This window comes from Nomascus leucogenys, chromosome 9 (assembly GCF_006542625.1).
Source record: "Nomascus leucogenys isolate Asia chromosome 9, Asia_NLE_v1, whole genome shotgun sequence".
Classification (NCBI taxonomy): Eukaryota; Metazoa; Chordata; class Mammalia; order Primates; family Hylobatidae; genus Nomascus; species Nomascus leucogenys.
The window spans coordinates 85,836,566-86,124,923 of NC_044389.1; the positions used below are offsets into that span (position 1 = coordinate 85,836,566).

General features: G+C 35.7%; 1 protein-coding gene and 1 pseudogene across 1 annotated transcript; one reads left to right on the top strand and one right to left on the bottom strand.

The window, feature by feature from the left end:
• The first annotated feature begins 14,973 nt into the window (after window positions 1-14,973).
• On the top strand, window positions 14,974-16,987 carry LOC100593629 (annotated as a pseudogene).
• A 14,493-nt stretch (window positions 16,988-31,480) lies between these two features.
• On the bottom strand, window positions 31,481-145,635 carry TACR3 (tachykinin receptor 3). The gene is made up of 5 exons (XM_003257465.2): window positions 144,778-145,635; window positions 105,742-105,930; window positions 103,743-103,893; window positions 36,929-37,125; window positions 31,481-35,432 (listed from the first exon to the last, which is right to left on the bottom strand). Exons 1-5 carry the CDS (start codon window positions 145,323-145,325, stop codon window positions 35,120-35,122), a joined length of 1,398 nt encoding a protein of 465 aa, XP_003257513.1. The 5' UTR covers window positions 145,326-145,635; the 3' UTR covers window positions 31,481-35,119.
• Window positions 145,636-288,358: the final 142,723 nt, after the last annotated feature.

Here is a 288,358-nt window from a genome sequence, read left to right on the forward strand (position 1 = left end):
CTGCCTCTGTTACTACCACAAAAGCAAGCTTTTTATTCATATGTTATCTGTGATCTGGTACTAGTCACAGTTGTAAAATGAATCATTTTGCCCTCTCAAACTTGGCAATATCTTTTTAAAAAATAAATAAAAAGACTTTTTGGGCTGGGCATGGTGGCTTTTGCCTGTAAGCCCAGCACACTGGGAGGCCGAGGTGGGCAGATTGCCTGAGGTCAAGAGTTCGTGACCAGCCTGGCTAACATGGTGAAATCCAGTTTCTACTAAAAATACAAAAAATACCTGGGTGTGGTGGTGCATGCCTATAGTCCCAGCTACTTGGGAGGCTGAGGCAGGAGAATCACTTGAACCTAGGAGGCGGAGGTTGCAGTGAGCCGAGATCACACCACTGCCCTCCACTCCAGCCTGGGTTACAGAGCAAGACTCTGTCTCAGAAAACAAAAAACAACAAAAAAAGCACTTTTTGCTGTATGATGAAGTTGTTGCCCATGTCAGTATTTCTCTGTAGTTAAAAACTTTCCTAGTTGCCCAGAATTAATAAAATTCCATTTCTTGGGATGATGATCATCTGTTCACCATTCATCTATTAATTAATTAATCAATAATAAGCTGTGATTATTTCCTCTAAGCTAAGTGCAGTGAAGGAGAGCAAAATAAAATGGTATATTCACTGGACTCAAGCTGCTTATAATCCTGTTGTACATAAACGGCGTAAATATACAAGGTAAGTGAAAAACCAAAAATAGACAATATATAGCAGGCTACTGCGCTTTACCCCATCATCATCTTTGTTTTACTCTGTCTCTCTCCAGAATGACACGGTGGCCATGTCCTCTTCATAATCTCTTGTTGTGATCTATCAATGGGATAGGAGGAAGATAATCAATACTTTCTTTATAAATAATATATCATTGAATTATCACAACATCTTTGTGAGGTAGATGTGTATTACAACATTTACCTCACAAGTAAGGAAAAATAAACCTGGAGTCATTAAGTAAACTTCTGTAGAATACATGAATTTAGATACAGATCTTTTAGGATCTCAAGCCTACAACTTTTACAGATTATCAAGTCTTCCTAAAATTTTCCATCAAAATACTCCAGAGGACAATACCTTATTTTTTTTGAGAGATTATGGAAGTATACCCCAAAGCAGTCAACCATGAACCCTTTTTTATTCTAAATTTACATCTGAGTTTTGTTGTCAGCATTACTGCTTCCCCGTTCACAGGGAATTTCTGCACTTGTTAGTGAGAAATGTCTGTTCAGAAAGAAAACTAACTTAGCTGGAGACCCTTCCAATAGTGTATTGTATACTTAAAAATTGCTAAAATAGTAGATTTTATATCTACTCACCACAAGTAAATGATAAGAATGTGAGATATTTCATGTTAATTAGCTCACTATAGCTATTAAAGTATACATATTTCAAAATATCATGTACACCATTGCGATATACAAACATTCCTTGACTTACGATGGCTTGACCTATATTTTTCAACTTTACAATGATGTGAAAGCAATAAACATTAAGTAGAAACCGTATTTTGATTTTTGAATAAAAATCCTTTCTAATAACTTTATTAGAAAGTAGGCTATGTATTAGATGATTTTGCCTAACTGTAGACTAATGTAAGTGTTCCACGAATGTTTAACGTAGGCTAGGTTAAGCTATGATGTTTGGTAAGCTAGGTTTATTAAGTGCATTTTTGACTTACATTATTTTGAACTTACAATAGGTTTCTTGGGATATATCCCCATTATAAATCAGGAAGCATATGTGTATACAGTTTTTATTTGTCGATTAAAAACACAAATGATTTTTTAAAAAGCATACAAAAGACAAATAGAAAACCCCTAAAACCTCGTACTTCAAGTCAGGAAGGTCAGACTCTGATTCTGTTTTCATCATAAATATCTGTATGACAGTGAAAACAACAAGAAAAACAACAACAAAAAAGAAATACCATGCATGACCACAATAGCACAAAAGCAGGAGTGGGGTAAATGTCCATTTGTGTATGTGTGTGCATGCGTCTGTGTGTGTGTGTGTGTGTATGTGTGCTTTAAAATATAAGGCTTTATTAAGGGTTTAAACTGTCAATTTGAGACAAGATTGAAATTTTACCATGAAGGTCTTAGGGTGGCTTGTGCAAGACCACAGAGTAAATAAAAACCACATACATCATATAAAACATCTGAATGGGGCACCAGAAAAGCCACAGTTCAGAGTGTTAGTGATTTGTAACTCCTGGGTACAGAGTAGTGTACCTAAGGGCCCCAATCCCTGTCCTTTGCAGGTGTTCAAGTCAGGGAGTTCAGGTTCCTTATAATCAGATTTTTGCCTCTGTGGTTGTATCTGCTTCAGCAGTCATCTATGATTGTCAAGTTGAAATTTTGCTCTTCCTCAGCCATCAGAAGTGCCTGGTTTCATCACAAATTCAGCTTTGGGGTAAATGAAATTAAGATAAGATCTTTTTGTTCTCTAGAAATACTGCATTAATAAGTCAAGGATGAATATTGTAATTTTTAGGCTAACCATTAAAAGAACTGATGATAACCATATATATTACAAGCTAATGGACAATTAACATAGTGGGTGAAATGTAATTGCAAGGGTCCTGTACAGTATGTTCAGTGATGATTATAACACTCTCTTCTGAAATGGGAGCAAAACAATAATTCACTATCATTATAGTTGACTCTTGAACAATGTGGAGGTTGGGGCACCAACACCTTGCACAGTTAAAAATTGATATATGACTTTTGACTCCCCCAAAACATAATTGCTAATAGCCTACAGTTGACCAGAAGCTTTATTGGTAACACAAATGAGCAATTAACATGTATTTTGTATGTTGTACGTACTGTAGTTCTATTCAGCATTTTGCTAGAATTTTTAGTAAAAAATAGCAAAAAAATTGTTTATTCTAAAAGGTTTTTTAGGTGGAATTTTTAGGATTTTCTGTATGTAAGATTACATCATCTGCAAACAGGGCAATTTAACTTCTTCCTTTCCAATTTGGTCACCTTTTGTTTCTTTTTCTTGTCTAATTGCTCTAGGTAGGTCCTTCAGCATTGTGCTGAATAGAAATGGTGAGAGTGGGAACCCTTGTTTTGTTCTCGATCTTAGAGGAAAAGCTTTCAGCTTTTCATCATTGAGTATGATATTAGCTGAGGGCTTGTCAAAAATGGCATTTATTATTTTGTGTCCCATTCCTTCTGTACCTAATTTATTGAGAGTTTTTTAAATCATAAAATAATGTTGAAGTTTGTCAAATAATTTTTTCTGCATTTATTGAGATGATCATATGTTTTTTGTCTTTCATTCTGTCAATTGGTTTGCCACATTTATTAATCTGTGATGCTGAACCATCCTTGCATACCACTTAATCATGGTGTATGATCATTTAAGTATGCTGTTGAATTTGCTTTGATAATATTTTGTTGAGAGTCTTTTGCATTTATGTACATTAGGGATTTTGGCCTGTAATTTCTTTTATTGTAGCATCTTAATCTGGTTTTGACATTCAGGATACAAAATTAATATAAAAAATCAGTTGCATAGCTATACATTAACAATGAACTATTTGAAAAAGCAGTTAAGAAAATGATCTCATTTACAAACACATGAAAAAGAATAAAATACTTAAAAGTAAATTTAGTGAAGGAGCTGAAAGGTCTGTACACTGAAAGCTATAAGATATTGATACAATAAATTGAAGAAGTCACAAATAAATGGAAACATATTTAATCTTCATGAATAAGAAGAGTTAATATTATAAAAATGTCCATATTACCCAAGGTGATCTACAAATCAATGCAATTCTTATGAATATTCCAATGGCATTTTTCATAGAAATAGAAATACAATCCTTAACTCCACATGGAACCACAAAAGATTCCAAATAGCCAAAGCAATCTTTTAAAAGAAGAGCAAAGCTGCAGGCATTACACTCCCAAATTTAAAACTATATTACTAAGCTATAGTAACCAAAACAGTATCATTCTGGCTTAGAAGCAGACACATAAACTAATGGAACAGAAAGGACAGCTCAGAAATAACCCCATGCATATATGGTCTACTAATCTTTAACAAGAGTGCCAAAAGTCCACAACAAAGAAAGGAAACTCTCTTAAACAAAGGACACAGAAAACTCTGAATTATCGACATGCAAAAGAATAAAGTTGAACCTTTATCTTATAGCATATACAAAAATCAACTCAAAATAGATAAAAGATCTAAATATAAGACCTGAAACCAAAAAACTCCTAGAATATGGGAAAAAAGCCTTCTGGCATTAGTCTTATTAATGATTCTTTAATACAATACCCAAAATACAGATATCAAAAGCAAAAGTAAACTAGTGAGACTACATCAAAATAACAAGCTTCTGCATGACAAAGAAAACAATAAAATAAAAAGGCAACTTATAGAATGGGAGAAAATATTTGCCAACCATGTATCTTATAAGGGATAAATCTCCAAAATGTATAAGGAACTCACACAACTCAAGAAAACAAACAACCTTATAAAAAATCAGCATAGGATAAATGAACAGACATTTTTCCAAAGCATACAAATGACCAACATGTATACAAAAAGATGCTCAACGTAATTAATTGTGAGAAAAATTAAAATGAGAAATACAATTAGATATCATCTTACACCTGTTGGATGGCTAATATAAAAATGTCAAGAGATAACAAGTGTTGGCAAAGGTGTGGAGAAAAGGGAACCTTCATATATTTGAGTGGGAGTGCAAATTAGTACAGCTATTATGAAAAGCAGTATGGAGGTTCCTTAAAAAATTAAAAATAGAACTACTATATGATTTAGAAATACTGCTTCTGTGTTTATATTTAAAATAAATCAGTATCTTGAAGATAGATCTACACCCTCATGTTTATTAGAGCCTTATCTACAATAGCTAATATATGGAAAAAACCAAAGTGTTCATCATTGAATGTATGGATAAAGAAAATTTGGTATATACCATGGGATATTATTCAGCCATAAAAAGGAAGAACATTCTGCTATTTTTGACAATATAGATGAACCTGCAAGACATTGTGTTAAGTAAAATTAGCCAGGCACAGAAAGGCAAATTTTGAATGATTTCACTTATACTTGGAATCTATGAAAGTCTGACTTGTAGAAAGAGAGAGTGGCATGGTAGTTGTCTGGGCCTGGCAAGTGAGGAAAAAGGGGAGAAGTTTATTAAAGCTACCAGCTTTTCATTATAAGATAATTAAGTTTGGCCGGGCGCGGTGGCTCACGCTTGTAATCCCAGCACTTTGGGAGGCCGAGGTGGGTGGATCACGAGGTCAGGAGATTGAGACCACAGTGAAACCCCGTCTCTACTAAAAATACAAAAAATTAGCCGGGCGTGGTGGCGGGCACCTGTAGTCCCAGCTACTCGGAGAGGCTGAGGCAGGAGAAGGGTGTGAACCCTGGAGGCAGAGCTTGCAGTGAGCCGAGATTGCGCCACTGCACTCCAGCCTGGGTGACAGAGCGAGACTCTTTCTCAAAAAAAAAAAAAAAAAAAGATAATTGAGTTTTAGGGATCTCTTGTACAACATGAGTACTGATGGATGCATTAATTTGATTGGGACAATCTGAATAATGTATATGTATATGAAATCATCATGTACAACTTCAATATGTACAATCTTTATTTGTCAATTAGATATTTTAAGATAAATAAGACATGGAGAAAGAAAAAAGCAAGAGAAAAATGAAATGTTAAAGAATTGGAAAGGAAGAGATGAAATTGTCACAATTTGCAGATGACTGATGCTGTTTGTAGAATACCCTAAAGAATCTATGGACATATTTTCAGAACATATGAGTGAAGAAGCAAGTCATCCAGATTCAAGATCAACATACACATATCAATTGTGTTTCTATATACCAGAGGAGATAGGATAAAATTAAAAATTCATATCATCAATATGGCATCTGAAATGGAGTATTATGAATAATTTAATTCTACACAGAAAACTTATCAGTCATTATTGGGGAGAATAGAAAACCTAAGTAAATGGACATATATATAGTGGTTGTGAATTAAAAACTCAATATTGTTCAGATGTCAACTTTGCTCAAATTTATTCTTACATTCAATGCAATCTCATTCAAAGTTGATCAGATTTTCTTGTTGAAAATGCAAAGCTAATTCAAAACTTTGTAGAACTCAGAATAGTCAAGACAGTCTTTACGAGGAAAGAGAAAAGAGTTGGAAGAGTTTCACTAACACATTAGTACTTTACTATACAGTTACAGTAATCAAGACATCGTGATAATGAAACACAAACAAACAGACCAATGTAATAAAATAGCATCCAGAAAAACACCTGCACATCTTCATACTGCCACCTGATTTAAAACAAAATGCCACTTCTATTCAGTGGGAGAAAAGCTGGTCTTTTAAATAAATTATATTCAAGCAATTAAATATGTGAAAAAAAGGAATATTGATACCTATCTCACATTATACACAGAGATTATTTTGTACAGAATGTAGATCTGCATGTCAAAAGTAGAACAATGAGTATTCTAAAAGAAATCCAAGGAGAATATCTTCATGGGTTTTGGGTAGGCAATTGTTTATTTAGAGGACACAGTACTAACCATAAAGGAAAATATTGGTAAATTGTAGTACATTAAAATTGAGAACTATTGTTCATCAAAAGATGTCACTCAAATGTCAGAAAATTCAGGTGACATAGTGGAAGACTATACTTAAATGTATATAACTGATAAAACATTCATGCTTAAAATATATGTATAAATATTCTAAATATCAATTAGAAGAAACAAGTAATCCAATTTAAAAAAAAATGAGCAAAAACGTTAAGTGCTCATAAAAGAGTAGCTCCAAATGGCCAATAAATATTTAAAAGGTGCTCAGCTTTGATCATCAAATGCAATAGGTGTAGTAAGTGTTTTAAAAAGTGAGTAACCTTGTACAAAAAGTGTTTTAAAAGGTGATCAGCCTTAAGGTGCAATACTTGTTTTAAAAGGTGAGCAACTTTTAAAGGTGCTCAGCTTTGGTCATCAGTAAAATACAAATTTAAACAACCATATAATTTTTTACACACCTGATAAGATGGCTAACATAGAAAATTACAGCAATACAAAAGTAATTGAAGATGTGGAGCCATTGGAATTTCATATGGTGTTAGTGGAAGTGTAAATTATTGCAACCACTTTTGAAAACTGGCAATACCTACTAAAGCTGAACATGCATATTTCCTACAACTCTATGACCTATGCATCTAAAACCTAGTATAAGACTATTTCATAGCATCACTGTTGGTAATAGTCCACATTAAAAACACCTCAATTCCCATCAACCATAGGTAAAAGTATGGCATATACATACAGTGGAGTACTATATAGCATTAAAGTAACATAAAAATTTTAAATCTCACACAGAAAAGGAAGTTCAAAGCAGTTACTTTTACATGTTAACGTCTTGAGTCCAATGTTGAATTTTATTTTTGATGAAAAGTTGGACTTGACATACTCTTATAACCTAAAATCATCAAGCACTTTCTATTGTCATATATTATATGTTATACATTGGGGATAGTGTAAAGGGGAATAATTTTGAAGAAAAATGCTCAATACCTATTTCTGATAAATGTTTTGTTTAAGTGTTATACACAAGTCCATGGAGAAAATCATGTTTCATAATAAAATTATCTTCTTGTTAACAAAAGTTTATTAGATACATGTTATTGAATGTAAATGGGCTAAATGCCACAATTAAAAGGCACAGAGTAGCAAGCTGGATAAAGAACCAATACGCAATTGTATGCTGTCTTCAAAAGACCCATCTCACATGCAATGACACCCATAGGCTTAAAATAAAGAGATGAAGGAAAATCTCCAAACAAATGGAAAACAGAAAAAAACGGGTCGCAATCCTAATTTCAGAAAAAACAGACTTTAAGCCAATGGAGATCAAAAAGGACACAAAAGGGCATTACATAATGGTAAAGTGTTCAATTCGACAAGAAGATCTAACTATCCTAAATATATGTGCACCCAACATAGGAACATCCAGATTCATAAAGCAGTTTCTTAGAGACCTTCAAAGAGACTTAGCCTCCCACGCAATACTAGTGAGAGACTTCAACACCCCACTGACTAGACAGATCATCAAGGCAGAAAATTAACAAAGACATTCAGGACCTTAACTCAGCACTGAATCAAATGGACCTGATAGACACCTATAGAACTCTCCACTCCAAAACAACAGAATATACATTCTTCATTCATCAATATACACTCATCACCACATGGCACGTACTCTAAAATTGACCACACAACCAGACATAGAACAATTCTCAGCAAATAAAAAACTAATATACCAACCATTCTTTTGGACCACAGTGCAATAATATTAGAAATCAAGACTAAGAAAATTGCTCAAAACCATACAATTACATGGAAATTAAAGACCTGCTCCCAAATGACTTTTGGATAAATAATGAAATTAAGGCAGAAATTAAGAAGTTCCTTGAAACTAATGAGAACAAAGATAAAACATACCAGAATCTCTGGGACACAGCTAAGACAGTGGTAAGAGGGAAATTTATAGCACCAAATGCCCACACCCGAAAGTTAGAAAGATCTCAATTTAACAACTTAACACCACAAATAAAAGAACTAGAGAACCAAGAGCACACCAATCCCAAAGCTAGCAGGAGACAAGAAATAACCAAAATCAGAGCTGAACTGAAGGAGATTGAGATGCGAAAAACCATTCAAAAGATCAACAAATTCAGGTGTTGGTTTTTGAAAAAAATAATAAAATAGACCACTAGCTAGACTAATAAAAAAGAAAAGAGATAAAATCCAAATAAACACAATTAGAAATGACAAAGGGGATATTATCACTGACCATGCAGAAATACAAATAACTGTCAGAGACTATTATTTTCCAAAAATGTAAAATGTATAGCATCTGTATAACAGCTCAAAAGTATAAGGCAAGTTAAATTCTGTTTCAGCTTTTTAAAATTGCATATTAAGCTGCTTTACTGCGATTGCAAGCACCTTGACATGAGAAATGGTACTATGACTTTCGTATATTTCTACACACTTGTAGTGAGCCTTAAGCCTAGTTTGAGAAATATGCTTTAAAATAGCCGATAAGATTACAACTTAGTCAAATAAATTGTGAAGACTTTATCTCTTACATGCTTCTTATTTATAGATGATTTTTTTGCTATTATTTAACAAATAGATTTTGAACTAGATGCTAAAAAGGAAGTTATACAATTACTGTTCAATCTTTTTTTTTAAAAAACTGTCTAGCAATTAAGTGATCTGAGTGAATTGGAGTTTATGATTCTAATTTTACTTTTCGGTGTTGTCTCCTGATTTTTTTGAGAAGCCAACTGAATGGTTTGATAGTAATTTATATTATTATGTAGGTAGTATATTCTAGGAGATGTTTAGAAATTTAAAACTCATTATATCTGGTTTAATTCCTAATATCTCCATGAAATAGCTAATGGGATTTGAATAATGGCCTGTGTAAATCATAAATTTATGCTTTAATTATTACATTACTTTGTTTAATTCATTCATTTGTTCTTTTAGCCATTATATATTAATTTCCCATTACATGTCTAGCATGGCTGTAGATACTGAGATTGCAGTGGTGAATAAGCCAATCAAGGCACTAACTCTCCCCAGTTTCCAGCCTGGTAGAGGGCAAAAATATCAAGTAAATGAGTAAGTAAATAAACAGATAACAGATGGCAATAAATGTATGAAGAAGATTAAAAGGTGATATGATATAGATAAGGACATATAGCTAAGAGGAGCTCTTGTTTTAACTGAGATCTGAATGATAATAATTAACTAGCCATAACAAGATAAGAAGAAGGCTCTTTTCAGGCAGAAAACACAGCTAGTGTAAGAAGCCAAAGACGAGAATCAGCTTATCCTGTTCTAGGGAAATGAGAAGTTGAATGTGCTTGAAATGAGTGGGTGATGTGAAGTATAAGGCAAGATAAGTTAAGGAGGCAGGCAGAATTAAATGACTTAAGACTTTATAAGCCTGGGAAAGAATTCATATCTTAAGCATAATGGAAAACTACTAGAGTTTTAAAAAATGACTTTTACGTAAACAGTGAATTGTTCATGGTAAAAGTAAAGGCTGAGAGTTCAGCTAGGGTGTCCCTGTAGTGATTCTGATGAGAGATAACATTAGGTAAACACAGAAGGTAATGCAGATGGAGAGAAGCAGATAGTTTGGGATTATGTTTCTGAGGCAGAGTTGAAAAGGCTTTCAGATTGACTAGATGTGGGTAAGAGAGGAAGATAAGAAAGAGAATTTATCTGCCTAAACAGCTTATTGAATGATAGCACCATGTATTAAGATGCAGATCAGAGGAAAAATTAGTTTTGGAGGTGTTATGACCACTTCCTATTCATTCCATTGGTGAAGGAAGAATCTCGTGCCCAAAATTGTAGGGGATGTTCAAGCACACAACATCTGACACTGGACAGATGAGATCATTCAGCCACAACACACTGCATGTTGTAAAGGGCCACACAGGTGTTGCACTCAGGAGCTGAGTGAACTGGGCTGTGGGAGGCAGGCTTTGTTAGTAATGGGAGGGTGAGATGTCCCCTACTTCCTGCAGAAGGATTGGATTGCCTTGCTTGAGTAATTGTATGGGTTGGCCGGGAGATGAAACGTGTTAGGTTGAGGACGGGGTAGAATGCAATAGCTGACAGAAGAACTAGCTGGGCAGAGAACCTTTCCTACTGAGTAGGGGCATATCTGGCGATAGCAAGAGAACTCAGGCCTTTCGGGCCCTGTGAAGTTAAAAAATGTCAAGGTAGCAATTGAAATTTTAGGTCTTACCCTACATCAGGGAAATTAAGGTCCCTTTGGCCATGTTACATTTGAGATGACTGTGTAAAGACTGCATCGAAGTGGAGACATCATGTTGTATATATAAGTCTGAAACTGTGAGAGCTCAGAATTGGAGGTAAAGATTTAGGAGATAAGGACATTTAACGTCATGGGACTGAGTAGAAAAATGTGTAGATAGAGAAGAGAAAAGGTTTGAGCTTTAGATGCATTTCAACATTGAGAGTTGGAGCAGAGGAAAGGGAGCATCAAGGAGACTTGGAAGAGTAGCTATTGAGGTAGGAAGAAAACCAGGAAGGCAAAGTGTTATGAGCTGAGAGAAGCATTTCAAGAAGTAAGTGATTATTTCTGACAAATGCTGCTGAGTTGTCATAGGAGGTAAGTAATCATCAGACCTACAACATGATAACCTTGACAAGAGAGTCTCTGTAGAGTTGTGGGAAATTGGATGTTCTTGGTACATACTTATTTATAGTTAGTTGAAATTAGTGGTGTCTGCTGGTGTGGAGCCTCTAGTTATTGTTTCCTGTTAATTGCACTATGTAAAAAATAATCTCCTATGAAATCAAAGGCAGATTGATAAGCTCAGAATTCCATGGAAAATTGGCTTCATCTCCCATTCACAGGTCAATGTAAGATTTTGTGAGCTGTTTTCTATCCAATAGTGCAGTTGCTTATGGTCATAGGCAGAAGTATAACAAGCACCCCATGGCCCTGCCTTTCTGTCATGGCACACTCCATGATTGGTTATACTGGGGCCTTGCTAACCTACTTTTAGTTTCACAAATGAGACAAGCTCCCATCTCAGAGCACTGGCACATACTTTTCTCTCTGTCTAGAAACATAATCTTTTTCCTTCTGGATAATCTCAACTTTAGGATCACTTTAGGCTTCTTCTTAAATGTCCCTTTCTCAGGAAAGTCTCCCTGGTCTCATAAATTGGCTTGTGTTTCCTTGCAATGCACTCTTATCCTGATTTTTCCCTTTACAACTCTTCAGCGCATCTGCATTCTATGTTCATGTAATTATCTGAGTACTATCTCCTTTACTAGACTATAAGTTCTGTGAAGTCATCTTCTCAGTATATTTTATTCTTCATGGTATTTCTGGTGCTTGGCACAAGCCCTAGTGTAAAGGGAGTGAACAATAAATTATAAAAATAAAATGATAATAAATACCAGAGGGTTTTTTTTTTGAGGGAGGTGGCAGACAATTTATTAATTCTTTTTTTCTTCTTTTTTATTTTTATTTTTGTTACAGATGAAAACATTTACTTTGGAATGTTTACTACTGTTCGATTCTATTTTTCCTTTGATTTTCTCCTCTCAGTCATAAGTGGAAATGGAAGGGATTCATACAAAGGTAGGGATAAGGACACAATCCATTTCAATTAAAAAATTACCTTCTGTATAGGATAAGATTATTGAAATGGAAATTATTCTGTTTAAAGTATTAGTATTGCTTAACTTATTTGCTTCTGTGCTCAACTTCACTGTTTAAAAAACCTCATCGAACATCAAACTGTAATATCTACATAAAAATAGTTTTATTTCAGGAAAGCTACAATAGTTTATATATAGTTTCATAGCAAAATTTTATCTACTTTTGTTGTTATTTTTGCACTGCATATACTTTAAAAATATTAATGATTAACAAACATGGGAAGATATTTTGTTAATGGAATAATGCTTCTGAGTTCTTTTTGTCATTCCATGGTCTTGACTATCAGTAATTACTTACCAGCAGTAGACAAGGTTCTGAGACAGGGGATTGTCTACACTCCATACATAATCTTCATTTAACTGTGCCCCTCACTCTGAACTTGGTGTCACTCAGTTCTTGATCTTTATATCTTCCCTCCCTGTAGCTCAAGCCCTTTATCTCTCCACTCATACTTGACCCTTACTGCTTCCCACATTTCCCTCTCTGAACTGAAGTGGTAAGTCTCAGACATGAACTGAGCACATTACTTTAAAAATTGTGGTAATAAAACAAAGCTGAATATTTCATCAAAAGCCTTCCTGAAATAAAAATGACTGCATTAGTATTGCTGGGTCAAAATGTTATGTACTAGCTTGTGTATACAGTAGAAATTAAAAAAAAATTTTTTTCCTTGCTAATAATGATTCAGGAAACACACTGCACACCAAGTTTGATCTGACGTGTTACAGTTAGGAAAGGCTTTGATCATTTGTAATCAGATTAGTGTCCAGTCACATGACTTTGATGGCTGGCTGAGAGAACCTGAGAAGAATGCCAGGAAGACATGAGAATGTCTTTATTTGTGTGAATCTAAATTGATATTATAAAAGGTAACCGGCTCTGCCTTGCAGAAGAAATTTTTCAGTTGGCGTTGTCAAATCTCAAGATAATTTCAGTGGTGCCTAATGACATACCATTAGCTTTCTTAACTTCGAAAGTTATTTAGCAGTTAGTGGGGGAAAAAACTGTGTATTACTTAGGCTTCCTTGTTCCTGCATACTCTGTTCTCTGTGCTTGCCTTTTTTCTCCTCTTCAGATAATTTGTATTCTTTAGGATTCAGCTCAAGCATCTCTTTGTGAAAATTATTCCCCGTTTATCTCTACTTTCCTCGCAATTCTTTGAGATAGGCAGAGGTCCTCTCCCCAACCTGCTCTCATGGCACTCTCTCTCTCTATATATATATTCTTTGATAATTTATTATATTGTAGTGAAATTATTTGTTCACAAACGTAACTGGAGGTCAATTTGCATTTTGATGGTTCAACAAGATAGATTCATCAAGGATAGATGCAATATTAATCAAGTCTGTCAGGCATAGATTAGAATTTTTATCCAAGGAACAATATATAAAAAATAAATGAAAATGACTATATAGTAATACTTATTCTTTCATATGTTCTCAAATTTATCTTTCTGTGTAGGAAGACAACATACTAGTTAGCCAGTATTCTGATATTTTCTCCAGTTTCTTGGGAACTTTGTTAATATTGCTTAACTATCTTAGTTTGGAATCAATACTGGGACACTCTAAGGCTTAGAATAAGAACCAGAACTGGGGTTAATTCGTTATGGTAACCAGGCTTCATACAATGTCTAAGCATTCATCTGATCAGCCTCTTCTCTGAAAACACTATGTGCTTTAAAAAACGTAGAGGTGGGCCAGGTGGTGGCTCACACTTGTAATCCCAGAACTTTGGGAGGCTGAGGCAGGTGGATCACAAGGTCAGGAGATCGAGACTATCCTGGCTAACATGGTGAAACCCCGTCTCTACTAAAAATACAAAAAATTAGCCAGACATGGTGGCAGGCGCCTGTAGTCCCAGCTACTCAGGACGCCGAGGAAGGAGAATGGCGTGAACCCGGGAGGCAGAGCTTGCAGTGAGCCAAGATCGCGGCACTGCACTCCAGCCTGGGTGACAGAGCAAGACTCCATCTCAAAAACAAAACAAAACAAAACAACAACAACAACAAAACACTTATAGGTAGTAGTTCATCTACTTCAAAACTACTACAGGAAATGCATAATATCTACGCTTTAAAGATTAAAACATCAGAACGCAAAACAATTGTTTGTTTCCTAGGGTTATTATGATAGTCATAGATAGATAAACATAGAATTTACTTTAAGTTCATGTGGCTGGATCTGAGAAACTACTAGTTAAAGCCATGGGTAGGTTCTAGAGTCAAACCACCTGGATGCAAAGCTTAGTTTCATGAGTAGCAAACTGTAGTTTGGGCAAGATGCTTAAAATTTCTGTTCTAATTTCTTCATTTATAAGATTGGGATAATACTCTAATTCATTAAGTTGTGTTTAATAAGACATGCATGACTTTCAAAATACTGACTAAATGCTTAAGTTGGTAATATGAGGTGTGAGGCTGATTAAAGATAATAAATTATATTTGACAAAATAAATGTTAACTTTTAACAGCTCTTACTAAACTGGACATAGTTGTTTTGCCTTCTTACACATATTTTCTGTTAAAGACAGATAAAATAGAGCCACAGTTCTTTCATGAGAGGGCCTTCGCGGTGAAACAAACATATTAGCTCAGCAGTGGAAGACTCCTGTGTACTCTTCAGGGATGAGTCATGTGGTGATTGAAAATGGGCTTGGGCTGGACCAGCAGTTTGCTGGCCTAGACCTGGCCTATTCAGATAATCAGAGTGGGGGAAATACAGCCAGCAAAGGGTGCTATATCCATCTTCGTTAAGGAACAGAGCGGCTACTAAGGTTTCTACCATAAAGACAGTTTAGGATGGCGTTCTAGCAAAGATAAGGATGCCTACAGCAGTTTTGAATCTCCTGATGGTTCAAGCACTAAGTCTAGTTTCTTCAGAGATCATGGAAGTGGATCAAGGGGAAGGTTTGATAATTGTGGATGGAGTGATTATGATGGCACTGGCAGCCATGGTGACAGAAGTGGCTTTGGCAAATTAGCACGTGGTGAAAATAGTCACTGGTGTGACAAATAAGATGAAGATGATTGGTCAAAACCACTCCCACCAAGTGAATGCTTGAAGTAGGAGCTCTTTTCTGGAGGCAACACTGGGATTCATTTTGAGAAATACGATGACATTCTAGTTGAGGCAACAGACGGCAATTGTCCTCCACATATTGAAAGTTTCAGTGATGTTGAGATGGGAGAAACTATCATGGGAAACATGGAGGTTATTATACTAGCCTGACTCCAGTGCAAAAGCATGCTCTTACTATTATAAAAGAGAAAAGAGACTTAATGGCTTGTGCCCAAACAGGGTCTGGAAAACTGCAGCATTTCTCTTGCCCATATTGAGTCAGATGTATTCAGATGGTCCAAAGGAGGCTTTGAGGGCCATGAAGGAAAATTAAAGGTGAGGGCGCAGCAAACAATACCCAATCTTCTTGGTATTAGCACCAAGAAGAGAACTGGCAATACAGATCAATGAGAAAGCAAGAAAATTTTCATACTGATCTAGAGTTCCTCCCTGCGTGATTTATGGTGGTGCTGTTATTGGTCAGCAGATTTGAGCCTTAGAAGGTGGATGGCACTTGTTAGTAGCCACTTCAGGATATCTAGTGGATATGATGGGAAGAGGAAAGATTGGATTAAACTTTTATGAATACTTGGTGTTAGAAGAAGCTGATCAGATGTTGGATATGGGGTTTGAGCCTCAGATACATAGAAAAGTTGAACAAGATACCATGCCTCCAAAGGGTGTCCACCACACTATGATGTTTAGTGCTACTTGGCCTAAGGACATACAGATGCTCGCTCATGATTTCTTCGATGAATATATTAATATCTTATTGGCTTTATGGAGGAGTTGGCTCTACCTCTGAGAACATCACAAATAAAGTATTTTGGGTGGAAGAACCAGACAAACAGTTGTTTCTGCTTGACCTCCTAAGACAACCACTTGATCCTAGGCGAGTATGCACTAGCCTTAGTGTTTATGGAGACCAAAAAGAGTTTTTATTCTCTAGAGGATATCTTATACCATGAAGGATAGTCATGTACCAGTATCTATGGACAGCATTCTCAGAGGGATAGGGAAGAAGCCCTTCACCAGTTACCCTCAGGAAAAAGCCCAGTGCTAGTGACTACAGCAGTAGCAGCAAGAGGACTGGACTTTTCAAATGTGAAACATGTTATCAATTTTGATTTGCCAAGTGATACTGAAGAATATGTATATGGCATTGGCCATACAAGATGTGTAGAAAACCTTGGCCTGGCCACCTCGTCCTTTAATGAGAGGAACATAAATATCACTAAGGATTTGTTGCATCTTCTTGTTGAAGCTAAACAAGAAGTGCCATCTTGGTTAGAAAACATGGCTTATGAACACCACTACCAGGGTAGTAATTGTGGACGTTCTAAGAGTGGCAGATTTAGTGGAGGATTTGGTGCCAGAGACTACTGACAAAATAGTGGTGCCAGCCGTTCCAGCGTCAGCAGCAGCCATGCAAGCAGCAGACACAGTGGTGGAGGTGGCCACGGCAACAGCAGCAGATTTGGTGGAGGTGGCTATGGAGGCTTTTGCAACCCTAATAGATATGGAGGAAATTATAACTCCCAGAGAGTTGACTGGTGGGTAACTGAGCCTGCTTTGCAGTAGGTCACCCTACCAAACAAGCTAATATGGAAACCATACGTAACTTAGCTGGACGATATCTTGTGTAGCTTGAAGAACTCGCAGTATATTACCCGCTGTGATTCTCCACTAATTTTTTTTTAAGGGAGTTCAAGTTTCCACAAGAAGAAATGAAAAGAGCAATTAACAACCTTGTTCAGAAGGTGGTTTGAAGACTTCATTGCCGTTGTTTGGATTAATTCCCCTCCTGCCTACCTCCATCCCAAACTGCATTTATAATTTTGTGACTGAGAATCATTTGTTTGTTAATGTTAACTTTAGATAACTTTTTTATTTTGATGTCCTGTTGGCTCAATACATCATTGTTTTGACAAAATTACTGAACTTGGGCTAAAGTCAAACCTTGGGATGCAGGTGTGATACAACTTAACAGGAACCATTGATTCATCCATAAATATTTTAAGGATAAACCTATTTGGTAGCCTGCATTAGGGCTTTTTGATACTTGAAAATTGGGGGAAAACAACAAATGTTGTAAAGTATATTAATGGAATTAGTTTCCAGTGTGGCAAACTGTATTAAGTTAAAGTTCTGATTTTCTCACTCTATCCTGGATAGGTATGTGTAACCTCACAGCCTTTAAACAAGCCATTCCAGTCATGATGAAGTGATGTATGAATACATGCATACATTCAAATATTGTCTTCAAAGTTAATGCAAGTAAATACAGCAACTCCTCCTTCAGTGTTTAGGCAGATTATTAACTATGAGCTAGCCAAATGTGGGCATACTATTACAGGGAATGCTTAAAGGTCTGGTAACTTGAAATAGGTTTTTAGGAGAACTCATCTGCTTAGACTTTTTAAATGCCTGCCATAAATGAAATTGAAATGGTAGATGGGGACCACAGCAATGACCAACCCTCGTTAGGGCCCTGGGTGATTTTTGGTCTAATAACACATGCTAGTGTTGATGTTTTCTGGTCAAGAGGGTATGAACAGGTATGAATCATGCAGCAGGCTTTACTTTAAATGCTGATACACATGATTGTTCAAGCTGAGTTGAGATGTTAAATTGGCTTACTATAGACTTTGTAAAAATGGCTCCAGAAGAGTAATTAACTGAAATCTTTAAGCTCACACAGGTTGGAAATATGTACATAACTGCACAAGGTGTCAATTCTACTCTACAGTGCAGTTTTAGTTGCATAGGTTTCCATTGTATTTATAGTCAATTTAAGTTAAATCTGGCCAAAGATGAGCATTGTTCACCACTAAAATGCCTCTGCCACTTTGAATTCCGTTCTAATTTTGTAGCCAGAATGTGGTGATTAAAGCGCTCAGTCTTTTTACAGTGGCATAGGAAAATGGCAAAAATTTCCTAAAGTGCAGTAGATTTTCAAGCGTATTGTGCCTTGTTCTAAAACTTTTATTAAGTAGGTACACTTGATAGTATTGAGGTCATTTGTCGTGGTGGTATTTCAATTAGTCTAGGTTTAGGCCCTTGTACATATTGCCCATAATTTGTACAAAGTACTTCTTTTATTGCACATTCAGATATCTATCTATCTATCTATCTATCTATCTATCTATCTATCTATCTATCATCTATCATCTATCTATCTATATGCCTTGTCTTGTGTGCATGTCCGTAAACTTCCACTCTTATTTTGTCTCTTGGAGATTGTTGAACACAGCTTGTCTGGGAAGGGGATGGGACTAGATTTCTAAAATTTATTTGGGACCATTGGGAAGAAAACTATTTGCACACAACAGATTTCTAGATACTTTTTGCTGCTAGTTTTACATAATATTTATTGCACATTTTGACAAATATTTATTTGTAAGCCTAAAAGTGATTATTTGAAAGTTTAAAGAAACTTGACTAAAAGACAGTACAAACACAATGGCACTTGAATGTTGAATGTCACCATATTCGTGAAATTATATATTTCAGGGTAGTGTGAGCTTTTAATGTTAAGTCATATTAAACTCTTAAGTCAAATTAAGCAGACCTAGCATTGGCAGTATAGCTATAATTTTCTGATATTAGTAAAAACAAAATTGACAACTTGAAATTAAATCATGCCAAGGTATTGATACACTTGTCTTAAGATATTAATGAAACACTTCACCACACTGATATGAAGTGTCCAGATTCTCAGATGTTCATTGTGTGAATTTTGTTTAATTTTGTGTATTTTTTTTCAGCGAATGTCTGGCACATTGCAATCCTCAAACGTGATTATCTTTAGTTGGCAATTTATTTGGCATAATCAGTGACTTGTACATTCAGTGGTAGTGTTTGAGCAAGTTTTATCAGCAGGCAGTATTTTCAGTTAATAAATAAGATTTCAAAATCATGTACGGATTTAAACTTGCTGAATGTAAAGATTGCACCTCAAGTCACTGTAGCTTTATTAAGTGCTTATTGTATTAGTTCAGATGCTAGCAATGCATGTGCTGTGAATATTCTGATTTTATTAAAATAAAGTTGAACTACAAAAAATAGATAAGATGAATAAATTGAACAATCTCTAAGACTACATGGAAAGCAAACTTTTTTGTTCTTGGTATAATATTATGGACCACTGTGAATGTTCTATGGACTTTGTATTCTATATATATTTATATTCTCTGAGGATGATCATAATGGTAGATTGAAATATCACAATGATCTCAACCCCATTCTTAGCAATGCAATTTCATGTGATCATTTAAGAGTATTAGCAATGCAATTATATTGTGCTTAGATAGTTTTAGTTGCTTTCACTCTTATCTATTAGAGGTTGTCCTTAATAACCATAGTTTACAAGATTATCATGTGAGGTAGATTGCTATCATATAAGGTAGATGAACTACATTGTATATTGAACCATGAATTCCATGGATTTTGACAGGCATAAAAGAGAAATGGCTGATTTGTGTTTGTGGAAATTCATTCAATTCCTGAGAGAAATCAGGAGGTGAAATCTAAGAAATGTTAAGCCATCGAGAGGAGGAAGCTACCTTTTTGAACTTAAGATGGGATGACAGATCTTTCAGCTTGAGAACAGCTAGCATATGTACTTTAGTTGTCATACTCATGGTCAAAAGAACTTTCAAAGTAGTTGCTTGATTGTATTTCTTTCTTTCTTTCTTTCTTTTTTTTTTTTTTTGAGAGGGAGTTTCACTCTTGTTGCCCAGGCTGGAGTACAGTAGCATGATCTCGGCTTACCACAGCCTCTGCCTCCTGGGTTCAAGTGATTCTCCTGCCTCAGCCTCCTAAGTAGCTGGGATTACAGGTATGCACCACCATGCCTGGCTAATTTTGTACTTTTACTAGAGTTGGGATTTCTTTATGTTGGTCAGGCTGGTCTCGAACTCCCAACCTCAGGTGATCCACCTGCCTCGGCCTCCCAAAGTGCTGGGATTACAGGGGTGAGCCACTGCGACTGGTCTGATTATATTTCACTATGAATTTGGAGCTCCAAGCCTAAAAGAAGATTTCTCATAATTCACGGAAAAAGGAGGAAACTTTCTCTAAAATATTTCTTGTGTGCACATTTACAAAACCTAAACACAGATTTTTTTGGAAATATTTAAATACGCTATTTTAAAGATTTTCAATTTTCCATGTTTATATAAGGCGTGTTAAAATAGTCATACACCTAAGATAATAGAGCAGCTTTCAGCATTTAAGTATAAGTGATTGCATGTTGAATTATGAACATTACAGAGCAGATTAAGAAAAATTTTTGCATAGTGAAAAATAATTAGGATTTGACCTCATTTTTATGCTTGTATCCATATAAGGAACATTTTCACTTATTTTGTGTTTAAATATCCATTATCAGTAAGGGAAGCTAATGATATGCATTTTTGGTCTACATATATCTTTGTGATGCATGTGTTTACAGATATGACAGCCATTTAAATTCAGATATTGAAATACACCACTGCCAGGAGAGGAAGTGCACAGAATACTTAACCTCTAGAACTTTGTCATTGCTATAGACCAGTGCCTGCTGTGTGCTTTCCATTGTTCCCTTTTCTGAATTTGAGTTTGTAATTATGTTTATGTTATTTATGTTATACTTTCTCCACCATTGTATTAGATGTAGAGCAGGACAGATGCCTTCGCATTTTAGATCATAGATTATAGAACTACGAGTAGCCCCATTAAGGTCAGATGGAGAAGACCACACACGAGTTGGACATCTGAACTTTGAATAGGATGAAGTAACTGGGAGCTATTTGGGAATGTCAACAATGGGATGCGTCAGGGTATGTTCTGTCTTGGGCACTAATGGCGCTCATAGATATTTGGTAGCCAGGTAGGTAATCTGTAGAACAAGGCTAGATTTTCACCAGTTATTTTGCCTCCCCCACAGTGCTAGGTTGTTGCTGGGAAGTAGCTGCCTAGTCAGGGTCTATATTTCTCTGGATCTCTTGCAATTAGGTGGAACTATATATCCAGTATTGCCAGTGTAATGCAGTCAGGAATTAGGTATATATGGATATTAGCCCTTTGTCAGATGAATAGGTTGCGAAAATTTTCTCCCATTTTGTAGGTTGCCTGTTCACTCTGATGGTAGTTTCTTTTGCTGTGCAGAAGCTCTTTAGTTTAATTAGATCCCATTTGTCAATTTTTGCTTTTGTTGCCATTGCTTTTGGTGTTTTAGACATGAAGTCCTTGCCCATGCCTATGTCCTGAATGGTATTGCCTAGGTTTTCTTCTGGGGTTTTTAAGGTTTTAGGTCTAACATGTAAGTCTTTAATCCATCTTGAATTAATTTTTATATAAGGTGTAAGGAAGGGATCCAGTTTCAGCTTTCTCCATATGGCTAGCCAGCTTTCCCAGCACCATTTATTAAGTAGGGAATCCTTATCCCATTGCTTGTTGTTGTCAGGTTTGTCAAAGATCAGATAGTTGTAGATATGCAGCATTATTTCTGAGGGCTCTGTTCTGTTCCATTGATCTATGTCTCTGTTTTGGTACCAGCACCATGCTGTTTTGGTTACTGTAGCCTTGTAGTATAGTCTGAAGTCAGGTAGCGTGATGCCTCCAGCTTTGTTCTTTTGGCTTAGGATTGACTTGGCAATGCGGGCTCTTTTTTGGTTCCATATGAACTTTAAAGTAGTTTATTCCAATTCTGTGAAGAAAGTCACTGGTAGCTTGATGGGGATGGCATTGAATGTATAAATTACCTTGGGCAGTATGGCCATTTTCCCGATATTGATTCTTCCAACCCATGAGCATGGAATGTTCTTCCATTTGTTTGTATCCTCTTTTATTTCATTGAGCAGTGGTTTGTAGTTCTCCTTGAAGAGGTCCTTCACGTCCCTTGTAAGTTGGATTCCTAGGTATTTTATTCTCTTTGAAGCAATTGTGAATGGGAGTTCACTCATGATTTGGCTCTCTTTTTGTCTGTGATTGGTGTACAAGAATGCTTGTGATTTTTGTACATTGATTTTGTATCCTGAGACTTTGCTGAAGTTGCTTATTAGCTGAAGGAGATTTTGGGCTGAGACAGTGGGGTTTTCTAGATATACAATCATGTCATCTGCAAACAGGGACAATTTGACTTCCTCTTTTCCTAATTGAATACCCTTTATTTCCTTCTCCTGCCTGATTGCTCTGGCCAGAACTTCCAGCACTATGTTGAATAGGAGTGGTGAGAGAGGGCATCCTGTCTTGTGGCAGTTTTCAAAGGGAATGCTTGCAGTTTTTGCCCATTCAGTGTGATATTGGCTGTGGGTTTGTCATAGATAGCTCTTATTATTTTGAGATACCTCCCATCAATACCTAATTTATTGAGAGTTTTTAGCATGAAGGGTTGTTGAATTTTGTCAAAGGCCTTTTCTGCATCTATTGAGATAATCATGTGGTTTTTGTCTTTGGTTCTGTTTATATGCTGGATTACATTTATTGATTTGCATATGTTGAACCAGCCTTGCATCCCAGGGATGAAGCCCACTTGATCATGGTGGATAAGCATTTTGATGTGCTGCTGGATTCAGTTTGCCAGTATTTTATTGAGGATTTTTGCATCAATGTTCATCAAGGATATTGGTCTAAAATTCTCTTTTTTGGTTGTGTCTCTGCCAGGCTTTGGTATCAGGATGATGCTGGCCTCATAAAATGCGTTAGGGAGGATTCCCTCTTTTTCTATTGATTGGAATAGTTTCAGAAGGAATGGTACCAGTTCCTCCTTGTACCCCTGGTAGAATTCGGCTGTGAATCCATCAGATCCTCGGCTCTTTTTGGTTGGTAAACTATTGATTATTGCCACAATTTCAGAGGCTGTTATTGATCTATTCCGAGATTCAACTTCTTCCTGGTTTAGTCTTGGGAGGGTGTATTTGTCGAGGAATTTATCCATTTCTTCTAGATTTTCTAGTTTATTTGCGTAGAGGTGTTTGTAGTATTCTCTGATGGTAGATTGTATTTCTGTGGGATCGGTGGTGATATCCCCTTTTTCATTTTTTATTGCATCTGTTTGATTCTTCTCTCTTTTCTTCTTTATTAGTCTTGCTAGCAGTCTATCAATTTTGTTGATCTTTTCAAAAACCCAGCTCCTGGATTCATTAAGTTTTTGAAGGGTTTTTTGTGTCTATTTCCTTCAGTTCTGCTCTGATCTTAGTTATTTCTTGCCTTCTGCTAGCTTTTGAATGTGTTTGCTCTTGCTTTTCTAGTTCTTTTAATTGTGATGTTAGGGTGTCAATTTTGGATCTTTCCTGCTTTCTCTTGTGGACATTTAGTGCTATAAATTTCCCTCTACACACTGCTTTGAATCTGTCCCAGAGATTCTGGTATGTTGTGTCTTTATTCTCGTTGGTTTCAAAGAGCATCTTTATTTCTGCCTTCATTTCGTTATGTACCCAGTAGTCATTCAGGAGCAGGTTGTTTAGTTTCCACGTAGTTGAGCGGTTTTGAGTGAGTTTCTTAATCCTGAGTTCTAGTTTGATTGCACTGTGGTCTGACAGACAGTTTGTTATAATTTCTATTCTTTTACATTTGCTGAGGAGAGCTTTACTTCCAAGTATGTGGTCAATTTTGGAATAGGTGTGGTGTGGTGCTGAAAAAAATGTATATTCTGTTGATTTGGGGTGGAGAGTTCTGTAGATGTCTATTAGGTCTGCTTGGTGCAGAGCTGAGTTCAATTCCTGGATATCCTTGTTAACTTTCTGTCTCGTTGATCTGTCTAATGTTGACAGTGGGGTGTTAAAATCTCCCATTATTATTGTGTGGGAGTTTAAGTCCCTTTGTAGGTCACTCAGGAATTGCTTTATGAATCTGGGTGCTCCTGTGTTGGGTGCATATATATTTAGGACAGTTAGCTCTTGTTGTTGAATTGATCCCTTTACCATTATGTAATGGCCTTCTTTATCTCTTTTGATGTTTGTTGGTTTAAAGTCTGTTTTATCAGAGACTAGGATTGCAACCCCTGCTTTTTTTTGTTTTCCATTTGCTTGATAGATCTTCCTCCATCCCTTTAGAGTCTATGTGTGTCTCTGCACGTGAGATGGGTTTCCTGAATACAGCACACTGATGGGTCTTGACTCCTTATTCAATTTGCCAGTCTGTGTCTTTTAATTGGAGCATTTAGCCCATTTACACTTAAAGTTAATATTGTTATGTGTGAATTTGATCCTGTCATTATGATGTTAGTTGGTTATTTTGCTCATTAGTTGATGCAGTTTCTTCCTGGCATTGATGATCTTTACAATTTGGCCTTTTTTTGCAGTGGCTGGTACTGGTTGTTCCTTTCCATGTTTAGTGCTTCCTTCAGGAGCTCTTTTAGGGCAGGCCTGGTGGTGACAAAATCACTCAGCGTTTGCTTGTCTGTAAAGGATTTTATTTCTCCTTCACTTATGAAGCTTAGTTTGGCTGGATATGAAATTCTGGGTTGAAAATTCTTTTCTTTAAGAATGTTGAATATCGGCCCCCACTCTCTTCTGGCTTGTAGAGTTTCTGCTGAGAGATCAGCTGTTAGTCTGACGTGCTTCCCTTTGTGGGTAACCCGACCTTTCTCTCTGGCTGCCCTTAACATTTTTTCCTTCATTTCAACTTTGGTGAGTCTGACAATTACGTGTCTTGGAGTTGCTCTTCTCGAGGAGTATCTTTGTGGTGTTCTCTGTATTTCCTGAGTCTGAATGTTGGCCTGCCTTGCTATATTGGGGAAGTTCTGCTGGATAATATCTTGCTGAGTGTTTTCCAACTTGGTTCCATTCTCCCCATCACTTTCAGGTACACCAGTCAGAGGTAGGTTTGGTCTTTTCACATAGTCCCATATTTCTTGGAGGCTTTGTTCATTTCTTTTTATTCTTTTTTCTCTAAACTTCCCTTCTCACTTCATTTGATTCATTTTCCATCACTGACACCCTTTCTTCCAGTTGATCACATCGGCTCCTGAGGCTTCTGCAGTCTTCACGTAGTTCTAGAAACTTGGCTTTCAGCTCCATCAGCTCCTTTAAGCCCTTCTCTGCATTGGTTATCTTAGTTATACATTCATCTATTTTTTTTCAAAGTTTTTAACTTCTTTGCCATTGGTTTGAATTTCCTCCCGTAGCTCAGAGTAGTTTGATCATCTGAAGGCTTCTTCTCTCAACTCGTCAAAGTCATCCTCCGTCCAGCTTTGTTCCGTTGTTGGTGAGGAACTACATTCCTTTGGAGGAGGAGAAGTGCTCTGTTTTTAGAGTTTCCAGTTTTTCTGCTCTGTTTTCTCCCCATCTTTGTAGGTTTTTCTACTTTTTGTCTTTGATGATGGTGATGTACAGATGGCTTTTTGGTGTGGGTGTCCTTACTGTTTGTTAGTTTTCCTTCTACCAGACAGGACCCACAGCTGCAGGTCTGTAGGAGTTTGCTAGATGTCCACTCCAGACCCTGTTTGGCTGGGTGTCAGTGGCAGTGGCTGCAGAACAGCGGATGTTTGTGAGACTGCAAATTCAGCTGTCTGATAGTTCCTCTGGAAGTTTTGTCTGAGAGGAGTACCTGGCCGAGTGAGGTGTCAGTGTGTCCCTACTGGGCACTGCCTCCCAGTTAGGCTCCTTGGGGGTCAGGGACCCACTTTAGGAGGCTGTCTATCTGTTCTCAGATCTCCAGCTATGTGCTGGGAGAACCACTACTCTCTTCAAAGCTGTCAGACAGGGACATTTAAGTCTGCAGAGGTTCCTGCTGAATTTTTGTTTGTCTGTGTCCTGCCACCAGAGGTGGAGCCTACAGAGGCAGGCAGGCCTCCTTGAGCTGTGGTGGGCTCCACCCAGTTCGAGCTTTCTGGCGGCTTTGTTTACCTAAGCAAGCCTGGGCAATGGCGGGCGCCCCTCCCCCAGCCTCGCTGCTGCCTTGCAGTTTGATCTCAGACTGCTATGCTAGCAATCAGTGAGACTCTGTGGGCATAGTGGACCCTCTGAGCCAGGTGCGGGACACAATCTCCTGGTGTGCCGTTTTCCAAGCCCGTTGGAAAAGCGCAGTATTAGGGTGGGACTGACCCGATTTTCCAGGTGCCATCTGTTACCCCTTTCTTTGACTAGGAAAGGAAACTCCCTGACCCCTTGCGCTTCCCGAGTGAGGCAGTGCCTCGCCCTGCTTCAGCTTGTGCATGGTGCGCTGCACCGACTGTCCTGCACCCACTGTTTGGCACTCCCTAGTGAGATGAACTCGATACCTCAGATGGAAATGCAGAAATCACCCGTCTTCTGCGTCGCTCACGCTGGGAGCTATAGACGGGAGCTGTTCCTATTCGGCCATCTTGGCTCCACCCTCAAAAATAATAGCCACCTATTCTAAACTTTAAAACATGTAGCAATTATTTTTCATGCTCGAAACTTGAAGTGACTATAACGTTGGAAAAGAATTAAGACATTTCGTGTAAATTCAGTTAAAGTAGAATGCTCACTTTTTCCCCAGAATAATGCTTTTTAAAATTTTTATTACTTATGCAGTACATGCTTATTAAGGAAAATGTGGTTAACACAGGAAAATGAAAGGAAAATTTTAAACTGTAATTTTACTAAAGACATCTACATAACATTTAGGTATATTTTCTTTTCTCAAGGCATCTATAACAGATATTTGCGATTCTTGTTGAATTCTCAGCATGTGTGTTTGAGGAATTTCCAGCTTATGAAGCAGATCTTGCCTCCCATTTTAGAAGCAAAAAACCCAAGGCTTATTTTCACTTGGTCTCATAGCCCAAGTGCAAGCGCATTAGCTTCGACTATCCCAGTTTGGTATGCACTCTCTGGGCTTTGGATTGAGAATTCTTGAGGCAAAGCAGCAGAGACACAGGAGAATGTATTCCCATTAGGGTAGAGAGGCAGTAGCATCAGTATCCAATTTCCGGGGGGGAGAAGAAGCAACAGTTTCAGTTTCAGCATCATTTACATGGTTTTGGTGATAAAACATTTTTGAGTGACAGTGACTATGCCCCGCAGTTCTGGTGGCAGTGTAGCTACTTTAATGGTTCTGAGGTGTGATTTATGTATTGCCAGTGACTGCCAGGCCCCACAGTTGTTCTTCTAGCTCTCAAAGTTTACAAGTGTCCTAATATAGTCTCATGCCTATAATCTTAGAACCCTGGGAGGCTGAGGCAGGAGGATCACTTAGCCTAGGAGTTTGAGACTAGCCTGGGAAACATAACAAGACCCTATCTCTACAAAAAAATTAAAAAAAATTATCCAGGTGTGGTGGCATATGCTTGCAGTCCCGGCTATTTGGGAGGCTAAGGTGGGAGGATCACTCAAGCCCAGGAGTTTGAGGCTGCAGTGAGCTATGATCACGTCACTACACTCAAGCCTAGGCAAGAGAGTAAACCCTCTTATAAATAGACAAACAAACACACAAATCAATAAATTAAAATTTATTTTTACTAAGATTATCTGAGTTAGTTTATGCTGCTCACAACTAAAAACACTGAATCAGTGGATTATTTTTTATTATGTGGTTGGAATCCTATTTTAACATGTTTCTTAGTATGGGGTAAATTCTACCTATGGACTGGAATTTCCTGAAGGAAATTTCTATGTATGGTTTCAGAGTTATGTTCATAATTAAAGGAAATATTAATAAAAAATTCCAGTTCCATTTGCAAAGACAGAAACTGATTCATTATTTTATAAGTTACTTTTTAAGGTTTCTTCAACTGTTTTGCTTGCTGATTTGATAATTTTTTTCCTTAGGGTTCCTTTAAAAGACACAGGTCATTGACTTTTGCTTAATAAAACTCCTATTTTTTTAATAGGTTTACTGATATATAATTTACACATTTAAATGTTCAATCCAGTAGTTTTTAGTATATTTACAGAGTTGTGCAGCCAACCCAATAATCTAGTTTTAAAACATTCTCATCATTCCAAAAAGAAACTGTGTGCCTCTTCACAGTCATTATCCTTTTACACTCCTTCCTCTCTCCTTCAGCACTAGGCAACCAGACAACTACAAAGCTAATTTCTTTCTCTTTATATTTACCTATTCTGTTTATTTCACAGAATTGGAATTATACAGTATATTGTCTTTTGTGGCTGGCTTCTTTCACTTAGCATAATGGTTTTGGGATTAGTCTATGTCATAGTACAAATCAGTATTTAATTTCTTATTATGGATTGCCAAAAAAAATTTCATTTTATTGCAATTCCATGTTTTATTTATCCATTCATCAGTTGATAGGTAGTTAGGTTGCTTTCAGTTTTTTGCTATTATAAATAATGTTGCTATGAACGTCTGTGTATAAGTTGTGTATGAATTTATGCTTTCATTTCTCTTGAGTAGATACCTAGGAGTAGAATATCTGGGGTCCTATGGTGATTCTGTGTTTAACATATTGAGAAATTGATGAAGTGTTTGCCATGGTGGCTGCACCATTTTACACTCAATTCAATTTCAGTGTATCCATATTCAATGCATTCAGTTTCTCCACATTCTTGCTACCGTATGTTATTGTCTGTCTTTTTGATTATAGCTATCCTAGTAGGTATGAAGTGGTATTTCATTGTGGTTTTGGCTTCCAATTCCCTAATTGTTCAAATAATTATGGAGGCTGAAGAGTCTCATGATCTGCTATCCACAAGCTGGGGAACCAGAAAAGACAGTGGTGTACAGTAGTCCCCACTTATTTGTGGTTTCACTTTCCATGGTTTCTATATGTGTATGTTATGACTAGTTGGTTCATAGTATTGTGTATGTTCTCTATTTTCTTATTAACTATCTCTGTAGATGTTCTGTCCATTATTGAAAGGGGAGGGTATTAGAGTCTTCAAGTATTATATTACTGTAGAACTATTGTTCTATTTCTGTCAATATATGTTTTATACATTTTGGAGCTCTGTTGTTAGGTGCTTTTACATTTACAATCATTATATCTTCTTGATGAGTTGAGCCTTTTAGAGTTATGTAATATCCTTCTTTATCCCTTGAAATAGTTTTTCACTTGAGGTCTATTTTTTCTGTTGGTATAGCTAACTCAGTTCTTGTTTAGTTACTGTATTACATGAAATATATTTTATCCTATTCGTAGCTCTAGATCTAAAGGGAGTTTCTTGTAGAAAGTGTGTAGTTGGATCACTGTTTTTTTCTATTCATTATGCCAATTTTTGCCTTTTGGTTGGATAGTTTTAATCTGTTTACATTTAAAGCAGTTACTGAGAAGAAAGGGTTATTTCAATCATTTTGCAATTGTTTTCTGTAAGCCTTAGGCCATTTTTGTTTCTAATTTCCTCTTTCATTGACTCCTTTTGTATTCAATTTACTTTTTGTAGTTAAACCATTTTGTGTGCCCTTTCATTTCCTTTTTTGTATTATTTTTTAAAGATATTTTATTTGCAGTTGCATGGAAATACTTTAACATTTTAAGTTTATGACAATCTAGTTTTAATTGATATCAATTTAACTTCAATAGCATAGAAAATTCTCTGCTCCAGGACAGTTCTGTCCCCACTTCTATGTTGTTATCATCAATTATATATTTATACATCATGTTCTTAACAATGGATCATAATTATTTTTATGCATTTGTCTTTTAAATGGTGTTGTAAATTAAAAGTGAAATTATGAATCAAAAATGCAACTACAGTACAATAACACTGGATTTTATATTTGCACAGGTAGTCACCAGAGAGCTTTATTTCTTCAAGGACACTGAGTTACTGCCTAGTGTGCTTCAATATCAACCTTAAAAACACCCTTTAGCATTTTGTGTAGGGCAGGCCTATTGATAAAGGACTCTCTTGGTTTTTGTTTGAGAACATCTTAATTTCTTCCTCATTTTTTGAAGGATAGTTATGATGGATTAGAATATTTTTTTTCCAGCACCTTAAATAATATCATCCCATTGCCTTCTGGCCTTCATAATTTCTGATAAGAAATCAATTCTTTTAAAATTTATTTTCAGATTATTTTATTATTTTTAAAAACTCATTCATTCAATAACTATTAATGAGTCCAGACCCTAATAGAGCTTACACTTTAATAGGGGAGATATACAATAAATATAATGAATTAGTAAATTATATAGTATTCTGGAAGGTGATAAATGCTATGAAACAATAAACATCGGGATGGAGGATAGGGAAAAATTGTGCATGTTGCTGAGGAGGAGAAGATATGCAATTTTAAATAAGGTAATCAGGATTGGCCTTATTGGGGAAAGATTTGGTGAAATGAAGAAGTTTGTCATGCCACTATCTTGGTGGCCAGCATTCTATAAAGAAGGAATAGTCAGTATGGGTCCTGAGGTTGTAGCATGCTTGGCAAAGTTACAGAACAATAAGGAAGCCAACGCTGATGGATCCGTGAATCCCGATGAGCACAGGAAAGAATAGGTGAAAGGAGGAAAGTTAGAAAAGGCCACATCATAAAAGTACTTCTAGGCCATTGTAAAATTTCTGGCTTTTTCTTTGAGTTAAATGGGAAGGCAGTAGAGGGTTTTGAGTAGAGGGGCAAGATGATGTGATGCTGTTTTAAAATAATCATTCTGGTTACTTTATTGAGAATCAACTGTATAAAGGAAATGGGGCGGAGACTATTGTAATAATGTTTTTGAACATTTATTTTTTTTGTTTGGCTCTGCCCTATTTATGCATTAGCTCATTTAGTTCTCATATCAGCACTTTGAAGAAATTATTATTTTTCCCTTCTTCACTGATGACTTAAGTGAAGCTTAGAGCAGAGAATCCCTTGCTTGAAGTCCTCTGGTAAACTGTTAGTGAAGATTGGATGTAACCCAAGTCTGTTGGTTGGAATATCCTGGTTGTCACAACTCTAAAATTCCTATGCTTCATTACTCAGCTACATGCACTTTTGACCCTCCCTTCCAATTCACCAGCTCTCTAAGCAGAATTATTTTTATATTTTGAGAATTTTATCCCCATAAATTTTTTTTTCTGAATCAATAACAGGAAAATTAGACATTTCTATGAGGAAAAATCAACAAGGAAGCACAATGTAATTTTTGAGGAATGGCTGGGTGAGTGTGTTTAGAAAAGAGAGGAACCTCCATAACATATATTTTACTAGCCAATAGGAAAGTAGTAAGACTTCTTTTACTTTTAATATTAGTTTTAATGTTTTTAAAGAAAAAATAGAAATTAAATCTGTCACATTATCACATATGCAAAGGGTGTAAATATATTAAACATATTCAATATAATTACCACAACTTGAAAATACTTTATTCACTACAAACTTTATATACATTTACTTCTTATATAAACAGATTTTTCATATATATATATATATATATATGAAAACACAAAACTAATGACCTTGTACAGCCCTACTGAACTTTATTCTCTATTCCTGCTTGGCCCTAAGGGAAATTATTCCAACCTTATTTTTCTACATGGTCCATGTCATTCTGGATTTCCTTAGCTTTTGAAATATTATCAATGATAAGTAGGAAATTGTTACTGTTAGAAGTGTGAGAAATGTTTGTAATTCTCCTGCTTTTCTATTTGATGAAATAGTTTACCAGGTACTAATCAGAAATTTTTAGAGGAAATTTTGCATTTGCAAAAACGAAATTCAAATGTTGAGCTGGCCAGCATTTATTTTTCACATTTATTTTGTATTTCATAGGCTTGATACCAGGCTTCTTGGTATTCTTTATGTGCTTTGTAAGGATGGGGTTCACTCTGAAATTGCTCAGTTCACTGTTTATAAGACTTTGGCAGGATCTGGAAAAGGACATGAATTCAGCTGCTGGCTCAGAAATGTCACCATCATGAAGTTAGAAGATGGAATAATGCAACAGTGTGTGGTACTTGGTAAAAAAAAAAAAGTGTGAGAGTGGATTCTGTAATAATTATGTCTGCTTTAATATTTTCCCATACAGGTAATTTCAATATCTTGTACTTTGTCCAGATGCAAAATAGTAAGCAATGTTTATTTTTGATTTAATGTATTTTGTTTAAAAGAGAATACTTACAATGATGGAAGCCTTTTTGATTATTTCATATTTGTTTAAAAATATTTTGAATTTTTCTGATACTGATTTAAATAAAAAAACCTGGGCTGTTTTAACCATCTGCCTAGTAGTCTGAGCCAGTGTTTGCCTTCAAACAATGGAAAGATTCGTACTGAACTTTAGAAACAGAGGATAGAGTAAATTTTGAAGGCAGATTCTTTTAAAGCTTAGCAAATATGAAAACACTGGCATGACTTTATTTAAAAAATGAATCTCATTGAATTTGACTTTATGCATTATTCTGTAATTCTTATTGTCAAAATTCAGACAAAAGGGTGAAAATCTTCTCTTTTATATTTCTCTTGTTTTACTATTGTCGTTTAAATTTTTGAACTTAAAAAATTCTGCCTATAGGTCTCAGTTTAAGGGCCATGAGTAGTGAGTGAATGATGCCAGTTTTTTTCTGGAAAGCACTGAAAAAATACTGTCTGGGTATTTCTGTCACACTAGAAGGGAGGTGCTCAGTAAGCAACACAACAATATGTATGTTCACAGAAGCCAAACCAAACCAACAATGCAACTGACGAGGCCAGTATTTTTCCTTAGAAATAAATGTCTTAGAAAATTCTACTGAATTTCTCTAATATGTGAGGGCCAGGAGTTATATTTTTCAAATGTATGATACTTCGGTAGTGGCTGACGACATTAAATTTAAGGGCTAAACTTCACATTCATATTTTACATCTGAATATGGTTCCATATGTCTAAAACACTAATTAATGCTAGTACCGTATCATTCATAAATTTAAGAAAATGATAACTGTTTTTACATATTAGGCTTTTTCTTGACAGTTTAACATTGTATGATAAACATTCATATGTTTTAAGAATGAACATTCAAAAACATATTCAAACAATTAGATACTATATAATAATAAATTTGCTTATTTAAAACATGCACAGAAGCTTCACAGACTTTATCGAGCATATGGCAATGCTGTAATGACCACGTATTATTTCAGTATTCGATTTTAATTCTTTGAAGTTGTTGCATTCATTAAATGATTGAATGTGTAGGCACATTCGTATGTGTGTGTGTCTCTTCGTTTATTGGTATCATCAGAAGAAATTCAGCTGGAACACATATGTTTAGCTTGTTTAGACTCTGAACACTTTGTAACAATTGGATATTTCTGGTTTGGGCTTCAAAATAGGGAAGAGATTTGAGAAATAGACCATGATTTGCCATTGAATATTTGCTTTTATTCTGTTCTTCAAAAATACTTTGTTTTAATATTGTTGGAGACACAACAATAAAGTGTTAGAGAGTATTATTTTAGAGAAATATCTTTAAAAATCAAACCGAATAGTTTAAAGGAGAAGCTCGTACTACACATTCACATTCTCAAAAAGTTTCTGCTTTCTTAAGCAGGATTAACAGTATCCCTAATTCAAGGAAAGATGATCTGTAAGCACTGAGGCCTGGATGTTACCTTTTACACTTAAACGTATTTCTTGTTATGAGTCTCAGAAATGTGCTAGTATATGTCTTCTTCTAGTAAAATTGATGCTTTCTTAGGACTATTATCTCATTTCTTTCTGGTAAGACTTCTGAATAATCTAAGCAAATGAAAGAAAAGGTCTTTCTGTGGAAGGATGTGTGTTAAACTCACCCTCTTGCTCAGCTGGTATTAGTTTACATGTATCCAAACTATTGTGCAGATTTGTTTTCTAAGAGGTAATTTGCTTTTCCACATCTTGCCTAGTTTACTCATATGTACCATATATTGGCATTTTTCAACCATATATTCTTTTGTCACACTTATGACTTTTTTCCCTAAGGAGCTGCCTTTGAAGATACTTTCTGATATTTTCTCCTAGTCCTTATTCTATTTTCAGTGAGGAGAGAGGAAGAGAACACAAATAGTATTCTTCCCCTATTTATGGGAATGCACCTTTACTGTTTTATAATCTAGCTATTTAAAAAATCTGTGAAAAAGAAAAAGAATGATAAGAATTTTCTATATATTCTTAGGGTCTTAACTGACTACTTTTTAGCTTGGTATTCAAAAATAAGTAATGGTCAAAAAGTATATAATTTTTTAAAATTTCACTTTTGCAGAAAAAAAATCATCAAGCGAATGAAATATACATTTGCCTAATGATTTAACTAGATTTCCTTTTCAGTTAAATGCCATGGAAGAAATCTTTAAATCTTTAAACCTTTACATTCTACAAAATGAGTTTTCTTGAGCAAAGATTTTCAGTTCCTACTTCTTGAGGTTAATTTTCCACTACTCTAGTGGGAAAATGAATCATTTAACTTTTTTTCCCATTTTATTTCTCTAGGCAAAAAACGTCTATTTTATACAGATTTTGTTTCTCTTCACTTACAATATTATGTTTTAAAGATTCTTTAATCTCTTGGAAAAACTAAATGTCATTTTAATGTCACAAATGTATATTGCAATTTGTAAATGAGATAGACTGGCGAGTTTACAAGTATTTTTCTGACATATTTTTGTTCATTGCATATAATAATTTAGAGTTTTCAAAGAATAAATTTAAAACCCATTTTATTTTGGGTGGAAGTTAACATGTTATTAGTGTCTTTGTCACATTTATACACTACCTTTCTCAATTTAACCATAGCTGCCTAAAAATTGCTTTCTGTTTCTAGGGAGTATATAGGACAGGACTGATAAATAGGAGAATGGGGGCCTAGACTGGCACAATGATGGCCTCACACTAATCTTTTACTTCAGGGAATGGAATTAAGAATATTCATCCACAGAGGTATAGGGTGAGCTTATGAAACTTGAAGTGGTGGAGGCAGATTTGGAATTCCTGCGAGAGCAGCCATTGAAACTTGGGTCTCTTCGCGTTGCTCTTTTCTTCCGACTGGACCTGGTGGTGTCTGCATCGCTGGGGTCAAACACGACTGTCATGGACTCCATCCTGGTCACAGTGTACATACTGCTTTGCCGGGTTGGATGAAACCTGGTGGTCTTGAGCTCTAGCTCATCATAGCTGGAAACTTTGATGAAAGGACACCAGCGAAATGCTCTCTTGAAGCCAGCTCGAAATCTGAGGAAAAGCAGGCCGCAGAAAGAAAAAGTTATTTTTTCAAGCAGATATGTCTTTCAGCTGCCACAGAAAATTCTGCGTAAGGCAGTTATAACAACTCAGTTTTTGAGTTTGGTTTGTAGCCAAACTCTTAGAATTTATGTCACAGTATTGTTAGTCATTTAGTTCTTGTTCGAATTGAATCTTAATTTCCCATTAATGAGAAGCATTGATTCCCAGCAATGAAAAGCAACTCATTCCCATCAGTGAGAAGTCATCAACAGCAAACGCATAGCATCAGGTAATCAATGTTAAAGAAACAGTATATTTTTCTAAAATAATTGTATACATTTACATAGATATAATTGAATTAGGCTGGCCAGTTAAGGCACTTAAAAATGATATATTTCAAAATAGTTTCTTTCAGAAATGATTACATATTTATAAATTAAAGTCTCATTTAATGTTAGAATTAATTGCTAATCTTGATGGTTTTTATCTAATCATGTATGAAAGTGCAAAATCCTTATCTTTGTAAACCATTAAATGAAGTTGATTAAAAGTGGATGTAATGCTTGTGGGGTGGCGGGAATTGAGATATGGCTTATGCAATTAGTGAAAAAAAAAAAGCAAGAGTTAATTACGTATTTAACAAACTTAAGGCACAGTGTGGTAGAACCCCAACTGGGAAGAGAGCTTAGGATTTAACTCATGCAGTTACTTACATAAAGTCCCAATTCTACTTGCGAAAAAAACACATTGGCTTACTACAGGACTTACCAGCCCTGTGAAATTTAACCCTATCCCTTCATGTGCTGACCAATACAACCAAGGTGTTTTTATCTGGAAAGCAGATTTTATCTTTTTTTTTTTCTAGTCTTACATTTGACTATAAATATACTCACTTTTCATTTTTTAACTTTATAAACATCTTTCCCTTGACCATCGTGATTTCTTCACAAGCCATCTCCATAGAGGCTGCATGCTCTCTTACTCACCCCACCTCACAATGCAGGAAGGAGGATTGGAGGTCCCATTGTTTTTACAAAACCTTCTACTTCAAAGTTTGTTTGTTTACAACATATCCTTTTTAATAAAGTCTGCTCACATATGCCATCCTCTCTCCATCTTATAGAAATTATTCAGGAATTTCTAGAAAGTATCTTTATTTCTTTGAGGATTTGAGCATATTTTCAATTCTCCTTCAATCATGAGGACACTTCTTTTTCTTTGGCAGGTAAAATTCTGAGGTTTTGGAGGAAGAAGTTGGCCCATAGAAGAATCATCCAGTTAGAACCCCAAGACCATTATTTGGGGCATCTAATTATTAATGTGGTATGCTTTATAAAGTGTGTATGGGAGTCTTAAAAGATAAAGCCTGTGCCTCTCTCAGTGAACTCTTAAATTTTCCCTTCTTTCTGCATTTTGAATTTGCACCAAGAAAATGGAACAACATCGTATGTTTCCAGTGAAGGTGGGTGTGACAAGCAACTTGCATTTCATAGTTTTGTTTTTACCTTTTATTCAGACAGCAGTAGATGATGGGATTGTACATGGTTGAGCTCATTGCCAGCCAAAAGCTAGCCAGGTAGACCTGCTGGATGTATTTCCATCTATTTAGTTGTTGATAGATTGCAGTGAGAATGAAGTAAATATGATAAGGCAGCCAGCAGATAGCAAATGTCATGACAACAATAATCATCATTTTGACAACCTATAAAGAAAAAAAAGTCATTTTTGACAAATATAATACTCATTAAATATAATAGTTCCAATAGCTTATTGCAAATCATGCTTTTCTGCCAATACAGTTAAATACACATCATGCCTAGGGAATAGTCAATATATTAAAAAATGGTGAAGCAATATAGGGACAGTTGCCTAACGTAAGTCTCAAGAAAGTATGCTATGTCACTATTCATTTCTACCTATCTAAGGGAATGGGTAGTGCTAACTCAAACACGGACAAATATATTTTGATTGGCCTGAAGAAAATAAGTGTTTACAAAAACCCAGAGAGCCTGGAACAAAGAGAGATAGGAACTAGGATGTGGCTGTGTAGCCTGCGTTGTACAATAGTGGAGACATTATCTCCAGGAAATCAACTGTTAAGTCACTATGGAGGTTTACTAGGCTGCTAGGGCTGGGTTTGTTCAAGTCAGTACTCTTTTATAGCCTGACTATAGCTTAAGACTATTCAGATTTCTTTAATAGCCTGCTCACTACGCAACCTTATGAATATTAATTTGGTTTCTCTTATAATTTGATATTGGGGAAGATTTCCCCAAATAGTGATTATGTGTAAATATTCACATTAGTGTGAGGAAAATACTAACTTTAGATTTGCAGATAGGTTATTGGTTTATGCAACTGTTTTATGCATTAGCTTTTATGACTTTGGTAAGCATAGGCCATTTCCTTTGATTGTATACTTGTGAATGATAATATCCTGGACAGCTCTAATCAAAGTAGAATGTCAGCTATTCTCTTCCACTAGGCCTAAAATTCCTGAAGACAGAATGTCTTAATTATCTTTTTACTCCCAGCATCTGTCATAGTCCTTGGTATATAGCTGGAGATAAATAGATACAGAATGAATGAATAATAAATAGCAATGTACAATGAACAATGTTCATGTCTCTTTTGGAAATTTGGAAATAATACAAAGTTTAAAATAAGATACTTTAAGCTAAACAATTTTGAAGCTTACCTGCAGTCAGATTAAAACAAATCAGGGAAAGCTCTGATGTAAAGGGCCTATGAGGCACCTCAGAACTAGGAAGATACAGTATTTATGAAATGGACTTGTCATTTGACTGCAAATTAGGGATTCAGATGAAGGTTGGCAAGGTTTAGTCAGGAAAGACGTGATTTTAGAAATAGACAAAGCATGAAATGGATCAATGTGGAAGGTAACTCTTCCCTAAGGGCCAAATCACTGTACCATCCAGGTGACCAGCATTGAGCAGATGGAAATTGGCCATCAGAGTTGAAAATCCAGGTCAACAGCTCACAGAATGTCATCACTGGCCACACCACATAACATCTTTTGATTTTCCCAGTGTTCTTTAAATTACATTGCTTTCTTCTGAAGAACTGCTTTTGTATTTTTGCATTTTATTTCTCAGATTTCCTATTCATAATTCATGTATTTGTGAAAAACAAGTGATATAATTTAATTTACATTTATGCAATATTTTACATATTTAACAATTGTCTTTCAATTGCACTTTAGGAAATTGAGGCAAAAACCCAAAGGTCTGACCACTGTGATTCATGTAACTAAGAAAGATCTTTCTTGTCTTTTTACCCTCTATTTACAGATAAAAACATCTGTTGAATATCTTGAGTCTAGAAAATAACATTGAGAAAAACAGTGGTTGAGGACCAATTCCGCATCCTGAAGTTTACAATATAATAAAAAAAGGAAATATACAATTTTAATAAAAATGCATGCATTGAAATGTGGTGAGTATGAAAATGTGCAGATAAAATTTAAAATAATATTTATGAGAATGTACTAGTTTATTGTAATAAAGAATGACTCAATACATGCCTACTAACTGTAGGCTCAGAGGATATTAGACTAAATGAAATGGGTCTACTGATGTTTTCATTGTTGAATTTGTGAGCATTCTACTATTCCTTGAACAGTGTAGTTAAGCTCCAGCCATAGATTGTTTTCCCTGGCTCCTCCCTTTACCTAGAACACTCTTCTAGCCATGATTCCCAGGGTTTAAGTACCTCACCTCCTTCAAGCCGTTGCACAATTGTCATTTTTTCTTTGAGTGCTATTCTGACCAACGAATTTAAAATCACAATCTGCCCTTCCAGCTCTCCCAGAACCTCTTAGCTTGCTCTTTCTCTTCAGTTTGTTATGTTTTTTCTTTATTTTGTGTCTCCTGATGCTGGACTATAAAAGAGCAAGGATTTTCTGTTTGTTTTGTTCATTTGTATATTTTAGGCACCTAGACTGGACTTCATACATAAAGGGTACTCAGAAAATTTTTAAATGAACAAGTGAAAGTGACTATAAAACAAAAGAAACTGAAAGACACAGACAGTTAAGTAATGTCTAAGATTTTACTCAGTTATCAATTACTAGTATTTGGTTTTCATTTAAGATGGACATGTGTATGTAAAATGAGCATGGAATTTACTGCTATTTCTGCTTTCAAGGCAAACAAATTTAAAAAGAGAATGAGTCCAAAAATAATACAACTTTTTTTTTTTTTTTTTTTGAGATGGAGTCCCACTTTTGTCACCCAGGCTGGAGTGCAGTGGTGCGATCTTGGCTCACTGCAACCTCTGCCTCCCAGGTTCAAGTAATTCTTCTGCCTCAGCCTCCCAAGTGGCTGGGATTACAGGAGCGTACCACCACGCCCCGCTAATTTTTGTATTTTTAGTAGAGACAGGGTGTTACCATAGTAGCCAGGCTGGTCTCAAACTCCTGACCTTGTGATCCACCCATCTCGGCCTCCCAAAATTCTGGGATTACAGGTGTGAGACACTGCACCCGGCCTAATATTAATTATTTTCATGGGGCACATGAAAGCATTAGATTTCATTCTAAGCAAATGTTAAGAGCAAGTAAAATATGTTTGAGAATGTTAACATAAATTGTATTTGAATCATTTTATACAGACTGACTACAAACTCCCTATGCACAAAATTGTTTTCCGACAATGGCTGAAAACCTACTATCAGTCCTTTTAGATAAATTTCAATTTTCAAAGTGCAAAAAGTTCAGAAAAACATGCAAAAATTAAAATGCATGTGGAAAATGGAACAGAGACTTCAGATAGCTTTTAACTCACATACAGAGGGCCTTTAGGACTTCTTGCGAAAGATTTATAAACATATTTTACAAATTTTAAGACATGCTTAAAATATTCTACAGAAATTTTTAAAAGTGAAACAGCTGCTATAATATATTTTCTGTACTTATTTCTATATAATACTGTTACCTTGGCACTCTGTTTACAATATCTTGTAGTGTTATTTCAGATGATGAACTCTCTGGACTCTAGTTTTGATGTGAATGCAAACATAGGCTCTTTGGTGGGAGAAATTGTCTTGCTTTGTGAAATGCTGAAATCACAAAATTGAAATCACCCTCCTGATAAAATGCCAAAAAAGAGAGCTCTTTGAAGCATGAAGCTTGAGCAATGATGGATGTGCAGGTGCTATGAGCAGTTACCACTGTATTGCATGGCTGAACAATGGTACTAGTGCAGACAGGCTATGAACTGTTAAAGAGAAAAAAGAATCAGACGGTACACTTTCAGAAATTCTTGAGATTTTTAGACAAGATGACAATCTGGGACAGAGAAGGTTCAAATCTCTCATCGTGTCTTAATAATGTTATTAAGTGGGTAGCCACCCATTATCCTTGGAAGCTTACAAGCAGGATGAAGGAGGAAAGTGGGGACATGTAATGTAGCCCTTACAAAGTTATAGTGCCTATTTTTAGCAGTTAAGAATCCAACTGCATAGGCAGGATGGAACTGCATGTCCTCATATATTAGTGAGAATAAACTTTGCATAGCTTTCCTTCATGTATGGAAGGGGAAAGATCTTAGATTTTTGTATACCATACAGATTAGAACTGAAATGCCTACAGCTGTTCTTATCCATCACATTAAATTAGTATAGGATGGATGATTTTGAGGTTTGGGTTGTAAAAGCAAAAATTAGTTTAGGAAGTTAACTAAAATGCTGACAACTATTTAGAAAACTCTAGGGGTCATATTCTTTGGTCCAGGATTGATTCTTTCTAAATGCTTGGAATAAAAATGGGCAGCTTGGTGTGACACAAAACAAAACAAAACTTCTTGTTTTGATTAGAATCTTCTTAGAGCATATGTTTTAAGAATCATCCCATGGACCACACCCTACCACATGTTCATATCTGTCGTCTGTACAAATGTTCTCAAATGGATCATTATTTTCCTTTAAGTAAAAATTTCAGGCCATCTTTTTTTTTTTAATTTAAGTTTTAGGGTACATGTGCACAACGTGCAGGTTTGTTACATATGTATCCATGTGCCATGTTGCTGTGCTGCACCCACTAACTCGTCATTTAGCATTAGGTGTATCTCCTAATGCTGTCCCTCCCCCCTCCCCACAACAGTCCCCAGAGTGTGATGTTCCCCTTCCTGTGTCCATGTGTTCTCATTGTTCAATTCCCACCTATGAGTGAGAACATGCAGTGTTTGGTTTTTTGTCCTTACAATAGTTTGCTGAGAATGATGATTTCCAGTTTCATCCGTGTCCCTACAAAGGACATGAACTCATCATTTTTTATGGCTGCATAGTATTCCATGGTGTATATGTGCCATATTTTCTTAATCCAGTCTATCGTTGTTGGACACTTGGGTTGGTTCCAAGTCTTTGCTATTGTGACTAGTGCCGCAATAAACATACGTGTGCATGTGTCTTTATAGCAGCATGATTCATAGTCCCTTGGGTATATACCCAGTAATGGGATGGCTGGGTCAAATGGTATTTCTAGTTCTAGATCCCTGAGGAATCGCCACACTGACTTCCACAATGGTTGAATTAGTTTACAGTCCCATCAACAGTGTAAAAGTGTTCCTATTTCTCCACATCCTCTCCAGCACCTCTTGTTTCCTGACTTTTTAATGATGGCCATTCTAAGTGGTGTGAGATGGTGTCTCATTGTGGTTTTGATTTGCATTTCTCTGATGGCCAGTGATGATGAGCATTTCTTCATGTGTTTTTTGGCTGCATAAATGTCTTCTTTTGATAAGTGTCTGTTCATGTCCTTCGCCCACTTTTTGATGGGGTTGTTTTTTTCTTGTAAATTTGTTTGAGTTCATTGTATTGGATATTAGCCCCTTGTCAGATGAGTAGGTTGTGAAAATTTTCTCCCATTCTGTAGGTTGCCTGTTCACTCTGATGGTAGTTTCTTTTGCTGTGCAGAAGCTCTTTACTTTAATTAGATCCCATTGGTCAATTTTGGCTTTTGTTGCCATTGCTTTTGGTGTTTTAGACATGAAGTCCTTGCCCATGCCTATGTCCTGAATGGTAATGCTTAGGTTTTCTTCTAGGGTTTTTATGGTTTTAGGTCTAACATGTAAGTCTTTAATCCATCTTGAATTAATTTTTGTATAAGGTGTAAGGAAGGGATCCAGTTTCAGCTTTCTACATATGGCTAGCCAGTTTTCCCAGCACCATTTATTAAATAGGGAATCCTTATCCCATTGCTTGTTGTTGTCAGGTGTGTCAAAGATCAGATAGTTGTAGATATGTGGCATTATTTCTGAGGGCTCTGTTCTGTTCCATTGATCTATGTCTCTGTTTTGGTATCAGTACCATGCTGTTTTGGTTACTGTAGCCTTGTAGTATAGTTTGAAGTCAGGTAGCCTGATGCCTACAGCTTTGTTCTTTTGGCTTAGGATTGACTTGGCGATGCGGGCTCTTTTTTGGTTCCATATGAACTTTAAACTAGTTGTTTCCAATTCTGTGAAGAAAGTCATTGGTAGCTTGATGGGGATGGTATTGAATCTATAAACTACCTTGGGCAGTATGGCCATTTTCATGATATTGATTCTTCCTACCCATGAGCATGGACTGTTCTTCCATTTGTTTGTATCCTCTTTTATTTCACTGAGCAGTAGTTTGTAGTTCTCCTTGAAGAGGTCCTTCACATCCCTTGCAAGTTGGATTCCTAGGTATTTTATTCTCTTTGAAGCAATTGTGAATGGGAGTTCACTCATGATTTGGCTCTCTGTTTGTCTGTTGTTGGTGTATAAGAGTGTTTGTGATTTTTATACATTGATTTTTTATCCTGAGACTTTGCTGAAGTTGCTTATCAGCTTAAGGAGATTTTGGGCTGAGACAGTGGGGTTTTCTAGATATACAATCATGTCATCTGCAAACAGGGACAATTTGACTTCCTCTTTTCCTAATTGAATACCCTTTATTTCCTCCTCCTGCCTGATTGCCCTGGCCAGAACTTCCAGCACTATGTTGAATAGGAGTGGTGAGAGAGGGCATCCCTGTCTTGTGCCAGTTTTCAAAGGGAATGCTTCCAGTTTTTGCCCATTCAGTATGACATTGGCTGTGGGTTTGTCATAGATAGCTCTTATTATTTTGAGATACGTCCAATCAATACCTAATTTATTGAGAGTTTTTAGCATGAAGCGTTGTTGAATTTTGTCAAAGGCCTTTTCTGCATCTATTGAGATAATCATGTGGTTTTTGTCTTTGATTCTGTTTATATGCTGGATTACATTTATTGATTTGCATATGTTGAACCAGCCTTGCATCCCAGGGATGAAGCCCACTTGATCATGGTGGATAAGCTTTTTGATGTGCTGCTGGATTTGGTCTGCCAGTATTTTATTGAGGATTTTTGCATCAATGTTCATCAAGGATATTGGTCTAAAATTCTCTTTTTTGGTTGTGTCTCTGCCAGGCTTTGGTATCAGGATGATGCTGGCCTCCTAAAATGAAAAGGCAGGGGTTGCAATCCTAGTCTCTGATAAAACAGACTTTTAACCACAAAGATCAAAAGAGACAAGGTCATTACATAATGGTAAAGGGATCAATTCAATAAGAAGAACTAACTATCCTAAATATATATGCACACAATACAGGAGCACGCAGATTCATAAAACAAGTCCTGAGTGACCTACAAAGATGCTTAGACTCCCTCACAATAATAATGGGAGACATTAACACCCCACTGTCAACATTAGACAGATCAACAAGACAGAAAGTTAACAAGGATACCCAGGAATTGAACTCAGCTCTGCACCAAGCAGACCTAATAGACATCTACAGAACTCTCCACTCCAAATCAACAGAATACAGGTTTTTTTCAGCACCAAACCACACCTATTCCAAAATTGACCACATAGTTGGAAGTAAAGCTCTCCTCAGCAAATGTAAAAGAACAGAAATTATAAAAAATGTAAAAGAACAGAAATTATAAAAACTGTCTCTCAGACCACAGTGCAATCAAACTAGAACTCAGGATTAAGAAACTCACTCAAAACCGCTCAACTACATGGAAACTGAACAACCTGCTCCTGAATGACTACTGGGTACATAACGAAATGAAGGCGGAAATAAAGATGTTCTTTGAAACCAACGAGAACAAAGACACAACATACCAGAATCTCTGGGACACATTCAAAGCAGTGTGTAGAGGGAAACTTATAGCACTAAATGCCCACAAGAGAAAGCAGGAAAGATCCAAAATTGACACACTAATATCACAATTAAAACAACTAGAAAAGCAAAAGCAAACACATTCAAAAGCTAGCAGAAGGCAAGAAATAACTGAAGTCAGAGCAGACCTGAAGGAAATAGAGACACAAAAAAACCTTTCAAAAAATTAATGAATCCAGGAGCTGGTCTTTTGAAAAGATCAACAAAACTAATAAAGAATAAAAGTGAGAAGAATCAAATAGATGCAATAAAAAATGATAAAGGGGATATCACCACTGATCCCACAGAAATACAAACTACCAAAAGAGAATACTACAAACACCTCTATGCAAATAAACTAGAAAACTTAGAAGAAATGGATAAATTCCTGGACACATACACCCTCCCAAGACTAAACCAGGAAGAAGTTGAATCTCTGAATAGACCAATAACAGGCTCTGAAATTGTGGCAATAATCAGTAGCTTACCAACCAAAAAGAGTCTAGGACCAGATGGATTCACAGCCGAATTCTACCAGAGGTACAAGGAGGAACTGGTACCATTCCTTCTGAAACTATTTCAATCAGGCCATCTTTTTCTGAGCACAAATTAGCAGACTAAAATAATATACTCAAGGGTAAGATGTTTTAAAAATTAATAAAAAGCATCAATTGAAAGTATTACTTCATAGGCTATTTAGGTTTGGCTTTTGGTGCTTCACTTTCAAAGGCAAAAGAATTTCAGTATCACATGAGTAAATACGAACTTAGTAATAGCTTTGCAAAGAATGCAGAATGGCTCAGAAGATAAATTTGGCCAGTAATTTCAGGACTGGGTGAGAATATAGGCATTTTATGTGAGTGTCATCTAAGTAACTGGGCACTGTTGCCAAATCCAACTAACATGTACATTCAGTTAACATTAGCCTAGAGCAATGCCTGTAAGAAATTATGTCAAGCCCAAGCAAATGAAAAAACCTGTGTGGATATATATGCAATTATGGAAAATATTTGTGGGTGTGTGTTGTGTTGTGCTTGTACTCTATTTCTTTACATTTCATTGGTCATGTTTCCTTTTTAAAGTAACTTTATGTTTTCATTGTAAACTTGATCTTTGAGAGCACTGTAACATTTCAGGCCTGTAGTGGCCTGAAACCAAAGGAAAAGATGCAACCACAAAAAGGAAGACAAGATTGATGGCATTAGAAAAGTAGGTACATTAAATCAGAAAAAATAAAGATTGATTTTATGGCATCATGGTTAGAGATGAAAACTTATAGAGGCTTTTTATGGCCTGAATTGTGCCCCCCACAAAATTCATATGTCAATATTCTAATTCCTGGTACCTCAGAGTGTGTCTATATTTAGAGATAGTGTCTTTAAAAAGGGAATTGAGTTGAGACTAGGTCATTAGGGTGAATCCTAATTTGATATGACTGGTGTCCTTATAAGAAGAAGAGATTAGGAAATAGACACAGAAAGGGAAGATCATGTATAGACAGGGAGAAAGATGGTCATCTGTATGCTAAGGAGAGATGTCTTTGAAGAAACAATCTCCACTGTGACTTTGATCTTGGACTTGTACCTTCCAGAATTGTGAGAAAGTAAACTTCTGTTCTTAAAGCTATCCAGTTTGTGGTATTTTCTTATGGAAGCTCTGGAAAACTAATACAGAATTTCGTAATGAGAGGTGAGGTGCTGCTGTAACAAATGCCTAAACATGGGAAAGAGGCTCTAAGACTGGACAACTGGTACAGGCTGGAAAATTTCTGAGATGTAAGAAAAAACCTAGATTGCTTTGAAGAGACTGCTGGTAGAAAGATAAACACTAAAGGCAATTCTAATGAGGTGTCAGAAGAAAAAGACAAGAGCAATGGAGAAAGATTTTTATAGTCTCAGATATACAGATATCATCATGAATAGAATGTTGACAGAAATATGAACATTAAAGTTACTTCTTGTGAAGTCTCAGATGGAAATGAGAAACATGTTATTGGACTCTGGAAATGAGAAACATGTTATTGGACTCTGAAAAAAAGGCAATTATTGTTATAAAGCAACAAAGAACTTAGCCAAATTATGCTCTAATATTTTGCAGAAAGTAGAATTTTTAAGTGACGAACTTGGATATTTAGCTGAGAAAGGAGGTATGTCCTGGTTTCTACTTGTAGCAAATTGTTAGAGGAAAGAAAAAAAATTGAAAAAAACATTTGTAAGCAAAAAGGAACCAGAACTTAAAGATCCAGAAAATTTTCAGCCAATCCACATTGTAAAAAATGAGAAAGCATGTTCTGGAGCAAACCGTAAAGGTATGGGTGGATAAGGATTTGACAAAGAGATTATAGGAATATGACCTACAGAGATACCTGATTAGATACCTATGATACCTATGATCTAATCAGGTATCTCTGTAGAAGACAGGAAAAATGATGGTGTTATACTAATAGAAATGCTGACAAATTTTGACTGAAGGGGACAGATACAGGGTGAAATTAAGGAAGGCAGCCAGACTTCTGTGATAGGATGTGTGTCTATAGGACAGGCCAGTAGAGCTACCCAGCTACAAAGGACAATGACTCTAAAGGTGAATCAGAGATTGGCAGGGCTGCTGCTGCCACCATGGGTATGGAGCGCACAGGCTGCGAGGTAGGGCTGTCTGCTTTTTCAGGTCCAGAGTGGTTGGAGTGCTGCCCAGGATCAAGAGAGTAGGGCTACTGTTCTCATGGGCCTGGAGGATATAACATTGAGCCAGCAAAGAAAGATTATTCTTTAGCATTAAAATATAATGGAATTGTCCTGCTAGATTTCAGATTTGCTTGGGATCCATCACCCATTTCCTCTTTCTGATTTCTCTCTTTTATAATAGGAATGTCTATTCTATGACTTTCCCACCTTTCCATTTCAGAAGCACGTAACTTTTCTGGTTTCACAGGTTCATAGCTGGAGATAAATTTTGCTTCAGGATGAATCAAACCTTGAGTCTCACCCATATCTCAATTAGATGACAATATAAATAAGACTTGAATTCAGATTTGATATTTGTATGGGTTAAGACTTTGGGGGCTTTTGGGATGAGGTGAATATATTTTGCACATGAGAAGGACAGAAATGTTAGGGAGTGGACAGAATGTTGTAGGTTGCACTGTAGCCTCCCAAAATTCCTATGTTGATGTCCCAATTTCCAGTAACTGAGAATGTGCCTATGTTTTGACACAGGGTCTTTGAAGACGTACTTAAGATGAGGTTATTATGGTAGGCACTAAACCAATATGCCAGGTATGTTTAAAAGAAGAGATTAGTACAGACACACAGATGCAAGAGCATGGGAAGACATGGGGTTGCAGACATCTGCAAAACAAGGAAAGAGGTCTCAGAATAAGCCAACACTCTGTTGACACCTTGAGCTCACACTTCTAGCCTTTATAATTGTGAATATGTTTTTGTTGTTTAAGCCACTTAGTCTATGGTATTTTGTTATGGCAACCTGAACAGACATCTCAAATACAATGTTTGAGATGCTGAGGACAGTACACAATAGGGCTTCATTCCGGCAAAGTAGGAAGCATAATACTGTACAGAGTCCCAGTAAAAATGAAGATTTCCAGAATGGTTTGGATTGCCTGGAATTGCTTTCAGTGAAGTAAGGGATAGATCAAGATTACTATTTCCTTTATTTGAGCCTTTCTAAGGTTATATATGGTTTTCCTCACAAGCACTGTTTTTCACTCTAATTCCCTTGCAGCAGAAAAAATGACAAGCTCACAGAAAGTGTGCTTGCTGAGTGAAGTGATTGATTTGTCTTGGTTTTATACAGCTCAATAATCCAATTGAATTTGTCACTTGGACTTACACTGAAGAGTAGTCCCTTTAATTAAAGCCAAAGCCTTCTCAGTTATCACACTTAGGTATTCACCTCTAAAGGAGCAGAGCTGATTACACTTATTTTTAGAAGAGAATTAAAACAGAAAATAACTTCTATGCTTTAGAAAAATAATAGATTATTTGAATGCCTGAAATATTGTTAAAAAAAAGATTTATTTACCAGTATTTCAGGCATCCAAATAATGAAGACCAATTTCAAAAAGGATTTTTTTAAAGAAATTAAATGTGGTTTACCTTAAAGGTATACATCTAGCAAATTAACACAAAAATGTAATAAAAGTATACTATTAATAACAAAATGTAATAAAAGTATACTATTAATAACATATAGTAAGAATACTAATTCATAATGAACTACAAGAAAGTAATAACGTAGTCTTTTAATAGGAATGGAATTTGGAATTTTGTACCCTTGATCTTAGCCCAAAGACTGAGAAGGGATGAGTCTGAGTCTGAAATTTTTTATTCAGTCTTCTGCTCTTACTCATGGAGGTGGGCTGGGTTGTTACATTGTAACTTGGCAACAACAGAGACATTGTTGTCAACACTCCAGGCTCTGTATTTTAAGTTTCTGTCTAATAAATTCTGCAAGGTATAACAGTGTTTTCTAATTTTCCCTCCTGTACTTTATTTAGGACTGTTGTGGGGTGGGGGGAGGGATAGCATTAGGAGATTTACCTAATGCTAAATGACGAGTTAATGGGTGCAGCACACCAACATGGCACATGTATACATATGTAACAAACCTGCACATTGTGCACATGTACCCTAAAACTTAAAGTATAATAATAATAAAAGAAAAAACAAAAAAAATTTTCTCATCATAGTTTTCAAACATCAATTTCCACATCTTTTCCTTTACTACCTTCCTGTCACCAATTTCTGTTGATACTGATTCTATATTACAGAATGCAATGCTCAGCACTTTGGGGTGCTTCACTCTATGCATTGGCCAGGTGGTTCTAACATCCATTTTGAGAAACATCAAAAGAAAATCACACTGATAGTTACATTATTCTTTGAGAGAGGTAAAGTCCAAGGCATATTTGAGGGTAAGCACTGATTGATAGATGAGTCAGTGGAGTCATGTCTATCATTGCTTTCAGTAAAAGTCTTAGTGATATTTTTATATTCATTAAAAAACTTTAAAATACATGAGCTTATTTAATCTTTAAAACAAACTTTAGACTATATTAATATATTAATACTTTCTCCATTTTATGGATGAGGAACTTAACACTAAGGAGGTGCAGTGATTTCTCAAGATTCCAAAGGCAAGTTCAGTGCTAGGATGAGCAGGTTTCTTAATTTCTGTTTAGCTAAAACTCATTTTGTATCCACTGTGCTTCTAAAGACTCTTAGAAGTAGTCCCTTCTTCTTTCTTCATTTATCATACTCATGGGATGTTTAAGTGAAAGGGCAGTCACAGAATCTTATTTCTCTAAGGAACAGCTCATTTAAGGTTTATGTGAGAAGAGATGTTTTCCTAAAGCAGGAAGGTGAAAGAGTAAGAAAAGAAGTTGAAATGGTGGAGTGAGCACAGCAGCTTAAGGTTGAAGAGTCACTTATCTAACTCTACATGAATACCGATAGACTTAACTAAAAACTATGAAATAGGCACATGACACTTTTAATATTTTATGTGTCCATATGGTACAATCAACTTCCACATTCTTCACTTACATGAAATACATTTAAAGACAAATGGATAATTAGTATAAATCATTGACAACCTCACATATTCATTAGATTATACTAGACTACACCAGAGGACATGAAAAGAGGGGAGGAAGGGGAGGAGGCAGGAGGGAGAAAATTAACCACAAACACCCCCTGCAAGAAGAAAACAACTTCTTTTTCTAGTAAGTCGGTAACAGCGTCATTCCTCCAAGCCTTACAATCTTAAAAAAACTCATCTCCCTGCGTGCAGTAATAAAGAACAGTCAAACAAAGCCACCCCAGAATGAAGCAGGTCTGCTGAAAGGACTATTTTAGTCCCAACTCAATAGCTAATTAATTTAAAATCCTTCGACATCCATGGAAAGGGAGAAAGTCAAGAGGGCTTCTGCCTCAATTACCTTTTCTGGAGAAGAGGGTACAAATGAGAAAACAGTTGCAAACTACTGCCAGCCTGCTGGCAACCTGGCATAGGGTCACCTCATCCCTCTTATTCCCCTCTGCCCAGGAGTTGCAGGGAGAGATCTTGTATTTTGAAAGTATGACTGGCCAGGTAAAAGGCCAGGCTGACACCCTTTGTCAGACCAACAGATATGTTTTGTTATGTGTTGACATAACTTATCTTTTTATTTATCTATGTTTTGAGATGGAGTTTCACTCTTGTTGCTCAGGCTGGAGTGCAATGGCGCAATCCGGCTCACTGCAACCTCCGCCTCCCGGGTTCAAGCGATTCTCCTGCCTCAGCCTCACGAGTAGCTGGGATTAGAGGCATGCACCACCACACCTGGCTAATTTTGTATTTTTGGTAGAGATGGAGTTTCACCATGTTGGTCAGGCTGGCCTTGAACTCCTGACCTCAGGTGATCTGCCCGCCTTGGCCTTTCAAAGTGTTAGGATTATAGGCATGAGCCACCGCACCAGCCATCTCATCATTTTAAAAATGCAGTGGTATTTATATACTGTAGTATGAAATGTTGAATCTGCTGGTGTCTTAAGATTCCCTTGCAGTTTTTTTTTTTAAAGAAATCTTAAAAGCATAAATACTTTATTTGCTCTTTGAAATAGCATAAATCTAGAATATCTGAAATTATACTTTTCTGTACTTACCTAGTAGCAAATTAGATAAATCACTAAACATAGATATATTCTCTACAGTATCTAGAAAACTAAGACAGCATGATGTATAAAAATGTCCTAATTTGTAGTTACAATGAAGTAAATAATGTCCTGATATCTTTTTTTTTTTTTTTTTTTTTTTGCTTACAAAATACTCTATCCCTTCTTTGGGAGGTCAACTCAGGTTCACCTCTCTAAATAACTTCCTGAGGAGCGCAGAGATCACCTGGTGGCTGGCCATCAAGCAGACTATGTGGAGGCAAAACTCCATCCGAGGAATTCAGAAGTAATTAGACTTACTTATTATCTAAAGCCAGTATCTGGTACAAGGGTTCATTACCCACAATTTTTAAGTAGCTAGAATTTCTATCCATCTCCAGAATGCATGCATGTTGAAACTCATTGTGCAACCCTTACTGACATCAAGGCACCAGAATATCTAAAAATGTAATTATTTACAATGAACTATGTAACTATTGTGGTCCAAATGACCCGTAAGTTCTCTCTTTAAGATCCATAAATACCCCGAAGGAAAAATCCACTGCAGTGTGCTCAGTCCTTTCTTGCTGAAGTGCCCCTCTGCACTCTGCTGTAGCATTATTTTCCATTTAATAAAACTTTCCTTTTCAAACCTATACAGTTGGTAAATTCTTCTTATTACCTGGGAGCCAACCAGTTTCAGTTGCCAGGGCTCTGACACCACAACTGACACTTCCCTTCATTTCTTCAGACAGGAAGCGTTAGATAATAATTCTTTTAATTATATATACTTTTAAGTTCTGGGATACATAAGCAGAACGTGCAGGTTTGTTACATAGTTACACACGTGCCATGGTGGTTTGCTGCACACATCAACCCATCATCTAGCACCCCCCAGCCCCCGACCTACTGACAGGTCCTGGTGTATGATGTTCCCCTCCCTGTGTCTATGTGTTCTCATTGTTCAACTCCCACTTATGAGTGAGAACATGCGGTGTTTGGTTTTCTGTTCCTGTGTTGGTTTGCTGAGAATGATGTTTTCCAGCTTCATCCACGTCCCTGCAAACGACATCAACTCATCCTTTTTTATGGCGGCATAGTATTCCATGTCATATATGTGCCATATTTTCTTTATCCAGTCTATCATTGATGGGCATTTTGGTTGGTTCCAAGACTTTGCTATTGTGAACAGTACTGCAATAAACATACGTGTGCATGTGTCTTTATAGCAGCATGATTTATAATCCTTTGGGTATATACCCAGTAATGGGATGGCTGGGTCAAATGGTATTTCTAGTTCTAGATCCCTGAGGAATCGCCACACTGTCTTCCACAATGGTTGAACTAGTTTACAGTCCCACCGACAGTGTAAAAGTGTTCCTATTTCTCCACATCCTCTCCAGCACCTGTTGTTTTCTGACTTTTTAATGATGGCCATTCTAACTGGTGTGAGATGGTATCTCACTGTGGTTTTGATTTGCATTTCTCTGATGGCCAGTGATGATGAGCATTTTTTCTTGTGTCTTTTGGCTGCATAAATGTCTTCTTTTGAGGAGTGTCTGTTCATATCCTTTGACCACTTGTTGATGGGGTTGTTTGATTTTTTCTTGTAAATTTGTTTGAGGTCATTGTAGATTCTGGATATTAGCCCTTTGTCAGATGAGTAGATTGCAAAAATTTTCTCCCATTCTGTAGGTTGCCTGTGTTTCCTGACTTTTTAATGATCACTGAACTACAAACCACTGCTCAAGGAAATAAGAGAGGACACAAATGGAAAAACATTCCATGCTCATGGATAGGAAAAATCAATATCTTGAAAATGGCCATACTGCCCAAAGTAATTTATAGATTCAATACTATCCCCATCAAACTACCATTGACTTTCTTCACAGAATTAGAAAAAACTACTTTAAATTTCATATGGAACCAAAAAGCCCATATCTCCAAGACAATCCTAAGCTAAAAGAACAAAGCCAGAAGCATCAGGCTACCTGACTTCAAATTATACTACAAGGCTATAGTAACCAAAACACCATGGTACTGGTACCAAAACAGATATATAAACCAATGCAACAGAACAGAGGCCTCAGAAATAATACCACACATCTACAACTATCTGATCTTTGGCAAACCTGGCAAAAACTATCAACGGGGAAAGGATTCCGTATTTAATAAATGGTGTTGGGAAAACTGGCTAGCCATATGCAGAAAACTGAAACTGGATCCCTTCCTTACACCTTATACAAAAATTAATTCAAGATGGATTAAAGAATTAAACATAAGACCTAAAACCATAAAAACCCTAGAAGAAAACCTAGGCAACACCATTCAGGATGTAGACATGAGCAAAGACTTCATGATTAAAACACCAAAAGCAATGGCAACAAAAGCCAAAATGGCAAATGGGATCTAATTAAACTAAAGAGCTTCTGCACAGCAAAAGAAACTACCATGAGTGAACAGGCAACTTACAGAATGGGAGAATTTTTTTGCAATGTATCCATCTGACAAAGGGCTAATATCCAGAATCTACAAAGAATTTAAACAAATTTACAAAAAAAACCCATCAATAAGTGGGCAAAGGATATGAACAGACACTTCTCAAAAGAAGACATTTATGTGGCCAACAAACGTATGAAAGAAAGCTCATCATCACTGGTCATTAGAGAGATAATAATTCTTAACTAGACTTAGCAAATCATACTTATCTTTTGTAACACAGATATATGGTATTGTTAAGCATGTTTCTGTTTCTTTTAGTCCATATCATGGCCTATGCATTATTCATCTTTGTGCCCCTAGAAATTAGCATAGTTCTTGATATTTGAATTTTGAAGGTATCTTTTGACTTTTGAAGGTATCTGATTTTCAGGCGCAGTTTATGAACACTTGAATTGCAGGAAGCATTATGTATTTATTTTTATCTTACCAGTGTTTAGTGTTATTATGCTCATAATAAAAATTCAAAAATATTATTTAAAACAAATAAAACAAAAATACTTTTAAATATTTTACATTTAAATTAAAATAATCTTTATTGCTCTTAGTTTTTGTCTCTAGCAGGCTGGATGTTTGGAAAGAATAGCTATTTGAGCCATGTGATAATATAGGCTTAAGAAAGAAATACAGTTGTTTTTGTTTACTTAACCTATTGTATACTTAGATTGAACATATAGAGAATATTGACTTGAAATATACATTTTAGATGATACTTAATGCCATGGGAATGAATGAAATTACTCAGAGAATAAAGAGTGAGAAGTAGTCTAGACTAAGCCCCAAATAACTCAGACATTTTGAAGTCAGATAGAGACAAAGGGCTGGAAAGGATATGGGGAACAAGTAGTGAAAGATTTGGCAAGAAAACGACTAAAACATAAACATGGTCAAAAACATCACTACAGGGTTTTCCTCTCCTTTAGGAGGGAGGATTGCCAGTCCTGTAGAATGTTGCTCAAAATTTTAGTAAGATAAGAAATGACGGTTTCCGTGGAGACTAGTGTTGAACTGAACCAGAGCACCTGTGGTGGAATTGTGGAGTCAAAATCTAAATGGAAAGGTTTAAAGTGTGAATGAAATATTATTGGATACACACCTAAAAGAAAATAAATCATTCTATCAAAATGGCACATGCACTCATATCATATGTTCATTACCACGCTATTCACAATAGCAAAGGCATGGGATTAACCTAGGTGCCCATCGATGATAGATTGGATAAAGAAAATGTGGTTCATATACACCATGGGAAACTACATAGCCATAAAAGTATAAAATCATGTCCTTTGCAGCAACATGGATGCAGCTGGAGGCCATAATCCTAAATGAATTAAAAGCACAATAGAAAACCAGATACCACTTGTTCTCACTTATAAGTGGAAGCTAAACATTGAGCACAAATGGACATAAAAATAGGAACAATAGATACTGCAGACTACTAGAGGCAGGAGAAAGGGGAGCATGGGTGGAAAAACTACCTATTGGGTCCTTTGCTCATTACCTGGGTGATAGAATCCAGACCCCAAATCTCAGCATCACATAATATACCCATGAAACAAATTTGCACATGTACCCCGTGAATCTAAAATAAAAGTTGAAATAAAAGAAATATGGATGTTTTCATTGGTTATAATGGAAGAACATAGATTGGAAGCTGGGTGGAGGATCAAAAGATAATTTTCTAAAATTAAACATACTGAAAGGTGTTTGAATGCTGTTGGAATAAGCCTATAGGTCATCAAGTACAACTGAAGGCTTATGCTAACATAGTATGAGCAAATGGATTCTGCAAACTTTGGGGAGGTGGACATTTCCTCAATGTAATAAAAAGGTATGACTGTAGAGAGTATATCAAATGGATTTGTAAGCTACATGGTCAGAAATCTAATTTCATCTATTGTCTCCTAGTTTCTTAATAACTAGTGCTCAGTGTGCCTACAAACAAGATAGCACATAGAACATGCTGAATAAATATTTATAAAATCAATTAATGGAGCCTGAGGCAATGTCATTAGCTGAATAGATGAGGAATTAATTTGATAGAAAACAATGTATTCTTCCCTAAATCATACATATTTCATATAAAACTGAAAGTGCACAGAAATTGGGCTGCCTCTAGGTGGCCAAAAATATGAAGTGTATAATAGGGAACTACACAGTGTAACGAATATCATAGCACAGGCTTCATTATGCTGTGGAATTATTAGTGATAAGCTATTAATAGAAAAAGATATCTGTTGGCCTTATTCACTGCATTCTATTTCAACAGTGGCCACAAAATTATTTCCATACACAAATGTTTTTGTAGGATGTAATATTGTGTCAGTGTAGATTTATTTACACCCTAAAGCAAATATAATTCAAAATATATGTTCTAGAAACTCGTGCTGTCTTCCCTCAATATCAGCAATGCAAAAAGAAACTGCTTTTTATCGTAACAGATAAAAAGGAGCAACATAAAAGTACATTTGGTCTTTTATTTTTGTTTTATTTTGTTTATAATTAACAGATAATGGTTGTACCTATTTGTGGGGTAGTGTGTTTCAATATATATATAAAATGAAATGATCAAATCAGGGTAATTAGAATATTTATCTCAAACATTTGTCATTTCTTTGTAGTGAGAACATTCAAAATCCTTTCTTTTAGCTATTGTTGACTATAGACAACCTACTGTGCAATAGAACATGATAACTTATTCTTCCTATCGAACTGTAAATTTGTACCTGGTGACCAACCTCTCCCCATCCCCTCTCCTGCCACTCTCCCTAGCCTCTGGTAACCACTATTCTACTAGTGATTAGTGAGAAGTAACCACTCACTACTTCTATAAGGTAAACTTTGTTAGATTCTACATATGACTGAAATCTTGTGGTGTTTGTTCCTCTGTGGTTGGCTTAACATAATGTCCTGTAGGTTCATGCATACTGTTACAAATCGTAAAAAATAATTTTTCTTACGACCAACTAGCATTATATTGCGTATATAACCATATTTTCTTTAACCATGCATCTCTTGGTGGACACTTAGGTTGATTCCATTTCTTGGCTATTGTGATTGGTGCTGCAATAAATATAGGAGTGCAGGTATCTCTTCAACACGCTAATTTCATTGCTTTTGAGTATGTACTTTGTAATGGAATTGCTGGACCATGTGGTAGTTCTGTTTTTAATTTTTTGAGGAACTTCCATGTTATTATCCATAAAAGCTGTACTAGTTTACAGTTTGTCCCTCCAATAGTGTATGAGTTCTTTTTCCTGTGCATCTTTGCCAGCATTTGTTATTTTTTGTCTTTTTGATAATAGCCATTCTAACTGGGTTGAGATTATGTCTCATAGTGATTCTAATTTGTGTTTCTCCAATAATTAGTGATGTTGAGCATTTTTTTCATATACTTGTTGGTCCTTTGTATGTCTTCTTTTGAGAAATGTCTATTCAGATCCTTTACCCGTTTTTAAATTTTATTATTACTATTATTTTCACTGTTGAGTTGTTTGAGTTCCTTATATAGTCTGGATATTAACTACTTGTCAGAGGCATAGTTCACAAATATTTTCTCCAATTCTGTAGATTGTCCCTTCACTCTGTTGATTATTTCCTTTGCTATACAAAAGCTTTTTAGTTTGACATCATCGTATTTGCCGATTTTTGCTTTTATTTCTCTTGCTTTTGAGGTCTTATTCAAAATATCCTTGCCCAGATCAATGTCATAAAGCATTTCCCCATACATTTTTCTAGTAGTTGCGTAGTTTTGGGTCTTCCATTTATATCTTTAATCCATTTTGAGTTGATTTTTGTAAGTGTTGAAAAACAGAGGTATAGTTTCATTCATCTGCATATGCATAACCAGTTTTCCTAGCCCCATTTATTAATGAGCTTGTCCTTTCCCCAGTGTGTGTTCTTGGTGCATTTGTTAAAAATCAGTCGGGTGTAAAGTGTGGATTTATTTCTGGGTTCTCTAATCTGCTCCATCGGTATATGTGTCTGTTTTTATGCTAGTATCATGCTGCTTTCACTACTTTTGTTTTTAGTATATTTTAAGGTCGGGTAGTGTAACGCCTCCACCTTTGTCCTTTTTGTTCAAGCTTGCTTTAGCTATTCAGGGTCTTTTACAGTTTCATGAAAATTTTAGGATTGTTTTTCCTGTTTCTGTGAACATTTTCACTGGTATTTTGATAAGGATTGAATTGAATTTGTAAATTGTTTTGGGTAGTATGGATATTTTAGCAATATTAATTCTTCCAATCCAAGAACATGGGATATTTTTCCACTTATTAGTGTCCTCTTTAGTTGCTTTTGTTAATGTTTCATAGTTTTTATTGTAGAGATCTTCCATCTCCTTGGTTAAGTTTAGTCCTAGTTACCTTATTTTTTTGTAGCTATTGTAAGTGGGATTGATTTCTTAATTTCTTTGAGAGTTTGCTGTTGGTGATAATTAATAACTAAATAACACCTTAAAGAGCAAAAGTAAGGTACACACAGTTGCCTCCTAAGGCAGAGTGGGAGTAAAATTTGTTGGAGACCTTTTATGTGCAAGGCTCTGTGCCACATGCATTACCTCTTTTGAACTAATGCAATCTGTACATATTGGAGGTGCTAGCTAATTATATTTAAATTATAGTTAAACTGTCTAGTAGACAAGCATTTCCCTTTTTTTAACACGGACGTGTCATCAAGAAGTAGAGGAGAATGATTCTGGAGCAAAAGGCCAATAAAAAGGTTTATTTTTTCACCCCTCTAAAAGCTACATTCTTCTTGTGGACATCCACACCTCAGTAAGTGGCATCATCATCTATCTGACTGCCAGAGACAGACACTTATAAGTCATGGTTGTTTCTTTGGTCTTCCTCATTTTGACTGCCCCATTCAATCACTTGGAAAATCCTATTGACCAAGACATCAAAATAAGTCTTATATCTTTTAATATCTTGTCATCTCTACTACTGTAACCTCTGAGAAAGCATTGTTGTCTCTCTCCTAAACAAATGCGATAACCATCTAATTAGTCTCTGCTTCCAAATAGCAGATACAGTAACTTTTTAAAAAACATAAAATAGATTACCCTCTACTTAAAATAATTTTCTTATTGTATCTGAAATAAAACTGAACATTCAAAGCTTCTGTTACATTTTGCTGCTGTGTTCTCCAGTCTCACCCATTACATACTCCCATTGGTTCTTTATGCCCCAACATCCTGACTTCTTTCTGATCCTTAAAAACATCAATCATTTTCCTACTTCAGGCATTGCTTATGTTGTCTTTCTTGCCTGGAGTGCTCTTCTAATTCTTTGTGTGCTTTATTTGTTCTTATTGATAAGAACTCAGCTAGAATATCACTCCAACAGGGTTGGTAGGAACCCACCCTAGTTGAAGACAACTCCTATTGCAATTATTCTCTTTCATGGCTTATTTCCTTCAGCTTTTCCAGTATAATTTGTTATTCTCTTGTTTATTTAGGGGATATCTTTGCCCTGCTTTAATGCAAATCCCATGAAGTTCTTTTTTTTTTTTTTTTCTTGTGGTTGTTTTTTGAGACAGTCTCGCTCTGTCACCGAGGCTGGAGTGCAGTGTCTCGCTCTTGGCTCACTGCAACCTCCGCCTGGTTCAAGTGATTCTTGTGCCTCAGCCTTCCAAGCACCTGGGGCTACAGGTGTGCACTACCACACCAGCTAATTTTTGTGTGTTTTAGTAGAGATTGGGATCTCGCCATGTTGGCCAGGTTCGTCTCAAATTCCTGACCTCAGGTGATCTGCCCACCTTGGCCTCCCAAAGTGCTGGGATTACAGGCATGAGACACAGAGCCCGGCCTGGGAAGTTGTGTTTTGTATCTCTCTCTCTCTCTAGTGGTTAGAATACCCAGAGCACATGATAACCCTTTTTGAATAAATTAATGAATGAATATATAAATACATGAATGGTACAAAGTGAAAGATTGGTATTCTCATACATGGTTTGGAGTTGTGATGCCCTAGATAAAAAACAACTTTAACATCATCTGGGCTTCTGAGAGAGTGTTATAAAGTTTCCCTTTAGAGTCTCTTTCTATATTGCAAATCTAAATAATATATGGATAGTTTTGCAATGTGCAAAAATGGTCAATATACTAGTTATATTTATCAGTCATATATATTGCTAGTGAAAATGAGTTTTCATATAGGCAAAGTGCTTACTTTTTAGTGTAATAACATAGGCATTGTGATTAACAAGAAGGACTAAGAGCCAGGTGATAAGAATTCTAGTCCCAAGCTTGCTAGTAAATATCTGTGTGATAAAGCCTCAGCTTTCTCACATACGTATAAAATGAGGCTAACTTCATAAGGTTGTGTGAAAATTATTTAAAATAATGCTTTTAAGCATCACTGAGGGAAACTGCCATCTCGGCTCACTGCAACCTCTGCCACCCAGGTTCAAGTGATTCTCCTGCATCAACTTCCAGAGTAGCTGGGATTATAGGCGCGCACTACCATGGCCGGCTGATTTTTTTTTGTACTATTGGTAGAGATGGGGTTTTACTATATTGGCCAGGCTGGTCTTGAACTCCTGACCTCATGATCCGCCCATCTTGGCCTCCCAAAGTGCTGGGATTATAGGTGTGAGCCTCTGTGTAAGACTAACATTGTATTTTAATATCTGGTAATAAAATGAAAATTGTCTTAGCTTAGACTGTCATAACAAAATATAGATTGGGTGGCTTAAACGACAGACATTTATTTTCTCACAGTTCTTTAGGCTGAGAGTCTAGGATCAGGGTGCCAGCATGGTCATGTTCTGGTGAAGGCTTTCTTCCTGGCTTGTAGGTAGCTACCACCTTACCATGTGCTCACATTACCTCTTTTTTTTGGTACAGGAGGAGAGAGAGGGGATAAGGGGAGGGAGAAAGAGAGAAAGAGTGAGAGAGAGAGAAAGAGAATGAGTGAGTGAGCACTCTGGCATCTCCTCTTACAAGAATACTCATTTTGTTGTATAAAGATCCCATATTTATGTCCTTATTTAACTTTAATTACCTCCTTATAGACCTCATTTACACACAGTTATATTGGGTGTTATGGCTTTAACATATGAATTTTGGTGATGCACAATTTAGTCCTTAGCAAAAATAAATTTAAGATATATTCTCAAATGTTCATTTAATGAATGTGTTTAGTTCTATTACTTTCTAGGCTTTCCCTTTGATAATAATTATCTATTGATGTTTACCAGAAAGTAAAATTTTTCTTTCAATATTAGTTTTAATATATATGTTAAAACACCACAATCCAATCTTTGGCCTGGGATATTGGGAGAGAGACAAAACATACAACTTATTTAAGGTGATGCAGACAGAATTTTTTTCCTTGATATTCTAAGATCTAGGTTTTATTAACTTGGTTCCATTTAGTGTTGAGGCAAAGGCTTTAAATGAATCATTAAATGGTTGACCAGTGGTATAAGTTTAAGCTTATGCTCTTCATGGAATGGTTACAGTCATTGCACAGTAGTGTACTGCAGTGCTAAGAGCATTAAAGTGACAAAGTTTGATTTAAATCTAGACTCCATTAGTATATTGGATATAGTAAGAATATTTATGTTCAGAAAGATTAAGTAATTTGCCCAAGGACACAATAGTCTTATTAGTGAAGAAAAGATGAGAACACTCATCACTCGGGGGATTATGAAGATAAATGAAAATGCGAATGCCAAACTCATAACATACTCAGGGCTTGATATTCATTCAATATTCAATATTCAGTAAGATACTCATTTTTACTTCATTTTCATGATCTTGCTAATTTATAAGCATATTTTAAATTATTAGCACTATAACCTAAGTTGATAATGTTTTTTTTTTTTTTTTTGAGACAGAATCTTGCTCTGTCACCCAGTCTGGAGTGCAGTGGCACGATCTCGGCTCACTGCAAGCTCCACCTCCCGGGTTCATGCCATTCTCCTGCCTCAGTTTCAGCTGGGACTACAGGCACCTGCCGCCACGCCCAGCTAATTTTTTTGTATTTTTAGTAGAGACAGGGTTTCACCGTATTAGCGAGGATGGTCTCAATCTCCTGACCTCGTGATCCGCCCGCCTCAGCCTCCCAAAGTGCTGGGATTACAGCCGTGAGCCACTGTGCCCAGCCTATGAATGTATTTGTAAAGGCAAGAGAAGACCATGACGGTGAGCTGAGGGACCATGGGTAACATGAAGACTGAGTACTGGAGAGCCAAATACATCTGTCAAATTTTGTAATAGCAAGTATGCAGCAAGTAGGAGTTAAAGCAGTTAAAACAGGTCTTCCTTTTACCATATTTCCTGCTATTGTGTGTGTGTGTGCGCGTGTGTTTGTGTGTGTGTGTGAGAGAGAGAGAGAGAAAAAGAAAGGGAAAAAAGGTAGAGAGAGAGGGAAAGATTGGGTTGGTTTTGGGAAGTGGCATCAAATTAATGTTTCTCATTGCAACTTAAAAAATAGCAAGCCTAATTATTGTATAGTTATAATGGCTTTACTACTTCTCCAACATAGCATATTTCCACAAAATAACAAGATGATAGATATTCCTTGAATCCCTTTCCTATTAAAAAACTATTATGGTGATTACCAGAGAAAGAAAAAGACTAAATGTCTTGTTCTTGATATTTGTTTCAGTTGTACTGGAAAATTAGAAAAATAAAACTTAATGAAGTATAAATTTCACAATGCAAAAACAATATATGTTCTTAAACAGTAAAAAAGTACACAGACTCTAATGGCAATTTAATTCTTAACTGTAATATGTAGAGCATAAAATTAACCAAGGCATGAAATCTCAGTATATTTTTCTGTTTGTATTTAAGATTTCAATTTGCACTGGCTCATAAATTTCATCTGAGATAAAGGAAAACAACTTGTCTATATATCTACTCCTTTAGATCATAAATATTTTTTGAGAAAGAGTAATATCCTCTGCTTTGACAATTCCAGAAATACATTTTAAAACAGTGCATTCAAGTGTTTCCAATAATATGTCAGAAAAACTGCAGATGTTACGGAAAATTCAATATTATGGATTCATACCGGTCAGTAATGTCAGAAATTGATGACCTGTGCTAGAGGAAACTCCTAGACAGGATAGTGAAGAATGCAAAGTTTTAAGTGAAACATTAATACAAGTTTGTGGGTTACTACACAGCACAAAAGAGACAACCAAAGAAAAAAAGACAGGACATATTATAAAGATGTTTCCAATATAAGAATTTTAGGGATTCTGGCTCCCAGTAATGGCAGAGTACATATGTATGTGTGTGTGTGTATCACGAATGTATATATAGAGCATATACATACATAATATATGGAGTATATAGTATATATAGTATTGTACATATGTAAAGAGTAGCTTGTATATTTTATCTCTCTATAGACACACATGCATACATGATACTTGTGCATCTATACGTATGCATGTATTTGTATGTATACATTTGAGTCCGACCAAACTAGAGAAAAATCTTCAGTAAAAACTCAGTTTTCAGTAAAAACCCTGATTTTCCAAGGTGTATGCTTAAATGCTATGCCTAAGATTAAAAGATTAATCCTAAAACCAAGGGCAAAACTAAGATTTCCCTAACAAAATACAAAACCAAACCTCAGCTAGGCGCAGTAGCTCACGCCTGTGATCCCAGACCTTCAGGAGGTCAAGGCGGATAGGTTGCTTGAGCCTAGGAGTTTGAGACCAGCCTGGGCAACATGGTACAACCCTGTCTCTACCAAAAAATACAAAAATTAGCCGGGCATGGTGGCATGTGCTTGTAGTCCCAGCTACTCAGGAGGCTGAGGTGGGTGTGTCGATTAAGCCCAGGAGGTCCAGGTTGCAGTGAGCCATGATCGGGCCACTGCACTCCCACCTGGTAAACAGAGCAAGACCTTATTTCAAAATAATATTAAATTAAAAAGAATTAAAAAACCCAAACCTCCACAAATCTGAGATGACCCACCAGTAATTTTAACTGACTTACAGGAGAAAGCATAGAATTTTTAAGATGAAGATAATATGATCCAGACTCTTAACATGCTAATTCACAATGTCCACTAAGCAACAAAAAATTATGAGACACGCGAATAAATAGAAAAATGTAATCCATAGTCAAGAAACGAAATGAGCAAATATATTTCACAATTAGCAGGGAAGACCTTTAAATAAGTATGATAAACATATTAAGGTATCTACAGAAAAAGTTATAATGAGTTAAAAAATAGAGAATTTTAGGAGAGATATAAAAAGTATTTAAAGAAAGGGAGAAGCAAATGGAAATCTTAGAATAATATCTTAAATCAATACAAAACATTTCATTTTAATACTATTATGTAAATACTTGATAAAAAGTACTTGATAATACCTGATTCATTTTGTTACTATCTCAAATCTTTTTCCAAGACTATAGCCCTAGAATAAAACATTTCTTTTGTTTTTATCATTACTAGAAGAAAAAAAATTAATTTTGGGGGACTTCTAAGCAAAATCTTTCTGTGAAGTTCCCATTAATTGCTGCTGTTTCTGGTCAGAGTCTATTCTTTTTAGCAACTCATAAACATGAGAATTGGTGTATGCTGCCTCAGCAAAAGTGAAAACCAGACTTGGTATATCAAAATGATTCATTATCATTTAATGTTTATTTGAGTCATAAATATTAGAAGATCATAATTCATTTGAGTCATGGTTTAAGAAAAATAAGCAACAAAATGTATAGCAAACTGATTTATTTTGAAATATTTCTACCTTCCATATTAAATGTAAACTTTCATATATAATGATTATTTTTTAAGTAATACTTAAATAGAGGAATGAACTTAACTAGTAATATTTTGAAAGAATATGTGTTTATCAGGCACCCGGAGGAAGGTAATTAGGAGAGAAAAAAATATCATGAGACGCCATGATGCTTGTAGACAGAGAAAATAAAATTGATGGGAGAAAAATCATACAATATCCTAAAAATTCAGTGTCTATGAGTTCAGGAAAAGTAATTTTTCACTGGCTTTTAGTCGTCCTTTGAGGGCATTTGCCATCAGAAAAAATAATTCCATTTTTGTTTTTGTTGCAATTGCTTTTGGGAACTTAGCCATAAATTCTTTGCCAAGGTCAATGTTGAGAAGAGTAGTTCCTAGATTGTCTTCCACGATGTTTATAATTTGAGGTCCTACATTGAAAGCTTTAATCCATTTTGAGTTAATTTTTGTATATGGTGAAAGGTAGGGGTCCAGCTTCAATCTTCTGCATATGGCTAGCTAGTTATCCTAGCACCATTTGTTGAACAGGGAATCCTTTTTCCATGGCTTGTTTTTGTCAGTCTTGACAAAGTTCAGATGGTTGGTTGTAGGTGTGTGGCTTTATTTCTAAGTTTTCTATTCTGTTCCATTGGTCTAGGTGTCTGCTTTTGTACCAATACCAAACTGTTTTGGTTACTGTGGCTTTATAAAATAGTTTGAAGTTGGGTAGTATGATGCCTCCAGATTTGTTCTTTTCGCTTAGGATTGCTTTGGTGACTTGGGCTTTTTTTTGATTTGGTTCCATATGAATTTTAGAGTAGTTTTTCTAGTTCTGTGAAGAATGACATCGGTAGTTTGATAGGAATAGCACTGAATCTGTAAATTGCTTTGGGAAGTGTGACCATTTTTATGATATTGATTCCTCCAATCCATGAGCATGAAATGCTTTTTATTTATTTGTGTCCTCTCTTATTTCTTTCAGCAAGGTTTTGTAGTTCTCCTTGTAAACATCTTTCACCTCCTTGGTCAGTTGTATTTGTAGGCATTTTATTTTTTTGTGGCTATTGTTAGTGAGATGGTGCTTTTGATTTCTCTCTCAGCCTGCGTGTTGCTGGTATATAGAAATGCTATTGATTTTTGTACGTTGATTTTGTCTCCTGAGATTTTACTAAAGTTGTTTATTAATTCCAGGAGCCTTTTGGCAGAGTCTTTAGGATATTTCACATATAGAATAATGTCATCTGCAAAGAGAGACAGTTTGACTTCTTTTCCTATTTGGATGCTTTTCATTTCTTTCTCTGAAAGTTGCTGAAAGGGTTTATCAATTTTAGGAGTCTTTGAACAGAGACTATAGGGTTTTCTAGGTATACAATCATATCATCTGTGAAGAGAGATAGCGTGATTTCCTATTTTTTTTTTTTTTTTTTAACGGAGTCTCACTCTGTCACCCAGGCTGGAGTTCAGTGGCAGGATCTCAACTCACTACAAGCTCCGCCTCCAGGGTTCAAGCAATTCTCCTGCCCCAGCCTCCTGAGTAGTTGGGATTGCAAGCACCTGCCACCATGCCTGGCTAATTTTTGTATTTTTAGTAGAGACAGTTTCACCGTGTTGGCCAGGCTGGTCTTGAACTCCTGACCTCAAGTGATTTGCCCACCTCAGCCTCCTAAATTGCTGGGATTACAGGCATGAGCCACTGCATCTGGCCACTATTTAGATGGCTTTTATTTCCTTCTTTTGCCTGACTGCTCTGGCTGAGACTTCCAGTACTATGTTGGATAGGAGTGGTGAGAGTTGGCATCGTTGTCTTGTTTCAGTTCTCAAGGAGAATGGTTTGAGCTTTTGCCCATTCAATATGATGTTGGTTGTGGGTCTGTTACAGATGGCTCTTATTATTTTGAAGTCTAGTATGTTGAGGGTTTTTATCATGAAGAAATTTTGGATTTTTATCAAAAGCTTTTTCTGCATTTATTGACATGACAATATGATTTGTGCTATTGATTCTGATTGTGTGGTGAATCACAATTATCAACTTGCAGATATTGAAACAGCCTTGTATTCCAGGAATGTCTCCAAAAGTAACAAAAACTTGGTAAGTTGATAAGTGGGACCTAATTAAAATAGTTTCTGCACAGCAAACAAAAACTATCAACAGAGCAAACAGACAACCTACAGAATGGAGGATATTCACAAACTATGTACCTGACAAATGTCTGATATCTAGAATCTATAGGGAACTTAAATCAACACGCAAAAAAAACCACCTTATTTTAGAAAATGGGTGAAGGACATGAACAGACATTTTTTCAAAACAAGACATACAAGTGGCCAACAAACATATAAAAAAGGCTCAGCATCACTAGTTGTCACAGAAATGCAAATTAAAGCCACAATGAGAATCATCTTAAACCAGTCAGAATGGCTTTTATTAAACAGTCAAAAAACAACAGATGCTGGTGAGGTTGTGGAGAAAAGGGAACACTGTTGGTGGGCTTAAACACTATTGGTGGGAACATAAATTAGCATGACCACTGTGGAAATCAGTCCACAGATTTCTCAAAGAACTTAAAACAGAGCTGCCATTCAACCCAGCATTCCCATTACTGGGTACACCAAAGAAAATAAATCATTCTACCTAAAAGACACATACGTTCATCACTGCATATTCACAATAGCAAAGACATGTGATCAACCCAGGTACCCATCAATGATAGAGTACAATTTAAAAAATGCCCATATACACCTTGAAATACTATGCAGCCATAAAAAAGAGGGAAATCACATCCTTTGCAGGGACATGGATGATCCTGGAGGTTGTTATCCTAAACAAACTAATGCAGGAATAGAAAACCAAATACCACGTGTTCTTGCGTATAAGTAGGAGCTAAATATTGAACACACATGGACATAAATATGGGAACAATACACATCGTGGACTACCGGAGGGTGGGGGTGGATTTAAAAAACTACCCATTGAGTACTATGCTCACACCTGGGGGATGTGGATTCATACTCCAAACCTCAACATCACACATTCCCATACAACAAATCTACACATGTACTTCTGTCTCTAAAATAAAAGTTAAAATTTAAAAAATAAAAGATTCCAAGGAAACAGATTCATTCATTAATCTTATAAGCATTTATACCATTTCTGAATTATGTTATGTACCTTGTGAGTTGTTGAATATCTAATGCTAAGGCATAGACCCTGCTCTTCAGTTTGGTAAAATTTCTTGGAACGAATAGCTAAACAAAAGAACATTATTTACATAATGTTGTACACCACATGCTAGAGTTTTCCATGTGGTATTGTGGAAGCTCAATGTGAAACACTGAAGAAGTGGAGATATTGAAGAATCCTTCTAGAGGAATACCTGTCTGTGATGAGAGCAATTGAAAAGCGGTGGGGGAAAGCAGGGATGAGTCTCCTGATCACAGAAAATAAGGTAACCAAAACTCATGCCTCCTTCTAGTATTACAAATAGTTTCACTGAGCGGGATGTACCATATACTACAAGACATGCTGATGAAGAAGCTGGAAGATAAAAATGGAGGTGAGAATAGAGAGGGCCAATATGTGTTTACAGGTCAGAGAAACCATTAAAGAATTTTAATAAAGGTATTAATAAATTCAGATTTTAGAGAGATACTTTGAAGACAGTTTAGAATGGACTTCATTTGAGTGGAATATAAGATAGGCAGGAGGCTTTTTATAAATCCAGACAAAGAATTAGGTAGTTCTAAACAAGAATGGAGAAAAGGCTTAGGAAAGAAGTAGTCCACGATGTGTATTGTTCCCATATTTATGTCCATGTGTGTTCAATGTTTAGCTCCTACTTATACGCAAGAACACGTGGTATTTGGTTTTCTATTCCTGCATTAGTTTGTTTAGGATAACAACCTCCAGGATCATCCATGTCCCTGCAAAGGATGTCATTTCCCTCTTTTTTTATGGCTGCATAAAAAAGCTATCAGACCCTTCTCCACCCAGTCAAGGTGGTTGGAGAAGGGCATTCACCCAATTTTAAGAAACTACACTTCCAAAAATAAAATAAAATGCATGTTAAAGTTCTACTCAAAATGAATCAGCAAAATTTAAAAGATGAAAATGCCACTAGGTCATTTCCTGGATCTACCTGTCTTCCGACTGGAGTATACCTACCTAATGTATTTAAAATAATGTATAAATGTAAATAATAAAATCTTTAAAATATGTATTTTAAATCCTCCTCTTCCCAGGAGGATTTAAATAATACAATATTTAAAATAATGTATTTATCTTAAATCCTCCTGTGAAGATTTAAAATAAATACATTAATCCTTTATACTTACATTTAAAATTTATACTAATAAAACTATAAACTTTTTTTTCCACTCAACTATTGTAATCTGGTACTTTAGTTGGATCAAAATATATTTGCAAAGCTATATATTTCAGAGAAAAGAGAATCTGATTTATGCTGCTAAATCATGCAAAGACAGATACCCTGGGATTTTCCTGTAATTTCTTCTTTAAATTAACAACTTCATATGCTGGAAAATAGTTTTCTGCTTATTTTATGGCAAAATTTATTTTGGCTGGTAATCATAGACTATAACGGCCACGTTTGTGTCTTATAAAAATTTGATAACATGATTATAGCAAAACGTATCTGAACTATATGTCCCATTTTAGGTTATGGGACTTAAGGAGGGTGTGGGTTAAATCCTTTATTTTTGAATCACTTGCCCAAGACTACCTAAATCCTAGGCAGTCTTATAGGAAGACCAGAGAGCAATAGAAACTGAATTTTAAGACTTAGGATCTCCCATTCAATGTATTACAAGTGATCCCTAAATAAATGTAAGTTGATTTATTTATTGCCTCACGGTACTGGATTCAGAGGTCTCTATGCACAGTCCTTCTTGCAAAAATTTCTTGCTTGGTAATGAAATTTCCTGGGAGATGCTCCAGGAAATCTCACAGCTAGAAGGTAGACTCATTTTCGGATGATGGAGACCTGGCTTATATTCTGAATAATGTAAATAAAACAGTGACTTCTAGTTCTCCAGGATATTTTGTTTCAAAGTAAAACACACTACCTTGTTAAATCTAGGTTAACTGTGGCATATCAACTTGTGACCATCACTCATCAGTTTTTAATTTCTAATGAGAAACTTTATATGAAGAGAATTATTTCATACTTGATCTTCTGCCTTTTAATCGACATGGGTAACATTTGAAGGACCCGTTGCTTATTCTAATTAATATTTGAGTTCCTATTCCCTTTAGGTATGCAATTACTGTTTTCTGTGTTGTTCTCATTTCTTTTATGATGCTGTTTTTCTTTGCAGATTTAGTATACAAAGCATGTATGTTCCTTTAGGGTGTTAGCAAAAATAATTTTCCTCGTCTGGGCTGAGATGGTACAGCAAGAGGCTTTAGAAATTCCTATTTCAGAGATTTATATGAGGCTGCCATATCTTTCTGGAGAATGATTAAATAATGAGGCAGAAATAATCTGAAGATAATACCTGAGAATCAAAAGGGATAATCACAGTGCATTATTCCACTAGTTCTAAACATTTTCAAATAATAAAAAGATTAAAGACAGGCTTGAGAGGCATACAAATGATTTTGACAAAGCCATGAATTTGAAAATATGCTGAGTAAAGTATATAGGTGTACAGAAAATCATAGCACTTTGGTATTTACAACTTAAGCAAAGTAGTAGAAGAAAGTCTCCCCGAAATCTTTGTTGAAATGAAATAAAAATGAAAATAGTATTAGAAAGAAATCTGAAAAGATTTACAGCATGTAATTGGAATTACAGAAATAAAGCATTTGTGTAACATGGTTTGTAAGACAAAACATTATTTTTCTATTTGTAATTCCCTTTTGGAGAGTGAAATGTGGGTACATGGACAATATTTTGTTTTCTCAGTAGGGTAATGGATGTGGGTAGGTATTTGGAAGTTTGGAATCATTTGAGTTATAGGAACAGGGCTACAGTTTGAATTGTCAGAACAATTCTAAATTTGTCTTTAAAAACTGTGGGTGAATGGTCTTTCTGGATCAGAGAAATGGATCAAGGGCGAGCAGCAAGACAGGGAAAGGTAGAGAGGGAGAAGAAAAGCTAGAAGGAGCTTAAAAAAGAGAGAAACATGCAATTGCCGCAGAACTGACTTCAGAAGAAATGTTGAAAGGAATTTTATGCTGGGAGAGACAAATTATCCTTTTGGACTAATCTACAAAATCCTCAGTAAATTTACATTTTTCATTAAGGACATATGAAAAAATTTAAAAAGATATATATATGGAGGCTGCTAAAATCTGGTTTACATAGATAATGATAAATGAAAACAGAATATTACTGGGAATTGAATGGTATAAAACGTGTAAGGACTATGAGACATTTACAGAGTGCTCTCTTGGTGGGAAGTAGGTGTTGTGCTAGGCACATTAAAAACTTGGTCCCTTGTTACAAAGATTATGTACAAATGAAAAGGTGAAATAATTTTGAAATGAACTGTTTCCTGTAAGGCAAGGATAGACAAAGAGAAGTAGAAATGCAAGGGAAAGTGGAAAACAAACTGCCAAGTAGGGATGAAAAAAGGAGTAAAATATTCAAGTCAGGCCAGCAGAAAAATACTTTCCTCAATTTCCTTTCAGCTAAAGAATAAACCAGTTAGAATGACATGGGAGTAGGGGGTGGGGGGTTGTAATTCTACCTTCATTTAGTAGCACTCTCACTTGCCATGAAACCTGTATCTTCATATTAGAGCAGAATTCATCCTTGGTGCCAGGAAGCTCCCGGAATCTATGAGGTGACTTGGATCAAAGAGATCAATATCTAAAGACTTTAAATAACCTCTATCTTATCTGCTGAACTACATCCTCCTAAAATTTTGTTGTTGAAGTCCTAACCCCCAGTACCTTACACAGAATTTGAAGATAGGGCCTTTAAAGAGGCAATTCAGGTAAAATGAGATCATACACCTGGGCTGTAATCCAAAAATAACTGTGCCTTTATCAGAAGAGATTAGGACACAGACCGGAAGGGAAGGCCACTTGAAGATCCCAGAGGGATGGAGCCTTTTACAAGCCAAGGAAAGAGGCCTCGGGAAAAATCAATGCAGCCTACACTTTGATCTTGGACTTCTAGCCTCCAACACAGTGGAAAAATATATTTCTATAGTTTAAGCCACCCAGTCTGTGATACTTTGTTATGGCAGCTCTAACAAACTCTTTTTTACCTTTCCCTCCCTATCACCTCATCACCCTCTAAATCATATGGGACAGATGTGAACTGATGTTTGTATTGTTATTCAACCTAGGTAGATCCATGTTGAGTCATATACATGTGTAATTTATACAGGTGCTTCTGTGGCTGAAATGACTAATCTAATCTGGTATCTTTTACCAATTACGTCCATCAGAGAGAGCCTTGTCATATGTCACCCCTGGATCTTAGCTGTCAACCAAAAGGACACTAAGACAAAAAAGCCTGTCCTACATGTGGGCTTTTATTATTATTGTTATTTTATTTTATTTTTTTACGAATTTTTGTGTTTAGAAAAAAGACGTATAGCTGGTGTAACCAGCTAAGGGCCTGGGTCAGAATGGGAGGCTTGTGGGAATGTGGTAGGCTAGCAAATATGCCATGGAGATTTGCAACACTTAAGCCTGTGTATACCCCTTACTATTCATCATTCTGTTAACTGCATTTCTCTAGTAATTATTTTACATGGCCAGGTAATTTATATTTGATATTGATAAATATAGTCCTACAAAACATTGAAGTAGTTTTCTCCAGTATGAAAGAAAGCAGGCATTGTGTTTGTTGTTGTTTTCAGTATAGTTTAAGGTTAAGGGAATTAGTAACTTTATAATGAGTAATAAATACATGGTATAATTTCTTTTTACTGATTAGAATTTTTAGTTTACTGCATACTGTATCAATAATCTATATAATAAGTCTCCAAAGGTTCCCATGTATTATTTTACTTGTGGTGGGGCCGAGCGCGGTAGCTCTTGCCTGTTATCCCAGCACTTTGGGAGACTGAGGTGGGCGGATCCTGAGGTCAGGAGTTCGAGACCAGCCTGGCCAACATAGCAAAACCCCATCTCTACGAAAAATCCAAAAGAAAAACAAAATTACTTGGGCGTGGTGGCGGGCACCTGTAGTCCCAGCTCCTTGGGAGGCTGAGGCAAGAGAATCACTTGAACCTGGGAGGCAGAGGTTGCAGTGAGCCGAAATCATTCCATTGCACTCCAACCCAAGTGACAGTGCAAGACTCCATTTCAAAAAAAAAAAAAACAAAAAAACCGTCTAGGTACTAAAGTTGTGTTAATCCTTCCTTGGTGGCTCACACCTGTAATCCCAGCACTTTGAGAGGCCAAGCTGGTGGATCACCTGAGGTCAGGAGTTCGCGACCAGTCTGGCCAACATGGTGAAACCCTGTCTCTATTAAAAATGCAAAAAAAAAAAAAAACAGCAGGGCATGGTGGTGCACACCTGTAATCCTAGCTACACAGAAGGATGAGGCATGAGAATCACTTGAACCTGGGCAGCAGAGGTTGCAGTGAGCCAAGATCATGCCACGGCACTCCAGCCTGGGTGATAGAGTGAAACTCGGTCTAAAAAATAAATAATTAAAAAAAAATATTTTGGTAAAGGGATCAATTCACCAAGAAGAGCTAACTATCCTAAAAATGTATGCACCCAATACGGGAGCACCTAGATTCATAAAGCAAGTCCTTAGAGACCTATAAAGCAACTTAGATTCCCACACAATAATAATGGGAAATTTTAACACCCCACTGTCAATATTAGACAGATCAACGAGACAGAAGATTAACAAGGATATCCAGGACTTGAACTCAGCTCTGCACCAAGCAGACCTAATAGACATCTACAGAACTCTCCGCCCCATATCAACAGAATATACATTCTTCTCAGAACCACATCACACTTATTCTAAAATTGACCGCATAATTGGAAGTAAAGCACTCCTCAGCAAATGTAAAAGAACAGAAATCACAACAAACTGTCCCTAAGACCACAGTGCAATCAATCAAATTAGAACTCAGGATTAAGAAACTCACTCAAAACCGCACAACTACATGGAAACTGAACAACTTGCTCCCGAATGACTACTGGGTTAATAATGAAATGAAGGCAGAAACAAAGATGTTCTTAGAAACCAATGAGAACAAAGACACAAGGTACCAGAATCTCTGGGACACATTCAAAGCAGGGTGTAGAGGGAAATTTATAGCACTAAATGCCCACAAGAGAAAGCAGGAAAGATCTAAAATTGACACCCTAACATCACGATTAAAAGAACTAGAGAAGCAAGAGCAAACACATTCAAAAGCTAGCAGAAGGCAAGAAATAACTAACATCAGAGCAGAACTGAAGGAGATAGAGACATAAAAAACCCTTCAAAAAAATCAATGAATCCAGGAGCTGGTTTTTTGAAAAGATCAACAAAATTGATTGATAGACCGCTAGCAAGACTAATAAAGAAAAAGAGAAGAATCAAATAGATGCGATAAAAAATGATAAAGGGGATATCACCACCAATCCCATAGAAATACAAACTACCATCAGAGAATACTATAAACACCTCTATGTAAATAAACTAGAAAATCTAGAAGAAATGGATAAATTCCTGGACACATACACCCTCCCAAGACTAAACCAGGAAGAAGTTGAATCTCAATAGACCAATAACAGGCTCTGAAATTAAGGCAATAATTAATAGCCTACCAACCAAAAAAATCCAGGACCGGACGGATTCATAGCCGAATTCTACTAGAGGTAGAAAGAGGAGCTGGTACCACTCCTTCTGACACTATTCCAATGAATAGAAAAAGAGGGAATCCTCCCTAACTCATTTTATGAGGCCAGCATCATCCTGATACCAAAGGCTGGCAGAGACAAAACAGAAAAAGAGAATTTTAGATCAATATCCCTGATGAACCTCGATGCGAAAATCCTCAATAAAATACTGACAAACCGAATCCAGCAGCACATCAAAAAGCTTAACCACCACGATCCAGTCAGCTTCATCTCTGGGATGCAAGGCTGGTTCAACATACACAAATCAATAAATGTAAGCCATCACATACACAGAACCAATGACAAAAACCACATGGGTTATCTCAATAGATGCAGAAAAGACCTTTGACAAAATTCAACAGTTCTTCATGCTAAAAACTCTCAATAAACTAGGTATTGATGGAACGTATCTCAAAATAATAAGAGCTATTTATGACAAACCCACAGCCAATATCATACTGAATGGGCAAAAACTGGAAGCATTCCCTTTGAAAACCGGTACAAGACAACGATGCCCTCTCTCACCACTCCTGTTCAACATAGTGTTGGAAGTTCTGGCCAGGGCAATCAGGCAGGAGAAAGAAACAAGGTATTCGATTAAGAAAAGAGGAAGTCAAAATGTCCCTGTTTGCAGACGACATGACTGTGTATTTAGAAAACTCCATCGTCTCAGCCCAAAATCTCCTTAAGCTGATAAGCAACTTCGGCAAAGTCTCAGGATACAAAATCAATGTGCCAAAATCACAAGCATTCCTATACACCAATAACAGAAACAGAGAACCAAATCATGAGTGAACTCCCAGTCACAATTGCTACAAAGAGAATAAAATACCTAGGAATCCAACTTACAAGGGATGTGAAGGACCTCTTCAAGGAGAACTACAAACCACTGCTCAACAAAATAAAAGAGGACACAAACAAATGGAAGAACATTCCATGCTCATGGATAGGAAGAATCAATATCATGAAAATGGCCATACTGCCCGAGGTAATTTATAGAATCAATGCCATCCCCATCAAGCTACTAATGACTTTCTTCACAGAATTGGAAAAAACTACTTTAAAATTCATATGGATCCAAAAAAGAGCCCACATTGCCAAGACAATCCTAAGCAAAAAAACAAAGCTGGGGGCATCACGCTACTAGACTTCAAACTATACTACAAGGCTACAGTAAACAAAACAGCATGGTACTGGTACCAAAACAGATATATAGACCAAAGGAACAGAACAGAGCCCTCAGAAATAACATTGCACATCTACAACCATCTGATCTTCGACAAACCTGACAAAAACAAGAAATGGAGAAAGGATTCCCTATTTAATAAATGGTGCTGGGAAAACTGGCTAGCCATATGTAGAAAGCTGAAACAAAAATTAATTCAAGATGGATTAAAGACTTAAATGTTAGACCTAAAACCATAAAAACCCTAGAAGAAAGCCTAGGCAATACCATTCAGGACATAGGCATGGGCAAGGACTTCATGTCTAAAACACCAAAAGCAATGGCAACAAAAGCCAAAATTGACAAATGGGATCTAATTAAACTCAAGAGCTTCTGCACAGCAAAAGAAACTACCATCAGAGTGAACAGGCAACCTACAGAATGGGAGAAAATTTTTGCAATCTGCCCATCTAATAAAGGGCTAATATCTAGAATCTACAATGAACTCAAACAAATTTACAAGAAAAAAACAACCCCATCAAAAAGTGGGCAAAGGATATGAACAGACACTTCTCAAAAGAAGACATTTATGCAGTCAGCAGACACATGAAAAAATGCTCATCATCACTGGTCATCAGAGAAATGCAAATCACAACCACAATGAGATACCATCTCACACCAGTTAGAATGGCCATCATTAAAAAGTCAGGAAAGAACAGATGCTGGAGAAGATGTGGAGAAATAGGAATGCTTTTACACTGTTGGTGGGAGTGTAAATTAGTTCAACCATTGTGGAAGACAGGGTGGTGATTCCTCAAGGATCTAGAACTAGAAATAGCATTTGACCCAGCAATCTCATTACTGGGTATATACCCAAAGGATTATAAATCATGCTACTATAAAGACACTTGCACACGTATGTTTATTGCAGCACTATTCACAATAGCAAAGACTTGGAACCAACCCAAATGTCCGTCAATGATAGGCTGGATTAAGAAAATGTGGCACATATACACATGGAATACTATGCAGCCATAAAAAGGATGAGTTCATGTCCTTTGCAAGGACATGGATGAAGCTAGAAACCATCATTCTCAGCAAACTATCACAAGGACCGAAAACCAAACACGGCATGTTCTCACTCACAGGTGGGAATTGAACAATGAGAACACTAGGACACAGGTTGGGGAACATCACACATGGAGGCCTGTCGGGGGGTGGGGGGCTGGGAGAGGGATAGCATTAGGAGAAATACCTAATGTAAATGACGAGTTGATGGGTGCAGCAAACCAACATGATACATGTATACCTATATATCAAACCTGCACGTTGTGCACATGTACCCTAGAACTTAAAGTATAATAAAAAAAAGAATAATAAATGCATGGTATAATTCCTTTTTACTGATTAGAATTTTTTGTTTACTGCATACTATATCAATTATCTATATAATAAAAAGCTTCCTATGTATTATTTTACTTGTGACACAGCACATAAATATTTAATAAAATATTTAGTGAACTATGGAAACTTCCCAGAAAAGTTGAATTCATTTAGCAGTAAGATAAATAGGCCTTACTTTCAGTCCTGAGGGAATTAATATAGTCCTGAAGACATTAACTTTGTCTGGAAGATTCAAATTATAATCCTTCCTTTGTGTGCTGGGACGAAGAGCTGAGTACCATGTTGGAACTTAGGAAGCCTGAAGTCCAAAATTGGCTATCCCTGTTTATAATAATTCTGACCTTAAGCAAGTCACATCACATGACTGTACATTATCTCACCTATAAAATGAGAAGGTAGTTGATTCACAAAACTCCATCCATCCGGCATTATGTTAGGCACTGAGAAGACAATGGTGAGTAAAGCACTGCTCTTGATCAGTGTTCTTTAATAGAGCCTAGAATTTGCTTGTGATAAAATACTTTCCTTTTTTAAACCAAGTATCATTTCAATTCAACCTATTTTTGATCTATCTTATTCTTTCCTCTATTTTTTAAGTCTAATAGCTATGTGAACTTATTTTTACATGGGGTCTAATTGTAAACTAAAGAATCATAAATGATTATTAGATAATATGTTATTATTTACTAAAGTGAATACTCCAAATATTCACAAATAGCCTAGTTAAAACAATTTAACTGTATATTAAAAACTACTCAATCAAGATAAAATAGGGAAACATGGACAACATTTAGAAATGCGCATTCGTCTTAGGAGAGGGAAAAGACAATAATGTTTGTGTGAATTTAGCTTACCAGATGAGACAGAAAACATTGAAACAAATTTTGATAGAAATCTTGTCATTATACATGGAACCAACCCAAATGCCCATCAGTGATAGGCTGAATAAAGAAAATGTGGTACCTATACTTCCTGGAATACTATGCAGCCACAAAAAGAAATGAGATCATGTCCTTTGCAGGGACGTGGATGAAGCTGGAAGCCATCATGCTCAGCAAACTAACAGAGGAACAGAAAACCAAACACCACATGTTCTCTCTCACTCATAAAAGAGAGTTGAACATTGAGAACACATGGACACAGGAAAGAGAACAACACACAGCAGGGTCTGTTGGTGGGTGGGGGGGTGAGGGGAGGGAACTTAGAGGATGGGTCAATAGGTGCAGCAAACCACCATGGCACACGTATACCTTGGTAACAAACCTGCACATTCTGCACGTGTATCCTGTTTTTTTTTTTTTTTAGAAGAAATAAAAAAAGAAATATTGTCATTTTAAAAAGTGCATTGAAAGCTGGATGGAAGCTTATGAAGAAAGAATAAATCAGTACATTGAAGAGCAAGGACCAATCTATTTCCAGAAAAGAGAATCTATACAGAAAGGCAAAAGATCATTTTAGCATTAAATATAAAATCTAACAGTGCCCTGTAAATGTAACCACAATATTCATAATCAAAGGGGGCAAGATAACTCTAAGTGACATGAACAACAGAACTAGAGGGATATAATTTATAGAAAGAAGAATAGATTTGTTCTCTTAAAATTTATGTATTGAGTACATATTATAAAAAAGATTAAAAAGTGTTAGTATGATGGTATTATATTATTAATTATTTTCCTGACATCTTTTTGTCCCTCTTTTACTGATGTTAACTACAATGCAGTTCCTAGACCTTAGTGTTAGACTGGGTCCCTCTGCTTTCTGGACACACCCTCTAAGCCTTAGTTACTTCATCAGATAGCTAAGTATAATATTATCTTTTAGTGTTGATGACACTACTAAATGAGATAATGTATGTGACTAGCAATGCTTAAATATGTGGTCATATTATAATTAAAAGTAATTTACTAAATAAAGAAATATTAAGCATCTAAAAGAAATGCATGTAGATTTTGTAATCCTAAGCACTAAATGAATAAAGTAACAGTCCCATGGGGTAGCTTATTTACTGCAAATTATTTTATTTTATTATTATTTTAAATTTTATTTTTCCATAAGTTATTGGGGTACAGGTGGTATTTGGTTACATGAGTAAGTTCTTTAGTGGAGATTTGTGAGATCCTGGTGCACCCATCACCCAAGCAGTATACACTGCACCCTATTTGTTGTCTCTTATCCCTCAACCCTCCCACTCTTCCCCACAAGTCCCCAAAGTCCACTGTACCATTCTTATGCCTTTGTGTCCTCATAGCTTAGCTCCCACAATCAGTGAGAACATAAAATGTTTGGTTTTCCATTCCTGAATTATTTCACTTAGAATAATAATCTCTAACCTTATCCAGGTCATTGCAATTTAAATGAACTAATTTCTATTTTCGGTTGAATCGTTTAAAAAATAGCCAGGTGTTTTCCAGAGCCCATTGTCTTGGAGTTTAATTCCTCCATAGGTTTGTTGCATTTGTTCTGTTTTATGACCACAGATATTCCTAACTTCAGTTAGTTCTTTTTTTAAAAAAAGTCTTTCAAAATAGAAGCTGAAGAAAGTACATAAATATGAGTCAGAACCAATCGATCTATCACCATGTGAAATAAGCACCTAGAAATTCATCTTCTGCTCACAAAAGGTCAGAAGCTAAAAGACTACACATGATTATAAATACAATCTGGTTATATTTCTAATGCACAACTAAACAGGACTAGAAGGCAGATGGCATTACCCTTTTACTTTTGAGAGCACAAAAACTACTGCATGAACTGTTAGTCATTAATTCGCTTTTTTCCCAAAGGATATTTTATTAATCTGTTATTAACTAGTAACCTCTAATGAAGAGGAACAATGATACCAATGGAATTTTCTGCATTGCTTAAAAATCTTTCTTTTACTGAATTAGAAATAAAAACTTCAAATGAGATAAATGTAAATAGAAGCCAATAGTTCTAGCAAAATGATTTTTCTCTTCTCCTCTGACTTGGCCTCCAGGAGGTTGGGGCAATGAGATTGGGAGGAAGAAACATAAACAGTGAGAAGAGAAATGTGTGCTCACAGTACCCAGTAGGTGGTGCAGCTATACTAGCTATTATTTTGCCATTTAAAGGGCATGGTACAATGCTGTTCTCTTCGTGAACATTTATAATCAGAGTACAGAATGCATTGATACGAATCTCTGTTCATAAATGACCATCAGTTGTCATCTTCACCAGCATAAACAGTAAAGTACCTCTTGCTGCATATTTCACCTTGCTGGATTTTCCTAAAGTGAATTCAACCTCTTCAGCAATTGCTGGATTTTTCCACAGAAATTGCTTTCTATTTTCTGTCAATAGTGTCCTCATTTTCTTAGCAATTAATCTTAAAACAGAACTTTTTCACTTCCAGTCTCTCAGTATCCATAGCTAATAGAGTCACCCAACTCTGGTGATTATTTTAAAAGGTTTTCACATTTATCCCTTTCCATTTCACCTTTAGTTTCTCTAGCTTCAACTTCCTTATTTGCTTATGCATCTCTCAAGTAAGATAACACTTTTTCTATCTAATCCAGAGCATTGTTGGGAGTGTAAAATAAAATAATGTGTAGGCTGTACAAAAGGTTTTAGAGTTGGGAAGTTTTTTAATCAAAGATTCTGAGCTAGTTTCAGTCTCCATATGGCTTGCTTGCTTCACCATTTGATATGCTGGGCCTGCGCATACAAATATATTACATACATTATATATGCAGACATATATGCATATTTATATGAGTAATAGAGACAAAACTACATATAAACATGACATTGTACTATAAGTATGATTTAATACTCTCAGTATCAATGATTTATCTCCCACTAAAACATTTGCCTAAATGTAGATCAAAGTGCATATATTTTTTCTTTCTGACAACTAGATAGGGCTAAGGGTTGAAGAGGAAGGAATGAGGTGGAGCAATGACTGAGACTGAAGAGAAAGAAGTATAGGGACTGGAGTCTTATCAACTGAAAGAAGAACTTTCATTTTTGAAGGGAGAGGTCTCCATGCTAAACTGAACTTAGGTGTGCATCTTCCCACTCCTACCCCTGTGCAAAACATAACTTGCAGACAACTCACAGCCTAATCATGAAGGATTCTTTTAAGCCTTCCCATGCTTAATATAAAGTGGGTGGCTTTGGCGACTTGCTTAACGTCATTGGTGTGACGGAAAACTTTGGCTCTAACCAAAATCAAGCGCACGGAACCCACTAAGAATGTTTTGTGAGTTTAGCCAACTAATATTTATGCATGAAATATAAACTCTTTTGTAAGATTTAAATAAAATTACTTGTGCACAATGCCTGGTACACATTAGATGTCGAGTAAATATTTGATGAATCTCAATCATTGATGTCTATAATTGGAAGAGAACTTAGAGGTAGCTCTGTCTTATTATTTTATGAATAAGTTAATAAGCCTAGAGAAAAATGATCCTACCAACATATTACTGAATCAGTACCAGTCTAGCAACCAGTTCTGAATTTCAATTCTTTCCATTATATTATAAACCTTTCCTTTCTTTTGCTTTGTATCATCACTCTCCTTTCTAACACAATCTCTCTCTCTTTCTCCCCCTCCCTTGTCCTTCTTCCTCTCTCATAGGCACACACAAAACTGTGCTCATTTGGCTTAAGAATCCAGATTTTCTCAAAAATAAACAGTTAAATTTATGTATGTTTACTAAGATTTAACATTGTATTTATTGTAGAGTTGCTTTCATTGCAATAAAACCATTAATTACTCTCAGTATGCTTTAGGTTAATTAAGGAGAATTTGTTAAGGGAGTTTATGTATTGTTTTAATTTAGTATGTAGCAAAAGGAGCTGTTGAATGCTAGAAAACAAACCCATCTGGACTAAAAAACACAAAATACTATGTATTGAGCTGATTTACAATTTTTAATCAATCAAAACACAGATTTTACCTTAGTGCATCTCACTTTGGTAAGTATGTGCAGTCCCAGCTTACTCATGAGATTTTTTCTGAGAATTATTAAGTTGACTCTGGTATTTAGATGAATTTTGATTGCTGATATTGGAAAATATTTTCTTTTCAGAAATGATGTTATATATTTTGGTTGGCTTACCACACAAAAGTCTTTTATCTCAGAATATGTAAATAATACAATAATATAATTCAATGGTACTGGTAATTAAATTAATAAAAAAGTAAAGAAATACTTTATCTTATTTACTGTTTCCTTCTTGAGTAAAGTACAGAAATAATCAGTATAATACAGAAATAAAGAACACATTCTCTAGAATCAGACTTTCCGGGTTCAAATCCTGACTCTATTGTTAAATAAAATAGGCAAGTTACTCAACCCTTCTAATTACTTCTTTATCTGTAAAATGAAAATAACAGTGATGTCTTCCTTATGCAGTTATAAGGATTCAATATTGAATCTATCTAAACAACCTAAATAAGGTGTATGGCACATAATAAGCACCAATCAATGCTAGCTGTGTTTCTAGAACTATCATAAGCATTATTTTTTAATTAATAATCATAATTAGGTTTATATTTGTTTCATGAATAGGGCAAAGTAAGTGCAGATTGTATTTGCATATTTATGAACATTAGGAACTAGAGACTTTGACATATATGTTATCTAGATTAACCCTCATCAAAACATCGCAAGAAAAATATTATTTTAGTATTTTATAAATAAGAAAATGGAGGGTGAGATATCAAGATGTAGTAAACCAGTAACTGGCAATGCAAGAATCAAACCATGCTGTCTGACTCTGTAGTTTATGTTTTTCCCCATTATAAAATATTACAAAGATATGTATGTATATGTGCTGTGTTACATACAATGTCAGAAACGCAAGAAATTTAAAAAGGCTTTTTTTGGCAAAGGAAATCTTACTTGTGGCAAAATTCAGTTGAAATACTCCTAACCTTGTAACAAGAATCTAGAATAGAGAAAAAATGCACTTCCCTAATGATTAGTGATGTAGAGGGTTTTTTTTCACATATTTGTTGGCCATTTGTATACTTTCCTTTGAGAAATGTCTATTTAGTTCTTTTGCCCATTTTAAAATCAAGTTGTTTTCTTGCTGTTGGTTTGTTTGAATTCCTTATGTATTTTGGATACTAACCTCTTATAAGATGTATGGTTTACAAATTTTTTCTCCTAATCCATTTGTTGTATCTTTACTCTATTGCAAGCTTGTCCAACCCGTGGTCCACAGGCTGCATGTGGCCCAGTATGGCTTTGAATGTGGCCCAACACAAATTCATAAATTTTTGTAAAACGTTATGAGATTTTTTTTTTACGATTTTTTTTTCTTTTAGGTCATCAGCTATCATTAGTGTTAGTATATTTTATGTGTGGCCCAAGACAATTCTTTTTCTTCCAGTGTGGCGCAGGGAAGCCAAAAGATTGGACACCCCTACTCTATTGAGTGTTTTCTTTGCCATGCAGAAGATTTTAGTTTAATGCAATCTTGTTTGTCTATTTTGCTTTTGTTGGCAGTGCTTTAAGGCTAAACCCCAAAAAATCATTATTCAGATAAATATCATAAAGCTTTCCCCCTATTTTTTCTTCTAGTAGTTTTATAGTTTCAAGGCTTACATTTAAGTATTTAATCCATTTTGAGTTGATTTTTATATACTATGATTTAATGGTCCAATTTTATTCTTCTGCATGTGTATATCCAAGGTCCCTCAACACCATTTATTGCAGATACTGTTCTTTTTCAATTATCTGTTCTTGGTACCTTTGCTAATATCAATTGATTGTAAATGTGTGGGTTCATTTCTGGGCTCACTGTTCTGTTTCATTGGTCTACGTGTTTTTTAAAGAATTCCAGTACTATGCCATTTTGATTACTATAGTTTTGTAATATATTTTAAAATAAGATAGTGTGATGCCTTTAGATTGTTCTTTTGATATATGAAAAAATGTTCAACATTACTAATCACGAGGGAAATTCAAATTAAAACCACAATGATATATTACCTCACACCTGTTAGAATGGCTATTTAAAAAATGGAAGATAAGTGTTGGCAAGAATATGGAGAAAAGGGAACCCTTCCTTGTACACTGTTGTTGGGAATGTAAATTAGTACAGCCATTGTGTAAAACAGTATGAAGGTTACTCAGAAAGCTAAAAATTAAATAAGTATTATATGATTCAGCAATCTCACTTCTGTATGCATACCCAAAGGAATTGAAATGAGTATATCAAAAGATATCTGCAATTCCCAGTTTATTGCAACATTATTCACAATAGCCAAGATATGTAATCAACCTATGTATATATCAGTGGATGAATGGATAAAAAACCTGGCATATATACACAATGAAATACTATTCAGCCTTTAAAAAGAAGGGAATTCTGCCATTTGCAGTAACATGGATGAACCTGAAGGACATTATGCTAAGCTATATAAGCCAGGCACAGAAAGGCAAATACTTCATAATCTCACTTACATGCGTAATCTAAAAATGTCAAACTAATAGAAGTAGCGAGTAGATGGTGGTTACCAGAGGTGATGCTGGGAGGGAATGGAAGATGTTGATCAAAGGGTACAACACTTCAGTTAGACAGGTGATATAATAAGTTTTCAAGGTCTACTGAACAGCGTGATGACTATAGTTAATAACAATGTATTGTGTATTTTGAAATTGCTAAGAGAATAAATTTCAAATGTTCTCACAACAAAAAAGATAAATATGTGAGGTGATGGATATGTTAATTAGCTTGATTTAATCATCCTAAAATATGGATATACATATTTATATATGTAAATACATATATAATCACATCGTACCTCATAAGTGTATAAAATTATTATTTGTCAATTTTAAAAAGGAATAGAGAATACAATTATTGTCAATTAAAAAATGAGTAAAAATAGAAAAAATGTTGCTTTTTAAATTGACAAATTATTATTATTTGTCTATTATAAAAAGAAAACATCAAATACTAAAGAAAACGTAGTATATCCGCAAGAGAATATTGTTTCAGCCATAAAAAAAGAATGAAATCCTGTCATTTGCAGCAACATAGATGGAACTGGAGGACATTATGCTAAGTGAAATAAGCCAGGCACAAAAAGACAAATATTACATGTACTCACTTATATGTGGGAACTATACAAAAATTGATCTCATGGAAGTACAGAGTAGAACAGTGATTACCAGAGGCTGGGAAGGGTAGGGTGGAGGGGAGTTAAGGAGAGGTTGGTTAATGGATACATACATACAGGTAGATCTAAGGAATAAATTCCAGTGTTTAATAACAGTAGAGTGACTAGGGTAAAATATGCAACAGTAATTTATTGCATATTTTAAAATAGCTGTAAGAAAGATTTGGAATGCTCCCAACACAAAGGTATAATAATTTTTGAGCTGATGGATATACTAATTACCCTAATTAGATTACTATGCATTGTGTTTGTGTATCAAAATATCACATGTACCCCAAAATATGTACAATTATCATGTATAAATATGAAATTTCAAAAAGCAAGTGAATTTCTATGTTTGTTAAAATTAATGGCACTTTCTGATTGTATTCATGTCTTACTACATTTTCACAATAAATGAGAGTAAACACAGGTTTTGTAATAACTACTGGATTTACTTTATTGTTTTTAGGCCTTTTTAGAGCAGTGCTGACCAATATGATAGCCACTTCTACATGTGGCTATTTAAATTTAAACTTACTTAACTAGAATAAAATAAAGTAAAATAAAATAAACTTATTCATTTGTTTGTATTCTAGTATTTCATAGCTACCTGTGGCTACTGGCTACAGTGTTGGATAGTTCAGATATGGAACTTTTCTATCATTGAAAAACTTTTTATTGGACAGCACTGTTCTAGAGTAAATCAGGATATAGAATGGAATGATAAGCAGGAAATTTCAGTAGGGGGGAGATTGCCAGTCTGGCGACAGAGTGAGACATTGTCTAAACAAAAAAAAAAAAAAAAAAAAAAAAAAAGAGAGAGAGAGATAGAGGGAGATTGCCTAAGAATAGCTACCAATTCTTTGCAGTTCAAAGTAGTAGAAATAACAGTTGTTTTGCATTCTGTAGGAATGAACTCTACTTGCACTACCTGTCAGTTTGGGCAACATTCACCTTCCCAGAGCTTCATTTTCTTGATTTGTTAAATGAGGGATAATGATTTCTACCAGGCCTCACTCCCAGGATTTTTGTGAGGATGAGTACAACGATAAATGTCAAAGCTCTATATAATGATTGCATAAAATTTATAATAATTGATATAATTCTCAGTTGTTTGTGTGCCTGTGTATATATTTCATGAAGTATTGATAATGATGGCAATTGTTACAGATTTCATATGCGGAGCTTCATTTTCCTGCTAGAAATTCATGATGCCTGAACCTGATTCCATCTCTCCTGAACTTGTACTTGCAGAATGAGTAGTATTAACAGATAATCCATAGAGAAACTTTTTCAAATGATTGCCAAGCACTGAAAGGCTTTAGATATTTCCTCCTAAATGTTTATCTTTTCTTATATTTTTTAAAAAGAATAATCATTTCCACTTCTTCAGTACTACTGGAAAACCACAAAAAATATAAAAACTTTTCTAGGCTTTTCAAAGTGTTTCACATTTACTGCCACGCATAGAGAGCAGAAGGAATATTTAATCAAAGGGTTTAAAGCATGTGATATTGGCAATCAACGTACAACTCAGATATAGAAGGCTCTCCTTATTGCAAGTCGTACCATGAGGTGGGGTAGATAAAGTTACTAAAATTAGCAAAGAGCTATTAGTTTTCTTTAAGCTTCACTGTTTCAGTTAGAAACAGTAGTTGAATTGTATATATGGTAATATTATACAAGCCCATCAGAAGTTTCAGATGTTTTCTGACTTTGTTTTGTTTTTAGCTATTTTGCTTTTAAGCAAAAGCTTTTAAAGAACCAATTGTATACATTTTCAGCATACACTGCTGGGTTAAAATATTTATATAATTTCAGAATTATATGAGATAGATATAGTCTAATGATATTCATTGATTCATCAGTCAAAATAAAAACTTTTCTCAAAATATCTGAATGAAAAATAATTGGTAAATAATCATGAATTTCTATATAAAATTCTTACAATATTTTTTCTTTTTTGGGAAGATATTTCATAATACATAACAGAAATTTAAAATTTTTTTTCTAGTTCTTGACTTTTATTTCCCTAGAAAACTTACTATTAAAATGTTAGTTTCATACCAAGATGATAACATACCTTTTTAAAAGAAAGTAGAATACATTAGTTTTTAAAAGGAGATATTATGGTTTTGTGATTAATAATAATAACGATAATATTATTATGACAAATTATTAAGGAAAGATGCATAGAAGTAAGTGGAAATGTGTCCTGAAAATGTAGATATGAGAGGGACACAAAAATAGGTAAATCACAATTGTATTGTATATCAGCTTGAACATCTCTCCATCATCTATTAACATTGGAAGTCTAAGTCATATGGGTAATTTCAAGTTTTTTTTTTTATAACAACAAAGTACGTAAAGATAAATAAATTGGTATGGAAAAAGAGTCAGACAAAAGTTCCAGTCTTTTCACAAAGCCAGCATTCTAGCAGTTTCTCAATTACCCTGAACATTTACTACTGCTGATACTGCACAGTGAGCTGTCTCTTAGAAAAATGTGAAAATGTGTACATATTGTGTTATATTGATCACTAAGCAGGGTAGTAAAGGAAGACAACTGTTAAGCAGAAGTTCAGATTAATAGCATAAAATATGATGTACATATTAAAACACAGAGAAGGAAATGTGCTATCAAATTCTTGGTTCAGCTTGCTATGATGGATATTCTCCAAGAGTAAGAGATTTAGTTTATAGGCTAAATCTAAGAATGGAAAAATGGAAAATTACTCCATTTCCTCTGTGGCTGTTGCTGCTGTTGTCATTTTGGTGAAATGTATAGCCACAGGAAATTTGACATTTATATTTCTTGTTACAATTAATGCACAGAAAACCATAGAAAACCTTAGGACACCTAGAAACTGATTTTATCTTTAATGTAATTATCTTGACTGTAAATCTTGACAAAATCTACAGCCATCTGAACAAATTCTTAATTAAAAGAAAAAAAGGAGAATCAGACATTAATGTCAGGAAATGAGTTCTGCATCCAATTTGAGATTCTTTATTTTGGAAAAGATACACAATGGTAGGAGAAAAGGCAAATATCCACATGAACTAAATGCCTCTTGTGTAAAACATGCAGTGCTAGGCTCTAGAACCACAATTTTAATTCCAAAAGGTCCCTACATACAACCTTATTTAAACCTCCACAATTTTCAGCAAACAGGGCATAATAAAGTTATATATATGTGACCAAGATTACTCCTAGATAGGGCAAGAACTGGAATACAAGGATCTTTCACATCCAAGACCCTGTTCTTTCTAGTTAGCTGTGGGGCCAAGGCACAGCATGCACAACCTGTCATGTACATGGCACGGAGCTCTTGGCTCTCCTAGTTCCTAATTCAGTCATTTAATAGTCTGTCTGTATCTATAGAATTACTTTCATGACCAAGAATTGATATTTTTGTTATTGGTCAAATTTGAACATACTGGTACTGAGGGCAAAGCTTTGCAGCATGTCCTTGGAACCCTTCCTCCAGGTGGAGATAATTCTCTTTATCAACACACGCGGAGGTTTGGCATTGAACCAATATTAACACAACTTGAAATCAGTTCATTTTTCTTTACCTGATTCACAAGACTAACAGAAAACTAGAAAACATCTTTTCTGAATTTAGACAAACTTTGTCTATTCCATTTCCACAGTAGGAATTTTTAATAAATAATCTTTGATGAATTAAGGTGGATCTGATATAGTATAACATTCACATTGTTTCCATTCTCTATATAGACACCACTTCTTTTTTATTATTGATGCATTTTATAATTATAATCATTTAAATATTATGTTTTATGTCCAATTCATACAGCTATTGATTAGTATAATTTATTCTCTTTCCATCTTGCTAATTAATCATTGGTCTTGTAGCATTTATGTTGTACAAGCTAGTGTTATAGATAGTTACTCCAAGATGCCAGTAGAGATTCATTTGTGTCCCTCACACATATATTTTGGGATGTATTTTGTCATTGCCAAGGATTTTTAAATTATTTATAGGAGAATGTGACTACATTTTCTTCCAACCTGAGATGGAAAGAAGTAAGTAGTCTTTATTTATGAAAATACTATGTAGAAGAGATGGATAGCAAATCTTTTCTCTTTCCAAAGTGAATGAGTTCAAATTGTAGTCATATGGATTTAGTGAGCCATAAATAAGATGCTAACTCTAAGAAGCATTACAAATGACTTTGAGAAGATATCTATAGTTATCTTACTTAGGAAACAGTATGATACTGGCAGGACTAAGAAAATTTAATAGCATATTTCTTTTACCAAATATCCTAAATATGAAATCTGTTAGCCCCTCTACTCATTTTCTCCTTACACAGTCTTCGATTTTAGTACAGAATAGGAGCAAGGCAAGGGATTCATGAAATTTTAGATTCTTATCAGATCTATCATTCTAGAATAGTTTTTTAAAACTGCAAGTGTATTTTAAGTCAGTTTGTGAGTTGAACACTAGATATTTAAAATTCAACTTTTCATATGCCAACCTATGGTGTGTTAAATAAAGACATAAAGTTTCAAATTTTATTGCAAAACTGTTATAATTTTAAACAGATAGTTTCAATAATGATTTTCATACATGGCATTTTAGCCAATGTTTTAATAGGTAGCCAAAATCTTTGACTATCTACTAGTAAGTAGAATAAAGTTGACAAGGATCAGTTTCCTTTTCTAGATACTAAATTATCCTCAAATTGGAACGTAAGCATTAATATAACTTGCTCAGCAAACAAGATAATGTTAAGAAAGCATTATCTCTTAAAATTTATAGAAGTAACATAATTTCCATTTCCAACTTGAATATTATAGTAACGTATTGAATAGTACACATTTCTTGAAGGAGAGCTTTGGCAAGATTAGTAACCAATTATCATTGAAAAGAATGAACTAAACTTAGCCTAGGCTTTGAGGATTGTGTGACAATTGATATTCTATATTTTGAAATTATTTGAATATACTTTTCTTTAAAGTATAGGGATTCTTAAGTTAAATACTCAGCTACATTTAAGAAGTTCAACACTCTAATTTTAATGGTGAGGAAATATTTTTAAAGGTATCAGTTTATTTCTCAAGGGTAATATTTAGTCCTTTTACCTAGTGCTAGTTAAAACCAGTGTTGTTATTTTTAAACTATTGCTACTTAGGCAGGACATAATAAAAATTGAGTGGGAGTAGTTAATCCAAAATTATCTAAAAGTTTCATATTAATTCAAAGTTTAAATATGCTAGGTTCTATATAACGTAAAAATGTGAGATATTTCTACTGGCTATACTTCAAAGAATATAACTCACAAGGCTTGAAATTGACCACAATTCCTAAAAATAGTGGGAGAAAGAGAAATGGAAGCAATGCTCTTCAATATTTAGAAAGGTCTTTTGCTCGTGACTAGCCTAAAATTTTTTCAGCTCTTATATATTCTTGTACATGAGTAATTTGGAGTTCAATCAGCATCTGCTAGTCTTTCATTATTTATTATTTATTTGTGTGGGTACATAGTAGATGTATACATTTATGAGTTACATGAGATATTTTGATACAGGCATGCAATGTATAATAAGCACATCAGGATAAATGGGGTATCCATCACTTCAAGCATTTATCTTTTGTGTTACAAACAATCTAATTATACTCTTTTAGTAATTTTAAATGTAAAATTAAATTATTGTTGACTGTAGTCATTCTATTGTGCTATATAATATGGGAACTGATTCATTCTTCCAACTATATTTTTGTACCCAATAACACTCCTCACTTCACCCCTACTTTCCCACTACCCTTCCAACCTCTGGAACCTTCCTTCTACTCTCTAACTCCATGAGCTCAATTATTTTCATTTCTAGCTCCTACACATAAGTGAGACCATACAAACTTCACCTTTCCGTGCCTGGCTTATTTCACTTAACACAATGACCTCCAGTTCCATCCATGTTGTTGCAAGTGAAAGAATCTCATTCTTTCATGGCTGAAAAGTACTCCATTTGTATATGTACCACATTTTCTTTATCCATTCGTCTGTTGATGGACATTTAGGTTGCTTCCAAGTCTTGGCTATTGTGAATAATGTTGCAATGACCATGGGAATGGATATGTCTCTTTGACATGCTGATTTCCTTCCTTTTGGTTATGTACCTAGGAGTGGGATTGCTCGATCATATGGTAGTGATATTTTTATTTTTATTTGAGAAACCTCGAAAGTGTTCTCCATAGTGTTTGTGTTAATTTACACTCCCATCAAGTGTATGAGAGTTCCCTTTTCATCCTTGCCAGAATTTGTGATTGCCTGACTTTTGGATGAAGCCATTTTAGTTGGGGTAAAATGATATCTCATTGTAGTTTGGAATTGCATTTCTTTGATGATCTATGATGTTAAGCATCTTTTCTATGTTTGTTGGACATTTGTATGTCTTCTTTTGAGAAATGTCTATTCAGATCCTTTGCCCATTTTTAATTGGATTATTAGTTTTTTTCCTAGAGAGTTCTTTGAGTTACTGATATATTCTGGTTATTAACTCCTTGTGAGATGGGGAGATTGCAAATATTTTCTCCCATTCTGTGGGTTATCTCTTCACTTTGCTGATTGCTTCCTTTGCTGAGCAGAAGCTTTTTAACTTGACGTGATCTCCTTTTGTCCATTTTGGTTTTGGTTGCCTGTGCTTGTGGGGTATTACTCAAGAACTCTTTGCCTAGTTCAATGTCCTGGATCATTGACCCAATGTTTTTGTGTAGTAGTTTCATAGTTTCAGGTCTTAGACTTAAGTTTTTAATCCATTTAGATTTGATTTTTGTATATATTACATAGCCCCTTTGAGGCTGTTTTCTAGATGCTGTAGGTATGCTTCATTGTTTTTTATTTTTCTTTTGTTTCCTCTTACTGTACATTTTCAAATAGCCTGCCTTCAAGCTCACTAATTCTTTCTTCTGTTTGATCAATTCTGCTATTAAAAGACTAATGCATTCCTCAGTATATAAATTGTATTTTTCAACTCTAGCAATTTTTCTTGATTCTTTTTAATTATTTCAATGTCTTTGCTAAATTTATTTGATAGAATTCTGAATTCCTTCTTTGTGTTCTCTTGAATTTCGAGTTTCCTCAAAACTGCAGTTTGGAATTCACTGTCTGAAAGGTCACATATCTTTGTTTCTCCAGAACTGGTCCTTGGTGCCTTATTTAGTTCATTGTATGAGGTCATGTTTTCCTGGGTGGTCTTGATGGTCATGGATGTTTGTGTCTGGGCATTGAAGAGTTTGTCATTTATTGTAGTCTTCGCAGTCTAGGCCCATTTGGACCCATCCTTCTTGGGAAGGATTTCTAGATATTCAAAAGGATTTGGCTGTTGTGATCTAGGCCATATCTGCATTAGGGGGTGCCACATACCTAGTAAGGCTGTGGTTCTTGCAGACTCACAGAGATACTGCCTTGTTGGTCTTGGATAAGATCCAGAGGAATTCTCTGGATTTCCAGACAGAGGCTCTTGTTCTCTTCCTCCACTTTCTTCCACATATAGTCCCTTTTCCTGTTCTGAGCCACCTGGAACTGGGTGGGGTGGATGGGGTGACACAAGCAGCCTGTGGCCACCACCACTGGAACTGCATTGGGTCACACATAAAGCAAACAGCACTGGGGTTCACCCAAAGCCTGTTTTAATCACCACCTGGAGATATACCTAATGTAAATGAAGAGTTAATGGGTGCAGCACACCAACATGGCACATGTATACATATGTAACAAACCTTCACGTTGTGCACATGTACCCTAGAACTTAAAGTATAATATGTATATATAAATAAATAAAAAAAATCACCACCTGTCTACCATCTATGCTTGCAGGCTGGCATACTACAATGAGGAGGTGGCAAAGCCAGCCAGGCTTGTGTCCTTCCCTTCAGGGTGGTAAGTTCTCCCAGGTAGATCCAGAGGTGTTCTGGTGGGTCCAGAGTTCCTCCTAGGTGGTCCAGAGGTGCTGTCTGGGAGTCAGGGCCTAGAGTCAAAAACCTTAGAAGTCTACTTTGTGTTCTATTGTACTGTGGCTGAGCTGGCATTCAAACCACAAGAATCAGTTGTTTCCCCTCTTCCCTCTTCATTTCAAAGGCAGAGGACCCTTCCTGTGCCCACGACTGCCACAGGCCTACAGGGAGTACTGCCAGACTACCACCTATGTCCACCTAAGGCCCAGAGTGTTTTAAGTCAGCTTGTGGTAAATGCTGCCTGGCCTGGGATTCACCCTTCAGGGCAGTGCGCTCCCATCTGGTCCAGGTAGGTCCAAAAATGTTGTCCAAGTGTCAAGGTCTGTAATCGGAGACCCTAAGAGCCCACTTTGTGCTCTACCTCCTTGTGGCTAAGCTGGTACTTAACATGGAGGACAAAGTCCCCTTTATTTTTCCCTTAGCTTTTCTCAAGCAGAAGGTGTTTTTCCCTGTAGCCCCCACAGCTGGGAATGTGCTGAGTCTCACTTGAAGCTAGCATGTCTCAGGCTCACCCAAGGCCCATGGTGTACTACCTGGGTATTGCCACTGGTTATTCAGGCTCTCAAAGGCTTTTTAGTCAGCCGGTGATGGGTCTTGTTGTGACTGGGTCCTTCCCTTCAAGGCAGTGGGTTCCCTTCTAGTCCAGGTTGTGTCTAGAAATGTCATCCTGCACCTAGAACCTAGAAAGGGAGCCTCATAACTCTGACTGGTGCCCTATCTTATTGTGGCTGAGCTAGTATCCAAGATGCAAAACAAAATCTTCTTTACTCTTTCCTCTCCTTTCCCAAGTGGAAGGAGCCAGTCCCTTTTGAACCCATGAGCCCTGCTGCCTGGGATTGTGGGGAGGTGGTACATGCACTCCCTTAGTCAGCCCCACTGATGTCTCAGTAGGTTGTGCACCACCCAAGTCCACTGGTTGTGAGCCCCGCACAGCACTATGACTCACATAGGAGTTGCAGTCTTTGTGGCCTATACTACATTTAAAGTTTATTTAGAGCCCCAGAGGACTTTAGCCCACTGTGGTGAGGCGTGGGGGAACTCAACTTCTGACCCGTGGAATGGGTGACTCCCATCTGGCTAGGGCTGGATTAAATATTCCCTCTATGCACAGGCATCAGCTAGATTTGGGTCAGTTTTGCTTTCTCCTGTGACAGGGCAGCACTGAGTTCCATGCAATGTCTAACAATTGCTGTGCTCTCTCTCCCAAGGACAAAGATTCTCTCTCCATGCCACATGGCTGCTGCTGGAGATGGGATGGGGTATCACTGGCAATTTAAGACTGTCTTTACTACACTCTTCAGTGTCTCTTTCAGCTATATGAAGTTAAAATCAGATACTGTGAGAGCTCTCATGATTTTTGGTTCTTAGGAAATGACTATTTTTGTGTGTAGATAGATGTTACATTGGTGTCCTTCTGGGGTGATGATCAGTGGAGGCTTCTATTTGACCATCCTGCTCCACCCTGTGTAGTCTTTTATAATTAAGACTCTGGCTCAGAGTAGTGTATAGAATTGTTTTTCCCAATAGTCATGATTAGTTTGCAATCATGTAGCCAATACTTTTTTTAATGTCTCATGTCCAAACTGTAATATCAAAGATGTATTCTCTAGGAGACAACATATGAATAAATGGCCAATCCAGGGTAGAACTTCTATGTTTTAAGTAATCATCTGAAAAAATCCAAAATAACATGATTATTAGTAATAGCTATATTCTAAACAATTCCAGAACAATATTTTGACTTCAGATAAAAAGAAAAAAATTAAGAGAAGAGCCAGGTATTTCTCCACATCCTCTCCAGCACCTGTTGTTCCTGACTTTTTAATGATGGCCATTCTAACTGGTGTGAGATGGTATCTCATTGTGGTTTTGATTTGCATTTCTCTGATGGCCAGTGATGATGAGCATTTTCTCATGTGTGTTTTGGCTGCATCAATGTCTTCTTTTGAGAAGTGTCTGTTCATGGTGGGACTGTAAACTAGTTCAACCATTGTGGAAGTCAGTGTGGTGATTCCTCAGGGATCTAGAACTAGAAATACCATTTGACCCAGCCATCCCATTACTGGGTATATACCCAAAGGACTATAAATCGTGCTGCTATAAAGACACATGCACACGTATGTTTATTGCGGCACTATTCACAATAGCAAAGTCTTGGAACCAACACAAATGTCAAACAACGATAGACTGGATTAAGAAAATGTGGCACATATACATCATGGAATACTATGCAGCCATAAAAAATGATGAGTTCATGTCCTTTGTAGGGACATGGATGAAACTGGAAAACATCATTCTCAGTAAACTATCGCAAGGACAAAAAACCAAACACTGCATGTTCTCACTCATAGGTGGGAATTGAACAATGAGAATTCATGGACAAAGGAAGGGGAACATCACTCCGGGGACTGTTGTGGGGTGGGGGGAGGGGGGAGGGACAGCATTAGGAGATATACCTAATGCTAAATGACGAGTTAATGGGTGCAGGAAATCAACATGGCACATGGATACATATGTAACAAACCTGCACATTGTGCACATGTACCCTAGAACCTAAAGTATAATAAAAAAAAAAAAGAGCCAGGTATATTTTAAAATTTTATTATTTTGAACAATATGCATATTAGTGCCTAGATATCAATGGTCATACCAATAACTGACTGTAAAAGAAATCTAAGGACAAAGAGATTTATTATGAGAAGTCCATGACATAAAGGGCCATTTCGTATTATTTCAGCCTAGAATACAAACCAAGAGGAAGACATATAAACTGGAACTTTAAAATGTCTTACTTTTTTGAAATATTCTAGAAGGGTCACACTCCCAGTCTGAATTAGTATTTCTACTTTGAAATTGTGGAGTAATGAAATCAAAAGGTAATGTTTTGCCTTGCTCTCAACATTTATATAGAGGCAAAATTAAAAAAAAAATACCTCTTCCTTTTTGTTCCCTCTGGGACTCTGAATTCAAAAATAAAAGAAACACTCAGATTAAATTTTTATTTCTTTCTAGAAAAACATTACATGCCTATGAAGAAAAACTATAATCCACAATTACTGGGTTTACTTTAATTTGTTTAGGAGTATACAGTGAAATGTTTAAAAGAATCTAAACTAGAGGTGGAGCCAAGATGGCTGAATAGGAACCGCTTCAGTCTACAGCTCCCAGCATGAGCAATGCAGAAGACAGGTGATTTCTGCATTTCCATCTGAGGTACCAGGTTCATCTCACTAGGGAGTGCCAGACAGTGGGCGCAGGACAGTGGGTGCAGTGCACCATGTGTGAGCCGAAGCAGGGCAAGGCATTGCCTCACTCAGGAAGTGCAAGGGGTCAGGGAGTTCCCTTTCCTAGTCAAAGAAAGGGGTGACAGACAGCACCTGGAAAATTGGATCACTCCCACGCTAATACTGCACTTTTCTGACGGGCTTAAAAAACGGCACACCAGGAGATTATATCCTGCCCCTGGCTCAGGGGTCCTATGCCTACGGAGTCTCACTGATTGCTAGCACAGCAGTTTGAGATCAAACTGCAAGGCGGCAGCAAGGCTGGGGGAGGGGTGCCTGCCATTGCCCAGGCTTGCTTAGGTAAATAAACCAGCCCAGAAGCTCAAACTGGGTGGAGCCTACCACAGCTCAAGGAGGCCTGCCTGCCTCTGTAGCATCCACCTCTGGGGGCAGAGCACAGACAAACAAAAAGACAGCAGTAACCTCTGCAGACTTAAATGTCCCTGTTTGACAGCTTTGAAGAGAGTAGTGGTTCTCCCAGCACGCAGCTGGAGACCTGAGAACAGGCAGACTGCCACCTCAAGTGGGTCTCTGACCCCCGAGGAGCCTAACTGGGAGGCACCACCCAGTAGGGGCAGAATGACACCTCACACGGCCGGGTACTCCTCTGAGAAAAAACTTCCAGAGGAACAATCAGGCAGCAGCATTAGTGGTTCACGAAAATCCACTGTTCTGCAGCCACCGCTGCTGATACCCAGGCAAACAGCGTCTGGAGTGGACCTCTAGCAAAATCCAACAGACCTGCAGCTGAGGGTCCTGTCTGGTAGAAGGAAAACTAACAAACACAAAGGACATCCACACCAAAAACCCATCTATACATCACCATCATCAAAGACAAAAAGTAGATAAAACCACAAAGATGGGGAAGAAACAGAGCAGAAAAACTAGAAACACTAAAAAGCAGAGTGCCTCTCCTCCTCCACAGGAATACAGTTCCTCACCAGCAATGGAACAAAGCTGGATGGAGAATGACTTTGACGAGTTGAGAAGAAGACTTCAGACAATCAAACTACTCCGAGCTACGGGAGGAAATTTGAACCAATGGCAAAGAAGTTAAAAACTTTGAAAAAAATTTAGACACATGTATAACTAGAATAACCAATACAGAGAAGTGCTTAAAGGAGCTGATGGAACTGAAAGCCAAGGCTCGAGAACTACGTGAAGAATGCAGAAGCCTCAGGAGCCTATGCAATCAGCTGGAAGAAAGGGTATCAGTGATGGAAGATGAAATGAATGAAATGAAGTGAGAAGGGAAGTTTAGAGAAAAAAGAATAAAAAGAAATGAACAAAGCCTCCAAGAAATATGGGACTATGTGAAAAGACCAAATCTATGTCTGATTGGTGTATCTGAAAGTGACGGGGAGAATGGAACCAAGTTGGAAAACACTCTGCAGGATATTATCCAGGAGGACTTCCCCAATCTAGCAAGGCAGGCCAACATTCAGATTCAGGAAATACAGAGAATGCCACAAAGATACTCCTCAAGAAGAGCAACTCCAAGACACATAATTGTCAGATTCACCAATGTTGAAATGAAGGAAAAAATGTTAAGAGCAGCCAGAGAGAAAGGTTGGCTTACCCACAAAGGGAAGCCCATCAGACTAACAGCTGATCGCTCAGCAGAAACTCTACAAGCCAGAAGAGAGTGAGGGCCAATATTCAACATTCTTAAAGAAAAGAATTTTCCACCCAGAATTTCATATCCAGCCAAACTAAGCTTCATAAGTGAAGGAGAAATAAAATCCTTTACAGACAAGCAAATGCTGAGAGATTTTGTCACAACCAGGCCTGCCCTAAAAGAGCTCCAGAAGGAAGCACTAAACATGGAAAGGAAGAACCGGTAACAGCCACTGCAAAAACATGCCAAAATGTAAAGACCGTCAAGGCTAGGAGAAACTGCATCAACTAACGAGCAAAATAACCAGCTAACATCATAATGACAGGATCAAATTCACACATAACAATATTAACTTTAAATGTAAATGGGCTAAATGCTCCAATTAAAAGACACAGACTGGCAAATTGGATAAAGAGTCAGGACTCATCAGTGTGCTGTATTAAGGAAACCCATCTCACGTGCAGAGACACACATAGGCTCAAAATAAAGGGATGGAGGAAGATCTACCAAGCAAATGGAAAACAAAAAAAGGCAGGGGTTGCAATCCTAGTCTTTGACAAAACAGACTTTAAACCAACAAAGATCAAAAGAGACAAAGAAGGTCATTACATAATGGTAAAGGGATCAATTCAACAAGAAGAGCTAAGTATCCTAGATATATATGCACCCAACACAGGAGCACCCAGATTCATAAAGCAAGTCCTGAGTGACCTACAAAGAGACTTAGTCTCCCACACAATAATAATGGGAGACATTAACACCCCACTGTCAACATTAGACAGATCAACAAGACAGAAAGTTAACAAGGATACCCAGGAATTGAACTCAGCTCTGCACTAAGCAGACCTAATAGACATCTACAGAACTCTCCACCCCAAATCAACAGAATATACATTTTTTTCAGCACCACACCACACCTATTCCAAAAGTGACCACATAGTTGGAAGTAAAGCTCTCCTCAGCAAATGTAAAAGAACAGAAATTATAACAAACTGTCTCTCAGACCACACTGCAATCAAACTAGAACTCAGGATTAAGAAACTCACTCAAAACCGCTCAACTACATGGAAACTGAACAACCTGCTCCTGAATGACTACTGGGTACATTACAAAATGAAGGCAGAAATAAAGATGTTCTTTGAAACCAATGAGAACAAAGACACAACATACCAGAATCTCTGGGACAGACTCAAAGCAGTGTGTAGAGGTAAATTTATAGCACTAAATGCCCACAAGAGAAAGCAGGAAAGATCTAAAGTTGACACCCTAACATCACAATTAAAAGAACTAGAAAAGCAAGAGCAAACACATTCAAAAGCTAGCAGAAGGCAAGAAATAACTAAAATCAGAGCAGAACTGAAGGAAACAGAGACACAAAAAAAACCCTTCAAAAAATTAATGAATCCAGGATCTGGTTTTTTGAAAAGATCAACAAACTGGATAGACTGCTAGCAAGATTAATAAAGAAGAAAAGAGAGAAGAATCAAATAGATGCGATAAAAAATGATAAAGGGGATATCACCACCGATCCCACAGAAATACAATCTACCATCAGAGACTACTACAAACAACTCTATGCAAATAAACTAGAAAATCTAGAAGAAATGGATAAATTCCTCGACAAATACACCCTCCCAAGACTAAACCAGGAAGAAGTTGAAACTCTGAATAGACCAATAACAGGCTCTGAAATTGTGGCAATAATCTATAGCTTATGAACCAAAAAGAGTCCAGGACCAGATGGGTTCACAACCAAATTCTACTAGAGGTACAAGGAGGAACTGGTACCATTCCTTTTGAAACTATTCCAATCAATACAAAAAGGGGGAATCCTTCCTAACTCAATTTATGAGGGCAGCATCATCCTGATACCAAAGCCTGGCAGAGACACAACCAAAAAAGAGAATTTTAGATCAGTATCCTTGATGAACATTGATGCAAAAATCCTGAATAAAATACTGGCAAACTGAATCCAGCAGCACATGAAAAAGCTTATCCACCATGACCAAGTGGGCTTCATCCCTGGGATGCAACATACACAAATCAATAAATGTAATCCAGCATATAAACAGAACCAAAGACAAAAACCACATGATTATCTCAATAGATGCAGAAAAGGCCTTTGACAAAATTCAACAATGCTTCATGCTAAAAACTCTCAATAAATTAGGTATGGATGGGATGTATCTCAAAATAATAAGAGCTATCCATGACAAACCCACAGCCAATATCATACTGAATGGGCAAAAACTGGAAGCATTCCCTTTGAAAACTGGCACAAGACAGGGATGCCCTCTCTCACCACTCCTATTCAACATAGTGTTGGAAGTTCTGGCCAGGGCAATCAGGCAGGAGAAGGAAATAAAGGGTATTCAATTAGGAAAAGAGGAAGTCAAATTGTCCCTGTTTGCAGACAATATGATTGTATATCTAGAAAACCCCATTGTCTCAGCCCAAAATCTCCTTAAGCTGATAAGCAACTTCAGCAAAGTCTCAGGATACAAAATCAATGTACAAAAATCACAAGCATTCTTATACACCAATAACAGACAAACAGAGAGCCAAATCATGAGTGAACTCCCATTCACAATTGCTTCAAAGAGAATAAAGTACCCAGTAATCCAACTTACAAGGGACGTGAAGGACCTCTTCAAGGAGAACTACAAACCAACCACTGCTCAATGAAATAAAAGAGGATACAAACAAATGGAAGAACATTCCATGCTCATGGGTTGGAAGAATCAATATTGTGAAAATGGCCATAGTGCCCAAGGTAATATATAGATTCAATGCCATCCCCATCAAGCTACCAATGACTTTCTTCACAGAATTGGAAAAAACTACTTTAAAGTTCATATGGAAGCAAAAAAGAGCCCACATTGCCAAGTCAGTCTTAAGCCAAAATAACAAAGCTGGAGGCATCATGCTATCTGACTTCAAACTATACTACAAGGCTACAGTAACCAAAATAGCATGGTACTGGTACCAAAACAGAGATGTAGATCAATGGAACAGAACAGAGCCCTCAGAAATAACACCACATATCTACAACTATCTGATCTTTGACAAACCTTACAAAAACAAGAAATGGGGAAAGGATTCGCTATTTAATAAATGGTGCTGGGAAAACTAGCTAGCCATATGTAGAAAGCTGAAACTGGATCCCTTCCTTACACCTTATACAAAAATTAATTCAAGATGGATTAAAGACTTACATGTTAGACCTAAAACCATAAAAACCCTAGAAGAAAACTTAGGCATTACCATTCAGGACATAATCATGGGCAAGGACTTCATGTCTAAAACACCAAAAGCAATGGCAACACAAGACAAAATTCACAAATGGGATCTAATTAAACTAAAGAGCTTCTGCACAGCAAAACAAACTACCATCAGAGTGAACAGGCAACCTACAAAATGGGAGAAAATTTTTGCAACCTACTCATCTGACAAAGGGCTAATATCCAGAATCTACAATGAACTCAAACAAATTTACAAGGAAAAAACAAACAACCCCATCAAAAAGTGGGCGAAGGGCATAACAGACACTTCTCAAAAGAAGGTATTTATGCAGCCAAAAAACACATGAAAAAATGCTCATCATCACTGGCCATCAGAGAAATGCACATCAAAACCACAATGAGATACCATCTCACACCAGTCAGAATGGACATCATTAAAAAGTCAGGAAACAAGAGGTGCTGGAGAGGATGTGGAGAAATAGGAACACTTTTACACTGTTGGTGGGACTGTAAACTCGTTCACCCATTGTGGAAGTCAGTGTGGCAATTTCTCAGGGATCTAGAACTAGAAATACAATTTGACCCAGCCATCCCATTACTGGGTATATACCAAAAGGATTATAAAACATGCTGCTATAAAGACACATGCACACAAATGTTTATTGCGGCACTATTCACAATAGCAAAGACTTGGAACCAACCCAAATGTCCAACAACGATAGACTGGATTAAGAAAATGTGGCACATATACACCATGGAATACTATGCAGCCATATAAAATGATGAGTTCATGTCCTTTGTAGGGACATGGATGAAACTGGAAACCATCATTCTCAGTAAACCATCACAAGGACAAAAAACCAAACACCACATGTTCTCACTCATAGGTGGGAATTGAACAATGAGAACTCATGGACACAGGAAGGGGAACATCACACTCCGGGGACTGTTGTGAGGTGGGGGAGGGGGAGGGATGGCATTAGGAGATATACCTAATGCTAAATGACGAGTTAATGGGTGCAGCACACCAACATGGCACATGGATACATATGTAACAAACCTGCACATTGTGCTCATGTGCCCTAAAACTTAAAGTATAATACTAATAATAAAAAAAATCTAAACTAATATGAAAGAAATAAATGACAGAAATTAACCAGGTACTATAGTGAAATTATTCTGAAATACACAGAATGTAACATCAGTTATTGAGTGTGATGATACCTAAGATATAGCTATAAGAAATTATCCCAAGAAAAGAGTATCTTTCAACATGAGCAAGATGTTGTATAAGGCAGGTTGAAATTACAAAGGGGAGAGAGATACTGTTCATGTAAAAGGGCCATGTTTTTGAAGCTCTCCTTGCTTTAGGATTTGTTTGTAGGTGCCAGAGGCCATTTGGTTATTTGTGCACATTATTTTTAAGAAAAGCTTTTTGAAAGAAAAATAAAATTGAATTACATACACAGTAGATATATTTTTGTACATCCTGAAATGAGTAAATTGATCTGGAAAAGCTCATTCTTACTTTTTGTTTTCAAATGCTAGAAATCATGGTAAATGTTAACCAAACATAAATGTGGTCTAGTATTGTCAATATCAGAGAAAAAGCACTATTAAAATGGAATCCATTTTGTATATTGCATTTTTAAAACCTGATTGATCACTGAGTTTTTGTAGCTAAGTGTTTTTAAGACTGTTGAATGATTTTTAAAGGAAATATCCATGTGTTGCTAGTAGTACTATGTAAATAAATTAGTCATAAATGGAACAAATAATGATTGGCATAAGCAGTAGGATTCATTTATCTTTGATAAAAACTCTCCAAGATACATTAGGTACACACCAACTGTGGAGAAAAGGATGGAATGTGTTTCCTTTTAACTCCACAAATTTATGAAAAAATCTAACTCACTTAGTTGCATGATGGTAGTAGAAAAAATATTAATAAAAATAATCCTAGTCAAATATAGACATAATATTTGAGGTGTTTTTGTTTCATGTAAATTAGAAACAGCCTTTTTCATGTCACTCAATAAATTATAAAATAGTATTAATACAGTCCTCATCCTTTAATCATACATATATATAAAATGTCTTATCAGGGGAAAGAACACACAGAGAAAGTGAGAGAGAAATAAAAAGAGACAAGAGGGGATGCAGGAAAGATAGATGTATATTAGAAATTATTGCACTTTCTAGAAGAGATGTCATTCCTGGGATAAAAGAAGCCTTGAGCAGATTATAGAATACATCAGAGGCATTCTTTTCAATAAATGACAAAGAAAGATAGAGTTGCAAAAATACAATCAACTGGAATAGTGAAATTTGGTGAAATTTTAGCAATTTCAGCAGAGTACTTAAGAATACTTTACAAAAGGCAATTTTTAAGAAGTCCTTATGTAATGAAGTTACTATTATATAACAAACTGATTATAGTATATGGACAGCGGCTTATACAAAACCAAAAGGAGAAAGAAAAGAAAAAAATTAAAGACATTAAAAACAAGAGTAGAGCATCAGATCATATTGTGTTAACGTGCCATGACTAGATTGCTTTTCTTTCTAATGTACCATAACCTATACAATTGCTAGGTAAACAACATGGACCAGTACCTTTCTTTTGGCCTTTAGCTGCTCATGATACTTGTCACAGGTATCTCCTGGGATTTCTCCTCCCCAAAGAGTAATTCCAACAATGGTGTATGTGATACCCATGATGAGCAATGGGAAACAGTACACCAGTATAATGACGATAATATGGTAACTACAAAAAATAAGAAAAACACATGCGGAAGACCTTATTGGAATGAAATATTGGGGACTGAATTTGCTCAGCTTTAAATCATAATTAAAACTACCAAGAGTTATTTCTACATCATCTCTATACATTCATCTCAAAATTCCATCAAAATATCATGCTATTGTCACTTATATTTATGTTTCAAATGCTGCCAGTTGATGTTGTCAATCTTTACTTGGTATATGAAAACTATAGCTGGGTCAAAGGGCTCAGTTAAACATATGTTCTCCTTGCCTAGAGGTTGAGGATGAATGACTTTTCACTGCTATGTACTCTGCTTGGTAATTGTTGAGCTAAACTAATTAAATGTATCATTGGAGGAAAAGGGAAGGGATAGAATAAATGAATCAACTGGCATATGTTTTCTCCTATATAGGACTATCTTCTATATTGCTGCAACATCAGACATACATAAACTGTTTTTCATTCAAATGGTGGGAAAACAGTTAAGTAGATACTCTGAGCCATAATGAATCCACAAGTTACTACAATTTTTAAAAATCAGGTAAAGACATTTACATGCAATTTTCCAGAGTCTGGGTCCATTTGATTGCATTGTTAACTTGGTAAAAACAAAGCAAAACAAAAAAAACATGTCGACATAGCAGTCAAACCAGAAGTATGCTGCTGTGAATTATCAAATTAAATTCTGATATTTAGTAGCTTTCAGTCAAAATTATAAGAATTCAATTAGAGAGGAAAAGGAGAGTAAGCCATACTACAAAAGCCCAAATATAATTTTACAAACTTTTGTATGGATTTCACTGTCTTGGAAAGCTTTAAAGTAATTAAAAAGTTTGTTAGAACGGTCTTCTCCAGACCAGGGTTTTTTTTTTTTTTTGTAAAGTGAATCTTAAATATCCTTGCCTTTCCATTTCTTGGTAGATTACTAAGTATTGATTTAAAATCAATGAGGAAATAATTCAGTCAACAAATAATTTGAAGATGATAACATTATCATACAATTAAGATGTATTAATAATAATGAATATAGTACTCAGTTTAATATGAGCTGTCTGATTTTCCTTAAATAAGTGCCTCCTAATATTTTTGTTCAAAAATCTGAACTTTGGGTAGAGCAAAGGTAGATAAAATGACTGCTTTAAAAGGCAACCATTATTTGTACCATTTGTTATTTTTAAAGGGAAAAATTGGTGAGTAAAATAGAAAATAAGTACTTTATTAAAATAAAATTTAAAAGATTATAATTTAAAAATAAAATGCAATAAACTACACAATTACATTATTATTCCTTTTTGCTCTATTTAAGGTGGGTATAAAATATGAACCAAATTTTACCATATATTATAGCATTTGTATTTCCTTTTCAATCTAGTGTTTATGTTTTTTAATGCTTTTTGCTTGTCTAGAGAGAAGTAAAAGAACACAAACCAAATCAAGCCAAAATAAAATCAGATAACCTACTAGGGTGCTCCTTCCCTTCAGCTACACTTCCTAAAAGAGCAATCAACACGTTTGGGCTTTGATTTCTTCCTTCTCACTCATTTCTCAATCAATAACACTGCTTTTCTTTGCACATTGCTTTTATCTTTTATCACTTCCTTCAGGAAACTCTCCAGTGCCATCCCACATAGATATCCTCATATTTCCAATTAAAAACCTTAGTAACTTACACAACTTATTGACCACATACAAATCATACCATATTACAGTATTTTTATATATTTCCTTTTCCAAATAATGTATGAACCCTGGGGGAAATGTCAGTCTTATTTAATTGTTGCTCCTAATCTGTAGTTTCCTAAGTGTTTGATAAACTGAATTGAAAATCATAATAGAGAATTAACTTACGTGAAATGTTGTTTGGGACCTTCTGGCCATTGCACAAAGCAGAGAGTACGGCCTGGCATGACTTTGGTTTTGGAATAAAGACATTGAGGGAAGGCAAGTAGAAATGCTAGAATCCAAATACTTCCAATGACAATCTTGGTTGCTGTGGCAGACAGTCTGGGTTTCAAGGGATCAATAATAGCCATATACCTATATAAAAACAAACAAAACCATTTCATTGGTTTTCTTTATAACAGAGTTTGAAATGGAGTTTCAAAGGTATTTCAAAGGCATTTCAATAGTTACAGTCATTGCTCTTTTGGGAAACCAGTTGATAAGGACTGCTTGAGTAGAGGCAGCGTAGAATGGTAATCATGGCATAGTCTAGGAATCAGGAAGATCTAGGTTCAAATTCTACTCTGACACTTGTTTAAACTTTTTGAACCTCAGCTTTATTATTTTTAAAATTGAAATAAGAACACCCATCTCTTGGGGTAAAGTGAGGATCAACAGATGTAAGTCAGTGGTGCCCAGCCTTTTTGGCACCAAGGATCGGTTTTATGGAAGATAATTTTTTTTCCATGGACTGGCAGTGGGTGAGGGAGCGATGGTTTGGGGATGATTCAAGGGTATTACATTTATTGCACACTTTATTTCTGTTGTGATTCCGTTGTAATATATAATAAAATAATTATACAGCTTGCCATAATGTAGAATCAGTGGGAGCCCTGAGGTGGTTTTCCTGCAACTAGACGGTCCCATCTGGGGTTGATGGGAGACAGTGACAGATCATCAGACATTAAGTTCTCATAAGGAGCACTCAGCTTAGATCCTTCACACCTACAGTTCACAATAAGGTTGGCTTTCTATGAGAATCTAATGCCGCTGACCTGACAGGAGGCGGAGCTCAGGCAGTAATGCTGCACTGGGGAATGGCAGTAAAAACAGATGAAGCTTCTTAGCTCACCAGCCACCACTCACCTCCTGCTGTGCAGCCTGGTTCCTAACAGGCCAGGAGCTGGTACTGGTCCCTAACCCGGGGAACTGGGGACCTCCGATGTAAGTGAAAGATATTAATGATTTGGTATTATGCCTAACATATTAGAATTCATAAATGTCTGTTGAATGGAATTGGAAAGGCACTTAATAAGTGCTTACAAATACTGGTTTCACAGCTCAAAATCTTCATGTCTCCTCTGTATGTTTAACTTTTAAACATATAATTTCTAGAGAAATAATATGGATTATACCACGTACTTGACAAAGATGAGAAACTCCTATAAAAGATGTGGTCCACAAACCCATTTAAGAGCAGCAAGAGACAAGTTCAGAATTTCTGTGATTAATAAATCAAGTTTGATTGAGGCTATGCCTTCCTGTTATACCTCATATTGAATTCATACTGCATCATGAACATCTTCATGGTGCCTATCTGTGTAACTACATATAACACTGTTGTAACGGAAAAATATATTTGAGTCTCTAAAAAGTATACTTAAAGCATACTTAAATATGACTTTTGGAGGGCAACTTCTTGGGGAAGTTAGGAATTCTGTAAATATGGTAAATAGAGTCATGCTTTATTAACTTAGTACAGGAGTAACAATATAGCTGAAAGAATCAACTTCCAATTTTGAACTGGAGATAGCATGGCTAATTGCCAAATTCTAGCTAATGTTCAGAGACAAAAATAATATGTACCAAACAAATTAGCTTTTTGTATTTTAATAAAACACAATTTTTATATTGTTTCAATTCTACTTGTGGTCATTTTTATGTTTATAGAATATATTTTGATTTATGAAAAATTTTCAGACGTAATACTTTCATCAAAGAATGAATATCGCATAGGCCAAAAAATGTTAACCTTAAGAATAAGTATTTCAAAATAAGGATATTTTATCAATATGTTTATAACTCTTTGCTGCTGTAACTACTGGGCAGAATTAAATTTTCAGAAGATATTGTGAAAATTATCTATATAATATTCTTAATATTAACTATAGTCATGATTTACCTAAAGAAAGTAGTCTTAATTCATCATGTATAACAGCCATTAGGTAAACATGAAACTTAGATTTGAAAAATAATCGTATTTGTCCTTTTGTGACTGGCTTAATTCACTGCATGATTCCAAATATATGTAGTATCTGAAAGAGTGAAACTTATAAAAGCATAGAACATATGATGATTGCTGGGGGCTCAATGAGTATAAAGTTTTAATAATGCAAATAAAGAAGTTCTAGACTTGTGCTGTATAACATAGTACCTATAGTTAGCAATGAATTATCATGAACTTTATCATGTTAAAAGGATAGAACCCATGTTAACTGTTCTTAACACACACACACACACACACACACACACACACACACACAACAAATACACATACATAACAACACAAGGAAATTTTTCGAGGTGATGGATATGTTTAGTGCCTTGATTGTGGCGATATCACGTTTTTCCAAGCTCATCAAAATGTATACATTAAATACGTGCATTTTTTTTGTATATCAAGTATACCTCAAAGCTTACAGAAACAGAAAAGTAAAAGTAATGATAAAAAAAAACCTAAGTTTAGGAAAACAGTGTGAACTCTACAAAGAAAGATAATGCATATGTTTCAATTAGGAGACTTTAAAATTCATCTCTCATGGTTATGCTGGTGAAGATAACAATAAAAAAATTATTGATTGTTAACCATAACTAGGGTACATAATGTATGTAATAGGGTTGCATACATCATATATACTTAATAGGCACAATAATCCAACCACAGAATAATAGTATTACCTCTATTTTACAGAAAAGAAAACTGAGCCTTAAAAGATTATAGGAATTGTTCATAATGATCCAGATAATAAGAGAAAGAGCTAGAATTTTAAGCCAGTTATGCCAGTCTTCAAAGACAATATAGATACAGATTATAGCTTTTGAATATAACCATTTATTTTAGGATAGAAGTAAATATAACCATTTATTTTAGAAGAGAAATATATATATTTCTCCTCCACAATATATATTTGTTAGATACTTATATATTATATGTGTGTGTGCGCGTGTATGTATGTTAGAGACACCTACCAAAGAATCAGAAGTAGAATTTTGCCATTTTGCATTTTTGAATCTAAAAGCCTTTATGTGTAACATTAAAACAAAGGTAAAATATATAAAGGAATTATATGTGGGCATTTCTGTTCCTGCTCATGTTGATTACAACTCACATAGCATTCATCTCAATATAGGAATTATTTCTGTATTGGTGTTTCAAAGCCAAGCACCTGTCAATAAATTGGTTGTACTGAACTGAATATCCCTCAAATCCCATTATAATCTTTTGCTTTGTTGCTTGCTCTGGCATCTAATGAATGCGATTTAGATATTTAGACAGCTGATTTTCTGAGACTAAAAGGAGAAGTGGAATAACACAAGCAGGCTTAAAGCCCTGTACAACTCCTGTAGCACAGATAACTCAAAGTAAACTGCAAATTGCATTGATTCTTCTGGCCAGTCTAATTAGTCTAATGCTAGAGAAAGTATTTGCTGAAATAATTTCTACCTGTTAGAAATTAATTTCTAACAGGGAAAATATTATTTTATTTGAATTATATGGAAATAATCAATTTATGTTCTCATGAACATGTTAGTGATAGTAGAGATACTGAAACTTCTAGCATACCTTTTTGTCATAGCTCGTCTGATCCATGATTCACTTATTCAATAAAACACTTATTGAATGTCTACTATGGTATTCCAAACACTAGTGATCCAACACTGGGCAAAAATGGTTTTCTGTGAAGTAGAAAAATACTTCCCAAATTGTGAGGTCCATACCATTTGTGAAGCAGACAAATACTAATCAAATAATGTCACCAATAAACGTAAATTACAGATGTGACAGCTGTTACGAAGGTAAGGCCAAGTGTATACATGAACTGAGAAAAATATACTTAGATTGTACTTCAATTTTCCCTAAGAAAAGTCATTCTAGGTTGAAACTGGGAAGGAAAACCAGGCAAGGTGGCAGAAGAGTGAGGGTTGCAAAGATTTCTGGTAGAATGAACAGCATGTGAAAACCTCCTATGTTGATGGTGGGTTTTTTTTTTTTGTTGTTGTTGTTTTTTTGAGACTGAGCCTCACTCTGTCACCCAGGCTGTAAGCGCAGTGGCATGATCTTGGCTCACGGCAATGTCTGCCTCCCAGTTGCAAGCAATTCTCTTGTCTCAGCCTCCTGAGTAGCTGGGACTACAGGTGCCTGCCACCATGCCCAGCTAATTTTTGTATTTTTAGTAGAAACAGAGTTTCACCATATTTAGAAATACAAAAGTTAACCTGGTGCGGTGGCACATGCCTGTAATCCCAGCTACTGAAGAGGCTGAGGTATGAGCATTGCTTGAGCCTGGGAGGTGGAGGTTGCAGTGAGCAGTGATCACATCACTGCCCTCCAGCCTGAGAGACAGAGGAAGACTCTGTCTCACAAAAAATAAAAAACATATATATAAAGAATGGAAGTAGGTGGAGCCAAGATGACCGAATAGGAACAGCTCCAGTCTACAGCTCCCAGCGTGAGCAATGCAGAATATGGGAGATTTCTGCATTTCCAACTGAGGTACCGCATTCATCTCACTGGGGAGTGTCACACAGTGGGTGCAGCGCACTGAGCATGAGCTGAAGCAGGGTGACGCATCACCTCACCCAAGAAGCACAAGGGGTCAGGAAATTCCCTTTCCTAGTCAAAGAAAGGAGTGACTGATGGCACCTGCAAAATCAGGTCACTACCACCCTAATACTGCACATTTCCAACTGTCTTAGCAAATGGCACACCAGGAGATTATATCCTGCACCTGGCTCAGAGGGTACTATGCCCACAGAATCTCGCTCATTGCTAGTACAGCAGTCTGAGATCAAATTGCAAGGAGGCAGCAAGGCTGGGGGAGGGGTGCCCACCATTGCTGAGGCTTGAGTAGGTAAACAAAGTGGCCAGGAAGCTCAAACTGGGTGGAGCCCACAGCAGCTCAAGGAGGCCTGCCTGCCTCTGTAGACTCCACCTCTGGGGGCCAGGCATAGCCAAACAAAAGGCAGCAGAAAACTGCAGATTTACATGTCCCTGTCTGACAGCTTGGAAGACAGTAGTGGTACTCCCAGCACACAGCTGGAGATCTGAGAACAGACAGACTGCCTCCTCAAATGGATCCCTTAACCCCAAGTAGCCTAACGGAGAGGCACCCCCCAGTAGGGGCAGACTGACACCTCACTTGGCTGGGTACTCCTCTGAGACAAAACTTCCAGAGGAACGATCAGGCAGCAACAATTGCTGTTCACCAATATCTGCTATTCTGCAGCCACTGATGCTGATACCCAGGCAAACAGGCTCTGGAGTGGACCTCCAGCAAACTCCAACAGACATGCAGCTGAGGGTCCTGACTGTTAGAAGGAAAACTAACAAACAGAAAGGACATCCACACCAAAACCCCATCTGTACGTCACCATCATCAAAGACCAAAAGTAGACAAAACCACAAAGATGGGGAAAAAACAGAGCAGAAAACCTGGAAACTGAAAATCAGAGTGCCTCTCCTCCTCCAAAGGAACGCAGCTCCTCACCAGCAATGGAACAAAGCTAGATGGAGAATGACTTTGAAGAGTTGAGAGAAGAATGCTTCAGATGATCAAACTACTACAAGCTAAAGGAGGAAGTTCAAACCCATGGCAAAGTTAAAAACCTTGAAAAAAATGAAACGAATGGCTAACTAGAATAACCAATGCAGAGAAGTCCTTAAAGGACCTGATGGAGCTGAAAACCATGGCATGAGAACTACAGGACAAATGCACAAGCCTCAGTAGCTGATTCGATCAACTGGAAGAAAGGGTATAAGTGATGGAAGATCAAATGAATGAAATGAAGCGAGAAGAGAAGTTTAGAGAAAAAAGAATAAAAAGAAATGAACAAAGCCTCCAAGAAATATGGGACTATGTGAAAAGACCAAATCTACATCTGATCGGTGTACCTGAAAGTGACGGGGAGAATGGAACCAAGTTGGAAAACACTCTGCAGGATATTATCCAGGAGAACTCCCCCGATCTAGCAAGGCAGGCCAATATTCAAATTCAGGAAATACAGAGAATGCCACAAAGATACTCCTCGAGAAGAGCAACTCCAAGACACATAATTGTCAGATTCACCAAAGTTGAAATGAAGGAAAAAATGTTAAGGGCAGGCAGAGAGAAAGGTCAGGTTACCCACAAAGGGAAGCCCATCAGACTAACAGCTGATCTCTCAGCAGAAACTCTACAAGCCAGAAGAGAGTGAGGGCTAATATTCAACATTCTTAAAGAAAAGAATTTTCAACCCAGAATTTCATATCAAGCCAAACTAAGCTTCATAAGTGAAGAAGAAATAAAATACTTTACAGACAAGCAAATGCTGAGAGATTTTGTCACCACCAGCTCTGCCCTAAAAGAGCTCCTGAAGGAAGCACTAAACATGGAAAGGAACAACCATTACCAGCCCTGCAAAAACATGCTAAATTGTAAAGACCATCGAAGCTAGGAAGAAACTGCATCAACTAACGAGCAAAATAACCAGCTAACATCATAATGACAGGATCAAATTCACACATAACAATATTAACCTTAAAAGTAAATGGGCTAAATCCTCCAATTAAAAGACACAGACTGGCAAATTGGATAAAGAGTCAAGACACATCAGGGTGCTGTATTAAGGAAACCCCTCTCACGTGCAGAGACACACATAGGCTCAAAATAAAGGGATGGAGGAAGACCTACCAAGTAAATGGAAAACAAAAAAAGGCAGGGGTTGCAATCCTAGTCTCTGATAAAACAGACTTTAAACCAACAAAGATCAAAAGAGACAAAGAAGGCCATTACATAATGGTAAACGGATCAATTCAACAGGAAGAGCTAACTATCCTAAATATATATGCACCCAATACAGGAACACCCAGATTCATAAAGCAAGTCCTCAGAGACCTACAGAGAGACTTAGACCCCCACACAATAATAATGGGAGACTTTAACACCCCACTATCAATATTAGACAGATCAGTGAGACAGAAAGTTAAGAAGGATATCCAGGAACTGAACTCAGCTCTGCACCAAGTGGACCTAATAGACATCTACAGAACTCTCTACCCCAAATCAAAAGGATATACATTCTTTTCAGCACCACACCACACCTATTCCAAAACTGACCACATAGTTGAAAGTAAAGTACTCCTCAGCAAATGTAAAAGAACAGAAATTATAACAAACTGTCTCTCAGACCACAGTGCAATCAAACTAGAACTCAGGATTAAGAAACTCAATCAAAACCACCCAACTACATGGAAATTGAACAACCTGCTCCTGAATGACTACTGGGTACATAACGAAATGAAGGCAGAAATAAAGATGTTCTTTGAAACCAATGAGAACAAATACAGAACATACCAGAATCTCTGGGACAGATTCAAAGCAGTGTGTAGAGGGAAATTTATAGCACTAAATGCCCACAAGAGAAAGCAGGAAAGATCTAAAATTGACACCCTAACATCACAATTAAAAGAACTAGAGAAGCAAGAGCAAACACATTCAAAAGCTAGCAGAAGGCAAGAAAAAACTAAGATCAGAGCAGAACTGAAGGAGATAAAGACACAAAAAACCCTTCAAAAAATCGATGAATCCAGGAGCTGTTTTTTTGAAAAGATCAACAAAATTGATAGACCGCTAGCAAGACTAATAAAGAAGAAAAGAGAGAAGAATCAAATAGACGCAATAAAAAATGATAAAGGGGATATCACCACCAATCCCACAGAAATACAAACTCCCATCAGAAAACACTATAAACACCTCTATACAAATAAACTAGAAAATCTAAAAGAAATTGCTAAATTCCTGAAGAAATACACCCTCCCAAGACTAAACCGCGAAGAAGTTGAGTCCCTGAATATACCAATAACAGGCTCTCAAATTGAGGCAACAGTTAATAGCCTACCAAGCAAAAAAAGTCCACAACCAGATGGATTCAAAGCCGAATTCTACCAGAGGTACAAGGAAGAGCTGGTATCATTCCTTCTGAAACTATTTCAACCAATAGAAAAAGAGGGAATGCTCTCTAACTCATTTTATGAAGTCAGTATCATCATCCTGATACCAAACCCTGGCACAGACACAACAAAAAAAGAATTTTAGACCAATATCCCTGATGAACAATGATGCAAAAATCCTCAATAAAATACTGGCAAACCGAATCCAGCAGCACATCAAAAAGCTTATCCACCATGATCAAGAGAGCTTCATCCCTGGGATGCAAGGCTGGTTCAACATACACAAATCAATAAACTTAATCCAGCATATAAACAGAACCAAAGACAAAAACCACATGATTATCTCAATAGATGCAGAAAAGGCCTTTGACAAAATTCAACAGTGCTTCATGCTAAAAACTCTCAATAAATTGGGTATTGATGGGACTATCTCAAAATAATAAGAGCAATTTATGAAAAACCCACAGCCAATATACTGAATGGGCAAAAACTGGAAGCATTCCCTTTGAAAACTGGCACAAGACAGGGATGCCCTCTCTCACCACTCCTATTCAACATAGTGTTGGAAGTTCTGGCCAGGGCAATCAGGCAGGAGAAGGAAATAAAGGGTATTCAATTAGGAAAAGAGGAAGTCAAATTGTCCCTGTTTGCAGATGACATGATTGTATATCTAGAAAACCCCATTGTCTCAGCCCAAAATCTCCTTAAGCTGATAGGCAACTTCAGCAAAGTCTCAGGATACAAAATCAATGTACAAAAATCACAAGCGTTCTTATACACCAATAACAGACAAACAGAGAGACAAATCATGAGTGAACTCCCATTCACAATTGCTTCAAAGAGAATAAAATACCCAGGAATCCAACTTACAAGGGTTGTGAAGGACCTCTTCAAGGAGGACTACAAACCACTGCTCAATGAAATAAAAGAGGATACAAACAAATGGAAGAACATTCCATGCTCATGGGTTGGAAGAATCAATATTGTGAAAATGGCCATACTGCCCAAGGTAATTTATACATTCAATACCATCCCCATCAAGCTACCAATGACTTTCTTCACAGAATTGGAAAAAAACTACTTTAAAATTCATATGGAACCAAAAAAGAGCCTGCATTGCCAAGTCAATCCTAAGCCAAAAGAACAAAGCTGGAGGCATCATGCTACCTGACTTCAAACTATACTACAAGGCTACAGTAACCAAAACAGCATGGTACTGGTACCAAAACAGAGATTAGACCAATGGAACAGAACAGACCCCTCAGAAATAATGCCACATATCTACAACTATCTGATCTTTGACAAACCTTACAAAAACAAGAAATGGGGAAATGATTCCCTATTTAATAAATGGTGCTGGGAAAACTGGCTAGCCATATGTAGAAAGCTGAAACTGGATCCCTTTCTTCCACCTTATACAAAAATTAATTCAAGATAGATTAAAGACTTAAATGTTAGACCTAAAACCATCAAAACCCTAAAAGAATACCTAGGCAATACCATTCAGGACATAGGCATGGGCAAGGACTTCATGTCTAAAACACCAAAAGCAATGGCAACAAAATCAAAACTGACAAATGGGATCTATTTAAACTAAGGAGCTTCTACACAGCAAAAGAAACTACCATCAGAGTGAACAGGCAACCTACAGAATGGGAGAAAATTTTTGCAACCTACTCATCTGACAAAGGGCTAATATCCAGAATCTACAATGAACTCAAACAAATATACAAGAAAAAAGCAACCCCATCAAAAAGTGGGCAAAGGATATGAACAGACACTTCTCAAAAGAAGACATTTATGCAGCCAAAAGCCACATGAAAAAATGCTCATCATCACTGCCCATCAGAGAAATGCAAACCAAAACCACAATGAGATACCATCTCACACCAGTTAGAATGGCGATCATTAAAAAGTCAGGAAACAATAGTTGCTGGAAGAGGATGTGGAGAAATAGGAACACTTTTACACTGTTGGTGGGACTGTAAACTAGTTCAACCATTGTGGAAGTCAGTGTGACGATTCCTCAAGGATCTAGAACTAGAAATACCATTTGACCCAGCCATCCCATTACTGGGTATATACCAAAAGGATTATAAAACATGCTGCTATAAAGACACATGCACACGTATGTTTATTGTGGAACTGTTCACAACAGCAAAGATTTGGAATGAACCCAAATGTCCAACAATGATAGATTGGATTAAGAAAATGTGGCACATATACACCATGGAATACTATGCAGCTATAAAAAATGATGAGTTCATGTCCTTTGTAGGGACATGGATGAAGCTGGAAACCATCATTCTCAGCAAACTATAACAAGGACAAAAAAGCAAACACCTCATGTTCTCACTCATATGTGGGAACTGAACAATGAGAACACATGGACAGAGGAAGGGGAACATCACACACTGCGGACTGTTGTGGGGTGGGGAGAGAGGGGAGGGATAGCATTAGGATAATACCTAATGTTAAATGAAGAGTTAATGGGTGCAGCACACCAACATGGCACATGTATGCATATGTAACAAACGTGCACGTTGTGCATATGTACTTAAAACTTAAAGTATAATAAAAAAATAAAGAATGGAAGCAGAGAAGTAAGTTATCTAACTTATGTTCTGATTTAGGTCAGAGATAATTGCTGCTTAGATTAGGGCATTACCACTGGAGGTTGATTTACGTGAATGGTTTGAGGAAAGTCAAGAAATACCAAAATACTGTTGTAGAAAGGGACACTCAGTTGGCCAAAGAAATAGGGAGAATTCCAGGCTCTGGTGAAAACTTATTTGAAATTGTTGATTTGGAATTCGTTTGGGCACCAATATTTTCATTCCATAACTTTCTTCAGCAACAATTATTTGCATGGGGAGAATGTATACTTAGGATCACCTGAACAAACTTTTTCTGGACCTTGAGAAAAAATAGTCAGATCTGAGATATAATTTTACCCAAATAATTGTCAGTACTTTATTCCTTTAAAATATGTTTTATGTGATCACATCAGCTTTTCCAAGGTTTTTTGCTGAGCTTCTCATCACCATTCTTCCTTCACCAGATTTTTAAAGACATTAGAATCTCCTTAGTAGGATTATTTCATAAGTAACAGCTAAGAGCTGATTCTTTACTCTTCATATTAGCATACCACCTAAACATGTTTTAAGGTCACTTTTTATTATCTTTTATAGAAGCTGAAATTCTCAGAAGCATCTATTGAAAGCTAGTAGTCTTAAAGCCATCTCTTAACAGTTTTCCTCTCCACTCTAATACTAGACCACTTTGCTTTACCACTTACTATTTTTCTGATATAATTGAGGTGGTCTTTTATGTTTACTTATTGTATTTTGAAAAGCAGATTATTTTGGATGTAACTTTTGTTTGCCTGCTGTCAATAAGAAAGCCTTTTCAATTTTGTAATTGTTATTTGTATCTATTATAATTCTTCCTTTTGTTGGCATTTTTACTAAGTTGTTTCTGGATTTTTATATGCTTTCACATATTTTCAAGTTTTGCAATGAAGACAGAGTGCAGCCTTCAGATGTTTGATTGCAGAAACTATGCAAAAAATAATTTGCTTAAAATGATATGAATTTTACTGTCTTCCAGCTGCTCATGACCCATAAAGTTTCAACTTCTGGCCTTCAGTGCTAGGGTATTTTCTGCTTTGACAAATCATTTGAGAGATACATGACTTTTGTCAAAATCCATTTTCTAGATACATTTTGTGATTTTTTTCACAAGTGTCTTTTCTATTCTTTTTTTGTTCGTTTGTTTGATGGGCTTTTGCTGTGTTGCCAAGGCTGGAGGGCAGAAGTGTGATCATAGCTCACTGCAACCTCCAACTCTTGGCTCAAGTGATCTTTCTGCCTCAGCCCTCTCAGTAGCTGAGACTACAGGTGCATGCCTGGCCATTTTTTTTTTTCTGTACTTCTTGTAGAGATGAGGATTCGCCATGTTGCCCAGGCTGGTCTTGAATTCTTGGGTTCAAGCGTTGTGTCCACCTTGGCCTCCCCAAGTGCTGGGATTACAGGCATGAACCACCAAACCTGGCCCATAACTGTCTTAGACAAACTTAAGAATAAATGAATCAATCAGCTGATTATAAATGTTGTCTTAATAAATTTCAAAGTGAATGAGCTTTTATTAAAATAATCTACATTTGCTGACTCATATGTGACTCATATATGAATACGACTATTCATATATGTGTATATGAATATGACTATTCATATATGTGTATATGAATACGACTATTCATATATGTATATATGAAGATATACATATAATAGCATATTATCTGTCAAAAAACAAATCACCGGTTCATCTACTCAAATTCTTTGATTTTTATAAGTAAAATGTATATACTGATATTTGAGGGAAATTATATTTAAAACAGCTTCAGAATAGTGAAAGTATTTGTTTCTATGTTATAGGCCTTCAATTTAAATTTAGAATTAGGTTTATCTACTCATTTATGTATTTATTTTAAACAACTTCTTGAATACCAACTATCTTCTGGGATTTTGTTATCTTCTTTGGCAATATTGATGAACAAAATAGAAGTAGTTCCTACCCTTGTGGAGTTCAGAGTCTAATGCAGAAGAAATATATAACTCAAGTAGTCACAAAATAGGTTAGAAATTATCACACAAATGTCCCTTGAAGTAACGTTGCCTCCTGGATATTTGGTTAAATGTTCCTTGGGGCTTTAGTGTAATGGCCTGTGTGCTCAGTACCGTACCCCATGATTTTTAAAGTTACCAATCTGACTTTTAAAGTTCCCTCTGTCACAATTCTTGAATCCGTACAAAATATACATATGATTTCCAGAAGAAATTTAATTATATAAAGCATTTCAGATTTCAAAATTATATTGAACTTAGAGGTTTATGAGAGAGGAGAATACACTGCCATTCTTTGTCCTGATGTTTGTCCTTGAATTTGTTCTCTTTGTAATGGTCACCTGATTTTCTAAAACCCTACATACATCATGGGTGACTCTTCATTTACAACGTCTTGTGAAGTTTAACCCAGTCCCTTACTCCCTCATTAAACTGGTAGGTCTATCTCAACATTTTGGAAATGCTGGTGAATAAAAATTTCCTCATTGTTTACAGTGTGATATTACAAAGATATGTACAAGTAATTATGAAGCATAAAAATAGAGAATTTGATCTCGTCTTGGTTATAGGTGGACACAGTGGTAAAGACGTTAGGTATAACTTCCACAAGAAAGCAACATTAAGATTAGAAAAATAAGTGGGGGCTTATTTAGGGTGAAGGTGGGAATGAGAGAAGAAATTTGAACAGCAAAGTCCTGAGGTAGGAGAAAGCAGAGTGCATTTGGGGAACTATGGAAGGCCAGGTCTGCATCATACAGTACAGGGAAAAAACAGGTGGTACTGATTGAAGCTAGAGATGTAGGTATTAAACATGACCTCATTAATATATTGATTATAAATATAAATTTTCTATTTTAACAATAAAAGTAATAATTGCTAATGCATGAATGCTTAGGTACCATACACTCTTCTAAGAACTTTATATATAACTCATTTAATACTAAAATTTTAATTTTTTATATAAATAGTAATTACAAAATGATTTGTATCAAAATGCTGCATCAGTAAAGAATATTACATGAAACAATGTCTACTCAAAATTTCAGATACAGATTTGGAAGTAGTAATCTACAGTGGCAATATAAAACTTGCTAAAATTTTTGCTACTTATACTATCTCTGTAATAAGTAGTTTTAAAATCAGAACATATTTGATTATTTCACCCATGAGATAAAAAATTCTAAATCACTCTTTTGAAGTCCAGTTTACTGACATTTTGCGTCTCCTCTATATTGTCTCAAAAACCACTTCCATAAGTAACTTCAAAAGAGCTGCTTCATAAAGTCACTTCAGTGTTATCAATTACATATTAAAAACTTTGAGTTCAGGCTGAGCATGGTGACTCATGCCTGTAATTCCAGCACTTCAGGAGGCCAAGGTGGGTGGATCACCTGAGGTCAGAAGTTCGAGATCAGCCTGGCCAACATGTTGAAACCCCTTCTCTACTAAAAATACAAAAATTAGCCAGGCGTGATGATGCATGCCTGTAATCCCAGCTATTTGGGAGGCTGAGGCAGGAGAATCACTTGAACCCAGGAGGCGGAGGTTGCAGTGAGTCAAGATCGCGCCATTGCATTCCAGCTTGGGCACAGAGTGAGACTTTGTCTCAAAAACAAAACAAAACAAAAAACAAAAAACTTTGAGCTCAAATATTTTTAGCTCCCACATACAGGTACTAAAGAGGAAAGGGTAAAGAAAGTACAGTTAATAAATACAAAAATACAATTAGATAGAAGAAAGAAGATATAGTGTTTAGTATCACAATAGAGCAGGTTATTTGGCTAATACTAATTTATTGTATATTTCTAAATAAATAACTAAAAGACTAGAATTAGAATGTTTCTAACACAAAAGAATGCTAACTGCTTGAGGTGATGGATACTCCAATAACTCTGATTTGATCATTACACATTATATGCTTTTATCAAAATATTACATGTGCCCCATAAATATGTACACCTATTATGTATTTATAATAATGTAAAAATACTGGTACACTAAAAGACCACACTTTACCACTTATCTTACATGAATGTAAGAAATCTCCACTTACAACCCCCTCAAAGTTGTAAAACATTTAAAAGAAATAAAGATTAAAACTAATTTTATTAAAACAACTTTATTGAGAGTTTAATTCCTTATGAAAACACTTTTGAACTCTTAGCATATTGTTACTATTATTATTTCTTTTTGAGATGGGGTCTTTGTTACCCAGACTGGAGTGCAGTGGTGTGATCTTGGCTCACTGCAACCTCTGCCTCCTGGGCTCAAGTGATCCTCCCACCTCAGTCTCCTGAGTAGCTGGGACCACAGGTGTGCACCAACACTCCCGGCTATTTTATTTTTAGTAGAGACAGTGGGATCTCACCATGTTGTCCAGGCTGGTCTTGAACTCCTGAGCTCAAGTGATGAGCCCACCTCAGTCTCCCAAATTGGTGAATCACCACACCTGGCCAGAAGATTATTTTTTTGAAAGCAATTCCTTCACTGACATACAGGAGTACCTTGGATATGTTGTAGGTCTGGTTCCAGACCACCACAATAAAGTAAATATTGCAGTAAAGCAAGTCACAGAAATTATAGATTTCCCAGCACATTTAAAGCTTATGCTTCCACTGTACTGTAGTCTATCAAGTGTGCAATAGCATTATGTCTAAAAAATGTACATAGTTTAATTAAAAATTACTGATAAAAAATGTTAATGATCATCTGATCCTTCAGCAAGTCATAATCATTTGCTGGTGGAGATTCTTGCCTCAATATCGGTAACTGCTGACTGATCTGGGTGGTGGTTGCTGAAAGTTGAGGTGGCTGTTGCAATTTTTGTTGGTATGTAACAATGCTTACTTTTTAAATTTTATTTTAATCTTTAACTTTTTTGAGTACATAATAGTTGGTTCGGCCAGGTGTGGTGGCTCACACCTGTAATCCCAGCACTTTGATAGGCCAGGGCAGGCAGATCACCTGAGGTCAGGAGTTCAAGACCAGCCTGGCCAACATGGTGAAACCCCGTCTCTACTAAAAATACAAAAAATTAGCCAGTCATGTTGACGTGCACCTGTAATCCCAGCTACTCAGGAGGCTGAGGCAGGGGAATTGCTTGAACTCGGGAAGTGGAGGGTACAGTGAACTGAGATTGTACCACTGCATTCCAACCTAGGTGACAGAGCGAGACTCTGTCTCAAAAAAAAAATAGTCGTATGTATTTATGAAGTATATGTGATATTTTGATAAAATCATACGATGTGTAATGATCTGATCAAAATAATTAAGATATCCATCAGCTGAAGGATTTATCATGTCTTTGTGTTTGGAACATTCCAAATCCACTCCTCTAGTTATTTTGGAATACACAATATATTTTTTTTAGTTCCAAGTATGAGTGAGAATATACAATATCTGTCTTTCTGTGCTTGGCTTATTTCACTTAACATAATGTCCTTCAGTTTTATTCATATTGTTGCAAATGACAGGATTTCATTTTTTCATGGCTGAAAAGTATTCCATTACGTATGTATTATTAAAAGTAATGGCAAAAACTTCCATTACTTTTGCACCAATCTAATATACCACATTTTCTCTTTCCATTCATTGATAAACAGTTAAGTTGATTCCATATCATGGCTATTGTGAATAGTGCTACAATAAACATGGGATTGCAGATATTCCTTCAATATACTAGTTTCCTGTTTTAAAAATATATATGTAGCATTGGGCTTGCAGGATGATTCGAAATTTCTATTTTAATTTTTTCAGGAACCTCCATACTGTTTTCTAGCAGCTGTACCATTTTACATACCAGCAGTTCATGAGCGTTTCCCTTGGTCTGCATCCTCATCAGCTTCTATTACATTTTGTCTTTTTGATAAAAGCTATTTTAACTGAGGTGACATGATATCTCATTGTGGCTTTAATTTACATTTCTTTGATGATGAGTGATGCTGAGCATTTTTTTTTATATATTTGTTGATGATTTGTATGTTTGCCATTGAGAAATGTCTGTTCAGGTCTTTTGCCCATTTAAAAAATGGGATTATTTGTTTTTCTATTGAGGTTTTTGAGTTTCATATACATTCTGGTTCCTAATTTCTTCTCAGTTGAATACTCTGCAAATATTTCCTCCTATTTTTACCTTTGCTGTGCAGAAGGTTTTTTGCATTGGTATGATCCCATTTATGGATTTTTTTCTTTGATTGCCTGTGCTTTTGTGGTCTTATTCCAGAAATCTTTGATAAGACAAAAGTCCTTACGTTTTTCCACAATGTTTTCTAATGGTAGTTTCATAATTTAGGTCTTACATATAAGTCTTTAATTAATTTTTATTTGATTTTTTTATATGGTGAGAGATAGAGGTCTAGTTTCATTCTCCTGCATAATGGATATCCAGTTTCCCCAGAAAAATTTGTTAAATGGTCATTTCTTGTCAAACTTGTCATTTCCCCAATGTATGTTCCTGGCACCTTTGTTGAAAATGAATTGGTTGCAAATGTGTGGATTTATTTCTTGGTTCTCTATTCCATTCCATTGGTCTATGTGTCTGTTTTTATGCCAGCAAAATACTGTTTGGGTAACTACAAAATTTGCAGTATAACTTGAAGTCAGGTAATGTAATTCCTCAAGTTTTGTTCTTTTTGCTGAGAATTATTTTGACTATTTGGGATCTTCTGTGATTCAATACAACTTTTAGGACTTAAACAAATTTTCTATGAAGAATATCATTGGTATTTTGATGGGAATTGCATTGAATCTGTAGATTGCTTGGGGTAGAATAGACATTTTAATAATATTAATTCTTTCAGGCCATAAAACATGAAATATCTTCCCATTTTTGGTGTCCTCTTCAATTTCTTTCATCAATATAGAGACCTTTTTCTTCTTTGGTTAAGTTTATTCCTGGGTATTTTATTTTATTTGTTGCTATTATAAATGGGATTGCTCTCTTGATTTCCTTTTCAGATGTTTACTGTTGGCATATAGGAATGCTATTGATTTTTGTATGTTGATTTTGTATTGTCCAACTTTATCGAACTCATTTATCAGTTTTAACAGTTTTTCGTTTTTAGTGGAGTCTTTAGGTTTTTTAAATACAGGATCATATCATTTGCAAACAAGAATAATTTGACTTCTTTCTTTCTAATTTGGATATGCTTTATTTCTTTCTCTTGTCTAACTACTCTGGCTATGACTTCCAGTACTATATTGAGTAAAAATAGTGAAAATGGGCATCCTTGTCTTGTTCCAGATCTTACAGAAAAGGCTGTCAGTTTTTCCCATTCAGTATGATACTGTAGGTTTGTTATATGTGGCCTTTATTGTATTGAGGTATATTTCTTTTATATCAAGTTTGATGACAGTTTTTAATCATGAAATGACATTGAATTTTACCAAATGCTTTTTTAGCATCTGTTGAAATAGTCATCTATTTTTTGTCTTTCATTCTGTTGATGTAATGTTTCATGTTTATGGATTTGATGTGAACCTCACCTGATCATGATGAATGATCTATTTAATGTGTTGTTGAATTTGGTCTGCTAGTATTTGTTGAGGATTATTTTCATCTATATTAATCAATATTGGTCTTCAGTTTTTAATTTTTTTTCTTGTTGTAGTGTCTCTGCCTGGTTTTGGTATCAGGGTAATGCTGGCCCTAGAGAATGAGTTTGAAAGTATTCCCTCTTCCTAATATTTTTGGAATAGTATGAGTAGGATTGGTGTTAGCTTTTCTTTAAATGTTTGGTAGAATTAAGCATTGAAACCATCAAGTCCTGGGCTCTTCTTTGATGGCAGACTCTTTATTACTGGCTCTATACATTACATAATATTGGCCTATTTAGGTTTTCTATTTATTTATGGTTCAATATTAGGAGGTTGTATGTATTCAAGAATTTATCCTTTTCTTTTAGGTTTTCCAATTTATTGGCTTATAGTTGCACAATAGTACTCTCTAATGATCCTTTAAATTTTTGAGCTATCAATTGTAATATCTCATTTTTCAACTCTGATTTTATTTATTTATATTTTCTCTCCTTTCTTCTTAGTCTGGCTAAAGGTTTGTCAATTTTGGTTATCTTTTCTTTGTGTTGATCTTTTGATGTAGGTCTTTATTGTTATAAACTTCCCTCTTAGTCCTGCTTTTGCTGTATCCCACAAAGGTTTTTATAAATAAGACAATAATGAAGGTTACCACATCAATTAACTCTTCTTCTCACAAAAGATTTCACTGTAGCATGCAATGCTGTTTGATAGCATTTTACCCACAGTAGAATGTCTTTCAAAGTTGAAGTCAACACTCCCAAACCCTGCTGCTTCTTTATCAGCTAAGTTTATATAATATTCTATATTGTTTATTATTATCTCAACAATGTTCACAGTATCTTGCCCAGGAGTAGATTCAATTTAAATAAACCACTTTCTTTGTTCATGCATAAGAATCAGCTCCTCAACATTAAAGTTTGATTATGAGATTGCAGCAATTCTGTCACATCTTCAGGCTTGTTCTTTTGCTATTTCCACCACAACTGCAGTTATTTCCTTCACTGAAGTTTTGAACCCCTCAAAGTCATCTATGATGTTCTTAATGCTATCTAAAATGGTGAATCTTTTCCAGAAGATTCTCAATTTACTTTTCCCAGATCCATCAGAGGAATCACTATGGCAGCTATTGCCTTACAAAATAAATTTCTGAAATAATAAGACTTGAAAGTCTAAATTACTCTTTGATCCCTGGGCTGCAGAATGAATGTTGTGTTGGCAGACATGAAAAAAACATTAATCTCATATATCTCTATCAGAGCTCTTGGGTTACTAGGTGCATTGCCAATGAGCAGTGATATTTTGAAAGGAATCTTCTTTTCTGAACAGTGAGTCTTAACAATAGATTTAAAATATTCATTAAACCATGCCATGAACAAATGTGTCATCATCCATGCTTTGTTGTTTGTTTTATAGAGAACTAGCAGAATAGACAGCATGAATTTTAAGGGCCCTAGGATTTTTGGAATAACAAATGAGCACTGGCTTAACTTCAAGTCACCAGCTGCACTAACCCTTAGTAACAGAGTCTGCCTGTCATTTGAAGATTTGAAGTCAGGCATTGACTTCTCCTCTCTAGCTATGAAAGTCCTAGATGGCATCTTTTTACAATGTAAGACTGTTTTGTCTACATTGAAAACCTGTTCTTTAACATAGCCACCTCATCAATGATTTTAACTAGGTCCTTTAGATAACTTGCTAAAGCTTTTCAACACTTGCTGCTTTGCCTTGCACTTTTATGTTATGGAGATGGCTTCTTTCCTTATACCTCAGGAACCAAACTCTGCTGGCTACAAGTTTTCTTCTGCAGCTTCTTCAAATCTTTGAGTTTTTATAGCATTGAAAAGAGCTAGATCTTTGATACGTATTAGGCTTTGGCTTAAGGAAATGTTGTGGCTTGTTTGATCTTGTATCCAGACCACTTAAACTCTCTTTATATCAGCAATAAGGCTGTTTTGTTTCCTTACCATTCGGTGTTCACTGGAGTAGCACTTTTAATTTCCATCAATAACTCTTACTTTCCATTCAGAACTTGGCTGTTTGGTGCAAGAGGCCTAGCTTTCAGCCTGTGTTGGGTTTTGATATGTCTTCCTCACTAAGCTTAATCATTTCTAGCTTAACTCACTCAAATAGTGAGTGACATTGTGACTCTTTCATTTCAACACTTAAAGGACACTGTATGGTTATTAATTGGCTTAATTTTGACATTGTTATGTGTTAGGAAATAGGGAGTCTCAAGGAGAGGAAGAGAGTCAGGAGCAGATGGAGCAGTCAGAACATACACATTTGCTGATGAACTTCACTTTCTTACATGGGCACGGTTCGTGAAGCTCCAAAACAATTACCAGAGTAACATCAATTATCTCTGATCATAGGTCACCAGAACAGATATAATAATAAATAAAAAGTTAAAAATATTGTGAATATTGCCAAAATGTGACACGAAAACATGAAGTGCCACATGCTCTCAGCAAAATGGCACCAATAGTTTTGCTTGATGCAGGATTGTCACAAACCTTTAATTTGTAAAAAGCACAATATCTGCAAGGTGTAATAAAGCATAGTGGGATAAAATGATGTATGCCTGTATGTGTTAGGTTGAAATTCACTTATAAATAATATTTCTAGTACTCAATGCTTTATAGAGATAACACAAAACACTATACATAATTAGCTATACATGATATTCTATTTAGAATGTAAGCTAGATTTGCTTTTCCAAATGTGTACAACACCATTCAATTTCATTTTATTTCATTTTTTATAAGAGAATGAGGTTGTAGATGAAAACGGAGTGGCAGATGGTGGCTTAAACATGGAAGAGTTAGAAAGAATAAGAGTAAAAGAAACTCCCAGGTAGGCGCAACAGACTTATCTCATAGTAGTTAATAGGTAAAGGAAGTGAAACATTTTAGCCTTGAAAAGAGGCAGAACAGAAATTATAACAAACTGTCTCTCAGACCACAGTGCAATCAAACTAGAACTCAGGATTAAGAAATTCACTCAAAACCGCTCAACTACATGGAAACTGAACAACCTGCTCCTGAATGACTACTGGGTACATAACGAAATGAAGGCAGAAATAAAGATGTTCTTTGAAACCAACGAGAACAAAGACACAACATACCAGAATCTCTGGGACACATTCAAAGCAGTGTGTAGAGGGAAATTTATAGCACTAAATACTCACAAGAGAAAGCATGAAAGATCCAAAATTGGCACCCTAACATCACAATTAAAAGAACTAGAGAAGCAAGAGCAAACACATTCAAAAGCTAGCAGAAGGCAAGAAATAACTAAAATCAGAGCAGAACTGAAGGAAATAGAGACACAAAAAACCCTTCAAAAAATTAATGAATCCAGGAGCTGGTTTTTTGAAAAGATCAACAAAATTGATAGACTGCTAGCAAGACTAATAAAGAAGAAAAGAGAGAAGAATCAAAGAGACTCAATAAAAAATGATAAAGGGGATAGCACCACCGATCCCACAGAAATATAACCTACCGTCAGAGAATACTACAAACACCTCTATGCAAATAAACTAGAAAATCTAGAAGAAATGGATAAACCCTTGACAAATACACCCTCCCAAGACTAAACCAGGAAGAAGTTGAATCTCTGAATAGACCAATAACAGGCTCTGAAATTATGGCAATAATCTATAGCTTACCAACCAAAAAGAGCCCAGGACCTGATGGATTCACAGCCAAATTTTACCAGAGGTACAAGGAGGAACTGGTACCATTCCTTCTGAAACTATTCCAATCGACAGAAAAAGAGGGAATCCTCCCTAACACATTTTATGAGGCCAGCATCATCCTGATACCAAAGCCTGGCAGAGACACAACCAAAAAAGAGAATTTCAGACCAATATCCTTGATGAACATTGATGCAAAAATCCTCAATAAAATACTGGCAAACCGAATCCAGCAGCACATCAAAAAGCTTATACACCATGATCAAGTGGGCTTCATCCCTGGGATGCAAGGCTGCTTCAACATATGCAAATCAATAAATGTAATCCAGCATATAAACAGAACCAAAGACAAAAACCACATGATTATCTCAATAGATGCAGAAAAGGTCTTTGACAAAATTCAACAACTCTTCAGGCTAAAAACTCTCAATAAATTAGGTATTGATGGGACTTATCTCAAAATAATAAGAGCTGTCTATGACAAACCCACAGTCAATATCATACTGAATGGACAAAAACTGGAAGCATTCCTTTTGAAAACTGGCACAAGACAGGGATGCCCTCTCTCACCACTCCTATTCAACATAGTGTTGGAAGTTCTGGCCAGGGCAATCAGGCAGGAGAAGGAAATAAAGGGTATTCAATTAGGAAAAGAGGAAGTCAAATTGTCCCTGTTTGCAGATGATATGATTGTATATCTAGAAAACCCCATTGTTTCAGCCCAAAATCTCCTTAAGCTGATAAGCAACTTCAGCAAAGTCTCAGGATACAAAATCAATGTGCAAAAATCACAAGCATTTTTGTACACCAATCATAGAGAGAGAGCCTAATCATGAGTGAACTCCCATTCACAATTGCTTCAAAGAGAATAAAATACCTAGGAATCCAACTTACAAGGGATGTGAAGGACCTCTTCAAGGAGAAATACAAACCACTGCTCAATGACATAAAAGAGGATACAAACAAATGGAAGAACATTCCATGCTGATGGGTAGGAAGAATCAATATTGTGAAAATGGCCAAACTGCCCAAGGTAATTTATAGATTCAATGCCATCCCCATGATGCTACCAGTGACTTTCTTCACAGAATTGGAAAACAACTGCTTTAAATTTCATATGGAACCAAAAAAGAGCCCACATTGCCAAGCCAATCCTAAGCCAAGAGAACAAAGCTGGAGGCATCATGCTACCTGACTTCAAACTATACTACAAGGCTACAGTAACCAAAACAGCATGGTACTGGTACCAAAACAGAGACATAGATCAATGGAACAGAACAGAGCCCTCAGAAATAATGCCACATATCTACAACTATCTGATCTTTGACAAACCTGACAAAAACAAGCAATGGGAAAAGGATTCCCTATTTAATAAATGGTGCTGGGAAAACTGGCTAGCCATATGTAGAAAGCTGAAACTGGATCCCTTCCTTACACCTTATACAAAAACTAATTCAAGATAGATTAAAGACTTACATGTTAGACCTAAAACCATAAAAACCCTAGAAGAAAACCTAGGCAATACCATTCAGGACATAGGCATGGGCAAGGACTTCATGCTAAAACACCATAAGCAATGGCAACAAAAGCCAAAATTGACAAATGGGATCTAATTAAACTAAAGAGCTTCTGCACAGCAAAACAAACTACCATCAGAGTGAACAGGCAACCTACAGAATGGGAGAAAATTTTTGCAACCTACTCATCTGACAAAGGGCTAATATCCAGAATCTACAATGGACTCAAACAAATTTACAAGAAAGAAACAAAGAACCCCATCAACAAGTGGGTGAAGGATATGAACAGACACTTCTCAAAAGAAGACATTTATGCAGCCAAAAGACACATGAAAAAATGCTCATCATCACTGACCATAAGAGAAACACAAATCAAAATCACAATGAGATACCATCTCACACCAGTTAGAATGGTGATTATTAAAAAGTCAGGAAACAACAGGTGCTGGAGAGAATGTGCAGAAATAGGAACACTTTTACACTGTTGGTGGGACTGTAAACTCGTTCAAGCATTGTGGAAGTCAGTGTGATGATTCCTCAGGGATCTAGAACTAGAAATACCATTTGACGCAGCCATCCCATTACTGGGTATATACCCAAAGGACTATAAATCATGCTGCTATAAAGACACATGCACATGATGCACACGTATGTTTATTGTGGCACTATTCACAATAGCAACGACTTGGAACCAACCCAAATGTCCAACAATGATAGACTGGATTAAGAAAATGTGGCACATATACACCATGGAATATTATGCAGCCATAAAAAATGATGAGTTCATGTCCCTTGTAGGGACATGGATGAAGCTGGAAACCATCATTTGCAGCAAACTATCACAGGGACAAAAAACCAAACATCACATGTTCTCACTCATAGGTGGGAATTGAACAATGAGAACACATGGACACAGGAAGGGGAACATCACTCACCGGGACCTGTTGTGGGGTGGGGGGAGGGGCAAGGATAGCATTAGGAGATATACCTAATGCTAAATGATGAGTTAATGGGTGCAGCACACCAACATGGCACATGTTTACATATGTAACAAACCTGCACGTTGTGCACATGTACTCTAAAACTTAAAGTATAATAAAAATAAAATAAAATAAAATGTTGCTGTAAAATATATACCTCAAAAGCATTTAAACAAATTTTAATCAATTTGTCCTGTTTTGGAGTCCAAATTGTTTTGCATGTATCTCAGAGTCATCATATTTTAAAAGTGTTCATTTTAATTAATTAATATTGTTTTTAAAATTTATTGTGGTAAAATATATATAACATAAATTTGCCATTTTAACCATTTTAAGTGTACAGTTCAATGGCAATAAGTACATTTACACTATTGTACAACCACACCACCACTCATCTCAGAACTTAATAATTATTCAACATTATTTTGTTTTGTGTAAAAGAATAGCATTTTGTTGTGGATGATTAAATAACTATAAAAGAATATAAAATTATCCAAAGTCTCAACATTCAGAGAAAATTCAATCCATATTCACCTTATGGCACATATAAAATTATATCGGACTGTTAAATCCATGGTCTAAAAATTTCTCATGTGTTAAAAATCCTGCTGGGTCTAGAATTAGATTAAGAATCTGACTGTGTCTAATGAAGTGGTGGAGCTGCAAACCCCAGTTGTCTATTCTACAGCATTTATTTAATATACCAATGAGGAAACCTCAATAAAAATGATTTATGCTCAGAGTGATGAGGCATAGGGAAGAAAGGGTATGCACAATTTCTCATGCTGGACATCTGATTTAGAACTGAACCCTATGAAGAGAGAACTGCAAGTACAAGATCAAAGAACTTTGGGTATTAAGAAATTGGTAATAGGCCGGGCGCGGTGGCTCACTCTTTTAATCCCAGCACTTTGGGAGGCCGAGGCGGGTGGACCATGAGGTCAGGAGATCAACACCACGGTGAAACCGCGTCTCTACTAAAAAATACAAAAAATTAGCCGGGTGTGGTGGCGGGCGCCTGTAGTCCCAGCTCCTCAGAGAGGGTGAGGCAGGAGGATGGCGTGAACCCAGGAGGCGGAGCTTGCAGTGAGCCGAGATGGCGCCACTGCACTCCAGCCTGGGTGACAGAGCGAGACTCCGTCTCAAAAAAAAAACAAAAAACAAAAAACAAAACAAAACAAAACAAAACAAAGAAGGTTTAATTGACTCACAGTTCTGCATGGCCAGGGAGACCTCAGGAAACTTACAGTCATGGCGGAAGAGGAAACAGGCACATCTTACATGGTAGCAGGTGAGACAGAGCAAGCAAGAGCAGGGAAAACTGTTTTATAAAATCATCAGATCCCATGAGAACCCACTCACTATCATAAGAACAGCATGGGAGAAACCAGCCCTGTAATCCAATCACCTCATACCTGGTTCCTTCCTTGACACATGGGGATTATGGGGGTTACAATTCAAAATGAGATTTGGGTGGGGAAACAGAGCCAAACCATATCAAGTGCTAAAGAAGACTACTGATAAACTCTTACCACTATCCTCTCCCCGACTATCCTCACTAGGGACTCTGAAATAATTAGGACACTATAGCAAGAAATGGTTTATAAGTAAAAGTTATGAATCAAAGAAATTTAAATATTCATGTTAACGTTACCATATTTATACACAAGGACACAGAGACTTGGAAGAATTGTGGTTATATTCAAATATGTAATTTTTTATTTCTACATAAAATTTCATTTTTGGATGTGCTATAATTTGTTAGATCATTTTCTTTTTTTGGGAATTTTAGTTGTTTTCAGTTCTTTGCATGTTGGTTTGAAAACTATCTTTAAATATGAGTTTTTATTAAAAATCTATTATTATTTCTTAAAAATTAAATCCTGAGTAGAATAAATGACTCAAAGGATGTATGAATTGACAATTACCCTCCGAAGAGATTTTTACCAATTTACACCCAAATGTTAGGATAAACTATATAAAGTACTAATTGATAATTTTAAACTGTAAAAATTGCAATTTCATAAAAAAATGTGTAAAAATGCCTGTTTCATTGCATGCTTACCAATCTCTTATCATTTTTGTTACATAAAAAGTGGTATTTCATTGCCTTTTCATTCATTTATTTACTTTTGTAATTCATTTATTCACTTTTGTAATTCATTTATTCATCAATCCAGAGTGCATCCTTACTATGTTCAAATCAGGATGACAGACATAAGAATGCAAAGAGGACTAAGAACATTCAGCCTGCCTTTATGGTACTTACAAGTCTCTTAGAGCAAATTATCAATCAAATAGTCTTAAACAGAAACATAAAATTTATATTTCATAAATAAACATAAATATGAAAATGTTATGATTGTCATGTGCTATGGGAATCTATAAGGAAACAACTAATTTATATTGGGAGGATCATGGAAGGTGTCTCTGTAAAAGTGACATTTGAACTGTTATCTAAAAGAGGAGTACATTTAGCTAACCAGGAATTGGAAGAAGAGAATTTGAGGGAGAAGGAAAACTGTGTATTCAAAGAGTTTATGGCAAAAAGGATCATACATTTATGAACTTGAAAGAGGATCTGAGTGGTAGAAACAGAGATTAGGCCAGTTGAATTATCTAATGAAATTGTACTGGATTAAGAATATTATTCTTCTCATAAGTGCAATGGAAACATTGTAGGATTCTAAATAGGGGTGTGGAAAATATTTTCTCATTTATGTTTTGAAAACATAATTTTGTGTTACAATATGAACACATTAGGGTAGGTTAAGCCTGGATGTGGGGAGACCAATTAGGCTATTTTAGTAAATCAGAAAGGATATGAGGGTGGCTTGGAGTAGGGAAGTGGGAGTAAAGGCAGAAAAAATGTAATAGATGGGTGAGTTATTTGAACAAGCAGATGAATGCTTGCACTTTTTATTGAAACACAAAGAGGAAAATATCTGGAGGTAAGATGATGGGTTTTGTGGAATTTAAAGGGCCTTTCAGACATCCAAGTAGAAATGTCAAGGAGGTAATTGAGTATACATGACCACACATCAAAGAAGGGTTACCAATGGAATTTTATATTTGGGAATTATTTGCTTCTTTGAGTTTTAAGCCAAATACATGAATTATCTATTAAAAACTCAAACTAAATTTTATAGAATAAAACAAATCTCTATATCCTGATGCTAAAGGATGTCTAAGATCTATAATTTGTCAAATAAATGTTTCATAACAGCATGTTAATTTATATGACATGATAATGTTATATTGTTTTAATAAAGAAAATATATCTGTGTATATATATACACACATTATACACAGATATATATACATACACACATATATACACAGATATATATATATATATATATATATATATGCATGTATATAATGTACTGTACATGAGTGCATAGAGAGAGAAAGAAAGTATATATAATAAAAAACCAGGGGGAGCATTGCAATGTGGATGTGATGGTCATAGGTTGGTGATATTTAGGGGGTAGGATAACAATGGGTAAAAGTTAAATTTAACTTTCTAATACTTATATACTTTTGTTTCTTCACTGAATGTGTGGCTCTTACAATGAATAAGAAAAAATATGTTTAAGTATAAGACTGGGAAGGATGATGAATCAGGATCAGCAACTGGGGACTGGGATAAAATTGATTCCAAGAGTTTTTGCCATATATTACAACTTTGAGTTATCTGCTTCCCAAGCTATATCCAAAGTTCAAATGAGAAAAAAAGATACTTCAGTAGAAAATATGCTTTATCCTTTCTTGCAGTTTTATCTTTGTATCAAACCAGACCATCTGGAAACTTTGCTCAGATACACGTTTAGTACCTGAAAATGTCATTCACTGAGCTCTGCTCTGGTGCCATGCCTTTGGCCCACTCGGTGGAATGCTAAATAAAAATCCATAGGAAACCTGCTTTTGCATTTATGACAGTGTGCTTGAGGATATTTTCTTCTTTTTACTCACACAAATAATTCCTTGAAACTCAAGTATCAGAAATTCTTTAGCACTTAAGGAATGTGTATGTACTGTCTTTACAGAGAGTGTAAACCATATTACTAATTTGATCTCCTTTTTTTTGTATAATTATCAAGAGACTCAGAGACATATTTGAAGTTTAACTTTTATAAGAAATTAAGACTGTTTGACCCCAATGTCTACTTTACAAATTTACTTTGGCATGACTTCATATATATAACAACCTGGTCTTATTTTATATTGATGTATTTTTTCTCCAATCTTAATTTTTTATTCATTTATATTTGTCTGTTCATTGTATAGATTCTTATGTGTCTATAATCCAGAAGAAAATCAATTAGACATGGTTCCCAGATGGCCAAATAAGAACAGCTCCAGTCTACAGCTCCCAGTGTGAGTGACGCAGAAGATGGGTGATTTCTGCATTTCCAACAGAGGTACTGGGTTCATCTCACTGGGGTTTGTCAGACAGTGGGTGCAGGACAGTGGGTGCAGCCCACCGAGCGAGAGCCAAAGCAGGGCGAGGCATCACCTCACCGGGGAAGCACAAGGGGTCAGGGAATTCCCTTTCCTAGCCAAGGGAAGCTGTGACAGATGGCACATGGAAAATCGGATCACTCCCACCCTAATACTGCACTTTTCCAATAGTCTTAGCAAACGGCACACCAGGAGATTATATCCCACGCCCAGCTCAGAGGGTCCCATGCAAGGAGCCTTGCTCATTGCTAGCACAGCAGTCTGAGATCAAGCTGCAAGGAGGCAGTGAGGCTGGGGGAGGGGCACCTGCCATTGCTGAGGCTGAGTAGGTAAACAAAGCTGCCTGGAAGCTCCAACTGGGTGGAGCCCATTGCAGCTCAAGGAGGCCTGCCTGCCTCTGTAGACTCCACCTCTGGGGGCAGGGCATAGCCAAACAAAAGGCAGCAGAATCCTCTACAGACTTAAATGTCCCTGTCTGACAGCTTTGAAGAGAGTAGTGGTTCTCCCAGCAGGGAGTTTGAGGTCTGAGCACGGACAGACTGCCTCCTTAAGTGGGTCCTTGACCCCTGAGTAGCCTAAATGGGAGGCAACCCCCCAGTAGGGGCAGACCGACACCTCAAACAGCCGGGTACCCCTCTGAGACAAAGCTTCCAGAGGAACGATCAGGCAGCAACATTTGCTGTTCAACAATATAGGCTGTTCTGCAGCCTCCACTGCTGATACCCTGGCAAACAGGTCTGGAGTGGACCTCCTGCAAACGCCAACAGACCTGCAGCTTAGGGTCCTCAGTGTTAGAAGGAAAACTAACAAACAGATAGGACATCCACACCGAAACCACATCTGTACGTCACCATCATCAAAGAGCAAAGGTAGATAAAACCACAAAGATTTGGGAAAAAAAAAGAGCAGAAAACCTGAAAATCCTAAATATCAGAGGACCTCTCCCCTTCCAAAGGAATGCAGCTCCTTGCCAGCAGTGGAACAAAGCTGGACGGAGAATGACAAGTTGAGAGAAGAAGGCTTCAGACCATCAAACTTCTCTGAGCTAAAGGAGGAAGTTTGAACCCATTGCAAAGAAACTAAAAACCTTGAAAAAAGATTAGACGAATGGCTAACTAGAATAACCAGTGTAGAGAAGTCCTTAAATGACCTGATGGAGCTGAAATCCACAGCACAAGAACTACATGACGAATGCACAAGCTTCAGCAGCCGATTCAATTAACTGGAAGAAAGGGTATCAGTGATTGAAGATCAAATTAATGAATGAAGCGAGAAGAGAAGTTTAGAGAAAAAAGAATAAAAAGAAATGAACAAAGCCTCCAAGAAATATGGGACTATGTGAAAAGACCAAATCTACGTCTGATTGGCATACCTGCAAATGACGGGGGGAATGGAACCAAATTGGAAAACACTCTGCAGCATATTATCCAGGAGAACTTCCCCAACCTACCAAGGCAGGCCAACATTCAAATTCAGGAAATACAGAGAATGCCACAAAGATACTCCTCGAGAAGAGCAACTCCAAGACACATAATTGTCAGATTCACCAAAGTTGAAATGAAGGAAAAATTGTTAAGGGCAGCCAGAGAGAAAGGTCACGTTACCCACAAAGGGAAGCCCATCAGACTAATAGTGGATCTCTCGGCAGAAACTCTACAAGCCAGAAGAGAGTGAGGGCCAATATTCAACATTCTTAAAGAAAAGAATTTTCAACCCAGAATTTCATATCCAGCCAAACTAAGCTTCATAAGCGAAGGAGAAATAAAATCCTTTACAGACAAGCAAATTCTGAGAGATTTTGTCACCACTGGGCCTGCCCTACAAGAGCTCCTGAAGGAAGCACTAAAAATAGAAAGGAACAACCAGTACCAGCCATGGCAAAAACATGCCAAATTGTAAAGACCATCAATGCCAGGAAGAAACTGCATCAACTAAGGAACAAAATAACAAGCTAACATCATAATGACAGGATCAAATTCACACATAACAATATTAACCTTAAATGTAAATAGGCTAAATGCTCTAATTAAAAGACACAGGCTGGCAAATTGGATAAAGAGTCAAGAACCATCAATGTGCTGTATTCAGGAGACCCATCTCATGTGCAGAGACACACATAGGCTCAAAATAAAGGGATGGAGGAAGATCTACCAAGCAAACGGAAAACAAAAAAAAAGGCAGGGGTTGCAATCCTAGTCTCTGACAAAACAGACTTTAAACAACAAAGATCAAAAGAGACAAAGAAGGCCATTACATAATGGTAAAGGGATCAATTCAACAAGAAGAGCTAACTATCCTAAATGAATATTCACCCAGTACAGGAGCACCCAGATTCATAAAGCAAGTCCTTAGAGACCTACAGAGACTTTGACTCCCACACAATAATAATGGGAGACTTTAACACCCCACTGTCAACATTAGACAGATCAACAAGACAGAAAGTTAACTAGGATATCCAGGAATTGAACTCAGCTCTGCACCAAGCAGACCTAATAGACATCTACAGAACTCTCCACCCCAAATCAAAAGAATATACATTCTTCTCAGCACCACGTTGCACTTATTCCAAAACTGACCACATAGTTAGAAGTAAAGCACTCCTCAGCAAATATAAAAGAACAGAAATTATAGCAAACTGTCTCTCAGACCACAGTGCAATCAAACTAGAACTCAGGATTAAGAAACTCACTCAAAACTGCTCAACTACATGGAAACTGAACAACCTGCTCCTGAATGACTACTGGATACATAACGAAATGAAGGCAGAAATAAAGATGAGAACAAAGACACAACATACCAGAATCTCTGGGACACATTTAAAGCAGCGTGTAGAGGGAAATTTATAGCACTATATGCCCACAAGAGAAAGCAGGAAAGATCTAAAATTGACACCCTAACATCACAATTAAAAGAACTAGAGAAGGAAGAGCAAACACATTCAAAAGCTAGCAGAAGGCAAGAAAAAACTAAGATCAGAGCAGAACTGAAGGAGTTAGAGACACAAAAAACCCTTCAAAAAATCAATGGATCCAGGAGCTAGTTTTTTGAAAAGATCAGCAAAATTGATAGACCACTAGCAAGACTAATAAAGAAGAAAAGAGAGAGGAATCAAATAGACGCAATAAAAAATGACAAAGGGGATATCACCACTGATCCCATGGAAATGCAATCTACCATCAGAGAACACTATAAATACCTCTACGCAAATAAACTAGAAAATCTAGAAGAAATGGATAAATTACTGGACACATACAATCTCCCAAAACTAAAGCATGAGGAAGTTGAATCCCTGAATATACCAATAACAGGCTCTGAAATTGAGGCAATAATTAATAGCCTACCAACCAAAAAAAGTCCAGGACCAGACGGATTCACAGCCAAATTCACCAGAGCTACAAGGAGGAGCTGGTACCGTTCCTTCTGAAACTATTCCAACCAGTAGAAAAAGAGGAAATGCTCTCTAACTCATTTTATGAGGCCAGCGTCATCCTGATACCAAAGCCTTGCAGAGACACAACAAAAAAAGAGAATGGATGCAAGGCTGGTTCAACATACGCAAATCAATAAATGTAATCCAGCATATAAACAGAACCAAAGACCAAAACCACATGATTATCTCAATAGATGCAGAAAAGGCCTTTGACAAAATTCAACAACCCTTCATGCTAAAAACTCTCAATAAATTAGGTATGGATGGGACGTACCTCAAAATCATAAGAGCCATCTATGACAAACCCACAGCCAATATCATACTGAATGAGCAAAAACTGGAAGCGTTCCCTTTGAAAACTGGCACAAGACAGGGATGCCCTCTCTCACCACTCCTATTCAACATAGTGTTGGAAGTTCTGGCCAGGGCAATCAGGCAGGAGAAGGAAATAAAGGGTATTCAATTAGGAAAAGAGGAAGTCAAATTGTCCCTGTTTGCAGACAATATGATTGTATATCTAGAAAACCCCATTGTCTCAGCCCAAAATCTCCTTAAGCTGATAAGCAACTTCAGCAAAGTCTCAGGATACAAAATCAATGTACAAAAATCACAAGCATTCTTGTACACCAATCACAGACAAACAGAGAGACAAATCATGAGTGAACTCCCATTCACAATTGCTTCAAAGAGAATAAAATACCTAGGAATCCAACTTACAAGGGATGTGAAGGACCTCTTCAAGGAGAACTACAAACTACTGCTCAATGAAATAAAAGAGGATACAAACAAATGGAAGAACATTCCATGCTCATGGGTTGGAAGAATCAATATCGTGAAAATGGCCATACTGCCCAAGGTAATTTATACATTCAATGCCATCCCCATCAAGCTACCAATGACTTTCTTCACAGAATTGGAAAAAACTACTTTAAAGTTCATATGGAACCAAAAAAGAGCCCGAATCGCCAAGTCAATCCTAAGCCAAAAGAACAAAGCTGGAGGCATCACGCTACCTGACTTCAAAGTATACTACAACGCTACAGTAACCAAAACAGCATGGTACTGGTACCAAAACAGAGACATAGACCAATGGATCAGAACAGAGCCCTCAGAAATAATGCCACATATCTACAACTATCTGATCTTTGACAAACCTGACAAAAACAAGAAATGGGGAAAGGATTCCCTATTTAATAAATGGTGCTGGGAAAACTGGCTAGCCATATGTAGAAAGCTGAAACTGGATCCCTTCCTTACACCTTATACAAAAATTAATTCAAGATGGATTAAAGACTTACATGTTAGACCTAAAACCATAAAAACCCTAGAAGAAAGCCTAGGCAATACCATTCAGGACATAGGCATGGGCAAGGACTTCATGTCTAAAACACCAAAAGCAATGGCAACAAAAGCCAAAATTGACAAATGGAATCTAATTAAAGAGCTTCTCCACAGCAAAAGAAACTACCATCAGAGTGAACAGGCAACCTACAAAATGGGAGAAAATTTTTGCAACCTACTCATCTGACAAAGGGCTAATATCCAGAATCTACAATGAACTCAAACAAATTTACAAGAAAAAAAACAAACAACCCCATCAAAAAGTGGGCAAAGGACATGAACAGACTCTTCTCAAAAGAAGACATTTATGCAGCCAAAAAACACATGAAAAAATGCTCATCATCACTGGCCATCAGAGAAATGCAAATCAAATCCACAATGAGATACCATCTCACACCAGTTAGAATGGCCATCATTAAAAAGTCAGGAAATAACAGGTGCTGGAAAGGATGTGGAGAAATAGGAACACTTTTACACTGTTGGTGGGACTGTAAACTAGTTCAACCATTGTGGAAGTCAGTGTGGCGATTTCTCAGGGATCTAGAACTAGAAATACCATTTGACCCAGCCATCCCATTACTGAGTATATAACCAAAGGAGTATAAATCATGCTGCTATAAGGACACATGCACATGTATGTTTATTGTGGCACTATTCACAACAGCAAAGGCTTGGAACCAACCCAAATGTCCAACAACGATAGACTGGATTAAGAAAATGTGGCACATATACACCATGGAATACTATGCAGCCATAAAAAATGATGAGTTCATGTCCTTTGTAGGGACATGGATGAAACTGGAAACCATCATTCTCAGTAAACTATCGCAAGGACAAAATACCAAACACCGCATGTTCTCACTCATAGGTGGTAATTGAACAATGAGAACACATGGACACAGGAAGGGGAACATCACACTCCGGGGACTGTTGTGGGCTGGGGGGAGCGGGGAGGGACAGCATTAGGAGATATACCTAATGCTAAATGACGAGTTAATGGGTGCAGCAGACCAACATGGCACATGGATACATATGTAACAAACCTGCACATTGTGCACATGTACCCTAAATCTTAAAGTATAATAATAAAAGAAAAAAATTTAGCAAAGAGTTTATATCTATAATGTTGATAATGATGCAAAATTTACCATGATACATTTAGATAATCTGTTACTAGATTAAGGCCTTAGTATTTCTCATGACTGTATATTTTTTTTTGTTCAGAATAATTTTCAAAAGCTCTTCCTAGAGGATCTTTGAGTACCTTGCATAAATTAGGTTTATGAAAAAGTGAAATAGAAGATTACTAAATAAATTAAAAACAACAAAGGGTAGCATAGAAGACCAATTTTTATCTACTTGGTCCTTACTATTCTTACACAGTTTTGTTGAACACTCCTTTTAATAATTATTCATGGAAGGTTTGCCACTGGATTTAGAGAACAACTTTTTTGCTATCTTTCTTAAAGCTTTTGAACAATTAGATAAAACAGTAATTACTCCTTGATATAGTTTGGATCTGTGTCTCCACCCAAATATCATGTAAATTGTAATCCCCAGTGTTGGAAGTGGGGCCTGGAGGGAGGTGATTGGATCATGGGGTGGATCCTTCATGAATGGTGAAGCACCATGCTCTTGGTTCTGTCTGCTGATAGAGTTCTTGTGATATCTGGTTGTTCAGATGTGTGTGGCACATTCCCTCTCTCACTCTTGGTCCTGTTCCTGCTTGCCATGTAAGACTACTGCTCCTGGTTTGTCTTCTGCCATGATTGTAAGTTTCCTGAGGCCTCCCCAGAAGCAGAAGCCACTATGCTTCCTGTATAGCCTGGGAAACCATGGGCCAATTAAACCTCTTTCATCAGTTACCCACTCTCAGGTATATCTTTATAGCAATGTGAGAACAGACTAACACACTCCCTTAAGGTTTACAAGAAACAGTGTATGTGTTTTAAAAAAAATATTTAATTAAATACTCAGATCAATACTGGATCATATGCCCTGAAATTTTCATTTACTATATGTCATAATAAAACTTCCTATAATTTCTAACCTATTCTGAAAGCATGTGCTTAGAAAATGAAAGAAAATATGTAACTATTTTCTAATATGACCATACATCACGTCCTATATGCTGTAAATGAATGGAAATCAAAATATTAGTATTGTAATAACTGTTCTATTAGTAATTTTCTACCTTCTACTTTCTCAAGTAAAATATCGGAGATATATATATATATATATATATGTAAGATAGGTTATATATACATGTAAGATATACAGTTTAAACAAGTACTAAATTCTAATTTGTTTAAAGGTAATGACTTTGTCTAATCAAACCCTGCAGTCATCACAACTTGTTAGGTGTCATAGTAGTGTAGAGGTAAAGAGAATCACTGGCCCTGGAGCAAACCACAGTGATTTGAATCTTGGCTCTACTGCATAATCTTGGAAAAGCTTATCATCTTTGAGGCAAGTGTTATATTTACATTTTATTTTTCAAAATGGCAAATTGGGGAAGGATGGTGGAGAGAAAAGCAACTCTTCACTGACCAATAATTTCATCTTGTGAGTGAGTGTGTGTGTGTGTGTTGGAGGTATAGGGGTGAGGAGTCAGGTACTGGTAGTGGCAAAGTAGACTTCTAGGCAAGAAGGAAATGTGTAGAACTAGAAGATGGATTCCTGGCAAATTAGAAAACAGTTTTCGCAGGACTTTGTAGCAAATCAGAAGTTAATGTGCTTCAGAATAAGACCAGAACTGGTGATCTCACAGTCAAATCTAGTAAACTTACTAATATTATTTAAATCATGAAAATAGAAAGTATTTTTTCCAGTACAAAATGAGTGCTGAACACTTCGAGGAAAACTCAATGCCTTTTATTATAACAATTGTGTGACCATTAGCTTAAGGTTCTCCATTTGTAAGATACAGGCGTTCATTGAGGGAATATCGGTCATTTCTCAGAGTCATAAGAGGCTGCAACCATTTTGCTACAGCTGAACAAAAGCCATATGTGCCCAAGTCAAACTTGCAATTATTTTCAAGATCACGGGTCTTTTGATTTGAGGCAGAGGAACAAAGTGAATTGAATATATTTTCCATTTTAGGTTGGTATAATTCAGTTTATATTAAGTGGGGATAGAAAACACTCAAAATTAAATAATTGACGTTTTCACACTTCAACTGTAGTCTAAATTGGGAAATATATACTGTTTACTATATTCTTAGCTAAATGAGTCATTAAGTCCATGCAGAAGGCACCATGATTCAGTGTCAACCTCAGAAAGGTTTTCTTTAACTTATAAAATATATCCTATAAAATGATTGAAAATACCATGTTATTCAGGTGTCAACCTCAGAAGGGTTTTCTTTAACCTATAAAATGACTGAAAACAGCACAGGGTCAGTTTTTACAGTTCATGTTTGATAAGACACCAATGCAGAAAGATTGGTAAACTATTGGACTGGTAAACTATTGAGAGTTTTAATAATTGTTGTATTTTGTATACTTTTTGATTCTAAAAACTATTTTAAACAAGTTTTCTCTTGTTTTTTTTTCTGTATTTTTTATCAACTGCTCAAATAAGAACATTCTTTTAAATAATAGTTTTAAAAGAGATTTTCAGTACTCGAACTGAGTATGCTTCAGATTTTATAGCATATTGTATACTCTAAATCTGTTAATAGTTTTAATGATTAATGTTTTACATAAATGGTAAAGATTAATAGTATTCATTAATTCAAACCAATGACTGTACTAAGATAGCACTAAATGATTATTTAAAATAACTCCAAGACAATCTCATAAATGTTGGCAGGAAGAATTTGGAAAGAGAAAAATACAACCTTTTTTTTTCCCCTTCAAATTGAAATACAGATTTCATATGCACTAAAATTTTCTTCAAAGTTCATATTGCATCATTAACCTTTCAAGAAGATTGTAAGAATTTTATAACATTATATGCTAACACCTCTTCCCCTAATCAAAACATCAAAAACATATAAGAAATAAAAAGAAAAAAAACAACAAAGCAAAACAAGCAAGGAAGCTGCTCAAACAAAAGGAAAACTTAACTTCTATCTTGGTGTAGTAAGATTAGAGGCAATTTCACTTATTTCCCAACTGGAGTCTGATTTTTTTTCATTCTTTGCACTCGTATACATAGTAGAAAATGAAAGGGTGCATATGTGTGGATAATCAGAGATAAAGGAGAAAGGGAAGATTGACAATTTTAGAGGCTTTTTAAAAAGTGTGATTTTGTGTTTATTTATTCTAGTTAGTGGCTACTAACCTCTGCTCCTTTAATCCTTTGGGCCTGGCACATGAAAATATTTTCTAGAGATACATGTTACTAATACCTCAGTGCTCAGTATTTCAAAATAGTAAACACAGAGGATGAACTTATGGAAACAACCTGTTTTTTTTTATTATAATGGCAACTGAAATGTCATAAGAATTAATATTTATCTCCATTTTATTTTGATGTAGGTTTGTTAATGTTTAAAAATAATCTTTGTATGAATAAGAACATTGAGACTTCAAGTTAAAGTGAAATCACCCTCATGTACCCCCCATGCAACTGCCTTTCACAAAGCTGAGACTGAAATCAGCTGCTATTGGTTTTCATCACAAAGTTGAATTAAAGTAAAGCCAGCCTTCAATAACAGGTAGGGTTTCACCATTGTATTTCCACGAATACCTATACTTCATAATGTTCAAAATGAGAAGGCAAATGCACATAGTTTTTAAAAATTCGGTTACACACTTGCAGACACAGGGTTTACTCAGTTCATAGCCTCTGCAGATTACTGGAAATTAAATCATATCTGAGATGCGGTGGAAACTGCTAGTTTACAGTAGTTTTTTTGGAGAGTTTGTGTGGCCTTTGCTAGTTCTCGGTGACTGGGAGACCAAACCAGTGTTGGCCTTGGGGCAAGACTATGGAATAGGGAAGGATGAGGATGAGGAACAGACAGAAGAGGGAAGGGTGGAGGGGCGACTCATTTACCATTTCTCTGCCAGAATAGTGACAGAGAGAGAAGGAAGGCCAAAAAGTGCACTTTACAGATGACATAAATTTTGTTCAAAAGTCATTTGAGAAAGTTTGCTAGTACTTAAACGTTTCTAGCTAAGTTTGCCCTACTTGGAATGGCATTTTCACCTGTCCCTCATTCACCTTCTTCAGTCCCTCTAAATATCCTTAATAAGGCTCAATGATTAAGGGCTTGAGTGTTGGAGGCCACTGAACCTGAAACTTGTTCAGCCACTCGAGGGCTACAAATGGGTTAGTGTCCTCCTTTCAGCAAAAATTCTGTCTCTTTACTCTTATAGACCCCGTTACGTTACTATTTTCTTTGTAATCTTATCCCACCGCCCAGCTCTTTTCTTTCCCTTCTCCCTCTTTCCTCTCTGTCTGTCCTCTCCTCACCTGTCCACCGCAATGGCCGTCATGGAGTAGATGCTGGCGAACACAGCTGTGATAGGAAAGAAGTTCTGGAAGCGGCAGTAGTTGGCGCCAAAGTACCACTCGCTATGAAGCGCGTAGATGAAATTGACCAACGTGTTGAAGGCGGCCATGGAGGCGTCGGAGAAAGCCAGGTTCACAAGGAAGTAGTTGGTGACAGTCCTCATGCGCTTGTGGGCCAGGATGATCCAGATGACGATGAGATTTCCAAAAACTGCCACTGCCACCACCATACCATACGCCAGGGACCAGAGCGCGATGCGCCAGGACGGCTGCACGAACTGGTTGGTGAGGTTGGCCCGGGGCTGGGAGGGCGCGGGGGAAGCCACAGGCAGTCCCAGCGCGGAGGGGGAGGAGGAGAGGTTGCCAGCTTGGTCCAGCAGTTGCAGCCACCCAGTCTCAACCGACCCCGTGGCCGCCCCGGCAGCTAGCGAGGCGGTCAGGTTAACGGCGTCTGCACCCACGCCTCCACCGCCGTCTATCCAGGTTTCTGCTGCTGGGAGAGTGGCCATCGCCACCGGTCTGCAGTCCCGGACCTTCCCACTCACCCACGGGCAGCCCAAGACGAGACTCCTCTGAAGTTCTTCTCTGCCTCCTGGTCACTTTGGTGCCGGGGTCTTCAGATAAGACTGGAAGCTGAAAGATACTGCAATCCCTGCTGGTTAGGGGATGCAGCTGGGGCTAAGGGGCAACAGCCGCACTTTCGCAGAGGAGCTTGCGGCTCTGGCAGGCAGAAAGAATGAGATCCTCCCGAGATTAAGGGTTATCGCGTCGCATCACACCTAGGGAGGGCGCCAGCTGCCCCGCACAGCCTGGAGAACTGAGCATCCTGCGCTGCAGGCGCGCTTTATACTCATGGAGCCCCACGCTTCGGTGACGTTGCAGGGGCCGCGGAGCTGACTATCCCCTTCGCTGGCTGTGATTGCACTGCCTCCCTCCATCCCGCCCTTCGCATTTCATTCACTCACTACAAGCAGCTGGAGCTTGGCAAGCTGACCCGCACAAGGGAGGGCTGCACTCCCTCAGCTGTAATTAAAATCTTTCCAAGATTGTTTGCCTCCTTTTAACTTCAGGATATTTTGCTGAGGTCCCTGTTCTCAAACATGTATTGGGGGCTGTTCCTTCCTGCACAAATTAACCATTCACCCATGAGGCAAGGGCAAGATCCTGCTGATTTTTCGGAGAGTGCATGAGTGTAGACTGCTGCAGGCTGTGGGCACAGTCAGCCGCAAACGTTTTTAGGTGTCCCTGGGTTTTGAATTTCATTCAACTTTCTGCTCTGGTGTTTATATTCTCTCGTCTCAGATCCCTTTTCCTCTCGCTCCCACTTCCCATATCCACCCATTTTCCCTCTTCTTGTACCTCTATCACTAGAAATCCGTCCCTCTGACCCCATTCCCAGCAGGCAGCTGGAGACTCTGGATACTCCTGGAGGATTCTGCTCAGGTTGGAATGTCATAGCACACTAAGGGTAAATCGCAAATCCCAAGGAGTACATTTTCTTGAAACACGACAAGAAGACAGATCTCTATATTTCCCTGGGTTGAACGTAGCCAGTAAGTACTGTGAATACACGCTCTTGGTTACAGGGTTCTGGACATATGGTGCCTTAGTTTTCAGGGCTTGACCATGAGGACACACTGATGAGAATACCGTAACTGAACAAATACTTGGATTTTCCGGGAAGACAGGCAGGACCCGATTTCTGAGCTTTGCTTGAGAATAAGTGAGCTAAAGTGCTCGGTGGAGTGCAAGCTGGAAGGACATAGTCTGTGCTTAGACTAATCTCAGGAAATTTATCAAGAGGTTCCAGAGCCGAAACTCCTTTGTTAGCATCCTGGTGGCATGTGTATAAATTTAGGGTTAAACGTATATTTAGCAGCCTACTGGATATACGTGAACTGTTTGAACCTCTCTTTCGTCATTTAAAAATGAGTTTTTAAAGAAATCTCATTTACAGTATAATTACATGATAGTTTCTACAGATTTCCCTCAACAACAGCAGGCCGGAGGGAACACTCTTCCCTCTAGTTATCATTGTGTATTACATCTAAACATGTTTAGGTGAAAGGGATTTGATCAACAAGTTTAACAAGAGAAGGTAACTTGTGATTTGTACATGTTCTACTTTTTTCTTTTCTTTTCTTTTTCCTATGTTCTGTCACCCAGGCTGGAATGCAGTGGTGCAATCATAGCTCACTGCAGCCTTCAACTCCGGGCTCAAGCGATCCTTCCCCTCCTCAGCTTCCTGAGTAGCTAGGACTACAGGCATGTGCCACCAGTGCCACCACACCCAGCTAATTTAAATTTGTTGTTGTTGCGAGATGGTCTCGCGATGTTGCTCAGCCTGGTCTCCAACTCCTGGCCTTAAGCAATCTTCCCAGCTCGGCCTCCCAAAAGGCTGGGCCTCCAAAAATGCTGGGATTACAGGCATGAGCCACTGTGCCTGGCCCTTCTGCATTCTTTAGTTTTCCAGTTTAAAATATACTCTTCAAAGAACCTGCTGTGATGATTGTACAAATGGACTTAAGGTGCGTAGTGATGAATAGTGTTTTCCTTCTTACAGTTATTATGACTAAATGGCTAGTGTATAAAAATAATTTTAAGCAACCTGATAGTTATTATCACAGCCTTGACACAATCCTGCTTCAAAGTAAATTCATGCAGACCATGATGATTATCAAATGTTATTTCCCTTTTCTTCTGAGAGGCCTGTGAAAATATGTGATAAATCATAGGCAAGTCAATAAGATTTGCACTTTCTGCTTACTAATTCCAATGGTTTAACTATTTTCTTTTGAAAGATTACTTCTGTGTTCTAATTCATCATCTAGAAATTACTTGAGTTACTAATGAAAGCCTCTTCCTTTCCCAATGCAATTAAAAAGACATTAAAAATATATCTCTGTATGACACACCTGCTTACTCAAGATTACAAAATAGTTTATGTGGTGGTTTGGTAATTAAGCATGTTTTGATCAGATTTTTAAAGTTGAAAAATTGCTTAGTTGTGTAGAAATACACTCATTTTACTGTTACTTTCCTTGTAATACTTACAACAAACATTTCAATTTTTCACTTTTGCCTTCATTGGGCTTATACAAAGTAGAGGGGATATGACAAGATAAAAAGGATAATGATGGAATTAGAAATCGATATAATGAAAGAAGTTTAAAAATTTATTCCTTTCAGAGGAAGGGAGGGATTCAGGGCATGGCTTTCCTTCTCAATCTGCCTTACCTACTGAGAATCTCCCTTGACCCCAAGAGGGATCAGTGATAATTCATTGTCTATCATTTCTTAGCTATGTATTAGTATACTTCTTTCCAGGTGCTATGCCAGATACTGGGAGTATAGCAATGAAGCAGTTATATATGAATTCTGTTCTTGAAGCCTAGAGTCTAGCAGTAGTTTTTCACATTAAGAAATAGGAAGGTACGGAGAAAAATGAGAGTGTTTAACTGTGTAAGAGAATGTGGTGCCCACTGATTCTGGATTGTTCCAACTTCTCTTGTAAATGTTTGAGATGGACATGTTAATTACCCTTATCTGATCACTATACATTGTACATATCAAAATATGTACATATCAAAATATGTACCCCATGAGTATGTAAAATTATTTGTTAATGAAAAATAAAATTTTGAAAATATTTTAAATAAATAAAAAGTAAAAGTATAGTCATCCCCAGTATCCAATGTAAAAGAAATTGTGTGTGAAAATGGAATGAAATTTCAAAAAGAAAGACTTAGCAAAAGTGTATGCCTTAGAGAATGAGAAGGTTGAGGAGATCATACCTGAAGATGAGATTTTCTGACTAAGACAATTTGGTGGAATATCTGCTTGTTGTAGCCCAGGTTCTGAATCCTGCTCTTATTTGAACCTATTTACTTGATTTCCTAATTCTCCCTCATGCTTTTTCTCTTACTAGAAGATATCCAAAAGTCTTAGCCTTAGAGTACCGAGGGAAGGACCAGAGAGGGCAAAAGAAATGGTAGAACATCAGAAAATGACTGTTAGAGTAGGATCCTACATTCTGGCATTTAAAACTTGGAAGTGGGTATAAGCATGCACTTATGCAAATGTATGAGGACGTATGAGTCAAGCACGATAGACAACTTGATAGAAGATGTTAACAGGTTTTAGATAACAGCAAACTAAATTGGTTTGGCTACATAAGTATAATACAAATTATGATCATTTTTATGCTTACTATTTATTCCTAATGACCCATAAGTTTGTCTATTTTATTATGAAGTAGTATATTTAGAAAATTATATTTCTTCTAAACCTTATTTCTTCCCCATATTTTGCTTAGAATATCTACTGCAATATGCCCCAATTATTTGCTAACTATTATAAAGAGAATGGATACTTGACATGTGTTGATTATTTTTTTCTCTCCTATAACTCCAGGGCACTTAGTGTGGTATATTTCATACTTGAATTTTTATTATAACAGGCCTCCCAAATATAAGCATAATAGGGTAAAATTTCAGGTTGTGTTGATGGCTAGTGAAGGAGTTATTTTGGGGAATAAGAGCTTGTCAAAATTCCAGATTTCTGTCTCTGACACCGATCTTCTACTTGACAGTTCTCTCACATTTTTAGTGTTAGTATGTTCATTGTTTCCTACCATGTTGAGATATTTTTTCTTCCTTGCCAATTTCAGATCATCATAGTCTAGCCCTTTTACCCTTGTATTATACTTCTTTCCTTTGTTATTTCATCAGTTTAGTTTTGCAGTTTTATTCAGTCAGTTCACCCTTTGAGTTTTGAGGGCCTGCAATCAAGCTACTGAGCATTGCTGGCAATCAATCAATCAATGTACCTCCACTTAATTATGCTGACAGGTCCTCCTTAAAAATTCTTGTACTTTACCAGACACTCTTTCCATGTGGAATTGAAATCACTTCCTATTTCCAAAATTCTCATCATGTCTTCAAATCTCTTTCTTCTACACCTTCCTTCTCATACTCAGCAAGTGATGTTGTCTCCAATGTATCTGCAAAATTAAAAACCATCAGCCAAGAATTTTGACATTTCTGTGCATTTTACCCATCTTTTCATTGTTTGTTATTGTCTCAATTACAGTGGTTTTTCCCATCCTAAAACCCATTTTTTATCTGTGCTACTTGTTCTTTCAATCATTCCTCTTTTTCCCTCTCTTTGACATCTCATTCTTTTTTCCCTTTTTCTTTAGTAATGAAACATATCTAAGAATCTACATTAAAGAGCTTTTCTTGACCACATTCCCTTATAATTACCACTTTTATCTCCTATTTCATTCCTAGATGAGCCGCTTTAATGACACATGTAAATTTAATATTTCCTTTCCTTTACTCAAAATGAAATTTTTAGGTACTAAATGTTATACTCTTCAGTTAATGTACTATCCTATCAATTACCTGCATACTAAACCAAATAGTCACTTCCCTTCCTTAACTTTCTTGATCTTTCTGTAGCAGTATAATTTGACATTTGCATTACTTTCCCAGATCTATCATAACAAAATACTACAAACCAAGTATTTTGAAACAACAGAAATTTATTTTTCACCATTTGTGAGGCTAGAAGTCTGAAATCAAGTCATGGGCAAGGTTAGTCCTTGTGGAGTCTTTGAGGGACAATATGTTCTATTCCCTTATTCTAGCTTCTGTTGGTTGCTGGCCATCTTTGGGGTTCCCTAGTTTATAGATGCATCACTCCAATCTCTACCTCTGTTATTACATGGTGTTTTCCCTATGTCCTTCACATTATCATTCCTGTGTGTTTCTCTGTGTGTACATTTCTTCTTCTTTTAAGGATGGTAGTCATGTGATTAGACACAACTCCAAATCTAATTTCAACTTGATTTCTTGTTCAAAATCCTATTTCCAAATACAGTCACATTCACAGGTACTGAGTGCTAATGTTAGAACATAGTTTTGGGGGTAGTAGGAACACAATTCTTCCCACAACTGTCCACCCTCTGGCTCCTCAAAATTCATGTCTTTCCCGGGTGCAAAGTATATTCACACCATCCAACATCCCCCAAAATCTTAACCCATTCTCCACTACAAACTCTAGGTCCAAAATTTTATTTAAATATCCACTCAAAAATTCCCCAGTCTCATCACCTAAATGAGATATGCATGAGACTCTGGGTAAAGTCCATCCTTGGGCAAAATTGTTCTTTATTCACAGGCCTCTGAACTGGGAAACAAGTTATCTTTTTCCAAAATACAATGATGGAACAGGCACAAGATAGACATTCCTATTCCAAAAGGGAGATAATGAGAGGAATTAAGGGATCACTGGTCTGAAGCAAGTTTGCAACCCATCAGGAAAAAATTATTAAATATCAGGGCCTGATAATTATCATTTGTGGTTTGATGCTCTGTTCTCTGGGTCTGTGGAGGTTTCACCCTGGCCTCAGTTGCATAACAAATAAATTACTCTTGTGTTTACAGACAGAAAACATAACTTAAAGATATTTAAATTGATATAAGATTGATATATATCAGTGTTACCATTGTGTTCATGACTGATTTTTTATCTGTACACATTTCTGTATTTCTACATTTATATTGTTTATAAATCTTTTAAAATGAATTACTAAAAAATGTGAATTGTAAAAAGAAAAGTGACCTGGCTTAGGAACTCCTTGATGGCGAGAAAGAAGGGGACAAATGGAAAATGTTTTTTGAGTCTGAACAGCTAGTTGAAAGAAATATCCTTTTTACTATGGTTGAAAAGATGTGCCCTACTAAAAAAAAAATCACACATGAAGATTTACTTTCATTAATGCTTTGGTATTGTTTCCTAATGGGCTGACTAGCTAATTGAATCTGATGACATGTTACTAATATTACTGTAATAGCTCCACAAATATCAAAAGACATTTTAACAAAATCAGACATTACATACTAATTATCAAATTAGTGTTCTACAGTTTAGTAAGCTGTGGCTTTGAGGAAGTGAATAACCAATAAACATCTCATCTTTTATTATTTATTTGTGACTGTTCCTGGGAAACAGTGAAGAGTACAAGCTTTGGAAACTGATAGATTAAGGTTTGACTGGAAACTCTTGCTCTTTTTAGTTTACTGACCCTACCTTCTCTTAGGCTCCATTTCATCCTCAGTAAAATTGTGATATTTATACTTAGCCATATATCTTTTGTATAAAATGTTTACTAAATGGGAACTGAATTTATAATTTGTGTATTAGTTTAATTTAGTCCCTAAGTATAGAAAATGATTTTATAAAAATAATAGTTAATATTCATAAAGCACCTTGTGTGTTCTAGACTTCCAAGCGTGTTCTTTACATTAATTAACCTATTTATATGTCCTAAGTGTCCTATGCAATGATATTATTATTATTCTCATTTTTGGATTAGGAAATGAGGTATAAAGAGATTAAATAAGTTATCTGAAGTCACATGTAATATCTAGAAAATAGTGGAAGGCACAGTTGTACCCAGAATCTGGTACCAGAGTCTAGGATCTTAGTCATACTATCCTACCATCTTTCTAAGAAAACAAGCAAACAAACCATGTAAAGGTTGGCAAAGAAATAACATAAAAAGTTAGAACTACAACTAAATACAATTTAGTACATTGTTCTTTTCTCAAATAGCTCTACCCCAATCAGCTCATCTTCAAGAGAAAAACAAAACAAAACAAAGGGAGCAAACAAAAAACTATCAAATAATAAAACATGAACATTGTCTAGTTAAAATTGCTGGTTCAAAGATGTCATCAGTCTGCTTTTCTGTCTGAAACAAACAAATAAACACAAAACAATAAAAATATGTATAAATACAAAAGAAAACTTCAGTGGAACCTGTGGATAATTTCAACTCCAGATTACAATAAACAGAGCAGCACTGGCTCATCCAATCAAATATTGTATTAATGCCAAGGGGGATAACTGCCATGTGGGAATAAATTGGTAGAGTTCACAGTTTTCCTAATAAATGGGATACTCAAAGGAGTTGGATCAATCATTGTCTGCTAAGTGTCTTAGTCTATTTTATGTTGCCCTAACAGAATGTCCTAGACTAATTTATAAAGAAAAGAGATTTATTTAGCTCACAATTCTACAGGCTAAAAACTTCAAGGGCATAGCCCTGGTTTATGGCAAGTTTGTGCTGTGTCATAACATGGCAGAGAAGGTCAAAGGGGAAGTGGAAACATGTGAAGAAAGAAAATCTTAGGGGCTAAATTCCTGGCTTTAGAATAACCACTCTTTCCAGGAATACTCCTATGAGAACTAATCCAGTTTCAGACAGCAAGAACCAACTCACTACCAAGCCATTCATAAGATACCCACCCCTTTCACCCAAACACCTCCCACTAGGTCCCATCTCCCAATGTTACTGCATTTGGGATCAAATTTCAATCTGAGTTTTGGTGGGGACAAACTCAAACCATAGTACTTAGACTCCAATTATATGATTGCTCCAAAGGACTGTGTGAACGTTCGTGAGTCCTACGTAACAACAAAAGGTGGCAAGAGAAGTAAAATTAAATGAAGACACTGGAATTGAAGCCATTTCACCAGAATAGATTCTGTAATGATTTAGAGTAAAGGTAAAATTTAGTTGTCAGTTTTGCAGTTGCTGACTTAGAGAGCCAAAGAAATTTGAGAGACAAATTATTACATAAAAATTAAAAGGTGGGAGCTTCATTATAAGGCATTAAAAGTTCATATACCAGAGTAGACATTCATCAGAAAGTGTTCAGTGGTAACAGAACAACAGAACTCTACCCAAACTCCTGTCACCAAGACCAAAACTTAGGCTTTTGTTTTGGGAAATAGCTGGCCAGAAAGAACAACTTCCATCCACACACATTCAAAAATAAACAAAACTCAATTTAAAAAATCACTAAAACCTATGTAAAGGTTTTATACAAAAGAAAAAAGAGTCATGATAAAGAAATGTCAGATAAATAATAAGTACTTTAAAATGCCAATAAAATTAGTGAATGAGAACTAAAGAAATTTAAAGAAATAATTAAATGAAACCCGAAGAATAAAAAATATTATAAAAATAAAATCATATTAGATGCAGAAATAAAGATTTCTATTACATGAAACAGAGCATAAAGGGTAGGTTTGAAAGGAATCAAACAAAAAATGAAATAATTTAACAAGATTATAAAGGAAATTATAGCCATAGAATAAGTGATCCAACACATTCATAGAGTTTCTGAAAAGAATCAAATACATGGGATGAGAAAAATTACACAAAAATACAAGAGAGTCATCAAAAATGGAGTAGGGAATTCCAAAAGTCTATCCCTTCACAAAAGCAATAAACTGACAAAAATTGTTAGAATTAGCTTTCAGAATTCTGGAAACTAACAAAAAGCTTACAGCAACCAGAGCAATACTTAATTTAAAAAAATGGCTGAATCTCAAAAAGAGAGCTTTAATGTCATTTTAATATATTAAAATACCATGGCCCTATCCCCAACTCTCCAGCTCAATGGTGATATATGAATGAAAAGAAACTGTTCCTATAAAAGGAAAACTACATCTAGATTCAGAAAGATTAATCATGTCACAATCAAAATTTATGCAAAAGAATAAAGTTAATATATATTCAAATGAAGTTAGTAGGTCTTTGGATAAGGAAATAATTTTATACGTAACAGGTTAAAAATATCAAATTACTCATAAGTTTAATAAATCAATATGGCCTTGAAATTTTGTAAAACAACAATACCCATTGGAAGACAGTTGAGAAATTCTTAAAACTTCTTAGGGAAATAGCGTGTTCCAAGAAATTTTTATCCATTGATTAAACTCATGTTCAAATATAAAGATAATAGAAAGACATCTTCAAATATGCAAGGACTCAGGTCTTATAGCAGTGATGAATGTTTCCTGGAAGACAATCAAAAAATACTCCAACAAGCAAACAAACAAACAAACGTCAGACAATTTCTTTGGAATTAAAACTCAGCCAACAAAAGGAGGACTAGGGAAGCTATGATTTAAAGATGGAGACCATGAGCCAGAGCTAGGTATGAGCCACTGTGCTGACTCCAAGGTGATTGATTAACATCCTGACCACATTGTTCTAAACACCAACATACAACATAGTCACAGATTATATGGGGAGTATTTTGTATAGCCTCTGTGCAAGAGCACGTCATATCACAAACGTTTCCCTTGAAAGTCCTTTATATCCACTATAAAATATAGTTTGTGCACACAGCATATTTTCTGAAGAATGAAATAACTGGTCTTAAAACTTTGGAATGTATTGCTGCTTCTGCAGCTCAACTCAAGATAAAGATTGCATTGTATTTTGAGTTCAGCTTGTATAAAAATGCACATTTAAAACACTAGAATCATGCTTATTTATGAAAAATCTTTACACTAGAGAGTTGAGAATGACCAATTGAGAGTCTTGTCTCCAATCTCCTCCTCCTCTCTAGGACAGATGCTAAATCAAGGTAATGAGAAGGGTATTATCTGTACAATGTAAATTATTTATCTCCCTCCTGTCTTCCTTTTCTTTCCATCTCTCAGCTCTTTTCTTTCCTTCTTTGTTTCTCAGGCATATTCACTGAAATTTAAGAAAATTAAATATGTGTGTGATGTAGAGTCATAGAATGAGGTTGATGATTATTTTGCCATTTGCATTTTTACCCTCAAAATAATTTGGAGATAATTTTGCAAAGAAATAAAAACATGTTTATATGAATTTGCTAAAAATGAAGATAATTCCAGTAATTAGGATTTTTTTTTTTGCTTTTTTCATAAAACATAGTTTTGTTCAAGTAACTACAGGGTGGTAGGACAGTAATCTGTTGATTATATGCAAACAATAGGATTTTCCATATTGATTCAATAGGTACAGGTGATGTAATTGAGAAAAAAATTAATTTTTCAAACTCATTAAAGTATATAACACCAAATGTAAGAACTGCTGGTTTATGTAGGGGGAGGTTGGGGAATGGTGGAATTATTCAGTTTGTTTTTATTCCTTGAAATAAGAGCTCCTCAGATGCTAACTGAATCAAGTTAATCCCTAAAATTGTAGAATTCTATGATTGGTATATACTTTCTGTGTTACATATTAATTTGCTATCATTTGAAAGAGGAATTAGAAATTAGTGGGCACTGAAGGTGCTGATATCTTTACTTACATATGACTCATTTATTGTTGGTATATTTTTTCATTTAAATATTATGATCATTGCATAAGCTCTAGAAGAGTAAAATTATGTTAAATAGAAAATAGACAAAATTTAGGCTGGGCGCGATGGCTCATGCATGTAATCCCAACACTCTGGGAGGCTGAGGCAGGTGAGTTCAAGACCAACGTGGCCAACATGGTGAAACCCCACCTCTACAAAAAATACAAAACATATATATATGTATATATGTATATATATAAATTAGCTGGGCGTGGTGGTGTGCGCCTGTAATCCCAGTTACTCAGGAGGCTGAGGCGGGAGAACTGCTTAAGCCCAGGAGGCAGAGGTTACAGTGAGTTGAGATTGCACCACTGCAGTCTAGCCGGGGCAGCAGCACAAGACTCCCTCTCAAAAAAAAAAAAAAAAAAAGAAAAAAGAAAAAGAAAACAAAATAGATAAAATTTGTTAATAATGATACACAAAATTTTCTGGGTACACATTTATTCCAAAATGTTTTTAGTATTGAAGGGTATTTCTAAAACCATAATCTATAATCAACCTCCATTTTGATTATAGATTATCAGCACATGGTTTGGATTAGAAATTCAAACATAGCTAACTCTCCAAAGTGTTAACTGCATTTTAATCTTTGTACTATTTTACACTGCCTAGCATAGTATTCTACAAAGTTATTGACTGAGAACTAAAAAAGCATACACTGCCAATATGTACCTTTATATAAAAGTTATATACATGTATGATTGCAGTAATATGTGTATTTAAAATATTCAAACATAGAAGGTAAAGATAAGACCATAGAAAATTTTTTTTAAAGCACGTGTAGGATTTTAGCATGTAATCTTCATTTACGCAAAATAGCTTTGAAAATGAATATGAAAATTTTTCTTACTTCCATAATTTAAAATTTAATTTAAAATTATATTAATGATATTGCATGAACATTTCTGTCACATAATCTCTATAAGCAAGTTATTAGCCACTTCGATACTTCCATGGCTGCTTACACAGCTGAGAGTCATAAGGTGTGTTGAAATAGCTGCACCAGTATTTATGGTATTGATACATTTCTCAGTTGATTGAAATGTTTCTGTTTTTTCTTTTGAAGTCCCATCCTCTTCCCTGGGAACCTTTGGAGCTTCTCAGGGTCACAACAACTAAAAAGATAACATCTGATACTGAAGCACCTATAGGTGCTAGTGCACTTGTGATTGGCAATTTAAGGAATGATGACCTTTTTACTGGGAAGTTAGTGCATTTTTATTATCTGCTGAGGCTGTCTCCAATCATGCTAAACATCTCCCCAAGTACTAATCATAATTATTGTTAGTGCTGTTATCACTAAGTTGCATACATTTTGAGAGGTGTCCTTAATCCTACTTTCCCCATATGCCCCATTTTTTAAAATGTAATTTCTTTTCTAGGGTAGAAGTCTTTCAGGAACATTTATAATGACATATTAGAAATGCCTGTGCATAATTATTACTAATATCTCTTTTTTTATGAATGAGAAAACTGAATAACAGAGAAGTAATTTGAACCTTAATTGGCAGAGCCTGGATTAAAATTTAGGTATTTCAACAGCAAGGGCCATAGTCTTAATCACCAGCTCGCTGGCCTCAATTTAATTGGGAATTCACTGGAAGAGGCTAATGTGGTTTTTCTATGTTGAATCATCACACAGGGTAAAACAGGATGAAACAAACAAACAAACAAAAACACCAATAATTTCTAAAATGTCAACAAAGTGGAAAATAAAAGATAATACTTTTTAAAATTATTTCTATTTCAATGTATATTTAATATTACCATACTAATTAAGTATTTTGAATATCACCACTGATTGTGAGGAAATGAGTTCTTATGTCCCACATTATAAACAAAACACCTATGAGGGTATTTCTTTTGATGGCTTCATTAGTAACCTGAAAATCAGATTTCTAATAGGATCAAATTGCTTAAGAGAAAAAGATGAAAGATTTCTAGTAAACTATAGCCAAATACCTAATGGTGATATAGTCTAGAGTTTACATAGTTATATGATCAAGGGCAAGAAGTCTCTCTCTTCTTTCTCCCTTCTCCTCCATCTCCCTCTCAACAGAAGTTTCAACCTTAATTTTACAGGTTTATTTTAAGAAAAATCTATTTTCCAATCTATAGAGTAAATTGGTTTTCGTTTAGTAATGAGATATGAGAGAATTGTATTAATTTTGAAACAGCCCTCATGACCTCATTATTTTTGAGGTTTTCTGTGGAAAAACAAAAATTCCCAGGGTAGCTGAACCTCTAGATTTAAAATTATTTTAGGGCTTTGAAAATGGTTTATGTAAAATAAAACCGTATGAAAATTTGAAAATGCTGAAACAATAAAATGTTAAAAGTCTACATGGATAGTTACATTTATAAAGCTTTTAAAAGCTGGGAATTATTTCATCTAATTGAATATAAGTGAGTCTAACCTTAGCCTCTCCTCCTTATAACGCTGGTCTCCAATAAGATACAGATACTCCATGTAGTGCTGGAGAGGAGTCACTAGGATGTGGAAGAACATATTGGAACTCTTATTATTTTTATTATCTTCTATGTGTTCTATGTTACTGGTGCATATCTTAAAAATTTATATAATATATTACTAAAGTAGAACAAATGTATAATTTATACAGTAATAACCATATATGCATGCATGTGTGTGCATACGCTGATATTTGCACTGGTGGAGAACTGTTATAAAAGATCTTTATGCTATGCTTCACTGCCCTGTTTCCTTTCTGCTACTGCTACCACCATTCCCCAGCCACAGAGAAGGTGGGTATGTTGCTTTCTGTCCCTAGCAGATTTTCCCCTATTGGCATCAATTACCAGGACTACAAGGATGCTGGGGTGACACAAAACTGCATTTACTCTCGTTTGTACCATCCTTCTGAGTTCCAGTGGTGATGAGATAAGTGGGGTTTCATTTTATATATAGTAACTACATATTACTTTGGACAATCATGCCTACAATTTCCACTCTACATGGCAGACTCTTAATACAAGCTCAGTGTCTTGCATTCTATCTAGCAGGTATTAATCCTTTATTCAGAGGCTTAAAATTATTCCACTGGAAGTACTAAACTAATAGACTTATTGATTTTTTATAGCTATGTTAGGGGAGGGCAAGTAAAATAATTTTGGAGAAAAAAATCTTGAATAAATCATTACTGAAATCAAAAAATTCTGATCCTAGTCTTTGCAATGTTCACCACTGCTCTTTCTTGGTTGCTACATTTTGTTACCTGACCATTAAAAAATGTCATCTGCTGTCCTGTAAACAAGACCGTATTTCTGAAATCTTAGAGAGAAAACTGATAAAAAAAAAAGATGCAGTTTATTTATAGAGCTAACTCTTCAGACAATGTTTTAGACTCTATTGGTCTCCCTGAGCTTAGAAGAAACCAATTGCTTCATCTGCATACATCATTTCTTTGGTGGCTGAAGAAATACAATTAATGGAGAGAGAAAATTAGCTCAAAGTATGCAGAAGTCTCTTTTTTGAGGAGATTGTAAATATTGCTTAATCCATATTTCTCAGAGACAGAGCAATTGAGTCATTAAGAACTGACATGAAGTCATTTGCATTTGTATAGGTAAAATGGCCTGGGAGTAGTGAAGAAATTTTAATAACATTGCTGGACACAGGTGCTCAATGTACTGTCATACCTAAAATCAATAAGAAAAAGTTAAAAAGTTATGTAATAGAATCAGCAGGATGTGGCAATTTGATTGTATTACAGTTTTCAGGTAAAAGTATGGCTCAAGATAGAAATTTATGAATGAACGTTATGGTAATTGCCTCATGCTTACTAGAATATATTATTGAAATGAATATGATATCCAAATGGAAAAAAGCTTCCCTTGCCCAAACTTTTGGAAAAAGAACGTGCACATCTTCTCTTCATCCTGTTTTAATTGGGCATGCTAGATTGGAATCTTTACAATTGCCTAAGCCCACACAGTGGTTCATTTAAAACAATATAGAATACATGGAGGGCATAAAGAAATTTCACTTTAATTGAAGGTCTATTTGATGCAGATAGCAGTACTCACCAGTTCCTTGTTCAATATGATTGGTAAGAAAAGCTGATGAATTCTGGAATTTAACTATAGTTTATAGAAAACTAAATGCAGTGATGTTTCATGTAGCATTAGCTGTGCACAATATGATATCAACAATTCATGCTTCTGCAGCAAGGTACAGGAAATTGGCATTTGATTATTGATTTAGGTAGTGCCTTCTTTTCCATCTATATTTTAAAAAGAAGGCAAATTCAATTTTTATTCATGTGGAATGGCCTCTAGTACACATGTATTATGTTCCACAAGAATATATAAATTCTTCTACTTATACAAAAATCTGTAAAGAAGAGACTTAGATTTGATTCAGTTGAAATAAAAAAAACCCTGTTATCCATTATATTGATGCCATAATGTTGCTGTCTCAATTTGAGACCAAGCTAGGAATGAATTACAAACGCTTGATAATCATATGACCATCAGAGAATGATCAACCTGACTAAAGTACAATGCTTATAGCAAATAGAAAATATCCTAGGCCCCACTTGCACAGGAACAACTGGAGATATTCTTCAGACAACAAAAAATAAGTTATTGTCTCTGACAGATGCCAAAATAAAACAAAAGGCAGAGAGAGTGATTTTGTTTTTTAGTTTCTGGAGAAAATACATCACATCTGGGAATGTTACTAGCCTGTATTCATAAAGTTACCAGGAAAAGCAATAATTTTGAATGGAGCTTTGAGCAGAACAGGCTTCCTTTGTGCTTCAAAAAGCCAGAATGCAATCAAGCTCGTTATGGCCTCACAACCAGCACAGTTAAATGATTTTGGAAGTGCCTGCATTGTGTAGCCACATTGACTGGAGTCTGGAAAAAGTTTGTTACTGACACCCAGCAGCAGCTACTGGGATTTTGGACTAGGAAATAATCTGATACATCTTCAAGGTACACATCATTTGAAAAGTTAGCTGATTATTGGGCTATAATTGAAAGTGTTTCTATTGCTGAATGCCATACAATTATTTTGAGGCCTGAGATGCTCATGGCCTGGGTTATATTATACCATCATTGCAAATGGGAGAGAAGTACTATACGCTGGCTTTCCTCATTAAATGGAAATGGTATATTCAAGAATGTGCAACAATTCCTACCAATAAAGGCAGCAATAACAAATGAACATGTAGTTGCTATGTCTTTGGGTCTTTCTTTGAATCTTCCTGAGGATTTACCTAACCATCTGGCTAAACAGAATCCTTCCAATAACTAATTATTTGAGGACACTAAAAATACAACAACATTTACAGATGTTGTCTCAAGAGTGTAGCATTGCTACTCAATCTCAAAAATATCAGTTGTGTGACGAGTTGATGGTTATATGTAAAAAAAAAGGAGGGAAATGATCAATTCACTTAATGGACAAAGAGGCATTCCTTATGCTGTCAGATAAAACATAACTATAGAAATAATGATATGGTGTGAGTTTTTACTATTTAAAGGCAATAGCCAATAAACTAATAATATATTTAGAAAATGAGCCAGAGATAACTGGAAGATAAAAGGAATCTCAGTGTCAGGTGCTAGACTACGGACAAATTTAAGGATTTAAGAAATCAATATGAGGCATACTGATGACCATCAAGAGAATGAAGAGAACTCCATCCAAATGCAAAAGAGGGACTGAAACCAAGAAGTGAATGCTCACGTTGGCTCTTTGAAAGTGGTCTTTTGGATACATGAGATGAATGGCCATGGAGGCATGAAGCAATAAACTAACTGACAGAAAAAAAAAAAACAACAATTTCATACTGTCTCTCTCAGAAGCTCATGATATTACTAACAATTGCCTTTTTTGTCAACAGCACCATCAGAGATTGAGAAGCCTGGAGCACATCCAGGCTGACCCACAGCTTGTAGAGGGATTACACTGACCCATTACGGTGGACACCAAAGGGCCTTGATCAGGTTCAACACTCAATCTAGATTCAGATTTATGCACCCATGAACTGAAAAAGAAATGCCTCTAAAAAGCTGCTAAATGCCTAGAGCAGAAAATAGTTCAGAATGAACCTTCTGCTTACATAGCATTTGATCAAGGAACTCATTTTATTGCAGATGCAATGGCAATGGACTGAGAAACATCACATTTTATTACCCACAAAATAGAGGGAAAATAAAAAATTGGAATGGACAATTGAAGCAGCTGCTTCCTATATTGAGAGGTGATAAAGGACTAAAGGAATGGTTTGTGCAACTGAATAATGTGTTAAAACTTAATATATGTGAATATAAAGGGAGTTCATAATTGGGCAGATTGTTGAGATGTGGTGGGGAAAATAGAAAACAGAGAGTGAGGAATGGTGTAGAAACATACATAATTTTTTCCCCTATTTCTAACATTTTCCTTTTTGTCCCTGATTCTTTATTATGGGAACTGGATCACATTTATGAGTTCCAAAGGGAGGAATTATTGTGAAATATTACCCATGACAATATCTCTGAATGAAAATGAAGTTAAAAGTGAAAAAAGAAAGAAATCTTCAAGAGAAAATTAGAAAAAGTAGACAGGCGAAGACGATCCAATACAATATAATTGGCATCCCTGAACAATTAGATGAAATAGAACAAAGATTAGCAATTATAATTTAAATAAAATATTTCTGGAACAAAATGTGACTTAAGCTTATGTACTGAAAGAGTACAATATTATATGGGAATTTCAACTGAGATTGAGCAATGCTCAGGTATAAACCATTGAAACTACTCTAGTCAAAGATTTTTAAAAAGACATTTGGAATCCAGGGGAAAAAAAATTAGTTACTTATACAGAGAAAAAGCAAATAGGTAAAAGATTTCTTGAGAATAAGATTTTATAATGGAACACTGTGGAGCAATTTATTTAAGATATTCAAGTAAGCAAAGATTTTGTATTCCGCCAAAGTATAAAGGCCACAGACAATTATGAACATAAACGATATTAAATGATATTGTTCCTGTCATTATTTATGCATAATCTTCTTAATAATGACTTTGGACATTTGAGCAATTATAAAAAAACTGTTATTAGGTGTGGTTGTAAGCAAAAAGTATATTAAATTATGCAAGCTAAATGTTTAAGATGACAATGAGAAAATTGTTTGTTCCTGATTATTTATTGTGGAACCTGGATTGCAAGTATGAGGTCCAAAGGAAGCAATTATTAAACATGATCCAAAAGAACTCTGAATATGATAAAGAAAAATGTGTTTTTAATGCTAAAGTTCCAGAATATGGATCTTAATACACACCAAATTACTTGAGTTCTCAAAGGAGTGCAATAAAAAGAGATGATTGAGGGAGAGGGATGAGGAGACTAATAGAGAATAATAGAAATTTTAGAATCATAACAACCATGTGCAATGTATGGGCTTTTCTAAATCTTTATTTAGATAAATTAAGTTATATTTGAGACAATTGATTTGAATATGGGCTGGATAGTAGGCAATATTAAAAAGTCATCCATTTTACTAGGTATGATAGTAGCATGGTTGTGATATATAAAAAAGATTTATATCAGAAATATACACTGAAGAATCTACTAGTTAAATGACATAGTTTGTGATTTTATGAATATTCCAGAGAAATTCGAGGGTTAGTAAATATTAAAACTGATCCATGGGAATTTGTGATATAATTATCTCTACTTTTGTATATATGAAACCATTTCCACAATAAAATGTTAATGAATAATTCTCATGTGTGTATTTATAAACCAGATCTAAAAACCTAACATGTTTTAGCCAGTTAATTATAACATGTTTATTTTAGCCAGTTAATTTGAATTTCAAATTTTGGCAGCAGTAATGCTTAAAAATGAAAATGCTATCTATATTTAGCAAAATAAACAATAAATTCTTTTAAATGATTACATAAAACAGTTACAAAAATATTTAAATGTCTATGAAAGTTATTGAATGATATTAGAAAAATTAACAGACTTGTTTTGGCAGGGCTTTTCTTTATACATTCTACAATTATATCTCTTTCTCTCTCTTTTTGATTTTAGAGATGGGTCTTGCTCTGTGACCCAGGGTGGAGTGCAGTGGCATGATCATAGCTCACTGTAGCCGTGAACTCCGGCCTCAAGTGATCTTCCCACCTCAGCCTCTCAAGTAGCTAGGACTGCAGGCAGGCACCATCACACCTGGCTAATTAAAACAAAACAAAACAAACCTTTTTAAAAAAATATATACACAAACCTTTTGTTTTTTTTTTTAAGACAGTGTTTCACTGTGTTGCTCAGGCTGGTCTGGAAATCCTGGCTTCAAATGATTCGTCTCCCTCAGGTTCCCTAGTTGCTGGGATTATAGGTATGATCCAATATGCCCTGCAGTAGCTCTCTTTTAAAAAAGAGTTACAATTCCCCCTGGTTTTCATATCTATAGCTTCTTTCTGCTTAAATATTCTCCAGGAAAAATATTTGGAAGATTACTGAGCACAAATAGGCAATAACAAATGTTTTCTGCTACATTCGTGAAAGTAATACAAATGTTTGTATTGTAGAACATAACATTTATGATTTTATTGTATCTGTTCTTGTTAAATATAAAACTAGTCTTTCCACATCACTTCACTAAAATGTGGCTAAAATAGATCCACAGTAGCTAACAGAAAAAAAAATAGTCATTTAAATGAACTTCCTCTTAAGTCATGATAGTTGTTTAAAGCTATGTATTGAACTACAAACCACTGCTCAATGAAATAAAAGAGGATACAAACAAATGGAAGAACATTCCATGCTCATGGGTTGGAAGAATCAATATCGTGAAAATGGCCATACTGCCCAAGGTAATTTATAGATTCAATGCCATCCCCATCAGGCTACCAATGACTTTCTTCACGGAATTGGAAAAAACTACTTTAAAGTTCACATGGAATCAAAAAAGAGCCCACATCACCAAGTCAATCCTAAGCCAAAAGAACAAAGCTGGAGGCATCACGCTACCTGACTTCAAACTATACTACAAGGCTACAGTAACCAAAACAGCATGGTACTGGTACCACAACAAAGACATAGATCAATGGAACAGAACAGAGCCCTCAAAAATAATGCCACATATCTACAACTATCTGATCTTTGAAAAACCTGACAAAAACAAGCAATGAGGAAAGGATTCCCTATTTAATAAATGATGCTGGAAAAACTGGCTAGCCATATGTAGAAAGCTGAAACTGGATCCCTTCTTCACCTTATACAAAAATTAATTCAAGATGGATTCAAGACTTAATGTTAGACCTAAAACCATAAAAACCCTAAAGAAACCTAGGCAATACCATTCAGGACATAGGCGTGGGCAAGGACTTCATGTCTAAAACACCAAAAGCAATGGCAACACAAGCCAAAATTGACAAATGGGATCTAATTAAACTAAAGAGCTTCTGCACAGCAAAACAAACTACCATCAGAGTGAACAGGCAACCTACAGAATGGGAGAAAATTTTTGCAACCTACTCATCTGACAAAGGGCCAATATCCAGAATCTACAATGAACTCAAACAAATTTACAAGAAAAAAACAAACAACCCCATCAAAAAGTGGGCGAAGGACATGAACAGATACTTCTCAAAAGAAGACATTTATGCAGCCAAAAAACACATGCAAAAATGCTCATCATCACTGGCCATCAGAGAAATGCAAATCAAAACCACAATGAGATACCATCTCACACCAGTCAGAATGGACATCATTAAAAAGTCAGGAAACAAGAGGTGCCGGAGAGGATGTGGAGAAAGAGGAACACTTTTACACTGTTGGTGGGACTGTAAACTAGTTCAACCATTGTGGAAGTCAGTGTGATGATTCCTCAGGGATCTAGAACTAGAAATACAATTTGACCCAGCCATCCCATTACTGGGTATATACCCAAAGGACTATAAATCGTGCTGCTATAAAGACACATGCACACGTATGTTTATTGTGGCACTATTCACAATAGCAAAGACTTGGAACCAACCCAAATGTCCAACAACGATAGACTGGATTAAGAAAATGTGGCACATATACACCATGGAATACTATGCAGCCATAAAAAATGATGAGTTCATGTCCTTTGTAGGGACATGGATGAAACTGGAAACCATCATTCTCAGTAAACTATCGCAAGGACAAAAACCAAACACCGCATGTTCTCACTCATAGGTGGGAATTGAACAATGAGAACTCATAGACACAGGAAGGGGAACATCACACTCCGGGGACTGTTGTGGGGTGGGGGGAGCGGGGAGGGACAGCATTAGGAGATATACCTAATGCTAAATGACGAGTTAATGGGTGCAGCAAACCAACATGGCACATGGATACATATGTAGCAAACCTGCACATTGTGCACATGTACCCTAAAACCTAAAGTATAAAAAAAAAAATCTCTCATTGTCTATATTGTTGCTAAAGCTAATTCTTTACTTCTCTACATTATTGATTATATTAATACATTTCCTTGACTTTCTGATTTGCCAAATAACTTTTTAAAAATTTATCATCATTTCCAATGTTCAATTGGCTTAAATAGACATGCATTTAGGAATATACATAAAACTACTTCATTAAACTGTTTCCTACTGAAGAAGTATAATAGGAAAAATAAAACATTTTATTAAACTTGGTGCCAACTATATTATTACTTTTATATATTCTATTATTTTCTCTAATGTTTAATAGCTCCTTTAAATTTGTCAGAGGAAATCATATCCATAGTATTCCTGTCCCCCCATCTTGCAAATCTCACCATCTGTGAGATAATTTCACACCTTTCTGTATGTTCTTGCAATCAATTACAAATATATATTCACTTATATAGTTTTCCCCAGACATTTTAATTTTCCTGAAAAATTGGATCTATGCTGTATATTTCACTCTGCGATTTGCTGTTTTTCAATTAGAGAGCCATCTTTTTTAGTTTCTCACAAAAATTTAATATTATTCTATTTATTGTGTGTAGAAATTTCCACAGAGCTATAGCTATATCATATGTATTTATTCTCCCATTGGTGGATGATATAATTAGCTACTCAAATTTATACTGGCTATTTCTGCTACTTAGATAATTTTAAATAAAAACTTTGTCTTTCAGGAAAAGATTCATAGAATTGAGCTAAAATAAATCCACTTATTTAAATGAATGTAAGTTGCTTGCCAAGAAGTTGTCTACTTCTTCCCAAAAAGTTGAGTAAATATTTGTAAATATTGCTTCGCTTATGCCGTGCCAGAAACAATAGAGAGAAACAATATTAATACTTTTTTTCTAAGAGTTACTTCCTTTGTCATCACTGTTTAGCTTGCGGATGCTCATACAAGGAAAAACAGTGAGTAAGTGCTTGGTTATAAAACCTTAAATATAATCACTTGGGTATATACCCAGTAATGGGATTGCTAAGTCAAATGCTATTTCTGGTTCTAGATCCTTGAGGAATCGCCACACTGTCTTCCATAATGGTTAAACTAATTTACACTCCCACCAACAGTGTAAAAGTGTTCCTATTTCTTCACATCCTCTCCAGCATCTGTTGTTTCCTGACTTTTTAATGAGTGCCATTCTAACTGGCATGAGATGGTATCTCATAGTGTTTTTGATTTGCGTTTCTCTAATGACCAGTGATGATAAGCATTTTTTCATATGTTTGTTGGCCGCATAAATGTCTTCTTTTGAGAAGTGGCTGTTCATAAACTGAATAAAGAAAATGTGGCACATATACACCATGGAATATTATGTAGCCATAAAAAAGGGTAAGTTCATGTCCTTTGCAGGACATGGATGAAGCTGGAAACCATCATTCTCAGCAAACTAACACAGGAACAGAAAACCAAACATCGCATGTTCTCACGCATAAGTGAGAGTTGAACAATGAGAACACAAGGACACAGGGAAGGGAACATCACACACTGGGTCCTGTCAGGGGCTGGGGGGCTAAGGGAGGGATAGCATTAGCAGAAATACTTAATGTAGATGACGGGTTGATGGGTGAAGCAAACCACCACGGCACGTGTATACCGATGTAACAAACCTACACGTTCTGCACATGTATCCCAGAACTTAAAGTATAATTAAAAAATAAGCCTTAAATATTAAATTAACTTGGTCTCACAAAGGAAAATTTTCGTTCTTTTGTAACACTGGGCATTAGGTAAGAAAATAATATTTTTTAAAACATTTTTACAATTGTGTAGAACAAAAGTAATAGATAAGGGCAGTGACTATCACTCTGAATTTGATACCAAAGCTAGCAAACACTTAGAGAATGAGATTCCCATTGCAGCTTGAAAATTATAATAACTAAAAATGTTTGGTTTATAAAGCCATTTGGAAGCAGTTTTTAATATAGAAGTTATTTCACAGTTCACAGTTCAACAGACCTCATCTCCTTACATATGAGAAATTTGTATCTATTTTGCAATTTTCAATAACTGCATTTATGGAATGGCAATAGACATAACATGGCTTAAATGCTAGACGTTTATAAACACTATGTCCATCCCGACACAGATATTCATTACTATTATTATTTTGCGTACTTAAGGATGATTGAATAAAACTGTTTTTCTCTTCCATAAACTAACTCCTCACATATATGTGTGTACACAAAACTATATGTATGCATATTTTAAATAGATATACATGTTATATAGTTATGTGATGCATGGCAAATTATATATAATATAATACATATTATTGTATTTAATGTGTATGTATTATTTATTATATGCTTCATTCCATAAATTATAATATTGCTGATTGAGTTGAAACTGGTCCAATCATTTTTGGCTAGAGGTGTGTTTCTGTCTCTCTTTGGCCCTGCCGCTGAGGACCCCAGCAACATTCCTGATTGCCTCGGAAGAACATCTGCATCTAGATAGGTGAGTGTCTTTTGTGGGCTCAGACAGAGGGATCTGCTGTTCCCAAAAACTTGGGAAATTTTAAAGGAATTTCTGTTTGCAAGTTGAACAAGCCTAACCAACAGAGAGAGGAAGCACTCTGACTGTTTCATTGTGGACACTCTCGGGGCTTGTGTGTTGCTGCAGCAGTTGGATTGCATTTTGTTGATTGTTTTGTGTGTGTGTGTCAACGTAGTCGTAGGGGGGTTGGAGTTCTATTTGAGAGTGCAGGCTGGGCTAGAAATCAAACCTATCTTCAGGGTTGATCTGAATGTAGTTTTTTTGCCATGGCTAGGCCATACCACCCCGAACACACCTGGTGTCATCTAATATTGGAAGGTCTTTAAATTGTAATACCATATTCAATTTGCTGTTGAATGGAAAAGCAGGTGGGAATCCCATGTATCCAGATTATATGCTGTTTTTCTGAGCAGGGCCAGACCTGGCTAGTACATGATGTTCTTCTGTGGTGCTGTTTGGCTCCAGTGTTCTTTGGAGTCTGGGGAGGTTTGGCTTTGAAAAGAGTCCAACTTCCATGGAAACCATTTTACCTAAAATTCTAGTTTACAGCCTTCATTAGATTATCTATCAAGGCAAACAAAGTTTAGCCAGGTGAACACTTTCATAAACCAGTGAGTTTGTATTAGTATCTCATGGCTAGAGTTCCAAGGTAAAAGCTATTCGATCTTTGTATGTGTGCACATATGTTTGGGTGTTATGTGTTGTTTTTACAAGATACCAAATTGGCTTATAAATAAGAGTGCACACAGATTAAATATGTGCAAGTATTTTTCAAGTTCGTATGAGTTAAGTATACCTTTAAACAAGCTGGCTTTAAGATAATTGGTAAAATAAAAATAGAATTGTCTTCAGAATTATCTGCATACATTTTTGTCTAGACTTTATATCTCTCTCTGTTGGGCATTTTAAGGTGTCAGGGTTTGGCTCCAAAGGTTATAAGACTGTAAACTCAGCCAAGAATAAAATGATCTTTGTGTTATCTTTTGACAAATAAGACTAATGTTGTTGATTTAATGGAAACAGCTGAATCTTCTGAGTTATTAGTGAAAATACCTTTAACTTTAAAGTTGTTACCTGATATTCACAGGCTATAAAAATGGTTAACAAGGAAACAACTTGAAATGATGACTAGCTTTGTCTAATATCTGTTCTCAGAAGTAATCTAGATAAACTGTTAAAAAGGGAAAAATTGAGTACATGCAGATGGGCAAATGTTTGTAGGCGAACTTTTATAATTTAAAATCATAGTTATTTTTTGATGCTTAGTGAATGTTTAGGTCATTTCCAATTAAGAAAGGATTGTGACATGGGGAAACATGTTTTCAAAAATTGTGCAATATTCTCATCTATAAAATCCTAATATCAGATTGACAGTTCAGGATTTCTCACTTCCCAGGTCTTCACTGAAATTCAAGGTTACTGAGACAAAGAATTCTAGTTTACACATAATCCTGTAAATAAAATGTGCCAAAAAAAGTGTTCTTATTGAAAGAATAACTTTGTCTCATTGAGAAGTTGCTAAAGGTTAATGTAAACAATGGACTTTGAAAGGTTATTTGTGAAACAAGCTAAGAACCAGTAAGTAGGGGAGAGAGATGAAGAAAGTTATCGATATATGAAAATGTATTTTTGGTAAAGAAGGTTATAAAGAAAGGAGAATAATTTTGTAGGAGAAAGGATCTTGGTAAATTCTTATCCTAAATTAAAGTGAAGGAGAAAATTCAAGACAAAACTGAAGGCCCAAACATGTTATAGATGGTCTGTGTAAGTCATAAGTAGTTTTGTTTTTTTGTTTGTTTTTCTGTATGTCTATCTTCATGCACATACAGGGAAAATAAAACATTTAAAAAGTTAACAAAATATTAATAGAAAACCGGAGATATTTGGCTAATTAATATTGCTCATAGTTAAAAATGAAGGTGAAGTAGATATTGTAAAGAAATACTTTGGCAGTTTCGTAATTCTTTAAAATAGTTGAGCATGAAGCCAGATTTAGCGTGGAGCCAAATTTCACAAATGCTTGCATTTCTTTGTTTCACACGATATTTGCTATTCTGCATATAGTATTAACACTAAGGTGCTTACTGGTTATGTGCCTGAAGTGATTATCTTAATTGCACAAAGTGTATGATGGTGTTGGTAGATTTAAAGATACTAATCTTGTGTGTGTGTGTGTGTGTGTGTGTGTGTGTGTGTGTAAAGCTCTGGGTAACACTGTAGCTTTGAAGGTAAATTAAGGAGAAGAAAATTTAAGGTTGACTTTGTTTTTTGCTTTTAATTCACATTTATTTGCTCTTCTTTCAGTTTTACTTGGATATACATACATAAAGTAACTGTTTAGTTTCTAGAGGAAGGCTTTTGTTTCTCTGAATAGTCATTTTGTTTCCTAATAATTTCCAATAATTCATTATTTTCTATTCATTTAAAACATAAGCTACTTTTGTCAATAAATGACAGAATGTACCAGCCACTTAAAAACGGATTGATTTGCTTTACGTCTGATAATATAGAGAGCCGTAAGAGCTATAAGTTTCCTGGCCAAAAATAAAAGCACAGTTCTGTTACTAGAATGCTAGCAATTGGACATAAGCAAAGAGTAATCTAACCACTTTAACACAATGTTTTGATGTTCTGCAGGCAATTACTACTAGATATGAAACTAGTGTTCAGTTTGTGACCTGTTAGAATAATAGGGCTTTCTGTAGTATTAGTAAACTGAACCACGAATTTCTAAATGTTATGTCTAAATATTCATTGAACATTGACTTCTGTTCTTAGCATAAGTGCCTATATTATACTTGATCGTTTATATTGTAGATAGACTGCTGTAAGATAAGTTTCTACTCACACATTATCAATAGAGTGCTCTTTTACTATAATTTTATTTCTATATTGCTCTTAAAGTCTTTTGATTATCACTTTGGTTAAATGAATATTATTTTGTAATGACCTGTGATTCCGTTTTGATCAAATGTTTTGAGGCTTTCAACATCTTTGATAAACATCTTATTAACTAATCCTTGTGTTGTAATAGGATTTGACTCCTGGGTCTGAAAAATGGCACCAACTCCTGCTAAGTCTTGAACACTGACACCAGCCAAAGCCTCTTCTTCAAACCCAGGAGAAGATGACAATCAAAGTACTTTCATGAGACACAGGGCCAGAAACTAAAACTTTTCAATCCCTCTAGTCTCATCGGAAGAGGTTATTATGGAAGATCTTAAGGGCTGATTTTGAGGGATAAAATTAGTTCAGGCCCTCCAAATCCATTGTGTTCAGGCACACAAATGCCTAAACAGCTGACAGATAAGGAAGTTTGCCTCTACATTCTTTAACTCAAATGAGTCTAACAAAATGCTTATGTTTTGTATAGATAATTGCTACAAGTCAGTATCTAAGACTAGAAATCAATTCTGTAAACTTACCTTTTGAATTCTGTGTTTTGGCTTTTATGTTGCTTAAAAGGTTTTAAGGGTTAATGAGTACCTGCCCATCTCCATTCTTGTCTGACCTAGGACATTTAATTGGGATAAGTCTTTTGGCCATAGGGATTCTACTAAGGGACAGGATGGACCCGGGGAGGTAGCCACACCACCTGGCAATGATATGGGACAAAATAAAAGCTTAGCCTTTGATGCTGCCTCTGGCAAATCCTGGCCGAGAGGGGGAAATACAAAGTAAAAATAAAATCCTAAGTCCCTCTGCCACTGACTGAGTGGACCTACTTGTGGCCAACAGAACCCCAGAAAAACCTTACAACTGAGTTCGCTGCCACAATAGGATAAGAAGTCAAACATGCCTCATTATACCCCCTTCCTGTGGTGTTAGATACAACAACTGGCTCGGCCTCTACAGGCCTGATTGAGGCTTACCCTATCAGGACTGAGAAAGCTACCAAAGCCATCAAAGTAAAGCCTTTAATGAAGGAGATAATTCCTGTCTCCAAGGTGACAATGGAGCCACTTTTATAGCTCAAGTAACTCCAGAATTATCACAGCTATTGAGTATTAATTAAAAACTACGTTCATCTTGGAGACTGAAATCTTCTGGAAAGACTGAAAGAATGAGTAAGACATTAAAGAAATCTTTCTAGAATATGCCAAAAGACAAATCTTACACATAAAAATCTTGCCTCTTGCCCTGCTGAGAATGAGTAGCACCCAGAAGTGGGTTGGCTCTTAACCCCTTTGAAATGTTGTATGAGAGATCATTTCTCTGTCTCTTGGGCTAGCTGTCACTCAAGGATTTTTATTCCTCTGAAACAAGATAGATTATATATTAAAAAAACTATGAAACACATTAATTAGTCTCTCTGAGTTTGCTTCCAAGAGACTCCAGTTCCCTGTGGATGTGCCTCTTCACTCTGAAACCCGGGGACCAAGTCCTGCTGAAGACCTGGAAATCCACCAGGCTGAAGGTCGTCTGCAACAACGGAGTCAGCCCCTTCTTGGTGCTGCTGACCACCCACTCATCTGTCAAGTTAGGCAGTGTTAAGCCATGGATTCACCGCTTGGGTAAAACGTGCTCCTCTGGGACTCCTCCAGGGGATAGTCATGGTCTTGTGAATCCTTGAATGGCCTTAAATTAATATTTAGAACTCAGACAAGGACCCTAGCTAAGTCTAATTATCCCATGATACCCATCCCTAGCATGAAGCAGGCAAAAAAGTTGATGACCTTATTCGCCATGATGGAGAAATTGATTAAGTAAAAGGGGAGACTGAAACCAGCCCAGTTTTAACCTTACATCTTTTTTCAGGAAACTGACCATCAGGCCTTCTGTATGATATCAAGGAGCTGAGGCTTTTAGATCACTACACTGAATGAGATGTGCCTGTAGTCTGTTTGACCAATTTCTCTTCCTTTCACCCTACTAATTCCTGTCTTATTACACATAGTTGCAATGAGGTGCTTGACCATACATTTGATTATCAGCTGCCTGTTGAGCAACTCTTCACCCTGCTCCTCCTGTTTTCCTTCCCTGCTATAAAAACTCTTAACTTGGTTGAAGAGTGGGGATGGATTTGAGGTTGAAGTGTGGGGATGGATTTAAGGTTTTATTAAAATATAATAAAACTTTATTTCTTAGCAATACACATCATCTCAGTGATTGGCTTTCTCTGTGGTGAGCAAGGAGACTTACTCCTTGCTCTGGTGTTTGGTGACACATATATCTGATCATCTTTCTGTCATCTAGGAAGCTATGTGGAGGCTGGCACTGTCACCGGGCAATAGGTTTGACTCAGTCTTTGTCTCCTCATTCTCTCCTTTCCACCCTCAGTATTAGATCTTTTATAATTTACTCTCCAACTTCTTTTTTAAGATAGTTTAGTAATTTTTATCTTTTATTTAATCTAAATATTCCCTGAAGAATAGCTGTTTGTTTTTTAAAAAATTCTTTTATTTTTAATTTTTGTGGGTATGTAGTAAGTATATATATATTTATGGGGTACATGAGATGTTTTGATATAGGCATGCAATGTGAAATAAGCATATCGTAGAGAATTGGGGTATCCATCCCCTCAAACATTTATCCTTTGAGTTACAAGCTCAAGGTTATTTTAAAATGTACAATGAAGTTATTATTGACTCTAGCAACCTTGTTGTGCTATAAAATACTATGTCTTATTCATTCTAACTTTTTTGTACCCATTAACCATCTTCACCTCCCCCAGCCTCAGCTCCCCACTATGCTTCCCTCTAGAAACCATCCTTCTATTCTCTAGTCCATGAGCTCAATAGTTATGATTTTTAGATCCCACAAATAAGTGAGAATGTGTGATATTTGTCTTTCTTATTTCACTTAACATAGTCTCTAGTTCCATCCATGTTGTTGTAATGACTGGATCTCATTCCTTTTCATGGCTGAATAGTACTCCATTGTATATTTGTACCACATTTCTTTATCCAGTCGTCTGTTGCTGGACTCTTAGGTATTCCTGTGTGTGTTGCAGCACTGTTTACAATAGCTCTGTTTAAAGAAAAGTAATTTAGCAATTTTAGTGCACACTATTTATATTTGAATATTTTGATCTAGCTTTATAAATATTGCAAAATTCTTTCACCACAATTTTATTTTCTCTCAATCTCCTCCATCTTATCTCATGTTTGCATTCTACATTTGTAATCATCTGTAGATGCAGTCAATTCTATTTTAGCTGCCACTATGATAAGTAAAGAATCCAAACGTCAATTTGATTTTTTTCTTTTGGTTAATTTTTTTGTAGATAAGATTTTTATTTCTGTTAACTTTTTTTAGAGTCAAACAATTTTTATAGCTAGAAATGACATAACTGGATATGATTTTTCTCATGAATTCGGTCCAAGTATTTTCAATCTGCAAGTCTATTTTCTCTATCTCAAGGAAATTTTCTTTTATTCTTAATTTAATTTTCACCTGTTTGTGTACCTCTTATTTTTATTAATATTTATCTACTATTTGTACTTTAAATGTCATTGATGTATTATCCAAACTCTCATTTTTCTCGTATCTATTTCTTTATACTTTTGTTTTATGATACTGATATTTCTTCAACTTGATTTCCCAAGCTGATAACTCAACTTTTAACTTTTTCCATCTTCTAAATTGTGCACTGAATTAACAGTTAAATTATATCTTTTGGGTTTTTTATTTTGGATGGATTGACTTTTTTCAATCCATATATTTTTCTTAAATCTTATTAAGTACACATCTTTGCCTCCTACATCAGATCTATTTTGCTGAATATTCTTGTTTTTACTTACTTTTTTTCCCTGTGGCAACTGGATCTCTCTGAGGCACGAGGAAAAAGATTCTTTCCTATTTTTGCATCCTAAGGAGTGGGAACATCACAGTAACTCCTTCCAACTGTTAATTGGCTTCTTAGGGCTAGACTAGGCATAGTTGAGCTTCCTGATATGATTCTATTCCCAAGGATACCTGCAGATCTCAGACCATATCCATGTTCAGATAGTGAACTGTGGCTTTGCCACGTATCTCTCTCCCAAAGTGGTCTCCAAATACAACCACCCCTTCCCATAGATTAATATTGCACTTATTCTCAGTAAAAACTCTGAGACACCCTGGCCCACCTGAACAAAGCACTCTGAAGGTCTCAGAAAGTGTATGGTTGAGGAGAGAAAGATGACATGGAGAGAGCACAGAGAATGGAGACCTACTTGTTATGTTAGTTTTGCTCTCAGAATACCTTAACATCTACCTCAATAGGACATTTATAAATGAAACATAAAATATAAGTTTAAGAACATGCTTATAATCTTTCTGAGGGTAGAGAGTGAGCTCTATAACTTAATCTCTTTAGCATTAGGAATATAGGAGATACAGTATACAATATAAAAGCTAAATTAGCCAGCACTTCAAAACAAAATCCATGAACATTATTCTATGTTTTATTTTTTAATTGCTTATTAAGCCTCTGCTATCAGAACTTGAATTTCTTCCTCATATCATGTGTATCCCTTTTAATATTGCCTTTCTTCTCCATGAGAGGTTGAACAAGTTCAAAGGAACCTATACATATAAATATTTATACATTTATACATAGTTTATATTCTGATATTTTCCTTCAAAGCACAACAGAAAATATGTGGAAAAAGTGTGATTTAAATATATTTTGTGTGTTTAAATTGATATCATAATGTGAATAAAAAGAAAGTCTTCAATATATTATTCAATGAACTGAATATAAAAAATTTTATTAATTTGAATAATTTTTAAGCCCTAATTTAAAAATGTTCCTTGATACATAAATTGGAACTAAATAGCATATTAAACAAAATCATATACATACTAACTTGCTAGAATAGCTGTACTGAAGAGACCCATCTGTCAAATTGTGAAGAAAAGAAATAACAATCAGTGTTCTTGAAATTAGAGTCTATGATCTCAGAATGCACATTATTCTTAGCATTAGTTATTGCCAACCTTAGCTCTCCAATTTGCACAGTATTTTAAAAGATATTTTTGTGTTATAGCTCTTATTGTAGTTAGCACCTAGCAAAGAATCCGAATATAGCTTGCTAAAAATAGAGTATGAAAAATATGTAGTAATGCCTTGTGAACTTCCTCTATTTCTATAAAGACAAGATTTTTGGTATGAATTTCTGAATAAACATAACATGAAACATAAATAACTCATGCTTTCACTTATATTTAATTGTATACTTTATGCTTATATCAAATTATACTGAATTGACTGGGATATGATTTTTGAATCGCATGTACCTACAACTGCTATTGGAGGATTTTGAGTAACAGTGAGATTCTCTTTGTGTGCAGGAGTTTCTGAGGTTAATTCAGGATTTGGGTATGGTGATATTTTTAATTGCTCTAAGCCGTTGGTTTTCTCACTGTACTCACCACCATAGAGATCACATATAGAATATCTCTGAAGCCTCAGAGGAAAAAAGAATGAGAAAGTCAATTGCAACCCTGTTTTCCCCCGCTAAATAAAATCAGATTTTATCTTTAAAAACTGTGTTTGGAAAAAAAAAATCTTTCAAAAGTTTAGAAACAACTTCTTGAAGCCCTGGTAGCCTAAAGTAAGTTGTACTGATGATCAGTTCCAGAAGGAGACTGGATTGGGCTACATAAGTAACAGAAACCACTGGTTAGAAGTATACATTATTTTTTTCTAAATATATTAGAAAAACAAGTTATTAATTTTCATTTTTGAGAGTTGAAGGAACTCAAATTGGATAAAATTTATTATTCCTGGGAATTGATTGGAAGATAATGTCAACTAATTCTTCCAGGAGAATACTTAGTAGTATTATTTAGAAGTTCTTTCTAGGATTATTACAAAATTGGGCCAGTATATTTTGCACTAAATATTGAAATTATTTATTTCTGAAACCTGTAAATAAAATAGTAATTAAATTAGAGACCCCAACATCCACTGAAGAAGGGCGCAGAGGTAAGATGGAAACTTCACTATTGAAAGAACTTCGGTAAAATAACACTGATTTCATTAACTGCAAAACAGCTGACTATCTTGAATCAGAGATAAAACTTTAGTAGATATTAATAGGCAGAACATACAAGAAACAGTACTTAAAGGCTTTATTTTGAGCAAGAACATAAATAAATATTAAGATACTAGTATGCACCGTCCAGCACGGTACCACCAGTCACATGTGGCCTGCGGCCACTTTGAAATGTGGTCAGTTCAAACTGAGATGTGCATTAAATGTAAAATACACACTTGACTTTAAACATTTAACATGGAAAAAGTATCTCAATTTTATATTGATTACATGTAGAAATGATAGTTTTGGACATTTGGTAAAGGGTATTCTTTGTGTGTGAGACTAGACAATTAAGACCCCACTGATAATTTTATATTCTCAAACAAACTGTATATAACTCAAGCACTAGAATTTGGTTGAGACATTTTCAGATATTATGGTAATTTTAATCCCCTTCATAAAATAAGTCTTTCAGATATTGAACTGGATAAAACTTATTTGAGTATTAGAGTCAATATTTTTAGGCCTAGAATAGACTAAATAACATGAACAATTTACTCCCAAGTTTTGGCCCAAATGAGGCCCTTTCCTGTCTGCAAGTTGTCAAAGTTTTAACATCTAATGCCAAGGCAATACATAGGTATTTTTGCCCCTCAGTTGTTAATTACACTTAACAACTTTTATTAAAAATAATTATGCATATTGCACAGAATCTGTTCTTAAGGGAAATAAAATTAAATACTCTCAGTGAATGCACAACTAATTCATCTTTACAATACAGTGTAGATGCTCCAAAATATGTCGGTGGCACTGCATTAGGATTTAGAAAATATATTAAAAGGGAAAATGTATTATATGCCAAGTAAGGTCACAATAGAAATCAGGCAGGGAAGATCACATGCATTTTGGTTGATTACAATACTGTTTGTGACATTCATTAACTAACTCTATGTGTCAGGGACTATTATAAGGCTTTACATTTATTAACTTTTTACAACAAGACTTTGAGTTAGGTACTTTTATCATTTTAAAGATAAGAAAATTCAGACTAAAAGAGGTTTGGTGTTATAACTGTTATTTCAGTGGGTGAAGAAATATCCAAACACAGCAGCTTGACAATAGGAAAGTCGTGGAATCAATCTAAGTATCCATCAATGAATGATTGGATAAAGAAAATGTATACATATACATGTATACACATAATATACATGTATATGCACACAATATACATGTGTATGCACACACATCCATGGAATACTATGCAGCCATAAAAAATGAAATCATGTCTTTTGCAGAAACATGAATGAAACCAGAGGTCATAATCATAAGTGAAATAACTCAAAGTCAGATACCACATTCTTGCTTATAAATAGGAGCTAAACAATAGGAACACTTGGACATACAGAGGGAAATAAGTCAATGGAGACTCCAAAAGATGAGAGGTAATGGGAGGTGAGGGTTGAAAAATTACCTATTGGGTACAATGTCCACTGTTCAGTGATGGATGCACTAAAAGCCCAGACTCCACCACTACGCAATATATGTAACAGAACTGCACTGCCAGCCTCTAAATCTATAAAAATAATCTTAAAAACACACTTATATTTGCCTTTTATAGCTAGATAGGTAAGCCCCATGTAATATGATTCTATGGGGAAGGAAACATATTATATTAATGTATTCTCAATATTGCTCACAAAGGTGTTTCTCAAACTCTTGCATTCACTGAAATAAAAGAGTTTATGATGCATCTTAAAGCATTCTTTCAAAAAATTTTAATACAAGTCTTTTCATTGCATTTATAAATTCTGTTTTAAGAGGGCTGTGATGAGTGGGGAAGGGTGCAACAAGATGAAGCAATTTTTCACAATAGTTTAGAGGTTCAATGCAAAGTCTATGATATAAGATTCCTTAGTTACATATTGATTTTCTTTACTACTACTTGTTTGCTTGTGGGTAAATCACTTAATCTTTTGCTTCAATTTCTTAATCTGTATAAGGGAGACATTACTATTACTTGCAGTTTAGAATTGTTGTGTTAAAGAAGACATATCATACCCCATACCCATTCTTGATTTAATAGAGCTAATAAATATGGGTTTCTGTTCTGCATCGTTGCTAGCAATTGGTATTCTAATATGTATGTGGTTGTTTATTTCAGAGAGTGAGGTCTGGAATCTGTGTAGCTAAGTCTCTTGGGTGTCGTATACCTGCTTGATTGACTTCCAATAAAAACCTGAAAAGACAACAAGGCTCAGGTGAGAATACTTGATGGGTCATACTTGTGTGTTCTCATGTATCTTTGCTAGGATCATTAAAAGCATCCCTATGTGACTCTGCTGGGGGAGATCACCTGGAAGCATGTGCTTGTTTTCTTCTGGATTTTACCCCATGTGCCTTTTCATTTGCTAATTTCAATCTGTATCCAGTCACTGTAATAAACCTTATCGTTGAGTATTAACAGCTTTTGCTGAGTCCCATGAGTCCTTGTAGGGAATCATTGAGCCTGAGGGTAATCTTGGGAAGTCTATCACAAGTCCTTAATATATTAATCATAATTATTTCATATTCTTGTCCTGATAATTCCAACATGTTTGTCATATCTGAACCTAATTCAGATAATTGTGTTATATTTTTAGTTTTTTCTTGCCTTTTTGCACAACTTGTAAATTTTTATTGAGAGCTGCACATGTTGTATTGAGTAACAGGAAATAAAGTAATAGGAAATAAAGTAAATACACTTTAGTGTGAAGATTTATGTAAATCTGTCTTAGTTGGGATGGATTTAATGTTTGTTGTAGCCATAGATACTAGAGACTTTAAATTCCACCAGTGTCCTTATTTTTCTCTTTTCTCTTGTTTTGAGTGGTTTCTCTATGTATTACTCCTCAGAGATATTCTGTGCTTTGCATCTCTGTAAGTTGTAATCACTGTTATTACATTGAAGGTCTTTTGCTCTGATGGTAAAGTATAGGGGAGAGAGAACTTCTGTAATCTTTTGATTAATCTCAGTTTTTTAGAAGGGCTATGACTCAGGCTGTAGCCTTTACAAGTATTTCTTACCCTTTTCCACTCTTCTAGCTATTTTTTAACCTTATTTCCTACTCCTTTTCCTGGATGCAGCATTTCCAATTTATTAAAGTTCTGTCTTCTATTAATAATATTCTTCTCCTCAGGTGAGACTGGAAGGTAGGAGGAGATTGCAGTAGACAGGAATCCCTTTCTCCCAGTTGAGATAGGGTTTCAGAATTGTGATCTGGCATAATTTTTTTTTTCTCTTAAAAAGTAGGATTTTGTCTAGAGGAGACTTTGGAAGTATTTCGTGAGAAGGTTACTCTTTTCCTTCATTCTACCAGAACCACAAGGAGATCTTTTTGGCTCCTCATAATGAAAACCTGGAAAGGTCCTTGGAAGGAGAGTCCATCAAAATATAGGTTCTTCTAAGACTACAGCTCCATTCCCATTGTAGTCCATACTCAGCCTCCATCAATTCCCAAAATTACCGTGTTTCTTCAAGTTTTTGTTTCCACAAGTTTCTGCTCCAGGTAAGCAACTTTCAGTTGCTTTATCTCTTTGGATAACCCTCTCTCTCCAGATTTTGGAGTGGCATTTGGCCTATGACATTAGTTCTTTGATGGGCCTTTGCAAAGTCATCAGCTTTTTTATTGTAAGGACGGAAGTAAAGAATTCTAAGATCTTTACATGTTGGGGCTGAAACTAGAACAGCTCTAATAAATTTTTAGAATATGCTTCATGTATTTCTGCCATGCTTTTGTGTACTGTCAAAGTAATGCTGCTTGTTATGTATTGATTTTCAAGGAATGCATATATACATGTACACATGTGCCTTAATATTGAATAACAAAACATTGTAATATGCTAAAATGATTAAGTGAAATATGTAATACATTTCAGGTAAGATTATTAAAATCAAGACAATTTCTAAGAAAGTTTATATTTAACTGTGTATGCTTGAAATGGAAATAGAAAAGCCATGGTGTGTTTAAAACACTTTGTTATACCTGCCAGGCAAGGAAGGGAATAAGACAGAGTTGCTAAGTGAGAAATACATGGACAGTCTGCAGATGTGGGTACTCCAGAGGAAGCAAATGGAATTCTATTATGTGGATAACATTTTGACAAAAGACTGTGCTATGTGGAAGAGTGTAAGGCATAATTGCATAAAGGAACAAAGAGGGTTAAGAGCAAAGCAAGGCCACATAAACAAAAACTGTAAGGGTCAGGAAAAAACAATATCAAGTAGTGGTGGATGAACCCCAGCCCATTGATGAGACAATGTTTTCAAAATAGTCCATTGTCTAAGCTCGTTTATCTGTGGATCAGTGTGCTTCATATCCTTTGATGAGTGCAGCAAGCAGACATACCTATTCAATACTAAAATTATCAATTTATGATGCAAGGCATTTTTACATCTTAAATTTCATGTAATATCAGGTATTTTATAAGTGAAACATATTACTACTGATTTACTAATTAATATCCTCTAGCCATTAGATTTAATATATTCATATTTGTTCAGATAATAGTTTTAACTATTTTCTTTATTGTAAATTGGTTTTTTGACAGTAAATTAATCTTTTCTAGTTTTTCAGGGAAAGAACAAAGGAGACAATAAGATAATATCTAAAACAATATTAAAAATAACCAATGTATTGAGACCTGTATTCCCAATGCAAGATAAGGCCATGGGGCCTGAGGTACCCCTAGACCCTGAGCCTTCACCATTTAAGGAAGGGAATTCCCCCATTCCCAATGGGGCATGGTACACAGATGGATCTACCTCAGTGCTACTGCTACCTGGACCACTGTTGCAGTCCAGTCTACTATTGACACCATATAGTTTGAAACTGGGTGTGGACAAAGTAGCCAATGGGCTAAACTTAGAGTAGTATGGATGGTGATCACCAAGGAGGTGACACCTTTGGTAATCTGCACTGATAGCTGGGCAGTCTATCGAGGCTTAGTTAATTACCTGGAAAATACAGAAGTGGCTAGTTGGTCACCGACTCATTTGGGGCCAAACCATGTGGCAAGACCTCTGGAAAATGGGCCATCAGAAGGAGGTAATTATTTATCATGTGCCAGGCCATATGCTTTTTTACAACCCCAGCAATGATAAGGCAAATGCCTTGGCCAAGGTCCGATGGCTAGAGTCAGCACCAACACGAGATGTGACCTTGGGGCTACACCAGAAACTAGGACATATGGGAATTAAACTTATGCAACAGGTCAATTAGTGTTGGAGTCTGTCCCTGCCCAAGCAAGACATTTGGGAGGCTTGTCAGAAATACCCAGCATGTGCTCAGGAATACCATAAATGGAGGCAGCAGCCCAGTGTTACACAATGAGTAACAATACGGTGAGTGCCCTTGACCAGGTGGCAAGCAGACTACATCGGGCCACTGCTGGAGTCATAAGAGTATATGCGTGTGTTAACAGCTGTAGATGTGGCCACAGGTTTGTTCGCTGACCCCTGCAGGACGGCCGACCAACATCATACCATTCGAGTCCTACAACACTTACGTGCCCTCTATGGTTGCCCTCTGTCCATTGAGAGTGATAGTGGAACACATTTCACTGGACAACCGGTACAACAATGGGCACAACAAGTGGACATAAAATGCCATACAACCCACAAGCTGCAGGTATGAAAGAGCTATATTACAGGCTGTTGAAGAATGGGTTACACTTGCATGCCACTCCCTGTCTTGGTGGGGCTGGAGTTCCAGGCTGGACCTGCTGCTCCAAACCTTGAATGAACAGCCACAGAAAGATGGGCCAGCCCCAGTGGAGGCTTTGTTACACTAGGCCACCACCCCCATTCAGTTGCAGATATATACCAAGGATGACCTCCTCCCACCAGGTATGGGGACAAATGGTAACTTGTTGTTGCCTGTCACAACACCCCTGAAGACAGGGTTACAGAAAATCTGGCTGTGGCCATGGACCCTCCAGGCACCCCACTGCTGGTGCTTGGCTATTGTAGCTCACTGCAGGGAGGGCCTACAGTATGATTCGCATGTCACTTCTTGGGTGTTCAATACATGGCCCCCACAGTTGACTGTTCATAGGGAAATGGGCCAGGGAAGAAACCCTCCTCTAAGGAACAAGTGTACTGCCTGTGTGGCCTATTATGAGCTCCCCTGTGACTTTGGCACACATACAGGACTCAAAGGAACCATGGGAGCTGAAAAGGTGTGGTACCATTGCCCAGGGCAAAAGCCTTTGGTGGCTGCATTGTTATCCAGAGATGAGAGGTGATATGGCTGTGTCCCTACCCAAATCACAACTTGGATTGTATCTCCCAGAATTCCCACATGTTGTGGGAGGGACGCAGGGGGAGGTAATTAAATCATGGGGTCCAGTCTTTCTTGTGCTATTCTTACGATAGTGAATAAGTCTCATGAGATCTAATGGGTTTATCACGGGTTTCCACTTTTGCTTCTTCCTCGTTTTCTCTTGCCACTGCCATGTAAGAAGTGCCTTTCACCTCCCACCATGATTCTGAGACCTCCCCAGCCACGTGGAACTCTAAGTCCAATTAAACCTCTTTTTCTTTCCAGCCTCAGGTATGTCTTTATCAGCAGCTTGAAAATGGACTAATACAAAAGGTTAGCCTTTATTTTGCCTGAAGGATGTGATTTACCTCTGTTAGTACCTGTGCTTGCTCTGTCATTTTGACCGTAGGTTAACATGCTCCAACTGCATTTGGACTGGGCCCACAACTATGCTGAGGTGACCAATGTTTCCATCTGTTAGATCTGCCCTGCCTTTCCAGTACCAGCTGCAGAAGGCTTGCCTTGGCACATACATTCAGCATCTGCAGAGGACTGGACATGGCTGGAGACTGGGGTCCCATGGCTGATGCCTGGAGGAGCTCTGAACAAAGGATGCTGCAAGACCCACAGTGTGCCTTCCCCGTGGCTGGCCCATAGCATTTGTGATGGGTGGGGCTGGCTAGCGGGGGAACATGTAATACCCCAAGCCCATGCGCTGCAGTGCATAGAGCGACACTGGGGTAACACCCCTGTGGGATAGGTATCTGTCACAGCCTGTGTAAACAAACACATGTCATCACACTGAAGGTATGGTGGAACAAGTGGCCCCACCAAGGCCAGGCCCTGATGGATTTTGTGCCCCCTGGGTCTCTGAGGACACAGGACACAAGGTGGCCTTACCTACCAGTGGACTGAACTGGATGTTGTCCCTGGGGATGGCCTTATGTATCTGCCACTGTTCTCCCTACATTGCCCAGACACCTGTATAACTGGGAGGAGCTGTGCTCTTGGTTTTGTTGAATGCAGTGAGCCCCCTGGTGGTTCTACCCCTTGGCAATGTGTCATAACTATAGAAGCACAAGTTACTACTCTTGTAGAGCACATTGCTGGGGCTCTGAATTACACTCTAGTGGCCCTTGTCCTGTTACCAGGAGAGGTTGATCAGATCAGAAATGTTGTGTTGCAAAATCAAATGGCCTTAGACGTAATAACCACTGCCCAAGGAGGCACCTGTGCCCTTGTAGGAACACAATGTTATATCTTTATCCCTGACAATGGGCAGAACATAACAGCAGCCCTACAAGCGGTCTCATGGGAGATTAAGGTGGTTGAGAGCCTTACTGACAACTCCCTGCAAAGATGGTGGGCATCCCTAGGCTCTGGCCTATGCTGGGCCCTAATAATAGCATAGCTGGGATCCTAGTAGTGAGCTGTTGCTCTCTGTATTACTGTTGTGGGTTATGGATTCAGGGTTTCACCCTATGGGCATGTGTCCCAGCCTGGAGAATGCCCTTGGCCTAGGGAGTAGAGTGCAAGGGAAATGACTGCAGTTTAGCCAGGAGTAGGCCAAGGAGGTCTTCTGGCATAGCATGACTCAGCGGGTTTGGAGCACAGGTGCACAACTCTGCACATAATGTAACCATGTGAGGCACATTAGGCGATCATACATGTGAGCTCGTGATTGGCTTGGAGCCACTATTGTCTGTAAGAGGTATAATTACCCCTAACACTATACATACAGCTTGTGCCCAGGCTTACTCACACCCAGAGAGAGAGTAAAGCCATGTCAAAACTGTCTACAATTCCTCAAGTGTTTTTCCAGCTGCCCGTCACCCCACAAAAATAGTTACACTTTAAAATTGTTCTTAAAATGTATTAAAAGATGACTAGAATGCTCCAGACTCTTGTACAAAAAGTTCTAGCAATTACAACAATTGTGTAATGAGAATTCACATCCATATTACTCATTCTAGTAATGCAAAAACCATTTTAATGTGTATTATGTATCTAGTATTTGCTGGACATTGTGCTCATTAGTGATTCAAAAAATGTTATGGCTTTGATTACTAACTAATGCTTACAGATATTGCACTGGTGGCTACAGAGAATGAATTCATTTTGTATTTTGTTCTCTTTAGGGAATGGTTTACATTATGTTTCCTTTTCATCACCCCCAGAAGTCATTTAGTTGAAACAAAGGCAATATCTTCATGACTAATTTACTACACTCATTTTTTATTTCTGGTAGAAACAAAGTTTGGTAGCAGCAAATAACTAGAAAAGAACAAACCTGGAGGAATAAAAAATTTTCTTAAACCTTTCTTATGAACACAAAACTATACTTTTATTAATCATGATGGCATGTTGCAAGTTAAATAATACCAATTTACATGGAAGAAAGAAATACAACATAGGCAACACCTAACTCTTGTGTGCCTATTTTGGAGTAAATAACTCTCAATGATTAACATTCAAGGAAATAATTCTTAATAAAAGTAGGCTAGCAAAAATTAGAAAGCAACAAAAATAGCAACTGATAATCATAGAAAACTAAAGACAACACTGATATACACAAATACTATATAATATCCTTCCATAAGGTCACAACTATTTAAAACATTCTATGTCTATAAGATTTTCTGGTAGAAACCTGAGCAAGAGATCTCAGGAAACCCTCTTAGTAGATTGATTTTAGTATAAAAATACCAAAGTCTATTTCATTTAGTATATTACTGTTAAATGGCTCTTAGTTTTATGTAACAGAGTAAAGATTTTAGAATTATCTTTATGACACAAATCTGCTTTTCTGTTTTGAATCATTTTTTAGCTCATTAAGATCGCAGTCTTTGTCAAACTTTTGTATATTTGTTTCATGGACTATTCTAAATTTAACACTTGAACAGATTTGTTGTCAAATTTAAGGGATGGAAAAATCCAAATTATTTTAATTCTAACAAAATCCATTAACACAGTTCTAGACTTGATAAAAATTAAATGTTTTATTTATTGCAGTTAGTCATTTAGTCATTTAAATATATATCCATTCAACACCCATCTGTGCGTGGCATTTCTCTAGGGGCTAAAGATGTAAACATTATGAAGACCAGTGAGATTCCTGCTCACTTGGAGCTTACAATAGTAAGAAATTACACACTGCAATATGTGTAACACAGGAAACAGACAATACATCTCTGTGGCAGAATAATGGAGGTGCTGGGAATGGTGGTGGTAAGGCAGAGCTGACCTTTTACCAGATAGGGTCATCAGAGAATGGTTCTTTGAAGGACTGGCATTTATATTAGTGCCCTGTTTCTTCTGTAACAACCACAAATTTAGTGGCTTAAAACAATACATATTTTCTCACACTTGTGAAGTTCAGAAGTTCAAAAACATCTCAGTGAACATCAAAGTGTCACCAGGGCTGTTTTTCTCATTGCTATAGGCAAGAATCCATTTCCTCATATTTTCTAGCTCCTAGACACTGCCCACATTCCTTGGTTTATGGCTGCCTTCTTCCTCTTTGAACACCATTGAATATAGGTTGAGTTTTCACATTGAATCATTCTGACCTCTTATAATCAAATTCATCTCTATCTCCCTTTTCGTCTGTAAACATCCTTGTGGTTACATCAGGCTCATATAATAATCCAGGATAATCCCCTTTCTCAAAATCTTTAACTTAATTACATCTCCTATGTCCTTTTGCCATATAAGATAACATATTTACAACTTCTTAAGGTTAAGATGTGAACATTTGGTAGACCATTACTTTGTCTATCACAACACTTAAGTTAAATCTCATGAAAATCAAGCTTGTAAAAAATGGGAGAAAATTCATTGCATATACTGGCTCTGAGTCTAGAAAGCACTTGAAATATTGCAGGAATTGAAATTATATTACTGTGAATGTCTCATAGTGAACAACAGGGTGTCATGTGGTTAAATTTTGTACCACAAAAATTTAGTTTACAAGCTGTGTTAGGCCATTCTTACATTGGTATAAAGAAATACCTGAGATGATAATTTACAAGAAAAGAGATTTAATTGGCTCACAGTTCTTCAGGCTATACAGGAAGCACAGTACCAGCATCAGCCTCTGGTGGGGCCTTAGAAAGCTTCCAGTCATGTCAGAAGGCAAAGTGGGAGCAGGAGCGAGAGAGAGAGTTGGGGGTTAGCAAACACACAAACAACCAGATCTTGTGAGAATGCACTATCTCTAGGACAGCACCAAGCCATGAGGGATCTGTCCCCATGACTGAAACACCACCCACCAGGTCCCGTCTCCAACATTGGGATTACAATTCAACGTAAGATTTGGCAGGAACCTATATTCAAACTATATCACAAACCATCAAATACAGAATGTGGTGCAACCTGATATGGAAATGATGTTAGATCTGTGTACTAACCATCTCTGTTCTACTTTCTGTTTCACTTTTTCTTATGTTCTGAAGATTTTTCTTGTGTCCTCACCTAGAAAGTAAAGCCTGTCTTAGTTTGGATTGTCATAAAAACAGACCCTGAGATAAGGTTTTGAGTGTAAGTAGTTTATTGGAAAGTATGAGGCTCCTTGACGGGAGCTGAGAAGGTAATATAAGGAGAGGAAGGCCATATGTTATCCAGTAGATGATTGAAGCTTACTGTTATGGGGGAAACCTGCAAAAATGTCCAAATGTCCAAAGGGCCAAGAAAATTGCTCTATAATGCACCAATTCTCAAGAGCCGTAGTTTGAGGGTTGCCCTTGGAGAATATTTTCTCAGTATTTCATGCTTTTTTGTATAGGAAAAACAGGAAAAGAATACCAGTTTCTAAAATCCCAGGAGAAAGAGTCATCAGGCAGAGGCATTTGAAGGTCTGGAAAGTGTACTAGGAGTCTTTCAGATATGGTGGTGTCCACTATAAGGCCCTTAAAAACATGATTGTCCTATTCTTCTAAATCACAATTGTCTAAGGTAATGTAGAAAAGATGCAAAAAGTTGCCAGCTGTGGTTATTGACATTCTCAGTACTGCCAATTTGGTTCCAAAGAATACAGAGTACACTGTATATGGCAGAATTTGCTTTAGCATACCAGCACTTATGATTCATTGTCCTTGGCTTGGGATAGACTAGATAATAAAGAATGCTGTCACCCTGAAAAAGATGAAATTCCTTCCTTATAATATTCTCAGGACCAACCCTATTAACTTGTCAACAGGACAAGGCATTATATAATAAAATGCAGACAGTCTGTATTTACTTTGAATTCTGAATGGAATGTACAAATCCCTGATATACAAGAGATGTGGGGAAAAATAAATGGGATGTGCAACACTTTCCAATGATTTAATGCTGATTTTTTCTGTTTAAGAAAAAAATCCTTTCACTGTCTTGTTTTCTCTCTGATGCGGGTATTTTATCTTAATAGAATTTTGTAAAATACTGACACTTTATAAAGAGGCAGACATTTACTGCTCTACTATGGTTTTTCATGGAGAACTGTCAAAATATGTTTTATGGTTCTTTATTTTTCTTTTCATACCTCTTTCTCAATAATATTCTCTTAGAAACCTGGCCCAAATTGAATTTTGCCTTCCTTTGTACTTAGTGAAGCACAGCCCAAAACAGTTCTGATATGTCTCTTTCTATTTCTGGTAACCATAACTCTATGGCACAGTTATGTAATAAAGCTTTTCTCAAGGGAAAATGTGTGAAATATTTTTATTAGGAACTAATATAGACTATCACATGGGAACATCAAGGGAATATGATGTTTAAACCTCCCATCTCTGCTACTGTTAAATGTAGTAATGAATGATTAACTTAGCAGACTAAAATGTTTCTAGTCAATGCTATTTCCCACAATTAGTATGTTATCTGTACATCGTTCAACAAAGTAATCATTCTTTGTCAAAAAGTCCTATTTGAATATCAGGTTCTATTATACTGTACAGTAGCCCTTTTGCTCTAAGACAGCATTTTTGTTAAGAAAAAATAGTAGTTTCTATTTTTAAAGATGTTATTCTTGACTTAGTTTCATTAACTCTGAAATAATCTATCAAGTCACTTGGACCATGTCATGAAACTTAAAGAGATGAACAGACAATAAAATGTATCCCACACTGTAATGTACAGAACAATGGTCCCAAGGTATGTTTATGTCTCAATTTCTAGAACCTGTAAATATGACTTTACATGGTATAAAAATGAATATTACTCTATATGGCAAAATATGATTGTGTTTAAGATCACTGTGTTTCCTTAAAGAGACAAAGTGACAGACACACAAGATGATGTGAAGACTAAGACAGACATTGCAGTAATGTGGCCACAAACTTCCAAGAAATGGTAATAGTCACCAGAAGCTAGACAAGGCAAGACACAGTGTCCCCCAGAGGCTGCAGAGGAAATGGGATCTTGCCAACACCTTAACTTCGGACTTCTGGTCTCCAGAGCTGTGAGAATAAATTTTTGTTATTTTAAGTGACCAAATTTGTGGTAATTTGTTACAGTAGCCACAGGAAACCAACACACCCTCTTTCCATTGGTAGAGGATAATAATGGAAATCATGTTGTAGACTTCGTAAGTTTGAGGCCAATTAAAAGAAAATATGTATATGCTATACCTTTTGTTTGTTTTGGAACTTTCTATTTAATGTTGAGTAGATACAAAATAATTCTTATAAAATACATATAAGGAAAAAGAATCACAATACAACAAAAAACTCTGTACTCATCAATCAGGAAATGAACATCATCATTTACTTGGTACCCCTCACCAATCCCATCCATAGCTCTTCCTTTTCGGATTAATCATTTATCTAATTTTTCTGTTTATCACTATAATATTTTTAAAATAATTTTATTTGTATTTTCAAACAAGATACTGATTATTGTTGGATATTTTTGAATTTTATATTGATGATATCATTGTATACTTCTGAAAGTTGTATATTTCTATTCAACATAAAATTCTGGAAATTCACTTATGTTGCTCCACGTAATTTATTCACTTTTTTCTACTCTATGATATTGCAGTATCTAATTATTAGATTAATGATATGCTTTGGCTGTGTCCCCACCCAAATCTCATCTTGAATTGTAGTTCTCATAATCTCCACATGTCATGGGAGGGATGTGGTGGGAGGTAATAGAATCATGAAAATGCCTCATGATTCTCTCTTGCCACCATGTGAAGAAGGACATGGTTGCTTCCCCTTCCACCATGATTGTAAGTTTCCTGAGGCTTCCCTAGCCATGCTGAGCTGTGATCAATTAAACCTCTTTCCTTTATAAATTACCCAGTCTCGAGTATGTCTTTGTTAGCAGCATTACAATGGACTAATACAACCCTGATTTATTTCTGCATTATATTGTTGATGGATTTGTGGTTTCTTTTATTTTGATATTAAAAAATCTTTGCTTCCCTATCTTGGTGAATTTGTACAAGAATTTGCTGCCATATATATCTATGAGTAGAATTACTTGTGTCATTGATTTTAAATATTTCCAGGTAATTAGAATTTTTTTAAAAGGTTGAATCAAACTTCCATAGAAGTAAACAATAGTTACAATTTCTCCAAACCTTTCTCAATAGTTTATATTATCAGACTTTTTAATGTGTGCCAAACGCTTGGTTGTGAAATGATATCACAATTTAGCTTGTTAATGCTTACATACTATTATAGATTTATTGGCCATTTGGGCATTATCCATCTTTGATAGTTTTATTAAAATCTCTTTATTAGTTTTTGTATTTGTGTTTGTTTATATTGATTTACGGATACTCTTTATATTTTAATTGTAATCCTTATTAGTTGCCTGTATTACAGATAACATCTCTCACCCGCTGTGTTCAGTTTTTACTTAGTTTTATAGTGCCTTTGTTTTTAAAAGGCCTTATTTTAATGTGTAGAACAGTCTAACTTTTCATTTGTGATTGTTCTTGGGTCTTCTTTATGAAATTCTTTTTAAAAATGAGGTCTTGTTTTCATCTTACAAATTTAGGTCTTTATTATATCAGGAATTTATTTTTTATGTGTTGTATATGGTAAGAAATCTAATTTCATTTTTATTCCATATACGATGACAATCATCCTGGGGGCATTTATTAATAGCTAAATAAGTAATTACTTTTATTTGTGATCTCATATAACAGCTCTACAGTAAATCAAAATGCAACAAATATTGCATGGCTTAGTTATTAAACATCAAGAAACTATACAGGCCATTAATTCAGCCCATATATAGTTAGTGCTTAAGTTTCTTTGGTTCAAGCTAATATTTGAAGGCAGTATTTTAAATTCATCTTTTTCCCCAAGAGATTTCAGAAAAATTACAAATTAATCTATTCTCTATGTGTGCTTCAAGAAAATAGTCATTTGTTTCTAGTAACTTGTGGTTTACTCTTTCATTCAAATTCAAGCATTTATTTACCACCATCTATATCAAACACTGTATTATACAGTGCAGATATTACAGTAAATAATATTCCTGATCCTGGATATCATTAGCCTGTGATTTAACAGGAAAAATGGCCACTAAATGAGTTAATATAATGGCAACAAAAACAGTGAGAAAGAGATGTACACAGTGCTGCCAAAGTGTATGTCAAAGTGGCATCAGTATTTTATATACTCATAAGTGTGGGATATTTGGGAAAACCTATCTTGGCCCTTTTAGAAAACCTTCCTAGTTGCCTGAGTAACAATGGCAATGTTATACTAGACTGTGATTTCTCCTATACAGAAGAATATTACTGCTATAAATATACATGCTTATATTCCCCCTTACCATAAAGCCATATTGTGAGGAACTTGAGGCCTCATGCAGACGTCACATGTTAAAAATCGCTGCCAGCCATGTGAAACCGCACAACAGCCAGCCTAAATTGCCAGACATGTGAGTGAGTAAACCTCCAGTTGAATCCAGTCCCAGGTTGTCAAGTCAATGTAGGCTTTTTAGTCTTTCCAGCCATATCTGCTAGGTCTTGTCCAAATTCTTGATTCTCAAAATCCATGATAATAAAATAATTGTTTTAAACTACTAAATTTTGAAGTGTTTTGTTATACAGCAATTGTAATTTGAGTGATTCTAAATTATATGATAAGCTTTGGAGAGAAGGAGATATGATTGTAATTCTTTTATGCTTACATAGTCCACTATAGCAAGTAAGGGAGAAAAATTACACTATAATCTCATTAGTCCCTCTCTCAACCAAAGAGGAGCTCCATATCTTTGTTCATGGCTTTCTAATTCAGGAGCTCCAATGATCTACAACCATTGCCCAGGTGGAGTCTTTAAATATAACCAATCTGTAGTAACTCCTGCTTGATGGGAATAAAAGACTTATAAACATGCCATCTTACTTTATCATCTACCCTCTTCAAAGTTATTAGCCAAATTAATTTCAAGATTCAAGTCGAGACCTAGAAGTCGGAGAAGTTCCTTAAATCCTCTAACTTAAGCCAATATTCTAACCCATTTCCACATTATTCCTAAAATTAGAGTTTGATGCTCAAATCCAATTGTACTGGAGTGTGCTTTGGTTTTATTTGGCACTCATTACCCTGTGCTTTCAACTCTCTTGAAGCCTCCTTTGAGGGAAGGAGGGTGAGTGTTAGTTAAATGGGCCTTCATGGGTGCATTAGTCAAATACAACTTACTATTTCTAACTTCACCACTATTTCAGAGTAAGCACAGAGGATCCATTAACTTCTAATTGTAGACTTCACATAACACAAGTTAGTTGCTCATCAACTACCAACGTTTATTATTTGGAAAAAACTGGTAACTATAATTATGATAAAGACAATAGCATCTAGAATTTATTGAGAACTTTCCATGTACCAGCCTTTTTCAAAACCACCTTGCATATGTTCTGTCTTCTGATAGCTCCAACACAACTATGAGGTATTAGATAATACTTTAAAGAGCATATTTTTATGCTTTAAAGAGCATGAGAAAACTAAGAAGCAATAATTTGTTTTAGGACACACAGCTCGTGAGCAGCAGCACCAGAATAAATCTAAGCTATCTGATTAGAAGTAGTTACTTCCTCACCTACATTTTCCTGAAACTGGAAGTAGATTGTTTGGGAATTATTGATTTTGTTGTTTGGGAATTATTGACTTGTTGTTGTTCAAAGATTATTTCCATCTTCAAGCACATTCATGGTGACCAGTTTCTTACCCCGTTGGAGGACTAAATCTGGGTATAAAAACTATTTTCATTTAGTAAGTACTTTCATTATTGAAAGCTCAACTTTAAGGTTTTCAGTACAAAGCATACATGGGGTTTGCTGAGGTCAGATAAAGGATTTTGCCTGGCCAAACATAAAACCAATTTGTTTATCGTAAATTCAATTTTTTAATTATTTGGTTGATTATCTCTTGTAATGGATCAGCTGATGTGTTACTTCACAGGTGTTTGGCCTTCAGATTGATCCAGAAAAAAGATTTAGCCTCAGAATGAACATAGTATTTATTCGTAGAATAGAGTTGATGGAATTTAGTCACAGAACACAAAGTGAAGTGAATTATATGAGGCAGGAGATAACTATATGAAATACACGGCCATTTCCTACAATGGTACTGTTAGTTCTGATAAAATTTCTGATAAACTATACTGACAAAAAAGCACATTGGGTGATCATATATGGTTTTTTTTTTTTCAGCTGTAAATATTGCTGCATGCTGTTGACCACTGGTTAGACAGACTGCTTTATGACATGTAGTTATTTTTTCTGTCTCACAGTTAAAGTTGTCTTTGGGAATTAAATAATGTTGCATCAGAGACCTTGAGTAAGTTTAGTATTTTTCCCTGCTACATAGAAATGTTTATAAGTTTTTCTGTCTTTTTTGATTACTTGTATTTATAGTAAACTTACTTGTTAATGCATAATATGGTTTCCAGAAAAATTTGAGAAATGATTATTCCATATGCCATTAAATGAAAAGCAACTATTAGTGGAATGTTTTGATTCCAAATCACATCAATTCAAGGGCTTTATGGACACTTCAGGAAACAAAATATTTAAATTATATAAAAATATTAAAATGCAAAGTTTCAGAATAATATTGATATCTACTCTCGTAACAAAAAGACAGATTGCACAATTATGTATCTCTTAGAGAGTGAGGAATTGGCTTGTATTATCTGCATTTTGAAGGCTACAACTATGTAAAAAGTTAAAATTCATAAATAGAATGATTTATTAATTTAAATACTACCAGAGATGCAATAAATGAAGATACTGAATATTAATAATTGTGAAGTTTCAGCAAAAACATTTGATTAAATAACTAATTTTAAATTGGCTCCTCTGCTCCTATCTTCTCTTGAACTGATAATAAGGCTAGTATATGACGATGAGTTCAAGGTAGGGAGTAAGAGACAGAAATGATTGTATTCTTTGGCATATATGTAAAATTTGTCTTAGTTTTTAAATGGAAAGTTTTATTTGACTTCTATTTGGAAAATTAAAACAGACAAGTGTCTTCCACCAGTCTTTTCCATTTTCTTCCGACTCCGTGCAACTATTTTTAAAATTTTCTCTGACCTATCTTTTCTTTTCCACTTGCATTATTTCATGCCTTTCTTCTCTGCCCACTCACTCCACTTGTCTTCAAAATGTACAACTTTACTTACTTACTTTTGAAAGTAGTGCATTGTAATAATGTATTTCAAGTACTTTTTATATATGCTACTATAAAAAGGGGAGAAAATAATTATTTTCAGTATTGAATGTGGACCAATAGACTGAACACAAAAAATAAATTTCAATCATTATAGATAACTGGTGGGGAAAAAAGGTTTCAGGGCAGTGAAAGGATTCTGAATTGTAGACTGCGTAATGTGTTTCTGGCCCTCTGGTATAAAAATATTGCTTTATAGTGAGTAAGAAAAATAATATATTGTTATTATAATGAATCATAAGTTAAAGAACTTAAAGTTTTAATGATGATCTGGTTAATTTTTCGTTATAAACCACTAAATTAGAAACTTTGTCATTATTTTCAACTAATATGAAGTTATTGGCAAAATTACTTCCCTTTTACAGATAGTGAAAACAATTTAAATAACTACAATGCTCTGACAGTGGTAGTTCTTCAAATTATAGATTTTTTGATTGTCAACACAAATAGCAAGATTTTATTTTTTTCAGAAGAGTCAAAAATGCAAATGACAATAATGGAGAAATTAGCTTTGTGCAATTGTATTGGTCCAATTTGAGTCTCACATGCATTCATTCATTGAAGAATTGCATTGCATTCATTCAGCTGATATTCATTAAATATCTCTTGTGTCATATAGTGAAGATACAATGATAGACAAAACATAGCAATGTCTACACTTCTGAAATAATGAAGACCAGCATTAAGCAGTTTATCACAACTGGGAGGATTATCACAATTGTGCATGCAAAATTGAATGAGAGGGGTAGTCTGACATCCACAGCACTTTAAAAAGAAGTTACATAGTATCACAACCCTTCGCAAAGATTCTAGGGAATTATTCTAAAGCTTTTTTTTAAAAAGTAGGAATATTTTAAATTTTATGTTATTAAAGTGTTACAAGGAGTGCCAGAAATATACTTAAAACATGAATTGATATTATCATAAACTTGTAATACATACAGGCAAAAATTATCTCTAAAAGATACTTCATAAAATTTATTAGCAATTTTCAGTTGATTTCAAAATCATTCTGCTCTCCTAAAGAGGCTCTTGGATGCTACAAAAGTTTCCATTTGTATTTTATTCCAGGGGTTTTACTTTGCTTCTATGCAATGGAGTTTATAAGTTATGCCTTATATTTCACACTTGATAATTTGAGAGAGAGTTTATGTGGGAGATGGCAGTACACAGAGTTAGTCACTAATTTGTTTTTAAAAGCACCATTATCCTAAAAGTTGAAAACTCTAATAGATTCGGACGGTCCAAATTATGATGCATGATGTATTAATATCCTTGACATCTGTTAGAAATTTTTTTTGATAAAGGAAGTCACCAACATCAAATAAACCAAACTTTCTTACTAACAGAAGATCATATTTTATTGCAGCAATAATGTGATTAGCCAAAACTCATTTTCCAGCTTCCCATAAGCTAGAATAAGTTGTCAGTTCTGTTCTGGCCAATAAAACCTTAAAGGAAGTCTTACGACTTCAGAAAAAGGCAATTCCTTATTCTTTCTGCTTGGAATTCAGCAGAACTGGCTGATTAGCCAGTTTTAAAATTATTCGTATAAATTTAAGAAGTACAAAACCACCTTTTGTTACATGGAGTGTAGTGGTAAAGTCTGGGCTTTTAATGTAACCATCATCTAAATAATGTACATCGTACCCAGTATAAGTAATGATGATCATTAAGAGCAGTGGAGCAGAATTTAGAATGAATCTAGGAAATTGATAATTTGTGAAACTATGTAAGTCACTATAGATGGGACCTATTGTTTCCAAACAATATTTATTAAGCCACTATAGTTGGGTATCTGTTGAATGAAGCAGAACTCAAGCAATGACCAAATGAAGAGTTTTCTTACTATAATAACCTATAATATATTAAGTTTTAGTGGTTCTCAAAGAGACTTTTGGCCAAATAATCATTTTTTTCAAAGAATAATGGTTAACATATTAATAGATGACAGTAAACCAATTTTTAAAAAAGTATGACATTATCATGACTTTGTTTGATTCTAATGTTTATGTTCTTCCTTTTTTCAAAGGCTTTGTTAAAGTATAATTCATATTTTTAAAATTGCACATATTTAATGTGTACAGTTTGATGACTTTGGACATACCTGTGATACTTTCACCACAATCAAGGTAATAGACATGTGCAACATCTCTCAAAGTTTCCTTGTGTCCATTTATTTATTTAGTTAGTTTGTCTTGGGTGTATATGTATGGGTGTATGTTGTAGTAAGAATACCTAAGATCTAACCTCTTAAATTCTGAAGTGCCCAATACCATATTGTTAACTCTAGGCAGAATGTTATACAGGTCTTCAGAAATTACTCATCTAGCACAACTGAACTGTATGCCTATTGAACAACCCCCTATTTCCTCCACTCTTCAGCTCCTGTTGATCACTGTTGTATTTTTTGCTTCTGTAAGTTTGACTACTATAGATATCACATATAAGTGGAAGCATGCAGTCAGTATCTGTCCTTTTGTGACTGGTTTATTTCACTTATTATAATGTCCCTCAGGTCTATTCATGTTGTCACAGATGGTAGAATTTTCTACTTTTTTGAAGCTGTATATTATTTCATTGTGTGTGTACACCACATTATCTTTATCCATTCACCTGTTGATTGACACTTTGATTGCTTTTATGTCTTGGCCGTTGTGAATAATGTTGCAATGAACAAGGGAGTGTGAACTCTCTTGGAGATTTTTATTTCAATTATTTTGGATATATACCAATAAATAGGACTGCGGGATATTATGGCAGTTCTATTTTTACTTTTATGAGGAGCCTCCATACTCTTTTCTAAAGCTGCTGGAAGAGTGTTTATTCCCATCAATAGGGTACAAGAGTTCCAATTTCTCCACATCCTCACGGACACCGATTTTTTTGGTTTGTTAGTAGCCATCTTGACAGGTGTGAGGTGATACCTCATTGTAGTTTTGATTTGCATTTCCTTGATAATTAATGATGTTGGGCATCTTTTCATATGTATCTGTTGGCCATTTGTATGTCTTCTTTGAAGGAAAGGCTGCTCAAGTCATTTGTCCATTGTTTAATGTTGTTTTTCTGTTATGTTATAGGTGTTCCTTATATATTTTGGGAGTTAACTCCTTATAAGTGGTTTGCTATAAGTTGATTTTCCATATGGTAAGAGATAGAGGACCAGTTTCATTTTTCACTTGGCAGTTCAATTCTCCCAGAATCATTTACTGAATAGTGGGTCCTTACTCCAGTGTATATTTTTGACAACATTGTCAAAGACTATTTGGCTGTAGATATGTTGCTTTATTTCTGGGTTCTCTATTCTGTTCTGTTAATCTCTATGTCTACTTTAATACCAATATTATGCTGTTTTGATCACTATACCATTGTAGTATAGTTTGGATTCAGGTAATGTTATGCTTGCAGCTTTGTTATTTTTGCTTGAGATTGATTTGTTTATATCTGGCCTTTTTTGTTCCATATGAATTTTAGGGTTGTTTTTTCTAGTCTTTGAAAAATTATGTTTGTATTTTTTGTGAATTGTATTAAATCTTTAGATATGATGGTCAGTTTGGTGACTTTAACAATACTGATTCTTCCAATCCATGAGCATGGGATATTTTTCCATTGGCTTGTGTCATCTGCAATTTCTTCAGTGTTTTGTAGTTTTCCTTGTAGAGATCTTTCACCTCCTTGACTCAATGTATTCCTAGTATTTTATTTTTTGTAGCAATTTTAAATGGAATTGAATTCTTGATTTTGTTCTCAGCTTGATTGTTATTGGTGTATAGAAATATTAAATTTTGTAAATAAAGTAAACTTGAAAGTTTATTGAATTCATTTTTCAAATATAGGAGTCTTTTGGAGGATTTGTTGTGGTTTTCTAGGTATAAGATTATATCATCCTTGAACAGAGATAATTTTACTCTTTCTTTTCCAATATGGATATCTTTTATTTATTTCTCTTGCCTGATTGCTCTGGCTGGGGCTCTCAGTACTATATTGAATAAGAATGGTGAAGCTGAGCATTCTTGCCTTGTTCCAATGCTTAGCAGCGATTCTTTCTATTATTCCCTGTTCCCTATTGGCTGTGAGTTTGTTTTATATGACTTTGGTTATTTTGAGGTGTTTTCCTTCAATGCCTAGTTTGTTGAGGGCTTTTATCATGAGAAGATGCTAAATTTTATCAATGACTTTTTCCATATCAATACGATCAATATGGTTTTTGTTTTTAATTCTGTTTATGAATCACATTTATTAATTTTGATATGTTAAGCTATCTTTACATGCCTGGAATAAAACCCACTGGTTTGTGTTGTATTATCTTTTTGATGTGATACTGGGTTCGGTTTGCTAGTATTTCTTTGACTATTTTTGCATCTGTGTTAATGGTCTATAGTTTATAAATTTGTTTCGTCCTTGTCTAGCTTTAGTATCAGGGTGATATGGGCTTTGTAGATTGAGTTAGAGATGGATCTTTCCTCCTTAATTTTTTGGAAGAGTTTCAGAAAGATTGCTACCAGTTCTTCCTTGTACATTGGTAGAATTTAACTGTGACTCCATCCAACCCCGTTTTGTCATTGTTGTTGTTGTTGGGAGATTTTTTAAAATTATTCAGTCTTTTTGTCCTTGTGATAGTTTGGTGCGAATGATGGTTTCCAGTTTCATCCATGTCCCTACAAAGGACATGAACTCATCATTTTTTATGACTGTATAGTATTCCGTGGTGTATATGTGCCACATTTTCTTAATCCAGTCTATCGTTGTTGGACATTTAGGTTGGTTCCAAGTCTTTGCTATTGTGAATAGTGCTGCTGTAAACATACTGGGAATTGAACAATGAGAACACATGGACACAGGAAGGGGAATATCACACACTGGGGACTGTTGTGGGGTGGGGGGAGGGGGAGGGACAGCATTAGGAGATATACCTAATGCTAAATGACGAGTTAATGGGTGCAGCACACCAACATGGCACATGTATACATATGTAACAAACCTGCACGTTGTGCACATGTACCCTAAAACTTAAAGGATAATAATAATAAAATAAAAAAATAAAAATAATAAAATTATTGAGTCAATCATGCTATTCATTACTGGTCTGTTCAGGATTTCTATTTCTTCCTGGTTCAATCTTGGGCAGTTCTATGTTTCCATGAATTTATTCACATCCTCTAGGTCTTCTGGTTTGTGAGTGTGTAGTTGTTTTAGTAGTCTTTGATCTTTTTGTATTTTTGTGGTATCTTTTGTAATGTCTCTTTTGTCATTTCTAATCTTTTTTGTGTGTGTCTTCCCTCTTTTCTTGGTTAGTCTAATTAGCAGTTCATTAATTTTGCTTTTATTTTTAAAGAACCAACTTTTTACTTCATTGATACTTTATATTATTCACTTTGTATTATTTTGTTCTCAATTTCATTTAGTTCTGCTCTGATCATTGTTATTATCATTTTTTTTTTTACAGATTTGAGTTTGGTCTATTCTTGTTTTTCTAGTTGAGGTGTCACATTAGGTTGCTAATTTGTGATCTTTCTGTTTTTTGATGTAGGCATTTAACATTATAAACTTCCTTCTTAGCACTGCTTTTGCTGTATCCCAGAGATTTGGGTATGTTGTGTTTCCATTCTCATTCATTTCAAAAAATGTTTTAATTTCTATCTTTATTTCTTAATTGATCATTCAATGATCACTCAGGAGCATGTTGTTAATTTCCATGTATTTGTATAGTTTCTGAAGTCCCCTTGGAATTGATTTCTAGTTTTATTCTACTGGATTTGATTTTTTTTAATTTGTTGAGTCTTGTTTTGTGGCCTAACATATGGTCTATCTTGGAGAATGTTTCATGTGCTGATGGAAAAAAAACGTAAAATATGTGGTTCCTGGGTGTGGTAGGTGCTTATATTAGGAATATGCATAGAGAAACATTAAATAAGATAATTTAAATTAGGCTTGGAAGAGGAAATTCTTCCTAAAGAATGTGACATTGGGAGGATGAATAGTATTCATTAAGGGATGAGTTAGTGGAAAAAGGTATTCCAGGGAAAGGAAACACTACATACGAAGTCATGAACTTCTTAGAAGGCTGCATGTGAAAGGTAAAAGCCAGAAAACGTAGGAATGAATCAGATCATCATATGTATTGTGTGCTGAACTAAGGAGTTCAGAGCAGTAGAGAATCACTGAAGACTCTAAATAAAAAGAGGGTAAATATAAATGTTCAGTGACTGAGTGGAGGATAACTGGAAAAGAATGGGCTTGAAGGAAGTTCCTGCTTAGCAGGCTAGTGCAATGACTCATATGAGAAGCTTTAAAGAACTGGTCCCAAGTCCTTAGTGCTTAATATTCTTGGGCCATGAACTCCTTTAAGAATCTAATAAATGATGTGTACTCTGGTATTGCATATCAGCATATATTTGTAATAAGATGAAAAATAATATTCCCCAGATTTCAGGGGTTACTCTTACGAGGAAAAATAAAATGCCAGTAATGAAAAGCACATGCATGTCTTTGGAGATTGCAGGCTAGTGAGGTATGTGTATAATGCAGTGTATAGGAAGCTTATGGGTGCTAAGCAGTATGAAAATGCCATGACAAAAGGGACTATGTAGAGAATAAAATTCCTCCTATTGAAATAAACAAGGATTGAATTTAATAGAGAAAATGCCACAGGATTTAAAATGACCTACCTTAACCCAGAAAATGAAAGAATAAACATATCAATTGCCAATTACTTAAAACATTTTAAAATGTAAAAAAATAGTATTGAATATATATCCACCCTTCCCTACTTCTCTTATAATAAGAATTCCCAGAAAGCTTCACAGGGAAGTTTTATGAAACTGATAAGTAAAATGTAAATAAGATCCTTATAAAGCATAGCAAAAGAAAAAGAAAACTTTCATGTTACTTTCAATAGGAAGCATTATATCACTATCAGAAGACTGACAGTTAAAAAGTGAATACAGATTAGTCTCAATATGATGGTTAATACAAAAATCCTAATGATGTCTTAGCAACATAATTCAATGTAATATAACTTGAACAAGAGTTTTATTCTAGAAATGGTGATTTCATAAGTCATAATAAAATATATCTAAAGAGAAAAATTATACAATCATGTTCACATATGCCAAAAATTCATTTGATTGAATATCCATTTTAAAATAAACTTTTCTATTAAAATACTTGCTTTAATATATAAAAGGTATATATTTCAACCTAAATTCCAAAATTATGCTTAATCTGAAAAATATACATCATCTTAAAGTCAGAAAAGGCAAAGATATTCACGCTTGCCACCATTTTTTCTTAATTTTAATAATCATTTTAATTTTCAACATGTCTCATATTTGTAACAGCACTGAACATTATTGGTTTATAAAGAAAATTAAACATAGAGGAATTAATATGCCCTGATGTAGAATATTCATTCATTTATTTTATTTATTTTGGAGATATAACTTCCCTAGCAATGCAGCTTACTATGTGTCAAACACTTCAAGTACTTTACATATATTAACTCAGTTAATATTCACAACAGTCTTGAGTTAGGTAAAATTTAGATACAGAGGAGTGCAGCAATTTGTCCAAGATCAGATAAGTAGCAAGTTGGAAGCCAGGATTCCGCGTGGTCTCTTCAACTCTACATTTGGCTTCCTCGTAGTAGCAGATTCACGTTTACTTCTGGGAAGATTACTCACTTGGTCTTACATTAAACTATTGCTAGTATTACTTTTTTCTCAGTGAATGCAATTATTTCTGGAAATCCTTTTCAAACTGTATGTTCATTTTGTACTAATATGCAGCTATTTTCTTTTAAAAACACTTTCAAAATGAAGTCATTTTTGATGATGCAAAAATGTGAACTTATTTTTCTTCTGAGTTGGAAATAAACTACTTTCTTAATTGGCTGAATTCTTAGATCCCCCTACTTATTTTCCCAGTTAAAAACAAACTTTTGAGTAGAAATTCAACAAAGATATAAACATATTATGACTCAATATGTATACCATGAGATTCTTGAACTGAAATATTGCCAATATATTGAACCCCATTTTATGGGCCTTCTATATGGTTGGAATTTGTGTCCCTGCCCAAATCTCATGTTGAATTGTAATCCCCAGTGTTGGAGGAGGGGCCTAGTGGGAGATGATTGGATCACAGGGACAGATTACCCCTTTGCTGTTCTCATGATAGTGAGTTATCATGAGATCTGGCTACTTAAAAGTGTGTAGCATCTCCCCCTTCTCTCTTTTCTCTCTTTTCTCCTTCTCTGGACATGTAACACATGCCTGCTACCCCTTTGCCTTCCGCCCTGATTGTAAGTTTCCTGAGTCCTCCAAGCCATTTTTCCTGTACAGACTGTGGAACCGTGAGTCAATTAAATCTATTTTCTTTATAAATTACCCAGTCTTAGATATGTCATTATAGCAATAAGAGTTTATTATAGCAATGAGAGTTCACATTGCTCTAATGAACTACCTAAGATTGGGTAATTTAATATGCTCATTCTCTCAAAATGAGTACATTTTTTTTATTTACTCCACCTCCTCACAAAATACTTGGTAATGAGACTTAAAATATGGTTCAAAATGTATTTTAACTGGTATTAAATTTCTAGATTGACAGATACTTTTTCTTTAAGGATGATTTTTCCCTTATTTAACCTTCATTGTTTCTGAGAAGATAGCCATCATGTTTATTGCTACTGTTGTTTCATAAAATGATATCTATCTATCTTATTTTTTCTGACCATTTTGGGATATTCTCTTTATTTTTGACTTTTAGTACTGCAATCGTGATGTGAATGAGTATTTCCTGTTTTGGGTTTGAGGATCTTGAATCTGTGGGTTGCAGTGTCTTATCAATTTTGGAAAATTCTAATTGATTACTTCTTTATTATTTCTTCTCTCCCATTCCTTTATGGGCATGTTAAGGCCTTTATCTGTTAATTTCAGTATATGGGTTAGCTATAGGTTGGCTTCTATTTCTTTTTCCTAAACTATGAATTGTATTTTTCTATTTCTTTATGTGTGTCATAATTATTGATTTTATGCTAAACATTTTATTTTAAAGAATAGTAGAAAGTGAAGTAGGTAATATTACTCTTAGTAAAGGGCACCCCTCCTACTCCTTCATCTATCTGATGACAGCATAGTGGGCTGAGTCAACATAATCCATAGTTGAAATGAATGAGTTTTGTTGCAGTTTAATTATAAAGAGTTCGTGACTCGCTTTTCAGGGTTTGAAGGCAGGGTTGGGACTTTCCGTTAACAGGGTTTGGATCCTGATCACAGGCAGTCTTTGGAGATCTCTTAAGGCTTTAAATTCCAGTTTCTAGATTCACAAATGAAAGGAGATTTCCCTCTGCTTACATACCAGCTGCTGACATTTTGGGTCACCTCTTGTTCTCCAGGTTTGCATCCAGACTTCCACATCTCAGGAGATTTTTCTCCACACTAATGCCTTCTCCATAGAGTTTGGCAAGTTTATTCCTGGCCCTGTATGAAGGCCCTATGCTTCCAAGGAGAAGCACTCTTATCCTTCCTTCTATGTCTGCAGTCTTCAGTGTGCCTCCACCTTGTAATCAGTGAAGGCTCTGTGCTGAACAATTAATGGGCATTTATAAACTCACTCAGTAACTGGAGTCCGATGAATGAAAATAGCCATGTGTCTTCATAGGAAGGGCTTATACCTTTATGGAGTTCGATAAATTTAGATTTCTTTACACTCTCAGCCCTCCGATGGTGATAAAAGGAAAACTTCAGCCAAATTAAATTTAAAAGAGATTAATTGAGCAATGAATGATTCGCGAATTGGACAGCCTTCTGAGGCAGAGTAGGCTCAGATAATCCAGTTCCGTTATGTCATGGAAGAACATTCATGGAAAAGGAAAGTGAGATACAGAAACAGCTGGATTGGTTATAGCTTGGCATTTGTCTTATTTGAACACAGTTCAAACAGATGGCTACATTTGTTTGTGGCCAAAACTCAGTGATTGACACAAGAGTAGTCCACAGTCTGTTTATACCTCCACTTGTTATAGTCCATGTCACAAAGAGTACCAAAAACTTCCAGGTACAGTCCCTAGAGTCCTTTTTTTACAGAAAAGACTGTACTTCATCTTTAGAGTATAATCTACCAAGGTATGTTTGAGATATATTTGTTTCTGGGATCCACACAAATGTTTATTGTGGGGTTTTTCATATATTGTTGGCAATGTCACTAAATCCGGGATTTCTAACCATTTACACTAGGTAAAAATAATCAAATTATACATTTCCAAATAACGTCAATAAGCTAGTACAATGTAGCTCTCAGAGAGTTTTGAAATTTAAACACCACATTATGAATCACTAAGCAGCACATAATATCTTTATCTTGGCTAAGGGTCAGTTCCAGATTTGCAGTTATTACTGGAGACAAGCATAAAGCTACCCCAGTCTAAATGCAAGTTAACTCTATCCTTACGTAGTCCATCCTCCTGCCTCTTGTTCAAGTCTTTTTAATTTCAAGTCACTGATTATCATTATATTTTATACTCCTTTCAAAACATTTCTAATACAAAAAGTGCAATAGAAGAAACACCAAATCATTAGTTATTTTTATCATCTAATAACATCTAGGTGTTGCTTTAAATAAACATTTTAGTTTACTAAATACCCTGGCAAAACCTTGTTTTATAATCATGCACAAGCTTGACATCTTCTTGACTTCTTTCTAACACCAAATTTTAAATTTTATGAAATTTAGTGGCTGATTCAAAGTATCAACTGGTTGATGACTAACTAAATCTAGTTCTTCCTCTGGTGTTGGCTTCTATCAGAATAACATCATGTAAGGGTTTTAATTCCATCTTCCAAAAACATTTAATCATAAATAATATCACGACATTTATAGAGTTAATAATTTACTGAGTTGGTGAGAATCTGGAACAACAGATATCATCATGATACAGGCAGGTATAAAAATTGGTACAATTTCTATAGAGGAAAATTTGACAATATTTTTAGAAAAACTTTCAAAGTTTAAAATGGACAAATGGACATAGCTCTCAATGCAGTGATTCTACTTCTAGCTTTGAATCCTACAGATATACTTTCATTTACATGGAATAAAGTTAGGCAGCATGGTTTCTAACAGCAAAATATGGGGAGCCTCCAAAATATCTAAATAAAATTGGTTATATATTAAGTAAGGGCTCTACATAGTAAAATTTTTGCAGCCATTAAAAAAAATTTAGATTAAAATATACAACAATCCTCAAATATATTTCGTTTTGAAAAGGAGCAGAATATGGCAAAGCACATTAATATTAGTGAAAGACAAGTATATAGATAGAAGTTCTGAATATGTATACATACATATGAAGTGTATGTACTATTTTTGGAAGTTAACATAATGAATGATTAAAATATTTGCTTTTGGGAGAACTGGATGGCTAGAGGTCACCACATTGTGTTTTGTATAGCATAGCACATTTTGTCACAGCAAGTGACCTGGAGTATAAATGCCTGCTGTTCAAGTCCTGGCTCAGCCACTTATTCATTGAATGACTTTGGTCAAGCTACTTAAATCTGGGCTTCACTTTCCTCATCTGTAAAATTATATATAATCTGATAATTATAGTACCTGTCACATAGTTTTTTGTGAGAGTTAAGAGTTAATACATGTCAATCATTAAGAATAGTTACCAGAACAAAGTAAGCATATTTGTTTAAAAGTATATAAAATGTATATCAAAACTACTTGAAAGCAAACCAGGTAGTTCAATACTTTGCCAATATTATGTTAGAAACGTTGATACCGCTTGATAATTTACTGAAAGTATCATGTATATTCAACTGTACTTGTGGTTATTTTGAAACTACAAATTGACATTTTAAAAAGCTATTATTTTGAATTTCTGCTACGACATATGATTAAGAGAATGTTCTTAAATAACAGAACATATCATTTCTATCCATAGATAAATTTCCATGGAAGACTAATGCTAAGTTTAGAAATTTCAAACTACTTGAGGCAATTTTTACTTTTCTTCTGGTAGATTACATGATAAAGTACATGTATGTAAATAATCTACAATATTGATACTTCAAAAGACCGTAGCTTCTAAAATCTGCTAATTAATTGGATTTAAATGATGAATTTGTCACAGTTCCATTGGATGATGAGATAATGTGTAACAGGAAATGGATTTTCAGCCTACATCATGACTAATTTTTTGTGTCTTTGACAGTGCTTATTATTTTTGTTTTATTGGATTGCTTAGAGCATATCAACTTGTCAAAATCAATGCAATGGAATGCCTATCCAAATCTTCATAGCTTCAGCATTATTGCTGAACTGTATACTAATGCAAATTAAACAGGAAAAACAAAATAACAATTGCTATTTGTTATTTCTAACTTTTAAAAATAAGTACAATTTCTTTGCAATGTATAGTTTGCCTGTAAATAACTATCAAAATTGTAAGTACTTTAGGGTCAATCATTCTCTATTCTTAACTTTGGAAAACATATTCTAACTTGGGTTTACATTTATTTAATATACTTAAAGTTGGGCCTTTGTTATTCTGGCAGCCACTTAAAGTTTCACATAAATGGGCGCCTACTCCTGGATCAAGGGATATAAAATGTCATCAAATTCTAGGCACAGAAAATTACAAGGCATAGGAGGCTATGCTTGGAGTCTATCAGGTGAGTCATAGACACCAATGTGTCTCAGCATATCTCAGTTTTTACTGTAGGGAATTACTTTGATTTACAGTATTTTTTTAAAAGTCTTTATTTATTTAGGTCAGTTTTAGTTTCACCAGGAAACTGAGAGGAAGGCACAGAAATTTTTCACATACCCTCTGCCCTCACACATGCATAGACTCCATCATTATCAACATCCTTACTAGAGTGGTACATTTGTTACAATTTGATTAAACCTATATTGAAACATTATTATCACCTAAAGTCCATAGTTTACATTAAGGGTCATTCTGGGTGTATGCATTCTATGGGTTTGAACAAATGTATAATGACATGTATCCACAATTATAGTACCATATAGAGTATGTTCAATGCCCTAAAAATCTTCTGTGTTCCAAATACTTATCTATCTCTCCCCTCTGATGCCTGGAAACCATTAATTTTTAATTATAGCAATGGTTTTGCCTTTTCCAGAAAGTCACATAAAGTTTGTTTTTTGGGAATTTTGTTTTGTTTTGTTTTGTTTCGTGTTTTTTTTTAGACAAAGTCTCGCTCTGTCGCCCAGGCTGGAGTGCAGTGGCACAATCTCAGCTCACTGCAACTTCCGCCTCCCGGGTTCAAGCAATTCCTTGCCTCAGCCTCGTGCATAGCTGGGATTACAGGCACATGCCGCCATGCCCAGCTAATTTTTTTATTAGTAGAGACAGAGTTTCACCATCTTGGCCAGGCTGGTCTTGAACTCCTGACCTCGTGGTCCACCCGCCTCGGCTTCCCAAAGTGCTAGGATTACAGGCATGAGCCATCGTGCCTGGCCTGTCATATACAGTTTTACTGTATATTCTGTCTAGGTATTGCACTTAGATAAATTAAAAAAGAAAAAGGCCAGGCCCAGAAAAGAAATGCCAATAGATTTATCTACAATGTTTTCATTCACCCAGTCAAAGGCTCAAAGATGTAAGTTATTTGCAGCAGAAAAGAGGCCTGTCATCCTTCCATCTCTTTCCATTCAGCTTCCGTTATTAGCTTGCTAATAGGGCCCAAGGAGATAGAGTCATGAAAGGAGACAAAATTTGCATAATAGAGGCAGTTACACTAGGTGTGTAGGGCCCTCTGGGTGAAGAGGGACAATTGCTGACCCTTTCACTTTAGGGGACTTGTGTTGGCTCTGTGGAGGCTCCCTTAGGTGGAACTCTTCCACTGTGATTCCCGGTGATACAGAAAATGCATATCTTCTATCGGCAACGTTCCCTGATTTTCCCATTGTCTGCTTTACAGCATATTCTAATAGAATATCTCAGCCCCATAAACACTCTCCTTATGCAAAAATTAAAGTAGCTTTTGGCTACTTCTTGACCAAGTGCTTCACAATGGGTCTATGGGAAACAAGTTACTCAGCCTTTGTCATCAGATTGGAGTGCAGTTACTTTTTGGGTTGCTCTACACCCAGGTGCCACAGACATGACACCCTCATTTGTTGACCCAAGAAATGTTGTGAGTGCAGGTCAATATCAGTAAGAGGCAAACTCTCCCTTGCCATCTCAGCCACAGTCTTGCATGTTTAGATTATTTAGTATACCAGACTAATCACCTCCTCAAATCAAATGCTGCTTGGTTCTTTTGAGGCTTCCTCATCTAACTTGAAGTAGATCAAGTAATATCATCCGCCCAGGCCTCTTGACAAAAGGCTTGGCATTCATATATGGCAGCAATGCTCCAAAGGAATTTTGTCATTCAGACAGTGATAGGCTCAGTGATAAATGTGTCATATTCTCTGTGGCTTAATACAATGTATGCAATTTTTTCTACCACATCGGATGCAAAGCAGATAGTTCTTTTTGGCTCTACTCTGATAACCCCAAATCCAGGCCTTTTCCATCATATCAGAATCATGCAGTCTTCAAAATTATGGTAGAAGAAAAGACACGATCACACTGTTTGTTTGTAAGGCCAGTGTCTACAAGTAGCTTAAATACCCTCCACCTCCATTAAATTAATTTTGTTAGCCAATACTCAGTCTTATGCCCCCTGACATAATTTGGGAGGTTATGCCTTACCCATATTCCTGGGGAAAGGCATTATGCAGTGAATACATAGCATTGCTTCTGCCACAGAAATGCCTTCACTCTTCATATCTCCTTATACCCTTTCAATAGAAGTTCTTGAAAGAGTAAATATCTCCTATGATGCTGGTTTTTGGATACATCCTTTGAAAATATGCTTTTTAGTCTAGCTTCTTGCTTTGATGTCTGATATCCATTATCATCTTGGAGTCACAGACAAAATAGAAACAGGATTAGTCTTATTTTAGTATTTCATTTAGATCTCTTACTTAGGTGATTTAACAAATATTGAGCAAAAACTGCTTCAGAGCTGGAGAATACGTATCTTCCAATTTATAAGACAATTTTGTCTGATAAATTTTGCTACATGAATGTTAATGGTGTAGAAATCATCAATATATAAAAGCATCTCAAAGGTACCTGACTCATCTGTTCTCTATGTTTATTGTGTAGATTAACTATATCAGAGACTTCAGTTTCAGTACAAAAAATACATAGAGGCATACCTCGGAAACATTGTAGGTTCAGTTCCAGACCACCACAATAAAGTAATTGACGTGAATGTTTGGTCTCCTAGTACATATAAAAATTATGTTTATACTATAGTGTAATTACATTATTGTTTGTATTTACACTATAATAAATGTATGAATAATATACAGAATACATTTCATGTCATACTTATAATATTGTTTGTAATGTCTATACAAAATACATTAAAATTACTCTATTGCTAAAATAATTCTAATCATCTGAGCTTTCAGTGAGTTGCAATCTTTCTGCGGTGGGGGGGTCTTATCTCAGTGTTGATGGTTGCTGACTAATCAGGGTTGTGGTTGCTGACAGTTGGGGTGGCTGTGGCAGTTTCTTAAAATAATACAGTAATGAAATTTGCCACATTTACTGACTCTTCCTTTCATGAAAGATTTTATGGAGCATGTGAGGTTGTGTGATAGCATTTTACCCTCAGTAGAACTTTCCAAATTGGAGTCAATCCTCTCAAATCCTGCCACTGCTTTATTAACTACGTTTATGTAATGTGCTAAGTCCTTTATTGTCATTTCAACAATGTTCACAGCATTTTCACCATGAGTAGATTCCATCTTAAGAAATAACTTTCTTTTTTCATCCTTAAGAAGCAACTCCTTATCATTAAAGTTTTATCATGAGTTGTGGCACTTCAGTCACATTGTCAGGCTCTGTTTCTCATTTTTGTTCTCTATTTCCACCACCTCTACAGTTAATTTCCCCACAGCAGTCTTGAACTCCTCGTAATTATCCATGAGAGGTGGAATCAACTTCTTCCAAACTCTTGCTAATGTTGATATTTTGACTTTCTCCCATGCACTATGAATGTTAATAGAAACAAGAATGGTGAATTCTTTCTAGAAGGTTTCCAATTTACTTTGCCCAGATCTATCAGAAGAATCAATAGTTGTGGCAGCTATAGCCTTATGAAATGTATTTTTTTTAATAATAAGACTTGAAAGTCAAAATAACTCCTTGATGCATGGACTGCAGAACGGATGCAGATTAAATCACACTAGAGCTCCATCAGAGCTCCATCAGAGCTCTAGTGTGATTTAAGTGCATTGTCAGTGAGCAGTAATATTTTGAAAGCTATCTTCTCTCTAATCAGTAGGTCTTAACAGTGGCCTTAATATATTCATTAAATCATGGTGTAAACAGATGTGCTATCATTTGGGCTTTGTTGTTCCAGTTATAGAGCATAGGCAGAGTAGATTTAGGAAGATTCTGAAGGCCTGGGATTTTTGGAATGGTAAATGAGCATTGGCTTCAAGTAAAAGTCACAAGCTGCATTAGCCCCTAACAAGAGAGTTCCTCTGTCTTGAAGCCAGGCATTGATTTTTCCTGTCTAGCTGTGAAAAGTCTTAGATGGTATCGTCTTGTAATGAATGTAAGATTGTTTCGTCTACATCAAAAATATGTTGTTTAGTTTAGCTAACTTCTTCAATTATCTGAAGTATACTTGGTAAGTAACTTGCTGAAGTTTCTACATCAGCACTTGTTGCTTCATCTTGCACTTTTATGTTACTAGAGATGGCTTTTTTATTCTTAAATCTCATAAACTAACCTCTCTCAGCTTCAAACTTGATGGGAGTTAGGCTCATGCTCTAGATTAGGTTTTGGCTTAAGAGAATGTCATAGGTGGTTTGATCTTCTATCCAGTCTATTAAAACTTTCTCCATATCAGCAAAAGGGCTGTTCACATTCTTATCATTAGTGTGTTAACTAAAGTAGCATCTAGATTTTTCTCCAAAAGCTTCTTTTGCTTCACAAGTTGGGTAGGTGTTTGGTGCAAGAGGCCTAGCTTTTGGCCTATCTCAGCTTTCAACTTGCCTTTCTCATTAGACTTAATCTTTTCTAGCTTTTGATTTAAAGTGAGAGACATGCAACACTTACTTTCACTTGAACAGATAGAGGCCATTGTAGGGTTATTAATTGTCCTAATTTCAACATTGCTGTGTCTCAGGGACTAGGGAGGCTTAAAGAGAGAAAGACAGATGGGGAAATTACCTGTCACTGGAGTAGTTGGGACATTCACAACATTAACATAATACATTTACTGTCTCATATGGGCATGACCCATGGTACCTCTAAACAATTACAACAGTGACATTCAAGATCACTGATCACCATAACATAGAATAATAATAAAACAGTTTGAAATATTGCAAGAATTACTAAAATGTGACACAGGGATACAAATTGAGCACATACTGGAAAAAATGGTGCCAATAGAAGATCAATGCAAGGTTACCACAAAGCTTCAATTTGTTAAAAAAGAAAGAAAGAAAGAAAAAGAAAACAAATATCTGAAACACATTAAAGCAAAGCACAATAGAATGGGGGGGTATTCCTGTAAATAGTAAGATTTTACTGATGAAAAATTAAGACATTTGAAAATGCTGTTGGAAAATTTTTCAATCTTTCCTGAAAATTTAAAGTGAAAGAAAAGATCACTCTAGAAATGTTTTTCAAACTATTAAAGCAGATAAAGGCAGAATGGAGCAGTTGAAAGGCATATGTGTGGTTGTCTTGAGCCTACCCTTATATTTTTCTTGGTTCTGGAGTAATTTGAGCAAACTTAGAGCTCCAACAAAGCAGTTTGAGATATCCTGTTATTGATGGTTTTGAATACAAGTACATTAGTGTGATGAACTGGAAAATAAAAGTTAAGATGTATTTAGTGCTAATTATATGTACATTTTTTTTTTTTTTTTTTTTTGAGACAAAGTCTTGCTCTGTTGCCCAGGCGGGAGTGCAGTGGCACAATCTCGGCTCACTGCAACTTCTGCCTCCTGGTTTCAAGTGATTCTCCTGCCTCAGCCTCCTGAGTAGCTGAGACTACAGGCGTGTCACCATGCCTAGCTAATTTTTTGTATTTTTCATGGAGATGGGTTTTCACCATGTTAGCCAGGATGGTCTCGAGCTCCTGACATCATGAGCCACCTGCCTCAGCCTCCCAAAGTGCTAGGATTACAAGCGTGAACCACCATGCCTGGCCGTGTATTAAATTTTTACACATGGTACCATATTTAATCTACACCTCCATTAATTAAATACTATAATTATACCATTGAAAAATGAGTAAACTGAAGATGTGAGTAGATAAATTATTTGCCTTAGATGTGAACCCAGGCAGTACAACTCCAAAGCCTACTTTTTAGCCATTTTATTATGTGATGTTTCTCTTAATTCATTTGACATTGATAATACTATAAATCTCAGAAAAATAAATATCTAAATAAAAATTTCATAGCCTCAAAGGAGAGAACCTTTATGTAACATTCTGTGGTTTATATTCTGCTTTTACATGCACATATCTTAGCTAATTTGAACCTCACAAGAATCACATGAGATTGAATTTTTTTATTTTCACCAGACCAACAAGATCTGATGGAAACACCAGAGCTTATCTGAAAGTAACTTTCTCTTACTTTGTGATTCTGCCTCCACAAACATTCACTCACCTGATAAAAAACAGAAGGGTAAAATATGATGCTATTCTCACTGCTAAAACATAAGCTTAGAAGGTAGAATTGCATAGCAGATTGATATAAATGGGATTCCAAATAGGTTTTTAATTTGAACCCTTTGAGTGCTGAGAGTCTGAGTTTCCCACATCTTTTATATTTTTCCACTCCAAATGGCTATGGATTTCCCAAAGTTAGAACTTTCTACAATTCATTTATAAGGCTAGACTTTGATGATGGAGAACTGCTCTAGCCTTAGGTATATTGGCTGGCTGCTTCAGGAAAGTAGAAGCATACAGGATTATTCTGGAGATAAGAAACCTTGTCATGATTGTTAACTCATACAGAACAGAAAACGAAAGCTTATCTACCATCCAAATCATATATACCTAGTGAAATGCCAAGGCAAAGCTCACACTGAGCCTGATTACATCAAAGTTCCTGGTCGACCAAGTCCCTACTCTTTCCCCAGCTCACTAATCCATACTAACAATCAGAAAGCAAGGAATTGCATTCAGGATTTAATCTTTACTGGTACATAACTTTGAGTGAATGCTTGCCATTTTAAACATCACCTTGTTTATTTGTGAAATGAAAATAATTCTCTTTACGTCACAATGTTTCAGTCATCAATTTATGTATCATCTAATACCTTATCAACTATATTTAATACTTATACAATATTACATGATTACATAATCTCTCTCTGTGTGTGTACACACACATATCCTGAAATCACTGGCTTTGATATGTGTACCAATTATCTCAACAAATTAGCTATATTACAGTAATTCTATTTCTGGAAAAAAGCTTACTTAATATGATCTTTCTATACCATATTTCTATTATTCTAGTATAAACACAACCTTGTTTGCATGTAAGATTCTCCTGTAGAGCTTCAACCAAGACTTAATAGATCAACATTTTCACAGATAAAGTTCAGGTTTATATATTTTTATAAAGACTTATAAATAATTCATATATCCCAAAAGGAATGAGTACATCACCATTATGCCAATGAATGACATAGCTCTGGGTTCTGAGACAGGGCTTATCCACTTCACAAAGCAAGTAAAAAATGTCTGGGTTCAGTGTCTTTAGTTTCATTTTTTGTAGGTACATAGTAGGTTTATATATTTATTAGTTGAAATATTTTGATTTAGGGATGCAATGTGTAAGAATCACATCATGGGAAATGGGATATCCATCCTTTCAAGCATTTATCCTCTGAAACCATCAAATTATATACCTTTAGTGATTTTAAAATGTACAATTAAATTATTATTGACTATAGACACCGGTTGTGCTACCAAATACTAGGTTTTATTTTTTCTTTCTAATGATTTTTTTGTAACCATTAACCATCCCAATGGTACAGGAGTTGAGAAGAAATCACTTAGGCAGACAGTAAGGGTATAGGAGCCCTTGGTAAGGCTTTTCTTTTTCATAAAAAGCAGCCCCAAATCATTTTCTAACAAAGAGCAGCCTGTAAAGTCAATCTGCAGACATAGACAAACAAGCTGGGAGCTTGCCCGTGTGAATGCTGGCAGGAACTAGGGACTAGACATGTTCAAGAAGGCGGCTCCATCTTCCTTTCTCTTTGTCAGCCATATGTACTGCAAGGAGCATACAAGATGGCGCTGATCAACTGCAAAGCCCATTTGCATAATACTAGGGTGGGGCAACCAGCCTTCCCTGTGCACTATGTAAACATCATACCTGATCCAACCAACTGTGAGCATACACATACACAGGGTAAATCAGACAACGCCTCCTCAAACTGGATTATAAAATCTGGTGCATTTGCCACCAGCTGGTCCTTCCTGCTCAGGGACCCCTTTCTCTAAAGAGAGAGCTGTTTCTCTTTCTCTTCTCTTCTGCCTATTAAACCTCCACTCCTAAACTCCTCTTGTGTGTCTGTGTCTTAAATTTTCCTGGTGAATGACAGTGAACCCCAGGTATATGCCCCAGACAATATAGCTGCTTCATAATGGGGACCTCGTTCGGGATACCAATGTACAACATTCATCAAAACGGTGAGTACAGGAGCAAACTCAAACTCTGTTCTTTCATTCTGAGGCTCTTGGCCTCCATTTTAGAACCAAATAAAACCAAATACTAGGTTCCCTTCAGCCATTTAAAAATGATTAGCTTGGCTGCCAGCCTTACAAGACTTGGGGGATAGACTTGCTGTGGGGAACATGGAGAATCCCCCAGCACCCATGGGTGGCTGGGCATATTCGCCATGTTTAAACCAGCTTCCTTACACAAGGGACTTAGCTGTCATTTGGGGCTGGAAGAAGTCCTGGGACAACTGAGGATTTCTGGCTGGGGCTACCTCCCACTGTTATCCAAGGGCTTCCAGACTGACCCCAGCCTCTGACTGCCCTGATGGAGTGTTGGCCACAGAATCCTCAACTTTCCTATTGTAATTTCCTCCTTTCCTGTCTGTGACCATCCATATCTCTTAACCTCTCTGTTTATGCAATGTGCAGGAAGTTTTACAGGAAAGTAATCTTGTTTGGCAAGATCAGGTAATATGGTAGTAACAGGGGATATAGCTCAAGGGAAGGTGGCTTTGTGATTTTCTAGGGATGGAGACCCCCCCACCCAACAGTGAGTGCCTATCTCTGCCATGGAGATCACGTGGCACTTCCAGGTCAATCTCTGTCCTTGGTGTGGAGATCACATGGGACTTCTAGGTCACTCTCTGCCCTTGGCCTGGAGAGCACATGGCATGTCAAGGTCACTCTTCCCTTGGTCTGGAGAGCATATGGCATTTCAAGGTCAACAGTGCCAACCAGCGGAATAGGAATCCTCTCCGTGAGGCACATTGTCGGTCCTTCAACGAAACACCCTAGCTTCCCAATTCTGTCCTCTTTTTGCACCTCTCTACTAGAAACCAGGCTTCACGCTGCTTGTGTAAATGGGAAAATTTTGATTTCAACAATTAGGGGTAAAATATCCTCCAAGGCCAAATTTTAGTCTTGATACTGTCCCATCAGCAGGAAAATGGCCATTCGGTCCCTATGTTCTTTTAACACACCTATTACGCCTCCGATTAAAATGGTACTTAATTAGTAGGGGAATTTTAGGTTCAGAAATTAACCAGAACCATTCTCTAAGGGTAAATGCTTTAGCATGGGCTATAATTATAGATACAGAGCTCAAACCAGCACACTTCCTGAAAGACATGAAAACATTCCTCCCCCCACCACTGAGAGATAAGACTCCCATGGAAAATGGGCTGATTACAAAATAAGCTGATTGACTTTGGGTTTCCTTGCAATTAAATGCATGATGGAAGCACTGTACTGTCTTCTTCCATAGTATCTCCCTCCCTTTGAGGGTCCAAAATTCAGTATAAAATGGCACCCTTAATTTTAGGGATCTGTCTTTGCCTTCAGCTGTGCTTGCTTATCAGGCCCTAAAAATGCATTCTACTGGCCCTGCTCCTCTAAAGGCTTCACCCTGAAGCCAGTAATCCAATTAAGAAACTGGCAAATAAAAAATCTTATGAGTGATGAACCTTCTGTCTGTGTTGCTATATATATGTTTTGTGTAATGTCTACAAAAAGATCTCTGATTGCTTGGCTTAAAAGAAAATAAGCATTTAAATAAAATATGTTTTAGTTCGTGTGACTTTAATCTTTAAGGAATAAAAATAGTCAAGGATAATTGGTAAAATCTAATAAAAGTAAAGTGTCATCAAAATGCAAATAGATGGTCTAAATCATACAACTTAGATACTAGGTTTGCTAAATGTTCCAAGGTTGTATATTGCCTGCTTTACAGATAGGTAAGGCCTGGGACACGTGGAGTTAGAAGCTGGGAAAAGTCAGACTTTATCTGCACTTCTGTCTTGGTCCTAGGCTCCACATCTGGTACATAATTAAAATTGCTTACTAATCAGGGTTTTCACCAAAAGTAAAAGTTGCTGAGTTAACAGTGCAAGATGTATTTGAGATCACTAAACAGTGTTACATGCAAGGCTTATAAAGACAGTAAAATGTGTTTTTTAGTAAAAGATTATAAGAAAGCATGGAAGTATAAATTTTGCACAGGGATAAGGAATTATCTTAAATTTAATAAGATAAAGCTAAACATTTAAGTTAGTTGTGGAAAGACTGTAAAAATTATCCTTGCAAAAATATGTAACTTTAACTAAATTCAAAAGGGTATTCTATCATCTTTTCATAAATTGAGCATTGAAATAAAAGCACAGCAAGGTTGTCTTAAGATGCTAATCTGCCCTTTGGCAAGAGAGTTATAAAAGGTTTGCAAAGATTTTACCTCATGGTGAAATTGGTTAAGATTAGATAGAATCATCTATAAGGTTTCATTTAAACAAATTGGGGTTAACATTAATATACCAATGCAAAGGTAAATTTGATTTTGAACAGGATTTTCATGTAATAGTAAAGGCTAATAAAAGGTTTTTGCCAGGCTGGGCACGGTGGCTCACGCTTATAATCCCAGCACTTTGGGAGGCCGAGGCGGGAGGATCACAAGGTCAGGAGATCGAGACCACGGTGAAACCCTATCTCTACTAAAAATACAAAAAATTAGCCAGGCGTGGTGGTGGGCGCCTGTAGTCCCAGCTACTCGGAGAGGCTGAGGCAGGAGAATGGCGTGAACCTGGAGGTGGAGCTTGCAGTGAGCCGAGATTGCGCCACTGCACTCCAGCCTAGGTGACAGAGCAAGACTCTGTCTCAAAAAAAAAAAAAAAAAAAAAAAAAAGGTTTTTGCCTTTTGAGTCATTTTTGGCAAAACAAATAATTTATGGCAATTTGAAATTCTATTTCATAACATCAAGTGTTTTAAACCTCTAACATTTAACAGGTGTCCCAAATTCAAGCATCAAATTTCAAAATTGTCTTTCCTAATGCCTGATTTTATAGATGGTTCAGAGGACCCCTGAAACATTCAGAAAAGAGGTGAACCAGATTATTTGACATTTTTTGTCACACGAGATTGCCAAAATGATGTCTAATCTTCTTTAAGTTATATTTTGTTGAATAATACCAATATATGTTCCAAAATTGTATGGGATTTCTAAAATTCTAATGTCTGAATATATGCTATCAATCATAATTAAGGGTAAAGTTATTGTAAACCAGAGATAACTAAACTTCTTTGTCAGTTGTGTTTTTAAGTGTAACTACCCTGGAAATTTTGTCACTCACAGACAATTGTTGTCTTCCTTTGTTCCTTCTCAACAGATGGGTTACAATCAAGCTATAAGACTTTAACAGGTGTTCTCAAATGCAGGTTTCCAATAGCTTTCAAGATTGTAAATTAGAATACAGAAAAAAACGTACAGGACTCATGAAGAACTGAAATGTTCATAAATGTCAAGCAAAACAAGAATTAACTAAATGGACTGCACTCAGAAAGTTAAAGAAAATTTTTTGACTTTTGCTTGGAATATTTCTGATCCTTGTTTTGTTTTTCAGAGTTAAGGAAACTTATTTTGAACTTTTTACAGCCTTTAATAATTGAGTAAAGTGTATTCCTGTGAACAAAATTTGGAGCATGTTTGTTTCTCTCTGCCTGGATCCTCTAGAATTTGGAAACTATCTGTGAGTACTCTTAACGTATGGCAATATAGTTGTTTGCATCAGTGCAATAAGAATCCATTTCACTTTTTCAACAGGACACAATTGGAAAAACTGTTATTTTATCAAGGCTTTGACTGGAAGGGTATGCTTCCTTCTAAGGAGTCAATCTTGACTTGAAGAGCCAATAAAAACCCTGTCAGGAGAACTGACCTCATACCTTGTCAACACAGTCCTTGCACAGGGTTCCTAACCTGTGGTCAGTAAAGAATGCCACTTTCTATCAGGTCCAGGAGCTCCAAGTTCATCTTGGGAGCTTAAGAGAAAAGGATCACCCAACTCACAGGTATTTGAGGATACAAGCCCATGGCTGGGCTGGGCTTTAGAAGGTTTTTATCTGAGATTCCTTGAGAAACAGAGTTCCATCAAAGACAATCCAAAAGGCCTATATGGAAATAATTATTCTTGCTGCACAGCAAAAGAAACTATCATCAGAGTGAACAGGCAACCTATAGAATGGGAGAAAATTTTTGCAATCTATCCATCTGACAAAGGGCTAGTATCTAGAATCTGCAAGGAACTCAAACAGATTTTCAAGAAAAAAAAAAAAAACCCCATTCAAAAAGTGGGCAAAGGATATGAACAGACACTTCTCAAAAGAAGACGTTTATGTGATCAACAAACATTATGAACAAAAGCTCATCATCACTAGTCATTAGAGAAATGCAAATCAAAACCACAATGAGATACCATCTGGTGCCAGATAGAATGGCAATCATTAAAAAGTAAGGAAACAACAGATCCTGGACAGGTTGTGGAGAAATAGAAACGTTTTTATACTGTTGGTGGGAGTGTAAATTAGTTCAACCATTGTGGAAGACAGTGTGGCAATTCCTCAAGGATCTAGAACCAGAAATATCATTTGACCCAGCAATCCCATTGCTGGGTATATACCCAAAGGATTGTAAATCATTCTGCTATAAAGACACATTCACACGTATGTTTATTGCAGGACTGTTCACAATAGCAAAGACTTGGAACCAACTCAAATGTCCATCAATGATGGACTGGATAAAGAAAATGTGGCACATATACACCATGGAATACTATGCAGTCATAAAAAAGGATGAGTTTGTGTCCTTTGCAGGGATATGGATGAAGCTGGAAACCATCATTCTCAGCCAACTAACACAGGAACAGAAAACCAAACACCACATGTTCTCACTCTTCAGTGGGAGTTGAACAATGAGAACACATCGACACAGGGAATATCACACACCAGGGCCTGTCACGGTTGGGGGACTAGGGGAGGGATAGCATTAGGAGAAATACCTAATGTAGATGATGAGTTGATGGGTACAGCAAACCACCATGGCATGTGTATACCTATGTAACAAACCTGCACGTTCTGCACATGTATCCCAGAACTTAAAGTATAATTTGAAAAAATTGGGCAAAGGACATGAGTAGATATTTTTCAAAAGCAGATATATACAGACAGCCAAAAAACATGAAAAAATGTTCAATATCACTAATCATCAAGGAAATGCAAATTAAAACCACAATGAGATACCACCTTACTCCTTCAAGAATGACAATAATAATAATAATAATAATAATAATAAAATAATAGATAGATAGATAGATGGATGTTGGCATGGATTTGGTGAAAAGAGAACACTTTTATACTGCTGGTGGGAATGGAAACTAGTACAACCACTAAATCTGTCTGGAGATCCCTTAAACAAATAAAAGTAGAACTACCATTTGACCCAGGAATTCCACTACTAGGTATCTACCCAAAGCAAAAGAAGTCATTATATGAAAAATATGCATACACACACGTTTAGAGCAGCAGAATTTGCACTTGAAAAGATTTGGATACAACTTAAGTGTCCATCGATCAATGAGTGGATAAAGAAAATGTAGTATATATACACCATGGAATACTATTCAGCCATAAAAATGAACAAAATAACGTCTCTGGCAGCAACTCGGATAAAGCTGGAGGCCATTATTCTAAGTGAAGCAACTTAGGAATGGAAAACCAAATATCATAGGTTCTCACTTATAAGTGGGAGCTAAGCTGTGAGGGCGTAAAGGGACAGGAATGATATAATGGACTTAGAGGACTCACGGGGGATGGTTAAGAGGTGGGTGAAGGATAAAATACTGTATATCGGATAAAGTGTACATTGCTTGGGTAACAGTTGCACCAAAATCCCAGAAATCACCGCTAAAGAACTTATCCATGTAACCAAAACCCACCTGTATCCCCAAAACTATTGATAAAAAAAATTCAAGTTTTGTTACAAAGAAGTTCCCAGAATCTGTGTTCTGAAGTATTTCTACACTGAAGATTTAGTTTGGTTATTCCCATTCAAAAATGTGTTAACATTATAAATCATAGTAATGTTTTCTTACATGTTTCCACACATACACATATGTTTTTGTGTAATCCTATCTAGTTTATCTCATTTCCTTGTTTTATTCTTTTTATTATCAACTTAGTTAAAATTGAATACTTATTTTGCAGCTATTGAATGCTTATTTTCTTCTATTGTAAATTATTTTGAGATGAAGATATTTATACATAAACCCTTGTCTGTTTTCTTGTTCTTTCCTTAGGTTGAACTATTATTCACAGAATTCTGAGTTGGAGTTCTGAGCACTTCTGAGAATCTTGGTAAGAATTTTTAAATTGCTTTCCAGAAAACATAATGATTTGTGTGCCTACAGGCCATGTGTTATAATGCCTGTTTCACTTTATTCTCAGCCATATATTTCATTAAGTGTAGGTTATTATTCATTCTTTAAGACCTCATGAGACTGTTGCATAAAGTATGGAATATTTTTATTAACTTTCAGGCAAACAAGTCAAGAACATGGTAGGAAACAGTACAAATGTAAGTTGCATATTGACATTCTTACGCTCCCCATAGCTGATAAATTTAGGGTCAGGATAAATGTGATTGGGTTAACCAAACTTCTAACACTTCTACTATATCATGAATTAAGCTGATGTTTAGTGTTCAGAATGACTAATTTAAAAATTAATATTTAGGCAACATAACCATTAGTTTATTATTTCTTCTGCTGCTACTGGGTACAAATCCTGGCAGTGATTTCTAATAAATTGGAAACAAAATAAGCAGAAAGTAGAAAATATTTAATGACAGATTAGCATATCAATAAACTGAGGGTGATAGTAGAAGCCTTTCCTGTAGCTTTTGTTTAAATGGTCTTTAGAGTTTTGCAGTAGAAAGTAAGTAGCTCAGTGGGTTGAGCAGTTTCCAGTTCTCGGTTCAGGCATAAACTTGCTCTGCAATTTCAGGCAAAAATGAAAGTATCATCAGGTCTCAATTTCTTCTCTCTATAAGAATTCTGAAATTCATGCCAGTTTAAAAATATTGTGATCATATATAGATGAGTATGCTATGCAGTCAGACTTTATAAAAAATGAAGATTCACTCTAACCACATTTGTTGCTGGATATTTATATAATTTGTACTTTTTCATGATTACAAGTAATGCTAAGTTAAGTACTCTTGTATACAGAATTGTATGGCAGATTGTATATAAGTATATATATGTATATACGTATATATTATATATGTTCATATTATATATATTACATTGATTTGATGGGTCAGATATAAAGCATAATTTGTAGGAATATTTTCAGTCAAACTTCCATCTAGAAAGGCTGCTATTTTATACTCTCAACAATAGTGCCTTGAGGTACCCATTTTTTACAATTAAACCTTGGATATTATTGAACTTAAATTTTTTTTTGTCAATTTGATAAGTGAATAGTATCATCACCTTGTTTTTTAAAATTTGTATCACTACTATTTGTAAATGTAAAGTTGAACTTCTTATTTTTGGGACCCATTTGTTTTACTTTTTACAATAAATTACCTGCTTTATAATCTTTATGCATGTATCTACTGATCTTTATGCAGTTAAGCAGTTATCTTGTAATTTATATTTGTAGGAGTTTTTCATAGGTTGTAAAAATATAACACATATTTTTCCATGTGTTTATTTGCGTATTAACTTTGTATTTTGTTCCAAAAAAATGTAATGCTCAAAAAATTTAAACTTTAGTTTTGATGACTTTGAATTTTATTTTAGGAAGGAATGTTCTGCCTTAAGTTATTTGCTTGAGTATTTTTACACTTGTGTCTATATATATATATGTGTGTGTATGTGGGGGGAGGTTAGTAGTCTGTCTAGAATGCAATAAATGCTTTTGGATAGAGACATAATTTTGTTTACCAAAAGGAGAGCCATTTGTTCCATAACCATTTGTAAAATAGTCTGTTTTTACCCACATTATACAAATAAATACCTCTTATTTTTAAATACATTTATATTAAATTTCTCCTCTGGCTTATTACTGTTCACTTTCTAAATACACTATTCTTGAGCATTTTTTTCTAAGCTAACAGTAGAATTATTTTTTAAGTCCCAATAGGAATTCTTTGAGATTTTATTTGGAATTATCTTGAATGCGTAGACTGTTTTTGCAGGAAATAAAATATTTACAACATCAAATTTGATGATTGAGTGTGGTGGCTCACACCTGTAATCTTAACACTTTGGGTGGCCTAGGTGGGAGGATCGTTTGTGCCCAGGTGTTCAAGGCTACAGGGAGCTATGATCACACTGCTGCACTTAGCCTGGGCAACAGAATAAGACCCTGTCTCACCGAGAGAAAGAGAGAGAGGGAGAGAAAGAGAGAAACAGATAGATGGATAGATAATCCACAAATAAACATAAAAAATATTTACATTTATATGTGACTTGTTTTATTTAAGTAAAAGAAAGAGTTTTGTTAATTTTATTTTTTGGATAGTTATTTGACCTTAACATTTTTAGTAAGCTTATTAAGTCTATGTGCTTTCATGACTTTCCTTTTATAAAAATGAATATAATTTCACAATATTTTCAAATTGGTCACTGCTGATTATTAGGAAATCTACTTATTTTTTATTTCTTTGTGTGTAGGATTCTTAATAAACTTTCTTTTAGTTCTAATTTCTCCAAAACTTTTTTAAGAGAGATGATTAGATTTACCTGTTATTTATTTTTGCTTAGATTTACCTTTTGTTAAAATTATTTACAATTTTTATGGACATATAGTAGTTGTACATATTTATGGAGTACATGTGATATTTTGATACAAGAATACAATATGTTATAATAAAATCAGGGTAGTTGGGATACCCGTCACTTCAAATATGTATTATTTCTTCATGTTGGAAACATTCCAAATTCAGTCCCCTAGATTTTGAAAAATAACATAAATTGTTCACTACAGTCACCATATTGTGCTGCTAAACACTCAAACTTATTTATACTATCTAACAATTTAACTGGATTTCGTTACCCATAAAACAAGCCCTCTTTATCCCTTCCTTCCTAGTACCCTTCCCAGCCTCTCGTAACCATCATTCTACTATCTACCTCCATGAGATCAATTTTTTTTATAGCTCCCACATATGAGTGAGCACATGTGATATACTTCTTTCTGTGTCTGGCTTATTTCACTCAAGATAATGTCCTCCAGTTCCATCTGTGTTGTTGAATATTACTTGACTGTGTAATATTTTATTGTGTATATGTGCCACATATACTTAATCTATTAATCTGTTGTTGGGTACTTATGTTGATTACCATATCTTGGCTATTGTGAAGAGTGCCACAATAAACATGGGAATGCAGATATCTCTTTAATTTACTAATTTTTTTGGATATATACTTAGCAGTGGGGTTGCTGAATCATACGGTTGTTTTATTTTCTGGTTTTTGAGGAACCTTCACGCTGTTCTCCATAGCATCCGTATTAATTTTCTTTTCTTTTCTTTCTTTCTTTTTTGTTTTTTGAGACAGAATCTTGCTCTGTCGCCCAGGCTGGAGTGCAGTGGTGCGATCTCGGCTTACCACAATCTCCGCCTCCTGGGTTCAAGCGATTCTCCGACCTCAGCCTCTTGAGTTGCTGGGATTACAGGCGCGTGCCACCATACCTGGCTACTTTTTGTATTTGTAGTAGAGACCGGGTTTCGCCATGTTGGTCAAGCTGGTCTCGAACTCCTGACCTCGTGATCCACCCGCCTCGGCCTCCCAAAGTGCTGCGGTTACAGGCGTGAGCCACCGCACCCGGCCATCTGTACTAATTTTCATTCCAGCCAACAGCTTACAAGGGTTCTCCTTTCCCCACATCCTCATCAGCATCCATTATTAATTGTCTTTTTGACAAAATTCATTTTACCTGGAGTGAGATGATATCTCATTGTGGTTTTTATTTGCATTTCTCTCATAATTAGTGACGCTGAGCATTGTTTTATATACTTGTTAACCATTTGTATGCCTTTTGCTGAGAAATGTCTATTCCGATAGTTTAACCATTTTATAATTGTGTTATACGTTTTTGTTGTTGTTTGCTATTGCATCATTGGTGTTTCCTATATCTGCTGGTTATTAATCACATGTCAGTTGAATAGTTTACATAAATTCTCCCTTTCTGTAGGTTGTATATTCATTTTCTGATTGTTTCTTGTGCTGTTCTGTAGGTTTTTAGATTGATGATCCCATTTGTCAATTTTTGTTTTGGTTGTCTGTGCTATTGAGAAATCTTTGCCCGGACCAATGTCCTGAAGCATTCACTAAATGCTTCCTTCTAATAATTTCAGACTTTTAAGTCTTGCATGTAGGAGTTTAATCCATTTTGATTTTATTTTTGTATATAAGAGAGAGAAGTCTGGTTTTATTCTTCTGCATATGGATAGCCAGTTTTTTTTCAGTATTATTTGTTGAAAAGACTATCCTTTCCCTGATGGCATTTTTGTCAAAAATGAGTTGACTGTAAATTAATAAATTAATAATTTTTTGGGTTCTCTATTCTGTTCCATTGATCTATGCACCTGTGTTTATGCTAGTACCATGGTGTTTTGCCCACTGTAGCTTGGTAGTATAATTTGAAATCAAGTAATGTGATGACTCCAGCTTTGTTCTTTTTGCTCAGAATTACTTTGACTATTGGGGTCTTTGTTGTTTCATATAGATTTTAGGATTATTTTTTCTATTTATGTGAAGAATATCATTGATATTTTGATAGAGACTACTTTGGATATGTAGATTTCTTTGGATAGTATGGACATTTTAGTGATAGTGAGCCTTATAATTCATGAACATGCAATATCTTTCCATTTTTGTGTCCTCCTCAATGTTTTTCATTAATATTTTATAGTTTTAATTGTAGAGATCTTTCACTTCTTTTGTTAAACTTATTTTTAGGTATTTTATTTTTTATTGTAGCTATGATAAATGGGATTGCTTTCTTGGGTTCTTTTTTACATTGTTTACTGTCAGCATATATAAATGCTACTGATTTTTGTAAGTTGATTTTATATCCTATAACTTTACTGAATTCATTCATCAGTTCTAATAGGTTTTTGATGGCCTTTTAAAGGATTTGCTAGATGTAAAATTATATTGTCTGCAAACAAGGATAATTTAACATTTTTCTTTCCCATGTAAATGCCCTTATTTCTTCTTCTCATCTAATTGTTCTGAGTAGGACTTCCAGTACTATGTTGAATGAGAGTGCTGAAAAGTGAGCATCTTTGTTTTGTTCCATAGCTTAGAGGAAAGGCTTTCAGTCTTCCTTCATTCAATCTTATATTAGCTGTGAATTAGTCATATATGGACTTTATTGTATTGAGATATCTTCCTTTTATTTCCAGTTTATTGAGAGTTTTTAATTATGAAAAGGTATTGAATTTTATCAAGTGCTTTTTTGGTGTTTATTGAACTGGTCCTATTGTTTTTATATAAGCAAAGTATTGGTGGATCCATAAAGACAACCTTCTCTCTGGCAAAATTTGTCTTAAGTGTTTTTTAAATATCAAAGTTGGTAAAAAGTAGATTATATATTGTTTTTATTATATTTTCTCATACAAATGAAGATAAATTTTAAATTCAGCACATATTAAAATTGTATATATTGTTTTTCTCCATCTACATTTTTTTGGCTTAGAAATTAGGAAGTGTATTCAGAAAAAATAGCAATGATAGTAGGAGTAATGGGCTAAATAATGACCCATCAAAGATGTTCATATTTTAATCTACACAACCTGTGAACATTTGACTTTGCAAAAAAAAAAAAAGGTGCCAAAAAATCGAGGACACCTCCAGCAGTACCTGTGTACTTTGTCAGAGAAGTGATAGCCTTCCCACTGAAATTCCTCCTTGTGCAAAACTATGTCACACAGACAACCTTACATTTGAAAATGCTAAAACATCAGTTTCAGCTTTTTTAGCATTAGGATAGAGACAGGCCAAGAATAAAGAGGTTTTATAATAATTGCTGGGACAGCCAGTATATATGTGCAGCCAAATAAATCTGAGAGAAAATAAGAAAAAAAAGGAAGATGTTCATTGACTTGTGATTCATTATCACAAATGACATTTATTTTCATTAGTTTAACTGTACCCATATTTTTAGTAGGTCAAATGACCACACAGAGAGAGCTTTATGACATTTTTCAAGGAATCACAGATAAATAAATAAACTTTTTTTAAAAAAGTGGAAGTAACATGGGCCATCATGAATTAACTATTAGTACACAATTTCCACAATTTGTTCTTCTTTAGATTATGATTCATAATTGAGGCTGGAAAATATTTATACCTATTAAAAGTAAACTGAATTATATGAGGGATAAAATAAAAGCACATATATAAATAATTTCAATGGATAGTTAGGAGAATATTCTAATACAGAGTGATAATCAAAACCCACAGAAATTAGAACAAATATTCAGGGTGTTTACTGTTTAACAGGTAGTATCTTAGGCACAGTGGATAAAACTTCAGCAGTGTAGCTATGGCTTCTGCTCTTCCTTAGCTTCTTGTTCAGTAGAACAATTAGAGCAGTAGCACCATTTTCAAATGTTATACAAAAAATTGTAATGTAGGCATTATTTTCTTCATTTTTTTAGAGAAAAAATTAGACTTAGGAGAAAAAGTCACATAGAAAATGACAGTTTGAAAATAATCAAATATGAGTTAAATGTGCCCAAACAACCATCTACTGCATTGTACTATACCACCAGCCAGCATTAAACTTATAGTAAAGTCTAGTTACATCAATTTTACTCCATTAAGAGGTTTTCAGCCCCTAGCACAGTACTACACATATCAGCCAAATGGTCTAAAACATATTTATTAAGCTCCCTGAATCTTTATTTTGTCATTTATAAAATAGGCAATAATGACTTTCCCGTAAAATTACTAAAAGGTCTTGATAAGAAAATACATATGATGAACTTTATTATACCCCCTAGCAGAAGTGCATTTGTGTTATAGTCCTGGATGTCAAAAGTCCAAAATGAGTCTCAAATCAAGGTGTCAGTAGGGCTGAGTTTCCTCTGGAAGTTCATTAATGATAGCTAGTTTGTGATTAACACTGAGATTATAAACTTTATGAAGGCAGGTTCTTGTCATTAGCTTTATTTAACATGAACATAGTGTCATGAATGCAACAAGGACTCTACAAATATGAGACTGGCCATTTTCTGTTAAGAAAAGTAAACATTTAAATAAATATAAAAGTAAACATTTAAATAAACATAAATATTTATATTTAAATATAAAAATATAAACATTTAAATAAATATAAATTATAGTTTTCATTTTATATTAAGATTCTATTATTAATAATCCAATACATATAGAATAAAGCAATGATTATGAATTGTTTACTGATTATACAATTGGCCAAAAAGGAAAAACAGCTATTTTTATAAAGAATATATAAATGTTGGCACTCTTACTCTGATCATGGTAGTGTTAGTATGGGCATGACATGAAAAACTTTAAAAGGCGTATTTGTTTTTTGAACACAACTATTAACAGTTTTAGGCATTTGCTCTAAGGAAATTCTCAGAACTTCCATATCAGTTTACATGTAAGAATGTTCTTTATAATAATATATAAATAGTGATGTATTGGGAACTGCCTAAATACTCTGGACTATACTATTAAATAGTGATTTTTTTATTGTAAAGAGATTGCCTTCTTGATTTGACTCTCGACTTTACTGATAGAAAATACAATCAATAAATAGTGATGATTATTCCATATGAAATACTACTATGCAGCTATGAAGAGAAATTATCTCAACAAATAATTACAAGAAAATTTTTCAAATAAGTGAAAAAGAGCACTTGTATTCAGCTACCCAGGCACTATGGAAATCATGGCTGTATTTGTAAAAGTCAAGAACTTTATCAACAAAAATCTGTAATGTTGAGGACTTGTATTAGTTTCTTATTGCTGCCATTACAAACTCCCATAAACAGAGTGGCTTAAAACAATAGAAATTTGTGTTGTAGTTCTGGAGGTCAAAAGTCCAAAATGAGTCTCAAATCACAGTGTCAGCAAGCGCTGAATTTGTTCTGGAAATTCTAGGAGAGAATCTATTTCCTTCCCTTTTCCAGTTTCTAAAGACTACCCCTACTCCTTGGTTCATGGCTCTATTCTTCCATCTTCAAATCTAGTAACATCAGGTTGAATCCATTTGCCTCCCTCTTTCAATGTTAATGACTCTTGAACTTACGTTGGGCCCATCCAGATAATCCAAGATGATCTCTTCCCTGTAAGGTCATCTGAATTACATTTTAATTATATCTACAACCCTAATTCTCCTTTGCCATGCAAGTTAACATGTTTGCAGTTTCTGTGGATAATAACGTAATCAGCTTTGTGGAGGTCATTATTTTGCCTACCACAGACCCCTAGATGACTTCAGCATGATTACATATGGAGCTAAGCAAAACTTATCCAGGTCATGAGAGTGATGGTTAGAGGCTAAGAATGGTGAGGCATGACCATGTGAGGCTTATATCATAAGATAGAACTTGATATAGAAGGGCCAAACTGCTTGGCATCAATGACATTGGCGTACCATGTTTATTGCAGTGCTTGCTGCTGGAGGTACATAATGTCTGCTACTAGATGGCTGGACTCTCAGGTTTGAGAGGCAAACCCATACTTAAAAGTACTGGAATAAAGTGATGTCTCTGTATCACACTGTTGAATGTCTAGTTTTCTAAAACATAATTGCCAGAGAAGCAAAAATCTTAGAAAATAAGATCCTTAACAATCTTTTAGTTTCCTTTGCTGACGATGTAATAAAAATAATAGATTATGCTAGAACATTTGCAATGTTCCTGGTAGTATTCTAAATACTTTAAATAAACTAAATTGCTTAAGTTTCTCAAGAACTGTTGGAGGCAGAATAGTTAGAAACAGTAAGTTTGAATAACTTGTCTGATACTCTATTACACTAGTTTAAATCTATATGTTTTTAGAGTATGAGTTCTCATCTCTACCCTTTCTCTCTTCAGGAATTCTTCCTTTACTACATGTGCTCTTTCAGAGTTTTGAATTGCTATAAATAGATAACTTCCAGAAGGAAGAAATGGTACTTTCTGCCAATATTGGCATTTACAGTTGTTAATATGTGTTGAGTAAACATTATAGTAACATTGCTTATACAACAAACTGGTAAAGTGAGATACAACAATTACAGTTAGGTATCACTTCATCTGGAAAGTCTTTCCTGCACTCTACCATACATATTCTGGAAATTTTTATTTAATATTTTCTCCCAGAGTGCTGTGGATAGTGAATTTCTAAGCATTTATAACAGTGTTATATTTACCTATTTACTTGGCTCTTTATAGTACATGACTCTCAATCAAACTGTGTAATTAACAATATATTACCTCTTGTATATCTAGCATGTTCTATAGTGCCTGGAGTGTAGTCGATACTAAAAAAAAATTCTTAGTGAAATAACGTGTAAATGAGTGACTGATGGGTTCCAGGTAATTTTTTTTTATATAAGAATAATTTTCGGCCTCACAGGAGGAGATTGTGGCAGTATTCACTTCTCTTCCGTTTTCCGAAAGATTTTGAATAGATTTGATACTAATTCTTCCTTATATTTTTGGTATAATTCAACAATGGAGCAAGCTGGGCATGTGGTTTTCTTACTTGGAAGCTTTTAAACATTGTATTCAATTTTATTTTATTGATATAGAGCTATGTCTATTTCTTATTGAGTGATATTTGTGTCTTTTAAGGAATTTGTCTATTTCATTTGTCTTAAAATTTATTGGCATGAACTTATTAACAAGATTATCAAATATTTTACAGCATTGTCAAATTAAAATTTATGTATCACACAATTTGGTCATTTTTATTTTATTTATAAATTTATACAACCGTTAGCAAAATCAATTTTAAAATATTTTCATCATTCTCAAAATAAAATCTGTACCCATTAACAGTTATTCTCCATTCCCCTCCAAACCCCTCAGCCCTAGACAGCTACAAATTTACTTTCTGTTTTATAGATTTACCTATTCCAGACATATAGTAAAGATGGAATCACAGTATGTCATTTTCTGTGACTGCTTGTTTGAATGCTTCTAGCATAATGTTTTCAAGGTCCACCTATTTTGTAGTATGTATCAATGCTTTATTCCATGTTATAGCTTGGATGATAGTCCATCATATGGATATATTAGTTCTCTTTTGACATTTGAGGTGTTTCCATGATTTGCTATTATACATAGTGCTGTTATGAAATTATGTGTACAAGTTTTGTGTGGACATATGTGTTTATTTCTTTGGGGTATGCACCGAGGAGTGAAATTGATGTATCATATGCTAAGTCTATATTTAACCATTTGAGGAACATCCAGAATGTTTTCCAAAGCAGCCTCACCATTTTACACTCCCACCACCAGTGTGTGAGGATTGCAGTTTCTCATCATTCTTGCCAATACTTATTATGTCTGTTTTATCTTAGTCATCATAATAAAAGTGAAATAGTATCTCATGTGGTTTTCATTTGCATTTTACTGTTGCTGACATTGAGCATCTTTTCCTGTTTTTAATGGACATCTGTATTAATATACTCCATAGATAAATGTTTACAGATCCTTTGCCTACTTTCTAAATTGTTTGTATCTTTATGATTGAATTATAAGAGCTCTTTGCATATTCTAGATATAATTCTCTCATCAAATATATTATTTGCAAATATTTCTCCTGAGATTATCTTTTAGCTTTCCTTATGATATGTTTTGTTTCTAATGGTAAAACTTCTGAGGCAAAAAGTTAATTTTAGTGAAGTCTAATTAATCTAGTTTTTGTTAGTTGGTTGTACTTTAGTGTCTTAGCCTTTACCCAAGCTAAGGTCATGAAGATTTATTCTCATATTTTCTTCTTAAGAGTTTTATAGAGTTTTAGTTCTTATAGTTAGGTCTATGATCTATTTTTATTTAATTTTGTGTATGGGATGAGGCCCAACTTCATTCTTTTGCATGAGACTGTCCAATTGTCTCAGAATGGTTAGTAGAAAAAACTATTGTGTCCTATCGAATTTTCCTAGCACCTAATCAATAAGTAATGGTCTATAAATGTTAAGCATTGTTTCTGAACTTCCAGTTCTTTTCCATTGATCTTTATAACTACTCTTGTGCCAATACCAATCTGTCTTAATTACTGTAACTTTGTGGTGAATTTTGAAATTGGCAATTGTGGCTCCTTCAATTTTGTTCTTTTAAAAGTTGGTTTGGCTATTCTGGGTCCCCTGATTTGCATATAAGTTATAGGATCAGCTTGACAAATTCTGCAAGGAAAGTATTTGGGATTTTGATGAAAATTGCATTGAAGTTACATCAATTTCAGGATTTTTGCCATCTTAATAATAATGTCTTGCAATCCAATAATGTGATTAACATAAGATGGCTTTTCATTTACTTAAGTCTTCTTTATTTCGATTATTTCACACCCAAGTGTGGGTGTGTATGTGTATTAGTTTTCAGTGTCTTGTACTTCTTTTGTTAATTTCTAAATTTATTTTTAATTCAAGTCTTATTCTTTTTCATTGCATTGCTGAGATTTTTTAAAAAAAAATCACTTTTAGATTGTTCATTGCTATTGTGTGGGATATAATTGATTTTTAGATATTGATTTTGTATCCTGCAACCTTGCTGAACTCATTTATTAATTGTGTAGTTTTTAAAGTAGACTCTCTTTTTTATGCCTAAGATTGTGTCATCTGGAATATTGATAGCTTTATTTCTTTCTTTCCAATCTAGGTGCTTCTAATTTATTTTTCTGCCCTAATTGATCTGCCTAGAGCTTCTCATGACAATATTAAACAGAACTGTGAAGAACATAGATCTATACGTTTTTCCTGATCCTAATGAGAAAGTATTTTGCATTTCATGGTTAGGTAGAATGTTAGCTGTAGGGTTTTCATACATGTCCTTTATAAGGTTGAGGAAATCTCTTTACAGTTCAAGTTCATTTAGTGTTTCGGATTTTTTTTTTTTTTTTGACACAGTGTCTCACACTGTCACCCAGGCTGGAATGCAGCGGCACAATCATAGCTCACTGTAACCTCAAATTCCTGGGTGCTGAAGTTATCCTACTGCCTCAGCCTCCTAGATAGCTAGGACTAGAAGAGCATACCACCATATCTAGCTAGTTTTTAAAATTTTTTGCAGAGAAGAGGTCCCACCATGTTGCCAGGCTGGTCTCAAATGCCTAGACTCAAGTGATCCTCCCACTTTGGCCTCCCAAAGCGCTGGGATTAATTACATGCATAAGTCACCATACCAAGCTAGATTTTTTTTTTCAAATTCTTTTTCTGTATCGACTGCGGTTTCTAACCTTTAGTCTATTGATATAATGTATTATATTAATATATTTTTACATGTTGAACCAATCTTACATTTCTGAGATAAATCTCAGTAGTCACAGTTTATAATCATCTTTTATGTTTGCTGGAATTGATTTGCTTATGTTTTGTTGAGGATTTTTGTATGTATATTCATAGGAGATATGTTCTATAGAGTCTTGTTATGTTTTTGTCTAGTTTCCACATCAGGGTATTACTTGCTTCACAGGATGAGTTGGTTGTGTATTCTCTTCTATTTTTGAAAGCGTTTATCAATAATTGATATTAATTCTTAATTTAATGTTAGGTAGAATTCTCTAGTGAAGCCATTTGGGCTTGGACTCTACTCTATGGGATGGCTTTTAAATTCAATCTCTCTATTTGTACAGGTCTGTGCAGATTTTAAATTCTCCTTGAGAAAATTTCAGAAGTTCATTTCTTTTAAGAGCATTGCTGATTTAATCTAGGTTACCTAATTTTATAACTACATACTTGTTCATAGTTTTCCCTAGTAATCCTTTTTATTCTTTAAGGTGGTAGTGATGTCCCGTCTTTATTTTTGACTTTAGAAAGTTAAGACTTCTCTTTCTTCTTAGTAAATGTAGCTAATAGATTGTCAATTCTATTGATTTTTTAAATAACTAACTTTGAGTTTCATTGATTTTCTTTATTGATTTTCAATTCTGTTTTATTATTTCCTTAACTTTAAGATAAATACTTAACTTAGTATTTCTTTCCTTTGAATGCTTTATGTTTTGTTTGCTCTTTTTGTCCAGCATTTTCGGGTGCAAGATTAAGTTATTGATTTGAGATCTTTTTTTTTTATTAGTTTAGATGTTTCCAGCTACAAATTTTTCTTTATGCACTGCTTTAGCCACATACATAAATTTTGGTTTCTCACAATTTTCATTTTAATTAATCATAATATTGTTTCTCTAGCAATTTTCCATTTGATTTATTATTTGAACTGTTCATTAAGTGTATATTGTTTAATTTTTACAGATGCATGAACTTCTAAAATTTCTTTGTTATTAATTTCTAAGTTCATACCACTGTGGTTGACAAACATGCTTTATTCCAATCCTCTTTTTTTTTCTTTTTTTATTTTATTTTATTTATTTTTATTTTATTTTATTATTATACTTTAGGTTTTAGGGTACATGTGCACAATGTGCAGGTTTGTTACATATGTATCCATGTGCCATTATTCAGGCTTGTCTTATGGTCTATCCTAGATATGGTCTATTCTAGAAAATGTTTAGTATGCACTGGGAAAGAACATATGTACTGTTGCTGTGTAGTAGATTGTTTTATAGATATCTCTCATGGCTATTTGGTTTACGTTGTCTTCTTGGTCTTCTTTTTTCCTGTTGATTAGTTGCCTACTTGTGACTTGCTCTATCCGTTATTAAAAGTGAAGTGTTAGCATCTCCAGCTAATGATTTTGAATTGTGCATTTCTAACTTCAGTTGCCATTTTTTGTTTCATGAACTTAGGGATTTTCTTGTTAGGTGCCTATAGACTCATGATTTTGAAATATTTCATGTAGGTTAACTATTTTATAAATATAAAATGTCCCTTTTAACTGTAGTAACATTTTTTGCTTTTTATTTCTTTTTTTAAATTATACTTTAAGTTCTAGGGTACATGTACACAACTTGCAGGTTTGATACGTAGGTATACATGTGTCATGTTGGTTTGCTGCACCTATCAACTCATCATTTACATTAGGTATTTCTCCTAATGCTATCCCTACCCCAGCCTCCCACCGCACAAAATGCCCCAGAGTGTGATGTTCCCTGCCCTGTGTCCAAATGATCTCAATGTTCAATTCTTACCTATGAGTGAGAACATGTGGGTATTTGGTTTTCTGTCCTTGTGATAGTTTGCTGAGGATGATGGTTTCCAGCTTCATCCATGTCACTGCAAAGGACATGAACTCATTCTTTTTTATGGCTGCATAGTATTCCATGGTGTATATGTGTCACATTTTCTTTTTTCTTTTTTTTTTCTGGGGGAATGGCCCTTTCCTAACCCCATGGCATCCACTGTCTCAGGACACTTTCAATGTTATCAGAAGGAACCTGGGAATTTTTTTTTTAACTTCTGATTTCAAATAGTATTATAGCTTCTCCAGAAGACTTCATATCTATGGATAGCAAATCACATCTAGAATTGCCTTGTCTTGCAGAATGAGAACTGTATCCCCATCTCATTCAGATTGGTGGGAGAAAGAGTTGTCAGTAGCAATTTCTATCTTGAATAAAGAGGAGAGGAAATCTCCTCCTCAACCATGAAGTTCTTTGTCTTTTAACTATAGGATAAGGTTTCCTGCCTCTCTGGTTCTATAATTTCATCAGAATGGTCCATGAGCGCTCTTAGTGAGTAATCCCATGAGATCACTATTATTATTATTTTGAGATGGAGTGTCATTCTGTCACCAGGATACAGTACAGTGGCATAATCTCGGCTCACTGCAACCTCCACCTCCTAGGTTAAAGCAGTTCTCCTGCCTCAGCCTCCCAAGTAGCTGGGACTACAGGCATGCACCGCCATGCCCAACTGTTTTTTTCTTTTTGTATGTTAGTGGAGACGGGGTTTCACCATGTTGGCCAGAATGATTTTGATCTCCTGACCTCATTATCCGCCCACCATGGCTTCCCGAAGTGCTGGGATTACAGATGTGAGCCACCACGCCCAGCCATGAGATTTTTTTTTCTTTTTTTTACTATTATTATATTTCAAGTTCTGAGGTACATGTGCACAATGTACAGGTTTGTTACATATGTATACATGTGCCATGTTGGTGTGCTGCACCCATTAACTTGTCATTTACATTAGATATTTCTCCTAATGCTATCCCTCCACCATCTCCCCCACCCCACAAAAAGCCCCAGTGTGTGATGCTCCCCATCCTGTGTCCAAGTGTTCTCATGTTCAATTCCCACCTATGAGTGAGAACATACAGTGTTTGGTTTTCTGTCCTTGCAATAGTTTGCTCAGAATGATGGTTTCCGGCTTCATCCATGTCCCTACAAAGGACATGAACTCATCATTTTTATGGCTGCATAGTATTTCATGGTGTATATGTGCCATATTTTCTTAATCCAGATTATCGCGGATGGACATTTGGGTTGGTTCCAAGTCTTTGCTCTTGTGAATAGTGCCACAATAAACATATGAGTGCATGTGTCTTTATAGTAGCATGATTTAAAATCCTTTGGGTATATACCCAGTAATGGGATGGCTGGGTCAAATGGTATTTCTAGTTCTAGATCCTTGAGGAATCACCACCCTGTCTTCCACAATGGTTGAACTAATTTACACTCCCATGTGTAAATTATGTGTAAAAGCATTCTTATTTCTCCACATCCTCTCCAACATCTGTTGTTTCCTGACTTTTTAGTGATTGCCATTCTAACTGGCGTGAGATGGTATCTCATTGTGGTTTTGATTTGCATTTCTCTGATGACCAGTGATGACGGGCATTTTTTCATATGTCTGTTGACTGCATAGATGTCTTCTTATGAGAACTGTCTGTTCATATCCTTTGCCCACTTTTTGACGGTGTTTTTTTTTTTTTGTAAATTTGTTTGAGTTCTTTGTTGAGTCTGGATATTGGCCCTTTGTCAGATGGGTAGATTGCAAAAATTTTCTCCCATTCTGTAAGTTGCCTGTTCACTCTGATGGTAGTATCTTTTGCCGTGCAGATGCTCTTTAGTTTAATTAGATCCCGTTTGTCAATTTTGGCTTTTGTTACCATTGCTTTTGGTGTTTTAGTCATGAAGTCCTTGCCCGTTCCTATGTCCTGAATGGTATTGCCTAGATTTTCTTCTAGAGTTTTTATGGTTCTATGTCTTAGATTTAAGTCTTTAATCCATCTTGAGTTAACTTTTGTATAAGGTGTAAGGAAGGGATCCAGTTTCAGCTTTCTACATATGGCTAGCCAGTTTTCCCAGCACCATTTATTAAATAGGGAATCCTTTCCCCATTGCTTGTTTTTGTCAGGTTTGTCAAAGGTCAGATGGTTGTAGATGTGTGGTGTTATTTCTGAGGCCTCTGTTCTGTTCCATTGGTCTATATCTCTGTTTTGGTACCAGTACCATGCTGTTTTGGTTACTGCAGACTTGTAGTATAGCTTAAAGTCAGGTAGGGTGATGCCTCCAATTTTGTTCTTTTGGTTTAGGATTGTCTTGGCAATGCGGGCTCTTTTTTGGTTCCATATGAACTTTAAAGTAGTTTTTTTCCAATTCTGTGAAGAAAGTCATCCCCCTCAAGGGGGATGGCATTGAATCTATAAATTACTTTGGGCAATATGGCCATTTTCACGATATTGTTTCTTCCTATCCGTAAGCATGGAATATTCTTCCATTTGTTTGTATCCTCTTTTATTTCCTTGAGCAGTGGTTTGTAGTTCTCCTTGAGCAGTTCCTTCCTGTCCCTTGTGAGTTGGATTCCTAGGTATTTTATTCTCTTTTTAGCAATTGTGAATGGGAATTCACTCATGATTTGGCTCTCTGTTTGTCTGTTAATTGTTTATAGAAATGCTTGTGATTTTTGCACATTGATTTTGTATCCTGAGACTTTGCTGAAGTCATTTATCAGCTTAATGAGATTTTGGACTGAGACGATGGGGTTTTCTAAATATGCAATCACGCCATCTGCAAACAGGGACAATTTGACTTCCTTATTTCCGAATTGAATACCCTTTATTTCTCTTGCCTGATTGCCCTGGCCAGAACTTCCAGCACTATGTTGAATAGGAGTGGTGAGAGAGGGCATCCCTGTCTTGTGCCAGTTTTCAAACGGAATGCTTCCAGTTTTTGTCCATGCAGTATAATATGGGCTGTGGGTTCGTCCTAAATAGCTCTTATTATTTTGAGATACTTCCCATTAATACCTAGTTTATTGAGAGTTTTTAGCATGGAGGGCTGTTGAATTTTGTCAAAGGCCTTTTCTGCCTCTATTGAGATAATCATATGGTTTTTGTGGTTGGTTTTGTTCATGTGATGGATTACGTTTATTGATTTGCATATGTTAAACCAGACTTGCACCCCAGGGATGTAGACCACTTGATCGTGGTGGATAAGCTATTTGATGTGCTACTGGATTCAGTTTGCCAGTATTTTATTAAGAATTTTCACATCGATGTTCATCAGGGACATTGGTGTAAAATTCTCTTTTTTTTGTTGTGCCACTGCCAGGCTTTTGTATCAGGATGATGCTGGCCTCATAAAATGAGTTAGGGAGGATTCCCTCTTTTTTCTTGATTGGAATAGTTTCAGAAGGAATGGTACCAGCTCCTGCTTGTACCTCTGCTAGAATTCAGCTGTGAATTCATCTGGTCCTGGACTGTTTTTGTTGGTAAGATAATTTCAGAGCCTGTTCCTGGTCAGAGATTCAACTTCTCCCTGGTTTAGTCTTGGGAGGGTGTATGTGTCCAGGAATTTATCCATTTCTCCTAGATGTTCTAGTTTATTTGTATAGAGGTGTTTATAGTATTCTCTGATGGTAGGTTGTATTTCTGTGGGATTGGTGGTGATATCCCCTTTATCATTTTTTATTGCATCTATTTGATTCCTCCCTCTATTCTTCTTTATTAGTCTTGCTAGCGGTCTATCAATTTTGTTGATCTTTCAAAAAACCAGCTCCTGGATTCATTGATGTTTTGAAGGGTTTTTTGTGTCTCTATCTCTTTCAGTTCTGCTCTGATCTTAGTTATTTCTTGCCTTCCGCTAGCTTTTGAATTTGTTTGCTCTTGCTTCTCTAGTTCTTTTAATTGTGATGTTAGGGTGTCAATTTTAGATCTTTCCTGCTTTCTCTTGTGGGCATGTAGTGCTATAAATTTCCCTCTACACACTGCTTTAAATGTGTCCCAGAGATTCTGGTATGTTGTGTCTTTGTTCTCATTGGTTTCAAAGAACATCTTTATTTCTGCCTTCATTTTGTTATTTACCCAGTAGTCATTCAGGAGCAAGTTGTTCAGTTTCCATGTAGTTGAACGGTTTTGAGTGAGGTTCTTAATCCTGAGTTCTAATTTGATTGCACTGTGGTCTGGAAGACAGTTTGTTGTGATTTCTGTACTTTTATATTTGCTGAGGAGTGCTTTAATTCTAATTATGTGGTCAATTTTAGTATAAGTGTGATATGGTGCTGAGAAGAATGTATATTCTGTTGATATGGGGTGGAGAGTTCTGTAGATGTCTATTAGGCCTGCTTGTTGCAGAGCTGAGTTCAGGTCCTGGATATCCTTGTTAACCTTCTGTCACATTTATCTCTCTAATATTGAGAGCAGGGTGTTAAAGTCTCCCATTATTCTTGTGTGGGAGTCTAAGTCTCTTTGCAGGTCTCTAAGGACTTGCTTTATGAATCTGGGTGCTCCCGTATTGGGTGCATATATATTTAGGATAGTTAGCTCTTCTTGTTGAATTAATCCCTTTACCATTATGTAATGGCCTGCTTTGTCTCTTTTAATCTTGTTGGTTTAAAGTCTGTTTTATCAAAGACAAGGATTGCAACCTCTGCTTTTTTTGCTTTCCATTTGCTTGGTAGATCTTCCTCCATCCCTTTATTTTGAGCCTATGTGTGTCTTTGCATGTGAGATGGGTCTCCTGAATACAGCACACTGATAGGTCTTGATTCTTAATCCAATTTGCCAGTCTGTGTCTGTCTTTTAATTGGGGAATTTAGGCCATTTACATTTAAGGTTAATATTGTTATGTGTGAATTTGATCCTGTTGTTATGATGTTCTCTGCTTATTTTGCCCATTAATTGATGCAGTTTCTTCATAGCATCAATGGTCTTTACAATTTAGCATGTTTTGCAATGGTTGGTACTGGTTGTTTCTTTCCATGTGTAGTGCTTCCTTCAGGAGCTCTCGTAAGGCAGGCCTGGTGGTGACAAAATCTCTCAGCATTTGATTGTTTGTAAAGGATTTTATTTCTCCTTCACTTATGAAGCTTAGTTTGGCTGGATATGAAATTCTGGGTTGAAAATTCTTTTCTTTAAGAATGTTGAATATTGGCCCCCACTCTCTTCTGGCTTGTAGGGTTTCTGCTGAGAGATCTGCTGTTAGTTTGATAGGCTTCCCTTTGTGGGTAAATCGACCTTTCTCTCTGGCTGCCCTTAACACTTTTTCCTTCATTTCAACCTTGGTGTATGTGACAATTATGTGTCTTGGGGTTGCTCTCTCAAGGAATATCTTTGTGCTGTTCTTTTTATTTCCTGAATTTGAATGTTGGCCTGCCTTGTTATGTTGGGGAAGTTCTCCTGGATAATATCCTGAAGAGTGTTTTCCAGCTTGGTTCCATTCTCCTCATCACTTTCAGGTACACCAATCAAATGTAGATTTGGTCTTTTCACATAGTCCCATATTTCTTGGAGGCTTTGTTCCTTTCTTTTTACTCTTTTTTCTCTAAGCTTGTTTTCTTGCTTTATTTCATTAATTTTATCTTCAATCACTGATACCCTTTCTTCCACTTGATCAAATTGGCTATTGAAGCTTGTGCATGTGTCACGAAGTTCTCGTGCCATGGTTTTCAGCTCCATCAGGTCATTTAAGATCTTCTCTACACTGTTTATTCTAGTTAGTCATTTGTCTAATCTTTTTTCAAGGTTTTTAGCTTCCTTGCAATGGGTTTGAACATCCTCCTTTAGCTTGGAGAATTTTGTTATTACTGACCTTCTGAAGCCTACTTCTGTCAACTAGTCAAAGTCATTCTCTATCCAGCTTTGTTCTGTTGCTGGCGAGGAGCTGAGATCCTTTGGAGGAGAAGAGGTGCTCTGATTTTTAGAATTTTCAGCTTTTCTGCTCTGGTTTCTCCCCATCTTTGTGGTTTTATCTGCCTTTGGTCTTTGATGTTGGTGACCTACAGATGGGGTTTTGGTGTAGATGAGCTTTGTGTTGATGTTTATGCTATTTCTTTCTATTAGTTGTCCTTCTAACAGTCAGTTCCCTCAGCTACAGTTCTGTTGGAGTTTGCTGGAGTTCCACTCCAGACGCTGTTTGCCTGGGTATCACCAGTGGAGGCTGCAGAACAGCAAATACTGCAGAACAGAAAATATTACTGCCTGATTCTTCATCTGGAAGCTTCGTCCCAGAGGGGCAGCCGCTTATATGAGGTGTCTGTCAGCCCCTACTGGGAGATGTCGCCCAGTTAGGCTACATGGGGGTCAGGGACCCACTTAAGGAGGCAGTCTGTCCATTCTCAGAGCTCAAACGCCGTGCTGGGAGAACCACTGCTGTCTTCAGAGCTGTCAGACAGGGACTTTTAAGTCTGCAGAAGTTGTCTGCTGCCTTTTGTTCAGCTATGCCCTGCCCACACAGGTGGAGTCTAGAGGCAGTAGGCCTTGTTGAGCTGTGGTGGACTCCACCCAGTTTCAGTTTCCAGCCTGCTTTATTTACCTACTCAAGCCTTAGCAATGCGGATGCCCCTTCCCCAGCCAGGTTGCCATCTCACCGATAGATCTCAGACTGCTGCTCTAGCAGTGAGCAAGGCTCCATGGGCATGGGAGCCACAGAGCCATGCACGAGAGAGAATCACCTTGTCTTCCAGTTGCTAAGACCTCAGTTGGAAATGTGGAAGTCACCCATCTTCTGCATCAGTCACGCTGGGAGCTGCAGACCGGAGCTGTTCCTATTTGGCCATCTTCACATTTTTTGCTTTAAAGCATGTTTTGTTTGATAATAGTATATCCACTCCAGTGTTCTTGATGCTGCTTATGTAAAATATATTTTACCATACTTTAATTTTCAAACTGTTTGTATCTTTAAATTTAAAGTATATCTCTGATTTTATTCATATTGTCAACAATGACAGAATTTCTTTCTTTTAAAGGCTGTATAGTATTCAATTGTGTATATATACCACCTTTTCCTTATCCATTCTTTCAGTGATGGACACTTAGTATGCTTCTATGTGTTGGCTATTGTGAATAATGCTGAAACGAATATGGGAATGCTGATATCTTTTTGAAAGAACAATTTCAATTTCTTTGGCCATACTGAAAAGTGGGATTGTTGGATCATATGGCAATTCTATTTTCATTTTTTGAGGAACCTCCATACTTTTTTCTTTTTTTTTGAGATGGAATCTTGCTCTGTTGCCCAGGCTGGAGTTCAGTGGTGCTATGTCAGCTCACTGCAAGCTCTGCCTCCTGGGTTCACACCATTCTCCTGCCTTAGACTCCCGAGTAGCAGGGACTACAGGCACCCGCCACCACGCCTGGCTAATTTTTTTTTTTTTTTTTGTATTTTTAGTAGAGACGGAGTTTCACTGTGTTAACCAGGATGGTCTTGATCTCCTGACCTCGTGATCCGCTCGCCTCGGCCTCCCAAAGTGCTGAGATTACAGGCGTGAGCCACCGTGCCTGGCCCCTCCATACTAGTTTTCAAAATGACTGTACTAATTTATATTCCCACCAGTCACCAATAATGTGCAAGGCTTTATTTTTCTCTACATCCTCACCAACACTTTTTATCACTTGTCTTGTAGTTAATAACAATTCTAACAGGTGTGAGATGATATGTCATTGTGTTTTTGTGTGTATTTCCCTGATGACTAAAGATATTGAGCATTTTTTCATGTATCTGTCAGGCAAAGAAAGATAAATAATGTAAGACCTCAATTATATGTAGAATCTAAAAATGTTAATATCATAGAAACAGAGAGTAGAAAATTATTTCCCAGAGGCTGTGGGAGAGGAGGAGAGGTAAGAAAAAGGTAAGATATTGATCAAAGGGTACAAAGTCTCAGACTAGAAGAATAGATTTCAGTGATCTATTGCACTGCATACTGGCCACAGTAAATAATAATGTCCTTTATATTTCAAAATTGCTAAAGAAATTGATGTTTAATGTTCTCACCACATACACAAAAAATAAGTTGAGGCGACAGATATGTTGATTAGCATGGCTTAGTTTTTCTAGAATGTGCATGTAAATCAGAACATCACATTGTGCCCCATAAATATACACAATTTTTATTTTTCAAGTGGAAATAAATAAAATTTCTGGCATCAAAAATGAGGGGTTGGCAAACTGTGGCCCTCAAGCCAAATCTGACTCACTGCTTGTTTTTATATTTTTATTTATTGAAGAAAAAAAGAAGAATTGATATTTTATGACAAGTAAAAATTATGTGAAATTAAAACTTCAGTGATGTAGAATTTTATTAAGACACATGAAAATAAAGATGGCTTCTGCAGAGACATTATAGCATATAGTTGAATCTTGAATTTTTAATAAATGTAGTCAAGATTAATAGTAGTAACCTGTTAACCTTGTTGTGGTTACTTTGTACATAACACATTATTTTCTTTTGATTTAAAGATTTAAGATGCTCTTTTTAATAGTCTCTGATATTTAAATGGATTTTCCATCCATTCATATTTAATGTTATTATTAATGTAGTTGAATTTAGATCTGCCATTTTAGTTTTGTTTTCCATGTATCTTCATCTTTTTATTCTTTTTATTCTTCTTTACTATTTTCTTATGCATTACTTGGATATTTTCTAGTATGAGATTTTAATTACTGTGATGTAATTTATTTAATGACTTTTGGAGTCACTGTCATAGTGCTTTTTAGAGTGCTTACAATGTGCATTTTAACTTATCAGAATCGACTTTAGATTTACACTAAATTCCACTGAAACATAGAAATATTACTCCTATATAGCTCTAGTCCTATTTTTCATTTTGTGCTATTATTGTTATACATATATATCTATATCTTACATGCCACAGAATGTACTTATATAAATTTTCAAAAATAATAATAAATTTATCAAAAGTGAGAAAGCCTTTTAAAGAAATGTAGCAAAGAAAAGATTGTATTTATAGTGTTTACTATATGTCCATTCTTGTTTACTATTTCTATTACTTTTCATATGGTGCTGGAGATTCAAGTTTGCATTTCTTGACCAGTATAACTTATTATAGCTTTGTTTGCACCTGCCTCCATTGTGCTTTTATTACCAAATATGTTATATATATCACATTAATATATAAAATAAAACAGAGCATTCTTTCTCTTTCCCTGTATATGTATATAGAGGTGCTTTTGAGTCAATTAAAAGAAGAAAAACAAACGTGCAATTATATTATGTTTATAATTACCTACATAGTTATCTTTACCAGTTTTTATTTCATATGGATTCAAATACTTGCCCTGAGCCTGAGGAACATTCTTTAATATTTCTTGTAAAGCAGGTTATCTTGTAACACATAATCTCAGTTTTGGTTTACCTCAGGATATCTTCATTTTGGAAGTTAGTTTTGTTTGATATAAAATTCTTGGTTGTTTCTTTCAGCATTCTGAATATGTTTCCCTTTGTCTTGTCATCTTTGAGTAGTCACCTATTAATCTTATTGTGGCTACCTTGAACATAACACATTATTTTCTTTTGATTTAAAGATTGAAGATTTTCCTTTTGACTTTCAACATTGTGTATGGTGTACTGTGGAGAATGATCTCTTTCTGTTTTTCCTATCTGGAGTTTATACCCACTGTTTTGACATCTCAATTAAGCTTGTGTATTAGTCAAGGTTTCCAGATAGAATCAAAAGGATAGATAGACAGACAGATATATATATATATATATGTGAGAGTGTGTTTATTAGTGGGATTTGCTCATGTGATTATGGATGCTGGGAAGTCCCATGACAAGTTGTCTGCTAGCTGGAGACCCTGGGGTGTTAGTAGCATGGCTCAGTCCAGGCCTGAAGGTCTCAAAACTAGAGAAGCTAATAGTATAATCGTCAGTCTGAAGTCAAAGGTCTGAGAACTTGGGATGCTGCTGGTTTAAGTTCTGAAGTCCAAAGACTGAGGAGCCTGGAATTCTTATCCAAGGACAGGATAGGAAAACTGAATCCCAGCTCCAGTAGATAAATTGGCATATTTGCTCCTTTGTTTTTGTTCTCTCTGGGCCCCCAGCAGACTGGATGGTGACTACCCACATTGAAGGCAGATCTTCTACACCTAGTCCACTACGACTCACATGCCAGTCTCCTAACCCCCACAGACACACCAAAAAATAATACTTTACCAGTTTTCTAGTTTCTAAGTATACCTTAATCCAGTAATGTTGACAACTAAAATTAACCATCGCAACTTTAAATTCCCCATGATTGCTACAAATAAGTTTAGTTCTTATGAGAAGAGCCCTCTGTTTTTATAGATTGCCTCTTCCACTTGACAAAACCCTGACACTGCTGTGGATATGGGTGTAGGGAAAGTGACATGCTTATCATGAAGTAACACACTTGCTTTATGGGAGTCAATGGACGGGGCAGTGGCTTTTCATCCTCTTTTCCTCCCTTGTTGTAGAACCTCTGCCTTATGAGAAAGCTGGGGTGCAGGAAATTGAGGTCTAGTATTCTTGCTCTGTCATGACTGGGGTAGAGCTTCTAAGTGGGTGCTGGGTGATTGTAAGGAGCTCCAGACCTCAAAGCTGTTCTTGCTTGTGGTGGAACTTCTGTATCATGAGTGTGTGTGTATGTGTGTGTGTGAGTGAAATATTCTGATGGTCTTTTCCTCCCAAGGAGTTACAATAATCATAGAATGGGAATTAGGATTTGAGGAATAGCGAGTCCTATGCTTTTAGGTCCGCCTGCCTGGAACATAGCTTCTGTCATGCTGAGCTGTGGGGTGAGGGGGCAGGTGCTGAGAGAGAATGGCAGGTAGTTTTTGATGGCTTAAATACCATAAGCACAGATAAGTTAAGCAATTTGATCAAGGTCACAGTCAGTAAGTGTTTGAGCCAGTATTCAAACCCAAAGAGTCTGACTCTAAAATCTATGTTGTTGAACATTATACAATGCTGCCTTTCACACATTTGCATTTATACGTGGTCTTGGCCAAACCTAATTCTCTGTCCTCTTCTTGTTACTCCATTCCTTGTGCTTTGCACTTTAACCTAGTGTTTATGTTTATCTGCACTCACCAGTTTTTGTTTTTCTTCTTGATTCCATCCACACCTTTGTTTATACTGTGTTCTTTACTTTTCTCCTCAAAATGCTTATCTGAAGCCTAATGGTCTAATTTCTATTTAACTTGTAAAACTCATCATGTATTTGAACCAGTTCAGGAAATCTGTTCTAATACACATCATGATTCTATTACTATACAGACTCATGCATCATGCAATTGTTATTAGACAAAATGACAACCATCCATCCAAAAGATCAATTGGCCTTATTTTTAGGTATTTGATGTATGTTATTTCTTTAGATTTAAGAGGTCAATAACTCGTAACCCCAGATTTTTTGTCCATTAAATGTATAAATTAGTATTCTAGTGGCAACAATGAAACTATATTCTCAGCTCTCATTAGATAATGGAATTACCAGGCTTTGAACTCTTTATTTCTCAAAAAGTACTAAACACAACTTAAAGAGAATTGTCATAAAGAGCTACATATACTCCACAGTTATATTTATTCTAGAAGACATAAAATGTGTTTTTAAACATACTATACATGCTTTAAATGAGTTTTTCTTTGCTATAATACTGTCAGACTTTATTATGGGTTATTAGGTAAGAAACAAAATTAAATAAATAAAGGAAACAAAGTGTGTAAAATTACTTAGTATGTCTCTTGTAATAGTGTTGCTGAGAATATTGTTTATGTTAAGATATGGTTTCATATTAGTTTTCCTTCTTCCTCCTATCCCTTCTCTTTTTTCTTCTCCTTCCCTTCCTTCTCCTTTTTCTTCCTCTTCTGTTTTTGAACTATGTGTGTTGTGTGATTGCAGCTTTCCCATTTCTTTTGTCAGAAGATTTAGAGATAAATCCATGAGCCACAGATTTAAAAAACTTATAAATTTTTACATTATACAATTTTATATCTCACTTGGGAGATACTTAATCTCTACCCTTGCACTTTCTACTTACATTTGGATATATGTTATCTTGGAGAATTAAAAAACATTGCTGAAAAAAATCAAAGACGACACAAACAAATGGAAAACATTCTATTCTCATGGATAGGAAGAACTGATATCAGTAAAATAGCCATAATGCCCAAAACAATGTACAGATTCAGTGCTATTTCTATCAAACTACCAATGTTATTTTTCACAGAATTAGAAAAAAAAAGGATTCTAAAATTCACATGGAACCAAAAAAGAGTGTAAATCATGAAAGCAATAATAAGCAAAAATGACAAAGCTGGAAGCATCACCCCACCTGACTTCAAAGTACACTACAAGGCTACAGTACCCAAACAGCTTGGTATTGGTACAAAACGGACACATAGACAAATAGAACAGAATAGGTAATCCAGAAATAATGCTACACGCCTACAACCAATGGATCTTTGACGAAATTGATAATAACAACTGGTCTGGTGTCTATGAGAAACTCAATAAACATTTTTTCCTTCCAGTAGAGAATAGAAAATTTAATGAATATCTATTAAAAGTGAGTAAGTATATATTAACAATAAAAGTTGGAGAGAGAAGGCAATATTTTTTCTTATGGGCTGAATTTAACTTAATAAGGTTAAATCAGATTTCAGAATTTCTGTCAAATGAATCAATAATTTCACAGGAAATTATACTTTTCCAGATATCTTACAATTCACATTTGTAATAACATTAAATATTGTGCAGGAGAATTTAAGGAAAGTACCAATGCCAAAAATGATCTAAAATTTTCCTTGAAGAGGCAGACACGTATGTTTTGTGAATCTTCTTATATTGTAAATAACACTTAAAAAAAATGAAACGTGTATCTAATGCGTGACACTGACTTTTTTTCCTCCATTGAAACAAGTACACAGAGGAATAAACTTAATTAAAATGTTTTCTTCTGTATTTGTATGGGTTATTCTTTCTACAATTCAGAGGTAGCATTTCATCACTTGGAGAAGGAAGCCTTCATCAGAATAATCACAAATAATACATGGTATAGAGTTTGAGAGCTGCTATTCCCATGCGCCAAGGAAAAGGAGATGCTACAGAAACTGATACTTAATTGGAAGCCTCCTGCAGAGAGACAAAACTCTTCTGGAAAGAGGGCCAGCAAAGTCAAAGAAGCAGTTCTTAATATTATAAGGAATACAGATACTTGTCTTTTCATCACAAAAATAACCAATAAGAAAAAAAGGGTATTAAAGATTGGCCAAGCTTAAACTATATTTACCAATTGTGTAACTTCTTTTAAAGTTAAACGTAATTATGTTGTGGAAGTTATGTCTCCTTTACCAGCATTCTTGAAAGTAAAAGATTTTCACAACTGTCTATTATTGTCCACCAAGAAACACACAAAGAAGCAAAATGAATTTTAATAATAGCAAAAAGACTGAGAAACACACATGTAAATATAGTATTTTAAGGTTCTTATATGAATAAAGTGATGTGTTCTTTAGATATACATTTAAACATGTATATATAATCCCTATATCAACCAACATAAAAGTTAAAACTGGCCATCAGAGAAATGCAAATCGAAACCACAATGAGATACCATCTCACACCAGTTAGAATGGCCATCATTAAAAAGTCAGGAAACAACAGGTGCTGGAGAGGATGTGGAGAAATAGGAACACTTTTACACTGTTGGTGGGACTGTAAACTAGTTCAACCATTGTGGAAGTCAGTGTGGTGATTCCTCAGGGATCTAGAACTAGAAATACCATTTGACCCAGCAATCCCATTACTGGGTATATACCCAAAGGACTATAAATCATGCTGCTATAAAGACACATGCACATGTATGTTTATTGCAGCACTATTCACAATAGCAAAGACTTGGAACCAACCCAGATGTCCAACAACAATAGACTGGATTAAGAAAATGTGGCATATATACACCATGGAATACTATGCAGCCATAAAAAACGATGAGTTCATGTCCTTTGTAGGGACATGGATGAAACTGGAAACCATCATTCTCAGTAAACTATCACAAGGACAAAAAACCAAACACCGCGTGTTCTCACTCATAGGTGGGAATTGAACAATGAGAACACATGGACACAGGAAGGGGAACATCACACTTCGGAGACTGTTGTGGGGTGGGGGGATAGTGGGGAGGGACAGCATTAGGAGATATACCTAATGCTAAATGACCAGTTAATGGGTGCAGCACAACAACATGGCACATGGATACATATGTAACAAACCTGCACATTGTGCACATGTACCCTAAAACTTAAAGTATAATAATAATAAAAAAAAATAAAATAAAAAAAGAAACTGAAAAAAAAGTTAAAAATAAATCATTAAACTGCCCACTCAGTTTTAAAAGGGGATAAGAATACAAGTTAAATAGTATAAAGATTAGTTAAAAATAAAACAGTGACATGACAAACTTAAAGTAGACAATTTCAATAATTATGTTAAATGTAGACTAAGATACTAACTGTCAAATCAGATAAAAAAACAAGAACCCACTATATGCTGTCTACAAATCTTGTTTTCAATAAAAAGATACAAATTAAAAGTAAAATGATAGAGAAAGATACCCTATGCTAAAATAGCTAGACAAACAATATTAACATGATCCACTTAATACATAAAAGACACTTGGCCACATCTTGCATTCATTTTATAAAAAATAATAAATTTACCCACTTCCTCAACTTGATAAAGGATATCTACAGCTAATATCCAGTACTTATTGCTGCAAGCCTCAGTGCTCTTCTCTTGATGTTAGAATCAAGGCAAGTATGTATATTCTAACCATTTCTAGTCAACATTTTCCTAGAGACCTGGCCTGTACACTAGGTCAAGAAAAAGAAATAAAAGCCTTTTTGGAAAGCAAAAGTCATGATTGCCTATGCAGAAAATTTAGTGAAAAATACCCACAAAACATTCTGCTAGAATTAATCAGCAAGTTTTACAAGGAAATAATATACAAGATCAATATATAAAACTCAATTACACTTTTTTATGCAAATAATGAAAAATCAGAAATCGAGATAAAATAACATTAAAATGTCACCAAGTATAAAAGCACCTCTAGAACATTTGAGTAAGGAGTTCTAAAAGTGTGTTCCTCAATAAAAGCAATGATAATAGAGCAAAACTTATCAAAATCAACTTTCTCAGAATTCTGGAATAGTTGAGAAGGCCTGCAAAAATTCAAGGAGCATTTATTCACGAGAAATGGCTAAATCCTGGGGAAAATTTTCCGGTTTTCCTTGGGAATGGCAGAGAGGGGGCAGGGAATGTCAGGATATTTTGTTATGCTGCTAATGACTCTGGGATCACAAAATATATAACAGGGGCATTGGCAAATAACAGTATCTTTTGATATATCAAGTAGCACATTACATTTTACATGTAATAGAAAACCTTTCTAAAACATAATTTCATATTTTAGCTTCATCTTTTATAGGTTATAAATACACAAGCTCAAATGTAACTTATGTTTAGTAATGCTAAATTATATTTACATAGATATCAAAACAATTGTTTACATTTTTAGTATCATTAACAAGATCAATTGTTTTGTTAATATAAAACTACAGCCTCTTGTATTTGTGAATTGTTGTTTTACATAGCTAAGGTATTTAAATACCTATTTATAAATTCATTTATATTAACTAAACTACTTTTTTTATCATCAAGCAAGATAAACGTTTACTGAAAATTATGTATTTTATAGAACAGGTGAAACTTTTACTAATATATTGCTGTTCTACTGCTTATTAAATTTTATTTTTATCCTATGGTTGGTCTAGCTTGGAAGCTAAAAATTAAGTGGAATTATCGGATATCATAAGAATCTGCCTGATTTAGACTTCATGAACTAAATGTTCTTATTACTTTTATTTTAAAATAGCTTCCTACGGGTTTGTAATTCAGACAAATTGTTTGAATTTCTGAAACAAATAAGCAAAATAGAGTCTTGATATTGTTTGCACTCTGAATTTATTATTGCTTAGATCAAAAAAGCTGAGGAAGGATGGTCTCATGATATTGAATTTGTAACACATTACATTCTAGAAGATACAGACTTGGAATTAAAATTCAACTTGACATTTTAAAATGTTATTAAATTTACTATCAGTCAGAACATTCTGTAGAACAGAACATTTCCATTGAATCTACGGCAAACTATTTTGGTTTGGCATTTAGGACTCAATTACTTTGGAAGGACATTTGCCCATAGAAGCTGACTGATTCATTCATATTCTGTCCCCAAAGATATCATAGTTTAAAAAGGGAACTGCATCCCCATTCCTTAATGTGTTACTTATTAAATAGTCATCATTAAGCTTATGTTTCTGAAATAATAACTATCTTTGAGATTATTTTACCTTAAAAATATAGCAAATTCTAACATAATCAACAAAATATAAAATAGTGGTATCATGGGAGATTTCTTTTAGTGCCCACTAATACTTGGGTAGTATTCAAACATTTTTATTAAAATTATCCTGTTGGTTCCATGTGTTCTATCAGTAATAAGATTAGTTAATACACAGTGATTTCCATGGCAAGAATTTAGACTGATAAAAGCAAGAATCAGAGAGGCCAAAACACTAAATGCCTAGAGTGTGTGATTAGTAATGTTTTTCTTTATCTCAGTACTTTTGAACAAGTCACTGACTTTTCTGAGCAGCATAACCTTTTAATTTTAATTTTCTTCAATGGAAGTCTAAAATTTTTGTGGTGACTCTTCTTCAAAAATAAATAACACTATTACAGAAATCAAACTTGGTAAAGAAACCGAGTTGATGTCAATACATATATATATATATATAAATACACCTGTATACACATATATACACATGCACACATTTATACACACATATACTCTTTCCTGCAATGTGGAATGTCCAATCCCATTCATCACCAACCTTTCTTAGATCACTTTCTTTTCCAGCTCTATCTAATAAGCCACATATTCAAATGATCTCTTATCTGTATCATTGTCTTATGTAAAGTTCTGTGCTGGCTCCTCGGAGTACTGCAAATCAGATTTGTTTTATCTCTTTAGGTTTATGTCTCCAGTATATCTCCTGGCTAATCTTTATATTCTCATTACTTTTCACATTATTGCTTATGAAAAAATGTTTTCTTTATTTCTTATCAAGAAAGTCCTCTTTTGGTGACATTTGCATCTCTGTATCAGAGATTTTTAACCTTTTCTTATGCTATGGACAACTTTAGCAGACTGGGAAGCCTGAGTCATTTTCCCAAGAATAATGTTTACTTTGGATTACAAGAGAAACTAATTACATTGAGATCTAATTGTTTAAATAGTAAAGAATAACTTTTTTATATAGTAATTTATATGCCTCTTTAAAATTATTAATATATTACAGTTGGTTTAACAATTATGATTTTGAAATGGTGATGACAGTAAACAAGATTTTGTGGTATCTGTAATGATACCACGTTATCATTATATGAAAATATATATGTAATATGAAAATTTGCATAATTTTTATTGGTGACAATGTCACAGACACTGCTAATACCTACTGCGGGTTTTTGCCTACATTTGTAATGGGATCTCAAGACCCAAGAACAAGGATTCTGCTTTATATAATTTTCTCTGCTGGTCTAGAACATTTCTCTCACCCCCAAAGGAAAATTTCTGCCCACTGCAGTCATTTCCCATCCTTACTTCCAACCTTAGGGAACTACTGATCTGGCTTTTGTTTCTGTAGATTTGTTTTTTTATTTTGAATACTTCATATAAATGAAACCATATGATATGTGATCTTTTGTGTCTAGCTGTTTTCACTTAGCATAACATTTTGTCTGTTCCTTCACTTTGCAGCGTGCAATGGTAATTTGTTCCTCTTTATTACTGAAGAGTATTCCATTATGTGGATATACTTTTGAGTAATGACACTATAAGCTTTTGTGTAAACGTTTTGTGTAGCCAAATATTTTCATTTATTTTGGGGAGAGACCTAGGCGTAGAATTTATCGGTCTTACAAACTTTAAGTAATGTTAAAGTTTTAAGCAATTGTTAAAATCTTTTCCAAAATAGGTGCACAATTTTACATTCCCTCATCAATGAGGATTTCATCTTTTCTACACCTTCGTTAACACATGTGCATGTCTGACTTTTGATTTAGCTATGCTTGTGTGTGTAAAGCATGATCTCATTGTGATTTTACTTCATATTTCCTTGATGTCCAATGATGTTAGCATTTTTCATGTGCTCATTTGCCATTTGTATGTCTTCTTTGGTAAAATATCTATCCAAGCTTTCTGCTCAGTTTTTAATTGGGTTGTCATCATCTTATTAAATTGAATGAGTTATGTATTCTAGCTGAAGTCTCTTATCAGATATATTGCTTGCAAATATTTTCTTCTAGCCTGTAGCTTGTATTTATACTTTCACAAGGGTATATTCTGAAACAGAAAAGTTTTAAATTTTGATGACGAACTTTGCCTAAACCAAGATCATCAGAATTTACTCCTGTTTTATTTTTTAAGTTTTATTTTTGCTTCTTATATTAGGTCTAATTTTATATTATGTCATATACTAAGTCTAATTAGGTACTAATTTATAAGGTCAATTTTGAGTGCACTCTGAGGTATGGGTCTAATTCATTTTATAATTAAGAAGAATTGAAAGTTATTTAAATTTCTTCTTTTGCCCTTTAATACATCAAAAGTCAGGCTTAGTAGTGTTGGTAAATAATATTATGGGGAAATCTATACAGAAAAATGAATGAAGAAACTGTTAATTTATTCTTTAGTCCCTAAGGGAAGTGTGGAAACAAAAATAGAAAAGAGACAAAAAATTCCTGAATTATGTTCTGATTCTCTTTTCTGTGGGCCTTGTCTTAGTAAGGAGCACATTAATGATCATAATTGAAGCTAGGAGCAGACACATGTTACTCATAATCACCGTTGGGAGTGTACGTGCAGATTCCTTATTGGCCGCTCTGTACCAGCTGGCATGCAGCTACCTCAGAGTAAATTTGGCAGGACAGTATGAGTTGGGCAGCTTGAAAGAGATGGCTAGATTGAGTCTTCTTGAACCATATTAGTTCCACGAAACATAGACACAGCACCATAGGTGATTTTTTTTAGCAGCATTCTTCATACACAGGGTAAAGTGGTAGTATAAGAGCCCTGCAGAATAACCTGGCTGAGCCAGGCTTTAATAGGAGACATGGCCATATTTGATTGGTCTCTGTCCAATTGGCCTCAGACAGGTTAAGCAAAGAGATGCCACTAGTTCTTTTTCTTTTTTTTTTTTTTTTTTTTTTTTGAGATGGTTTCTTCCTCATTGCCAAGGCTGGAGTGCAATGGCGCCATCTCAGCTCCCCACAACCTCCGCCTCCCGGGTTCAAGCGATTTTCCTGCCTCAGCCTCCTGAGTAGCTGGGATTACAGGCATGCACCGCCACACTCAGGTATTTGTATTTTTAGTAGAGATGGGGTTTCACCACATTGGCCAGGTTGGTCTTGAACTCCTGACCTCAGGTGATCTGCCTGTCTCGGCCTCCCAAATTTCTGGGATTACAGGCGTGAGCTACCGCGCCTGGCGCTACTAGTTCTAAGTCAAAAGAGACAAGCTTACCAGTTACATCAGCTAAAATATTCAGCTGAAAGGGCAGCAACACCCTAATGGACAAGAGACATCACTTCAAAGGGAGGTAAAAGCATCTACACTTGATAACTTAGACATTTTTTAACTGCCCTGAATTTACTCAGGTGGTGTGCGCTTCTCAACAAAACCACACCCCAGTCCTCCCACTTGAAAAATGTCAGAGAAAAATGAGCAAGGGAATGGGTAGGCCACAAGAGGGTCTAAACATTTTGGTATCAGCCTGAACACTACCTAACCACACTGATAAAATTATCAGAAAATACATATTTAAACTGGATTGATCATTATAAGAATTTTCTCAGTAAGTAGCAGGGGGTTAAAAATGATCAATTCAGCTACATACAAAATAAGTTTGGCAGGCAGCTCTGAAGAAACTCCCAAATATCCCCACTTCATCATATCCATGCTCCTGCATAATTCCCTTGCCTTGCCTGTGGGAAGAACCTAATAACTTGCTTTTAAGAAACAGAACATGGCTAAAGTGATGGGATGTCACTTTCATGATTCTTTTCTACAGAAGACTTTGACTTCCATCACCCTTTCTTTTACTGACACCCTTGCCCTGGTTCCGATGAAGCCATTTACCACATTGTGAGATGTTTTGGGAAAGGATCACATGGCAAGGAAACAACGGAGGCCTCTGACCAACAGCTTGTCAAGAAATGAAACCTTAGTTACAAGTCAGCTGGAACAGAATCTTACCAACCACTATATTAGTGAGTTAGGAAGTGGATCCTTCCAGTAAACCTCTGAGATGAGGGCAGCATTGTGAAAATCTCAGGCCTGGAGAAGCCACCTAATACCACACTTAGATTCTTGGTCCACAGAAACTGTAAGATGATAACATTGCTGTTTTATGCTACTCAGTTCTGGAGTAATTTGCAATGCAGCAATAGAAAACTAATAATTTACATTACATATATATATATATCTGGAAAAGGATGATAAACAAATGTTTTTTGGTCTACAAAATATAATGGTAACTAGAGCTTACAAAGGGTCTAAAAATGTTTTCCTTTTCATGTAGTTGAGTGTGAATTCGGGAAGGTACAATTGTACTTATTCTCTCTAGCATCATTGAAATGAAGCCACTTTGAGCATCACACAGTTGTATATATATCATACAGAGTGTGTGTGTGTATATATATATATATATATATATATATATATATATATATATACACTCACCGAAGTTTACACACCCAGGCACCTCCCCCCAAATTTCTTTCAATCATTGCACACTAAGGATACTGTGGGGAGTAGGAAATCATGAAATTTAATTAAAACTTGGAAAGCATGATGTTTCTTACGGAATATAAGGAGCTAACAAAATATACTTGAGTGTTTAACTGTTGGTTTTGAATTAACATAGTGCAACAAGCTTATTTGACAGGTGAATAACAATTTTTTTTTTCCTGGAAGAAAAGGGCATTCTTGAAAAATGATGGAAAGATTTAATTACCAACTTTCCATGACTAAACCTCAGTACAAACCCAGAAGCTAAGAGTAGGGTGGAGAAGGCAATGCCAAGTTAATTATTAAATACAAAAATGGAAACTTAAAAGAGCTTAGGGAAGTGGAGCTGAACCTAGTAGCAAAATCCGAATTACGCATAGGAGCCAAGATCAGGAAGGCACTCTGAAAGGATTAGGTAGCATGGAACTGAGGTGCTAACAAGGAATAACTTAATTTTGCAAACTGTGTGATGCTCAAAGAGGCTTCATTTCAATGATGCTAGAGAGAATAAGTACAATTGTACCTTCCCGAATTCACATTCAACTACATGAAAAGGAAAACATTTTTAGACCCTTTGTAAGCTCTAGTCACAGTTGTATTTTGTAGACCAAAAAAGTTATTTATTATCACCCTTTTCCAGATTTTTTCTAATTTTAAAATTAATGTCTTCCCCCCACTCAGGTCTCAAATATACTGTTTAGACCTTTAGAAAACTTGTAAAAACTGAAAGATCTTGTCAACTCTGAAAACAGTGTATAAGACAGAATATTTGCTAACTACACAAATTTCAACTCTGGCTGGCTATGTTAGAACCATATCCCTGCCTCTTACCAGATGTGTGACCTTGAACATGTCATTTAACTTATCTGAACCTGTCTCCTCATCTGAAAAATGGATATGATAATATTAGTTACCAGTATAGGATAATTGTGAAGTTTAAATGAGTAAACGTGTATAAAGAGCTCATAATAATATCTGGCACCAAATAAGTTAATTATGAATAGTGTTAATCATATTATTTTTATAAAATTGTCCTTGCTCATAGGTACCACCTTGAATCTATAAATGAATTATGATTTTTTTTTTTTTGAGATGGAGTCTCACTCTGTCACCAGGCTGGAGTGCAGTGCCGCAATCTTGGCTCACTGAAACCTCTGCCTCCTGGGTTCAAACAATTCTCCTGCCTCAGCCTCCCGTGTAGCTGGGACTACAGGTGTGCGCCACCACGCCCAGCTAATTTGTGTATTTTTAGTAGAGATGGGATTTCACCATGTTTGCCAGGATGGTCTCTATCTCTTGACCTCGTGTTCTGTCCACCTCAGCCTCCCAAAGTGCTGAGATTACAGGCGTGAGCCACCTTGCCCAGCCACAAATTATGATTTTTATTATTTTTATTTATTTTGTTTATTTTATGTTCCAGGGTACTTGTGCAGGATGTACAGATTTGTTCCATAGGTAAATATGTGCCATGGTGGTTTGCTCCACAGATCAAACCATCACCTTGGTATTAAGCACAGCATTCATTAGCTATTCTTCCTGATACTCTCCCTCCCCCCATCCCTACCCCTAAAAGGGCCCAGTGTGTGTTGTCCACCCCTCCATGTATCCATGTGTTCTCATCATTCCACTCCCACTTACAAGTGAGAACATGAAGTGTTTGGTTTTCTCTTTTTGCATTAGTTTGCTGAGGATAACAGCTTCCAGCTCCATGCATGTTCCTGCAAATGACATGATCTTGTTCCCTTTTATGGCTCCATAATATTCCATGGTATATATATGTATCACATTTTCTTTATCCAGTCTATTATTGGTGGGCATTTGGGTTGATTTCATGTCTTTGTTATTGTGAATAGTGCTGCAGTGAACATATGCATACATGTATCTTTACAATAGAATGATTTATATTCCTTTGAGTATATACCAAATAATGTGATTGCTGGGTTAAATAGTATTTCTGCCTCTAGATGTTTGAGGAATCGCCACATTGCCTTAGACAATGGTTGAACTAATTTACATTCCCACCAACAGTGTAAAAGCATTCCTTTTTGTCTGCAACTTCTCCAGCATTTGTTGTTTTTTGGCTTTTTAATAATCGCCATTCTGACTGGCATGAGATGGTATCTCACTTTGGTTTTGATTTGCATTTTTCTAATGACCACTGATGTTGAGCTTTTTTTAAATATATGTTTGTTGTTCACATGAATCTCTTCTTTTGAGAAATGTCTGTTCATGTCCTTTGCCCCCTTTTTAAGGGGGTTGTTTTTTTCTTGTAAATTTGTTTAAGTTCCTTGTAGACTCTGGATATTAGACATTTGTCAAATGGACAGATTGCAAATTTTTTCTCTCATTCTGTAGATTGTCTGTTCACTATGATGATAGTTTCTCTTTCTGTGAAGTTCTTTAGTTTAATTAGATCCAATTTGTCAATTTTTGCTTTTGTTGCAATTTCTTTTGGCATTTTTGTCATGAAATCTTTGCCTGTGCTTATGTCCTGAATGGTATTGTCTAGATTTTCTTTTAGGGTTTTTATAGTTTTCGGTTTACATTTAGGTATTTAATGCATTTTGAGTTAATTTTTGTATAGGGTATAAGGAAGGTGTCCAGTTTCAATTGTCTGCATATGGGGCTAGCCAGTTCTCCCAGCACCATTTATTAAATAGGGAATTCTTTTCCTATTGCTTGTTTTTGTCAGTTTTGTCAAAGATCAGATGGTTGTAGGTGTGCAGTCTCATCTCTGAGTTCTCTATTCTGTCCCATTGGTCTATGTGTGTTTTTGTACCAGTACCATGCTATTTTGGTTACTGTAGCCTTGTAGTATAGTTTGAAGTTGGGTAGCATGATGCTTCCAGTTTTGTTCAAAAAGTTACGGTTTTAGGATCATTGTGGCCAAATGTTTGGCTAAAAATCCTGCTTATGACTTACAGCATTGGCTTTTTAGAGTGGTTATATAATATTCCATTTCTATTTACTTTGGAAATCTACTCATATTTTGTTTTGGGATCCGGACAGATTTTCTATGACTAATTCTAGTGTTTTAGACTGTTATTGCTAATTCCAAGAAATAGTTTACCCCACAGTAAATGATTTTGTTTCAGTAGAGATCAACTGGAAGTCCTACACCATCAGCAGTTTCCCACTTAAAAGCCCTCTTTTGGCACCTCGCCATCTCCCTGGAATGATGACTACTGGCTGCTATAGATATGAAACCTTTCATTCCCTGCTTCCCTACTAAATATAACACAAATATGATAAAATTTGAAGACCTATCTTAACTCGTTAGCTATCACACAAGCTACGTTATTGTGCTAAAGTAGAAGTTTCTATTTAAAAAGTCAGACTGGGCCTGGCGCGGTGGCTCACGCCTGTAATCCCAGCACTTGGATGGCCAAGGCAGGTGGATCACTTGAGGCCAGGAGTTCAAAACCAGCCTGGCCAACATGGTGAAACTCTCTCCCTACTAAAAACACAAAAATTAGCTGGGTGTGGTGGCACGTGCCTGTAATCCCAGCTACTCAGGAGGCTGAGGCAGGAGAATCGCTTGAACCGAGGAGGTGGAGGCTGCAGTGAGCCGAGATTGTGCCACTGAACTCTAGCCTGGGTGACAGCGCAAGACTCCATTTCAAAGAAAAAAATAGAAAAAAAAAGTCTGACTGAACCTTTGACCTCTTGAAGGAAATGTGTGGTTGAGTATCATTTCTGTATTACAGTAACAAAACTAAAACTGATCCAATGACAAATTCATGTATCTCCCTGGCATCTTTGTTTTCTTCTGCCTACTATACTCCTTACCCTCCAGCATGATTTTTTTTTTAAAGAGATGAACACAATGTCTAGATAGGTATTTCTCAGAAGATGAAAATTTGTACTTGAATGAATGACAGAATTAAATAAATGAACCCAAATTTTGATTATCTATTTCTGTCAGTCTACACCCAGCCTTTTCACAATCAGTCTTCTGTAGTTATCTTGGCCTCCTTTCCGCTTAATGATGTTCAGGCTTATTGGTCACCCATGTGTAAATGTAACCATTTAGGGATAAACTCAGCCATGGCTTGGACTACAGAAACTGTCTGAAATTTGAAAATGGAGGACCCATGAAATCCTAGAAAAATAGCACCTCTTTATTATCAAATTATTTTCTTCTTTTTGTCTTTCTCCAAAATACAAGAACCATCTCTTAAAACAAATTCCTTACATAAGTAACTTTTTTTTAACCACTTTCTATGTTGAATACTGTGTCAAATACCTTGAATGGATTACTCAATTTAATTCTCGTAGTTACCTTATGAGATATGTTGTTTTATTTTGGTCATAATTTCGGTTTATTTCATATATATTTGAAATATATACAGATTTTCTCTGCAGAAGTGTAGGGAGAATTTAGATTTAACCTGTTATGTGTTCATTTTAGTTCCCAGTATGTTCCTATATCCATAAAATGTATCCTCTGTCTTCAGAAAAAGGACTATTTAATTATCCCATGTATTTTTACCAGTTGGTTCCAGTTTGTCACATAGTTGATGGAGAGACTTAAATTTAATCTTGCTGAAAGCAAAGAAAGATGATTTAAGGATTTTCAGAAAGAAGAAATATTTTTGGAAAAAAGTTATTAATAGCAGTTTATACATTGTAGAACATAGCAGAGTTGCATATTACTATTGCACAATTCATTTTTAGAAAAAATTTTATGGTTCAGTATACCATTTTAGCTTGTGGAGAAGTGATCTATATAATAGTTTAGTTTCTAATTTCTAATATTAAATATGCCATTTCAGATGATTTTTAAGAAATGAATTTAAAAAATTTAGTATCCCTGAGGTGTTTATCCTCTCTACATCAGTTGTTTTGTGGCCTCAGGAAAGTTAGTACATCTTGATATGCCTCAGTTTCCACTATGAAATGGATGAAATAGTAATAATAACTTCTCATAAAATCATAAACTTTACTATTCATAAAGTATTTAGAAGAATAATGTAAAAAGTACCACATATATTTTTATAGATTCATTGCTTTCAGGATACCTAATATGCATTATTTTAGAAACTGAGTTAAATTTATGAAACCTATACTTTCAAAATCATTTTCCACTTGAAGTAAAACATATTCAGAAAAGTTCCTAAAGTATGTATGATTTTTGCTTAAATGAATTATCACAAATAAAATATCTATATTTCCTAGTACTCTTATGCCTGTCCCCATCATGATCACATCTCTTTTCCCAAAAGTAATGTCTATACTGACATGTAAAACTATATATTTATAGAGATATTCTATCTCTCTCTAGAAACTCTAACAATAAGCTTGAATTTTATAAGGGAGTTTCAGTTTCCACATAGCTTAAAATATCATGTGTGTCTGTGTGGGTGTGTGGGTGTGTGGGTGTGTGTATGTGTGTGTGTCTACTTAAATGTTTTATTCTGGAAAATTTTGACTAATCAAAAAGTAGAGAAAATATTGCAATGAATTTTCATGTACCATAACCTAGCTACATAAATCATTCACACATGGCCAATCTTACTTAAATTATATCCCCAGTTCACTGCTTCTATAATTTTTGAATCAAATCCATATGTCATATTATTTCATCATTAAATATATTCAAAGTATCTTTAAAAGATAAGGGATTTTTAATAAGAAAATCAAATACTATATTATATCTAAAACATTATATATTTTAAAATATCACATATATACAATCATACATTAATTTTTCTCACATGTAGAGTGTGTTGTGGGGGGTGGTCTGTGATGCTGAGGTTTTTGTCATAAATTTGGAAACCAAGTCCACCCACTGCATTTGGATGACAGATTTCCTATGTCATTTTTAATCTATAGTCATTAAATCTATAATTATAGATTAATAGTCATTTAATCTATAATCATTAATTCTATGATTAACTTTCCCCTGCAATTAATTTGTTAAAATAACTGCATTACTTATACTGTAGCTTTTCACATTCTCATTTTTATTGATTGCATTCCCACAGTGAGAATCACATTTCTTACGTGTCAAAATCCTCATGTAAAGTAAGAAAGAAATAATGCCATAACATCTTCAGTTAATTGCATAAGGCCTGCTTACAGAGAAATAAGCTCCACTGTGTTGTAGCTCAAAAGGGTCACATTCTCTTGTGGATACATAGAAGTTTTGTTTCCACATGGATAATGTATAGAAGTGCAGGTTGTTTGAAAGGACAAATGTGGAAATTAATAGTGCTTTGATTTCTGCCTACACAGAATGAGTTTATTTGAAATACTATTATGTTTACAAAATGTATAAATATATACTCTTTACTGACAACTGTTGCTCTGGTGTTCAAAGGGCAATTCAGCTTCTGCTTTAGAAAATATTGGTGTTGAATTTTAAATGATTCTATACTGTTTTATGTCATTTAGGCCATATGTACAATAGGATTTTAATTCATTCTTATAAAATCCTCATAGAAACAGATCAAGATTTTTTTAAAAAAACTTCTCTCCCCACAGATTTAAGTCTTCATTCATATCCCCCACTCCTGGCTTATAACTTAGTCTCTTGCTTTAGTGAGAAGACTGACTTTTCTTTACTTGAGCTCTTTGTATGTGAGCAGATAGATAAATTTCAGTGAAATATGGAGCACAGTATTAGTGATTAAGTGCCCGGGAAATGTAGATCAATGATCTGGGCTTGGAGGAAGGCTATACTACTTGCAAGCTGTATGACTGTAGATATATTACTAACACTGGATTTATTTCCTTTTCCATGAAGTGGGTTTAAAATTGTATTTCACATCATAAGGTTAACGTGACTATTAGCTGAGATATGTTTGCAAGGCTCTTGACACCTTCTCAGAGAAGTTCTCACTAAACTTTAACAGTATGATGCTATGATGATAATAACCACAATTTTGCAAGTAGTGTGATCATCTATTTTTCAGTTCATCCAACACACCACTTGTAGATTTCCTGGAGGTACATGTCTTATCACCAATTTGTTCCTTCACAAATGTTTTATCTCATAGGTACTTTACATGAAGATTTGTTTTAGGAGCTGGAAACACAGAGATGAATAAGATAGGTTTCCTTTATTGAGCGGTTTATGTGAGAAACAAACTTATGCATCCAAACACAAAGAATGGATTCAGAGACTTGGAGAATAGCAAAAGTGAGACTTTCAATGATGGTCCTGTGAGATTAGGTGTTTGATAGGCAAACACACCCAGCACAGTTTTAACAAGCAATTTAACCCCTAATGTGCAGGTCCCTCCCCCAGTTCCTTATAGGCTGAGTACTATGGAGTCACAATCTTCCTGGACATCACCTATTGATTGTTAGGTAGGGGATTTAGGTGGTTGTTTTAGGGTTGTCTTGCTGCATTTTGTTTCCATCCACAATTCATTGCAATTCTGGTTAGCTTAGGGGCTTTTCAAGTATTTGACTTATGACCTAAGTAGCCGGGCAGGCTGATAAGAACAGATAAAATGAGCTACTTTGCAGGCTAGTTAACGTTTATCTTAGACTAAACTTTTTTGGTTTGGGTGAGGGCAACTAAGGAGTGGGGACTGGGGAGACGGAGGCCGACAAGCAGGCCTTGGCTATCCAAACAGGGGCTTAGTACATCCTGTTTCTTCTGTAGTTTGCTGACCTAAGCCGATTCAAGGCACTTTGTCTTGGAAATGGACCACTGTACACATTATTTCCTTCAGTTTACAACCCACCTTTCATTTTATGAACCTTTCACTAACCCCTAATTGACTTAAGAATTGATTATAAAGCTCTTGTATTTAAGGTTGCCACAATATGCTTAATACCAGCAAATTGACTTCATTTCTTACCACTACTTCATGAGGCACATGGACTTCTTATTCACCAAATGATCTTAATTCTCTCATCCTTATGTGTAGGTACATGCATTGTGCTTGTTCGGTCATCACTGCCTTAATATCTACAGCTCATTCTTCAAGTGCTGTTATCCTTTACTGAGTCCTATAACTAAATTTGAAATTTTATTTTTCTCTGAACCCCCGTAGCCTCAGTGCACATTTTTTAACAGCGCATATTCAGACTTCTGACTCGCTTATGTAAACATTTGTGTTGTTTTCTGCCTCCCAACACAACTTAGCCATTATTATAAACTCCTTGAGTGTCATAACTATAACACATATATTTGGGAGCCTTTTAGCACCTAGCAACATGCTTGTACATAGTAATAGAGCAGTGCTTTTTAATTTGAATACAGGAAAATACATTCAGTTACCATAGTAACATCATAGTGATGTTATTCTCTACTTTAATATAATCCTATGAAGAAAAGGGTTAATTTTCCTCATACATAATTAACATATTTTGTTCTTTATGGATGGCAGAATGAAGACTACTACCATCCCACTGATGTTCATTCTGGTTTTTTTTCTTAATGAAGTTTCTAACTGAGTACGTGACTGCCCAAATAAAGGCTAGACTTTTCCATTTCCCTTGCTGCCAGGTGTGTCAACATAATAGTGTTTGGGCCAATGAAATGGAAACAAAGTGATATGTATAATTTCCAGGTCATGTCCTTCAAGAGAAGATATGCACCCTCCCTTCACTTGGATTCTTTTCCAGTGGGTGGAATGTAGATGTGAGGATGAGCTTTCTTGGAATGTGCACATGGGGGCAATACCCAGGGGACAGTTCAAATGGGAACAAGGAAAATAGAGCCTGTGTGTTTGATCTCAGGGAGTCAGCAAACCAGCCTGGACTTCTTATCACCAAACTGTTAAGTGAAAGTAAAATTAGCTCTTACTTTGATTTTATGTTGTGCTTGTCAGTTATAGCAACCTAGCCCCCATCTGAAATAAAATTAGTTGTTTATAAACTAATTTTTAAATTTACATAGTTGATGTATTTTTTTTAGAGTAGTGACAGCTTTAGATAAATACACACGTCAGAATCCTCATGCAGAAACTTGAGAATAAATGAGCAGGTGTTTGCACATATATATATATATATGTGTGTGTGTGTGTGTGTGTGTGTATATATATGTATATATGTATATGTGTGTGTGTGTGTATATATGTATATATGTATATATATGTGTATATATGTGTATATATGTATATATGTATATATATGTGTATACATATGTATATATGTATATATATGTATATATATATGAAAACACTTTAATTACAAAAAGAAATAAAAACAAAAATTAGAATATTTTCTTGTAGAAAACTGTATTTTAAGTGTAAGTGAAAATATATTAATGATATGGTATGGCTGTGTCCCCACCCAAAATCTCGAATTGTAATTCCCATAATCCCCACGTTTCAAGCGAGAGACCAGGTGGAGGTAACTGAATCGTGGGGGAGGTTTTCCCCATGCTGTTCTCGTGACAGTGAGTTCTCATGAGATCTGATGGTTTTATAACTGGTAGTTGTCCTACTCTCATTCTCTTTCCTACTGCCTTGTGAAGAAGATGCCTTGCTTCTCCTTTGCCTTCTGCCATGATTGTAAGTTTCCTGAAGCCTCCCCATCCATGCTGAACTGTGAATCAATTAAACCTCTTTCCTTTATAAATTGCCCAGTCTCGGGTATTTCTTATGGCAACGTGAGAACAGGCTAATATAGTTAACACGCTGATGATATCTAAGATAGATGTTACATTTTTCTTAGTTATATTTACTTAATGTAGAATGATATAAATTATTACTAATGACACTAACATGAAGTTAAGGTCATTAATAGTGAAAATGTTTAGGTTTTAAACCATGTCAAATTATGTCAATTTACACATAGCAAATATCAATGCATTATGCTTAATATGAAAATAACAACGCAGCAGGGTGTGCGGCCCTTTAGTTGTATGGCTGACAGAATCATTTGAGGAGCTTCTGATACATCTTCCTAGGATTCCCTGCAGACTGGTTTACTTAAAATCTCTCAGGACGTCTTTGGGCTCCTGAGTCTTATTTGTATTTTAAAAATTCCAGGGGGTTCTGATGAACAGTAATTTAAGCACTATTGCTATGAAGTAGTTTTAGTGCTCCAGTCTAAAAGTTAAAAATAAAAGTAGAAGGCAAGCTTGAACTTTTTGAGTTAATGTGAAGGAATGTTTTTTATTGATACATAATTGTTGTATATTTGGATTATTTGTGATATTTATACATGCATACAATATGTAATGAACAAAGAGTAATAGGGATATCCATCACTTCAAACATCTATTATTTCTTTGTTTTGGTAATACTTCAAATCTTCTCTTCTAGCTATTTTGAAATATGCAATAAATTCTCATTAACTGTAGTCATCATACAGTAGTGCTATCAAACACTAGAATGTAGGACAAAGGCAAGGAAGTAATTGAAAACAATAAACTATTAATCTTCAGAACAGTGTTCTGTACAGAAATTTCAATAGTAAAATAGTCTATGTTTTAATAACTTTATAGGCACTATGCTTCTTTGGAATTATTTTTGATTTCGTAGTGTTTATAAAGATTTGTTTTCTGTATTGCTTTGATTACTAACTTCTTTACTGGAAATTTCTTTGATGTTTCAAATTAAAAATGTGTGTAGCAGATGTATACAAATATCTGTAAGATAAAAGAATACAATTATTATAGCTGTTTTCAACAATCAGGTCTAATATATTGATAATGTTTCAGTAAAAATATGCCCACATAGATATCTATTAATTATGCAGCTTTGTAAAAACTATGAATGATATGAAAAACTACTTATTAAAATAGGTGCTACAGAAACATTTTTACCTTTAAAGCTACCAGCTTTAACAGTGTGATTTGTTTATTACTTGAGGTATATTTGTGGGGAAAACTCAATAATCAATATCCTTATTATGAAAATAATTAATGATGAATTAAATAAAAAAACTTGCTACCTTACACCATTTTAGGAAGTGAGAAATTACAAATTGATACATTTTAAAGATATCAGTTCTTTTCTTTTGCCTATGATAGAATAGGGCACATAATGAATTTTCAATATTTGCTTATAATATATTTTAATCGAATCAAAGCAGACCAAATATGAAATTTCTGGGGGAAAAATGTTATACTACCAAATGTGTTTACCTCATTAGATTTATAAGTTTACTAGCAGCAAAGATAATAACTGTTCAGATTTCTGCTATGATCCCAGTGTCTGGTCAAAGAACACCCACAGATAAGGTTGCTTGCTATTTTTATAATCCATAATTTAACTCGCGGAAAAGTCATATGCAAGACTGAAGATGAGGACTTTGACTATTTATTCCAACTACCTAAACTTATCAAATTATACTTCAACATACGTTGAAGTAGTAATTATAAAGTAAAATGTCCCAAACTATCTGGTCAAGTGTATTTTATTCTAATTATTCAATTACTTCCTCTGATTAATAATATTTTCTTCTTTCTTCAAGGCAATTCTTTGGGGTGTCTTTTACATCCCAAGTAATTTTTTTGTTTATGTCAAATACAAATGACTTATATGCAGTAGAAATGAGATTCAACTAAACATCAAAACCACCGGTATCTAATTAGCTATCACCAAGGGACGTCTTTGCACCTATACTGACTGTTAAGACCAATTAGTATGTCAAAAGTAAACACATTTTTCTTTATTAACAATTTGGAGTTTAACTTCTTTGGAGTCTTCTAGTAAAATTTCAAAATCCATCATTACAAAAAGCTTTGCAACTTTAGTCTAGTTGTACTAAACTAGTAACTGATTACATTTTCCTAGTACTTGATGACATTTTCTTCTATTTGGAGTAATTTGAATTGCAAATACACCTAGGAAGAAACTCCTAAAATGTTGAGACTTGTGGTTGACTCAGTGTATTTCTATATGCAAGCAAATGTATACCTGACGTTAGCACATATCCTGACCAATGTTACCTGAGAATATTCATTTTAATAAATTTCTTTTGTACTGAAAAGCACATTGTTAAACCACGAGTGTGCTGGGACCTGTTAACATTTTTCATTTTATGTTTATAGCCTCTACTCAGGAAATTGTTTTTCCTTCTGACCCAGGAAAGGCACAGGATATTTTCTGTAAATCCATTTCATCTCCATTTGCTAGTTTTAATAATGAAGAAATGTCTTACTGGCAGGCAGATTGGTAGTTTTCCTTTACTAGAAGTTTTCCCTTATCAGGAAAGCTTTTCCTTACCAAAAAGGAAACAAAGACTAAGAAACGATTGATGAAAGGTGATGTTTCAAATCTCAGTTTACCCGGCAAACCTCGTTATACCTACAGAGAATCAGATAAATTGCTGTTTCAAAGCCTGTTTGCACTCTAGAGCTGAAAACAGATCATTTTTTTGACACTGGTTTTTTAAGAGCCTGGTCATTTTCAAAATGTTTTCCATTATTATTTTTCCTGAAGAAGTATTCATTTTTTTTTCTGAAAAGTTATTCGATTTGCGCTTGAAATATATATGATTATTATAACTTAAGGTCATATAAAAACCACAAAGCACAGGCTATCAGATAAAATATTTATCTGATGCCTTAATGTGGGCTATATCTAAGACAAGTGGAAAAAGTAGAATCTATAAACAAGTTGAACTTCAACTTGAAGTGAATTATTGGTTAGAGGAGAAGGACAAATCATTAAAGGCATGGGAGAGGGTTGTGATATCTTTTGTATTGTCCAAGAAGGAAAGAGCTGAAAACCACACATGTGCCAGCACCATACCTAGTACCACAAGTTAGAATAGAGAGGAGTAATTGAATGTGGTTGAACCAATACCAGCAGCAGGAGGAAAAAGATAGAGTTGATGAGCTGAAATATTATCTCAAGATGTAGTGTACAGTTTTATGTTCTTAAAGTCCTTCCTCGCTGGTTTCATCTATCTTACCGAGTGAGAAATTCAAAAGTGGAGCAAAGCAATTGTTTGTCTTAATGAGCATGCAGATAATATAGTGGAGAATATATTGTAATTCATGGCTGTAAGTGAACATATTTTATTTTATAGAAGCACAATTAAGGATGGACATAATTTCATTATTTAAAAAACCTGAAACACATGCTAATATATTTTCAAATAATATTTTAAAATGGATTTAGGGACTCTCCATTCTAAGGAAACAATTTTTATTTTTTTTCTCTCCAAACTTAATTATTTCAGACTTACCATAAGCATGAATTTTTGATTTAATACATTTAATTTCCTAAAAATAGTAGCACAGAGAAAATTGATAGCAGTCAACTTTTATCTGATACTTTGTCATCATTACCAAGACAATTTCTAATATTGAAATAAAACACTAGGTAGAGGAATGCTGATATAAAACCTTAGTTAACATATAGAAAAGTAAGAACAAAGACAACAATAAAATAGAACATTTTATGTAGTACTAAAGAAAATGCCTTATTGCTTGGCTATTACCAAGTTTTGAATTCAGTAGCAATAGAATTAGTAAATTATTCTTCTATATAGTGATACATATTAGTAATACTGGTGATTATATGATATCTGCCCTGAAATAAGCAGATGTGAGTAAACCGGCTATCTTTTTAAAAGTAAAGGTTTTCAAATAATACCTATATAATTCACAATAATGCTTATATGTAAAGTTGATCTCATGATACTAAATTTTAGGACCCTCACCTTTGTGGAGTTCCTGCTGCAGAGGCATCATTGCCAATGAATGTTTCATAATGACAGCATTTCCTAATTTCAGCGCTAAATTTGATATGGTCTCTTCTCAGAAAATTTGTTATTTTGACATCAAGTTAAACTAATAATTCATTCTGCTATTCTATTAATAGAGATGTATTCATTGAAAAATTGCCATCTGCCAAGTACTGAGGTAGGCTCTGGAATTTATAGATGAGCTCACCACACTTTTTAACTCTCAAGTAAATTGAAATTCTATGGGAGAGAGAGGATGATCAATTTACAAGGACAGTGATTTCACAGGTTACTATGTACTTACTATACACAATCACGGATGTCAGAAAATTCTTCCTGAATGAGGACTACCTGAGAGTACAAAAGTATAAGGAATCATCCCAGAGTTTGGGAGAGGGTGGACATAGGAGTGGGTGCAGGAAGGCAATAATAAGGGTGAGAGTGGATATGTTGGATTGTGTCATCTCATGTTGCAAATAACAATGATCAAATTCATGTTCATGCCAGCATTTATAAGAATTCCCATTATTCTGCATTCATGCAAATGGTAATATCACTATTTTATTTACTTTTTAAATAATTTCAACTTTATTCAGGGGATACATGTGTAGGTTTGTTATATGGGTATATTGTGTGATGCTGAGGTTTGGGTTATTAATGACCCCATCATCTAGACAGAGAGAAATTTGAAAAATGGTTTGGCATTATATATTAAAGTTAAACATACACAAAACCTGTGACATGACAATCCACTTATAAAGGCATATGCCAATGGTGTTGTATTCATAGGAGAATTATTCAAAATAGCCAAATTAGAAAACAAATGTGCACCCACAGAAGACTGGATAAATGAATTGTGCTATATGCATTGAATGAAATAATATACACCAATAAAATGACCTATTAACAATTAGATGAAATAACATGGATAATCCTCACAAATACAAAGAGCAGCAAAAGAAGCCAGACACAAAATTACACACTGTGTAAATCAATTGTGTAAAGTTCAAAAGCAAGAAAAACCATACTGTAGTATTAAAGGAAGTAGAGACGGGAAACAGGACACAGTAAAAGGCCTTCTGTGCAGACAAAAATGTCCTTCTTAACCTAAGCACTGGTTACATAGGTGTCCCATTTGCAATGATCACTGAACCTGCACATATATTTTTGCCCCCCTTAAGTGTGTTTACTTCCCATAAAAAGTTCAGATTTCATAATAATATCCTTAAAAGAAATTTATCTTTTAAAGAAATTTTACTTCTGGGAATTTTATTCTTTAGCTATAATGCATCAGTGTGTTAAAAATTAGGTTCAAGCATTTTTGGTGAAAGCAAAAGACTGAAAGCAACTTAAATACCTATCGGTAGATGACAGGTTCAATATATTATAGCACATTCAGGAATACTACGGAAACTTTCATAAGAATACGGGACAATCTTCAACATATTTTTAAAAAATCGGTGGGACGGGGGGTGTGGTGGTTAATATTAGTTGTCAGCCTGATTGGATTGAAGGATGCCTAGATTGTTGGTAAAGTATTGTTTTGGGGTGTGTCTGTGAGGGTGCTGCAAGAGGAGATGGACATTTGAGTCCGTGGACTGGGAGAGGAAGACCCGCCCTCATTGTGGGTGGGCACCATCCAATTGGCTGCCAGCCAAGCTAGAGCAAAGCAGCCAGCACATCAGACTCCAGGTTTTTCAGCCTTTGAATTCTTGGACTTATACCAGTAGTTCGCCTGGGGCTCCTGGGCCTTTGGCCACAGACTGAAGGCTGCATTGTCAGATTCATTGCTTTTGAGGCTTTTGGACTCAGACTGAGCCACTGCTGGCTTCCTTTTCTCCAGCTTGCAGATGGCCTATCATGGGACTTCGCCTTGTGATCATGTGAGCAAATTCTTTCTAATAACTCCCTTTCATATATGTACATATCTTATTAGTTCTGTCCCTCTGGAGAACCCTAATACAGTGGGAGATATAAAACAGTGCAGGATATGCAAATGTGTAGTTTATCTATGTCTGTAATGTTTCTGGAAGGATAGGTGAAAAATAAAACTCAGTAATGGTGGCTGTCCCTGAAGTGGGAAACTGGAATACTAGAGGTCCTTAATGGAAGGGAAGCTCTTTTTTTTTTTTAATACTGTTCTTATTGACATCATATTAACTTATGTATATGTTACTTTTTCAAAATAACAAATAAAAAGGTGATATATATTTTAAAAGAGAATTATGTTAGTATTGGCTTTATTCATTGCAGTGATCCATTTAAAAAATCTGTATGGAATTTTAAGCTTCAATTATTAGTTTTTGTTTTAAGTTGACCAATTTGACAAGGGTGTGTTCTTAATACTTTGATTCATGTCTACGTATTTTAACTTCTACAATTTTAGTTTTCTGCACTATATTCTCCGGAGATCCTTTTTTGATCTTTCAAGGCACTAATTCAGTTTTCATCTGTCTTCATTCTCCTAATTAATACTTTAAGCAAATGTTTTGTAATCATATTTTATTGTCCATAAATTCATGTTTCCCCATAAATTCAATCCTGCTTGTGAGGCTTAGCTAACATAACCTGGTCAATTACAACCCAGAAATTGTATATGAAGTGTCAAGCTATGTTTATATTTTGTGTGGATTTATATACTAACATTCTTATGAATTTCATGTGCTGTATGAAACTATTTTTTTCTCTTCTCCATGTTTTATCAGTGTAATTTGTTAGTGCAAGGTTTGGTTGAATACTAACGACAAAATAGAAGAGTTGAGATACTGCTGACGTAGGGTAGTAAAGGTACTTTTCTTTTATTTTTTAAGATGGTGTCTCGCTTGTTGCCCAGGCTGCAGTGCAATGGCGTGATCTTTGGCAAAGTAGAAAAAAATACACTGGGAAGGCTGGGCATGGTGGCTCACTCCTGTAATCCCAGCACTATGGGAGGCCGAGGCAGGTGGATCATGAGGTCAGGGGTTCAAGACCAGCCTAACCAATGTGGTGAAACCCCATCTCTATTAAAAATACAAAAATTAGCCAGGTGTGGTGGCAGGTGCCTGTAATCCCAGCTACTCGGGAGCCTGAGGCAGGAGAATCACTTGAACCTGGGTGGCAGAGGTTGCAGTGAGCTGAGATTGCGCCACTGTACTCCAGCCTAGGTGACAGAGTGAGAGAGTGAGACTCAAAAAAAAAAAAAAAAAACCCAGTGGGAAGTCCAGGGGCAGTGGCTCATGCCTATGATCCCAGCACTTTGGGAGGCTAAGGCAGGTGGATCATGAGGTCAGGAGTTTCAGACCAGCCTGACCAATATGGTGAAACCTCATCTCTACTAAAAATACAAAAATTAGCCAGGCACCGTGGCAGGTGCCTGTAATCGCAGCTACTCAGGAGGCTGAGACAGGCGAATTGCTTGAACCTGGGCGGCAGAGGTTTCAGTGAGCCGAGATAGCACCACTGCACTCCAGCCTGGGTGACAGAGTGAGACTCTGTCTCACAAAACAAAACAAAAGCACTGGGAAAAAGACCCTTTTTCTGGATCCCCTTTTTCCATACACAAAAATCAACTCAAGATGGAATAAAGACTTAAGTGTAAGACCTGGAACTGTAAAAGTCCTAGAAGAAGACTGAGGCAAAACTCTTCTGAACATTGATCTAGGAAAAGAGTTTATGAAGAAGTCCTCAAAAATCAACACAATAAAAACAAAAGTAGACAAACAAGACTTAATTAAACTACAAAGCTTCTGTGCAGTGAAAGAAACAGTAAACAGACAACGTACGGAATGGGAAATATATTTGCAAACTATGCATCTGACAAAGGGTTAATATTCATAGTCTATAAGAAACTCAAAAAACTCAAACAAAATCAACCCCATTAAAAAATGGGAAAATGATATGATCAGACAGTTTTCAAAAGAAGATATACAAGTGCCCAAGAAACATGAAAAACTGCTCAGCATTAGCAATCATCAGAGAAATGCAAATTAAAACCACGATGAGATGTCATGAGACTTTCTGTTTCTGAGTTGTTCACTAAAGATTTAGCCTCCAGTTCCGTCCAACTTACTGAAAGACATTATTTCATTCTTTTTGTTTGTTTTGAGACGGAGTCTCGCTCCTGTTGCCCAGGCTGGAGTGCAACCTCCGCCTCCCGGGTTCAAGCAATTCTACCACCTCAGCCTCCCAAATAGCTGGGATAACAGGAGCCCGCCACCACGCCTGGCTAATTTTTTGTATTTTTAGTAGAGATGGGGTTTCACCATGTTGGCTAGGCTGGTCTTGAACTCCTGACCTCAGGTGATCCACCCACCTCAGCCTCCCAAAGTGCTGGGATTACAGGCGTGAGCCACTGTGCCCGGCCTGCCTAAAGAGTATTCCACTGTGTGTGTGTGTGTGTGTGTGTGTGTGTGTGTGTGTGTGTGTACTATAGAAAGATTATTTCTTTCTTTGTATATACATACATACACAAACCCAAACACATATATACACACACACCACCATATATATGTGCACACACAATATATATACACACCAAATATATATGCACACATATATGTATAGTGTGTATATATATATACACACACACCATATATATACGCACATATGTATAGTGTATATATAGTGTGTATACATATATATACACACACCGTGTATATACACACACAGACTTCACCACTACTCAGTATGTCCTTGTATACAAAACTGCACTTATATCCCTCAAATATATGCAAGTAAAAATAAATCAGGTCTGAGAAATGAATGAGGAGTAGTGGCTCCAGTTTTATGGCTAAGTCTGTTTTCTCTCATTAGTACTGTTGTTTTGTTTTGTTTTGTTTTGGTTTTAATTTCATTTTACTTTACTTTCAACTATGGTATTATTCATGATAGACTCAGCAAGACGCTAAACACTACAAGATATCATTTCAAAGTTTACTTTGCCTAACATTCTATTTTATTCTAGGGGTTTATGAATTGCTAACCATAGGTAGAGGTCCATATTATTTTATTTTGTTTTCTTTTTATTTTATAATTCAAGGACAAGTTTAATGGGCTTTATTTCTATCAACCTCATAATTTTTTAACTATAGATGAAGATTCATATTTAGGTCATATGCTTATTAGAATGCCAACTGCAAATGATTCCAGTTGGTTATTATGAAACGCATCCCACTATGTGCCTGGAGGCTACATATATACTTGTACTTGATGCATTCCCACTGAAATCCGGAAGTTAACATGTATTTGTAGTCACTTTCACCAATGTCCCTGCTGAAGACAAAATAAGTTGTTTTAAAAACATTTAGTTGCTGCCTTCCCCAATTTATTCCTCAAAATCTGGTATTTTGAGCTTTCTTGGGAACTATTTTTTCTTTTTTTTCTTTGAGATGGAGTCTTGCCCTGTCACCCAGGCTGGAGTGCAGTGGCACGATCTCGGCTCACTGCAATCTCCACCTCCTGGGTTCAAGAAATTCTCCTGCCTCAGCCTACCGAGTAGCTGAGATTACAGGTGCCCGCCACCATGCCTGGCTAATTTTTGTATTTTTAGTAGAGACAGAGTTTCACTATGTTGGTCTCGAACTCCTGACCTCATGTGATCTGCCTGCCTCGGCCTCCCTTGCTAGAATGAACTTAAAATTCTAATAGTTAGTGTAGTCAACTTCAGGTCAACATAATAGTTTGAATGGTGCTATGGTTTGAATTTTTGTGTCCCGCCAAAGTTAATATGTTGAAGCCTAATTCCCAATAAGGGTATTACAAGGTGGGACCTTCAGGAGGTGATTAGTTCATATAGGTGGAGCCTTCATTAATGGGATTAGCACCCTGATAAAGTGTTGAGTTCAGAGATTTTCCCTTCCACCATATGAGAACATAGCAAGAAGGTATTATCTATGAACCAGAGTGACTCCACAGCAGCCACCTAATTTGCCGGCACTTTAATCTAAAGATCAAGACTTTCCAGTCTCCACAACTGTGAGAAATACGTTTTTGTTGTTTATAAGCTATCCAGTTTATGGTATTTTGTTATAACAGCACTTACATTGGTCAGAGCAGGAGGCATTCTTTTGTTATCTGCCAATTACAGTATTCTCAATATCATTACAGATATTTTATCCTATGGTAAAGCATGATCACTAATTTGGAAGAAAAGAGAAAAGAAAGAAAACATTTTTATTGTCTGTTAACCTTGGGACTGAGAAGATTGGGTAGAAGCATTCAAAGGAACAACAATGAGAGGTCTCTCTCCTTCTTCAGATGGCTTCCCTGATATGGTTTGGCTTTGTACCACCACCCAAATCTCATCTTGTACCTCCCATAATTCCCATATGTTGTGAGAGGGACCCTGTGGGGGATGATTGAATCACAGGGGCAGGTCTTTCTCCTGCTGTTCTCGTGATAGTGAATGGGTCTCATGAGATCTGTTGGTTTTAAAAATGGGAGTTTCTCTGCACAACCTCTCTTTTTGCCTGCTGCCATCCACGTAAGTTGTGACTTGCTCCTCCTTGCCTTCTGCCATGATTGTGAGGCCTCCCCAGCTATGTGGAACTGTGAGTTCAATTAAAGCTCTTTCTTTTGTAAATTGCCGGGTCTCGGGTATGCCTTTATCAGCAGTGTGAAAACTGACTAATACGCCTGCCCTGAAACACCCTCCCCTGTAGTGATGTTGAGGAAATGGTAGACTATGAGAAGGGAAACATGGACAGCAGACAATTCTGCAAGGCTGAAGGGAAACGAAGGGAAGAAAATAAAGAATGCCTAATGTCTAACTGAAAAGAGTTTTTCCCATAATTATGTGTCAAGCAACGTCTTCTGTTTGCAGTATACATTCACACCAGAAGAACACAAATACATATAAAAAGTTTCATATTCACATGAGAAGACACAAATACATGTGTAAGTTTGAGACTGGCTAGAGTTCAGCAATATCTAATAGGACTTTTTGTGATGATGGGAATGTTCTATATCTATGCTGTCCAGTACAATAGCCATTAGCCACATGAGGCTGTTCAACATGAAATGTGACTAATATGACTAGATTTTTAATTTTATTTCATTTTGATATTTTTATTTATAATTGACGTTAATAATTGTACATATTTACAGAGTACAATGTGATGTTTCAATGCAAATAGCCATATGTGATGAGTGGCTAGTGTAATGTATAACACAAGTGACTGCTTTTAATTACCTTCTTTACTGAATGAAATGCATGCCTACTGTGGTACAAATTATTGTCAATCATGAAAGAACAAATTTTTGATTAAAAGGGTCTTTCTATATATATGAAATATAGATAGGGAATATGACTGGCAAAATTATTGATAAACTGATAAAAAGAATCAAAACATAAAAATAGAAAATAGCCTCTATTGTTCAGAAATTGAAGAGTAGTTTGACTGTGAGAGAAAATAAATATGTTTTGCTGTTTTGAACCACCAAGATTTAGAGTCATTTTTTTCACAATAGACAATTAGTACATCTATTCCTAGTCCGAGCATTTCATTGACTGGTTAGCTCACTCTTTCTCTACTTCCCAGTATAGCAAGTCTTCTTAATACAGGATAGCCTGGAGAGAGCAACATTAGCTGCTGTATGTGTGCAGCAGGACCAGTTCTTAGAGGTAGCATGAGAATTGTGAGAAATGGGAGCAAACAAACTGACACTTAGAACTGGATTTTTTCTGTTTGGAAGTTCAGTTGTGAAGTAAAGCAAGAAAAATGTTATATTTATTCTGTTTATGGTACAATATACTCCAAAGAGAACAGATATGATTAATCTGTACCTTTACCTACTTTAGAAATATTGGCTGATTTTATTTCTTATGACTTGTTTACCACTTTGTAAACAGAAACTGTAGTTTCTTAAGTTCAACTACTTTTGAGAACAACTGGAGATAAATTTCTGAAAAGAAGAATTGAAGTTGAGCCTCTTGGAACCCTGAGGATATAAAAACATTGTAGCTGAGATTTTTGATATTCATCTAAATTCAATGAAACAAAGTATTTAAAAAAAAATCTATCCAGGAGTCAAGAGCTGAGTTCTATGTTCATCTTTGTATCTAAATAGCTGTGTGGCCTTAAGCAGGTATCTTAAGCTTATATCTAACACAAGGAGGTGACTAGAAATTATTGAAAATAGGTTTCGAAAGGGTTAATACTTTATTTGATAGCATCTGGTGAAAACAATCTGCATTAACATTCTAGTTCTGTCTGCCATATTTAAAAACGAAAATTAAAAACACAGAGTCAAAGGCCATAGAGGATGACCTTTCAATTAATTATTACCGTGAACTCAAAAGAAATAAAACACTTAAAAGAAATTATGGCATTAGGACTGCAAGTGGTGTCAGATGCAGGAATTTTCTCGGAAATCTTTCCAAAGAAACCCAAAGCAAGATCATGAATAGAAGTTAAAGGTCAGGCGTATGATTAAGCTATACTGCTTCAGAAGCCAACTATTAAAATGAAATCATGGATCAATTGTCAAGAGTACATTACAAACAAAATCTCTACAGAGTACAATAAGACGACTTCTATAAAGCTTGTAAATGTGTATAATATATGACCCAGGACACTGCTTCTTGGAATTATCCTACAGCTGTACCATTTCTGTATAAATGATATATGAATTTAATTTGACATCTATTTAAACTGCTAGTATGCCGAACTATTGTGGAAACTAACAAGCTAAAAGCTCAAAGCAGCAATATTTCCCGGAGACTTCTGCAGTTAGAGTTCTGGATACAAATTAGGTTACTATCTTAGGCTGTTTTCAGTGGCAAACGAGACCACAGAGATTTCGCAGCATTCCTGGATCCAGGCACTAGCTTTGTTAGGGATGTGATGAGAGAGTGGTAGAATCAGATTGGTTCATACTTCTGCTCATCTAGTGACCAGCTATGTAAGTTTCCAGGAACATTTTGGTGGTGAGTCTCCTTGAGCTTTAATTTTTGATACTTAGATGCCAGCTATGGTGGTGCAGATCTTGAATTCAAACTAGTTCCAGCATTAGTCTGGTTTCCCTCACTCCTGATTGTGTCAGAAGTGGGTTTTTTTTTTTCTGAAAGGTCAATTCTATGCACACTTTCTAATGATTTTGTAAGTATACTCTTGTATTAAAATTGTTTCTAGTCTTAGATTGTGTTGTCCAAAAGCAGTTCTTGAGATGAGGGTTTATACCCAAATAATTTATTTAGAAAATGCTCCCAGAGGAAAGGGAAATGGGGAAGCAAGAAGCCAAGGGGAGGTAGCAAAGAAGGAATAATTTCAGGCAGAACCCTGCAGAGGGTAGCGTCCACGTGATTCCTTAGCAGGACTTCACAAGACAACTTATCCTTGTACCTTTCACCCAGTCAGGGCAGAAGAAGCAGGCTTTCATGTTTCCATACCTGTCAATCACTGATGAATGGTTTTCTCTAAGAGGAAACTTCTGGCCCACTTGTAGTCAGCAAAGACTGGCCAGGGTGGTGTCAAGCCACTCACCTTCTCATTTATCAGGTGTCTTTCAGCTATCTCATCTATCTTTCAGTAAATGCAAGAAGCAGAAAATAACAGGTCACAAAGCAGGGGCAAGACTGGCAGTAGATGTCACAACCGTTGTATAGGACAATATATCTACTTTTAGCAGAAAAAGTAGAATCTAGTAAAAGAACAGGGGAAATACTCATATGGTGCTAATATATACCTTTGAAAATAATGTACAATAATTAAAATATATTTAATTAATTGCTGTTCTCATAATGAATCCAGAGGCTAGTGCCTCCCAGTTCATTGTACATTGATATAACATACTTATTTCTCATTAAAAGCACTGCAGTAAATTGGTTAATTACCAGAGATTAGGAGTAGATGAGACTTGAGTTTCAGCTACCACCCCAGGCATATGATTTCTATGATTTTGGTAAACCAGTCAATCAATCTCTTTAAGCCTTAGGGTTCTTATGTTGCCTACTCCATGGATGAGGTGAAGTGATTGAAAGAGATAATACATGCAAGGCTCCTAACAGAGCGTGGCACCTTTTATACAATAAATGGTGCCTGCTGCTTTTCTTTACTATCCATGTATTTACATTTCATTTTTATAAAGCTCCAAGGTAACAAATCCTCTCTGTATTATAGCATATATGTATCTATTGTGTATAGATGGTATCTACTACAGTAAATATTCTTGTGTGAGAAATACTAGATAACATATTCTTCTACTCACACTATCTTTATGCTGTCCTAACAAGATTTATTGCTCCCTGAATGTGGTCTATATCTGAAGTACACAATGTATATCGTTCACCAAAGGAAACTGAGAAATTGTTGACATGTTTATATTATTCTGCCCTTAGGTAATGTCATTTCTCTGCAATTAATCTTCAAGCTAAGGTTACATTTTACTTCTTACGTACACATACCCTTCATTTCCTTCCTCTGCATTTTTATTTAGAAGAAAATAAAGCAATATGAATGTTACATAAAAATAGAAGATTTAGAGCATAAAAGATATTTCAGATGTAACAACTGAGACAGATGAATCTGCCCTCTTGTCAAATTTCTTTTCCCAAGAAGAGTTTCAATATGTTTAAAAATATTGATCACAGAAATTTTAGTATTGTAGCAGTAAACTAAATCAAAAAGAAACATTGGGGGACTATTCTCTCCCTCCTAAGTTATCACTTAAATAAAGCTGACAACTTTATTCTCGTTAATCAATTCTGAAATGATCTTGTGTATTCTTCTTTGATATATCTTCTGTCTTTCAATTTTACCACATTTTTCTTGATAGTGATACCACAAACATTTTTTACCTCGATTGAATAAAATTTAGGGTTCATTGTTTGATTGTTAAATGAATTAAAGAATACTGATTATTCTGTAATTTGATTAAAATCAATATATACATATTTAGCACATTTTCTCTTTGATAGGGTATTTAAAAATTAACAAAATCAATATATGTGTTTTTGTAGTTTTCAACATGTCATTTTCTCTCACTGACATCTTTCAAACATTCGCTAATTTGTTCATTTTTTAAATCTCTTTGTATGAATAAACCTATGTTTTTAGACAAACTAAACTTTAATAATGGATAGTAGTAATACTAAATAATTAGTCTTCAAAATATTCTGAATAGTGGAATTGCTTTATCAAAGATAAGTAAATACCATTATATGGAACAGAAAAATAGAAAAATATACTGCTGCTTTTTTTTTTTTCTTTTAGAGATGAATCTGGTGTACTTCATTACCCACTGATCTCAGGTTTCTTCCCTCTACTACTTACGCTTGCCTATGGGAACACTCCTAGAATATCTTGAACATCTGGATTAGATGTTTTTCAGGTTCTGATGTGTTGTATTTGGAACTTTAAAAACAGAAAATTATACTAGGCCTCAAATAGCAGTTTAATGTTGCAAAAAATTAATATTACTATTAAATAAAATATAAAATTAAAGTGAGAATGAAAGGATGTTTTACTCCTGGCTCTTATCTCCCATGGGTCAAAAATTCATCCACAAGCATTAACTCCTCTTCTCCTCTGGGTATCACTTGCATGAGCACGCAATTGGCTCTATATAATCTCACACCACTGCAGCAACAGCCTCAGGGAAGAGACTGGAAACATTCATCAGAAGCATGAAGCAATACCCTGTTAAGGTGTATTCAGGAAATGTTGGTTACATTCATAGAAGATAGGTAGAGCTCACACACAGCTAGTCTGCTCAGAGATACCTGGAGTGAAACAAATCTAAGGTCCTGGAGATGAGTGATGTCAAGGTGCTCTCAGGTGGGACATGTGTCTCATACTTTGGCTCAGGAAGAAGAGAAAGGGAAATGGTCACTCTTAGATGCTCAACAGATTTTCATGAATCAAAGATACTGAGGGAAGAAGCCATCAATGCCTAGGAGGTAACTGATGACACAGACAGGATTAGATAACCCAGGGCATTTGACTTTTAAACTAACATTCTTTTGTCTATTGCATAATTGTCTTATTCATGCCTAAGATATTGACATTAATTTTTATAACATCTTTTTGAGTTAAGAGGGAACCAGCATCATGCTTCTAGCTCTAGAGCTGATTAGTATAGGTTAAATTGAACAGTTTTGTCCTCAAGAATAAGAATGACAAAGAGAAATCTGCCTAGAAGCAAGAATTACCCAGTCCATAATATTGTGATTGCTTATTTGAAAATAATATTTATATGAGGGATGACATATTCGAATATTGATTATAACACCACTCAAATAGTTCAGATTTTTACTTTGGAAAGAATAATTCTATAGGTAAATGCTAAAAACTATTTGTTTCATAATATCAGATTCCAATTTTGAGGGGAGTCCATGAACAACTGTACAAGCAATACAGTACGGTTGATCAATATGATGCAACAGGTCCAAACACATGAAAAATGTTGTCTGTTTTTCTTATTAAAATAATCGAACCATTTATCCTGTTGGTATTTCTCTGATACTGGACTCAGCTCTGAGAAACAATCAACATAATGCAATAAATTGGCAACAATATATCATGTAAGGATGAAGTATTTCCAGTAGGAATTGAGATTAAGTTGTTAAATACAATAGACTTCTTTTGGTTTGCAATATATTTTCACAATCTTTAGTGTGCCATACATCAAACACAATAATTCATGCTTATAGTCTTAACAATTGAACAAAATAAATTTTTTATTCCATTTGCAGATACATCTTCCAATTTTTTAGTCATTTTCAATGAGGTTACAGTTGAATCTGAAGGTTGACCAGAAATAACAATTTTAAAAAGTGAGGAGCTTAGACTAATAATAAAAATTAACATAATAAAGAACAAAATAAAATTAATAATCCTATTTTGAGATTACTTTGTTAACTATTAAAAGTATAGAAAAGCATATTCAGCTCAACATCAGAAATTTTGTTTCTACACTAGCTGTGGGAGTTTGGGCATGTTAATTTATCTTTCTAAATTCAGTTTTCTCAGGCCATAATGAAAATTATACACCTCATTATCTCATAAGGTTGTAGTAATCCAGTAAAAATAACACATCTGAAAAATTTCACATATTTTAAAGCATGTAACTACATAAGGTGACATATTTTTATGGTGATGGTGGTGGTTGTGATCAATTTATGTTAGATAATAAATAACCTTTTAAAATGTTGACACAATGTCCAAATTAAGCAATAATTCCATCTTAACTGATTTGTTTTTGCAGAAATGATGCCATATTGCAGTATGATTAGAGAAGGGTGCAATAAATTATTTTAAAATTAAACACTTGTATATTGATCATGGTCATAGTATATTGTTTCAATTTAAACTCCTGTATAATGATGATGGTCATGATCATCATAATTATGTTGCCGAGGAGGAGGAAGAGAAGGAAAAAGTAGGTTTCAAGTAGAGAGTACGGAAAATGATACGATAGAAATTTGTCTTTCTGACAGTTACTAGTGTTGATATAAATGGAACAAAAAAAGGAATTTATTCATTTAGAATACAAAACAAATCAAACTCTATTTAGCAGCCATAGAATATGAGTGAGTAATAGTGGATATTAACAAAAATAAACAAGTATATATCATAATTTCAGCTGATTTTCAGATAACCCCTTAATAACTCTAAATGACTCCATTTCTTCACTCTCCTTTCCCCACATCTCATTTTTCTTCTCTTTTCTCTGGGAATGCTCTTTCTGATACTGGCTATCTGTAAATTTAAAAATACTGGCCTGGATGTGAAAAGTGTTTATGTAATCGCATATAATGTACTGTTTCATCAAATTTTATCTGTGCTTTAAATTCAGAACAAGAAAAATACAAATAAGTTATTATAACACATATTTATATAGACAGATTTGCTTATAGCAATGGAGGGAGTTAACTACTGCAAGGGTGCATGTTCATTTGAGAAGTAGTCCAGATATTTCTGTTTTAAATATAAACAACTCAGAGTAAGAATTGGTCTTATGAATAGCAGTACAAAACATATCTCATGCTATAATTCAATAAAATCAGGATTCATCTATTTATAAAATGTCACAGCGTATTTTAGATTAATGGGAAGTTTGTTCTTTAGTAGACTAAAGTAATATCACTGCATTATACAAATGATATCTTCAATTCAATGTAATACATTAATAGTAATGATGCAGCATGTGTACATGTGTTTACACCTGCAATTAGTTCTGTAAATATTTTCTCAGACAAAAGTAGTTGAGCAAAATGTCAGGTTCCCCACTCCTATACCCCCACAACAACAATAACTTCATAGCCATCCATGGATAAATGCACCTGTGGAAGCCTCCAGATTTAGGTAGGGATTTGTACAACTCCATTAGAGCCCAAGAATGAGGAAGTTCATTGAGAGAGGGTAGTCTTCCACCCAGGTGGAAGACTCACTGGCTATGGTCATGGCTCCAGACCCAGAAATGGCCCTGTCTCTCTGTGGGCTTGATTGCAGCTCCATTTGGCCTTGGTGCCATTACCAAAACCATCTGCCAAGGGGCATGGGAGGAGTCACATACACTGGTGCATTGGGAGATAGCCTTGTTGATGTTAGACTACACTCTAGAGTCTGAAATGACCTTATAAGTTAGCTGCAGCTTTTCTTAGTTGTGGTTCAAGACCAGTCTTGCTTGCATAAGAACCCAGAAGGAGATCCTGAGTCCTCAGTGCAGGCTTTCTGAATTTGGTCCCACAGAAGATCCCAAAACAGCCTTGAATCTTGGCCCCAGGCCTGCTCTAGGGACTATGAGCATTTTCGCCCACTCAGGAACCTGCTGTGAGCTATTCCTACCTGTATCCCCACAGACAAGTCAGCCATACTAAGTGCCACAGCAGAGTCTAAAATAGCCCTAAAAAGCAGCTATAACTTTCTAGGCTGTGGCTTGAGAACAGTACTTCCAAAACAAGAATCTGGAAAGAGACATCCTGGCAGTGACCCTGTAGCCTGATCTGCCGACCTTGATTCTACTGTATATATTGAAATGGCCCTGTAATTCACCTTTAACGCCTTTCAACTGGGGTTTGAGAGCAGGCCTTCCATCCCTGAGACTCATCACAGGACATGCCCATCTGTGACCTCAGATACAGACCTGAAGACCTCAATGTTGGCTGTAAACCCTGAAATAACTCTAAGATTTAGTTCCAGTCACTTCCAGCCATAGACCATGACAGTTCTGCTGCCAAGAGACTCACCAAGTGACCCAGCAGGGGACCTCTTAGGGATTTGGAGGAAGCCACACACATTTATGTACTTAGTTATGGGTCTGCTGTCTGCAGACCCTGAGCAAACCCTAATACCAATGCTAGCCCTATGGACCAAGATCCTGGAGACAATCCAATTCACCCAAGGACAGATAGGATCCCCATAAGCTAGAGGTCCCCTGGTAGTAGTCCTGCCAACTGTGAACCCCACTGCTGACCCAGTGGCAGCCATGTGACCCGGCTCCAACCGCAATCCTGAAGACAATCTCATCAGCCCAAGAACCTAACAGAAAAAGGCCTCAATCTGCAGAAAACTGCCTGTATATACTATAAAAGGTGTTTGTTCCTTCAAAAGCACAGACACCATTGCAAATCTAAACAGATAATAAAGAAAGAGGCACACATGATACCACCAAGGAAACTAATAAAGATCCAGCAACTGGTCCCAAAGGAATGGAGATCTATATATTGCCTGAAACAAAGTTCAAAATAATCATCTTAAAGAAGCTCAATGAAATTAAAGAAACACAATTACATGAAATTTAAAAAACAATAAACAAAATTAGAAATTTAATAAAAAATAGAAAACATAAAAAAGAACCAAACTGAAATTCTGTAGGTGAAGAATACAAGAGCAAAACTGAAAATTTTAATATAGAGCTTCAATAGCAGACTTGATGCAGAAGAAACAATTAGCAACCTCGAAGACAGGTAATTTGAAATTAGCCAATTAGGGAAACAAATCCAAAATAGAATAAAAAAGAGTGAAGAAAGAACAAGGGACCTACAGGACAAGATCAAGCATATTAATACTCTTAATTATGGGAGTTCTAGAAGTAGAAGACAAAGGAGGAGGAGATCATATGGTTTGGCCATGTCCCCACCCAAATCTCATCTTGAATTGTAGTACCCATAATCCCCATATGTTGTGAGAGGAACCTGGTGGGAGGTAATTGAACAATGGGGGTGGTTTCCCCCATGCTGTTGTTCCTGTGATAGTGGGTGATTTCTCATGAGAGCTGATGGGTTTATAAGGGGCTTTCCCTCCTTCACTCAGCAATTCTCCTTCCTGCTGTCACATGAAGAAGGACATATTTGCTTCCCCTTCCACCACGGTTGTAAGTTTCCTGAGGCCTCCCAGCTATGTAGAATTGTGAGTCAATTAAATCTGTTTCTTTATAAATTACCCACTCTCAGGCAGTTCTTTATAGCAGCATGAGAATGGACTAATACAGAAGGCTTATTTAAAAAACACGATGGCTGAAAAATTCCCAAATCTTATGAGGGAAATAGACATCTAGATTCATATTTCTCAAAGAATCCCAAGAAAGAGAAACTCAAATAAAATTACAGTCATCCCTCCATATCCATGGGTTCCACATTTGTGGATTCAATCAACTGCTGATCAAAAATATGTGAAAAAAATAAATCCAGAAATGTTTTAGAAGCAAAATTTGAATTTCCTTGCATCAAGTACTACACTGAACTCATGAGAAAGAAGTGCTATTAAGGCATTGTATTAAGTACTATAAGTAATCTAGAGAGGATTTAAAGTGCACAGGATATGCATAGATTATATGCAAATATGATGCCATTTTATATGAAGAACTTGAACATCCACAGATTTTGGTATCCACAGGGGATCCTGGAAACAATCCCCCCATGGATACAAAGAAAATGCTGTTTTATGAGACATATTATAATCAAATTGTCAAAAGTCAAAGAGGGAGAATTTTGAAAGCAGCAAGAGACAAGAGACTCGTCATATATTAGGGAACCCTTTAAGTTATCAGCGAACTTGTCAACAGACATCATAGAAGCCATGAGGGAGAGGGATAATATATTCAAA

What these genes read in the sequence shown, in the direction of transcription:
- TACR3 (XM_003257465.2), bottom strand. Translation starts at nt 145,325, where the DNA reads ATGGCCACTCTCCCAGCAGCAGAAACCTGGATAGACGGCGGTGGAGGC. An exon ending in GGTCCCAAACAACATTTCAC is followed by an intron (nt 103,894 to 105,741) that starts GTAAGTTAATTC and finishes TATTTTTTGTAG; the next exon opens with TTACCATATTATCGTCATTA. An exon ending in AGCTAAAGGCCAAAAGAAAG is followed by an intron (nt 37,126 to 103,742) that starts GTACTGGTCCAT and finishes TTTTCTTTATAG; the next exon opens with GTTGTCAAAATGATGATTAT.